Here is a 264,792-nt window from a genome sequence, read left to right as displayed (position 1 = left end):
TGGAAAAAGATTCCTTTCCCTATATTGTTTTCATGGAACCTCATAGCTTTGCAGTAAGCATAGAGGGCAGGGAAGATATTATCCTCACGAGGTCCTAGGAGGTGAAATAGCTTGACTGAAGATGTCACGGTTAAGCACCAAAGCCCTGGGCTCCTGTCTTGTTGCTTAGGTAAATATTTTCTGTTTTAGAAGCTTCCAGGTCACTTTGTGTCATCCCGCATAAAGGAAATTATAACCCGATACCAACACTAGGAGAGACTTTATGTCCTTCAGCCAACATGGCAGGTGGACTGGCTTGGCCCACTTTTATTCTTTATTTAAGCCTGTCTTATCTTGCCTTCCCCTACAGATGTAGAATCTTAGATAATAGCCATTTCCTGTAGTTAGTCTTCCATTGTCTTCTGGCTCCTGTGGTTGGCAATGAGAACATTTGAAAGGTACAAGTTGTCTTCCTTTAGAAAGCAGTCTTTCCTTTCCTTGGCTTCCTAAAGGCAAGTTGAGACACACAGAGTGTGTCAATGGAGGGTTCGGTCCAACTATGTTGAGGGTGACTACTTGGGCTAACAAGAGTTCCAGGTGATCAGAAAAGGTGCTGTTGAATGGTGTAGAGGTGGGTCTGGTTTGAGAAAAAGAGGAGGGGGAGGAAGAGGAAGAGGAGGAGGGGGAGGAAGAGGAGGAGGAAGAGGAGGAGGAGGAGGAGGAGGAAGAGGAGGAGGAGAGGATTAATCATATTATAGCGCACTGGTTGCTACAACTGAGTGGGCAGATGCTTGCCATTCATTATTGACTCTCTGCCATCCACTTTGTTACACATTCCAAGTCAGAATCACGACCAATACCAGGCAGATATTTTAGTGAACAAAGGAATTTGCCTCCAAACCTGTCAACATGAATTGGAGCTCTGGTACCCACATGATAGAAGGACAGACAGAATTCCCACAAGCTGTCCTCTGAAGTCCACCATATACTCTGACGAATGTGTGCCCCTAGACACAGACAGACAGACGACACACAATTAAAAAAATAAAAATGATTGCAGCAAACAGGAGCATCTTCCAAGTTGTGCACTCCTCTATTGGTGCCCATTAGGACCTAAATTGAAGGGATTAAAGGTTAAATTAACCAGATCACGAAACTTTGGAGTCCAGGAATGTGACTGTTCCTCATCATCCATGTCTACTGGGCCTGGTTAGTATTTTCAGACCCCCTTTACTTGTGTCTGCACCCTCTGCTCTCTACACTGGTTACTCTTGTTAGAAATAAATCACTATGGTCATTTTCAGTATGTGGTACCTTTAGAGTTCATTAATCATAGAGTAAATCTTCATATAAATCTACAGAAATTTACTCATCTTGTCTGGCAATGCTTCCTCCAGGAGCCAAAGACAACCAAACAAAACGAATACCAGGCACAAGAAGACCCCCTTTGAGTTGTCGTTCAGAGTTGTTCGAGAGACTCCCAAAACAGTACAGACTATCACTATTGTTCTTGGTTGTTCCTAGAGATGAAGTTAAGTCCACTTTGCTGAAGACACCACGTACATACGTCAGACGCAGGGCCCAGAGGCTCCTGATCTGGAACTGATATGGAAGCCTCCTCCCTGAGGACTAGCGCTCGTGGTACCAGAAGGCGCCATGCAAGCTTCCAAAGGAGGGAGGAAACGAACAGTTCTACCCAGTTCAAGGCTTCTGAATCCCAGTAATGACCAGAATGGTATGATAACCCCAAGGGTACAGTAGTGGTTCACATACATTGGTGGTAACCAACAGCCCTCTAGTTTGACTAAGACCTGCTCAGTAAGAGGCACTGGAAATCTACCTAGCTTCCCAGGGCTAGTGAAGTCATAGATCTTGGAGGAGCCCCTACGATCACCGCTTTATTACATAATCCTTAACCACATTCAACATAGTTATCTTTATTCCCATAGCTAAGTGTAATGTTCACCTCTCACTAGGGAAACTTCTTTTCTTGTGACAGACAGAGACCATTACAGGAAACTACAGTCAATAAAATGTAGAGTTGGAGAGCCCAGTCCCAGTGGATACCTCCACAAATCGACTCTTGAATATGGCTTAGGGAACACTGTAGAAGAAGTGCAGAAAGATTCTAAGAGCCAGAGGATCTGGGAGTTTACTGTGACACTATGTCTCCTAGAAACATCCGAAGCTACGCCCATAACGTCTTACCATCATGACTGACAAAACGTAAGCTAAACAAGGACGACAACAATAGACAAACCAAAGTGGACAGGGAATGAGGACTCGGACAGGGAATGAGGACTCAAACTCTGCAGGAAGAGCTATAGGCAACTAAGGGATGCTGAGGGTGGGAGAAATAATCTTCCTCAGGGAAGAGCGCACCAACTGACTATCCAATTCCAAATGCTCAGCTCTGAACAGACAAGGAACATTATACAGATCAAGCAGACTATTTAGGAATGTATAGGCATATACATATATGCATGTAACAGCAATTAATTTAAAAAGATGTCATGAATTTGAAAGAGAGTCAGAAGAGGTCAGAGGAAAAAAAAAGAGGTCAGAGGATCACAGAGAGGTAGGAGTTATTAGGTCTTTGTCCTCTCTGTCGGGCAGCCTGCTCCTGCTTGTCTAGGGACTCTCTCTTCACCCTACAGTTGAAAAGCTACAGACAGTACAATATGTGGCTGAACCCAGGGCCAGAAAAGAAGGAACTCTCAAGCCCCAGGATATAAATTAGATAAAGCTTTGAATCCACAAACAACAAGATGGGGAATCTGGGAAGGGCACAGTTCTAGACACTGGGAAGATTGTATGTCCCTGAAGAACTCGGCCAATGAGGAATTCAGGCTGGAAGGAAGGGAAATGTGATTAGGACAATAAAAAACACTGCTTTGTGTCCAGTAGGGGTGCCAATCATTTAGCAAAGGGGCTATAGGACTGTGGGAAGGCTCCATAGTGTCGTCTGTGTTCAGGGGCATTCAGAGGTCATCTAGAGGTTGTTAGCATGAGAGACTCAGAGTCACTGGTCGGAAGGAGTAGGGGTGAGAGCTAGTGCAAAACTAGGAATGTAATGAGAGTTTATAGGTTGAGTGTCAGTCAACAGGCCCAACAGGTTATGTCTATCCTTGAGGGCTGAGTGTGATTTCGGATTAGTTTATGTTATGACATGGACAAGCATGAGTTCACAGATTCCTAGAGGAGAATGAATCAAATCCGGGATCTTGCTGCTCACAAAAAGACAGAAGCAGAGACTTTGAGATCGTAGTACACGTACGGTGCCCCGTTCCCTGGTAATTTCTGGTTTTAGTTCCTCATAAGGTCCACCTGTTTCCTAATCTTCTACTTTTAATCTTCGTAAGAAATTCACTCTCACTTCCTTTCCTTATTGTTTTAAATATTTGGTTTTAAACCCAAATCAATGCTTTTTTTCATGACTATGGTGGGCTGACTTAGAACAATTGTGTTTCAGCTTCGTGGAAGTGACGTCATTACTTCATCAGTATTCATGATGGTTGCTTTAAGTCCCAGATTATGGAATTGCCTCTCTATCATAGTATAGGAAAAACATCTGTATGTTATGGTTGGATGTGGAATTATTTGGAAGATCTTTTGAGTAAAACGTGAGATCGTCATATGGATTTATTTTGCTTCAACTTATTTTTGTGGTAATTCATGCTAACAGAGTCCCTTTTGTTATTAGCCATCCTAACAGGGGTAAACATTACGCTGCTATGGTATTTAATTCTTTTAAGGCCAGAATATATATTATTCTTTTAATTCATAGGCATGTTCAGAACTTTCGCATCTGTCTCATTGGATTAAATTTCTTTTTTCTTTGTCTTATTGCGGTATCAAAATCCTGCAATCCTTTCAGATTTTAAATAGAAGCTTTTCATGTTTTTCTTTTCTTTTCTTTTTTTTTTTTCTTTTTTTTTTTTCCAGAGCTGAGGACCGAACCCAGGGCCTTGCGCTTGCTAGGCAAGCACTCTACCACTGAGCTAAATCCCCAACCCCTTCATGTTTTTCTTTATTCTGGAATATTTCAACTCATTTAGGACATATTTATATCTTGACTAGGTCTTTGGTTTCATGAACTCTAAAATTCAACTGAATCTAGTGTCTTGCTTGAGGGTAATTCTTTGAAAATGTTCATTTTTCCCTTCTAGGGATTATTTTCACTGTAAGTTCCTATTACTTTTTTATTTTCCCTGACAGTTACTGTTGTTGGGAACGGTTCTTCTTTAGCCAGAGTCTGAAACACGCTGATCTACAGTCGCGTGCAGCCATCGCTCTCTGCCTGTACGTAGATCTCATCCTAATGCCAGGGACTCAGGTTTTAATCTTTTCCCTGCACATACCTGTTAGACATTTTCATTTTGCAACACGTTTAGAAACAAAAGTCTCGGCATCAGGCAGAGTTCCACTTCAGAAAGTCATTCACTTTAGACAATCATTTACTTCTATGTCTTTTGGGGGGAGGGGAAGACATACGCTACCATGTACCTATGGAGGTCAGAAACTGACTTTTCCAGAGTCCGTTCTCTTTGTCCACCGTGTGTCCCAGGTCTTACACAGTCACCATTCTCAGCAGCAGGAGCCCTCCCCTGCTGAGCCATCTTACCTGGCCCATAAATTAGATTAAAAAAAAAATCTTGAATTCATTTTCTGCTCCCGTTTCTATTAATGAATTCTTTGCTTTATCTTTGATTCTTTTTGAGTGAAAATTATTTAGTTTACTTCCTTAATATCCATTTGCCTTCCGGGAGATGTTTCCTACATTTATTTAAATATGATTATGAAGATAGATGCCCTTTGAAGAGACCCGAAAGCATCATTGCAGGGGCTAATCATGTTATTCTGTTTAAGGAACGAGTCTGAGAGAATTCACATCAAATCTCAGGGGAAGAAAAACTGTAGCTGCTTGTAGAAACTAGGTGACTTTCCATGGAGGCTGGGAATGCAGAGGACTGCATTTCTGTTATTCCCACATGAGTATAGGATCATTCAGATTCCATTTCCTAAAACTTCTCATTCCGAAGAAGCACATGGCCCCCTTGGAGCGTTTTTCACAAGCCTCATTGTACGTTCCCTAATCTTTCTTACTAAAACGACACGACAGCCCCTATTCCCTTTTGACCAGCTGCTTTCCCGAGTTCCACCAACTCCGCTCAGAGAAGCAGTTAAGATTTTTTTTTTTCATAATGTGGAAACATGATTCATTTTAATTGGAGAGAGCTGGCCCCGGAGTTTCCAGAAGGAAATTTAAGCTTAGACAAAGAACACTTTGGATAGAAAGGTTAATTCTTCAAAAGCTACTGAAAACGGAGGCCATGAACTTCGGTCTGTGACCTTAGCGTTCACAGCTCCTACTGGGCAACTGAAGGACCATTCTCCATTGTTCTTCTGTGACTCAGCCCTGATGTGTGGATACTTGTAGAACAGAGCGACCCAGCAGGGCGCTTCTGTACTAGTTTAGATTATTTATACGTCCTTTTGTGCCTGGCACCCATAACTTATTTTGCGGTATCTGTTTATGTTACTCGGGTTTTACTTTCGGGTTTGGAGAAGTTCCGTGCCTTTTAGCATTTCCATTTCCATAGAAAAGGAGGTGGTGGGGGATGGGGATGGGAAGATGACCTTCCACCCTGAAGACAATTGAGCAAAGAACTCAGTGGCTGTGGGAACCCGGGGAGAGGAAGTGTGAATCAGGTGCTCCCATGCCAGGGAGAGCGCGCACAAGTCCAAGACCCTCGGGTCCGAGGGCCAGACGGAAGTGTGAGGTGATTCATGAGCCCTGATGAAGGAGAAGGTTAGAGCCGGAAGTGGCAGCTTGTGCCACGTGAAAGAAGCCAAATATGAGTGACCATGGCCTGGGAACTCTGAGTGAGTTGGTACTGAACGCCGTGTTCCACCATGGAAGCAGCTAAAGCGATAGGTCAAACGGAAGTCACCAAAAACACTGGTGGGGACACCGGGTAGGTAGGCTATAGCAGCCAGTGACTCTGTGTCGTAGGTTTCCAATGCTACCCAGGTGACATTCTTAGACTGTGGGTTGGTGAAGGTTGGTGGCCTGCTAAGTTAACACATCCCAGAGGATTTACCTGGTACTTAAAAGGATGTTAGCTTGGATGCAGATCGCTGTTAAGGTGGGTATCACTAACCTTTTCTCTGTGAGATTAACCTTTGTCAGTTTCGACCAGTAAGTAAGAACATGCATATTTGTATTTGGCTGTTACACCTCCTTTATTCACTGTGTCCTTCAGTTTCATCCACGTTTCAGTAAATGACAAGTCTTCATTCTTCTTAATGACTGTATTGTACTGTGTATTTTCCAGTTTTTATTTATTCGGTGGAAGTTTCCTGACCCAAAGTCTTACCACGTAGCCCAGGGTGACCTGGGACTCACAATTATTCTTCCCTGGCCTCCTGAGCGGTGAAATTACAGTGTCAATCCACCATTTCTGCCTTCCATTTTGTGTAGACACCACACTTTCTTTATTCATTTATCCACCGATGGACATCCATATTTTATGAAGAGTAGCTTTTCCAGGTTGTAGAGAAATGTCTCAGGGGTCCTTATACAGGGACATTCACATATAGCAGAACACTTGTATAGAAATGTCATGCCTGCTCCATTGTCCAACATGGCCCCCCTTTCTTGGTCCCTCCTAGCCCTCCCTGTCACTACCTATTATGTGTGAATGGAGAGTTTCCAGGTCTCACCTAATTTGGTGCAATATCCAATGAAAATGGAGAGTAAGGTGAAGGGGAGATGTTGGTCACAAACACTGAGGTTCCTTCTGTGGATGCCTGTGATGCCGGGTGAGTGAGTTCTCCTGCGATGTAGCTTAAAGATGACCATTAATAAAACCACAGACTGTGCTTGAATTTTGCTAAGAAAATAGCCCTTGGATATCCTCTATGCGCACACACAAGCACTAACTAAATGAGATGATGCATATGTTAATTTTGAGACTGCGACATAATCATTTCACAGTGCATGTGTGCATCGAAACATGATCATATGTTTCACAACCACATGGTTCCCCGCCCCCCCCCCCACACAATCACTTGATATTGATCTGCCAAATTATACCTCCATTAAGTTGGGGCAAGTGGACCATGCCACCAGACTGAAGAACTGGTAAGGTCGAGCAGGCTCAGATCCGGGGAATCTCAGAATTGAGGATGGCAGGAGTGGATCCAGTTCCCTGCCTAATTCCCTGGTCTGGAATATGTAACCAAGACATCCCACTTAGAGGACCATGACAATCGGTCACATAGCATAAAAACCTGGAGTTCTCCATGCTAATGGGAAGAACAAGTTTCCCTTCCTGGGCACCCCTTCCCAGGGTATAAATAAAAAGGAACTTAGTCCTGGTTCACCCTGAGTAAAGTGTGTTCATTCACAGTCACCATTACATAAGACAGTTTGGACAAGCAAGGGCTGTCTTCTTTCATCTAGGATATTCGGTGGGGAGGAAAAGGGGGAGGGGATTTGTTGTAAAGAATCCTGCCTAAATCTCCAGGAGAAGGCCTCCTCTCTTCCAGCCCCTCCGTACTCTCAGCACTCACATGGAACCAGACTGGGTTCTTCCGTGGTCCTGGGCTCTGCCTTCCCATTCCGGCCTAACTTGTAAACACCCTAAAGGGAGGCTCACTTCTCAGACTCCTCCCGCCGCCTGTTCCCAACTCCCAGCCCTATGCAGGCAAAGTCTGGGTACACAGGAGACTGGGGACCGTAGCAATTGGCCCAGACCCTGCTGTTTTTCACCCCGGAAAACAGACTGAGGACCCCCCAATTATGGACTATGTTCTGCCTCCCCCGAGCGGCTTATCCCTGGTGTTAGAGCACCCCAACAAACCAAGCAGACACTCAGCCCGGCCATAATCATTCCACGATGCAGATGTGTATCAAAACATCAAGCGCCACTCCACGAAACACAACATTTTGATTTGTCCTATTATAACTCCATTAAACTGGGGATGAAAAAAAAAAAAAAAGATTCAGAAAAGAGTCAGGACCAGGAAGGAAGATATAGGGCAGGATTTTCCTGTTTTCGAAGCAGAGCGCACAGGAAGTGAATGAAGCCTCGTGGGGAGGGCCAGAGCTCTCCACAGAGGCAGAGAAAATTCCAATTTCAAGGGCAGATAATCAATGACAGGCGGTACTGAAGACGGGCGAGCGAAGCAAATGACGTGTTGCATTCTACCGGAACCCGGAGGATGCATCCTTGGGTGTGATACTGAGTATCTGTGTTGCTAACACCGTCTGACTGGCACTCGTGACTTCTTTGTCCCCTTCCTTCCTCCTACACATAAAAACTGGCATGTTTGGCCAGACCTACTGTGCTACTGTTTGTTAATGAAATTCATTCATTAATTTATTTGGGGGCATGCGTGTAAGGGAATGCAGGTATGCGCGTGCGCAGCGGTGCCACTGTGTAGGTCAGAAGAGCATATCAGGTATCAGTCAGTACTCCCGCCCTCCACCTCGCTTGAGACAGGGTTTCATTGTTGCTCTTTCACAGCTGCTTATGCAGACTAGGTGGTCAGCAAACTTCCAGAACCAGGTTGACACCCCCCGCCCCCCCAGCACCTTGGGTCAATGCACCATGAAGACAGTGATCACAGAATATGCTTTAAAGGTTCCCTGAGGATGTAGAGATCACCCATTCCTCCAGCTTCGTATTTTAAACATCTCAGTATCTATCCAGCCGTCAGCTATGCCTGGAACAGACCACCTTGACCTCCGGATCTCAGATCTGTTCTTATTGTTCTTACTTAAATGAACTTCTTTCTGAAAATTGTAATGTAGCAGAAATGTGAACAGAGGTGAAGGGTGTTCCCGGTACATCTGTCAAGGACTGGGCTAGGCTATCGAATCAGTAAGAACAATTCTGAGACCCGGAGATCAAGGTGATCCGTTCTAGGCTTCCTTGATGGTTGGACAGATCAGTGTTGAGTTTCAAGTAGCTAGAGGGATGGGTGGTCTCTACATCCTCAGGGAAATTTTAAAGCATTTTTCATCACTACCTTCCTGGTACAGTGACCCAAAGTAGTTAGGGTGGGATGGGAGGCAGAGTCAACGCGGTGGTGGGCTACAGGACCCTAGGACCAGAGGGATAGTACTTGACTCCGCCATGCCGAGATAAGGGTTTTTCAAGCAAGAGATTTTCATAAAACTGATTCTTGGTTGGTCCAGCTCTGCTCTTTTTCAGGGAAAATTAAAGTATAGGGGCTGAAGAGAGCAACTCTTAGCTGGCTCTTTATAAGGTGTCTGGTGTGTCCTACGACACTGTCCTGTAGGGTTTGGAGCAGCGATCATGACTGTAAGAAGATGCTGTCTGAGTTTTCAGTAGCCTTGTGTCCAGAAACAAGGTGAGCCCTGGAGGGTTGTGTCACATTCCCAGAAGCTCAGTGTCTGGCCATCAATCTATCTCCTTGCTTTTGAAGCGATAGATTTGCCCACATTTCTAACCCTGGGTGACTTCAGCGGGCACCATAACAATCTAATCAGTTCATGCTAAGTCTGCGAAAACATTGACCAGTAATATTGTCATCAGCCTGGGGAGTCCCAATGGGGGATTTTTAGATTCAGCAAACATTTCATGTGCCTGCTTTGTGTGTAATTTCAGAATTGGAGCGATATAGTTATCAAATATGTATATAAGGGGGCTGGGGACATTGAGAGATGATGATCAAAGGTCTAGAAGTCTCTATTATGAAGGAAGAATTTCTTATTACATTATACAATGTATAATAATATAACAATATAATTGATGATAGAGAGTCGAATGTTTCAAAATAGCTAAAGATGAATTACAAATATTCTCTGGGGTGATGGGTGCTATTGAGTTTGATTTAATTATTACACATTGTTTTCATAAACTACATCTCTGTACACCATACAAATTGTATAAACACACTCCTATCTCCTATAGGCTACCGTTTGGTTGCAAGAAATAAAGAAAAAAGGAACCAAAACTCAATCACACGGTGGAGAAATCAGCCAAGCCCTCGGCCAACTGAGGCTGTTAACTTTAGCCTCATGAATATGGAGCAAAGACACCATGGGCCTCAGAAGGGGGACCCTGAGATGGTCGCAAGTCATCTTGAGTAGACAATGACAACATGTACAAGTTGTACAATTTGAGTCAACTTATAAGAAACAGGAAACCCTAAATACTAAAATGTTTGCATGATGATGTTGGTAAATGCCTTACCAATATTAGTTTATAGTTTGCAGCCTTTTAACATGCTTCTGATTTAGATACTTTTAATTTTTATTATTAGTATTATGTGCCTGCACACCATCTCTCCAGCCTCTGATTTAGTCACTGTTACCTCAGTCTTGTTACTGTGACATATTACAGCTTGTAGGGAGATAAGGAACTCCAGGTCACAGAGCTAATAGAGGCAAGACTGAAAACTGAACCCTTGAGCTAAGACTAATAAAGCATTGTTTTTGCTTTTCATTTATAAATAATTCCCAGGAGGTGGAGACATGGCTCAGTAGGAGACTGCTTGGTTTGCATGCACAGGACCTTGGGTTCAGTCTTGGATACTGCAAAAATCAAAATAAACTATCCTACATTTCAGTAAAGCTGTAGGGATAACAGTAGCATGTACAGTTTACAGAGGTCCCCTTACTGTTAACATGTATAAAATTGCCTTGCTGAGACACATGCTAGTAACATGTTGTCTTACTGAAACGTGTTTGTAACATGTGTAACATGTTGCTTTGTCTTAGAACACTGGGCGACACTGGACTACATCTTGGTTTTTTCTCAGAGAACATCAGAGTATTTATCGACTTGAATACATTGAATGCTGATTCAATTTGCCTAATTTACCATCTGTATTTCCATGTTGACAGTTGACCCAACAATGCCCTTGATTATATCCTCTGAGATCGGATGCAGCTTAGGGCCCGGCTTTTGTGCCCAGCTGCCTCATCTCTCTGCCTGCTGTAATTGGAAACATCTCCGTGACCTCTCTTCATCTTTTGTAACCATGCCCCCTTTGCACATGTTTCCTCTGCCTTTGAAAACTAGAACACACATTTCACGTTGTCTTTGTCTGTTCAAGATGCCTTTCGACCATCTCAGGGTCTCCTTTCTGAGGCCCATGGTGTTTTTGCTCCATATTCATGAGGCTAATGTTGACAGCCTCAGTAGCCTGAGGACCAACCAAACAATAGCCTATAGGAGCTAGGAGTGTGTTTGTGTTTCTTTCTAGTCATGGAGAGGTGAGATACATGGGGTGATCAACAACAAAACAACAACAATGATAATAATGGCTTCTGATATGTCTTCAGCCTAATTGGAAAGGCTGGAAGGTGGAAGGGGAAAGAAATAAAAAAAGTTGGATGTGTGGAGTGACTTAAATCACATGGCATCCTGTCCACTGGGGCTGTTATACCCTATCTCAGTGGTTCTCAACCTTCTCAATGCTGCGACCCTTTTTTACAGTTTCTCATGTAGTAGTCACCCCCAATCATAAAATGATTTCATTGTTACTTCATGACTGTAATTTTGCTGCTGCTTAGAACTGTAAATATCTGCCATGTGGGATATCTACCACTCGAGCCCGGAGAGGTCATGACCCACGTATTGAGAACCACATTTACCTATGAACTTTTAGGCTCTTCTCCTCATCGGTGTAGAAGTGTCATGTACTAATCTAGATGAGCTGCTCTCCCACCCCAAAGCTTTCCCACTTATTCTATTCCATCCAGTGTGAGTTCCAGGTAAACGACCTGGGGTACCCATCCCCAGATGTGTCTTATAAAATGCTCCAGCTGTCATTTCCTGTACGGTTTCATACCCTCGCTGAACTTGTGCCACAGCCCGCACGTTTTCTGTTTGGTACCTTCGAGGGCTCAAAGCACTCTTAAGGTGACAAGGCCCATCACGCTCTCTCTCAACCTTCAGCCAAAGAGTCTGCTGCAGGGACTCAGGCTGACCCATGCCACAAGCATTTAGTTAACCCCTAGATCCAGCCAGAGCGTTTGCGCCCGGATGTTTGCAGGTTCTGGTGACTCAAGCTTCCATTTGTGAAATTATAAGGTGGCCAAGGCATGTCCTGAAGGGAAAAAAGGAGTGGAGCCCACCTCTGTGGCCATCTTTGAGGGCAAACTCTACCAAAAGATATCGGTGGTCAGACTTAAGGAAAGGGCAGTACCTCACTGAAGGCTAACATAGTAAGAAAGAATGAAGTCTGGCTGGGCTTACATTAGAGTCTGGAGGAAGCTACAGGGCGGCTGATGGGGTGTGTACAAACAACAAGATAAGTGCATTGTAGTGCAGGGTACCTCAGTGTTTGAGCATCATGCAGGAGGTCACAGGTTCAATCCCAGGTATCAGCCAAAGTGTGGAGTCGGGGAAGAAAGAAAAAAGGAAGCTGAGAGAGAAGGAGGTATTCCGCCCAGTACTCTTGGGGTGGATATATATTGAGGAGAATTGGCTATGAGTTGCAAGGCCAGCCCAACCCAGTCCTGTCCAGGCTAGCACTGAACATTTTGGTTCTGTGTAGGTAGAAGCCACGCCCATGTGTGTAATCATGTGTGACTCAAGGGGAGGGCATTATCTAAAGAGAAAGTACAAAGAATAATTCAGGTAGAAATAAAGAGAAAAGTTAGAAATGAGATGTGCGAACTATGGGAATAGCTATCATACTGAGCGTCACTGCCTTTGACCTAGATAACAAATTAGAAAAAAATGGAAAACATGACCCGTTAGCTACAGAAATTTAATTTCTATAGGAAAAAATTAGTTTAAAAATGAGAAAAGGCATATCAATTTCTTAGGAGAAACAAAACATGAATATACATATATGTGCTTATAGTTTGCTTGTGGGTAACAAATCTGTTCCTCTGGCTCGCCTTCCGTTGGTTCTCTGTCTAATCACTTTACCTGTGGGTATCCTGGGTCAAAGTGTGTGATGTAGGGACGCCCTGAAATCAAGTGGGTAACAAATGGACTGGCCATGCTGAGACGGTCCTGGGGTGGTTAACATCAGACTCGCATGAAAACTAAAAATCCAGAGGTAGCTTCCTCTGCGTATGCGCTCTTTGCCAAGCAATACATAGAGTCCACCAGGAGCCACGGATACAGTTAAACCTGAAAATTGTGAGAAGAAAGACCAAATGCATGACTGTTTATTCAATACTGGCCAGGGCAATGGACAGTGGTCAGGTTCATACCCAGGAGTCCCAGAAAATTGCACTGTACTGGATTGGTTGGGTGCTCATAAAGGCAGAACCCACAAGGTAGGGACTTCCTGTCATCGTTCAGTCAGGGACAAGCATACATCGTGACATACTACAAAGTATGTACCTCCCACATATATGTGACCAAGCACATCCTGTGTGGTTGAGGCAAACACCTTGTTCATGAAGTTATTTGTCCTTGTGCAGGTGGGGCTTTCAGGTTAACTTTAGCTCTCACACACCCCACATGGAGACTACAGTTACCCAGCTACAGGAGAGGCACCCCGCTGTGGGCTGCCAATCTGAAAGCCCTCTGTAGACCCATCTTTTGGAAGCTCAGTGGCAGTGTGGGCGCTGTTTGGAAGGGTAGGGAGCCTGACTGTCCCAGTGAGCCTTTGACCTTGTGCCTTGGGTCTATTCTAACTTCTTCTATTTCCTGGTCTTCTGCCTTGGACTTCTCCAGGTCTTCCTTTCCAAGATGGGTTGCGACTCTCTGAAACCATGGTCTTCAACTAAGCATTCCTCACTTAAGTTGTTTCTGTTCGGTATTGCTCACAGCGATGTAAAAATAACCAACACGTCATGGCAATACACTCCCACAGAGGGAAAAGATACAGCAATAGCTTACGGGCATCCTGTCCTCTGAAGGGATTTTTGCTTTTATTTATTACGTTTAAGGATCTTCTTCCTGGCACTCACACGGGGTGACTCACAAACACCTGTAATTCTAATTCCAGGGGATCAGACTCCCCGTTCTGGTCTCTCTCTCTGTCTCTCTGTCTCTCTGTCTCTCTGTCTCTCTCTCTGTCTCTCTCTGTCTCTCTCTGTCTCTCTCTGTCTCTCTCACACACACATATAATATGAAAGAAAATAAATGTATTTAAAGATATATATTAAATATATTTAAAGATTCTGCAAAGTCCTATTTGCTTTTTAAAAAGTCTCTTTCAATGTGGGATTGGTGTGTGTGTGTGCATGCGTGTGTGCGTGCGTTTGTGTGTGTGCGCGCACGCGTGCACGTGTGTGCATATGGTAGGGGGAAGACACATAAGGAGGTGGGATCATTCATTTGATTAGCCAGTCAACAGACATGGAAGGAACTCCTGTGTGAACATCTGAGGCAGAGATGAATTCATGATCCAAGATGCCTTAGATACAGATATATATATATATATTAATATATATATATATATATATATATATTTAATCGATGTTTCTGCCAGAAAAATAATAGTGTTTTATGTGTTTCAGAAGAATTTTAAAATTATCCTAAAATCTTGTTTTTCTAGCATTGAGCCAAGCCTTCATGAACATCCCTATTTCACAGGCTGGTTGGTTGAAGAATTGGTTATAACCCACCCCCCACCTCGGCTTCTCTATTTTCTCACCAGACCACAAGGGGGCACTGTGTGCAGCATCCCTGAGAGGCCTCTCCAGTTTTCCACACTGGACCACGAGGGGGCACCGTGTGTAGCATTCCCGAGAGGGCTCATAGAGAGCAAGACTTGAGATGAGCAAAATGCACCAAAGAGTTTGTTCCAGAAGCGAAGGGGTGCTAGCTCTATGCCCTTGGAGGATGGATGATAAGGAACTCTTGGGAGTCCCTTCCCAACAGGGTGCGCTGTCCGAAATGGGCCAACACCCCCACGTTTACCGGGGTCACCAGCAACAGAGTGCGTGCTACGTTGTTTCCAGCACGTTTTTCTAGGTACAGGTCCCTACACGCCCTAGTGTTCCTTGCAGATCTCTTGTTCCCTTCCTTGTTGACTGACTTTTGCAAACAGGACTAGCACTAAACTCAAATTCTCTTTTGTCAAACCTTAGGCCCTTGCCTGCGTGGATTGTATGTCTAGACAAATAGATGAAAGTCATTGTCTGATGGTAAGGATAACATGAAGTTGCTCACTTATGTTTCTTCATGTCCTCCTATCACTCCCCCACCCCCGCCCCTGCCACCCCTTCATCCCCCTGCCACCTCAGTCCTTTTTCTTGTGAAGATTCTGAACTAACTCTCTGAGCACTTCTGACCAATTTTAAAATGTCCCATTGGCCACCCGTTGTTGTTAGAAGTTGCAACCTCTTGCATAGGGACTAAAGTCCCAGATGTTCTCCCCCGCACCTCCCCACCCCCAGGCAGCTGGGTCAGAAAGGCCACTTATAAGTTGCCTTCAGAGGGATGGCCACTGGGAGGTGGGCAGGGCCTGGTGCCTGCCTGTACCTGGGCTGCTAGGCAGGCCAGGAGAAATTAAGGGTGTGTTTTCATTTAACGTCATTCTTTTTTTTTTTTTTTTTTTTTTTTGGTTCTTTTTTTTTTTTTTTTTTTCCAGAGCTGGGGACCGAACCCAGGGCCTTGCGCTTCCTAGGCAAGCGCTCTACCGCTGAGCTAAATCCCCAACCCCTTAACGTCATTCTTTGCTGACACTTTTCTCCTTGAAATATTGTCTGTGAGAAGACAACATAAGATACTCTTTCTGTTAGCTCAGTTTTTCTTAATTATAGTAGTTGGGGGATGACTTAAACCATGTTGTGAGGCTCTGAAGTGATTTTTTTTTTCTCTATCCCTCACGTTGCAAAGGAATTTTTTTTGTGACACGGGTATTTGCTGAATTTTTAGTTGTTCCATTTTATCCCCTATGTTTTTACCTCTATTCACTAAAGTCCTTTCAAGGTTGTGACACACACACACACACACACACACACACACACACACACACACACACACACAACCTTTCTTCCTCCAAGTGTTACAGCTTTGAAGAGAAAGGTGTCCTGGAAGTCGGGTGCCAAGGAATACCACAAAATCACACCATACAACAAACCTCACACAAGAGACTTATTGGGAAAGACACAAGAGGGCGGCTGCTTCTGCTTCGTGAGAAGGAGCTGAGGACTCAGCAGAAGGGAGGGTTTCTGTAGGGTTTCTTGGGAGACAGAGCATTCCAAGGTGTCCTGGGACTACAGGAATTATGGAAGGATGTACTATCATAGGGGGGAAAAGGGAAAACGGACCTCGAGATGTATGTTACAGAATTTAGCACACACACAATGCCACACGCACTGACACATGTATGCCACGGAACAAGTCCACCGCATTCGCAGGGAAGCTGGTGCAGCTTCATGGTTCATGGTCTTAGAGTAATTTGTTACGCAGCCTCTGGGGAACCTTTCTCTCAGACCCACTGTGTAGAACAACAGGCTTACTTCATTTAATAGCAACTGGGCAATCACACAGCCAGTCTCTTCTCTGTATTTCATGACTCTCAGAATGCTTCACGCTGTGGTTTACAGGCATCTGCCATTTCTTCGTTTAAATTTCTTTTTAGTTTTTTTTTTTTTTTTTTTTTTTTGGTTCTTTTTTTCGGAGCTGGGGACCGAACCCAGGGCCTTGCGCTTCCTAGGCAAGCGCTCTACCACTGAGCTAAATCCCTAGCCCCTCTTTTTAGTTTTGAGATTGTAATGTAATTAACATGTTTCTCTAGTTCTTTTCCTCCCTCCAGCACTCCTGTATACACGCCCCTCTTCCTCAAACCACATGGCCTCTTTTGTCATTAATTGCAAGTGCATGGTTTCGGTTAACATTTTTTTTCCCCTCAGGTTGATCCAATAACCCGGCTATGTAAATAATTAGTTCACAGATTTTTATTTCTGCATTGTACTCCACCACAGTTTATCCAGTCACCTGTTGAAGACATCTGGGCTCTTTCCACTCTGTTATGATTATAATTTCAGAAGAAGTTAATAAAACCTTTTTCCACGTTTCCTGATTTTGTGTGTTGTGTGTACACGCATTCGCACACGCCACAACTTATAGATGTTGATTCCCCCTTCAGCCCTGTGGGGTCTGGGATTAAACTCAGGTTGTCAGGTTTGGCAACAAGCATTCTTACCTGTTGGACTATCTCACTGGCCCAAAAGCAACTGCTTTAAAATCTTTCATAATTTTTAAAAAAAAAATAGGAATGCTGGAGAGATGGCTCAGTAGTTAAGAACTGCTCTTCCAGAGGACCTGGCTTCAGTTCCCAGAATCCACATAGAATCTCAGAGCCATCAGTAACTTCAATTACAGGGAATCAGATGCCCTCTCCTAGCCTCCTTGGATACCAGGCATCAACATGGTACGCATACATACATGAAGGCAAAACCCCCACATAACATTTTTAAAAATGATAAAGAAAAGACTTAGAGGTCTGTTCTAGCTTTTCCTGAGTATTTAGAATCAGAATTGTTAGGTTACACGCCAAGCGTCTTCTTCAGTGGATATGCCATTTTTTCATTCCCTCTAGCATCGTGCCAGAGTTCTATTATTACCAATGATTACTGATTGTTTTTGTTTACTTGTTCTATTTGTTGCTGACAGAGAAACGCTGGATCTCCACTTACCATCACGGAGGTGCGTCTTTGGCATTTAGCTCCGTTAGTTTTTGCTTCCTGTGTTTTGAGGTTTTGTGGTCGGGTTCATGGGTATTGAGGAAGGCTTTGCCTTGGTGATTGGGTATGTGGATATTTAAGAAGGCTTTGCCTTGGTAATTGGGTATGTGGGTATTTAAGAAGGCTTTGCCTTGGTGATTGGGTATGTGGATATTTAAGAAGGCTTTGCCTTGGTGATTGGGTATGTGGGTATTTAAGAAGGCTTTGCCTTGGTGATTGGGTATGTGGGTATTTAAGAAGGCTTTGCCTTGGTGATTGGGTATGTGGGTATTTAAGAAGGCTTTGCCTTGGTGATTGGGTATGTGGGTATTTAAGAAGACTTTGCCTTTGAGATTGGGTATGTGGGTATTTAAGAAGACTTTGCCTTTGAGATTGGGTATGTTGGTATTTAGGAAGGCTTTGTCTGTTTTATACATTGACTCTTGCATAGCAACATGCACCTTTCGGCTCTGCGCTGAATTCTACTTGTTAGAACACAGCTGTCCTGGTCTTTCTTATCTACAACTAGAATGTGCATTTGCACACTTCTTCCCATCCCTTAGCCGTTACCTGTGTATTTTCACGTAAATGAGGTGTCTTTTAAAATAGCCTTGCTTTAAAAAAAATCTAGTGTAAGATTCTCTTTTTTTCTTCCAAAGTAAAGGAATGGGAAGAAATACTCACATGCCCAGAAATACCAGAAATACCCAGAACCACCTGCCCAGGGGTGGTATTACCTACCATGTTCTAGACCTTCCTATATCAATCACTAAGTAAGAAAATGGCCCACAGTAATGGCTGCAGGTCAGTCTTTGAGAGGATTTTCTTAATTGCGATTTTTCTCTTCTCAGATAACTCTAGCTTGGGTCATGGTCAGTAAACCCAACCCAAGACAGGCCTGCCTCCCTGCAAGGGTAGATAGGAATAACTTTGTGCCTTCCCAGAGATGGACCTTTGGGTCGTTGCTCTTATTGCTATACAGGACTGCAAGGGATTATTACACAAGTCTTTGTGTATATGCATTTACTTTCTCTCTGTTAGGCAGTTAGAGATTTAGTGGATATTGCAGTAGGCCAGGCTTTGGTTTGGATCACCAGTCTATTTTCCAATGCCTTTCTGCCAGTTCATGTTCTCCCCTGGGGTTATGAGGATGATATGTTCTTCCTTTCCTCACAAGTATTTGTAAAAGTCACTGCATTTGGTGTGGTTTTTTATTTAGTTTATTTATTACCCATTCTTATGTCTTATCTTGCGAAGTTTCTTCTTGGAATTCGTAACTCATGAACATACTTATCCTCTCACGCCTGTGCAATCTCCCGCTGCCATCCGTGGCACAAGCCCTTTGACTGTGATGAGGCTTGAATTTTGTTTTCTTTTTTAAAAATTTCACTTATTATCCTTGTGGGTATGTGATGTGAGTGTGCGTGTGTATATGTGGATGTGAGAAAGTGTAGATTCACGTGTGGAGGTCAGGGGTCAGCTTTCAGGATTCAGTCCTCTCTTTTTACTGTGGGTTCTGGGAACAGAACTCAGATCAGGAGGCTTATGGGGCAAGAGCTTTTACCTACTGAACCATGTTGCTGGCCCCAACCAACCAATCAACCAACTAATCAACCAACTAACCAACCAACCAACCAATCAACAACCAATCAACCAAACAACCAACCAAACAACTAGTCAACCTACCAATCAACTGATCAACCAATCAATCAACTGATCAATCTTTCTTTGAAGTAGAATATCATTTATTATTTGACAACAATGTATTGGAATCATACCCAACTCCCCTGTCGTATTCCTAACAAGTCTCACCATGCACTTCAATGTCCTCTCCTATTTTGTTTGGTTCATCAGGTCCAATTACCATTGCTTCATGTGATACCATCTAATCTTCTTGGCTTGATCTTGTATAGACCACCATAGCAGCAGCGAGCTCATAAGAACAAGATCATGTCATTACAAAATTAATTTTGTCTTCTTAACAGTCTCTTTGGAAAAGTAGACATTAAAAATATGTATTTACTTCTATTTTATGTGTATGAGTGTTTTTTTTTTCCTGCATGGATGTCTGTGTACCACGAGAGTGCAGTACATAGTACACACAGAGGCCAAAGAGGGTGTTGGATCCTCTGGAACTGGAGTTATAGACAGTTGTAAGCCACCATGTGGGTGCTGGGAACTGAACCCATGTCCTCTGGAATAGCAGTCAGCTCTTAACTGCTGAGTCTTTGCTCCAGCCTCAAGAATAAATGTTTTTAAATTTGATGATGCTTATAATTTATTTTTAACTGTTCATAAAACCAACCTACTTAAGATCTTAAGCTTTTTCCTCCTACATTTTTTCCCTAGAAGTTTCAGTTTTACATCCCTGTTCCATGTAAGTTAAGTTTGGTTCAGGATATAAGGTAAATATTTATTTTTTTTCCATAGAGATTTTGTTGACTTAAGACATCCCCGCCCACCCCATTGCCCCAAAGACATTCTATTCTACCCACAGGCAAATCTTATTTTTGTCAAAAGTCATTCACCACCTTTATGTCTAGACAAAATGATAAAGATGTTGTGATTTGATTTTGAAATTTCACCCACGGGTGCACTTATTTGAACACTGGATTCTCAGCTATCGGCATTATTTTGGTAGGTTGTGGATACTCTGTAGACACAGATCCTAGGGTGGATGTGGGTCTCAAGAGTATTAGCCCCATTTGCAGTCTGGCTGAACCCTCTATCTGCTTCTTGATTTAACAAGACGCTCACAAGCCATGTTGCAAGTTCCCACTGCCAGGAACAAAGCCAATATCCAGACCTTCCAGGATAGACAGACTGTCCCCTCTAAAGTGCAACTCAAAAGAAATCTCCCCTCCCTTGCTTCTGTAAGACATATGGTGGCAATCACAAGAAGAGTAATTAATGTCCGGATGTATTTAAGTGCTTTCTACATCTCAGAGGGTTATCTGAGTAAAAGGGAGGGACGCTAAAAGTAGTAATTCTCGTGGTTAGGGAATCTTTCTTCTACTATAACTTGCTTTGAATCATTTCTTTATGCCTATTCCAGAATGAGTGAAGAAAGTCTACTCTACTTGAGTAGTCATATCCACAGAGTAGAAACAGAAATTATCATGCCCACATTAAATGTGAGGGTGCTGTAGCCAGACGTAGTGGGTCACACCTTTAGTACAACCCCCTAGAGGCAGATACAGGCCGATCTCTGTGACCTCAAAGGCAGCCTGGTTTACATAGAGTTCCAGGCCAGCTATGACTAGGCAGTTAACTCCTGTCTGTGGGCATTTGATACTGAAAAAAAAAGTTTCGGATATATTTTTTTTTTTCCCGGAGCTGGGGACCGAACCCAGGGCCTTGCACTTGCTAGGCAAACGCTCTACCACTGAGCTAAATCCCCAATCCCTCGGATATATTTAATTTGATGCTATCCTTATGCTCTAGAATTTTCTTTAATACAAAGGTACTGGGGTAACATACACACACTTTTCCTTAAAACAGTCAGATCTATAGCATATGTTAAAAAAATCATAATTTGACTTTCTATACTCAGATGGGGCAATATTTAATTCTTCCGTAAGACAGATACAAGGAAAAGAAACCCAGTAGCTACAAAGAGAAAGATTTAAACATTTAATGACTTGAATATACAAAATGTCAATCATCATTACGAATTGAATAGTTTGTTTTTTTACAATGTGGAATGTCATTACTCAGGTTAGGACAAGGTAGCCATCACTCAACAGACACACGTTGTGTAGTAAGATCTACAAGGATACCTTGACTTTTTGCAATGGCACTAATGCTGCAGGACCCTCTTCCTCCACATGCCAGACACAGTGAATTGCTGTCCAATAGTCCAGCTGTTTATCTTCTGGCAGTGCAGAACTTTGAGAATTACAGCTATAGTTTGTTTTGAAAAGCACCCTTCCTTTGCTATCTTCCACTTACTTAAAAAAAAACAAAACAAAACAAAACAAAAAAAAAACAACTGAGATCACATGTTCTTCTTAAGTCCCTCCTTGTTTTTGTCATTTGGTTGCTTAAAACAAATAACATTAACTCAGTCAAGACATATCCATAACAAATAAAAACACGTTTCTGAATAGGCTGGAATGAAATAGAACAGAGGCTACAAGAAACATATTTCTTGAGTTGGTCATAATGGAAGAGGGAAGTGCTTTATCTGCCGATGATGAATCTGTTCTGAGCTGTATCTACACAGCAGGTGTGAAGGGAAAGACCACAGGATCAATGCTGTGAGTAGCTTACAGGTAATGTGACTTATCCACAAGGTCCATGGCCACAATGGGTTGTGAAGGTCAGATCTCTGCAGCTTTTTTGAGTGTTGGTCTGCTTATGTAAGGTTTTAGAATGGTGTAGAACATTGCTCCATCAAGCAATGAGAGAGGACAGCGCCTGGTGGCTCCATAGTTCAGTGACTAAGAAACTGGCCATTTTCATTAGATAATGAGGGTAGAGAGGTCTTTATTTAACTACTGGCTGTTGGAAACATCCCTTCTTTTTGCCCACAATCACAGTTCTGATGTATCTTCATGAATTCTTGTTGCAATTTTTTTTTTTTAAATTCAACTCTAAAAACATCCATTAGAAAACCTCATGACTGAATCACTCACAAATGTAGCCCCAGGGAAACAAATGTTCTCTCTTTATTATAGTTTCTCTCAGAACTGAAATAACTCAATAACCACTGTAGACATGGCCTCTTAGTACAGCACACATGTCTTGCCTTTCTCTAGCACCTGAAACACTGGATCTTAGGTTAATGTTTTTTTTTTTAATCTCTCTCTCTCTCTCTCTCTCTCTCTCTCTCTCTCTCTCTCTCTCTCTCTCTCTCCTCACCCCCTTTCAACTAGAAGTTGGTCAGATTTACCACTGTGTTAAAGACAAGTCAAGTTTAAAAGAGATTTCAGACAAGAAAGTTGGGTGTGCTGGGCTCAGACTACTACTACTACACGTAGAGTAATATTACAACTAAGTAGTATAATTTTTCTACAAAACCCAAACAATGCAGCATTAGGTGCTTACTAAGGTGCTTCTCAATTCATGGTTTTAATGGACTGTATCAGACACACATCTATAAACAAATACGGATACGTAGGCATACACAAATGTGGACACATTTCTGTACAACTTATGTCTTAGATACTTATATGTTTATATAAGAACCACACAGGGGAAACAAAATGAATTCCCACTTCAGCTCCCTGAATTGATGAAAATCGACTAACTCACAAAACATTAAAACATTTCAATTTCATATAAAATATCTACAAAAATAGATAACATTTACAAAAACTAGATAGTATTTCCAGTTTTCCTTAGTAATTATTCAACCAGTCCTTTCTACTTCCGTGTCTTCTCAGAAGGTGGCCATCTCCAGCAAGGAACGCTTGAACAGTTGAGCATTTCTGGACAGGTCTGTTACTTGGTGCACCATTTCCTGTAAAGCCGTAGTGCTCGGGTAGTGGAGGGCGGCCATCTTGGTCGCCATCACAATCGTCTTGAGCTGTTCGCAGAGCTGGTTGCTGGAGTTCCTGACTTTGTTGCGAATGTCCTGGGCGGCCACCTGCCTTGTCAGAGTGTCTCCAATGAACACCAGTTTGTGTGCACTGAGAATGACAAACTTGCTGTGCGCCACAAAGATCCGCGGGGGCTGGGCTGAGCTGACGCAGCTGAAGAGGGCGTCAATGGCATTGAGGAGGGAGATGAAATGGGTCTCGCATTGGTCATAGTAGAAGCAAAGCAATTGCCTATCCTGAGCACCCACACTGTTGTTTGTGGTTGGGAGGCTCTGAGAGGGTTTCCATTTGGAAATGTCATTCTCCACGGGCTTGGTGATTTCTTGTTCTAACAGCTGGAACTGACTCAGCTAGAAGGAAGAGAACAGATCTCATTAAGGGCAAGGCATACATTGTAAAGGGAAAGAAATGTGGGTGTGAGATCACAAGAAACCAGCTTCATCTTTAGTAGGTGCTAGGTACTTAGTAGCTGTGAGACCTTGCCCAGATTGCCTTGCTTCCTAAATTGTACAATGTAGACTCTGAGAAGAGGATCTCTAGAGGATCGTCCAACATAGATCTTTTGTTATAACACCATTTGTCTTTTTTTTGCATTCCAACTGGAAGGCATTGGCTTCTATACCATTATGACAAATACTATTATTCACAAAGCGAATATTACTATTAGTCACACAGTGTTTGAAACAGTGTTTGGTGAATTATAGGCTATGTAAATGTTTTTTAAATGTTGAGAGGCGTCAAGGGAAAACCAGACACAGTGACCTTTCTGTCAAATCAACAATTTGCTACTTCCTGGGCAAGGCCCTTCCTCTCTTCAAGATGGAAAGGTCATGAAGACACTCCTATTTGTCAAGGATTTGTCTCCTATATTGTCAAGATGTATGATAACATTATGGTCCATTACTACTGAGAAGTCTTAGAAATGCACACTTACTTAGGGAAAATGACACAAAAAAGACCTCTCGACATTTATTCTTTGCCATTTTGTATAGCATGCATGTGTAGGTCAGAGGACTCTTCATGGGTGCTGGTTCTCTCCTTCTACTGTGTGGTTTCTAAGGCTCAAACTGAGGTTATCAGGGTGACAGAAAGTGCCCTTACACTGTTTCAATGGCCTTAGTGCCAGATTGCTTGATGCCATCATTAGCACCCCTAACTGGACTGTTATTTAAAATTGAAATGATCATTTCCAGCTCTGTTAGTAAGAATCCTGAGTTTGGGGTTTAGTTCATCTCTCATTCTGATTCAGAGCTAAGTCAGTTCAGGGACACCCTCATCCTGTTTCCCTGATAAAAAGTGCATAGTCGATTTTCTATTCCTTGGAAACTACTTGCTTCTTAGGAATGACTTTAGTGTCTGCTAGTTTCCCCAAACTCTGCTGTCCTATTGGGCCAACTGCCAATGTAAACACAGTAGTTATAGGGTGCTGTTCTGATATTATTTGATACTAATGAATTTGATTTCAAATTATGTGTCCAGAGAGAGGGGGTAGTACTTTTCCACCATATAGAGAAGGAACTGGCCCATTACATGATGCTCAAGTCCACACAGCTGTTGGCTAGAAAGCAAGGGTCTGAACTCAGGTTTCCTAGAATCATCCTGTCACTTTGTGCTCTGATGGGCTATTTCATTTCATCTTAAAGGGTGCATACATCTTCAGTCTGTTTCTCCTTGTTATCATGTCCTGGCCTTAACAATATCCTTACTTGCTATACTCACTAAACCTTTGAGTGAACATCCCCTGCTCAGAACTCTTGGATATGTCTCATATGACATATGACTTGGATATGTCTCACAAACATTGGCTCCTTCCTGTTGACCCTTAGAGTGTACCATGCAAAAGACAGAGAGAGAGGGGGATGGGGTGGAGGAGAGTTAGAATCAAACTCTCTTTGGAATTTGATAAGCACAGAAGGGAGTTGACCATTATCTAAGAAATCCCAGATCAAGTGTCATCCACAGAGAAGATTTTGAAGCTGGACACAATGAACCCAACTGCAAGGGCCAGAACTCAAGAGGTTGAGGCAGGAGAATATCAAGATTGAAAACAGACTGGACTGCATTGTGAGAATTTATTTCATGGCATTACAGAATACCACAAAGCCTTAGAGAAAGGGCTTTAATTGACCATTTATGAGTTTTTTTAAAATTAGATGCGAATCAAGTGAGGTCATTAGAGAAATTGTGAGATGTAGAGAATGAGGCAGATACTAGAAGAGAATATCTATCTAGGAGAATAGACAGCCCTGCTCCCTTTGGTCTTGGCTATGTCTCATTCTTCTGAAATCCCTTACTTTGGTCTCAATGGAAAACCAATTAGCTTGGGCAAGCCTGACTGGGTCTTGTGTCTTGAGACCAAAAGCTTTAATCCAAATAGTTCTAATGGGTGATAGATGAATGGGCACAGTCTGAACGAACCCTGACATTTGGATGCAATCCAGGTATACTCAAGCTGTAGTCAGAGGCCACACACCTTCCCTTTGTTCTCATGTCCTGTTACATGCCCGGGACTTCCTTTTCATGCCAGTGTGCTGGCAGGATCCCAATCTTAGGAAGTTATCCATTCCCTACTAGGCGGAGCCCTTCCTGCTGTGTTGAACCTACCTGATGATGCTCCAGCTGCGCCTTGCTCTGCTTCATGATGTTCTCTTTTTCCAAGAGTTCCTTCTGTTGTCTCTCAAACTCCTCTTTGCCCTGTTGTTTTCAACACAAAGACCGTGTTACCTCCTTGCTGTGAGTCACTTATGAGAACAGCTTCACTGACAAGTGTACTCAGACCCTCGTTATCCACTGGCCACTTCCCTCATGTCCAGAGAGACATTGGAAACCACAGATTAGGGACTTCTGGAATTACTGTGGAGACTGGCTGAAAAGTGAAGCCTGTTTCTATGTGGGCCACCAGGCTCACTGCTCATTCTGGTTGGAGAGCTTCCCAAGATCCTCTTCATACTCTCTTAGGAAACATTATTTTTTTTCTTGGTTTCTTTTGTAATGGATTATATATGAACCATGTGTTTTCAAACAAAGGTTACAAAAGAAATGGGTGAACATTTCACTTCTGATGTCTTCAACAGTCCTGTATCTCTCTACTCATGCTTAGTATTCTTTAGTCTACAGCATCAGAAGACCAGCGAGATGACTGTTAAATGCTTTTCTCTAACCTCGGTCATTCCTCGGCCTGAGATGTGGTTCAGTTGATCCTTCCTACTCTCTTGTATCTGGGGGCTGCTGGTATTTTAGCCATATTCAGTATAATTTGTGGCTCTCAGTCCAATGGAAAAGAATGGCAACATAAAGCACTCGGCCAAATACTAAGTAATGGATTATGGTAGTGTGTTGGAATTCTTCAAAGCAGACAAGGAAACCCTTCATGATTCCAGGTCAATTTGGGAACTAGCAGAGTTTATACTTATAAGAAGCACTTTGTGGATTTTAACATATGTAGGTCAAGCTGTTGGCCAATTGGCAAAGGATCACAGGGTCCTCTGGATCTGATGGAGCTATGTGTCTCTTTGTAAGCAGCTAAACACACAGGCGCACACAGACACACATACACCTATGTACACATTGTAGGCTGAAAGAGTACCTCAGAATCTTTCTATGGGCAGATATTTTCAATAGGCTTTTTATTAACAGTGATATATATATATTAAGTATATACAAATATATATATTAAGTATATACAAATATATATATATATGTATATAAACTTATTTCTATTATGATGGGCTTTTCCATGAACCTGTGCCATAAAACACAAATAGAGGAAGAACTAATATGATGGCTTGTGGACTCACCAGTCAACAACATTGACGAGTCTTTCTTGAGGTGATCAATGAGACATCATACAATCATTTGAGTTAATTAACTCTCAAAACAAAATATAACTCCATGGAAGTTAAATAAAGTAGCTGTACATTTTTTTTTTGGTACAACCTCACCCTCAGTTTTCACAACAGTTGGATTACATGTTTTGTTGTTTGTCCAGCCTTACAGCGTCATGGATATCAGCCCCGTGGGTGGGTGGTTTATACATCTGGTTTCCTTACCTGCAGGTGGACATAGTCATAATCGTCCATCCAACTCCTCTCGGAACCGTCACTGCTGCTGCAGTCTGGTGGCTGCTCCTTGCTTAGAGTAGGAGGCAATGGCTTATTGTGAACCTGGCCTTTGTAGTCACCGGGGCGCAGTGGCTGCATCTGGGAGCCCGTATGTGTGTACTCGATTGAGTTCGTGATACTGTCAGGCCCATTCTTCAGATGGGAATTGCCAGGATCTACTCTAAAGAGAGTCTCTGCGTAGGTGCTGATGGTGGTGGTCAGTTGCTTGGCATCGTCGGGCACTGTCTTGGCCACCATCACAAACCGGTCTAGGTCATCACACTTATTTTGGGGCTTATTGATAGCTAAAACATTCAGGGACCAGCTGCATTCATTCAGATCATGGCTGGTTTGGCTTAGGATCTGGTGGGAATCGTCTACTCTCTGGAGTTCCCGATTCATTTTATTGAGGAGGACCGGTTCTGGGAGGCAGGAGGCATTGGCTAAAGCGCCCCTGGCAAAATGGAGGTATTCTCGTAAGAACAGCTCCACTTTGTCCACTGCGGTGCGGATCTCGTTGATGTGCCTTTCCATGTATCCATAAGACCTCCAGTCTATGGTGACCAGTGACATGAGGCTGCAGATGCCCGTCTCCAGGGTCTGCTGGAGCCAATAGAGCTTCCCAATGGCTGTGTCTGGGTCCAGGAGGAGCCTTTTGTCCTGAGACGGAGAAGCTGACAACGAGGACTCCTTTGAGGAGGTGGAAGATGTGGACATGTTACTCCTGGTACTGCCAGTGCTGGAGAAAGACAGTCTGTTGATCCCGTCTACCACGTCCCGAGAGCCTTTAGCATCCGCTGGGTTGTGCAGAGGGACATCATAAACACCGTCTCTCTCCTCCAGGTTTGCCTTTTCACTGGATTCTGTCGGTACCTCGAGAAACTGAACTCCCCGGGGGACATCATATGCATCACTCTGAGTGTCCCCGGACGGTCCCACCTGAGAGGGTGCGTGGTGCAGGGAAAGGCTCTGGTGTCTTCGTGCCATTGGTTCTGCCCCTCCTGGAGCATCACAGGGGAATTTGGTGTGAAGGTCCTTCCCCACTGTCTTGGTGCTGGTTGGAGGGATGTCATAAACCCCCTCAGGTCTGGTGTCCAGTTTTCCGTCTTGTTTCATTGGAGGAGGGAAATCATATTCCTTTTCCCTCAGCCCCGCCTCATCCCGGCAAGCTGATGGTGGAATGGCATAGACCTAAAAAAGAAAGTAAAAAGCCAATTTATTTGTTCAGTTCAGACTTGGATGGAGGCAGAAAATGAATGGTCCACAAAGGCATGGTCCAGAGTTCATACGATCTTCATCCTCTCCTCTCACCATTTATTTAGAGGACGTGTGCCCTCATCCTTACACTCAAGGATCCTTTACCATTCTCAGTGCTAGCGTGGATGTAGAGCCCTCCTACTTAAATTGCTCACCACTGGGTTGCAGTCTTGTGTTTCCAACCATTCACTGACTGTCCTATGAAGGTTGATCCATGCTGAGAGACAGGAGACGTTGATATACTGGGTTGAGGGACCTGTGTTCCCTTCTTGGTCATCAGACTTTCTCTCTCTCTCTCTCTCTCTCTCTCTCTCTCTCTCTCTCTCTCTCTCTCTGTGTGTGTGTGTGTGTGTGTGTGTGTGTGTGTGTGTCTGTGTGAATCTGCCAGAGGCTTCTTTGTATTCAAAGGCACCATTCCTTATCTGTTCAGCAAAGCTAGCTCCACTTGAAGTGCAAGCACACCCAGAAGAAGACAGAAAATCAAATGAGCTGCCTCCTAGGTAGAGACCAAGGAAACTGTAGAACCTTCTAGAAATATGTGATATGTTAGATATTGCCAGACTGAATTCATTGTCTCTCTTTCCAATGGGTACTTATTATTGACATTGTGTTTTGGGGGGACTCTCTAAATTTGTAATTATAATGGCTTTCTCCTCTCTCTTGATTTCTTCCCTCTTTCTCTTTCTTCTTTTTCTCCTTCCCTCCAGAAGATGATTTTTTTCCCTTTTAGAATTGCCATTCTTGTTTTATCCCAATAAACTTTGATACACGTTCCAACCCCCTCCACACAGAGGTACCCATCCATATACCGTGGTTTACCAGTTCACTTACCCCTTGGGTGGGGGGAATGTCGTATACCCCTTGAGGTTTTAACTCTCCCACTGGAACTGAAAACACAGGGCCTTTTACTGATGAAGGAGGGATGTCATATACCTGAAGAGAAACATTTGAGTTACCCAGACTGCAATGGAATCTACTGCTCAAGTCCCCTACTATTGTCTCCTAAAGGATTTATTCAACAGGACATACACAGACTTGGTCATTAGTAGCATTCCATGCCATCAGGGGCTTATAGATGTTTTCTTTTTTGAATCTTGCATTCTTTGATTTAGGCTAAATATGGGAACAGTCTTACGTGAACTCTATAATTTAGATCATTTAAATTACACATTTCCAGAAATAAAATGACAAATTGATAAAGCAGATAAGAAATTTCTCAGATAAAAGATGAGACTTTCTGATAAAGCAAACCTAAGAAACACAATTTAAGTATCACCAACTAAAATGGCCTCTGGCCAGGCAACCTCCACATGGTAAGGCTGTGGCTGGTGCCCCTCTTCTGTACGTTCCTGAAGAGATGCTTCCCCCTAAAGCCGCTCCCCTGTGATGTTCCCATTGCCTACCCCTTGAGTGGTGTGGGAAGGAGGGACATCGTAGACATCCTTTTGGTATCTGGATGGGTGCTCGTACACATAGCCATGGCCAACCCTCACTGGCGTGATCACCTGTGGGTGAGAATACACAATGATGTCAGATGATAGCCCAAGTTCTCAGCATACTCATCAGCCTGTGTTGAGGAACACATCCCTAATCAATCCCCCATAGAAAGGAGAGAGAAGGAAGGAAGGGAGGAAGGGGAAAAAGGATGAGAGGGCGAGAGAAAAGGAAGATACAAGGTCAGAATATGTGGCTGAAATAGGTTTCTTTTCTTTCTTAAGAATTTTCCAAAACTCTGATCAAAGTTCTTCAGTAGAGTCTCAATTCCCTATATTCAAGGAGATATGTTTAATTATGAAAGTCAGGCTGGAGAAAGGGATCAGCACTTAAGGGCATTTGCTACTCTTACAGAGGACCTGGGGTGATTGGGTCCCGGTACCCACATGGCAGCTTACAACCATCTGCATCTCTGGTCCCAGGGGCAATGATACTGTCTTCTGGCCTCCAACAGCAGCACCAAGAACATGTGTGGTACACACACACACACACACACACACACACACACACACACACACACATGAGGCAAAACACTCATCACATACATATAAATAAAAATAAATTATGAAAGCCTTAGCTGATCCTTTTCGTGGAGTGGCCAAAATACAACACTACATTTTTTTTTTTTTTAAAAACAAGGCTCCAAGGCTTTTGTAAAGAGCATAAAACAAATAGTTTGCCCACTTAAAATTCCTCTCATACCTGCCCCAGTAGGCCTCTTTATCTGAAATTATTATTGTGATTATAACTGAAAAATTCCAGTGGTCGCCCTAATTCTGTTCACAGATTCAATTCTTATAATTGTCTGGGAATGTTTACCTTAATTTGTGGAGACAAGGGAAACACATTAGCTCTACAGGAGATCCTGTTCCAACCAACATCCTTGGATGCTCAAGACCACGGAATGCTGTGTTTTGCATGTAACCTCCATATATGAGACACACTTCAAACCCTTTTCCAGTGATTTTATGGTCTACAATGCTATATTAACACCAAGTCAAAAGAGAGTATGCAGTATTGTTCAGGGAACAATCGCACACGTTTACAGGTATTCATTGCAGATGCGATTATTTTCTAAATCATTTTTGCTTGCCACTGGTTGTCTCCTCTGATGTGGAACCCGTGCTGCAGAGGATGAATGGTGCTGGTGAGGAAGTCCTCAGACTCTCAGCTGTGACGTGTCCTGACCTCTAGTCTCTCATCATTTTCCCATTTCCACCAGAGAAGCAAATATCCCCACTGGACCTACATCCAGCCACTGTCAGAAGTCAAATACACTCATCATAGACTCTGGCATCTGGAGCCAAATTTAGCCAATGGAATCTTACCTAGTGGACTGGCCTGTTCACTCTTCCTTCCTTCCTCTCTCCCTCCCTCTTCTCCCCTTCTCTCCTTCCCTCCCTATTCCTCCCTCCCTCCCCTCTTCTCTCTGTGAGTGTCTAGGTGGATGCACTCTCTGGTTTAGGCACACATGGAGAGCACAGTCAACCAACTTCATGTACCTTTTTCTATTTCTCTCCACTTTATCTTATTGAGGCAGGGTCTCCTCACCGACCTAGAGCTCACCACTTGGTTAGGTTAGATTGGATGACCTGGGAAGCCCAGAGAGCTGCCTGTCCCCACTGCCCATATCAGCACTGAGGTTACAGGCACATGCTTTTCCATGTGTGTTGGGGATCTGAACTCAGGGCCTTGCATTTGCACAGCAGGCACTTGACCCACCGTACAATCTTACGTCCATAGCTAGGTACTGACTGGCAGTTTTAAGCAGGGTAGAGACACTCTTCCAACTCAATTCATTTGCTCTTCCCAGGGCTTGAAAATTGGTCCAGTCTTACTTTTGTTTTTTGCTGGAGCAACCCAGTCCCAAACTATTAACAGTTAAACACTACCCACTATATCTTCGAGTAAAAAATAAATAAATAAATAAAAAATTAGGAGGAGCTGTCTGTTCCCAGGAGGTCTTCATCTTTTACCCTTTAACGTGAAAACTCTGGCATCAGGCTGCCTGTAAAACTGTGAAAAATACTCCACGTCCATCACAAGCTGAACCTAGTGGAACACAGCCAAGCCCGCCAGTGTCCATACCCCAGGGGCTCTCAAACCTCCCTGTCCAATTTTGTTTAGAATGCCCGATGCTTACAACTGATTATTTCTTACATTGGAGGTAAAGGAGATTAGTATGCGGCAAACATTTCCATCCAGTCTCTCCATTGTCTCCGGTTTAGAAAAGGAACTCAGCGCTTTAAGTTCGTTGGCAGGGAGCGAGGGAACCATTTTATGAGGTGGCCATTGTATTGTGCACAGTAAATATTCCTTCATAAAGCAGGGGGCCGCTTGCTAAAATCCTTTAACGCTGTTTCTGTTATTTTTTAGTTTTTGCACGTACCATTGTGCAGAAGGGATGTGAAGGTCTTGTAGACTTTCTGTTTATCGTTGTGTATTTAGCTTTGTGGTAGAACCTGCTCATGACCCGGCTTTTGTTGGATGTGGAAGCTTATCGAGAATGGGTGTTGTGCAAAGCCGCCAATTTAGGGAGGCTAGTGAACTAATCCTGATTAAGCTGAAGTCCTGCATCCCTCTTCAGCTTGGAGGGCAGGGAGGAAGAGGGGGCCAGTGCTGGAGCCTGAGTGTGGTATCGGGGAATATAAGCAGGGCATGACCCTTAGAGATGGACGGGGACCGACCTATCCCTTGCTTTTGTGGCACACACAGACTTCTTGGTATTTACCATTCCACTTCCTGACAAATGTCACAGAACCCCGACTTGCTCTCTCTTTGTCATTTGGAGGATGCCTGTGGTCATCTGGTGTTTAAAACTTTGAATTCCAAACCAGTCATTTTTCCTTGTTTGTGCAGTTAAAAACACAGATGGTGAAAACCACGGGAGGAAAAAGCCAATAAAATACAGCCTTCCCATCCCAGCATTCCCGAGGCTACGATCCAGCTCACATGGACGCAGCAATGCCATTGAAATGGGGCCAGAGCTTTGCCTCTGGTGGGACATGTCACCACCATACACACACATACATATACACACATACATACATACATACATACATACATACATACATACATATACACGCATACACACATACACATATACATACATATACACACATACATACATACATATACACACATACACACATACACATATACATACATATACACACATACATACATACATACATAAACATTTAGTGAGACATGTGACAACTTAGGTAAGATCGGTAGAGCTTTCTTCAGAGCTAGCTCTGCCTCTACCCTTCCTGGGATGCTCTCCCTCCTCAAGGAAAAGTGCATGGCCAGCCTGACCTTCAGGCTCACTCTTCCTGCTTGACAGGAGAGCAAAAAAAGCACTCCGTCCCACACTCAATCTCCTAGAAACAGTGACCTTCAGCCCAGGAGGCACTCCAACAGCTGAGTAAGACCGTGAGTTTGGAAGAATTCTCCTGGGTAAGAATGGAATCACTGTACAAGGATATTTTCTAATTTCCTAATTTCTCAACAAAAATCAAGTCCCGTCTTTGTCATGTCCCCTTTCGGTTCTTCTTTTCTGCATTCCTATTATCCTATGTATTTAGTTACAGTTGCAAAGGCTTAGCCCTAGGAATTAGCAAGCTGACCTCTTAGTTCATTACTGCTTCCCAGGGAGCTAAGCTGGAGGTGGGCTGGGGCCCTGAAGGTCAGAACCACAGCTGCTTCCCTGGTTATGATCTCCCCACAAAGGGTCTATGTGGTCACATGTGACTTGTCACTGTCCTGATGACGAATCCTATTCTTGTCAACTAACCAGAGAGCCCCCAGAAGAGCTATGAAGCAGAGAACAGACAGTAAGCATTTAGGGTTTGTTCCTCTTTTACAGTTTTAAAAAAAATCAATTCTGATTAGTTGGTGTGTGAGTGTGTTATGTGTGTGTGAGAGAGTATGTGCATGTGTGTATATTGGGTGGGGCAGTCAGGGGTATGTGTACACAAACATGGATGAGTATGTATGTGTATGTATATGTGCATGTGTGTATGTGTGTGTGTGTGTGTGCATGTGCTTGTGCGTATGTGAATGTGTGTGAGGGCCAAAGACTGACGTCAGGTGACTTCTCAACCTCTTTCCACTTTTTTTTAAATCAATTCAAGAATAGATGCCCATAATATGTTTACATTATATATTCAGCTACTACTATTACTGGGTGTGGTGCTACACACCTGTAACCCCAGCACTCAAGAGGCTGAGGCAGGAGGATTGTGAGTTTGAAGCTAACCTAACTTCCTAGCTAGTACATAGCAAGACTGCCTCAGAAACAGAACAACCCAGAAGAAACCTTTTTCTTCCGATAAATTAAACCCCTCCCTTCTTAAGCATGTGACAGTTTTAAGAGACTGAAGAACAGGTTAAACTCTTAGCTACAAAGATCGAATCTCTGCTGTTAATTGTTTCACACTCAAATCCCCTATAAAAGATTTAAAAACACTTAGCATTTTTATGTATGCGTACCATGGGCATTCAGTAGCCTCAGAGGCTTGAAGAGAATGTCCGATTCCCTGGCTTAGAGTGGTGGACAGTTGTGAGCCGCCATGTAGCTGGTAGAAACTGATCCCAGCTCCTCGGCCAGGATGGCCAGTGATCTTAACCGCTGAGTCATCTTTGCAATCCTAATCTTATTCTTTGAGATAGGGTTTCCCACTGAACCCACAGTCCATCAATATGGGGGTGCTGGATGGCCAATGAGCTTGAGATCTACCTGTTTCCACCTTCCCAATGCTGGGATTATAGACATACACATACATACACTCATATACTCATACATACATACATACACACATACATATACACACATATACACATACACACATACATACATACATATACACACATACACACATACATACACACATACACATATACATACATATACACACATACATACATACATATACACACATACACACATACATACACACATACACATATACACACATACACATACACACATACATATAGACACATACACACGTACATACATACATACACACATATGTACATATACACACATGCATACACACATACATACATATACACATACATATAGACACATATACACACATACATACATACACACATACATACACACATACACACACATGCATACACACATACATACATATACACATACACACATACATACATACACACATACATACACACATGCATACACACATACACACACATACATATAGACACATACACACATACATACATACACACATACATACATATACACACATGCATACCACATACATACATATACACACATGCATACACACATACACATGTACATACACACGTACATACACATGTACATACACACGTACATACACATATACACACAGACATATGTACCTACACACATACATATGTACCTACACAGATACACACATACACACACATACATACATACATACATACATACATACATACATAGGTGCCAGAGTTCCCAATTTAAGTCCTCATGCTTACACTGCACGATTTTACATAGAGTCGTCTCAGTAGCTATTCCTTGTGTGCATTAATGGGGTTCAGTTCTTTAGTCTCACACAGGCACATACTATGCATTGCCAATGGTAAGCACTTCCAAGCGAAGAGTCCATTGAATCAATCTCTAGGGCTAGGCCCTGCCAGGAAGAATGAAAGACCAAAGACCTACGGGATGCTGGCCCTCTAATTAATGTGTTTACAGAAGAACGAGGGGACAACCTCAGCTGTTCTGTCCTGCACTTGAGTGGCATTTGATTCTCCCAGCATTGAGCCTTAGATCCTGACGGCAGGGGCTGCTTTTTAAGATGTTCTGACGCAGCCTGTCCTTTGTAGCTGAAGGTTCCAAACCCACAGATTCAATCAAACTCGGGCGGGGGTGGGGGGTTGCATGAAAAAAATTCCCACCCATATCACACATATGCCGATTTCCATGTCTTTGCCGTTCTTTCTTAAATAACACGGTCTAACAAGTACGTGCACGGTGTTTAACTGCATCAGGTTCTGTAAGTTACCTAGAGATGACTCAACGTCTCCTTGCAGATGTGTGTAGGTTCCACAGGCATTGTGACATTTTCTGTAAGGTCTTTGGAGTTCCTGGAGTGGATTCCCAGAGGAGTAATCTACTTTTGTGATTCCTAATTTAGAGAGCCGGGCACACTGGCGTTAAAAGAAAAGTCCATTTGGATAGCAGAGGGCTAGACACTGTGGACTGGAGGAGACTCTTGGGGTTCTTTGTTGATGTTTCCCCAACCAGCTTGCCTGGGTTTGTTCCATAGCAGAGTAAAGACCCTCCATCGAGTTGCTCGAAAGCCCAGCAAACAGGTGCAGAGGAGAAACAGCCATGCATCTGTGCTTGGGAGCATGCGTATATCCCACTGAAAGGGAGGTGGCCATGACTGCATTCTTCAACTACTGGGAATTCGTTGTCAGATCTTGTATGTTCTCAGAAGTCAGAAGTATTAAAAGCTGGCTTTTAAAATTGGCTCAGAAATTTAAAGCAGTGTGTTGGCCAAATAAAGCCCACCTCTAGCCCTTAGGCTGCCCGGTTTGCTTTCACCTGGATGGTTTTTGTGTCTCTATTCCTGCCCCTTCCTTGTTTGAGACATTGAAACTCTCAAGTTCTGACGAATACCATCTCCTCCAATGCCCTGAACACCCACACATCTGCACCCACTTTGTCTGTTCAATTCTTCTCTCTCCCCTTATCTTCAGGTTTTATTGTGTTGTCAGGGCCACATCGAATGCCTGTCCCCCAGGATGGAAGCCTTCTCTAGACAGACAAACAACCTCTGTCATTGTGACACTCCAAGTACTTTATCTTCCCATCCGACAGTGCATGCGACTTATCGTTTGACTCTCTCGGTGAACCTCCGGACTTTTAGTATGTCGGGGCTATTTCTCATCTGTCTATATAGAAGCAGCAAGGCTGTAACTGTGCCTTGGATAAAGCAGGTTTTAAGAAAGATGATGCTAGAGGAAACCATGTGTGCCTCCATAGAATAAGCTGGGTTTCCAGGTCGGGCAGCTCTGGCGTGAGTGGCGCGCCTCAGGCTAAAAGGCAGGATTCACACCAGCCGTCGTGTGGTGGGCAGATAAGAGATGAGTATTCGGTACGGACGAGGGGTCAGCAACCAGCGACAAATGTATCAGCATCTGTCCCCAGAGAAAGAAGAAGGCATACCGTGCGATCTCCCTTCACCTCAGATAGAAACGTAATGTACAGGCATAAGCATTGGGCGTCAGTTCCTAGGGCATTCGAGACCCTCTTTTACTTATTACAGCTGTACCAAAGGTAGGAAAGCTCAGTGGCTCTGAGAGGGAAACGGGTGATGGCATCATCTGGGGGTGGGTAGAGCTGGACCCATGTCTGTGTGTCTCCCGCCACTTAGAAGTCATGAGATCACGAGCAAGGCTGTGGCCAGGCTGTAAACCATCAGGTTCGGGCCATAGAAAAGCATGACTTTAGATTTACTGGTGCCTATAGGGCTGGCAGATGGGAACAAAATCCTCTCTGGAGGGAGAGAGCATGTTATGGACCCCAAAAAGTATTTTTTTAAAATTATCTAAATGATAGTGTCCGAGACACCTAGAGAACAAGTACCCAGAGGAGGAAAGCCGGTCCTTATTGGCTTGCTGGTCAGGATGCAGTTAGTCCATATCTTAGTATAGTGATTTCAAGGCTGCTTGCCTTCAAGGTGTTTCATTATTAAACATGAAGATAAAACAAAAACAACCCTAACTTGTATGTTTAAGTTAGAAGAAAAGAGAGTCATCTTTACACGTGTGCGAAGCCTTGAAAGGGAGGCCCAGGAGGCACTGGGGACTTCAAAGCAAAGCCACAAATGACAGGGGACTTGGCTTCTTCACAGCCACGAGCAGACTAACTTAGGTTATTACTTTATTGGTGTTGCCAATATTGCGATGATTCCTCAACCTAGGTCAAGATACACCAGTGGAAAGCCCCGGGCGGTGGGGGAGGGGAAGAGTGCTTTCATGGGGTTTAGAGATGAAGGCCTTTTCTGAAGAGTGATGAGGTCCTGGGCTCAGGACACGGGACTAAATTCTCCTCAGTGGAAGACCACAAGCTCATGCTTGTCAGAAGGATCTGATCAAGAAGTAGGGCAAAGGGCCTGCTCTCTGCGATGTGTGTGATAAGCAAAGCATTGCCGTAGAGATAACTTCTCTTGGGATGTCACTGGGGCCAAGACCTCAACAAGTCTATTTGGCCCATGTCCTCTTGGGTATCTGCCTAGCCTTCCTAATGTAGAGCCGGAGTTAGGAAGACTTCACCCTGTCAGCTGTCTGCTCACTGGAGCCCCAAGTGAAGCAGGAAGGAAGTAGCCATCTACCATTTTACCATCCACCATAAGACAAGTTCCCCTTACCCTCAGGTTCTCCCGTGTGCGTGTCTCTCTCTCCCCTTCCTTCAGTGCAACATCTCACCCCTCCCCTACTTCCTCTCACTACCGGCAGCTATGAGGAACAAAATAGTGTAAGTTGAAAAGTTGCTCTCGCAGAGGCTGACAAGGAATGGAATGATGATTACCTGGGGGGTGGGGGATGGGGCGGTCAGAGAGCATGCAGGATGGATACGGGCATCCAGTTGGATTGAAGAAAAGAAATTCTAAAGTTCTATAGCACAGAAATATAGCTGCAGTTGACAGGTGTTAATTGTGTATTTCTACAGAGAGAAAATGCTAAATGTTGGAGGCGATGTTACAGGCCAACCTAACCTTAATCTGATCAAGTACAGAAATATCCTGCGAATAGGTACAATCACTATGTACTATTTTAAAAATAATATAAATTTGATATATATAAACATAATAATATATTATATACACATAATAATATAAATTATGTATACAATATATTATATAAATTACACACACACACATACGCAGAGAGAGAGAGTGAGAGCGAGGGAGAGGGAGAGGGAGGGAGGGAGGAGGGGAGGGAGGGAGAGAGAGGGAGAGAGAGAGAGAGAGAGAGAGGGAGATTAGAATTGCCTAAACTACTGCCAAGGGTAGGACAGGGCAGGAAGGTGAGTAACCTTTGCTTTGCTGTTCTAGGCCTTCGTCAGAACTAGGCACATCATGAAATAGGCTGCCCAGGAAGGACAACAGGCTAATGAGAGGTTAGAACGTGCCACCACGGCAACAGACCCACACACAGCCTTGCCATTAACAAACCCCAAGATGGTCTAATGAGCAAGTGTGTCACATGACGAGCGTCTATTGCTTTGTCTTGGCTCTGGTGAGAAATATAATTAGACTGCTCCCTGCCCCTCTAATCTCCCCTTGATTTATTTATACTACCTCTCTTTGGGTTTCCTACATTAACAAGACTGTTTTGACTTCTAAAACTGCTTATTAGGGAGAAATTATTTCATTCAAATGAAATTTAAAAAAAAAGCTCTAATAGAGATCCCACTGCCTTTATTGGGTTTTATAACAACCCTGTGTCTTAAATGAGCAATTCGCCTTCTTCCTTTTTTCCAAGAAAACTCCAGGAAAAGAAACATCACCACCACCAATGCCTGCCCTCTAGGACTGGGGCTCAGTTTCCAGCAACTGAGAACTACAGCAGGCTGCCTGTTTGAATGCAAGATCGTGTCTCGCACTTCTACGAGGAGAGGAAAAGCCCTGCGTTGTCCACCCTGGATTTATTAATTCTCTATAAATTCTCTCCGCCCGACCTGGGTGCAGCAGTGAGCTCATGTGTTTACTTGCATAGCAACAATATAATGAAAACTCAGTCTGGCTTTAAAAACCCTCCCTCCCAAGACATAACCAAGCTTAACCCATCCTGACGCTTCTTTTGCGTTCAGTGGAGACATTTTTCACTCTCTTTGGGGGACACGACTGACTTTCCTTCAAGGACATTTGATAGTTGATTTTTTTAGGCTGGAACTAAACGTTTTGTAAGCTTTCCAGATCACAGCCCATCTCTCCCTCCACTTGAGGAAAAGGTTCAGAAGTGGAACCGCTCGCTCTCTCGGGTCGCATTCATTTGACACAGCTCTGTGTGGCAAACCACTCAATGGAAACAGTACCCCAATTGTTAAGCCCCTAACATGTCTCCCCTGCTGCTTTCAGGAAGCTCTTTGTATGGGGAGCACTAAAGCAATGTTTAGCTATGGACTGACCAAGCACCAAAGAGCAGCAAGAAACACAGAAATCAAACCACGATGGGAAATGACATCTGGGTTCCCCAAGTGACCAAGGTCTTTCATGGGACAAAGCTGAATACAGTCTGTGACAATTAGGTATTGAAAGCCAATTTTTATATCCCTCTCAGTTGACTGAAATGTCCCTTTGAATGAAACCATAAAGGATCAGGCCTTTGGACTCTCGATAAGCTCAACAGGCCCATATGCACGCATTCCATGTAACCTAGATTTAGAAAGATGCCCAAGACTGCCCTGCTGAACTGTGGATGGGAGGTGATAGGGAAGTAGTTTGGGACCCGAATGCCTGTGAGTATTGCTTCTCCGTGAATAGGTGATCTCTCACAGCTCAGTGGGAGGATGGATATAATGGCTGATGGGACAAATGGCACGAATGGCACACTTTGGTGCCAGTTCTGAGGGTGGCTGCCATGCTGAGAGGTATCGTATCAGATCCATCCTCTCTGCCCAGACCATGATGCTTTTGCAGGGAAAGGTGGTAGAAAATAGCAAGGCAGAAGGGCTTTCCCTGTCTTGGTAATGAAGCACAGAGGGGGATTCTCCAAGGAGAAACTTCTTGGAAATTTTCTTAGGATGGATATCTGTGTCTTCATCTGCCTTGCCAGCTTCTAAAAGTTCTTCTAATGTACACAGTAGCTGTGGATGGGAAGGCAAGATGGAACTCTAAAGAGAGGTAGGGGACAAACTGCCAACGTTTAGGGGTCAAGTTGATGTTTTTAAGACGATGTTTGAAGGTAGGTCATTTAATGAAATCCTTCAAGTGATTCTGGGAAAGAATCTGATAAGGATATCTGGACCATAAAATTTTGGCAAAGACCATTAGAGAGAATCCAGTTTCAGTGGTCATTTCACAGTTGAGGGAGCTCAAGTGCAGGGAGAAAAGTCAGCTGAGGAGTGAGCGAGAACTCCAGTTGGCACCTAAGATTCTTCTCTCAGAGGCCTACTGCCTCTATCAGTGACACGCATTTTCTAGAAATTGAGAAGGAAATAGTCTCAAAAATTAAGTATCTTATGTTTCTACAAGTAGTCCAGTCTTGGAGAGTACATGAACTTTTGGAGCAGCAATGTCATTTGGGAAGAAGTCCGCGTGGCCATGATGTCTGTGGTACTGCAGATCTGATATCTCCCAGATGAGTGCTTTGGAAGTATACCTGGGTGGCTGGACCATCTGTAGTTAGGCTCTCTCAGCTCTTTGGGTACAATGTGGATGTGAGATGAGAACTTTCTGCAGCAGCATGAATTCTTCCTGGCTAGCACAATGCTTCCTAGCGTCCAGGGTTCTGGTGAATTGGAATCGCTAACAAAGTAAATGTGCCCTGGTATTTTAGGCCTGGCAATGCCACCTACGAGCTGGGATGTAGAATCCATTAGCCCTGGAGTCAGACAGACACGAGCTGAATAACAGGCTCGCCTCTTGTGCGAGGCGGTGAGTTAACTCTGGTAGATTAATCTCAGACCTCAACCCTTTCCTTTGTGAGGGGAAGAAAAGCTATGTATGCGTGTCTCACGCTGCTGGGAGAGTCAGGTGACACAGACGATATAACATCGTTTTAAGGTCGTTTCTATACTTCAGACTTGAAGCCTCATTGCAGAAGAAGGTGGAGTAACACCATACCATGTTTCAGACTCAGACGTTCTTTTGAAAGAGTGGGCCCCCCCTAGATCTCTCCAGAAGTTAACAGATTGCTGAAGAGTCTACTGTCCCGTGTGTGAACCACCTGAACTTCTCACACAGGTGAGTGAACCCCTAGTACCAGCCATATACAAACTGCCATCTGCGAGCTGCATGTATCCCAGGATAGTCACAAGTGTCACCCAAGACACTTATCGATGGCACTGACATTTTGCAATGTCAAAGGTCTAGCATGCCTGCTGGCTGTTACCCCGACCCAATCAATGGTTAAGATATGATGACTTCTTAGACCAGAGTGCTTTTGACCTCTGACGTTTTCTAGTGCTGCGTTTTGTAGAATGCACTCTGGCGGAGTTGGTCTTCTCCTTCAAGATGTACTCAAACAAGACCATCCAAGTTTTATCATTAAATAAAATGAGCAGTTTTCCTCCCTCCTTCAGAAAGCAGTGTCCATCCAGGGAGGCACCCTGTGGCAGGGCTGCCTCTCACTGACTCTGATAAGCAGTCACTTACCATGCAGTCAGTGGGAAGGGAAGGCACTTGGTGTGGATAAGTGAGAAGTTACAAATGCCCCCTCAGAAATATGTATTATCTGTGAGCTTTATGACAGAGTGTTGCTAAATCTGAAGACTTTGGCATTGACCAAACAAAAAGGACCTTTGTTCAGTTAAGGAGGTGTTAGGGTTTGCTCATTCCTTTGGCGTAGGTGACTGTCTGGGAACAGTGCCTTTCAGGTCAGGGTGAGCTCAACATGTTCCTCCCTTCCCCACCTGAGGACCTCTGAGGCTGTGAAAGGTATAAAATGCACCTTGATTTTTTCAGGGTGGGGGGACATTTTAGGTGACATTTCAGTTCCTTGGACATTTTCACAAACTAGACACTTAGGTATATTTATTCGGTTTATTTTCATTTGAAAATCTACAATTCTGGGACATAATTGTACTTTACTGAGTTTACATAAGAAAAAAACTGAGGGGGGTAGCTACTGCCCTGGAGTTAACTTTTTAAGCTGTGTGTATGAGAGAAGGAGTTGGGGAGAGCGTAGGGAACAGAGAGGCAGAGAAAGACAGACACACAGACATCAGGGAACAAACAGAAGGAAGGTGAAAAGTCAGAGTTTGTCTGGAAACTGTAGTTTCCTGAAAGATCTATTTTTTTACTGGTTAGCAGACAAAAATAATTATTGCTTAATATCTATAGCAGTTAGTTTGGCTGGCATCTCTCAGGTTGCTATGGTCAACTGATTTCAAAATGCTTCGCATGCCAACAAGGGAAGTCCCTGGTTCCCATGGCGGCAGCCATGGGTGTCTGTGTGTATGTGCATGTACATGTGTGCTGGATGAGTCAGTGTCTGAGAAGGCACAGACACCATAAGTAATGCACTTCAGAATCTTATATTACCTTTCAGGAACCAGCCTGGAAGACCTGCCTACAGCCTTCGAGTCACTTCCTGTAGCATTAGTCTGTGCCCTATTTTGGAATTGCCCATCTTAGAGATGATGATGCCACGGGGCTTGGCAAAGCCCACAATACTTGAGTTTTCTAAGTAGCCAGCACTAAATGTGCTTATCCCAGCCAAGACGATGATGGCAGCCCATCCCATTTCCCATGGATCCATGGGCTCCATGGAATTAGTGGACGATACACATATTATGGGACGAGAAAACAGGAAGGAAATACTGGGTTTCCAAGTCTTCAGATTGGAGATGAGTTTTAACAGATGGACAGTTTGAAAACACAGTATAGAAGCTTTTTAATTATGAAGTCCCATTTATCGATTGTTGATCTTAAAGGAAATTTCGCCCCCGTGCCCATGTGTTTGAGGCTCTTCCCCACTTTCTCTTCTATTAGATTCACTATATCTGGTTTTATGTGGCGGTCCTTGACCTACTTGGACTTGAGCTTTGTACAGGGTGATAAGCATGGATTCGTTTGCTTTCTTCTACATGATGACTGACAGTTGAACCAGCACCATTTGTGGTCTTTTTTCCATTGGATGGTTTTAGCTCCTCTGTCAAAGATCAAGTGACCATAGGTGTGTGGGTTCATTTCTGGGTCTTCAATTTTATTCCATTGATCTACCTGCCTGTCTCTGCACCAAAACTATATAGTTTTTGTTGTTGTTGTTTTTTAAATCATGATTGTCTGTAATGTAGCTGGAGGTCAGGGGTGGTGATTCCCCCAGAAGTTCTTTTATTATTGAGAATAGTTCTCACTATCCTGGGTTTTTTGTCATTCCAAATGAATTTGCAAATTGTTCTTTCTAACTCTGTGAAGAATTGAGTTGGAATTTTGATGGGGATTGCATTGAATCTGTAGGTTGCTTTTGGTAAGATGGCCATTTTTACTATATTAATCTTGCCAATCCATGAGCATGGGAGATCTTTCCATATTCTGAGATCTTCGATCTCTTTCTTCAGAGACTTGAAGTTCTTGTCATACAGATCTTTGACTGCTTGGTTAGAGTCACACCAAGGTATTTTATATTATTTGTGACTATTGTGAGGGGTATCGTTTTCCTAATTTCTTTCTCAGCCTGTTTATCCTTTGAGTAGAGGAAGGCTACTGATTTGTTTGAGTTAATTTTTTATGTAGCCACTTTGCTGAAGTTGTTTACCAGGTGCAGTAGTTCTCTGGTGGAATTTTGGGGGTTACTTAACTATCATATCATCTGCAAGTAGTGATATTTTGACTTCTTTCTTTCCAATTTGTATCCCTTTGACCTCTTTTTGTGGTCTAATTGCTCTGGCTAGGACTTCAAGTACTATACTGAATAGATAGGGAGAGAAGCGCAGTATAGAAGGGGAGGCACTGTAGGCCTCATAGAGCCTACAGAGGCTGCTCTGAGAACCACTATACCAAGTATATGTTTTCCCTCTAGGAGACTATGAAAGAGTTTACCAGTTTTGCTGTCTATACTAGGCAAAAGAGTCAGGCCTCAGACAAGCCCAACACAATGTTTTCCTATTTTATTTACTTTTTTTGAGACAGGGTCTCAAGGACTCCAGGCTAAGGACTGCCTTGAACTCCTGATATATACCTCTGCTTTCTGAGTGCTGGGATTCCAAGCATAAGCCACCATGCCTGGTTTAAATGAAATGTAGGGTCTCATGCACGCTAGATAAGTGCTCTTTCACAGAGCTATATCTCCAACCCGGAAGCCTAAATTCCTGTCAATCATTATTTGCTTTGGTATCACATTTAGTATTAAGGATAATTAATAAGTGGTGCCCATGCAGGGCCCTTTTGGCAGGAAACTCTGTTCTCCTCTCTGCCGCAGCACGTGGCCATGAGCTGTTGGGGAAGGTGTGAGCGGTAGGAGACTGGGGGAGTGAGAGGCTCAGAATTGCCTTTGGTAGTTGGCTCTGAGGTGAACTGAAATTGAACCACTTGTTCCTTGCTCTCACTTCGTTCCTTTGTTCACCATGCTGCTCTGTGTGTGGATACTTAGCTGCATGACTAATCTACAGCAGAAGACGGCTACCGTGTCTCCTGGCCTCCTAGAGTCAGAAGGTAGCTAGCGCCAAATTAATCTTCAGACGGACCAGGACACATAAAACTCTGTTGGTGAGGGTCAGAGCAGTAAGGCTAAAGAGCAACCATCAAGTGCCGACGGGATGGCTCCGTGGTTGAGGGTGCTTGCTGTCAAGCCTAGTGACCTTAGTTCAATCCCAGGGACCCACATGGCAGGAGAGAACTGACTCCCTTTGAGCTGTTCACTGACATCCACACGTGCCATTGCTATTCCACACACTCACAGAAAATAAATATATAGATGTTTTAAAAAAACCCAAATTAAGGAAATAGTTGTTTTTAGAAAAGAATAATCAACTGGGAGGAGTGGAAGGGCTGATATTGGGTTGTAAAGTGAATAAATAAATAAATTTTTTAAATAAATTTTTTAAAAGGCAAAAAAATAATCAAAATTATTCCCCGTGCGGCTTGAGTGTGAAACGGGTGTGTCCCTTGGCAGTCTGAGGATCACTGAGGCAGAGAAGTAGTCTGTTTTCAGACCTTTGTAGGCCTTTGACTTTAGGGCTTTTGACCTCTCCAACTCAAATCCAACTCTCATATTTTAAGTAGAATTTTCCCTTTTCGAAGACTGAAAACGTTTAAAAAGAAATTCGGCTTTTCAAATTATTTGACTATGAGTAACACACTTAATTTAGAATTGTCTGTGAGTTCTTGGCGATCCCAACACATATTTACAAGCCTTTGCAGAGTGAGAGAGCTCTAACTCACCAAGTGTTTTCCAAATGGAATGGAATGGTCTTGAGTCCCACATATAATTGATGAGCCCTGCATGGGGCTCTTTCCTAAGCACTTGTCTATCTGTTGATTAATTTCTATCCTGCACTAATGCTTTATATTCTGCAGCTCAAAGTTTTCTCTTCTTTCCTTTTCTTTCTTTTTTTTTTTTTTTCAAATTCAGCTTTCAAACTTTTGCACAGGCCCTGGGCACTCTGCCCACAATGCCTGATGCATGAAACAGCCCTGCACATAAAACCCAGTGTGAAGACCAATGAAAGTGAGCAAAGGTGTCCGTGTGTGAGGCTTCCAGATAGCTTTGATTCTTTACCACTCTTTCCAGAATTCTTAAAGAGCCAGGGAGGCTCAAAGGGCTTGGCACGTTTGCTGAGAATGAGGTGTGTACGTATTCAGCCCATACTGAGAAACACGCAAGGTCCGTGGATTCCACGTGAATTTTGAAAACAGTGCGTGGGCTGAGATGCCTGTTATCCCAGCATGGGGGGAGGATCAAGGTCATTATCAGCTACTTAGGGAGTTCGAGGCTTGCTTGGGTCACTTGGGGTCTTGTCTAAAACAAACAAACCCCAAACCCAAACAAAACTCTGAGAAAGGAGAAAGGCAAGCAAGGGAAGAGAGAGGACCATCCCACAATGGTAGGCACGATGCAGGAGCTTTCTGCCTAGGACTCCATTTAATTTTCCCAGCAGCCCTTTTGGTGAACAGGCTTATTCCCACTTCCCAAGCAAAGGGGCAGGGTCTGAGAACTGTGGTTGGAGCAAGATTAACTGAAGCCTTGCTCTGTTCACAGGGCTCCTGGTCTCCCTGGTTCTCAGAGGGTGTGTGTGTGATCCCCATCTGCATAGCGCAGGCAGTTACTTCTGACTGGTGGTTAATATGGCTGGGGTGCAGGAGGGTGGGTGGGTGGAGGCTGGAGTTTCCCGAAGGCAGAATTCATGCTGTAATTTTTTTCTTTTTAAAGTGATTCATTAGGGCACAGTGGCGGATGAAATGTCTGAAGTCCGTGCTGTAACAACACAGGAGCGTTTGGAACTATGGAAAGTCCCGATCGCCGTCAGACTGGAACACATCCAGGCTGGCCATTGTCCCTCTTTAGTGTCTCTCTAAGTGTAGTCCTGGGCCAACTCCTGCTGGGCTGTAAAGAGTTTGAGAAAATGTAGGCTCCTGGGCCTCCTCTCTTAGACCCACTGAAGGAAGGGCTGTGGGGTGGGCCTGGGAATCCACAGCTGACATAATGTCCCTCCCTCTCTGGGTGACTCTCATTAGATTCTCCAAGCTCAGAACAAGTTTCCACTTCCTGCTCGTTTTCTTTAGCCACTTTAAAGACCACAGCTAGAACCCCTGGGAACGGTCGCGCAGGCCTGGGCCTTAGTTTGTCACTCTTTACAGACAGGAAGTTAGAAGAGAAAATGGGTTAGTTATTTAGCAAGCTGGAAAAACTACTGAGGAGAAACAGTAACTACTGACAAAGCCCACATCTGCTCTCTTGGCCACTGAGATTGAGGTCTGACCTAAGTCATCAGGACCCCTGTCCACTGGGAGTTACTACGGCAGGGGAGGGAGTGGCCGAATTCTTAAAGCAGTCACTGCCGCCTGGGAGGTTGCTATCCCATAGGAGGTGACCACTGTCCACAAAATTTAACAAGGAAGAAAGGAGGGATTAAAAAAAGGAGGGAGAGAGGAGAGGGGAAGAGAGTGAGAAGGAAATGGAGGAAATCGGGAAGGGAAGTGGGAACAGAAGGGAAGACAGTGGGTGAGCAGGAGGGAGAGGAGGGTGAGGGGTGAAAGGAAGGAGAGATGAGGAGAGGAAGGGAGAAGAGGCGAGGACAATGGAGAAGGAAGAAAAGCAGCGACTGAAGGAGGGAAAGAAAAGGGAGAGGGGACTGGAAGCCACCAAGTGTGGAGGGACCTGAGCCACCTGAGGGCCTCAGCCTCTGACATCAATGGAGACCAGGAGAGAGCCAAGGGGAAGGCGGCCATCAGCTACAACACAAGCAAGGGAGACGGGGAGGCCTGAAGCATCGGGCTTCCCAGACATGGAACCAAAAGGGTTGAGCCTGGAAAGGAAAACATGTCCCCTTCATGCCAAAATAAACTATGATGAGAGTTGGGTCCCTCTACCTTTCAGCCAAGCATTTCCTGTTCGGGTCTGTCTGCCTCGAACCAGCTCAGACGAAGCAGCGCTATTTTTAAGTTGCTCAAGCAACCGAGACTAAGAATGAGGCTTACTTATTTATAGTTATGCCTTTCAACTGTTCTTTTCCTCTCTGGGGATGGACGCCAGGCTTGGCGCTCCCTCTGGAGCTGAAATCACTGGGGCGAGAAGGGCTTTGCAAGGTCATATGCTCTGTTGATGGCCTGCAGCCAGGACCCCTGTCCTGGGGGATGAATTTAAGTAGGAAAGCCCTTCACCACTTCTTAGAGACTTTCTCCTATCAGACGGAACTTGGATCATGTGCCCTTGAGATGTGTTATGTTAAAACACACATATGTATAAAAGATGATTAGAAAATGAATTCATTCTTGGGGAATCCAAAAGTAAATCTTTCTTCCCTTGGCCCCTTTTAAAAAGAATAGAGGCCCCGGGGGCTGGAGAGATGGCTCATTGGTTAAGAAGTTTTTTTTTTTTTCTTGTAGGAGACTGGGGGTTTAGTGTTCTGCACCCACATGGGTGGCCTACAACTGTTCTTAACTCCGGTTCCAGGGGACCCAACTCCCTCTTCTGGCTTCCTTGGGTACCAGGCACGCATATATATATATATGCACCACATGTATATATATATGCAGGAAATACACTTGTAAACATAAAATAAAAATGATAAATCTTTAAAAAAAGACTTACTTAGAAAAAAGTATCATGTAAGCAAATATTATTTAACTCAACATAGATTTGTAAATCCATCTATATTATGTCTATAGAGTCTCAAGCTCTTTCTGGGTACCTACCTTTATCCTACCCTTATAATCTGGAGATACTTTCCCACTGTATAAAATTAGTCTCTTCTTACTAGCAAGACTTGAAGGAACCTCTAGAAATTTCCGACAAACGAATTAGGAAAGGGAGGCCTTTTAATGGGCACAAAAATCTATCATTGTAGGCTTGGCCACTGCCCTGTAAGTCAGTGTCACCCACCTGACCTGGTATCGTACTGTTCCCCTCACTGCATTGTAAGTGCTCTGAGAGCTCTGCTTAGTCTTTATTCTACCACTGTATCACAACTATCAAAACCACAAAAGATGCTCAGCATTCACCATTTAATGAATGTGTTCTACTCATCTCAAACTGTTCTAGGTTGAGACTCTAACATGTGATGCTCCCTAGTCATTTGGTGCTCCTTAGACATTTGGTGCTCCTAGCCATGTGGTGCTCCCTAGCCATGTGGTGCTCCCTAGCCATGTGGTGCTCCCTAGCCATGCGGTGCTCCCTAGCCATGCGCCCTAGCCATGTGGTTTGGGGATGGTCTAAGTATTCTCCCCAAGAGTCTTTGCTTTTAAAGACATGGTCTCTAGGGTGGGAGACAGTAGCACCTCTGAGAGATAGGTGCTGATGGCAGGTCTGAGGTGATCAGGAGAGTGCCCTCAGAAGAGATGTTATGACAGTTGGCCTTTGCTACAACTGAGCTAATGCCAGAGGGACTCTGGAACTACTGGAACTGAGAGATCAACCAATAAATGTTCTCTTTTTATGAAGGTAGCTGTCTCCAGGATTCAGGAATAGTGATGGAATCTGATGAAGACCTCATATGTTTCTTGTATTTTTTTTTTAATACTTGACATTTTCCTAAATATCGAAGCTCTGCTGTGTTTGCCTTCCACTTGGACATTATTACAAGAAATGGATCCATTCTAAACCCACTAGTATCTGTGTATTTTGAATAAATCAATCTTTAAGCCCAAAACTCTAAAGAGTGAGTTGGTAGATAGGATGTGTTTTCAACCTTTTGACTTCCTCTGCTTTCCTTTGATTCTTTGTCCAGCCAGACTACTAACTCATGGCTTAGTTCTTGGCCCAGGGAGAAGGATCCATGCTTGAGTAACAACTGGGGCTACACTACTCAAGAAAGAGGTAGATAAGACTGTAAACCATTACCCACACGACCCAGGTCTAGCAGACTCATCACCAGACTGAAGAGATATGGTTGTATGCTCAAGTCTGATCCAGAATACCATTTACACTGGCTGACAGTCAATAGTGCGTTGGCACATGATAATTCAAGAAAGTTTTGTTGCTGGTATGATAGCACATGTCTGTAATCCTAGCACTCCGGTGACTCTGAGGCAAGAGGGCCTCAAGTTCAAAAACAGCCTTGGATGTACACAGTGAGACTCTCTGTCTCAAAATAAAAATTGCTGTTGACTGATTAATTGAAATTTGATGCAATAATAATGTCTGGGGTAAGGCATTTAGTATGTTTGCTTTTGGGCAATGTTTAATTATTTTTGGGGGAATTGATTGCATCTATTATTCTAAATACAATGAGTTGCATAAAAGAAGGAACAAAATCCTAGTTAATCACTTACCTTTTTGCCTAGATGGGGTCCATTAGTGCTGCCAATGTTCCTCTGAACTGATGGTGGTACTTGATATACATCTTGTTCTGGAGTGCCATGGCCAGTGGGTACTTGGTAAATTCCCTGATTCTGGTAGGAGGGCGGCACTTGGTAGATGGTATCACGAGGTGCTGCCTGGGAATTTGGCACTTGATAGAGTTTCTGTTGGCCAAAGTTCTGATGCATAGGTCCAGGAGTAGGCTGCTCATGACTGGAGGGCTCTTGCACTGGACCAATCAGAAGTTTCACCCGGTTACCTGGGACGATGCCTTGGCGACCATGTAGGGAACACAGCCACCATCCCTCTAGTCCTCCTGTGTTCTGCTCTATGACGGTCAAGATGTCTCCCTTGCGGAAGGCCAGCTCCTCAGCACACTCAGGGACATTGTCATACAAGGCCCTCGCCATAAGATTCTAGGAAGGGAAGAAGAGAAGAAACAGCATTAGAACATTAGGTCTGTCTCTTTAGCATTTATACAGCTCGCGCTTTTGGGGACAGGCACAGTTCCTGGAAAAGGAGAAGAAATATGAACAATAGCCCGTAAGAGGGAACGCAGATGGTTCAGACATAAGGCAGACACAGCCACGCTGTGTCTTCCACCAGTGACATCAGATGGACTCCTCAGGAAAGCTCAAAAGCCCAGGAGAGATTTCCCTCCAGTGGCTTTGCCAAGGAGCTGGGCTAGCATTGCTAAAGAGTTAGGAAGGGTCACCAGGCAAAGCATTTTTCAAACTTTTCAAAGTCAGCTGGATGGGAAGACTGTTCCAAGCTGATCAGGCACCATAGTGAACTGCCCTCAACGCTAAAAAAGAAAAGAACAGAAAAGAAGAGAAGAGAAGAGAAAAGAAGCTGTTTCTGCACCACAATGGTTTCATATATTCTAGCCAAAAAAAAAAAAAGTCAAAGAAAATTCTAAACGACACATACTACAAACAGAAATTTTACTTAGCATCGCAATGTAAATAGAAATGCACATGATTGCGTCTTGGCAAAGCTTACCGTATCTTTTATGATTAAGGAAGCCTTGGCTCCAGGAAGAATCTACACACGAAAGCATAGGGATAGGCTATGGTAATCAAGCAGGGATACAGTGCGATAGAAGTCTGTCTCAGCAGATCCGACAGTGGAGAGGAACCAGGCATGCATTCGCCCATAGGCTGGGTCTCTCTCACAGCTCTCTGAGGGGCCTTCTTTTCCCAGCCATGTAGTCACCTACTTCTTAAAAGCCATTCACATCTGAAAGGCTGTGCCTTCCTTTCACGGGCTCAGAACACTCTCTGTCTTTGTATGAAGGCCTGTCTGGCACATCCAGTCCTCAGCAGACAACTAAAGTCGGCACTGAGCAGAGAGTGGGCAGGCAGTCTGTGCTGACACTCCTGGAAGGCATTCAAAGGCCCTGAAGATTCCCAGCACACTGGCAGCCAGTCTGCATGCCTGCCCCTTCCCAGAGTGTAGACAAGCGGGGGGGGGGGGGGAGGGAACATAGGGAACCCATCCCAAGCATCGGAAAAACTAAATGTGACCCCTCTCGTATGTCTCTTAAGCGTCTGGATGCACTTAGTGTCATTGTGGTGAGGAATCATTTATGGAGCAAAGGCCTGCCGCTTGGCCAGAGCGTGCTTTTAACTTTATTTCACACCATCACATAGTTGTGGACTTTGGGGCTGCTTTTCTTTGGACTCTGGCCCCCGTTTTCCTCTCCAGAAATGTGGACTTTATCTCCCAGTCTCATGATTTTCATCTCTCTAAGACGGACATGTATTAATCACCCCCCCCATCCCACCCCCCGGACTCTGCCTGAAACCACAGGACTCTAATTGTGTGTCTCCCTCTTCTGTGCAGTGGCTGTGTTTGGGAGGGATCTGCCTCTGGTCAGGAGGTTGGAGGAAGTCCAGTTCCACTGCTTTTCATTTTTGAAGTGATATAAAATTTATTTTATTTTCATTACGGTTTAAACTATTCTTATTTTTTTCATACAAAAATTTTGGTCATTTTTTTGCCTCCCCCCAAGTTTTCTTAGATCTTTCCCACATCACTACTGAATTAACTTCTCTCTCTCTCTCTCTCTCTCTCTCTCTCTCTCTCTCTCTCTCTCAAAACCAAACAAAACAAAAACAAAAGGACAAAACCCACTAAACCATAACTGGTACGACAATAATAAAACCTTTCATTTTTGTCTTAGTCAATTACTCCTAAGTCTTCTTTTTCTTTAAACATATGTACTTTAAAGACATGTACTTTACACACACACACACACACACACACACACACACACACACACACATATTTGCTCTACTCCCCAGGCAGGGTGCACATAAGAAATCCTCCTGCCTCAGCCTAAGTGCCAGGACTATAGGTGCATACCTCTGCAGATAGCCAATTTTCTTTTTATCATGAATACATAATTTAAGGAAGAGAGATAGAGCCCCAAGTATCAGTCCCCCAGAGATCGTAGGGTAGAGCTGAAATCACTGGGAGATGTGATGTATTTCAGATCAGCTAGAAGGGAACTCAGAGCTTTTATCTCAGGTGAAGGTTTTACTTAGCAGCCATCTTCTAGGAAGCATTGGGTTTCTTCTAACGATGAAAAACTCACATAAACAGTGATAAAGTCGGGCCACATGCTTGCTTAGTCTTTAGAGCCATTGAAAAAAGTGCCAGGATGCTAAGATCTTTGTTTCTCCCCATCCTTTGGGGGTGCTAACAGGGTAAAAGGGGGTCATAGGTTTAAAGAAGACAAGACTCTGGTCCTTTGTACCAAATGATCTCAGGGAAGGGACTCCACAGGATTCCGATTTTGGAGCTTGAAGGGAGCTGCTGACTCTGGTCTGGGCCCATTCAAAAACGGAGTGGTTGCAAAAGAAGCCCCTAGATGGAATCAGAAGACTGAAAACTGTGCAATCAAGTTGGCTTGAAAGAAATAAAAAGAGATCGAGAGAAGACAGCAGACAGGCAAAGGGCTGCAGCTCAATCAACCGCAATCAGCTGGAGGCATTCGCTGTTGGGCCTTTTCCAAGTCCTGGAACACCATGGGGTACTGAGTGGAGCGTTGCGCCACGCTTGATTAGCCGCAGATACAAATCCCTGAGAGAGTCTGCTAGATACGCATTGTCCTCTGTCCCAGTGACCTTCCTGCTGCCTCATAAGCAGCAGGCTCATGCCTGCACATGAGCCTACGGGAAGTTTCTATGATAACCTCAGAGTCCTCTCAACCATGCAAAAGTGGGCACATCTAGTGAATTCTCCTGCCCACTCCCCTTACCCACAACCTCTCTCCGGTCTTCTCACAGCAGACAGAGAATGGGATTTAGAAAGAACTTAACCCAGCTGTTGGTGGGCAAGGACCTCTTGCTGCCCCACCCACACCACCGGGCCAAGCTGACATCCTTCCTACTTTGGTAGATATCAGCCTTGACCAAATAAGACTGAGTTCTTGAACCTCTATGTGAACTAAAGACATCTGATGTATGTAGTCACTTTCCCAAGCAGCCTATTGTAGCTACACATCCCTGTGAGCTTGAGAACCTATAACTCTGTTTTGAAGATGAGGACACAGATGTGCTGAGGTCAAGTCATTGTGTCCCCAGGGGCCACATCTAGGTATCAGAGCCGGATGCAGAACTCAGTTTACTGGATTGACTCCCTTCACCGGATGCTGCCTTAGCTTGTCCATCAGTGCCCTGACTGGGCTCCATTCCAGCATACCAGAAGGTTCTGAGGTAACCTTACCTTCACCCCATTTTATGGAATAAATGCACTCTTTGGGGTTTGAAGTCCCAACTGTGTTCCTACAGCTCTCCCCTTAGACATCCTACTCTCCTCATCCCGAGGGTAAGAACAAGGTTGAGCTTTGGTACAATGGTCAGTTTGAACACTAGCAAGCCATTATGGGCTTTTATTTGCTGGGTGGCCCTTGACTTCAGGCTTCCTACTCACCTCCCTTTTCTCGATTTTCAATCAAGAAATGATCCTAGGGCTGGAGAAATGGCTTAGCGGTTAAGAGCCCTTGCTCCTCTTACAGAAGACCTGGGTTCGATTCCCAGCTCCCACATGGCAGCTCACAGCCATCTGTAACCCCAGTTTAAGGGGATCCAGTGCCCTCTTTTTGGCTTCTGATGACACTAGGCATGAAGGCAGTACACAGATATACATGCAGACAAAACTCCCATTACACATGGAAAATAAAAGTAAATTTCAAAAGTCTTGGATAAGAGGCATGGCTTCTGTGTGTTTACTTGGCGAGAGGTCAATGGTCCAGTAGAAAAGACAAAAGCCAGAACATAGGCCTTATTTTCAAAGGACACTAATTCAGGAGAAGGCCAATCAAGAGTTAATTCCTGCTGCAAAAGTGTGTGTGTGTGGGGGGGAGCTTTGGGGGGTGGTCTCTCCTTTATAGGAATGTTGTGATTTTCTGAGGCCCCAAAGTCAGAAGCTCTTATCTGAACATCTAAGAAAACACAGGAGAGGCTAGAAGTTGTCTATTCAAGATCTTCTCTTTCTCAACCCCCAGTCCCCTGGCTATTTATCTCTAGGGGAGGGAAAGCCAACACAGAAACAAATCAAGGGGCGATAAGAGTACTGGGTAATTCTACACCCAGCTGGATACCAAGCTGCCACAGATTGGCAGTTAAAAAGGCAAAGAGTAATGGCTAGGGTAGGGCACAGAACTTGAAAGCCAGAAGGATCTTTAAGAAGTTAAGAGTCAAATTCTGCCACTTGACAACTCAGAAAGGGGAGGTTCAAAAAGTTAATGATTTGCAAAGTCACCTGGCAAGAAGACCTTAGGACTGGGGCTTGAGGGGAGCTAGGCCTCCTGTTTCCAGGCTCCTGGGAGGAGGAAAGATATTCCAAGGATACACTTGTGCCCCTCTTTTTGGCTAACAGACTACTGTGATAGTGGACCCTAAGAAATTGGGTTTTCCCCAGGAATCTCATGCTGGGAGAAAGGAAAGGATAACGATTGGTGCCAGTCAGAGGAGGAATTTGTAGAGATTTCACAGTAACCAAGTTGACAGATCATCTTGCAGGTGAGACTGGGGACAGACCATGGAGCAGCCGATAGACAGGACCCCAACAGAGCAGACTCTGGTGGCACTTCAGTCCCATGACAGCACCCTAGAAGAAGGGCTTGGGGGCTCACTGGACCCTTTTATTTTTCTTTTCTCCAATGTGGCCATGTTGAATAAATCCCTCTCTCCACGTTTCACTACTCTGCCTGACTCCTTTTTCATTTCCAAAAATGTGAGCCCAGGGTCTGAAACAAAACCCACACTCATTCTCTATTAAGTTGAAGGGACTTTTGACCTCTGTCTCTGGAGTTCTCTGCAGGGAGAGTGGAATTGTTTTTCTTGTGAATTGAGCAGTTACTTAGTCCTGGAATTGGTTGAGGGAAGACAGGCAGCCAACCCTAGCTTGTTCAGGCTGCCCGGGCTCAGGATTATGCACTAAAACTCTAGTAATAATGACTCCAATGGAGACTGCATATCAGTGCTTATAGGGCCCTGTTTGTCATTCCCACCTCAAGTTTTCCAGAAATCCACTTCATTTGGCTTCCATGCTTCCTGGTTCTTCTTCTCTTGACCATTCAAACTTTCTCCATCAATAGACCATTTTCCCCCTCACCTCTTCAGTAGCCATGGTCACAGGGGACCTCTCTTTTTCAACTTGTCCTCTCCCCTATCCCATTGTTCTCTAAGTGAAATGCCACCCAGCGATGACATGAATGCAGGCTCTACCAGGATCTGCAGTACAGAACAGACACTTCTGCACTCTAATTCTTAGCTACGTCTCCGACTAATGAATGGGACATCTTGACCTCAAGCCCGCCAGCGAGAGACCCTTTCTTGTTCTTTTAGCTCTTTTGGTCAACACAGTATGCAGTTGTCTGCCCCAGGGGGGGCCGGAAGTTTGTATTCTCTTCACAACCTGGTCAGAATTGTCAAGACTCCATATCCTGCCCCCCAGCCTCTCCAGGCGTAGAGCTTAGCAATAACTGGTTCTTTATTTCGTAGTCCTGGAAAGACATTTCCCAATAAATAAGCCTCTTTGCACCTTAGGACCACCTTCCATATAAACAGAAAAACTGTCTTTACAAAATCCATTTGATCGCTCCCCCTGGTTGTCTGTCAGGCTGTACCTTTGTGACTGCGATGTGCAGTACTTGTGTGCACATGTATATGGAGGTCAGAGGGTAATTTTCAGGACCATGTGGGTCTCAGGGATCCAACCTGGGTTGGTAGGCTTGGGGACAAACACCTTTAGCTGCTGAGCTGTCTCCCCAATTAGTTGTTTCTTGATAACAGGGTTTGCATCACCCCATCGAAGGCCGTGAACTTAAGTTCAGAGATGCTGCCTGACTCCTTTCCCATTTCCATAATGTGAGCCCAGCGTTGGAAACAAAATGCATACTTATCATCTGGTAAATCAAGGTGGCTTCTGGCTTCTGGATCGCTGGTTCTCCGCAGGGAGAGTGGAATTATTTTTCTTGAGAATTTAGCAAGGTGTTTAGTTAAAACGCAACTCGGATGAAGGCGAAGACGCGGGCAGAAAAATCCTCCAAGGAGAAGGCTAATCGTGTGTCCCTGTCACTTAGTCCTGACAGCCTGAGAATAAGGGAGACAGCCTGCAGGAAAGTGCCAGCCCCTCCCTATTTAAACAGGACAATGACGCAGATGGTGGAGTCACCCTCACCCCCAGACTAGTGTGTTCGCAACTACTGAGCAAACAGGAAGGCCAAGAGGAACTGACCATCCCAGCAACATGGAATACCATGGTCTCTTTAAAGAGCCTCCCCGGGCTGGGGATTTAGCTCAGCGGTAGAGCCCTTACCTAGGAAGCGCAAGGCCCTGGGTTCCGTCCTCAGCTCTGAAAAAAAAAAAAAAAAAAAAAAAAAAAAAAAAAAAAAAAAAGAGCCTCCCTCCCTTCAGTCTGTTAGGTGACAGGGTGCCATTCACACACTTCACCAGAAAGTTTACTTCTGCTGTTTTGGGTTCTCAAACTGTGGCCCGGGGACTGGGGAATTAAGAAAGCAAAACAAACCTGGCTGTATAGGAGAGCCACGGTCACATGACAACTTTCACCCATCCCCCCACCCATCCACCCTACTTTCCCCCCACTGCTATCAAAATGTCAAGAAAGCTTATTCCTTGTACTGCCAGGGAAATTATCTGCTTCTCCCAATATCGAGAGAGGAGTGTGACGTTGAATTTCCATGACCATTTATGCTGTCCTTTGAAATGAGACACAATGGCTGGTGTGTCACTCACTGTGACCGATAGCATCATCACTGGTTTGGCTTCCTCTTATTATTTTTACTTCATTCTATATTTATGCAGGAGAACCTGCCAAAGCCCCAGGGCTGCCTCATTCTTGATGACAAGACTTTCCTGTGCCCAACCCCTACCACGTGTTAGCCCAGGTCTCTGGTGGACTCCAGCACATGCACGCACGCACGCATGCATGCATGCACAGACAGGCACTGAGAGACCAGATCCTGGTGCGAAACAGACACAGTGGAGGAAATGGCAATCATCAAAGAAATTGGTGCTTAAAGGAAGCTGCTGAGAGATGACCGTGGCCAAGGTCAGACTTGGGGCACACTTGGTGAAGAGAAAGAAAGGCTCTTGTGCCTTTGTTTCTGCTGACAAAAGTCAGCTCTGGCCAGCGAGCAGTCCTACCATTTTGGTTACATTTCCCCTCCTGCCTCTCAGAGGCCCGTCTGATGTGGTATGTGTGTATGCGTTGGAAAGGTACTCAGTCTTCTCTAAAACAAGCAGCCATGGTCGGATGGCACAGATACTTACAATTATCAATAATTTGATTCTTGAAAGCATGGCTCACGCTAACATTTTTCCATGTGAAGATATGGAATACTAATTTTTTTTCCATTTGAAGCCTCTAGATATTATTAAGTAGCACACATGCTATCTTTGGGTGCAGGAGTTAGAAGACACAGTATCTTATGACATGGACGATTTCTGAGTAATCGTTGTTCATTGCTTTCTGCTCAGCTCCACTAGGTGACTGGGAACAGCTCACCCAAAGGCAGTACCAGGCTCCCATGCCTTGGACTGCTCACCGAGCTTCTGACCACCAGGGAAGCTTGTCTAACATTCCCCTCTGAAGAATACTATTAGCCAGGGGACCTCGTGTCCACTAACGGTTTTTATTTTCTGGGAAGTGCTTCTATAAACTTGAAAGCCTCTGCAAATAACTTTGACCCTTCATGAATCTTCACACCGTTCACTTCACTGCCAGGGTTGTGTAATAATCAGATTCTGTTTTATGCATTTCCTACTGAGAAATGCTTTAACACACATGCTATTAAGTACTAGGTTCTAACAGGTGTTCTTTGACAAGGCACAGGACAACATTAATATTCCTTGTATGTGGCACTGTGTGCGTGTGCATGTGTGTGCCTGTGCCTGTGTGTGTATGTACGCATGTGCCCACAAAGCTCCCAGGCCTATGAATCTATACACTGCCTGTCCCTGTTTGATGAGTGTCTGTAACCGAGTGTTCCTTTGGTAATTTATATAACAAATCGATGGTTCTCCTTGAAGGTGGTGAGGACATCTAAGACTTTAATGTTCAATATATGGAGCCTAGAGAGAAATTTCAGTCTCGTTAGGTTTATAACACATGATCTACACAGTGTATCTAGGATACTGGAATGTTTCTTAGGATGTTGGCTCCACTCCTTCCCTGTATCACAATGGCTATCATAAATTCTCATTTGATATGAGAGTGAGGAAGTGCCAGGCAAGATAGCTCAGGGGTCAAAGCATTTGCCAAGCAAGACTGATAACCTGAGTTCAATCCTTAGAAGCTGTAGTAGAAACAAAGAGTCAACTGCCGAAAGTTCTCCTCTGACCTCCACAGACATGCTCCACACAGGCACGCACACTAAAGAAAACTAGAATAAAGAAGATTAATAAATGACATCGAGGACAGAACCATGTTATGATGAGACCTGTTTTTAAAGCAAGCCTAGAACAGAGCAGATATCTTTTCTCTGCATAAGAAACATTGGAGATGGGTAAGTAGGTAGACATGGTAGTGTATATGTAGGACTTCAGAATGTTTCAATTCATGACGGAAGATAAATTTGGCTGCTGACAACATTCAGGCAAAAGGACTTAGTTAGTTCTTTTCTAAGGGTGACAATATTGTCACCTGTTTATCACCTTACATCATATCATAGCTATCTACCAATCTTCAGAGTTTAATTTTCAACTTGCCCACAGCCTTTGAGCTATACTTAAGGGACACTGAGGACTTGCAGAAGATAAACACGCAGGCTCCTCTACACATTTTCAACCTTGTCACCCATAGCTTGACCAGAACTGACTACAGTAGGTGTCTTTGTTTTACAGCCAGAAGGTCATAGATTAGCTTAACAGCAGAGCCAGGGACCACAGGCTATCACCCGCCCCAACCCTCTGAAGCTCTCCCCCACAGCAGGATACCCCTCTTGAGATTGCTCCATCTAAGAATTTAGAAGTGCTACTGTTAAGCCTTGGGATTTATAAGCATTTGTCCCAAGTTGCCTGGTTTTGATGATTTTCAATATACTGTATTGGCAAAGGATCAAAAAACATGGGGGTAGGCATGAACTCTTTTTAGGGTTCTGTCCCTAGATAAATCTGACAGGGACAGGTGCCATATAATGATGAAGTCTTGACACCCACTCACTGAAAAGATACATTTTATTAACAATAAAACAACCTTTTGGATTTCAGCCAGCATTACAGTGCCGGCACTGGATCATATCTGAGGGCCTGTCTAGACAAATCTGCTAACATTCAGGTACTAAGAGAAGAGAAATAAGAATTTAGTTAAACAGAAGCAGGAGATTCCAAATTCACCCGGTTATAGTGTCTTTCCAAAAATGACATCACATCTCGAAAACCAAAATGCACAAGTTGTCACCTCTAAAAAATGCTTGAAAGCATGAAAAGATCCTCCTAGTTTTACATTCTCATGTCTTGACCTTCCTATACCAAAGTATGAAGCTAAGGTTAAAAACATTAATTCAAACACCACCACCGCCATCATCGCCACCATCCTCGTCTGAGGCCATTTGGTGAAACTGGGATTTCACCCTTTGCGGGAACTCTTTCAGAAGTTACTTGAAATGGGTGTAGAGAGATAGCTCAGTTTGTATACTGCTCATCTTGCAAGTATGAGGACTTGAGTTCAAACCCCAGCATGTGTGTGAAGAAGTGCTGGGCATGGTATACTTACTTGTAACTCTGATAGTGAAGAACTAAAGACAGGTAGACCCTTGGAGCTTGCTGACCAATCCGTCTAGCCTGACTGGTGAGCTCTAGGCTAGGAGACTCCTACTTCGAATAAAGTGAGGTTGATGATGCTGAAAGGAACAGGACTCTGATGTCGGACTCTAACCTCCAAACACATCCACGCCCACATGAACATGGAACCCTTCCCGAAGTCACTTGATCTGGGTTTATTGCTTCGCTGTTATTATCTACTTATCCTGTGAGCTCTTCACAAAGTTTGAAAACAGATCCACACCCTTGGCTAAGAGGCATATACACTTGTACACCGTCAGCATTGCCACTGGGCATCGGTCAGAAAGATTTTCAAAATGATAGCACCTCGGTTTGTTGTTACTGACGACCAACAGCTTGCTTTAATGCAGAAGTCTACACACATACTCCAACACTCCACACTCAGGGATGGATCGGGACTTGGGGGAAGTGGTTGCCATGGAGATGGCTTGGAGGCGTCACACTTGGCCTGAGGGAGATCTTACGCTTCTATGATTTTGTGGCATTCCCATGAACAATCGAGGGCTAATCTTATAGGAGGAAGTTAGTTTGGGGTTAAGATCTGTTACGTTAAGCTCAACCCCAGTCATGATTAAATTATGGCAAACACTTCCGGGAGGGGACTTCCGTGCTTCAAGCAGGAGAGATAGAATGGTAGCTTAGAGTAGAAGATATCTTGCCCAGCCAATGGACTTTCAATGTTCAAGGATATATTTTGGTTGTATTAGTATGTACATAGATGTCTGTTACTGGAATCTACATCTGGGATACTGCTAGGTGCACAGACCAGCCTTCTCCTGGCTAGGTAAATGGTCATTAAACTCCATTGGGAAAGTCTAGGCTCCATCCTTCTACTTAAGACTAACGACAACGGCCTCTGTTTCCCCATCTACACAAGCTCTTCTTGGAAGAATCATGGGAGCTCATGAAACTGCATATGTGAAGAGCTCTGATTCCTCCAGGAGAAAGAGGCTCTATGAGGTGCGAGCAGCCACCTGCGCTCTGGGCTGAGCTCAGAGAATCGTGTCTTAACCACATTCCTCCTGCAACAGAAAAACTCCTCCACTTAATGACTACAAACCAGAAATGATCTCATCCTGATTATACCTGCCACACCAAACGCAGGCACAGTTCAGAGAAGGAAATTCTTTCCCTTCAGCCATGAACTAAGTTGCATCTGTAATTAAGACCTTACTTAATAAGAAGGGTGGGAGGAAGGCTAGAGATGCCGCAGGCTATGAGGCAAGGAGCTACCTGACCAGGTTTAAAGCAAGAACAATTGAAACTCAATCCTCCGCTCAGGTGTGCCAAACAAGCCCGCGTTTCAAAATGAGCTTGCCTTCATTTCCCAAGATGCCTATGCCTGCACGAAGATATTAAGGAGTACCTTATTATTTATGACTAGATGGTACTTAGGACTCTCTGTGAAGAACCCAGTCAAATCCCCCTTTTAAAAATGCTCTTATATATGTTCCTGCAGAATGCTGCCATAAGGGGAATGGGACAGGACCTTGATCAGTTAATTGATCTTATGCTGACCATCTGTAGAGTGGCCATGTGTTTCTGAACTTTCCATGACAGTTCTAGTATCAAATATCCTTCCCACTGTCAGACCATATGTCCCACTCTTTGGTTTGTGAAATGTGGATTTGGGATATATTGCAAGATAGCCTTGAAAATATATTTTTTGCTAAAGGATCTCTATCTTGATTAAACTAAGAATTCAAGAGAAAAATGGGTGGTGGCAAAAGTCTGTGACTGGGCAAACAAATGTTCTCCGGGTAACAATATGGCCTTTAACAAGGGAATAGGATATGATTCTGGGGCCTCTGTGCCTCTGGGATATTGTCTAGAAATCTGCCTCATAGTGGATGGGACCAGGAGGGAGCAGTTCTTCTTGGTCTTCTCGTTGTTTCTATCTTCATGTGCCATTCACAGATTGCGTTGAGCTTGATGTGGAGTAAGCCAGAGAATCATATCCCCAAACTGAAGTTCTAACCCAAGGAGCTGGGGCTTCTGGATTATGTTGCTTATGTTAGTCCCTGGGGCACTTTCCTGTCAGGCTCTGTGCAGTGTTAAGGTGACCGGGCACAGTATTATTGATCAGCAGGTGACCAACATAAAAGACAATGATCTTCAAGACAGCCAAGTGTGCACACATCTGCATATCTGCCCATCCCAGTGGGATGGCTTTGCATGTTACTGCTAATTCTAGGAGGTGGTGACCCTTAGCATGTGAAGAAGCCCAGATTCATCTTCACTGGTATGGAGCAGAGCCATGAGGGCTAAGAAAGCCTAAATTAGTTTCAGCCAAAGGGCCTATGAGATTAAGCACAACAGACCAATGGCTACTACCAGTGAGCTCACTGTTAAAATACAGGAGCCACCAGAGGACTCCTGTCCGAGGAAAAGAGAGGAGGACAGGTATGCAGGACATGCTACACTATTGAAAGGCACAGCACCCTTACAGAAGGGGAGGAGACATGGCCCCAACCCGAGCTGTTCATGGGTTTTGATTACTGCAACTTTCCACTGAGCTTCACAGACGAGCCCTGTCCCTTCACTGCTCCCCATAAGAGTAAATAAAGAATTAACATTGATTTCAAAAGGAGCCACCAAGCATTTTGTGGTTGGCAGAGCTTGCACTTTTACACATCCCTGGTTGTTCCAGCCTTACGTTTGGTGAGCAGAGACGTCAGTCAGCACTTCACACAGGAAGCTTCTTTTTCATAACGTGACATACCAATTACCTTGACACATTAGAAATATCGGGAGAAATTCAAATTCGCAACACCAAGATCTACCGAGAAACATGACCTCTTCCAACTTACTGGCCCCTGCCTTGAGCATTTACAGAATTGGGTAGCACCCAGGGGTATAAGGAAAACATCCCAGCGGCAGTTTTGTGTGTATGCGTGTAGTTGTTCACATGTGCTTGCATAAATGTGGGACAGTTAGGTTTTGAGGCGGAGTCTGTCACTGACCCTGGCGCTCAGCTATTCATCTACCTTGCCTCAACAACAAAGCTACAGGGATTCTCTCTGCCTGTCTCTGTGGCATAGGCTTTGTGGGCGGTGTACCTGGGTGCTAGGGATTGAACTCAGATCTCCATGCTTGCCCAATGAGCACGTTACTGACCACGCCATCTCCCCAGCCCTTCTGACAATTTCAACATCTTCATGATCAGCTGCCCCAAGGGCCCATCCCAGCCATGACAAGCCACTGTCACACACTATCGGTAACCATACTTTTTGGAGTACTAATTACATTGCCACTACATGATACGCCAACCCTCAAGTTACCCAGATCTCATGGTCTATTAAAAGCACCGTCTAAAAACTTCGGCCTTTCCAGCTCGGAGTGGAAAAGGTCTCCATTAAGACCACTCATCGCACAATGGAAATCCTTCAGGAAGAGTCCTGGCAGCAGACTGCTGCCTCCCTGGCACGCAGAGCCCTCATTAGCCAGTAAGAACTACCGCAGGGAGATGACTGGAATGTTCAAAGTAAACAAGATGGAGGGGGTGTTGTTGACGAAGTCTAAACAGGACTTTGGGGATTTTTGTCTTCTTTCCATGCCCATGCTCTTAGTAATCTGCTGTTGCCTAGGAAACCAGCAGCTCTGGCATTTTAAGTTGGAAATATTGTATTTATTCCCAAAGGCCCTATTGCCTTTGTCTTGGCAGAGAGGCTTGGTAATTAAGTCTATACGTTTCTGAGGATAGGGCCACGGTCCTAGGGGTTAGCATTCCAAATCAATTCGTCCACTGCTTTCTAACCCTAAAATGATCTAGAAATAGGTACTTATATCGACATCACAGGGTCTGCAGCAAAGCAAGAAAAAGCTGAGCATAAACTTCCCACATAACTCCCACGTTCCATGGCTGTGTGTGCATATGTGGTCTGTGTGTGTGCATATGTGATTTGATGCTGGAAGAAGGCACTGGGTGTCCTGCCCTGTTGTTCTCTGACTCACTCCCTGAGAAAGGGTCTCTCTTTGAACTGGGAGCTCACCATTTTTTTTTTTTTTTGGTTCTTTTTTTCGGAGCTGGGGACCGAACCCAGGGCCTTGCGCTTCCTAGGCATGTGCTCTACCACTGAGCTAAATCCCCAACCCGGAGCTCACCATTTTTAAAGTTGGTCTACTTGGCAGCAAGAACAAGCAATCTTTGGTAGCCATGCCTCCTCCCCCAATAGCACTGGGGTTATATACATGTGAGTAGCATCAGGGCCTTTTCTATAGTGCTGGAAATCTGAACTCAGGTCCTCAGGCATGCAAAGAGAAAGCTTCTATCCACTGAAACATCTCCCCTATCAAGAGGAAACTATCAAAGGGGATGTTTCCATTTAAAACTTCTACTGTGTAATGTTAACATATCTATGTATCTGCATATCTGTTTAGGTATACAGATTTCCCCGTGGCCAGTGGCCCCGATCACACCTTAGTTGTGACAAGCTACTATGTTATTCCATCAGTATTCATGGAGTTGTGTTTGTCTGTCTGTCTGACCATCCATCATCTCCATCATCCATCCATCCATTCATCCATCCATCCATCTATCTACTATCTGTCTATCTAAAATTACATATCATGTAATACATAGCTATTAGTTATCAAATGCCTATATATGCTAGGAACCAAAAATTATATTGTCAGAAAGAAGCAAACGTAGGGTTTGAAACAAACATACTTTTTCTAATGTTCTGTGGACCAGTGGAACCCTTGTAAAAAGCTGTTGGCACAGATATTTTTTATAATTCAGCATTGATTATATCTGCTGAGTACCCAGTAGGAGAAAGGCCCTGTAATCTCAGGAATTTTGAGGTTTGTCAATAACAATGAAGAAACCAAGTGTAGATGACCCTGGCAAGTGGGGGTTGTGTGCTGTAGGCACACTGCTGGCTCCTTTAACCTGCGATCCCCACTCCTGACACGTGCACCATTACCTGTGGTAAACTCCATAATACTCAACTAGCTTAACTTAGTAACTGGGATTTGGATCTAATCTTGTCATGAGGTCCACTCCAACCTTTCAGTATCCACTGAGTACAGAGTACACATTCCACGAGGAGAGCTGGGGCCAGCTAGGTTTCATTGTGTACCCCCTCTGTGCTAGGATCCCGGATAAGAACTTTACACATTAGCCCAGACTTTAGAATAATAGTATAAAGCAGTTAATGTTGTCTCAAATGTGCAGGTAAACCCGAGGCTCTGGGAGTTTAATTTGCTCAAGATCACAGGGCCTTAAATCCCAAGAAATGGAAAGGCCTTCCTCCACACTCCATCTTGTCTCTATTACAAGAATATATAAAGCCAAGTTCCTGCCTGTTCAAGGCTGACAGAGCCTACATTACACTTTCAACAAGGGCTTGACTGCTGACCTGTCTGTACACATCAATAGAGGGTGGGCCTCTTGCATTCAATGTGGCTTCCTAAACTGGCTCCACTGCCAGCATCGTTCAGATAGTGGTCTGACTGAAGGGGTTAATAAGTAAGGCAGTGCTAACAGATAAGGCAGGGGTGAAAAATGCAAGGTCTTTTCCAGGGATTGGAGGAGACAAAGCTTTAGGCTTCGATTGCTTTATGGCGTGGATAGACACAGAGACTTTACCAGTGGGATGGGGTAGTCACTCAAGGCACACAGGCTCAAAATCACATGCCCATGAAAGGAGTGGGAACCCCGACAGAAGAGTCCAAGGAGCTGCCAAGGCGAGGGGTAGAGAGAGGATGTGTGCACTATGGTGTCATGTCCCTGTGGGTAGCAGGGTGCAAGTGAGCCGCACAAGCATCTGGTATTAGAGACACATAGGAATGCGAATTGGGAAAGATAAGATGTGGTACTGGTATAAAGACACAAAGAAGAGACAGACTCTGCCAAGGCTCTGAAAGGTGTGGAGACAGGATTGTGTCTGGCTTTGTTTTATTTTGTCTGAGACTGGGGGGTGAGAAGGAGGGAACCGGAAAGCACTTGCAAGGTTCTGGGCACAGAGACAACGTGTGGTCCCACAAGAAGGGGCTGCTGAAGGCTTCAGCGTGTGTCGTATGGAGTGCTAAACTTGCTATTATCAAGACACCTGCATTTTGACAAAGCCTCACCTCTGGACCCGTAAGTCCTTTAGCTCTGAATTGGGTCTCCTAAGTAAATAGAAAACCATAAATAATGAAGCTATGTTTTTCAAAACACCTTCTGGTGCTTTTAAATTCACAGACAATACGAGGCATTTCGGAAGCAGCTGGGGATGTAAGGGGTCCTAAGTTTCCATTGAACACAACAAACAATTTAGTGTGTGTGTGGGGGAAATTGAAAGCTGAAATATCAAAGCAGAAAGGAGTATAAATGACTTTATTAGCTAAACCAAAGGCCTGCCATAACTTCTCCTTTAAGACAGCTTGGAAAATAAAAATATTTTCCAAGTCCCTCCCCAGAAGATTTTTATTGTAGGTTTCTCTTTTCCTTAAATTTCTTTGCTCCCATTCAAGTGGACTACAAGAATCTGAACTTCAGACTGAACTTCAGGGTTTTTTTTTTCCTTAAAAAAACTGTCTTGCCATACACTACCATGCTTTGTTTTTAAAGTCAGAACATTGAAGAGTGATCTGTCTTTCTTTATATTGACTAGAAAATAGATTAGACCTTGACTGCAGACATGTAAGGGCTCTGAAACCTGGCAAGGCCACAAAAGTGCCTCAGCTACAAGAAATCAGTCATAGGCTGCACTTGCTGAACACCTTCCAGAAGAAGAAGTAGATTGGGCCTCATTCCAGGCCCACACTATGTGGGCAGGGCCTTCAGGGCTTCTGTTAAAGATGAGGGACTGGAACTAGTCCCTCACTTTCATAAGAAAGGGCAACACCCACCAGTGACCTTCACACCCTCAGGTCTTCTATTGGACAAGCAAGCCAAGGCCACAGAGGCATAAGGAGAACAGGCTATACATTAAAGGGATTTTATATAGAACATTTTGTTGTTGTCTCTGAGACAAGGTCTTACCATGTAGCCCTTGGCTGGCCTGGAACTCACTGGGATCCACCTGCCTCTGCCTCCTGAAGAACTATGATTAAAGGTGTGCTCTGCCATGCCTGGCTTCCTTGTATAGAGTCTTAACAAAGGAAGCCTTTACAGTTTACTATCATTCAGACAGACTCTTCTAAGAGCAGTGGAACATTAAACAGCCATGACAGGCTTCCCGTGAACAAACAAAAATAGAAGTAAGATAAAAGCAGACTAGAATGCTTTACCTAAAGCAATAGCTTGCATTCCGTAGCCTTCTTAGTTGTAAGTAATTGTTGGCTGCCTGGAGCTGTGTATTTGGAGGATAAACTGAGTGGAAGTTGATGGCTCCCTGGTTATGAACTCTGAAGTAGCTAAAGAAGACCATCTGGTTAACAACAGGAAAAAGAGAGGAAAAAGAAAAAGAAAGAAAGAAAGAAAGAAAAAGAGAGAAAATGAAGCCTTTTAAGCTTGACTTATAGATCTCACAACAATCCATTTTTAAGCCCATGCTAAATTTATAGTTTCTGGCGCAACATAGTGTTTAAGAGATAATTCCAGACTCCCGGGCTTTACAATCTAATAATTATCTTGTTTTACTACTTAAGTAGTTCAAATTAAACAAATAAATGCCAACTCTGTATTTCAGCTTGCAGTTATCACTGAAACAAAATAGGAGACTCTCCTGGGGTGGGGGACACTTGGGAGGAAATAGTTCGGAACTTTTCGAGACCAGAACATACCGGTCAGAGGGATGTATCAGGGAGTTACAGATGATTTCTGTTTTAGGGGTTTCCCCCACCTCTTGGTAGTGTTTAAATCACGAGTATTAGATCAAGATCATTTCTAATCCCATGCTCCTCAGCTCTCGTATCAGAAAAAAAAAATCACTTACCCTCTGTGTCACAACTGCTGCTTCTGAAAATGAGTGTGCCTTACGCCATGGGGAGAGTTAAATAGGACAGACTTGTGATGCTCTCCACATCATGCTTCTGCTTCAGCATCTCCTACATAGCATGACTAATTCTCTCCTGAGAGACAGTTATCTCTCGTTAGACTTTATGACCATAGGAAAAGTGGCTCGCTTCTGCTAGGGTCCACTCGGGGTGTCTATGTGTCGGTTGTTTGTTTACCTGGGGAGCGCAGCATTTTTGCTGGAGAAGTTGCCTACAATAATAATGAAATGATGATGGTGGTGGTGGTGGTGATGGTGGTGATGATGGTGGTAATGATGGTGGTGGTGGTGGTGATGATGATGGTGGTGGAGGTGGTGGTGCTGCTGATGGTGGTGGTGCTGGTGATGGTGGTGGTGATGATATATCACCATGCATTGCTATTGATTGGCAAAGTGTTCAACTCTGTGCAGATCCAGCCAAGCAGAAATCGTCCCCCAGTTGCAGTCTCTCACCTGCAGTTTTAATCATCAGTCCCCATGATATTTTTCTTTCAGTAAAGAGCAAAGCTAAACATGATGAGGTCACTGAACCAAAGTGACTTTAGACTCCGTCACTTTGTAGACTGCAGTGCTCAGAGTTCACGTCAGCTATTTAATGCCCCAATAATAGACCAGAGTCAATCTTTTATCTGTTCTCTATAACACGGTCTCTATAACACGGTCTCAAGTCAAAAACAGGGAGAAAGGGAGAAGAAAAAAATCATTGCAGGCTAGACACCATGTAGCCCCATCAGTTATGAACAAGGAGTCTTAGCAATGGAGAGACTCACTTCCAAAAAGATTCTGTTCCTCCTGGGTAGAAAGCTGTCTTTCTGACTGACTCCTGGACCCATCCTTTCTTCCGCCCCTCCCCACTGATGTAGGACGCAGTGGAAAGCTGATAGGGGGTGACAATGGATACCTGGGTCTCGAGACTGCGGGAACTTTCCCCAACAACTATCACTCTTGCTTCGGTTCACAGCCTTTGAACAAGATTTATAGACTTGGAACTAGTGACTGTTAACTTTAGCAAGTGTTTACAGCTCTCTATCTATCCAAAAGGAAGGGCCAGAGGCTACAAACCACAGAGGGAAGCCAAGTTAGCCCCCTAGCTAGGTCAGTTAACTGGGTCTGTTAGGCCACCTTACCAAAATGAAATTTTGTAATAACACTGTCTTTTAAAAGTCGAGGACTCACGCCTATTCACCATTAAAATAAGAAAAGGGATCCTAAGGCCAAGTCATTGCCATGAACTGCTACTGTGCCAAGTCCCCTGGAAACTGCCTCCTTAGACGGGATGTGCTGAGCAAGTCATAATCATTTTGCCAAGAGTAACCCCAGAAACCGTGGTGCAAAATGCAGTGGAAAATAGCGTTGCCAAATATGAGCAGGACATTCTGTAAGCGTCAGGGAAAATAAGCCAACCGGAGCCTTTATATTTTCAGACCCATTCAACCCCAATAAAGTGTTATCCAGAAGTGACTAACACCCTTTATTCACGAAATCAAACTATCTAAGGATGTGGGAATTCTCCATCATCGCCCCTATGATTAGCGTCTGTGTTTTTAATTTGCCTCTACCGAAAGGACCTAGAGCAGACAGCTTCCCAGATCAAGTGCTTAAGGCAAATTCTGAAAAGATGCTTTTAGAGCCTGTTAGAGCCTCAGCAGTTCTGACTTCTCTCTTATTAAGGCTCTCCAGGCCAGCTTTGGTCAGGCAGCGACCTGCGACTTGCCTGCTGCGAGGCGAGTTAGACACCTTCTGATCTCCAGTGGCCGCTGTGGCTGCTAGGTTAACTCTTCTCCACTGCCTTCCGCTACCCACAGCAACTTTCAGAATCGTGTACCAAGAACCGGTGGATCTGAAAGCGCACGTCTGCTTGCGGGTACACCCCAGGGAACCCTGGAAACCAGATCAGACGCAGCTCAGCAAAACCAGACACACAAGGGATCCCTGCCCAGTTGTCAAGGTGGAAAAGGAGCCCGCACAGCTGCCTCCAGCCTCTCAGGAGACTGTATAAAAGGCACTCTTACCTTATACTTCATCTCGGCGGTGGTCAGATGAGCCCTGGTCCTATCTAGTCACACTGCAGTGTCCGCCCCTCCATTGAGCAAAGGGCTGGATGGGAGTGAGAACGTTCGCCTCCCGCGCACTGCGGAGTCTCTGAGCTCACAGTCCAGATCCAGACCGGCAGAGCGCGGACCTAATTTGCATGTTTCACCGCCATTGGTTGGTGAGAGGGGGGAAGGTAACGCCTCCACCCCGCCCACCTCTAACTTCAGAAACCCTCCGACAAAGAGCGTGTAATAGGATCATTTCTTTTCACGTTATCAAAAGGGCGGAGGAGAAAACAGAAAGTGGGAAGGCAGCCCAAACCACCCCGCGAAATAAAAATATTAAGAGGAAAGACATAGGAACCAGACAAAGGAGGTACGTTCCTTCTGAGAATAACCTAAGTTTTAAAGAATCCAAATCCACAAAGCAGTCTGAGGATTGCGCTTCCTGTGACCTAGCAACTAGTTCATAAACCCATTTCATTTCAAAGGCATTCACCTTACAATCTCTACATGAAACGAGTTTGAGGAACAAAAGGTTTTCTGTCTCCAATCCCCTCCCCCCCTTTTTTTTACTAACCACCCCTGCTGATAACTCTCTCTCCCTCTGTCTTTTCTCTTTCCCTTCCCTTTTCTGTGACTGCTTTTTTCTTCTTCAGTGTTCAAAGTACTTTGCTAAGTCAGCCTGCTAGGAGCTTCAAAACATTTCTTCTTCAATGAAAAGGAGCAAGCACCAGGTTTTCCCTGCACCATCTTGCTATGACCTCAGAGAGAGAGAAGTGTCAGACACATTAAGAGATCTTGGCAGGCTTTGATGGGGATAAAGGTTAGGTAGAAACCCATGCAGGTTCTATAGAACACACTCTATACATCATTGCTGTCCACCCAGCACTCTCTGCTCTTTGACCGACCGCTGGCCTGGCCAGATTCAGCATTGAACACTGAGGCCTTTTCCTTCTGACCTCTCTCCCCCAAATGACCCGTTAGCCCACTCACACTTATTATTCAGGGAAAACACTACTGTTTGATAAGCCTGTTTAAAGGGAACAGCTTCTCTCTGGCAAAGCCCAGGACATGATTTGTAGAGCGGTTCCATTTTGAGATTTCTATAGAGAAAGAGAATCACTCAGGAGAAGACAGACGTTTCTTTTCCTTGGGCCTCAGCATTTAGAGCATTCAGGACCATCCCCTAGTTGGGATGCATTCCAGCCAGACTGCACGACTCGGGTGGGAGAAAAAAAAATCAGTTCTTACTTTTTTTTTCCTGACTAAACTGGACCGGAATCAATTTTGCTTCCCCATTCCCCCCTCTAAATTCCCAATGGATTAAAACTTTTGAAAATAAATGATTTAAACAAAAAGCACAGGAGAACAGATACCCCATAAAAGTAGTCTGGGGGAGTAGGGTTTACATTGACAATAGAATCTATGTTTGGCTGCAGCTCTGATTTTGCTCTACAAGGTGCCCTGGCAACCTTTGGGAAGTTGACACATCCCTATTAAGGCCCCTTCCAGGTCATGGCTTTCACTTCTTGACCTCAAAGCAGAACGGAACCTGTGTGATTTGCAAGGTCTTTTTGGACACAGATTTGGCTCAAAGCAGATTGTGGTAGAAGGCTCATCTCGGCAAGCCCTGCAGACTCACCCTCGTGAGAGAGTCCAAGGTCTTTTTCTCTAGAAGATGCGTCCCGGCCCCCAGGAGATGGAGAGAGCGTCTCTTTAGCAGCCAGGCTGAATCATCTTCAGAGGAATGAATGAAAGCAAGGCTAAGTCATCCAATCTGAACATTGCAAGAACAGTTTGCCAAAGCCTGTGCCAGGCGTTTGTGAAACTGCATTCTCAAGGCGGAGAGAGGGCTGGATCCCTCTCAGGTGACTTTCTTGCTTCAGATCGCCACACGTTTCCTAACTCTGCAAGGTTAGTCTTATAAAAGCAAGGGCGTAATGCTGTACACATCTGCCAGGGGAGAGAGCTAGGGGTTTTCCTTGAGTGTGATAGGAAGCCATTCAAGTATTTTAAGCAGCAAACAATCTATTTTCCTGTTTTCGCCCTTAAAATGTTACGCTGTGATCTCAGCGCAGCTTAAGTAGCACAGGTAACTGTGCTCCAGTTATGTTCCCTTTAAACCCTTCTGAGAAACACAAATTCTCTCCGTAAATAAACAGCCCTTTCCGTATCGATTGCCTGAGATGCTGAGTAGGAAAAGTATGTAAAGACTGGATTATATAATTAAATTATTCAGGAAACCTGTGGGTTGGTACCTTTCCAGAACTGACAAGGACCCTGGGGCTCAGACCCTGCCCGCACTCAGTAGCATTCTGTGAGTGGCAGACATTTTGGCGAAAACTATGCCTGGCTAGACCCTACTGCATCCAGGAGTCAGGGGAACGGCACCTGATGCCATCTGAGGGATTTTATTAGTAGCCATTGGACATTGGTCAGAACGCAGATGGAAATCAGGCAAAGGCTGGGACTGCTCATGGCTCAGGCAGAACCCGGTGGCTATTCTGTCTGAGTGAAAGAACTAGAATCCATAAGCAAGGAGGAGAACTCCCCCACCCTTCCCCAGGGAATCAGTAGTCAAAGTCCTCAAGGAGAGGACAGAGAGAGACACTCAGAGACCTTCGGCCCTCTGGGTGTAGTCCTACCAGTCATATGTATGTTAAGCCACAATCTCTACTTAGAGATTTCTTTTTAGTTTCCTTCCTTGAAATCTCTGTGTCTCTATCTTCAGCATTACTACCAATTTCCTTCCTAGGGGACAAGGGATGACATTAAGATTGAATTTGACAGCCTCTTAGTGACATGTGAATGCCTTAGGAAGCAATCGGGACACCTTGGTGTGGACTACAGTGAGAACTTCACCAATCCCCGTTTCTTCCTCCCCACCCCAGGCTTATACCTTGCTGGCTTTGCACAGACGGGTCTTTCTACAGAGAATGCTCTGACTAGTTGTCGGCTGTCAGGCCTAGCTTCACACACTAATGCCTTTGTGTGTGCTGGTCCACAGCCCCCACCCTGCCCACCTCGCCCTTTCACAACAAATCCCTCCTTCCCCTGACTGTGCTTCCATTGTACTTGGAACACAGACCTTGTAAAGTGCTTTTCCGTGTTTGGATGCTGATAGTGTGTTGACGTCTGTTTCTCCGGCTTTGGGTGGGATCCGGAAGCGCAGAGTGAGGCTAGTTGATCTCTCTGTCTCCTTGTACCTTGTAGGTGCTTAAGTCACTGCCTGTGGATCAGGAAGGAATTCGGAGAACCCATGTTTACCCCCAAGTTCAGCCTAGTGCCCAGGAAAGAAATAGAGAAAAAGAAAACCAAAAACCCTCAGGTCTGAAACCACCGTCCAGTTTCCATTTGTTAGTATAGATCCAGGATGCACCTTTTCAGAACCACCGCCAGGCTGCTGTCAGTTCTGTGTCTGTGAGCTAAGAATAGCATTTACATTTCTAAGTGGCCTGGGAGGAGGCAAAAGAGTAAGCTTTCGAGAGATGTAAAAATGACGTGTAATTCAAGTGTCTAGTTCTATTCCTGAAAGTTTGGGCACATGACAGGCAATCCTCTGAGCTGCAAAGGTAGGGCTGTGAGTGCTTGACCCTGAGTCGGTAAACCCCAAAAAGCTAAAGAACATATTTATTATAAGATAATGCTACAGTTGAGCTTGCTAGCACATGTCTATAATCCAAGCTCGCCCAGGAACACTTGGTAACTTCACGATCAGTACAGGTGAGCTGAGACGATCTTCTCTCCCCAACAAAACAACAACAAACCCCACAGAAATAAAACAGATGTGACAAATAAAGTAGATTGTCTGCCTCTCCACAGAAGATGTTTGTAAGTCCCATAGAGATAAGCATGCTAGCCTCACCCCTGTCACTTGTTTAAAAATCTGTGCATATTATATCTCAAAAAATAAGGCCCATGCCACTTTCCTGTTCTATGTCAAGTCTATAAAACCCTCCAAAGACAAGCCACTGAGAGTTTTCTCCTTCAGTCCAATGGCTTTTCCCAGAGCTTTCTCAGGTGCTGGGCTCTGAGGTAGCTCTTTACAAACATTGTCTCCCTTAGCATTGGTTTTGTGCACCAAATCTAGGAGGTAGATTATTCTTAGTGTACGTATTACAGCATGGAAACTTCTGGAAAGGTTTGCAGTTCACACAAAGGTACAGGACAGATGAGTGACAGGTTTACAATAGAAACCCAGGCGGTCTCCTTCCTGAGTTGGTGTGGCCCTCACAATAGAGCGATGATGCCCACCAGGCTTCCTCTCAGTCCATTATCTGAGATTGTTTCTTTAAGTCTACAGCTCAGTGGAGGACTAGGCATATTGTGATGCTGCCAAACAGTGTAAACACACTCGCGCACGCACACACACACACATATACACATGCATACACACATATACATGCACATATGCACACATACACGCATGCACATGCAAACACATACACATACACAAACACATACAAACACATGCATGCGCACACGCACGCGCACACACACACACACACACACACACACACACACACACACGACTCCTTTTATCATTCCTCCTTCTTTTGACCTCTGCTCACCTACATCTCGTCTTGCCCCAGCCTGCTGTCCATCTCTGTCAGGAAACATTTTTCTAGAAAATCCATTGCTGCCTATAATCTCCAAGTCAGGCTCCCATCTTTCCCTGCGTCTCCCATTATTTATGACCAAGGCCATGACCTCCCAAGTTCTACTTCCCTTAAGAAACAACCATGACTGTCTGACCTTCTTTTCTCTATATGTTGGACCCAACAGACCTCTGTCACGCCTACCAACCCATTTAATGTATTGTGGCTTAGGATATTCATCATGGGTCATGGGTTACTCGACCTACCCCACCAATACACTCTACTACAACAGTGAACTAGGAATACATTACATTTCCTGAAGGGGTCGGTAAGGAGTTATTTCTTGAAAATTTGTCTCTGCAGATGAGGATAGCATATATTAAAAAGGCTTGCTGGTTCATGATCCCTGAGTGACTTTAGACTTGGTTACTCTCTAACTCAATGCCAAGCCACCTGGGGCCAGGTGGGAGTCTGAATTGGAAATGACTCCTCTTCTGGTGTGACATAGTAGAAATGAACTGCCCACTGGAATGACTTCAGGAGGTTTTACATTCAGCCAACCTTTTACCACTGCAGACTCTTCTAAAAAAACCCCACCCCCCCTACTTCTAGCTGCTGTCCCCAGAATGTAGTGGTGGAGTTGAATGTCTTAGTTCCAGCCAATTGTCCTTAAATCTAGGCACGTCATGGTAAGTGGAGTGATTCGTGGGCAGCATCTAGACTTACAGTGTAAAGCCCTGTAACTGTGAAGTTCTGATGTTTAATGCTGTTAACCTGGGAATACTTAATTACACCCTTTCTCTTCCTGAAGAACTAAGGAAGGCTGACAGCTTAAATTACACACTACGTGAATTCACTCAACTCTGGTGAAACATGACAAGCAGTTGCCGGGCTCCACTCTGAGCTTAGCGTTTCCATTCTCTGAAACAGTGAGAGACTTAACTAATGAGTGAAGTTGTAAGAAAAATATGGAAGCACGCGATAAAGATTTACATTTATTGTCTTCCAAAAATATGTAAAGGTTCACCAAGGGGCTTAAGGGCAAAACTGTGAAGGCTTCCTGGCAAGGGTGCATGCCGGTTTTCTCTAGCTTTGAGGTGTTCTGTTCTTGCAAGCTTTACTTTCTCCAACTTGTTATATGAAACTGCCACGAAAATCCCTTCGGAGGGTAGGTAGAAAAGTTAGATTGTGGATTTTTACAAAGGTCAAGGTGATCTGCCAGTACCAAATAAACGGGAAGCCCATGACTGGACCGAGCAGTTTTCTCATGTGACAACAATGTTACAGAACGTCTTTCAAGTGAGAAAGACAAATACATTTGTTTCTACCCCTTGCTAACCCTTCACACAGCATCACACTTGCAAAACACTCCCTTTAAACACTCTCTCTCCTATTTTTAATGGAATTTACTTATCTGTCCATGTGTGAGGGTATAGGTGCCTTGTTTTGTATGTTTGTGCATGTGTGTATGTGTTTATACATGCAGAGGTCAGAGGACAATCCTCGTGTCATCTCCAAGGCCCATCTACTTTAGCTTTGCAAGATTTATTTTGAATTTTAATGTATGTGTATACATATATGGTGCATGTGTGGATGCTCACAGAGGATCAAAGAGGGCACTGGATCCTTCCCATGCCCCACGGCCGGAAGCTAGAGTTATAGGTAGTTGGGAGTAACCCGGAGCAGCACTGCGAACTACTCTTTTAAAGAGCAACACGGAGTCTTAACTGTTGTGCTCTCTCTCCAGACCCTGATTATCTTATTTGAGACAGATTCTCTTAATAGGACATGAGTCTCGGTGTCCTGGACTAGGCTGACGGGCCAGAGAGCCCCAGAGATTCTTCTGTTTCACCTGCCCAATGTCTGTGTTGCTGGAGTTGCTAAACAAACTATGGACTCAGGGCCCTGGCTTCTCAGTGAGGCTGGGTATTCTGTTTTCAATGTACTTAAGAGCTTTGCCATGTCCAGAGCACAGTGGCTGTTGACAGTCATTTTCAGCATCTAACATCCAGAGTAACTCCAGGCACCGACGGTGGGTGGGATAATACTGGGAAAGGAGTGTGTGTGTGTGTGTGTGTGTGTGTGTGTGTGCTGAAATCCCAAATGACCACTTTGCTGGAGTTAGCAATTTCTTCATGGGTTAGAGGTGCATCTCCTGCCCCAACAGTCCCAAAGAAACCTACCTGCTCCAATTCTCAGAGAAGGCCCTCCCTGTGTCCCCACATGAGCAGCAAACATCCACAGATCCAGAGGCCTCGGGCCTCTTTGTCTAACTCACTTCACTGCCAGCTGTTGCTGCTGAGCCAGAGAAAGGAATCCCAGCCACGCAGGGCCTGGTGGAGGAGGCAGGAGGAGAAGAATGTGGGATGGAGACACAGCATGCTGTGCCCAGTTAAAGGCTAGCTTTTGAAGGGTTTGATTCATTTTAAGAAGCAGAGTGCTCCAGCTATCGACAACGTTTTATTCCGTCTGCTAGAAAGATGCTGGTCCGGTGTGGGCTCAGGATATAAGTGGTGGCAGGGACAACAGTGTCCACCCTCTGCTTGCCCAGTGGATGGCACATTCCTTTCTGCCCACAGAAGCAGAGAAATAAAGGAGCAGCTCCCTTCTTTATAGGAAAAGCTGAAGGGAGGCTGTGCTAACTAGCAGGCTCTAGCTGCTCAGTCTTACTCATGTACACCACTGAGGTTTACAGAGTACGAGATCCCTTAATTTGCTGAAGTCTTGGTACTCTGTGGTTTCATCATTGAAGATGCAGACAAGTGGGCGATACAAGGGCTTCCTCGAACTTTGATGCTTGGCAGTTCCCGTGACTCATGTTCTAAACTTGAGCTTCTGGTCTTAGGAAGGGAAGAAAAAGTAGTGACTAGAAGCAAGTCCTGGGCCTCTGCTGACCTTTGGTGGCAAAAGCCACAACTCCCAATTCGCCACCCCCAAACCAAACATCACCTTACTTAGTTGTCCCTCCTTCCGGTATCTGTGGGGGGAGGGATTGGTTATAAGACCTCATATGGTTACCAGAACACACAGATGCTCAAATTTCTTGTATAAAAAAGAGCATACAGATCTTCCTGTATGCTCTAAGTCTTCTCTAGACAGCTCGTACATTACACCCGATGCAATGTAAATGCTATGTAAATAGGTAATATAGGGGATAATAACAAGAGAAAACATCTGTGTATGTTCAACAGACATGCAACCCCCCATCCCCAAAACAATACATTTTCAATCCCACAGTTGATTGAAAGGAGAATGTGGAGCCTACGCTATAAGGAATGATTCTAAAGCCGTCACCTATACATACATCCTGTTGTCAGAATAAGAGTCCTTCTTCCAGACAGCTCTTTAATTCTTTCCTCTCAAGTTCCTTTGTCTTTCATGCCCTGGATCAATTCAGGTGTCCCCACCGGCCAAGAACAGCTCCTTGTTATCCTGAATTACAATGGTTCCTATGGGGTCAGGAGCCAATCCCATGAGCGGATGTATTCATCTTTCAGAGGATTTGTAGAGTTGATGAGGAAGACATAACCTTGGGCTGATCCAATGGGGGTTTGTGGCCAAGTGAGCCATGTAAAAGATCTAGAATTTTGTATATTATAATTGTGGCAGTCTGAATCCAGAGTCTCCTGGGTCTCTCCTAGTCTCCTATGGCAACCAACGCTTCCCCAGTGGCCAGCAATGTCTGTAGCAAGAGTGAAGGGTCTCACATGTTAGCCTCCTAACTCTAGCCCATACCTCTGCCAATGTCCCTACCATCTGCAATCTTCCTAAGCAGCAACATTCAGGGCAGTGACAATGTTTACATTACTAGATCAAGGTGATGAGAAAGGTTCCTGAAACACTAGCTTATAACCACAACAGTGGGGATGAATCATTTCAGTCGATATAAAATGGCTCTTGTGGAATGACTCTCAGAGTTTCAGAGAATTAAGAATGAGGACATTTTTAATTTCTGCCCCTAACTCACCATGGTTCAATGTGAGTTTTACATGGCACCCTGGAAGTGCCATGCTCCACTGAGAACTACCAGCGTCTCTGCTGCTGAGGCTGGAGGATCTTCTCTGTTTGCTTTACCTCTCTCTGCACCCGGTACCCACTCACTTCCTCTGACTTGAACTTGATGCACCTTCCGGTTTCCAGATGGACAGCAGATCCCTTTATCCCCTCCCACCTCTGCCCAGTTCTTTCCAGTTTCTTTTGCAGGCAGGCATTCCTTGGCACACTTGCCCTCTGCATCTTCCCCCTTCTCTAGCACATTCTCTCCTGCGATTTATCCTCCTGCTTCTACTCCAATAACCATCAGACTTCACGACAGGTTCTGAGTCACTAACCCATTTCCTACCATGCCCAGATATTCCAGACATCTTTTAAGAGCTAAGTGTTCATTCCTTGTGATGAGTTCTATATGTCAACCTGGCTGGTCATGTTTCTGGATATTAAAAAAAAAATTAGCATACTTGATGTTAATATGAAGATCATTTTACAGATTCGGTTAACATTAACACCAATAGAGAACGAATAAAGAAGATGACCCTTCATCATGTGAGTGGGCCTCATCTGAGCAGTCGAAGGCCACCAGACAACAGGTTGAGGTCTTCCAAGGAAGATAAAATTCTGCCTACATTGACCTCAGGTTCAGCTGCTTCATCAGCTTCATAGCCCTTTCTTGAATCTTTAATCTACCAGTCTACCTCGTATATTTTGATCCGTGTGCCATTCCTTAAAACACAATTATAATTCCTCCATCTGTCTCTGTCTGTCTCTGCCTCTATCCATCTCTTCCTCCAAATAATTGTGCTTTAGACCAGAGGTTCTCAACCTATGGGTTGGGACACATATGAGATATCCTGCTGATAAGATGCTTATATTATGATTTGTAACAGTAGCAACCTTACAGTTACGCTGTAGCAATGAAATAATTTTACTGTTGGGAGTCAGCGCAACATAAGGAACTGTATTTAAGAGTCACAGCATTAGGACGGTTGAGAACCATTGGCCTATTTCGAGGAGGAGGAATCTTTAGAAAGTGAACCATAGCAGAAAGGAGTTGGATCGCCGGAAAGGGATTGTGGCATACCACTCAATTCCTTCTAAGTTACCAGTGCCTAGACCACATCCTCCCACCATAATATCTACCTTGTCACAGGTTCTAAAGCAATGAGGCTAATTAACAATAGATGGAAAACTTCCAAACGCTGAGCCCCAACAAACATTTGGTTTTAACTTAATCACCTCAGGTGTTGATGCATTGGAAGCTGAACAACACAGGCAATACCACGACTACCACCACCATAACACAAATCTACAATCCCCTCCAATGAACATTGTTTACTTAGAGCTACTCTTATTTTGACACTACCACTGTCTTAGTCACCTAGAGCCAAACCCTCACTCTGATTGTCCTTCCCGTACGTGGTTAGTGTCCAATTCTCATCCATCCACTAATACATGTTCCTAATCACCACACAGGCCTGGCCAAGCAGAGGCTGTACCCATTTGTCCACAGTGATTTACCTGAGAACTTAGCACGTGAGTCAGAGAAAATCAGTCTGAGGTCTTCGTTGATTTTGTATATGCACCATGAAAGGAAGGCCTCTCCATCTTTAGATCTTACACTATAAACTATGCTTAAGGGTAAGTACCTTTTCCTCTTTGTAACATGTGTCTATAGGGAGAGAGAATCAATCTGCAAGAAAAAGGAAGCAGAAACTAAGAGCAAATGAATGGAGAGAGTTCTGACCTTGTTTGTGTCTCCTGAATCCGCCATGCCTGAAGTCTGCTCTAAGATCGTCTAACTCATAAGGGGACATGTTGGTTGGGTTCTGTCAAACCTAGACATATCTGGGAAGAGGGATTCTTAACTGAGAAAATTCATCCATAAGATTTACCTGTGGGCACATCTCTGGGACATTTTCTTCATTAATGCTTGATGTGAGAGGGCCCAACTCATGGAAGGGGGTGCCACCCTGAGTAGAATAAGAAACCCGTTTGTATAAGAAACCAGGCTGAACAAGCTAGAAGGAACAAGCCAGCAAGCAACATTCTTCCATGACCTCTGTGTCAAATCCTGCCTCCAGGTTCCTGCCTCGAGTTCTTGCTTTGACTTCTCTCAGTAATGGACTTGGATGGGGAACTTCAAGCTGAAGTAAATGCTTTCTTCCCTAAGTTGCTTTGGTTCATGGTGTTTTATCACAGCAGTGGAAAACCAACTAAGACAGGCCAAGAGAGTATCCTCCCCTAACCCAGTCTGAATCTGGCTTCTTTCCCTTGCACTAAGATGTCTTCGCTGTCCCTCTACCAGAGAGCAATGTCATGTACTCACTCATGTGCACTCTAGGAGTCCTCTCCACAGAAGTCTTACGATCAGAGACACCCAGTCAGTGTGTTGCCCTAGACTCCTGGCTTGGCCTCGAGGTGCAGGATATATCCTAACTCTGTGTAATGAGGAGAAGGGAAAGTGACCTCTGAGGTGGCTGAAACAGAAAGGAAAGTCAGGCGTTAGGAAACTGCAGGGTGACAGCACCTCCGAGCAGGGTGACAGAGATTTGTTCGTTGATTGGGAGGACGCTTTAACAATGGAAGGGAAAGCAAGACAGCGGTTCAGCTGGGTTCTGGGGAGCAGGGGTTGTGCACCTGCAAACCCATTTAGACATCAGCCTCACATTTCCTCGCTGATTACTTTGTCCTTGTTAATAGCCGCTGAGATTTCATTTTCCCCTCCACCAGTCCTAATTGCTCGACATAACAGTAGGCATCGTGGGAGCCACAAAGATGAATAATACCCAGACGCGGCCCTCGCTTCTTAAATACCTATTACAGGAGCAGCCAAGGTAACTTCCTGAGGATAAACTTGGTGCTGGGGAGAAAACAAAAAAACAACAAAAAATCCCACCATCGCGTTATGTAAGTTTCTATTTTAAAATCATCTGGTTCTAATTTGCTAACGTTTAACGCTTTCTAGCTAATGCCAAAAGCGCTACGTTTGATTTATGGAAATACTTCAGCACATTTTTCCATCGCGGCCTTGTACAATATAGTTACCACCCCCTTTTGTTATGGTTAGAAAGATTACGGGCCTTAAAACAGCCTCCTTTATGAGCTCGCCGATATTTTATCATAAAATTCCGTAAGCTGGAGTGAAGTAGTGTAGCAGCAGTATTTGGAGACCATTCCACAGGGTTCAACTTTATTTTCCTTTTTTTCCTATTTAACAAAATGCTCCATCTGGAAAGTGGATGCTCAAAAACTTTCACTATGCGGAACCACTTCTTTTCATGGCAGACAGTATTTTTTTTTTTCTTTCTTTCTTTGGGGATGGTGGTGGCCGGGGCAGGGGTAGATGTTTAGACACGTGTCACACCAAGCTACACTGTGGTCCAAATAATAGCATCAACACCAAAGGGTAAAAGCTCGCACCGGCCCAGACTTCCTATACGCCATAGAGCGAGCCCTCAGAACATTGCAGGCAAATGGAGTGAACGTCAGAAAACCTTATAGGTACTGTTGGTGTCTGGGGTTCAGGAGGTCATGGCAGAGTGTGGCTCAGGCTGATGGGACCTTAGGCTGATGTGCATGCTCCAAGACAGGGACCTATAGTTCCAGAGAGAGGCAAAGGCAGACCTACTCAGGCTCCAGGAATGAAATGTATTGATCTATTTTGTGATGCTAGGGATTGAATCCTGGGCTTTATGTTTGCTAGATAACTCAACCACTGAGCCACATCCTTAGTCCTTCAATAAGTTATATACAGACACACACAGATATAATATAGACACATAATATATTCACTTGTATTTATAATATAGACACAAATAAATATGTTATATATACACATATAACAAATACAACACACACACACACACACACACACACACAACACATACTCATTTTCAGGTGCTATAAACTTTGGGCCTCAAGCAGTTCTCTATCCCTGAACTCTGTTCCCAGCAGGATTGGGCCACTTTTTAGTTCTTCTAGTCTTAAGTTTAGCCATATGACTCAGCATGGTCATTTGTTAACCACCTCAAGACACTGTACAGAACAATCAAGGACTTCGAAGCACATTTTGGCCTAAGCCTTTCTGACGACGTGCAGGGTCCAGTTGAGGAAGCCATTCTTAAAGGTCACTGGACTCAGTGTGCTCTTTCGGTTTCTCTTCTCTGCAGGAAGTCAGGGTTTTCACTTCACACCCACAAAAACCAAGATGGCTGCCCAGGAAACTGCCCCTGCTCTGCCTGGCTCATGTAGCCCTTTAAAACGAAGAGGTTTTGTTTCTTCTCAAGCAGAGTTCAGGCAGCTCTTTGCAGTGACAACCTCCAAAAGGCATGGTGAGTAAGGATGCTGCCTTCCCAACAGTCTCTCTGTTTGCTTCAGGTGCTGGGACTCAAGCTGTGTGTGCTTAAGCTTCCTCTGCAGGGAGACTTTGTGACCAGCCGTGAGGTGGCCCGTGCTGTAGCCAAAATGTGCCTAGTCCCATCAAAGCTCATGTTGAGGCTCTGACCCCAGTGCAAAGGTGATAGGGCCAGTAAGGGGCATCACAAGGTCCTGCCCTCGTTTTCTCTCTCTGGAATGGGCTAGCCTTTGCCGGACTTCCACCCTCTTTCCTCCCTGCTCACACCTGCCTCTCCTCTGCCAGAGCTAAGCAGGGCCAGCCACCTGAATTGGACTTTCGGTACCCAACTCAACCTGACACACACACGCACTGTTGGGTTCCAGATATTCAGCTACAACAACATAGAACAGATTAAGACAGCATTCTTTCCATTTGTCCCTGGAAACAGTGTAAAAAGACATGAAAATTTAAAACAACAATCAAAAGAGAGCACCAGGACCTCTTTTTCCTTCTGGATTCTTCTTTGGAATGCTTGTCTTTTGGTATCAATTGTTGGGGTTTATCTGGTCTCCCTGACTCAGCTCCAGTTCCAGCCCCTTGAAATTCCATGCCGCCTCTGCTGATAAGTGTTCTGATCAGACCCAACCCACCTACTATGTTACCGCGGCACATCATGTGTCCCATTTGTAAATGCCATCTGTGCCTTTTGGCCAGCAAGTTCTTTGTACAAGAGTTGGCCAAAAGAGTAGTCAATTCTCTGATGTAGGCAATAGAAAATTATTTTTTAATTAATAATGATCTACATGCATAACATCCACCCTTAAATAGTATACATTCAGTTATTCTTACAGGGTCCACAGAGGTGGACCAAAGAATTTCAGGACACTTTCTTTACTTTGGAATGAGACTGCTTACTGGTCTGGGCCACTCCCTATCTGTATCCCAAGCCCTTGGCCACTAATCTCATTTCTGTCTAGAGACAGCTGCCACTTTGTGTTCAACTCAGTTTCAAGGCCGAACACAAACGGGAGGTTGGCTGTTAATTTTTTTCTGTATACTTAAAAATATACTTCAGATGCATGAGCACATGTACCCATCTAACACTTGACAAAGAAAATGAAGTGAAACAGCTCAACCAGACCAGAGAAATACAGAGAAGGAAAGCAAACTTTGTGGGCAGTGTGGGCAATGCTTTAAAGGACTTTCAGAAAGAAAAGAGGAATGAGGTTCAGCAGAGACGAGATGATGACTCCTTTGTACGCACCAAGGAGATGCCCCTGAGCCAGATGTAGCTAAGTGGTTACCCAACTTCCATTAAGACTCATCAGATAGGAGTTAATTATTCTACATCACAAATGCTGAAGGTGGTGATGGCCTAGATCAAGACCACACAGCAAGTACTCCACCGAAGCCTGGCATGGAGTTCAGTGCTTAATAATTTGGCATTGCCCTTGAAACTGTGGATGATCAAACTCGTGTGTGTGTGTGTGTGTGTGTGTGTGTGTGTGTGTGTGTGTGTTGGGGATCAAAGCCGGGACCTCGTGTACTCATGTATGCTACCAGAGTCTCCTACCATTAGCTACATTTCCAGCTTGTCCATACATCTTCAAACTGGTTAAGAAAAATAGTCCATTAAGGAAATTGTTATTTTACTGACAGTCACTAGAAAAATAGCAACAGGCACTGTGCTTCCTCCTCTGGCAGAGCAGACTGGACAAGACAGGAGTTCTGCTCTGCTAGCCTACTGATGACCACTGTGGCCCTATGTTCTTCACTGTGGAAGCTACAGGAGCCCTTGGCCTGCCACAGTCCTCAGTCCAGGCTTATCCTGATGGCCAGACTACAGAGGACCCTGAACTTCCCTGGTGTCTGAATCCCATTGATCTACCTCCTTTGTTCTGGGAACTTCCTTGCTGGGATGCTGAGGCCTCCCTGTCATCTTGGGAGGCCCAGCTTCTTGTACCTGGATCTCCCGGACATTCTGGTCTCTGAGGACTGGCCCAGTCTCTTGTGCCAAATCCCTGTCTCTCTTCTAGTTGATCTTTAAGCTGTGATGCTCTCCTGAGTTCCACTGGCCCCAGTCCTCCCGTTTAAGCTGTTTCTTCTAATCCAGGAGTCTTCCACAGTCCACTCTCCACAGAGCAGTGACTATGCTCTTGAGTTAATTAATATGTCAGTGTGGTAGGTGTACAGACATTTGGTTAAATGTTATTCTGGATGTCTGTCTGAAATGCTTTTGGATGAAATAGAGACAAGTCTGCAGACATTTGACATACAGATTATTCTCCATCATGGGCCTTCTCTAAAGCCTTGATGGCATCACTAAAACACTTACTGAGTCCTCTAGATTTCTATTTGACCGTGGATGATTCTCGTCTCATGTTGTAGAAGTCTCAGATGCCAAGATGTTTATGAAAGACAGGCAAGGCAGCAGGTTGTAGGAACAGGTTGCTAGAGGAGGCATTCTAAATCTTCTTTGGTCTGAAGTACTGCCAGGTTCTAGGATTTTTTTTCCTTTCACAAGTAAGCTTTGTTATATTGAAATGGTCTCCAATTTTAACAGTCAATGTGAATAGTTGTCCGTGTGGAGGAGTGTCCAGAAGACAGAGTCAAGCAGGCATCAAGGAGAAGAAGCCACATAAGAAGGCAAAGAGGAAATAGCTGACACTTGAAAAAAAAAAAAGAACCCTGGTTATGCATGGTCAGTCTGTCAGTCAGTCTGTCTGTCTGTCTGCCTGCCTGCCTGCCTGTCATGGCCTCTGTGAAGTAAATGTTGTGGTTTGCTGGCTCAGAGGATCCTTAGGACCATGTGACAAGCATAGTAGCCAAAGCCTAATCTAATTTGACACACCATGCAAAAGGGACGCTGGCTTTGCCAGGGTCACCACATGTCACCTCTCTCCCCCATTAGTCTCCTCCCCAGACTGGCTTCCAAGATCTCTTCTTCTCATCAGTGTCCTACCCATTAAAAGGGAAAAGATCTAGGTCTGTACAGTGTAGCAGGAAGGGACAAGCTGCTACAGCCAGGAAGGTTTCTGGTTACCCTCCCTCACATGCCATTCACTCAATGATTCCAGATATGCCCACTATGTCAAGCCACCATTTCAGCTTTATTAGGACAGGATAAGCACACTGGGGACGGACTGTGACTCCTGTCCTGAGATTGCAGAATTGGGTGTGGATAGCCCATTTCTCTTTCTTCACACACATCATTCCAGAATGGTTCGGCTCTCTGTCAGTTTAACGAGGCCCCTAAAGTGGACCTTCTTATTAGAGTTGAGAATAAAACCATACACCTGCAAATTTCTTCATGCCTTCAGCTGCAACCCTAAACTCCGAATCACGTGTAACAATTTAATTTCTCTAAGTATGGTGGCTGGACTTCCCATATGTGAAAATATCTCCTGAAGCTTGCAGTTGTAAGTCATCTTAAGGAAACAACAGGGTATGAGGTAAATAGCTGTTTAAGTTGGGTTTTAAAAAATACATAAGCTACAGTGAACAGAGTGAGTCCAATCCTATAAAAGCAAAGTCACATAAAAAGTGGTGGCTTTCCTTATATTCTTTCTATCCTGATTCTCTTCAACAAGATCTAAAACTATGTAATAGTCCCAGGCTGACATTTCAGGAAAAATAGTGGTTTGGGGCACCATAAATATGAGTTTGTTGTGGTAGTCCTTATCATTCATTTAACACCTTTCTCTTGTCCCTTGGCTAATGGGATGCCTACATTGGAGTCCAAGCACTGAGCTTTAAGAGACAGGGGACTTTGCAATCCCTGGTGGGGGGGGGTGTGGGAGTGAATAGTGCCAACACAGCCAATCACATTGCAGAAGAAAATCACAGTCTTCCTGTGCAACTGCTGTACCCTGCAGCATCTATGGTTTACAGAGTTTATAGGTTTGTTTTCTTTTGTCCCCTTCCCCCCCTAGAAGGAGAGTAAGGCCCATAACAGAATTCTATTTGGTTAGTGAATGACAGAGGAATCAGTTCAGATGGGACTGCAGTGTTCCCCAATCAAATCCCATTCCCTTCCGCTCGCTGGACTCCTGCCTGCTGACGCCAGGCACTGATGCGCAGTTACTCTGGGGGGCAATGGTCTGATGGGGGGAACTGGAGGAGAGGCAATGCTGGGCTGATGTATGCTGACCTTTCCCCTTGGTGTCTAGAAGACGACCACCCCGTGAACTCTAGCTGCCCTTGATGGCTTGACACTGGGGACTTTGTACTGATTTATGCCTTGACCCGAGTGTGTGCTTCCCTCTGGCCCTGCTTGCTTTTCACATTAAATGTAGAAGTATAGCTGTGTGCTTCTGTGCCTGCCCCAGGGTCTCAGCCTGTGTCATTCTTGACTCCTGTCAGACACACATTGTATTTCATTCTTCCTGTGCTGTTTGGAGCTTGCATATCCTAGCCTGAACACTGCAGTTCTGTCTATCTCCCCAGGTTGGATCTTTCCTACTCTCATGTGTGGAAGCCAGGGACCAGCTTGCAGTTGGCAGTTTTCTCTTTCCTCCATGTGGGACCTGGGCATCAAACTTAGGTCCTTAGGCAGCGGTAAGCCCCTTTTCTCATTGAGCCTTCTTACTAATCTTGTCTCAGGACTCGGCGCAGTATCTGGGAGGCTAGGCCAGAGATGATGGGGCTTCTCACTTTCTCCACCCTGAGCGTGTCAGAAACTTTCCAGTTCACTGGCAGCTGAGAATACAAACACAAAAACCCAAAGGGCTTTGGCAGCTCTAAAGGGGCTGCCAATCGAACGAAGGATAGCATGGGACTATTTGAACCCAGAGTTTGTGCCCCCATTTCACACCAACTCATTTCTGATTTCTGCTTATACCGAGCGCCTTTCCGCAATCGGCATCCACAACCCTCAGCGGCCCTGGGTGGTCTCTTCTGTGCCGTTAGAGAGGAATATAAATTGCTGTACACACAGCTCACTCCCCCGCCTTCACAGATAGGCACTAAAACATGAATCACCACAAATGGGCGTTAAAGACCCTGGACATTAGAGTTGACCTTTTCCCATGTCCTCGGGATTTACTCCATTCCACGGTCAAAGAAGTGCTGTGGAAATCAGGAAGAAGGTGTGAGGACACAGCCATGCCTGTTCCCATCACTGCTGGCTTGAGGGAAGGGTTGCCACCAATGTGTGAGTTTGAAAATGATGAACTGAAGAAACCACTATCTCAGGAAGTAATACAGAAGGCCCTCATTTTAAAGATAAAGTTTATTTTGTGAGTAACTTGATTCTAGGGTAAAGTCATCCTAAGGAACAACATGAATTGTCCAACTTCCCTGAAAGCTCCCAACTTGTCTGTTTCTGATTTCATGTCTTATTTTGTCATTATCATTAACAATTATCCCAGACCAATTACTGTGAGCCATATGTACATGGTGCTAATATTCCAATAAAATGTAGGCCTAGACAGAAGTGCCAGGGATGTCTCTGTCTCTGTCTGTTTCTCTCTCTCTCTCTCTCTCTCTCTCTCCCTCCCTCCCTCCCTCTCCCTCCCTCCCTCCCTCCCCCTGTCTCCCCCTCTCTGTTTCTGTCTCTGTCTGTTTCTCTCTCTCTCTCTCCCTCTTCCTCTCCCTCCCCCTCTCCCTCTCCCTCCCCCTCCCTCCCTCCCCCTGTCTCCCCCTCTCTGTTTCTGTCTCTGTCTGTTTCTCTCTCTTTCTCCCTCTCCCTCCCCCTCCCCCTCCCCCTCTCCCTCCCTCCCCCTGTCTCCCCCTCTCTGTTTCTGTCTCTGTCTCTGTCTGTTTCTCTCTCTCTCTCTCTCTCTCTCTGTCTCACTGTCTCTTTCTCCTTGCTTTTTTCCTATGTTTTCACCAAGAAAGCCTCCCTTTGGGAAAATAAAACAAGCCTGCCGTGTCAGGTGTTTTCAGTGTTCTCCTGATGGTCGCCTAGGAACCAAACATTATCTTCTAGGGAAGCCGCAGGGACAAGAGAATGTTTAAGCTCATCTTAATGACCCGAGTCTTAGAAGCTTCTCCATTGTGAGGAAGCAGGGTGTGTTCTTTCTAGAGCCTCCAGACCATGCCAGGTTATGGTAAAAAAATGCAAAGATTTCAGTGTGATGGCTTCTTAACCCATTTGCTCATTCACAGAAGGGAGTAATCCCTGAGCTGACACAAATCACTCAAGTCAGGCCAAGCCTTCATGCTTCTTAACCAAAAAAGGGGAGCGGGGGGGCAGGGAGGTCCCCTTGCAGGACAGTGAGAGAGGAGATGTTTAGTGATGTCCAACAAGGCATCTCACTTGCAAGATTCTGGCCTCTTTCAGGAGGTGGGATGGGGCATGTGTCTTGTAGTGGCTGCTTTTTCTGAAAGTCAAACCACATCAAGGTACATGCCTTCCTTTTTATTTCCTTCTGCTTGAAATATCCTGTAACTCCAAGACAACTGCCTCTCTCTCTCTCTCTCTCTCTCTCTCTCTCTCTCTCTCTCTCTCTCTCATTCTCTCCCCCTTCGCACCCCCCTCCGTGTGTGTGTGTGTGTGCGCACACGAACATGTATAAAGCTTTCTTTTAGATCTGCACTCAAGCCTGAATGTTAGAGGTTCAAAACCACTTTCTATTTCAATATTTTTGCTATTGCTCAAATACAAAACTTCAAGTGTGGAAAACCAGGGAATGGTTTTGGAGTGTAATTATTTTTTTTCTGTGTGTGCATGCTAACAGCCTCCACAGTCCATTCCTTCTTCCCGGAGAGCACATGCAGACACACATATGCTTTAAGTCCAGCCTTCCATGAATTCTAGAAAAAGACTAAAATAGATTCAGTACCTCCCTCTAAGATGATAATGATGACTCTGGCACTCATAGCAGGAACATATAGTCAAAGGAGTAAATTCCACATAAGAGTTAGTTGTGCACAAGGGTAGAATCAAGGGATTCTGGAGGAGTCATTACTTAGATGTTGAGATAGAGTCTCCTTATTGGGCCCAGGCTATCTTTGAACTTGAAGCAATCATCTTTTTCTTATTAATCACATATTTATTTATTCATTGAAATTCATGCATGTATAAATGTATTTTGATCATATGCGCCCCTACTACTTTCAACTCCCTACGGACCTCCTATTCTGTCTTCTTCCTGGCTTCATGCCCTGTCACCACCCCCACCACCCCATCCCCAAATCCAATTATTGTTGTCTACATGTGCAGGCATATGGGTTCATCCAGTAGGGCATGGGCAACCTACCAGCAAACAAAAGTGACTCTCCCTCAACAACCATTTATAATCCTTCTTTGCTAGGCTCAGAGTTACTGTCCATGCTGGAATTCTGACTGGCTTGATCCTGTGCACAGCGGCGGTGCAGTGATGTTTATCAGCCATGTCATGTCTAAAGGGCAGCATTATCATAGCTCCCCTCCACATTCTTTGGCTCTTTCACTCTCTCTGGGCCTTCTGCTGCTGACCTGTGGATGAGGGACATTGATGTAGATGACCCACCTATGGTTGGACCCTCACGTCTCATCAGATCCTTGGGTGCTAGGATTATAGGTGCACACCACCACATCCTGCTCAGTGATACTTAGTGTTTTGAGATTTGTCATTTGGAACCAATAGTCTTGGCACCATCCAACTTTAACATAAGGCAGGTGGTTAAAGTTTGTGGGAAAAAATACAGGATAGCCTGTCCCATTTAGATTTCAGGTTAAACTATGACTGGCTCTCAGTATAATTATGTTCCCTAAAATACTTAGGGTTTATTTGTATAGAAAATTATCCTATCCTTGTCTCGAACTTGGCTTTCACTAGAGTCTTATATTTTCTGTTTGCTAAATATGGCAACTTTACCTGAGGTAAAGAATAGTAACGTTTGTAGCTAACTGAATGAGAGCAGAGCCATTCATCCCGAGATGGTAAAAACCTAATGCCAATTGTAAAGTTTTCCCAGCATGCCTGGCTTCTTCCCACCTGTACTCTACATCCTCTAAGAAGCCCAGTCTGTGTAATGTCAGGATGTTGGTATGGCCTTTGAGTTGCTATCCAAGGGTGTATCCCATTAGCTTTCACTGATGGCGTTCCAGTTGCAATGATTCTAAGCACATACAACTTGTTGAAAGTGGATGCTGGGTTGAGTCTCTGTTTGCAAGCATTTCATGAGTTCAGGGAAGGCTTGCATATCTCCAACTGGTGACAACTTACAGAACCATGAGCGAAAAGAATAAGATGTTAAATATTCCATGAGGATTGGAGATGAACGAAGAGTCAATAGAGGAGGGTCCAAGTATGGAGGGATTAGAGAGGTTCTTATAGACGATGATATTAGCTCACAGCATTCCATGTTGAGCAGTCAGAACCATCAATGAGACAGAAATCAGAATGTGTGCCCAAGAAAGTTTCCATTCCAACTTGAGAGGCAATGATCCATTCATTCATTTGTGTATTCAGCGGATACATGTCAAACTTTGAAGCACGAATTAGTGAAAAATTGTAAATGTGTAAAGAGCTATGAAGAAGAGACTCATGGTGCTATGAGGTGTATGAAAAATGCAGTGGGGGTGGAGACCACCAATGATTGAGTTACATTGTGAATGGAGAACAGAATTAATGAGATGACAAGAGAGTAGTGAGAGCCTTAGGGGAGGAGAATACAGAGCAGATGAACTTGTCTGCATCAGGAAGACCCTAGTGCTGACAGGACCAGGAGCATCCAAGACCAGTTGTGACTGAAACATAGGGATTGTGGTGGAATGGTAGATTGGAAGTGTTAAAGCTCTGAACACTTTGACACCTGCTGGGAATTTTATCTTAATTTTCAGGGCACGGTGGAGCCCTGTATTTAAATGGGGAGGAAGAGCATCGTGTGGGCAGGGAAGGTTATGATGTAGGAAGGTTAAAGGGACATAGACAAGAAGAGGGAGAGAAGGCTCTGAGGGTTCCCTGAAACGGTGCCTTCTTGTTCCCAGAACAATATTGCAAGGAGAAATGCTAGAAAGGCATTGGGGGTAGGCATCTAAACAGGACCAATAAGGGAAAGAGGGGGGACCCAGGATGAAACTGTTACTTTCCCCTTCTATGTAGCTTGGTCTTCTGTCTTTCCCAGATGTTCAACTCTTTTGTCTTTCCTGGATGTTCTTTGTTCTGCCAAGGTTCACACTCACTGATCTTACACTGACCACCAGCATCCCTGTTATGGAAAAGTAGCCAAATATCTGAGAGTCAAGTAGGTAGGGAGCAACAGTAATGACAGTTATTGGGAAAGCAACACACTGTTTGTCATCTCTCCATACAAAAGAAGTAGCTCCATGGGGACTCTGATCAGTATGTAGGTGGACCCTGGGGCTTAGCTTAGCACAGTAAGCAGGATTTCACAAGCTACAGTTCTGGGTTCGGCTGGAGGGTGGTAAGGCATGGAGCAGGGAACAGCCTGAGTCCAGCAGCACCCACAGGGCTATGCCAACCTCAGCAGGCCAGGGGAAAGAAGGCAGGCTGGCTCACGTGCCAGCTACCCTGTGTCCTTCATAACAGTCCAAGCTCTGGAGACAGAGTCAGAGGGAGAAGATCAGCTTCTGAATCTAGACTGCTCCTGTTGAGATTGTCATCACTGGCCCCCTTTCTGCCAAGTGTATTTGTAATAATGGGCGGCATAGTTCTAGAACTCTTCACCTACTTGTGGCAATTCTCCTGCCCACACTTACTCCACAGAGGCTCCTCTGCCTTTGCTGGCTGCATTCACAAAAGGATTGCTCAAAAGTGAGGGTTCTGGTGTATGTCGGGGGCAGGTGTTTGTGAGGCGATGCCCAGGTATCTGTGTGCTTATGGCTATAGGGGTCAGAAGGTCAACTTTATTTCTGAAAACAGGGCCTACTATTGGCCTAGAGCTTGCCAATTAGGCTAGGCTGGCAGGCTAGTGAGCCCCAGGGATCTGTCTCTTTCTCCCCAGTGCGTGCTGTACCTGGCATTTTTGTGTGGATTCGAGTTATTGAACTCAGGTCGTCATGCTCGCTCAGCAAACGCTTTACCAACTGGGCTATCTCTCAGCCCATCTTCCACAGCATTTTGGTTTAGTGAGTTTAGATCATGTATTAATACTTAACTACAACTCTGGATTTAACAGGGGCTTTGCCATGATTTGTGGTATCAAGAAATAGGAATCTACTTACGTGGCATTGTATCTTTGGCGCAAACTTAGAGAAGTCTCCCGCTCCCAATGGACAGCATACATCTATGGTGAGGCACAGTACCGATATCCTTTCTCTGTCTTTCTATCTCTGTCTCTCTGTTATTAGTCCCCTGACCCATCTAATAGACTCGTGTCCTTGAGCCCATCTAATATCAGTACGCTATGCCTTTGTGACTGGTATAGAATTTCACTCACGGTGAGCCGTGAAAACCAGCTCACAGTTCCACACAGGAACCATCTGGGGGGCTAGGCTATTGGGAAAGAGACAGAGCGCAGAAGGCAGAGACCCCATGACAGCTATGTGAGTGCATGTCACTGAGACCCTTTTCTAAATGAACCCCACGAACCCAAAGTCCGCCATGAAGACAGACTCCGACATCACACCAGTGTTTTTGAGCATACGTAGCCATTTTCTTAACGCTACTAACCTTTCACAGACTTCAGAGCATTGGGCTATGGGATGCTCTGAGGTGGCATCTGCCAGGAAGGGAGGCTTAGAGCCTCACAAGTCACATGTCTTGAACATCAGCATTTTTTTTTCTTGACAGCGTTTGGGCCTGGTGCCTCAGCTGGCTCTTCTGGAGAAGGTGCGAACGCTCTTCTCTGAACTTTGCTTAGTAAGTCTGACGCTCTTGTGTTCTGTATCAAGAATTGGAAGGGAAGCGGTTTTGTGGTTCCTCTCTTCCTTTCCTTTTGTTTTTTCATCAAAATTTCACGTCACTTGAAGATTTTGTGACCTGTTTCAGAGGGCATTACACCGCCCAAGTTCTCTTGGTAGCAGGACCGAATGTTGCTGTCTGAAGGACCACAGGTCATGAAGGCCATGACACATTGGTGACTGTGCAAGGGACGTTTTTGTCAGTGAGGAGGTTGGGGGAGAAGAGCAAGGCAAATAGATGCCACCAGAGGGTGATGGCCCTTGGGTGGCAGGACTCATCAGAGCTGATTATGTCTCAAAGTGAGGCGAAGCTCATCAAAGGCCAGGGTGGGGGGCGTTAGGCTATCATTGCAGTCTCAGATATGGCCTATGTTGATCTTGTTAGAGGAGGAGGTGCTGTAACCTGTGGGCTCTTAGTGATGCTTGTGGCTTTCTGTGGGGTCAAGTAAAATGGCTGTGGGCAGAACTGAAAGGGTCCTAGAGGGACTCATGAGCAACTCGGAGTAATTACTGTTCAGGATCAGAGCTGACTTCAGAGTGAAAAGGGAACCAAGTGAGAAAGTTGTTTCTTCTCCCCACTCCAGTCACCCCAGGCATACTGAGAAGCCTTGCAAAATAGGAGCCTCAGGTAGCCCCAGGGCTTCTTGTGTTGCGTCTTATCTCAGAGCTAGGAAGGAAGAGCTGTTTGGCAAGAGCAAGACACCTGAAAGGACAAATGCCTGAAGTGGCTTAGTCAGACACTTGCTGGAGCTCACTGTCTCTAGAAGACCCTGCAATCTCGGAGGCCACCTAGAAGATGGGCAGAAATGGCTACTCCCAAGAGTCTTTAAAGCAAGTAATTTTATAATCTGCAAAAGCAATGGAACCATACAAGACACACACACACACACACACACACACACACACACACACATACACACACTGCTGTGTTTTGTTAGTTTGTGTGTGTGCCTGCACGTGTGCACACACATGCATGGGCACCTGCCTTAACCTCCCAAACATTGGGATTATAGGCGTTTGGTGTCATATAGGGCTTGAGAGCTTGACGTGGTAGAGGACACTTTCAAGGTGAGCTTGGTCTTATCCCCTAACATCAGTCTTACAAAAGAGTTGAGCCCAATTTTATTGGTATGTTGTGTAATAATTGAGTCTAAGATCTCCAGACGCAAATAATTATTTAATGAAGTGGACCGTGTATGCAATGAAATGTTGTTGGCCTACTCAGAATTCAAAGTCAAAGACCCCAAATCCCCAGCTGTCTAACACACACACACACACACACACACACACACACACACACACACACAAACACACACACACACACACACACACACACAAACACACACACACACTGGGGCGTGGGGGGGGAGAAATCCAAACAACCAAACCTCTTAGGAATATTTAATTCCCGTCAGTGACACCCTAGCACGTATGACACCTTACCACATTCCCCGCAGTAACCTCAGCTTGTCCATCTGCCTGCCTCCGTGCTGAGGTTATACCATTAGGGCTTCACAGCATGCAACTTTTGCTTTTAAATACAGACAACCCCAGAAAGAACTAAATCACCATTAATTATGTTACATTCTAGAATATATAAAATAGTTCAGCCTGCCTAGTATAATGGGATCATGTATAGGAATGGGTTCAGAAATATGTTAGTAGGTTTACAGTAATCCCCAGAGTACCAAACATGGGTTAAGAAGTTTCCACAAGTCTCTCTGCTCTCCCTCCCGCAGCTGGTTTCTACCCCAGTGCATCCAGAATTCCTGGAATAAAACCACCTGGACAGGCAGCACAGAGAAGCACTTAGAGGATGGAGTTTAGATTCAGGTGGGTTTGGTTTTGTATCCAGACAGTGCTGTAGGAAACTTTGTGCCTTTGGGAAAATGGCTGAATCATTCAAGCCTCCATGTACTGCTCCTTTGTGAGGAAGGGTTGAACTTTAATAGGGCATTGTCAAGGCTGAAAGAGACAATGAACGTAAAGACCTAGTAAGTAAACACGGGTGAACAAACATGAGGAAATGATGCTAAAATAAGGGTTTCTTGCCCCACACATTGCTAGCATGGCCCTGGGCATTTAATGACCAGGACTGACTTACTGAACAGAAGTTATAGTCATTATAGTTATAGTAGGTGACAAATCCTATATAATGTGCTGGTTTTTGGTACCTTGGTAACCTAGCTGAGGACAATATTGAAGCAGAAGGAGGAGAAGGAGTAGGAAGAAGAGGAAGAGGAGGAGGAAGCAGAATACAAGACACAGAAAGTTTGCTAATCAAAGAAGAAAGACTATTTCTGCTTTTTAAGGGTGTGTTTTCACACCTAGTCATTTTCAGTACTAAAAGAGTGCTTGATGGTGTGTGTGTGTGTGTGTGTGTGTGTGTGTGTATGTGTGTATGTGACTGAGTGTATCTGTATATACATGCATGTACAAGTGTGTATATGTGCATGAATGTGTGCATACCTGAGTGTGTATCTGTGTACACATGCATGTGTGTATACACCAATGTTTCTATGTGTGTACATGCATGAGTGTGTATCTGTGTACACATGCGTGTGTGTTATAAAAGAATTCCCTCTGAGATTAGCACTCCCTAATTTCCAAATTGCAATCATGCCTTTGTTGGCTCATTGTGGTGACAGAATACAAAATGTTATGAATTATTTTATAATCACTATAAAGTGGAGCCCATTTGGAAGAGTAAGTGCAGATGTGGCATGTGACTTGTGGTGGCTTGTGGTAGTTTTCATTTTGGCAGGATTCCGGCGGCTGAGGTCCCAGAGTCCTAGAAGGCTGCTATTAGCAGTACTAATGAGTAGACACAAATGTCCTTTTGTGTAGGTTTCCTCAGTTTACCTGCCACTTTCAGATTCATTGTTGTCTTTGATTTATATAAAACCTCACAGCACTAGCACTATAAGGGCAGGTATTATCCCCCTTTCACAGATGGCAAACACCAAGCCTTTAGGAAATTTAATAACTTTGGCAATGACCCTGCATAGCCAGGATTTGTACCCAGGTGTTCGACTTTTGGGACAGAGTCTCACTGCCCTAGATTAGCCTCGAACTCACAGAGACCCACTTGCCTCTGCCTCCCAAATGCTGGGACTGAAGATTGTCGCCACCACACTTGGCTTGAACTCGGGTCTCTGCAGTCTTTAGTGTATGATAAAATGCAATAATGGAAGTAAATTGATAACACTTCATAAGCTAATAGTCACCTTCCCATCTCTCTTTCAAGTCAAGTTATCTGACTCAGTTTTTAGCTTGTTCCTTGACACACGTTGCGGCCCCTTTCTTTACCCTGCATCATGTAAGGCATTAGAAGTGCAAAGATAAACATCCTATCAAGGAACAGTAAACCTGAACCTTGCTTTTGAAAAGCACACAACCACTTTTTAGTAGGTGTCACTATTCATTTTTATAGTAGCAACGCTAGTAAGGTATTTAATTTTAATTTAATTTTAAATTTAATTAAATTTACTATTTAATTGAGTAGGTAAATTATAAGTTTAATTTTCCTAATTAAAACTTGAGACAGTATGGGCAGTATGATGGCCTTTATGACAACAGGCAGAAATGCCAAGAGCTTGAATCACAGTGAGTCTAGGCTCTAAGGCTGTCATTAGAACATCCATATCACTTTTACCTCAACATCTGCAGTCTCTACAGACCTGCAAATCCATTTGGGGAAAGACCACCTTGGCCCAGTGCCAGAGTACGTGGAGGACCACATGTCATTATTGCAGTGTGAGAACATTCTGTGTCACCTCAAGGTCATCAAATTTGCAATTCGATTTTGGAGAATTGTTCCTTCTGGAAATTTCTACCTTAAGCATCTCTTAACATTATTTGACTTCCAAACATTTAAAAAATAGACAAGATAAAAGCTATAAGCATCGTGGGACATTATCCAGTGAGACATATTAGACGATATATCTAGATCAGATCTGGAAAGGTCTGTGGTAGTGAAACCCTTCGGTTTGTTGGTCCACGGTCTATTTGCTGTCAGCCTGGGATGTGTAAACTTAGCTCTCAAATTGCCTCAGAGACTCAGGGGAAAATTAAGAAATCTCTAAACAGAGCAAAACCAAACAAAACAAAACCAGCACAGGAGAGGTTCTGCTTTAAAAGTTTACTTTTTTTTTTTTTTTTTTTTTTTTTTTTGGCATTTTGGAAATGCTGGCAGCTACTGGGGTGACAGATTGGTGGTCACATTCTACCTGCCTGGCTAACTATTTGATCTCTCATATCAGTCTAGCCTTTTAACTTGTGCAACCCAGAGTTTACGGGTCTCAAGTCCCCTCCCTGCCCTGAGGTGCAAACACTCAACTTTTCCTTTCTGGGGAAAACTCAGGCTTTGTTCACTTTCCCAAATTTTCTGTTGGAAGCAAACCTAGGAATTTATATGTGGCTGGAGAGAGAGAGGGAAAGAGGGAGAAAGGGAGGGAGGAAGAGAGGGAGAGAGGGAGAGAGGGAGAGAGGGAGAGGGGGGGGGAGAGGGGGCGGGGCATGGTTAGGACTGCTCTGGAATTTAGATAGCAGCCTGGGTCCACAGCTTCTATTTGGCCTCAGTTGTCATTCCAGGATAAAGTTCTTGGAGAAAAACATTTCTATCCACACATGTCAGGAAACAAAAGGAGAAAACTTGGGTACCAAGAGAATAAAACCAGAGAAAGCTGGGAAATACTGGACATGGGAGAGAAGAAGCAGATGGATGAACAGAAAATCACAGTAACTAGGGTTCTGGGTAGGCATGGCTTCATAAATTATCGAGTCTGCTTCGTGAAACCAGACGACATTTAAAATGCAAAATGGTAGCGTTCACATGTAAAGCCTGAGCCAAATTCTCACTCAATAAAATTTGATAGAAATTGTCTTAGAGAAAAACAATTCTTTTGTTTCCACTCGTATTCCTGAGGGCTAAAACTTGGGGTGACTGGTGTTTTAATAGAGAATTGAAAGGAAATGAACAATAAGTCCTTGGCTAATTCTTAATTCTTATTTCATGATATGATGGTAAGTGTTGTTTTTTTTTCTTTAAAGTCCATTTGAAAGTTATTAAAATAGACATTCAGTGTCAGTCACATATTCCCTCTAAACCATCGTTTGAAGTCATTTAACTCAGAGAACCAGGCTGGGTTTTGTAGCTTTGTTTTGGTAAGAGGGATTTTTTGAATGTAAAACGATTCAAAGAGGTTCGAGAGTCTGGCTTGCATGATTAATAGTCTGCAGGAGATATTAGGAATCCAGACAGACTGAAGGCAAAATGCCTTTGCCTTGTAGACCGTCTGCATTCTGCCCTCCAAGGATTCTGCATACTTAGTCACTCTTTCAATCCAACTGTCTTTACCAGGCCAGGCTTCATTGGATTAGAGAGTAGTGGAAAAATCCCTCCCCGGAGTGTGTGTATCAGATTCCCTTAGTGTTTAATCCGTCTGGCACACGAATGTCCCTTTGAGCTGCAGAGGGCTGGCCTTGGGCTGGCTGGCTTATGCTCGGAAAGTGAAAGTAAGCTGTTATTTTCACCCGCACACTAATTCACATTCCTGGCCTTTGACATCATGAGATCACAGCTTGGTTGGATTGGAAGTCTGTTCCAATAGGTGCCATTTTTGTCTGGGACATTGACCCAGGGAACTTGTAACCTCTCTTGATAGACGAAACCCCACCAGTGCCTGGCAGGCAAGCATGTTCAATTCTTATTCGTAACCTGCAATTTAACTCATGTTTCCATAAGCTTGTGTCCCTTCAAAACTTACTCATGATGGAAAGTAGCCCATCTCATACAGTTTGTATCTAGAGCTGAGATGACAGGCTGGGCCACGACCTCTTGCCTAGACCTACCTCTCTCTCTCTCTCTCTCTCTCTCTCTCTCTCTCTCTCTCTCTCTCTCTCCTTCCCTCTCTCCCTCTCCCTCCCTTCCCCATTCCTTTTCCCCTCCCTCCCTTCCTCCATGTCCATCTGTCTGTCTGTCTGTCTCTGTCTCTGTCTCTGTCTCTGTCTCTGTCTCTCTCTCTCTCTCTCTCTCTCTCTCCCAAAACAGCAACAGAGCATATCTCTTCTTTCCACACCCAGGGGACTCTGGTGCCCTCTACTCCCTTCTTCCTACTCTTCCCATCAATGGAGAAGACAAAGTACACTAAATTCCTGCCTTTGTCCCGGGGAGCCACATCTCCCCATTTCTATCTCTACTCTGCCTTAGCGCACTGCAGCTTCTCTCTACCCATGAGAGACCCTGAAGATCCTCATCTATCTTAGAGAATGCTTTCTTTATGTTCTTAATATTCTCACTCATTCTAAAAATGCACTTCTAAAATAACTAGGAATTTATTATCTCGTGATTGTATTGAACACTTTGCTAAGAGTAGGACCATTTCTTTCCAGGCAGGAACCTCTCCACGCCCTTTAAGAAACACCATCCTATTTACCCTCATGCACTCTGGTCAGCCTCAGTGTGGACTGCATTCACAGTGCATGAGGAGACCATATTGCCTAGTAGCTGTCATTGTTTTAGATTATGCCGAAAGCAAACCTCAGAGTAACCCTCTATACAAAGACGCATGTTTTAGTATAAAGCATGTATCAGGAGCTCTATTTATACATTTTATCTCAGGATGAAAGTCTATTAAAAATATCAAAAGTAAGTATAAGATGAAGGCATAAACTTTAATAACACAGTCATAGTGTGGGAGGCGCATTCTAAGAAATACATCCTTGGGCAGTGTCACCATCAAAGGAACCATGTGGAGAGTATACACAAACTAAGGTGGCTATGGTACTACTAGGGTATATATTATGATGGATCTCACTGCTTTGGTCCTGTCAATGGCATTAGTTTTATATGATTTTGTACAATCACATGGTTTGACCCTACGAAGATGGTACCATCTCGTGCCTGTTTTAAGGACACTGAGGCATATTGGAGCAGAAAAAAATGTCTCCACCATTATAAACCTACTGAGTAGCTTAGTCTAATTTGGAATCCATGCCCAGAAGGTTCTCTGAGCATCTCTAGACTGAGGTCACTGCTGGAGTGACACCCAGCTCCAGTGTGGTAGAACATGGTCCATAAGAGTTTAAAAACAGATATGGTCGCCAGGAATTTGATCTCCTGCTGAGTGGTAAGAAAAGCCTCAGCGGTTATTACCAAAGTTTGACAGCTCATGAAAGAGTTGTCTGTGGGTCTTATTTGCCAATACTGCATCTTGAAAACCAAGTGAAGTGGGTTAAAAAAAAAAAAACCAAAAAGAGCCAAAATAAAGAATTCAGGGCTATAGATTCACTGAAACTAGAATTGACACCAAAGGACTCTGGGAAATGTAGCTAAAGAGAAAAGGTGCAAGGGTCTCGTGTAAATCTAGAAAGTTCCTGAACCAGGATGATTCGACTTGAATGGTTTGCTTTTCAGCCATGTGAGATCAATACACATTCACTAGAAAACTGTATGTCAAATCTTGAGTTTGAATTTCTTTTTCGCCTTGCATGGTCTGTTTTGTGAGTCTTACCAGAGGCAACAGCAGCTCTTATTAAAAGGACCCAATGATACTGGATCCTTCATGCCCACACTCAGGAGGTAGATCTCCAAGAATTTGGGACCAGCCTGGTCTATGTAGTGAGTTCCAGGACAGCTTACATAAAAAAATCATCCACATTTTTTTTAACCAAGAGAGGAAAAGGAATGATGACATCCTGTATGCACTGTGCAGCTCGGCTGTGGTGACCTATAAGTGAGAGGGGTCAGTGCTTATCTCATTTAGGGTGTTTTCAATTTCCAGGGGGTAGATTGGGAAGGAAGAGAGATGACAACTCTATCAAAATTTATAGAATCTCATCAGTAACCAAATTTCATTCTTCCTATCAAGCCAATAAGAGTTCTAACAGTGTGGTAGTTTGAATGAGAATCCCTCATCCCACCTGACCCCATAAGTTCATATATTTGAATGCTAAGTCCCAAGTTGGGAAAGATAAGGAGGTGTGGTCTTTTTGGAGGAGGTATGTCACTGGGGGTAGACTTTGAGATTTCAAATGCTTATGACATTCCCAGTTCGTTCCCTGTCTGTCTGTCTTGTCTGTCTGTCTCACGCTTATGAGTCAGATGTAAGCTCTCAGCTAATGCTCCATATCCATGTTTACCTGCCTGCTATAATACTCCTCAGCACAATGGTTATGGTCTCGACTACCTTCTAGGACCATGAGCCCCCGATTTAATGCTTTCTTATATAAGTTGTCTTGGTCCCAGTGTCTTATCACAGTAATAGCAAAGTAACCAAGGCAAACACTGATAACTACAGTGACTCACCAGGTCATTCATGCTAACCAATCCTAACACTCAAGAGGTGAAGGCAGGAGGATTCCTGTGACTGTGATCTCTGCTTAGAATTGATAGTGCATTCTTGGCCAGCCTGAGCTACAGTCTGAGACCTTATTTTATAAAACTAAATACAAAACAAGACTCAAATAACTGAAAGAGCATGAAGGCACACACCTGTGACCCCAGGACTGGGGTGGGACAAGAATTACATGGTTGAGGTAAGCTTGGGATATACAGGAAGAAGCAATTTCAAAGGTTAAATAAATGAAACTTTCAGCACTTTATGTTTATATAAATACTTTCTCCTTTTGGGGAAGAGTGTGAACAGTTAATATTGTCAGTTGGTTAGATCAGGTAGGTTTTATTTTCATACATCTCTAGGTGTGTCTGTCAACACGTTTCTAAGGAGTATTAATTATGAATGTCTATTTCTTATGTATCAAAAGTGGCTAGCTCAAGGATCAATATTCCATAAGTCTCCCTTATAAAACTCTTATGTAATATAGTCTTTAAATCTTTCCTAACTTTTGTTTATATAAAGGCCTGGCTGCCTTCTTTGAACTTTGTGGTTCAGAGCAATCTCTTCTTCATCTCCTTTGTGCTGCTTTCCAAATTATCCAATCAGGAGTAGACTGTGAGGTTGAATTTAACCAATGAAGAGTAGGCAAGCTTGACCTTGAGTTAGGAATAAATGACAGAGGCCACCTTGGCCATGTGTGCTGCTTGCTAGCCTAGTTTGGGTTGTGGCAATTCCTTTATACGAAAATAAATTGTCTGGCCAGGTTATTTCTTTCCTTCTGTTTGTGTGTTTCTTTGTGCCGATGAGAACATTCTGGTGTTTTGTGTGCCAACACTTAGAAGACCTGCTCTGAGTAAGGCCCCTGTATCCAGGAGTTCTCTGAAATTGTGAGCCATTTACACCATTTCTTTCTTCCATTGTTCTAGAACAGCGATAAGAAAAGCATCGAGGTAGTGATCACTTAATAACTACTTTCTTGAGCTGTGAGGAGATATCAGTCCTTCAAGTTCAGGCTAGCATGAGACAAAGAACTGAACTCCACCCTAAAACCTTAAAAAAGAAGCCTTTAACACAGATGATTAGTCTTTTCATTAGTTTGAGCCTAGAGGAGAGGATCTCATTTTGGATCTGAAAGCTCTTTCAGAGTTTGTGTTTTTGTTTTCTTTTGTGTTTTGGCCATTAGGGATGTGTGTGTTTGCTAGTTTGTTTACAGATAGAGCTTTGCTATGTATATCCGTCTAGCCTTGAACTTACTTTGTGACCGAGCTGGGCTCAAATTTGTAGCAATCCTCCTACTTTAGTCTTTTGAGTGTCTACCCAAGTTTCTTAGTTAGGGTTTTAGTCCTGTGAACAGACACCATGACCAAGGCAAATCTTATAAGGACAACATTTAATTGGGCTATTTATAGATTCAGAGGTTCAGTCCACTATCAGAAAGGCAGGAGCATGGCAGCATCTAGGCAGGCATGGTGCAAGAGGAGCTGAAGTTCTACATCTTCATCTGAAGGCTGCTAGCAGAATACTGACTTCAGGCAGCCAGGTTGAGGGTCTTAAGCCCATGCCCACAGTGACACACCTACTCCAACAAGGCCAACATCCTAATAGTGCCACTCCCTGAGCCAAGCATAAACAAACCATCACATTCCATTCCCTGGCCCCCATAGGCTTGTTCAAACACATGAGTCAATGGGGGTCATACCTAAACATAGCATAACAAAATATACTTTTAGTCCAATTTCCAAAGCCCCCACAGTTGACAGTCGTCTCATCAGTGTTAAAAGCCCAAAGTTCAAGGCCTCTTCTGAGATTCATCCAACTCATCATTCAACTGTAATCCCCAAAGCAAGACAGGAAACCAGCTGGGCATACTCCGAACTCTGCGTCTCCATGTCTGATATCAAAGTGGTCTTCAAATCTCCAACTCCTCCTTCATTTTTGTGGACTGTAACAAACTTCTTTCTCCTGGGCTGGTTCCACTTCCTATTGGTAGCAGTATCCTTAGCAGATAGCCCAGCTCTGGCATCTTGAACATCTTGGGGTCTCCAAGGCAACTTCAATATTAGAGTTTCTTGTTTCATTGTCTGGGATCCACACATGATCTACTGGGCTTTGCCCTCTGGAGCACTCTAAGCTCAGGTTGATCTGCTCCATTACTGCTGCTGTTCTTGGTGGTCATCCCATGTTACTGGCATCTCCATTATGCCTGGGTCTTCTGCTGCAACTAGGCTTCACCAATAGCCTCTCTTCATGGTGTCAAACCTCAACTCCTTTTCATGCCTCTTCAATCCTGGGTCGTCAACTACAACTAAGACTGTACCTTCACCAATGGCCTCCCACAGTGCCAAGCCTCAGCTGTTCTCCATGATGCCTTCATGCCTTCAAAACCAGTACCACCTGGGTGACTCTTACACATTACCAACTACAGCTGCAGCATGAGGTATAACCTTGGCTATCTCTAGAACACAGCTTCTTTGTGCTCTCAGAAAATGCTTCCCAGAGATTTCACCTCAGTGATGTTGGTCTCTTTTTAATCACGGTTAATTTCTTAGGTCCAGCTAACCAGCATCAATTGTCCCAGTAGTCACTTCTATTCTGGACTCTAAAGCCAGAGCTACATGGCTGAAGCTGCCGATTTCTGCTGCTTGCAGGAGCTGGAACATGGCCCCCTTGTTCTAGTACATTATTGGTAGCTTTCTGTTTCCCAAGTCCTTCACTGCCTAATTGTGGCTGATTGACCTTGAACTCAGAGATCTGCATGCCTGTCTCTGGGGATTAAAGGTGTGTACCACCATGTCTAGCTCTAAATTTAGCTGGGTAGGATCTTGCCCCAAAGTCCCACTCCCTTAATTTGTTATCTCCTTGAACACAGGATTTCGCTCCATTTCACTTTCTGGTGCCCCTTTAATACTCGGACCGTATATTTTATATTTTTCCTTTCTCAGCTTGCTATGCTTGTTCAAAATGCTCTTCAGGAGACTGAACCAGAGAACAAAGTCTCTGCTTAGCATTTCTGAGACTTCCTTTGTCAATGCAGTTAATCTGAGTCTCTTCATTTTAGCCTCAGGCAGACTCTTCAGACAAGACCAAAAAAAGTAGTCATATTTTCCACCAAAACACCACATATTGAAATTCTCTGTAGGCCACATATTGAAATTCTCCACTGAAATCTTTTGGGTCAGGCTTCCACAATTAAAATCACCCTCGGCAACAAGGTCTTCCAAACTCCTACTAGGATGGCCCACTAAGCTCCACTTAAAGCATTCTACTGCTTTCCAAATCCGAAGTCCCAAAATCCACGTATTGCCAAAGAACAACATGGTCAGGCCTATCACAGCAATACCCTAGTCCCTCGTACCAACTTCTGTCTTAGTTAGGGTTTTACTGCTGTGAACAGACACCATGACCAAAGCAATTCTTATAAAGAACAACATTTAATTAGGGATCGCTTACAGTTTCAGAGGTTCAGTCCACTATCAGAAAGGCAGGAACATGGCAGCATCTAGGCAGGCATGGTGCAAGAGGAGCTGAGAGTTCTACATCTTCATCTGAAGGCTGCTAGCAGAATACTGGTTTTAGGCAGCTAGGATGAGGGTCTTAAGCCCACGCCTACAGTGACGTGCCTACTCCAACTAGGCCACATCCCCTAATAGTGCCACTCTCTGAGCCACGCAAATATAAACAGTCACACCAAGCATATTTACTAAGAAACACTCTTTAGCATTTTATATTGGCTTTTAATTAGGCTCTAAACTATGAACCAACTCAGGATTTCAGAAAAGGACGGAGAATGGAGTTGTAACCAGCTGTGCAAATCCAACCAAGGGCAGTTGTTTCCAGTGACAACTTGAGTGACCTTGACTGAGGGGGTCTCTGATCTCATTTCCATGTGGCCAAGGATGCCCAACCATCCTTGGGAAACTGACAGTTCCATTAGTCAGTAAGTTAACGCAGCAAGACTGGATCTGCTTGGCATGTGTGCAGAAAATGATCTTTACCTTTCTTCACCTGAGGACCATACAGCACTTTGAGTCAGCAGTGAAACCCCAGATACAAAAGAATGGTTGTACTGGAGAAGAGATCTTGCTGTCAGCCCAAGAAATTTTACAGCATCTGTTCCAAGAGAACCTGTACATGGTGGCATTCCTTGCCTTCAAACTCCGTATGAAAACTCCAGCATTTGCAGGTTCCACCTTCAGCCGCACTTTCTGAAAACAGTACCCCTTGATGTGATTGCTTTTCAGCTACCGTCATTCCACTCTGTCTCCCTGCAGACAGGCTTCTTAAAGAGACCTAAGCCTGGAAATGGCTTGTGACACATTACCTAATCCTATAAAGAACAAGTGTCTCTTGTGCATATTAAATAGTAGATGGATTGAATTCTTGGCTTGACTCTTTGACAAGGTCAAAATCTTTCCAAATATAAGAAGCTATCCCTTCCTTGAGCACATGAATGAAATTCTCAAATAGAACCCAAGAATGTCTTAGGAATTATACTTTGGTTTATTGACATAGTTTAGATAATTTGCATTATTTAAAAATGGCAGTACAGTACACAGTATTACCTGAGTACTGAGGGGGAAAACTGAACTTCTAGGACTATGCTATGCTGATTGCAGCCTTCACGAAGAAATTGGAAAGATCCTGTGCTAGCAATTTAACAGCACACCTGAAAGTCCTAGAACAAAAAGAAGCAAACACACCCAAGAGAAGTAGACAGGAGGAAATAGTCAAACTCAGGGCTGAAACCAATCAATTAGAAATAAAGAGAACAATCTAAAGAATCAACAAAACCAAAAGCTGTTTTTTTGAAAAAAAAAATCAATGAAATAGATTAAACCCTGGTCAAACTAACTAAAAGGCACAGAGACAGCAAGCAAATTAACAAAATCAGAAATGAGAAGGAAGACAAAACAACAGACACTGAGGAATTTATTAGGTCTTACTTCAAAATCCTGTATTCTGCAAAGCTGGAAAATCTACATAAAATGGAACATTTTCTAGACAGATACCACTTAACAATGTTAAATCAAGATCAGGTAATATCTAAACGATCCTATAATACCTTAGGAAATAGTAGCAGTCATTAAAAGTCTCCCAACCAAAAAAATAAAATAAAATACCTTGTGTTGATTTCCAGCATTTACTCCAGCAAGATAACCCTTCTTCGTACTATCCCAGATTTAGATTCGTTTCAACATCCTCACGACTGGTTTGGCACAGGAGGAAATATTAGTTTAATACACAGGATGCCAAAAGTGTTAATATTTGAAACGGATATTTTATAATCTTAACAATGACTTCGGCTATCATTCGTATGTCATTCTTGAACTGCACTCTATTGATGGAAAGGGGTGCCATGAAAAATGCCTCCTGTAATATGGTCCTTGTAGTACAGTGTAGGACACTAAGGAGGAAGGGGGCAGCCATTCTCCCATTGCCTTGCTCAGCACGGCTGTTTGTAATCAGGCAAAACGTCTGTCTTTAGACCAGGTTGTACACATTGTCATACTTAAGGGTTTATTGCTGTGAAGAGACACCATGACCATGACACCTCTTATAAAGAAAAGCATTTAATTGGGGCTTACAGTTTCAGAGATTTAGTTCATTCTTGTCATGGCAGGGAGCATAGCTGCACGCAGGCAGACATGGTGCTGGAGAAAGAGCTTAGAGTTCTACATCTTGATCCAAAGGCAGCAAAAGGAGATTGTGTGCCACACTGGGTGTAGCTTGAGCAGTTGATCCCTTAAAACCTACCCCCACAGTGACACACTTCCTCCAACAAGGCTATACCTACTCTAAAAAGGCCACACCTCCTAGTAGTGTCACTCCCTGTGAGCCAAGAATTCAAACACAGGAGTGTTTGGGAGCCATTCCTATTCAAACTACCACAGCATCCTAAGGCTTCCCCATGAACATGGGGAGGATGACAGAGGAAGCTTAGGAATTTGAGGATAGCCTTAGCTATGTAGGTAAGGAATGGCTTCAGAAGAAGACGGTGATACTACCCCAAACACAGAGATGACCATGTTTCTGGGCTTTCAAAGCAAAGCACCAGCTCCTAGAATATAATTACTTTACAGGAGTAATATGCTGGTTCTGCCCCAACTCTTCCAGCCATTCTCTCTCATTCAGTTTCTATAGCACATTCAGCAATCTTTTATGGATTAATATTTTGTCTAATGAAATATGATTTCACCACATTGTTTTGGTTGTTTTTTCATTACCATGAGAAAGCACCATGGCCAAGGCAAATTATAGAAAAAGGCATTTAATGGGCACTGACAGTTTCAGAGGGTGAGTCCCTGACCATCATGGCAGGGAACATGGCAGCCGGGAGGTATGCTGTTGGAGCAGTAACTGAGAGCTTACATCTGACCAACAAGCATGAGGCAAAGAGAGCTTGCCGGGACTGGCATGGGCTTTTGGAACCTCGACACCCACCCATAATGATATACTTCCTCCAACAAAGTCATACCACCTAATCTTCCTTAACCGGGGAGCTATCATTTAAATATGTGAGCCTATGTGGGAGGGGGACATTCTCTTTCAAACCACCAAACACAGTTAATTTATAGTGAAGAATTCCCTGAGTTTTAATCTGGCAGCCATCATAATATTGTAAATCTGAAAATCAAAGCAAGCAAAAGAATCAGTATACTTTTCCAGCCTTTTCCATTTGTGTGTGTGTGTGTGTGTGTGTGTGTGTGTGTGTGTGTGTGTGTGTGTGACAGAGACAGAGAGGGAGAGAGAGAGAGAGAGAGAGAGAGAGAGAGAGAGAGAGAGAGAGCTAGTATCTCCAGCCAGCTTGTTCTATGGAACCTCTGTGCTCTCTAAGACTGATACCACAGGGACTGTCAAGCCACCATGCATTTTATAGTTAACACGGGTTCTGGGATCCGAACTCTGGACCTATAAACACCAGTCAGAATTACTATACTCATAAGAAGTCATTTATTAATAAAAGCTCAAATAATAGTGAGCTCAAGTTATTGGCTCTTAAAGACAAAGAGGAATTTGCCAGTGCTTGAAGCAAAGCAATAAAGTTATGTTTATTTCGGCTGACTGAAGAGGGAGCATTATAGCTTATCTTGGGCTTTTTAATCTGGTTCCAGAGAAAATCTAATCTTCTTGAAACTGGAAGGAGAGACTTTTGTTTATAAGAAATGTACGTAGAGTAGAAGATTGAAGAATTGGGACATTTGATTTAGAAAGAAAGACTGAAAGCATTTCTCATACAAAAGTGCTCATTCCTTCTAGCTTTGAAATGTGTAACAGCAGGTCAAGCACCTTGATTTTAATGAAATCAGTGGATGTATGGAGAATGTGCTCAAAGTGCAATTGAGAGAGATGGCTTGCAACATAGCCATGAGGTCCTCAGTGTGGCATTAAGCACCCACATAAAACTTTGGTGTGGCTGCATGTGCCAGTAATCCCAGAACTGGGGAGGCAGAGACAGGAGACTCCCTGGGGCTTGCTGGGCAGCAAGTCTAGCTGAATCAATGAACTCCAGGTTCAGTGAGAGACCTTGCTTTAATACTAAGAAGGAGAGTAATTGAGGAGCACACACACATCTCCAGATGTGCTAATATGAATGCACGCAGACACAAATTCACACACACAGAAGTTTGGTGCTGGAATGCCTCTGGCAGGGTTAGAGTTGACCTTTGATCTCTGCAAAGGTCCTTCTACAGTTTATACTATCACAACTCTGATCTAGACTCTGGTCAGGCAGTCAATAGGTCTTTCTTACTGCTACCAGCAATGTAAACAGCTCCATTCTACCCTCGAAGCTGCAGGCTCTCCGGAGAGCTGCTGGGAATTTGGGGGAGAAAATCGAGAGAGACTCATAGTTCCCCTTAGTTTATTCTGCGTTCTGTCCTATTCTCAGAGAGAAACCCAATTTGTGATGGTAACACGGCTTCCTTTCTGATCGGTTTGTGCCAGTTTATGTTGACAGTGACTCGCCTTTCCCCCCAGGGACTTTCTAAGAATAACCTCTTAACTTCCCCTGAAGAATAAGGCCTAAGAAATAAATATCCCTTATTGATAAACAAAAGAGGAAGCCAAACCCTACCGAAAAAAGAAAGGCTTTGCCTAGAGCCCTTCTAGCAACTTGCCAACTTCAACTGAGAAACCAAGCCGACTGCAGTGTTCATTATTCTTTGAGTACAAAATAGTAGTGACTAACTGACCTATAGAAGCTAGAACCACCCTATCTCCAAGTTCCCCCTCCTCTTTTCAGTGTGTTGGGGATTCTCAGGTACCGCCACGCTGTTCTGAATTTTCAAAGAACCTCCAGTGATCTGACCTCCCGGCATTTCTTCCCTTCCCAGGAATGATAGCCACACTTAACTACCTAAAACAAACAAGTGGACACGACCAGCACAGCTGAGATCTTGAAGGAACCTACTCATCTTATAGGCCTCCGATGACGTAGCTCTGAGGTAAGGAAACAGTGGGGTATTTAACTTCAGCAGGGGTAGACTACGAGAGACACTTTTCCCGAGTATCATGTCTGTGTGCAGCAGGACTCCAGGGAACAGGCCTTCAAAGTTGCCAACCATCTTCATGATCATGTAATCAACAAGGCACTGGGATGGAGACCATTCACCCTTCAGGTTGCTGACCTCACTATGATTTACATCACTAGAGATGCTTCAGAACCCGAAGGAGGAAGGCAATACTTTAAGCAGGAGGCAGAGAAATTAGAAGACCAGAGAAGGGAATGGGTGAGAATCAGGGTGGGAGGTTGGGTGTTCTAAACAAAGATGGCAACACAAAGGCTAGCTGTGGATAAATGGCACCAGAGCATTGCTTCAATGGGCACAAGATTTCAGATTCCTTTACTCATGTGTTTTCCCTGCTTCAGAAGGGTGGGGAAACCCACTCAGCTCGAGTAAGTCCATCTCTGCTACAGAAGGCTTTGGGACCATGGTTGGGGATGGTCTTAGCAGTGACCAGCTTTAGGTAGAGTCTGTTTACTTCTTGGAGGGCAATGCATGAAGAGAGGAGGAGAAGGTGCATGCTCAGAGTTCCACAGTTGAATCTACAGAAGGGGGGGCATTCTAAGAGTGAATCAATCAATGTAAGTCTTGAAAGAGTGAAGGTGAAAAGGCCTTAGCCTTGTTAGGCAGGGTGATTCATGGACCTAATCACGGTGCATGGCACACTAAGGCAGGAGGAGGTGAATTGTATGATAACTGACTTGTTAGTGAGTCCACCCCTCCGGTCTCTGTGGAAAGCAGAGTCATTGTTGTGCCGCAATAGTTACAGGTGGCCGGGGCTGAAGCCCAGCTCACCAAGGACACTTTAGTCTTTATCCTAGAGTCTGGTCTCCCTGGCTTCCACCGCTCTCGCCTCCCCCGTGTCACCCAGCCATTTCTGCAGCTGTTGTTGGTAAGGGGGATGATAAACACACGCATAGTTGAAGAATGACTAGATCACGTAGTTCTGCATTCGTGCCGCTGCTCTGTAAACTGGGCTGGAGTATTGAGAAACAGCCACGAGCCGCAGGACACATCTTTGCCCTTGGTTCGTATATATTGATATATTTTCCCAAGCTCCTCCTTGGTGGTCCCAGGACAGTAGTCCTTTCACAGGGCTGCCCATGGCTGAGCTAGCCTGCCAAGCCAATGACTCCTCCCTCTCTGCTTTCTCCCTTGGATTCCCACCCTAGGGGTAGGGGTGGGGGTGAGAGTGGGGGAGTTTGCCTTTCTTTTGTCTAAGGTGAAAAGTCAGGGTTTCCACATCTCAAAGGAGAACTTATTACGTGGTGAAAACAAGTTAATCCTGCTCTTCGCCTCCATTGATAAATCTTTTTACTTTTAAAAGATGGCGTCTCATAGATATCAGGCTAACCTCAGACACGCTGTGTTTAGTATTGATCCTCCGGCCTTCCCAATCTCCGCTGGTCTGTGCCACCAAGCCATTCTTCAATCTCATGCTTCTTTCGCCTGTCAGTGTTTCTTCTAGGAAAAGACAGACTGAGTGGAAGACACAATGCCATAGGCTCCATGCTCTCAAAACCTCCAGAAACCTCAACAAAACAACTGTTTCCTCCTCTTGCTTTACTTGGGCTGTGTCATGTCTCTTACTATGTGCACATCTGCATTGGTCCTGGTTTGCAATGAGGGTTTCTTCTCTCATTGGACTAGGCAAGCTGTGCCTGATGAATTTACTTCAAGGTCATTAACTAGAGAAAGACAGAGTCCCATTTTTCACAAATAGCAGTGGGCACGTCTTTCTTTCCTCCCTAACATCAGGTTGATTGGTTTCTTGCGGCCTTCTCCACTGTCCTTGGCTTACACAGCCCCTAGAAATATGTGACCAAGGTTCAGAGCCAAAAAAGTGAGACTACAGAGGATTCTCTGTGTTCAAGAAAGAATAGCTGGGAGCTGCCCTGGGAGGTCCTCTTCCTGTTACTGGCTTCATTCTGGTCATACTTCAATGCACACTCCCTCAAGGGGGCAAAGAACACTGTTCATCCCATACACACATTGGATTGGTTTAACTCCTCCTAGTCCCTTGTAACTGCCTGCTCTCTTTTCCCTTCTCTCCAGGTTCAACTAATTGCTTCTCTCTGGACCCCGAAACCATTGGCCTGTGCATGCCTGAGCCTGCCTCCTCCAGCAGCAGCAAGGTCTAGGGAGTGTTGGTCACTAGGCTCTATTTCTTTTTATAGATTATTAGCAGATCTTCAAAGCAACCATGGGCTTTGTGTTAGCCAATGGGAAGAAGAAGAGTGTGTCTTTTTAACTGTTGCCTCGTTAACCTGGTTCCTTGAAGGTAAACAAGGATAAAGTAGAGATATGTTAGGACCCTTGTAATATTGAGAATCACATAGGTATATGATTACCTACATCCATATTTTTGCATATTTAAACCTAGTAGATGTATTTTTGTTGTTTGATCTGACTTTTTCTTTTTTTTAAATTTTTTGAGATAGTCCTTAGGCTAACCTCAAAATTGCTAGATAGTTGAGGAATGTTTCAAATTTCTGATGCTAGTATTCTAAGTGAGAGCCACCATACCCAGACCTAACAGATACATTCTTGAAAATTATATTTATATATATACACATATATATATACACACACATACATACACACACATATATATGTAAATGTATACACACACATATTAAAAAACAGGGTTGTAAATAAATAGTGCCTCTCTCTGCTTAGCTTTTACCAAAACAAGTCCATACCAAGGGATCGAGTTTGCTTATGGAGAGGGCAGTCTAGATCGTGACAAATGCCATACACACGCACACACAATGAGTGCCTCGGAGGCCAAGGCTTGTGACCGTATCTCTGCCGACTCCCTCATAATGTTCATTACACGGTCCCACCCTGGGCTGAACTCCATGCTCCCTTTCCAGCTGGCAGAGTTCATCCTGTTAGTAGTGACTCAGTATGACTTCATTTATTTCAAGGCTTTGAGTCAATAGCAAGACCCACATTCCCCAAGGCATTATTTGCACAACTGGAGGCAGAAATGAACACCCAGTAACACGGAGGGCACCTGTATCCTTAGAGAATCACCTGGTCTGGGCTTGCTCTTTGGGTAACACCTCTATCCACCCAAACAGCCTCCTTTCCACACGGGCCAGGATGAACAAACAAGAATCTGAAGTGCTCTGTGTTCTTTTGTGTGTGACTGGGTCTTTCCTCTCTAGAACTTTCCGAGTTGCCCGCACAAAGGGCCCTTCCCTATCCAGAGTTGCTATACCCCTTTCTCATGGTGCCACTTAGCCAAATGCTACGATGAGAAAACTGTGGGCTCTTTTGTCTGTGTTCTTTGTTTCAGAGCAAAACCAAACTGTTGTATTGAGAGCCAGTTGCAAGAGTCCCTCTCAGCATGAAGCCCAGGAACCAGCTTAGAACTGAAGTCATTGTTTGCTCTGAGCGTCACTGAAACACTTCAAGTTTGCACGTATTCTCATCTCAAAGTTTTACGGGAGTAATAAAGGTGGTTTATTACCACAGATATGCTTTCAGACTGATAATATGGCCCCTGATCCATCTGACCCTGTGGACGGGGAGTGTCCCTACATCTGTTCTGTAGGGTCACCCAGGCTGTGCCCTTAGATTCTTACTCAGACTTGGAAACGATGCCCCAGTCACGAGTCACACATCAGCCCTTGGTACAAGGTTAATGCAGCGGGGATCACAAACTCTGGGTCCTTCCAACAGGCAAGGGTGTGACATTATGGCTAAACCTCACTTTATTGCAGCCGTCTACAGTGCTTCCTGCTCTCCAGGAGGATGAATGCCTGGGAGTTCCCCCTGAAAAGTTCCGTGATCCATGCCTCAGTCCATGTGCCCCTTGAGCCCGCTGTGTTTAAAGAACCATCCTCCAAGTAGGTAGCGCTGAGCTGAGCACGGCCCATTGCAGCATAGGGAGAACCACAGCACATCTGTCCAGACGGGCAGACCCCATGCTTCCCGAACATCAAATGCCAGCGAGAATGTAGAAGACAAAGGGGTCTTTGTGCATGGTTGGATGGAAGGAAACGGGTGTCGCCATTATGAAAAAAAAATGGTATGCAGATGCTTCAAAAAATTGAAAACAGAGTTAGCATATGATAGAGTAATCCTACTACTGGATATCTGTCCAAAGGAAGTGAACTTAGCATGTCAAAAGTTATCTGTATCCTCCTTGTCCCTGCTGCACTGTTGGCAACAGAAAGATCTGGAAACAACTGGTATATTTGCTGATAAATGACGTGACGAGGAATACACACATACATACAACGCATACTCACCCAGACTATTACTCAGCCTTAAATAGTTCCTCAGTCACCTGTGACAACATAGGCAAAACCAGGGAGTGTTACACTGGGTCATATAAGCCAGTGGCAATAAAACAAAGAGTCCCACAATGCCGTTTTAGATGTAGCACCTAAAAACACGGAGTAGATGGGGCTTGTAAGGGAGGAGGGGATTAAGTCTCAAAGGACACAAAGCTGTAGACAAGATGAATAAGTTCAAGGGATTTCTTTTGTATATCATGGTGGCTATGGTTAGCAGTAAAGGAATATAGTCCTAAAAGTCGCTGAGAGAGTTGATGTTAAGAGTCCTATGGACAAAAGGATCAGTATACTAGCTCAAGGTAATGGGTACAGTATTTGATTGAACTAGTAACTTGATTGAACTGTTCTTTCAAAGCACCATATGCTATACCACGAACATACACTACATACTTCTTTCTCACTGGGAAGATAGATGAAACAGTTGGCTGCAAACCCAGCAACCAACACCAGCAGCTGGGACAGATGTGAGGAGGGAATAATAGTAACAGGTGTTATTATGACAAGTTAATGGTTTGCTTGTATTTGTGTTCATCTCTATGAACCGGGAGCTGAGACATTCTTTGGAGTCAAGCAAGGTTGCTCAAAACTAAGCCTTGTTTGTCCTAATCTAGTGATGCAAGGGGCCCATGGGGAAGGTGTTGACTTTGCTGATGTACCCCATCGAAGAAAATGGGAACTAGAGGTCAGAAGTACAAATCCCACCTCCACCTGTGTCAACAGGAAGGTCCCACAATTCCTACTTTATAATGTTTTAGCCCTAAGACATACCAACAGATATATATTCTGTATTCATGCAATACTGTCATGAATTCAAAATGTCAACCAACACACGAGATGTGAAAGCGGAAGACGCATCTTAGCCACCTAAATTCTGCATATGTAAATAGAGATGAGGAAATCCATCAAGAAGTCCAAGAAAGAAATGGGTCTTCCCCATGCCTCCAGTTGCATATGTAGCAGAGGATGGCCTTGTTGGGCACCAATAGGAGAAGAAGCCCTTGGTCCTGCCGAGGCTCCACCCCACAGTGTAGGGGAATGTCAGGGTGGGGAGGCGGGAAGGGGTGGTTGGGTGGGGGAACACTCTCATACAAGAAAGGGGAGGGGAGATGGGATAGGGAGTTTATGGACTGGAAACTGGGAAAGGGGATAACATTTGAAATGTAAATAAAAATATCCAATTAAAAATAAAAACACCAGTGCAAAGCATTGGTTACCTATATGTTAACTGTTAAAAAAGAAAGAAAGGGGTCTTCATTCATGAAAATGCTAATGTCACAGATACTTCTTTTTCTTGAAGCATGATGCAATTTTGTTATCATTGATGTTCTACTTAAGCAGCATTCATCCCGTGCTAGCCCAAGTTATCACACACTGTCTTCTTGTAACCAGGATACAAACACTTATGCTGTGGCCACAATTGAGAATTGTGAAGAATTGAGACTTTAAGGTGGTCTTTATTCAGAGAACTTTGATCTGAGACGTCGGTGGATTAACACCCCATGCGAAGTCTATCACAACCTCATCTCCAACTCTCCAGGCAGCTGATTATTCAGGGAAGGGTAAATGACAGTCATTCTGGAGTTTGGTCTTGCCCCTCTGGCTAGGTGGCCAAGCATTCCTAAGGTGGGTGTTATCTGTTGCTCTCATCCTCCTCCTTTAACCTGGGTGTCTTGGCTTGGACACTTCTAGGAAGTACGATCTGTCCTGTGGCTGGAGAGTAACTCAGAACGACTAAACTGTTAACTGTGATGTGCTGAGGTTTTGGTAACATGTGCATGCACGTTCCTCTTGCAACATGGAAAATAAATGGTCCTTATCATATGCGATATAAAAGCTCCCCCCCCGCCCCCATCAACCTTTCCTAATTTAAAACAAGTCTTTGAGAACAAGGATCGATTGAATGCTTAGGTTACAGGGTCTGATTGGCTAACTTGTTAAAATCTTGCCAAATGCCAGCTTGCCAGGCCTCATTGAACGTGAAGATCTTGCCTTGTCTAGAGGTCTCTCATGCTGCACAGACACTAAGTACATGGTACTGGGAGGCGCCAAGAGTGGGCTCCTATTTTTTCCCTTGGGAAAACAAAGTCATAACCATCACTAGACATGCAAGGGGAACCGGTCAGGGTAACGGCCCTTGGCAGAGCACAATGAGTGTGTACCGGAAGGAGGGGCTGAAGGGCTTAGAGAGAAGCTCAATAAAGTGCAAAGATGAATAGTTCAAAGTCTGAATATGTGGCTGTAGGATCTGGGAAACCCTTAATGTCAGGACGGAAGATAGACTCATTGCAGAGGCTCTGACTTAAACAAGCGCACGCATCACCACAGAACAAGGAAGTTCTGAGACTCTGGCAGGAACCTAAATGTGGATCATTTGGGTCTGCAGACTAGAGCAGTGGCAAGGCCCAGAGGGAGCTAGTGGAGGGCAAGGATACTTCCTGTCATCTCTGGCCCTGACACCTACAACGGAAGCTGCCAGAAGAGCCTGTGCCTCTGCTGACACCACTCAGACCTTGGCAGTGACTGAAACACCTCAGAAGGTTTTGTGGAACCAATGTGAGCTGAGCTAAGAATGGCTACTTGTGTAGAGAATGAGAGGGTGGAGACTAGAGTCTCCATTGTACTAAAGGTCAACATTCATGAGTGAGAGGAAAAAAAAAAAAAGAGGAGGCATTTGGGGACAGGGAAGTGGTAAGGGAAGACATTACCGGGGATGCTGCCAGCTAGGCTGCAGAAAGCAGGATTCCTGAGGCGGTGAGGAGAAGGGGCATCTGTATTTAGATCTTCAGGGGGAGGGTGGAAAAGGAGCACAGGAAGAAGATACAGAGAGGGGCAGGGACTAGTCCTGAGGGGCGACAGCATATGCTTGGGGTCCTCAATACCAGCACTTGTGGCATTGATAAAAACAACTGAACTTTCCCCATCACAGTGTTGGCCCATCTTAGTTTTGGGAATTAGAACAGATAAGGGAAGAGTCTATCTTGGGTGTCAAAGCTGGTGCTATGTAACCTTGCTGGTTCCTGATGAACTTCTCAGGCCCAGGGGGAGAAGAATGCAGCTCGCTGTGCCGTGATTCCATCTGCCTTTCCATCTACCTGCTTCATCCTCTGTCCTCTGCTTGTGGCTTCCATGTTCTCTTTGGCTTCTGTGGGTAGCCAGCCAGTGCAAGCCTCCAGCAGGAGCAGAGAGAGACCGGAAGGAAAGAAGCTAGGGATTTCCTCTCTGCCTTGTGCCCTCTTCTCTCTTTCCAATTATACTGTGTGGTGTGTGTGTGTGTGTGTGTGACAGAGGGGACGCTGGTTAGAGACTATACTCAGCACCCGGCATACAGTGAGCAACATCTCCTACTTCCTTCACCATTTTTGAGACAATGTCTTTACACAGTGCAGGCTGGACTTAGAATCGCCATCCTCTTGCTTCTGCCTCCTGAGAGCTGGGATGGCAGGTTTGTGTCTGGCTGGATCTCACCTGAGTCAGTTGCTATAACTGCCCAGCCCTCACTTGTCTTAAGTACTGACAATCCTCTTCCCATTCTTGCCTAGGTTAGAAGCAGCTTCCATTAGTTGCTAACCCCTGGGTGCCCTAACACCCCTGTGTCCCCACCTTAACTGTCTACAGAAAATCCGATTCCCTGCAGGGTCTGTGTAGGTGATGCCATTATGCAGGTGAAGGTAGGTACACGATAGAACAAGGCCTGTCATTGATGAGAAGGAAGGATGGGCAGGAGAAAAGTTTTAGAAAGGCAGAGGAGGCTGGAGCAAGGAGGAGGAAGCAGGGAGAACATGGCAGCGGATGTTAAGATTCCTCTCTGCACATAATACAGGTTGTTACGACTATTCTTAAGGGACAGATGTGCCCAGGATTTTGTGATGGCTAGATGGACAAATTACATCTTCTCAGTTGGATCAGAGGATCAGAGGTGGCTGTGTGCACCAGGCCCATCACAGAATTGGGATGTGTATGCATGGTGTGGTGGAAACCAGCCAAGAGAGCTGGGAGTGAAGGTGGGCGGCCTGACAGGGTGCCATGTTGGAATGGCTCGCAGACAACGGGTCAGCGTGGAGCCGCTGAGATAAATTAGCGCTAGTTCCAGTGGCTCGCTGGAGCCAGAACTTGCGAGAGAGCATGACTGCCAGGGTACGAGCTGAACTGGTCTGCCCTTTTTTATTTTTACCCCAGCAGGTCTAGAGTACTAACAGTTTGCCACATGCTACTCTGCACAGGCTCATCGGATCCTTCTCACACTTTATGCTTTTCTGATAAGACTGAGGCACGGAAAAGTTAAGATGCTTATCCAGAGTCACACAGGAAATGCCAGAATTGAGACTCGGAGCTAGGCAGAGCATCTAACTACTGGTTCAACCTGTCCCTCCCTAACCTGAGGTCATGCTCCTGAAGCAACAGGAAGAAGAGTACAAGACCCGAGATCCCTAAACGCACACCAGGTCAATATGCTAAGCTTATTTGTAGGAGAGACTCGGATCTGGTTAATCTAATGTTATGCACATTTCTAGCAGGTTATCATTTTCATATTTCCAGTAGTTCCCAGACTGAACTTCTCAACAGAAACAACTAAGGAGGTTTATGGTATATGAGTGTCCAGGCAGTAACCCCATAATGGTAGAGCCACAGCTCGGGGGATGTGATCCAGGTACACATAATCCCTAGGGGATTTTATCTTACTGCCACAATTGCGAACCACTGTTCTAGTTCACAGTGGCAATTGCTAGAAGGTAGAGATGACAGATGGATATGTCTGGGCCTATAAGCAGAGTCCTGGCTATATACAAGGAGGATAAAGAGAGGAGCTTGCAGAGTTTATGTAAGATCTGAAAATGACATTAAATAAAGTAGCCATGATCAGGGATCATTTAATGCTTGGGCAAACCACTGCTAGGTCTGTGGACGCCTTACCATTAATTATTACACTGTAGCCATTGTCCTGAGTCACTAAAATAAATGGAATGATTGTCCATGTGCTTTACTGAGGTAAAGGAAACATATGTCCTTTACACAGTTTGTTTTTCCTGGAAGATTACATCATTCAAGTTATTCCCCCACACCCACCTTTTAAAAAAAAACAGTGTCTTACTGTGGAATCCAGGCTGGCCTTGAACTTCCCACTACTCCTACCTCTGTTTTCTGGGTACTAGATACAATGATGGATTTTCAGATGACAGCAAATATTTGTAAAACACTTGCACCTGGCAACCTTCTGCAGAACTGAAGTTTCTTCACCCCTGATTCATGGACTCAGATGACATTTTCATCCTTTCCAGACAGATGGGAGCTTCTCAGGTCATGACAGTGGGAGAGGATGAGCCAGTGGCTTGTCGTCTTGGGAGAGCTCCCCAGCACCGTTAAGGAAGGCGTCGCGGATGTGAGTATGGGCCGTGAACTCCCTGTTGTTATTGTTGGGTTTTCCTTTTGGCCTGGGATGGACTGCTCCAGACAGCAGACCAAACAACTTTTCTTTCCCTCTTGTGTTTCTCTAGCTCAGTCTTCTTGTTTATATGCTTGCTAAGCAAGCTGATGGTGTGAGGTGAAAATGGCTGACAGACCGCCATGGAGGGCTGCTCACCACTCCATCTACTATGAGCTCAGAACAAAGGGCATCACACAACGGGAAATTGAACAGTCATGTCTGATACCAATAAAGATACTGCTTTATCCTCGTCCCCAAGAACTTCTACTCCTGCAAATGCCTTTTCTCCTGTACTCCTGCGGACTCCTTACCTTTGAGAACAAAGACATTGGCTGGGTCTACAATGGGGTCAGGGGTGGGCATTGAGGAGGAATCGGGAGTCTGTGCTTTGTGGAAGGCTTCAGTAAGTTCTGAGTGACAGACCAGCTGAGCCTGGTTTCGAACCTTGTTTTTTTGTGAGTATCTGGGACCAGATCATACAAGAAAAGTTCTCAGACACCAGAGGTAGCCAGTCTTGGAGTCCTCTGACTCCTCCTGCTTGATGTAGTAGTGAGGCCTCTGGAAACAGTCTTTAGGGTCAAGTCATCATCTAAGAGAATCAGGCTTTTTGATTTCAGGAGTAGTAAGTGGGAAATAATTAAAGCAGCCTTCTTTCAGCCTTCTTCAGACCCCCAGACCTCACGATGCAGCGAGTAAATAAAGGAACCAGTTGTAAAGCTGAACACCTTGATTTGTCCTTCATGATGGAATCCCTCAGTGGCTACCCCTCAGAATCCAAAGAATAGCATTTCCTTCTGGAAAATAATGGCCAAGGGATGAGAGACATACCTGAAGCTTTTACCTGAGTGGCCCAGTCTGCTTAGTTAGCCAAAATATGTCTACTTTCTTGCCTAAGGTGCTATTGATAAAAAATCAGCTGCTCTTGCTAATATTTATTAGTTGCTATTACATACGTAACTGGAATTGTTCTGAGTGCCTCTTGAGTTTATCTTTACAGAGGCCTTTCAGGGGCTGCCAGGATGCTCTGCTGACCAGAAAACTTGAATTTTAGAGAGACTGCATCTTCTAAGTATGAGATGCATCAGCGTTGGGATTGGACCAAGGTGCCTGAGCTCATGACCTCGATCTTTCTTTTTGCTATCAGAACTTTGGGGAAACAGGCACACTGTCCCCTCCTTCCTGTCTTCATAGTGCACGGCTGAAGGAAGACCAAGGGTCTGGGCCTTCAGTTCCTTTAGAGGAGGATTCTCCCCACCCTCTCTTCCCATGCTCAAGTCTCTTAAGATTTCTCTGGGAGATCCACCAACCTCTGCCTCCCAAGTGCCAAGATTAAAGGCCTGTACCACCACTGTTCCTCAAGAGTTCTCTATTCATGGAAAACCATACAATGTTAGAGACCAAAAACAAAAAAAGGGGGGGGGGAGGAAATGGTGACACACAATGCATTCAAGAACCAGAAGACTCAATACTGGTAAAGTCCACAACATTTCTCCCAAGCAAGATCCTAATGCAATCTTTTGGTAGAAATTGAAAGACGTTTTTATTTCACATGCAAATATAAACAAACCCAGACTAACAAAACCAAAACGCAACAAGCTAAAAGCAAGACACTTTACAGAAAAGCTCAGAGGAATGCTATGACTTAGTGTCAGGACTCACAAAGTCATACTCTTCACAAGTGTAGACCCTTATAGACAAGGGGGTCAATACAACAGGGTTGTCACCCACATATACATGAATAACTGACTTGACAAAGAAGCAAAGAAAACCAAGTGGAGGGACAGTCCTTTCAACCAATGCTGTCAGAACAATAGACTACCCACATAGGAAGAGATGGACCTTAGTCCATGTCTTCCATCAAATAAATAGCAAGCTATAAGTGTAAAGTTTAAACTATAATCTATGGGAGAAAACGTCTGTGACTTTATATTAGACAAAGGGTATTTGCATCAAATACACAACCCATAAAATAATGAATAGATTTTCATCCACAATAAAACACTGGTTACTCTGAACACATTGTTAACAAAATTATAAAGCAAGGTAGGTTTTGGAAGAAACAGACCATAGCACATCAGTTTGACCAAGTGAGGATGGATAAGAAACTCAATCTTAGAAATAAGAAAGCAGGGGGTTGGGGATTTAGCTCAGTGGTAGAGCGCTTGCCTAGGAAGCGCAAGGCCCTGGGTTCGGTCCCCAGCTCCGAAAAAAAGAACCAAAGAAATAAGAAAGCAATCCTGTTCAAATGGGAAAATACTTGAACAGATACTTTATGAGAGAACACAAGGCGTGGGTGTCTAGGGAGATGGCTCAGTTGGGAAAGTGTTTGCTGTACAAGCGTAAGGACCTGAGTTTGAATCCCTTAGTACCCAAGTACAAAATCTGGGCACAGCGTCATGGACAGACATGTAATCTAGAGCTGGAGAGGTACAGTCATGAAGATTACTGGAGCATGCTGTCCAGTCAGCCCAGCCTGCTGGGTCAGTGAACCCCAGGGCAGTGAGTGATACTATCTCACAAACAAAGATAGTCACTGAGGAACACACACAGTATTGACCTTTGGCCTCCACAGTCATGTGCACACCTTGCCCCCCAAAGAGAATTGGGGTGACCAAAACTCACATGAAAAGATGTTTTAATATCTGTAGTCACAAATAAAATTCCGAAAATGTCACTCCACCCCTCTATGAGAATGGCTAAAGTTAAAGGAAAATTCTGACTATACCAAGTGTTGACAAAGATGTAGAGAAACCAGAACACTTACATATTACTGATGGGGGTGCTGTTTGGCAGTTTCTTAGAAAGTCAGGAGTGGACCACATGCATGGCCTATTCCCATGCCACATATTACTTGGGAGAAAAGAAGGTGTATTTCCCTACAACTGTTTTAACATAAATATTTAAAGGATTTTATTTCTAACTGCCCCAAGCTGAGAACAAGTCAAGTTTTCTTCAAATATAAGCAGGTGAATTGTGGTCCACTCAGAAGGAATACTATGCAGCAACAGTAAGAAGGAATGGATGACTGATAAAACATGCTTAAACATGCTTAAACATGGATAGAAATCAAGTGAAGTATGTTGAGTGAAAGAAGCCAGAATGTATATAGGTACATACCTCCATGAACATGTATATACACCAAGTATATGCATACACACACACACACAAACACACACACAAACACATACACATAAACACACACAAATATGCACACATAAACACACACATACAAAAGCCAGCATATCTTTGATTTTTTCACACATTTCTAGAAAATCCTAAAAATTAAAGAAATAGGTGGCCCATGGAAGGTGGGAGGAGTCAGGAGGTAGGGCTAAAAAAGGAAACTTGAGGAATTGATGGAGTTGTTCATTGTCCAGGGAGAAGGGCCAGCTTCATCACTGTTGACATATGTTACCATATGAAAGTGGAGCCTTCTGTCCACTTATTTTGTACACACCCTTTATGCTTCAATAGATCTCTTTAAAGAGACCAAGCAATTCATGTTGGTACACAGGTTTGTATGTCACAATCTGGTATAACTAGGGCTCAGAATCCCAGACACATAACTAAAGCTATTTTTCTTAATTCGTGGATGATAATTTTTGAGAATTTCATGCATGATTATACTGCATATACATGATTTCCACCCTCCCTTTCCCTACTATAACACCTCTCATCCCTCTACCATATCTTTGTTGTTATGGTTGTTATTGTTGTCACTGTGAGCCTGGCCTTTAATAGCTGAGCCATCTCTCCATCCCAATGGTCTATGTTTTAACTATTTGTTCCTATTTATGGGGGTAGTGTGAGGCTTCAGGACAAGTATGCAAATGGGTCACAGTCCAATCAGCATAATGGGCTTGCTCATGTCAAACACTTAGCAATGTGCTTGGCCCATCCAAAAATTGTCTCTATCAGGTTTGCTTTTTCTTTGATTAGTTATAAGATTACAGTTCCCTACTGTGCTGTAGACCCTTATGCTATCCTTCCTTTCCCAACCCGTCAACCATCCTTACTCCATCTCTCCTCTCTAGACTCTAGCCCTTCCAAGCCTCTACTGACCAGTGTTCTACTTTATGTCTGTGAGATCAGCTTCTTTGGCTCACTCCTGAGTGTGAAAGGTGCAGTTGGTGTCTTCAGGCCTGCCTCGTTTCACCCCACGCCTGGCTTGTTTCGCTTTATACGTTATCTTGTTCTATTCCTAAGGTTGCCATTGACAGTATTTTATGCATTTCTGTGGTACAGCAGTATTCCTCTGTGTGCGTCAGGGCATAGCATTCCCCACTCCCCATCCCCTAATTTTTATCCACTGTCTTATGTATTCCTATCTGAGATTCTATAGTAATCCATATAACTTATTTTTTTTCCTTGCTTTTACAGGTTTTGTGTAAATTCTGACATCTCATGCTCAAGATTCCAGACAGAGTTGGGGTCGGTGGCAGAGTGGAGAAGGAACAAGGGTAAGACTTACCACACCTATTGCCTAATGGGAGAGAGGGACCATGTAACTCATTTGGAAACTGGATTTTGCAATGAGTTATCACTGTATTTCACATTTAACAGCCACTGCAAGGGAAGGAGATAAACCTGGAAACCTGGAAACCATTACTTTGTCAAGGGTGTTGCTGCCATTGAAGAAGCTGTCTATGGTGGAGTCACAGATAGAGCAGCCTGATGAAATGGTCTTGACTATTTCCATCCCTTTAGCCCACAGCCTGTTTCTGGCTTGCTGTACAGCAACTGTCTTGTCCAGACACTGAAGTCAGCTGTAGCATTAGAACAACCTTTGAATGTGATGATGTCACAATGACCCAAGTCTCATTCAGAGGAAGGGCTGATGTGTTACTAAGCAACATTCTGTCTGCTTAAGTGAATCCATCACTTAGTGTGCCGTTGACCTTGAGGCGTACACAATGGCCTGAGATCTGTTAGGCTCATAAAAGAGATTTGGTTGGCATGCTTACAAAGGAAGCAGGATCTAGCATTATAAGAATGATATTAATGTAAGGTAATAAACGCAGTTGGTGAGTAGACCAGCAGGCTTTGCAGCTCTGGTGACACTTGGGATAACTGTAGAGTCAGAAGAGAGATCTTAAAATCTGACTGTTGGCGATGTAAGGCAGTCTAGGCCATAGGGTAGAGAGATATCCAGCATATTAATGAACCACAGCAACAAAACGATATTTTTCCTAGGTACCTGGATAGGGGCTCTGCATTGGGGGCCTCTGTAACTCTCTGATTCTCTTAGTGCTTTTGTGGTGAATCAACTCCTGTTCAATCAGCTAACTGACGTTTTGCTCATGAAATGGCAACCGTACGCAGGTTTTTCCCTACTACACTCCATAATTCAAGTTTGAGGCACCTCTCACTCCATCTCTCTCTCTCTCTTGACGGGGTCTCACTGTGTAGCTGAGGCTAGCCCGGATGTCAGAATTCTTCTGCCTCAGCATGTTGAGCACCAGAGTTACAGATGTCTGCCACCAAGCCTGGCTGTGCAGTCTTCTCATTTTACATAGAGAGGAGTGGCTTCTTGGCTTACTTCCATAACTGGTTAAGTTGGTCTCTCTAGCTCCCTTAAATTTTGTGCAAATGTTTTAGGAGATTAATTCTGTAACTTCATTGTTTCTAGAGTGCACTTTATCCCTGCCATTTGGGGAAACCAGGGTACCCATTTTTTTTTTAGCAGTCATTTTGGAACCAACAAGATTAATGAGTTTTTCTGAGCATGGGTTGGGTATGGCAAAGTCTGAGCTTGAGTCTTGGTTTTGAGGGTGGGAGGCGGGTGGCTTGGATATCCTGAAAGAACTTGGAGGTGTGTGCACATGCATGCGTGTCACAGTTAGCATGGAAAGAAGACAAAGAGATGGAAACCCAAAGAGTGAGGTTGGCTAGCCTTGAGATTAAGAGGTTTCCTGTGTCTATTACTAGATCTGTCATCTAGGAAATAGAATTATGACGAAATGGAAAGATAAAATTGGGAAAGACAATAAAGTAACTGGTTACTACTATAAACTTATTTTCCACTATTACTATTATTCACCTTATTACTATTATTTCACCTTTGTACATTTGTCTTGAGAAGGAGTTCACTTGGTAGCCCGGGTCCATCTCAAACTCATGTCAATCCTCCTGCCTCAGACTCCTAAGTAATGAAATCACAGGCATGTGATACCATAACTGGTTCGTCATTTAATTTAATATTAAGAAATGTACAGGTTGAATTAACATTTTCAGACAAGCGACAGATGATATTTTTAATTTATTTTTTCCTCTCTGTTATGGGAGATGTCAGATGTTAAATAATTTCTTCAAGAGCCTTAAAAATATGGACAATATAATCAGGTCCTTTCCTGAGTGCTCTCAATCCCAGAATTTGGGAAATAAATACAGGGAGATTGTATGAGACTAGCCTGCAGCATATATTATGATTCTGTTACACACCCAAGTATCACACACACACACACACACACACACATGCATGCACACATACACACAACACACAACACACAACACACATACAAGTGAGTATCAGATAGGTTTTTACTAGCCAGGCTAAAGAACCTATAGACGTAGGCCAGTGGGATGGTTCAGTAGGCGCAGCCTCTTACCCCAAGCCTCATTAACTTGGGTTCAAGCCAAGGGACTCACATAGCTCTGACTCCTGCAAGTTGTCCTCTGACCTCACATTCTGTGCTGTAACACACCACCCACCTTGCCAAATAAATAAATATTAAAAAAACAAAGACAAAACAGTGATTCTGTAGATGTACAAACTCTCTGATGGTACGTGAGGACTTAGAATTTTCTTTACCACAGCCATGTGACTAACTGCCCAGGTTTCACGTATGTAGAGAAGGAACGGCAGATATATGGGTTTTCATCACACATGAGCCCTCTCTGCCGACGAGATATCACTCTCCCAGGCCATTCTCAGATCCTACCAGGAGACCCTGGAGGCTCACACCCATTTCCTTGCTTTTATCTTGCTTTTCGGAAGCCTCTGTTTCTTTTCACCTTTTATCTGACTTGAGGACAACCCTTCCAGACGCATTTTCCCCAAACCACATGATGGCTGCAAGCCAAGCTCCCCTTCAGAACATCTTTCCCATAAGCCCTGTCTCCACCCTTTAAACTTATCTCGAAAGAATCAAGTCCAAAACACAGGCCTTCGGAGGCAGCATCACATGTATTCTCTTTCTGTTTTGCTCAGCTTTCCTGAGAGTAATCATACCTCCCCTAGGAACCCAGGGTGCATTTCCCATTAGAGTTTGCTACTGGGACTTGCCTCTTTTTTTTTTAGGCTTAAAAATCTCATTTTAATGAATGTTACATTCATTGTTAACAATACAATGTTACAACCACTATACTGCTACCCAAACATTATTAGTATTAGAATGTCTCCCAATATTATACAGGCCTTCACATTTGTCCTGGGAAGTCAGTACACTAACTGTAAGCATTCAAGAGTTGGTTTGAGTTGTAATGGGCTTGGGCTAGAGCTCAGGGGCAGAGGTCATACTGAGCGCCCAAGCCCTGGATTCAATCACTGCACAGAAAGAAGCAAAAGTATCTGTAGGAGAGAAAGTGCTTTCAGAATTACAATGCAGTGGTCCAGGGGGTATCAATATGGCGCATGTCTGTAGGCAGAAGCTCGCTGTGTTCACAGCTCGCTTGCCTCGTCCTTCTCAGCCGGGATACAGGTGTGGCACTTGCCTCTTAAAGCTTGCATCTGTCTAGCTCTCAGACCCACAGATGCTGCCTGGGAACTATGGCTTTGGGGTTGAGTACTCCTAGTCTTTCTCCATCTGGAGCCCTAGAGATAAAGATCTAGACTGAAGGGTCAACCATATTTGGCTCTTTCTGGGCACTTATGGATAAGAATTGGTGCCCGCAGGTGAGAAGTCCTCTGGAAAATACCAGGTTGAGTCATCTTGTCACCTGCATGCCTGGCCATTTCTCTATCTTCTTTGAGCTGAGTTTCGATCCTTCACTCCTTATATGTCCTTGCCTGCTATTTCCTCAACACTGCTAGAAGTGAGGGACCCAGAGAAGCCAGAGCCACATGGTGGAAAAAGCGCAGTCTTTCCGGGTATAGCTGACCACGAGAGTCGGGTGCTGTTCCACAAGGAAGAACTCATTTGCATTATGTGGAGCCTCTGGGATTGTTGGGCTTCCTTGTTACCGCAACTTGCTATAGCATTATCCTGACTAATGTACCTTCCAGCTGTGCTTAGTTACGGAGGGAACAGTGTAAGGCAAAGACAGAAGTTAGAATGGGGGTAAACAGCACTGTGGATAAACTAGGTGCTTTCTCTGCGTGAACCGGTGAAAACCTGAGAGTTCTGAGGGTGACGCTGGGAGAGAGTATTACACTCCCTTTTAATGTAACAATGATTGTATGTGTGTCACAGGAGTTAAATTGGAAGACAGTTTTAAAAGAGAGTAGAGACAGAGCATGAAGAAATGATACCGAAAACGTCTTTTACCAATCCACAGAGGTACAGAGTCAATCTTGTTATCAGGAATATAAACCAGAGAAGTCACCATCCCCCAGTTTGCAATGTACATATAGGGCTGGTGAGCATGAGGCTGTTGTAGAGTTCTTAGTGAGTGTAAGTGTAAGTTACTGCTTCTATGATATTTTAAAGATATATTCTCTCTCTCTCTGTCTGTCTCTGTGTGTGTCTATGTGTGTCTGTGTGTGTGTCTGTGTGTGTCTGTGTGTGTGTCTGTGTATATGTGTCTGTGTGTGTGTCTGTGTGTGTGTCTGTGTGTGTGTCTGTGTGTCTGTGTGTGTGTGTCTGTGTATGTGTGTCTGTGTATGTCTGTGTGTGTGTGTCTGTGTGTCTCTGTGTATGTGTGTGTCTGTGTGTCTCTGTGTATGTGTGTGTCTGTGTGTCTCTGTGTCTGTGTTTTACATGCACATATGTCTGCACACTACATGGTTTGAAGTACTCTCAGAGGTCAGAAGAAGGCATTGGATCCACTAGATCAAGCATTTCACGAGCATCATGAGCTTGCACATGGCTTCGGGGAACCGAACCGTGGTCCTTTGGAAGAGCATCCAGTGCCCTTAACTGCTGAGCCCTTCTGGGATTTCTCATCATGTGGAAAGTGACTTAGGTCTGGGTGGCTACTGATAGGTCAGGGGAAGTAGTCTACTTAAGTCTGTTCTACACAGTATCTTTCTTGCCATATGTTGACTGAGTAGAAGTGCCATTTTCAAGAAATTCCTCATGTTTCATGCTTTAGAATAAATGAGGCTCGTTTGTGGGGAAAGGGAACCATAGAAGACACTGTAAGCCCTCATGAGCTGGGGTTACGTCAGTGGAGTGTTCAGAAGAAAGGGAAAGCTCATTGGCATTTCGGGGTCCCACAGACTCTGTTGCCTTCCCCGGGCCTTGGTCTGTCTTGCTGATGGGAAATTTCCACAGCTGGACTTTGTGAGCCATCATGAGACATAGAAACCCTTCAGCAATGGCATCTGAGAAGAGAATGAAGCCTCGATCCAGATGTGCCTCTTAACAGGCTGCCTTCACACCTGCAAGGCACCCCATTCTTAAATGTGCTTCTCATTCCCCAGACAAGCCCAAGGGGACCCACATCCTTAAATAAAACACCTGTCTATGCTAAATTGCTTTTCATGGCCGACTTACATCTCAGTAAAACTAGAGGACCAGAAAAGGAAATACTTTCACTCTGTAACTAACGTGGTATGTGCATAGTTCAGTTTTGGAAGACATGATATTTGTGCAAGAGGAAGAAGTCTGTGCTGTGATGCACACCTACCTGGACTCACAGAATCCATGACGACAAGAGCAGCAGGGTCGTCTGCAGGCATCTTCTCAGCGTGGAACTAACAGAGCTTAGATATGTAGTACCATGACCTCAATCAGAAAGCCTTCAGATTTTCTGCATATCAGCAAATGACACCGGATTTGCCAAAATGCTCCATTCCTGGACCCCACCCAGGATGACAGTCACTGAGAATGGGTAGTGTCTGGAGATCTGTGTTTCAACCATCTTTACTGGTGCTTCTGAGTGCCTAAGATTTGTGAAACATCCGTTCTCCCACAAGTTAGAAGACAAAAGCTTCCAATTCTGCCTCAACTGCAGTCAATGGCTGCCAGGGAGCTCTTTGAGACAGAGGGAAGAGCATGGGCGAATGCTTCTCAGACGCCTTTTTGGGTCAAGTACCCTTTTTGGTTTAAACTTGTAAAGGTCTAATAAAATTAGGATGATTTTCATTTGCCCAGGAGAAACCGGAAGGTTAAAGGGTGCAGGATAGTAATTCTCACTAGCGAGCATCTCTGCATCCCTCTAAGGATGTCAGAATAGTTATACTTTAAAGGATGACTAAAGAGCGTGTGTACAGTCACGCCTGCATTGTACGCAAGGGGTGGGGTCAATGGGGTTAAACATTGGTGGTCATGCTTTTTCATTTTTAAGAGTCGTTAGCAAAACCAAGAGGAGTATGGGCTAAGTAGCAGAAATCTCAATGGGGCATGGATTACTATGGTATTTTAAAGTACATAGTTTGGGGGGTTGTTTTGTTTATTTGTTTATTTGTTGTTTTTGTTTTTCTGGAGCAGACGAGCTATTCTGTTTTATCCTCCTCCTCTCTGTCAGAGTCAGGTGGGCAGCTCGACCCAGGATAGAGATTTCGGAGACAACTTTAAAACAAGCATGCATGGGTCTAGAGAAGAAAGGTCAAAAGCCAGCTTTATATAGGGCAGAACAGTGTGTGACAACATTTCAATGTTATCCACACCCAGAAAACCCTTTGGTCAGAGTGAGTGGAGACCCAGGAAGACTTGGATTTGTGAGGCTGTCAAGAGAGGGGAGCGGAGAAAGTTTAGAGAGAAACGTTTTTTAGATCATTCGCTTGTGTGGTCGTAGAAGTTGTTACGATCTGCAAGAATTTGGGGATCAAGTGTGCCATATTTTGGCCATTGAGCTATATATACTGGGGCCAAGGCATTTGCAGTAAACCAGTGAGGCTTTAATGTAGTCTCTGAGATTAGAGAAGGCAGGTGAGTCAAGCTCCAGGATCTGAGAGACCGGTAGAGAGGGAGCCAGGAACAGAGCAAGGAGAGATTTAGGGAATAAGGTTGAAAACAGAAAACTTGCCAGACGGAAGATTCCAATACAGGGAGAGGGGTCAGTGTCTTACCCAAGAGATGCCCCAATCACAGTGGAAGCACACAGCAACTTGCTGCCAGGCGATGAGAGGTGTAGCCATTCCACATGGCAGGTACCCAGGAGGATTTAGCAGGTCCCAGGAGCCAGAGAGACCAAGAGTACACTTACCCAGTGGACGAGGAAAGATGGATGATTAAAGCAGGTGAAGAATCACACTCAGATATTTGGAGTTGAATATGGTGGGCGACTGAAGGCAGTGGAAACAAATGCTCTATATTTTATACGAGTCGAGTCAGCAACTTGGTTTGGTTATGAGAGGCTGGGCCCTTGAAAGGCGGTTCACGTGTACCTCTCCTGGGCTTTGGCAACAAATATATACATGTATGAGGGGGTATAGTAAAGAAACTGGCAAAATGACTGCTCCATATGGTTAAGATTTGTATTGGAAATGTGAAAGAGAGAACTACCAGAGGCCTCTGGAAGAGTCCAGAGCAAATAAAGAAGTAGATGGAATGAAACAGGACAGGAGAGAATAGTTGAGATAGTGAGGTAGCAGGGGGGGCGTAGAGATAAGAGAGAGGAAGTGGGAGCAAGATAGATGAGATAGATAGAAAGGTAGATTAGATAGATAGATAGATAGATAGATAGATAGATAGATAGATAGATAGATAGATAGATGATGGATGGATAGATGATAGATGATAGATTGACAGATGGATGGATAGATAGATAGATAGATAGATGATAGATTGACAGAAGAATAGATAAATAGATTGATAGATGATGGATGGATAGATGATAGATTGACAGATAGATGAATAGAAAGGTAGATAGATAGATAGATGATGGGTGGATAGATGATAGATTGACAGACAGACAGACAGACAGACAGACAGACAGATAGATAGATAGATAGATAGATTTGAGAATGGCTGGGTTATAAGAAGAATGAGTCGCTGTGGAGAAGGAAGCCCATAAGCTGGAGGGAGTTTAAGGTAAGGAGGTGAGAAGGACCAGGATATTAGCATGGACACTGACAAGTGTAAAGGTAAGCACTTGTGATACTGAGCAGGCTGCAGGCGGGGCCAGGTCTTGATATGCATTTAGGTGCCGTATATTTCTTCTGCCAGAGTTAAGTACACGTGACTCTCTGGCTGATGGAAACTGATTTCCCAAGTTGTTGAGAAACAGTGGCTTTTCTCTAACTGCCAGAAATCCTATAGTCCATTTTGAGCTCACTTCTGGATATATGGGCTGCCCTTTGGAGTTTGGGAAGCTCGAGTTTCCTTTGAACACCACATACATCACATCCTCCTCTTAATCAGACATAAGTATACAAAGAAAATGTTGACCTTGGCTCTGCACTGATGTTGTATCTACTAGGGAAGAAGGGACAGTGTCTGTGGATTGTTTTTGTCCCTGTGAAGTGTGATCTAGCTTTGTCTCCGGATTAACCACAACTCGCCTTTCCAATGGTCAGCTTCCTGCCTTCCTTTGAGGCAGCAGAGTATGAGTGCCAATGGTATTTTGCCGTTTACACACTTCTGAGCCAGCCTCCTTGTCTTCGCCAGGTGTGCCTGGGTAAATGTTTAACTACCAGATCTCTGAAAACAAATCAAAATCAAACAACTCTGCAAAGGGTGCCTAGCCCTTCTGCAGCCTCAGATGGCCCTGCAGGTGCGGTGTGACCTCTCCACTGCTTGCTGACGTCACAGTGGAACGGTGACCTCCGGGTCTGCTTTCCTTTACTGGGTTTTTGAAGGAAGCTTAAATTTGAGAGTGTTTATGACTTCGGCAGAGCTTTTCCCAAAAGATGGTCCTGGCTAAATGTGTCCCTGAGCTGTTCCCAACTCCTGTCCATTCTCAACTCCGGTATGACGACTTAAAGCTAAGACACTTTTGTGTCTGGGAATCTTCACTGTTGTTGCTGGAAATCATTACTTTGTCTTAAAGCACCAAGGTGGTGTGAAAATTCAAGTGGTTGTTAATGACTTCTGGGGCAGTTCTTTTATTTACTGTCATAGCTACCTCACAGCCTCTTCTCCTGCAAGCCAAAGAGGTCTGTCTGCTTGCTGTGGCTGCTCAGGGATTTTCTATTGGTCTGTAGTTGATGCTTCTCGGTATCAAAGAAGAACTAACTTTTTCTTTAAAGCACAACACTTTAAGCATTTTTTTAAGCCTCCTAGAGCCATTTTATAAGGTCTGAAGCAGGGGACCAAAGAGCCCAAGCAGCTGGCTCTTGGCTGACACTACTAAATAAAGAATGAGAATAAAGAATGAGGTCAAATACAGATTCCTCACCCCTGCTCCACCGCACCATGCCACGACTCCTCCCCCCTTCAGGAGTCAGTCCATAGGTACATTACACGGAAGCCCTTCTCTTTATTTTGAAGAGTCTTTAGGATTCCATAATGAGATAGATGAACTGATTTTCATGTATGCATGTATGTGGTAGTGGTGGTGATGTGTGTGTGTGTGTGTGTGTGTGTGTGTATGTGTGTGTGTATGTTGTGTGTGGTGTGGTATATGATGTTTGTGTTGTATGTATGTGTGTGTGGTGTGATATATATGGTGTGTGTGTGTGTGTGTGTGTGTGTGTGAGTGGTGTATGTGGTGATGATGTATGTGTGTATATGTGTATGTATACCTCTGTGTGTGGTGTGTTGTATCTGTGGTATGGTATGTAATGTGTGTGTATGTGTGTGTAGTATAGTGTGTGTGTGTTGTGTATGTGGTGGTGTGTGTGCATGTTATGTGTGTATGTGGGTATGTTTCTCTGTATGTCTGGTATATTCAGTGTGTGTGTGTAGTGTGTGTAATGTGTATGTGGTGGTGGTGGTGGTAGTGGTGGTGTGTGTGTGTGTGTCTATGTCTGTGTTATATTGCCTGGGACTGAATCAAGGCCTTTCGTCATGCACAGCAAGAACTCTACCACAGCTCTCGTTTTACTTTTAAGCAGTCTTGCTAAATTTCCTTAGACAGTCTTGAACACATTCTGTGGCCCAGGTAGGTCTTGAACTTCTGTTTCAGCCTCCCAAGTAGTATCATAAGCCTGAGACATTAGGAACAGCTGGTCATTTTCATCTGAACTACCCTAGAGAAAGTTCATTTTCTTGTGGAGTGCTTTAATGTGAATGGAGTTATTCAACATGATCAGTGCAGAAAAGATCACGCGCGCGCACACACACACACACACACACACACACACACACACACACACACACACACACGCTGCCTTTGCTAGGCTTTGAATAGTTCTGGAGGGTTCCAGGTTTACCCAAGCACCTTCTCTCCTAAGTTCCACTTGTATCCAGGTGACAGCAATAGAGACTCCTGGTTGGAAGACGAGTCCCTGTGCATAGCAGCATATCTATGTGGAAAATCACCAAACAGAGCACTATCTGATGTCCTATAATTAATGTTTTCTCTTCAGATATCAATTCCAGGCTTGGCACATCGTTTGTCACATGGTCTGAGAGGAATAGATAGCCGTGACATAAGAGAAAAGAGAATCACAGAATCGTGTTTTCTGTCAGTACTCACCCTCGCCCACATTTTCCCTTAAGGAGCGTTGGCACTTTGGATCTCCAGGATAGTTCCAGGGCTGCAGTCTGTTGGCCTGTTTCCTCCTTGTCATAGCTCCCCGTCAACAAGGCTGGTGTTGGAGACTCACAGTTCGCTAGCCTTGAAGACACAAGTTAGAAATGCATGTAAAACTCTGGAATGGGTCGAGACATTTCTGTCATTGAAGGGCCACATCACAGATGGTGGGGGGAAGTCAAGTGCACAGCCTCATGAACGGAATCCACCAATCATTTATCCGTGTATGCACGAAGCCATAGAAAGTTCTTGTTACATCTACCTCAAATGTCAAAGATACATAAAACACGGCCCTGCCCTTACGCCACTCACACTCAGGTTGTGAAAAGCGAGTCCTACAGTGAGGGGTACCTTGGCCACATATGCAGTGTGCCAAGAGAGAACACTGAAAAGAGAAAATGGGCATTTGGTGTGTCTGGAGCAGTAGGCGCGTTATAGGTTTTCTCATGAGGGTCAGAGGTCAAGGGCTCTTTGCCGTCTATACTCCATATACACCTTCTACCTCGTCTTGCGATCCCCCTTTAAACCAATTTACCGTGTTTCTACGTTTATCTGTTTGAAGCCTCCATGTTCCTGCTTTACCTGTTCCCAGTAGCTTGAGAGGATCACTCAGGCCGTGTGTTCTTCCTATCTCCCTCACAAAGAGGGAGAAGTAATAGTTTGGAAATGTGGTCTTTAAATTGCTGAGATGCAAAGCTTGAATTTTGATTCTTTTTTTTTATTCGGAAGAAAAATGAACTGGGCTTTCAGAGGGCTGCGGCTGGCCAGTACTTCACTTCACTTCACTTTCTTCTCTCACCTCCTCATAGCTGTAGGCATCAGTTTTATGTGATGTTTGTGTGTGTGTGTGTGTGTGTGTGTGTGTGTGTGTGTGTATGCGTGCGTGGATGCACGCACACGCCTGTTTGTCTCTCTGTCTCTGTCTGTTTCTCTGTGTCTGTCTCTTTCTCTCTGTGTATCTCACTCTGTCTCTCCGTGTTTATGTCTCTCTGTCTCTGTGTATCTGTCTGTCCATCTCTCTGTGTGTCTGTCTATTTGACTGTCTCTCTGTGTAAGTGTGTCTATCTCTGTTTCTGTGGGTCTGTTTCTGTGTGTATGTCTGTCTCTCTCTGTGTGTATGTCTCTCTGTATCTATCTGTCTCTCTCTGTCTTTGTTTCTCTGTGTGTGTCTGTCTTTCTGCCTGTCTGTGTGTGTGTGCATCTCTCTCTCTCTCTCTCTCTCTCTCTCTCTCTCTCTCTGTGTGTGTGTGTTTGTGTGTATTCATGGATAATATTAAAGATATATTCTTAGAAAAATCCTGATAGTCAAGACCCGCATGCTGTATGTAGAAGTCTTTTTGAGAACTGGCAATCTGAATCTTTGCAGGAGGAAAGAGTTTCCCCTGTCAAGAACACAATCAAATGAAGTAGGTGTTGGAGCAGAAAAGTGAGGAACGGGTCTGGCACACAATAGTTGGTAAGCTAACTGTCTCCCAACCCCACATAGCTTCCCTCACAAGGAGGAAGAGAACTCTCCATTCCAAGCAGAGAGCAATGGGAGTTGGTCCCTCTGCTTCCGCACGGATGGGCACAACCTCCTGTAGTTTTCGTTTCATTAACACAGTATTTTCTCATCTTGGTGAGGAGCAGAAAGGGAGTTTTCCTCAGAGACACTTGCAGTGGCACGCAAGGGGATAAGAGCCCAGGACTCAATTGTTCTGCGGAACCCAAGCGTGGTTAACCAAGCTTCTCCACCCCCAAGGGAGCTGAGAGCCCCAGCAGGGAGTCGCAAGTATGGTTCCCAGCATCCTGTTCATTTCCCTGTAGGTCCTCACACCTGCATGGGTTCCAACTGCCAAACTGCCGAGTGTTTACAAGGCAATCACTTAGGGTTGAGCTCTGTTTAGGAGAAATCATAATGCACAGTGCTAGGAATTCTATGATTATATTTGTATGTGTATGTGTAGGTGTGTGTGTGTGTGTGTGTGTGTGTGTGTGTGTGTGTGTGTAAGAAACACACCTGACACCCAAATGAGGGCGTGCAGCAATGCTGGCACCCCAGATGTTCACAATGGGACCCCTACATGTACTCTTAAAGTTTTCCTTCTAGTACTGGAGATTAAGCCTTGGGCTTCGTGCATGCTAGGGAATGGTTTTACAAATAAGCTCTATTTCCAGTCGTCTTTCCTTCTTTCTGAATCAGTCCCCACTAAGTTCCTAGGGCTGGCCAGGAGCTTGTGGTCTGTCTCCCTCCACCCCTACAGCTGGGACTGTAGACAAGTATGATGTGTGAGTAGGTTCTCCACTGTCTTTTCTTTACACTTACAATGCTGTGCTGCCCTTAACTCCAGCAAGGATAACTCTGTATAGGGCCTTGGGCTTTGGATTCTGAATTTCTTCCAGTCATGCACCTTCTGAATGAGTCTGCGGCCAAGAGGTCGTATGATGTGGAGATCATGCTTTCTTTTAAAGACCATATGCTGAGCAATAGAACATTAGTAATTCCAGCCCTGTGATCCTAGCCTACTTCCAGGTCTTTACCTCTGGCTTAGCTTCCTGGGGTGGGGGTGGGGCTCGGGCTCTAAGGTAAAAGTAGACTTGAGGGCTGGGAGATGCATGCCCAGGGTACCAAAGCTCTTGAAATACCAGATGGAAAGTTCAGGTGGGTGGCTGGGCCTGGGGATCATTGGTGTTGCATATTCCAATGTGAAGCTGTAAATTCAATAGTCCTAAAGCTAGATAGAAGTTTTCTTTGCTAGCTTTTTGGTATAAACTATAATTCTTAAGAATATAGGACCATAATGTATAGACTCTTATCTTAAACACCCTGTTTTTGGGGGGTAAAGGGATGTTCCAGATTTATTATTAGAATAAATAATAAATTATTTATTATTAAATAAATGCACTATCTGGTGTGATATAAATATTTTACTTTTTTTTTTTGGGTTCTTTTTTTCGGAGCTGGGGACCGAACCCAGGGCCTTGCGCTTCCTAGGCAAGCGCTCTACCACTGAGCTAAATCCCCAACCCCATAAATATTTTACTTTATAGTCCCCAATAATGTCTGTCAGAAATGCACACACAACACACACGTTCAAATGCACACATGCACAGTGAAAGTGGAAAGGAAAATTAATTACATTTAATAACGTTCACAAATCTTGTATTTACAAACAAACAAAATAGTATCAAAAAAATATACCAGTGGGTCCCCAGTTGGTGATTGTAGCAATTTTCTGTTTGATTTTTTTTCTTTCGGCAGCAGACCTGCTAAAAGCTATCTCTTCCTGCTTTCAGTCTCTTCCCTGCCTTCCTCTTTTTGTAGTTGGCAGAAACAGACCAGACATCACATGGATTGAGTTGAGGAGATTCTCGTCGATGCTATTTCTGAAGGCTCTGGTTGTATGGTTATCCTAGCGTGTGAGCACAGCAGCCATGTCTGTCCACGTTATTGCTGATGCACAGGGAAAATTCCTCTACTGCTACAGTTTGTCTTGCGCTGCTCTAGGAGGCCTATTTGTATTGTGCAAACACCGAGAAATGGCTGCACTAGCTATGTAATACATGCATATATTTTAAACGTCAATGGGTATGGTTTCCAGAACAGTACATTTTCCCACCAGCATGGTATAGTATTTATATTGGCATATATTTTTCCTTTTTAGCTTTAATCACTTTGTACTAGGAATAACTACAGTATGTCATCATTTCTTTTTCTGAAACGTTTCTAGGCTCCTCATCCCCAGACACACTCTGTACCTCAATGTGGTTAGAGTAACTAGGAGACACAGAGTTACTGTTTATAGTATCAGTGTGGTATGAAACGGCAATGACCGTATTTACGCTAATAGCCACGGCTATTTGAAGAATGGCGCCCAAGGGAAGATGTATACTCTTGGAAGATCCAGGGAGAAAGACTGAGCTTCAGGCAGATTCAGCTGGTACTGTGTTTTTTCAAGGTGCCACAGGACATAGCACATGGATATAGGGGACAAGCCACTGTGCAGATATTCAGAGGACTGGTACAGGCTAGAATATTAAATGTTCCTCGAAGGTTCCCATAGAAGGGCTTGGTTCCCAAGGATGTGCTACTGGGAGTGAGGAGAACCTCTGGGAGGTGAGGGGGAAGCTTGCAGGAGGTACTTGGGTTATTGGGGGGGCCCTTGAGGGGGATTGTGGGACCCTTCCTTGCTGCTTGCTGGCTAGAGATGTGAGCACTTACTCCAACCCAATTCTTGTTGTGATGCTCAACAAGTCATTGGGGCTCCTGATCTTAGACTCAGTACTCTAAAACTGTGAGGTAAATAGGCCCTCTTGTCTTTATAAGCGCCCTGCCTGATGTACCTCACTGTAGAAGCATGAACCTGACACTCTCTGTAGCTATGTGCATATCCCAAAGCGTCATGATAATTGAGGACTGGGAAGGGGAAAGACAAAAGGAATTGTTATTCACTGCTGATGTAACATAAACTAGTCTAGCCACTATGGAAATCAGTATGGAGGTGTCTATTGCTTTGATAAAATACCTAAATAAAGCAGCTTGAGGAGAGAAGGGGTTATTTAGTTTATATCTCCATGTCACAATCTGTCACTGAGGGAAATCAGGGCAGAAACTTAAGGCAGGAACCTGGAGGTAAGCACTGAAGCAGAAACCATGGGGAATACATGGTTCTCCATGGCTTGCTCAGTTTGTTTTCTGATATAGCCCAGGACCAACTTGCCTAGGGGGTGGACACCACCCACAGTGGACTCGGCTCCCACATCTCTCACTTGTGCTTTCTAGATTTCATATAAACACATAAAAAAACATGCATGTCCATATGTCCTAACAGTAGAAGCAAACTGTTTAAAGGAACAAGAGAAGTAATTGAGAGAGGAGATGCAAAAGGGCAGAGTGGGGAGTGTGGATGAATATGAATAAAATACAATTACCTGCTTGCACACAAATAGCTCATGTAACCCAGTATAATAGATTTTAAAAATTAAGGAAAGAAAAGGAGAACCATGGGTGCCATTGGAAACAACTTCTCTTCTCCACATGGATTAATTTTGCACCCAAACTCATTGCTCCCTGACCTGTAATGAAGCTGTCCCCACCACCCACCCCTGGACCAAGCTACTCTCCCACCGGTTCCTCAGTGCCATTCTATCCGATCCCATGGCTTAAGGATACCATAGGCTCAGATTGGCTTCCGGAGTCTGGGATTACTTGGTTGCCTGAATCCTTCTCACACAGCCTCCATGGAAACAGGGGATGAAGCAGTGCTGAGGACTGAATTCTTCATTCCTATGTGGTCCATTCCTATGTGGGTACCTTAACCCCTGGGGATATCCATGAATTTTTAGAAACTGTCCTTGTAGATACACTAGGTAAGAAGAGGTTATACTGTTAGAATGGAGAATTAGAATGCACACATATAAAGGAAATTTCAGATGAATAAACATGGAGGTGGGTGGTGGAGGAGGGTACCATCTATCTGCCTGCCCAGGATGGAAGTCTGAAACAGCTTTTCCCTCCCAGCCCTCAAAGGAAACCAACCTTAGCAGGCTTTGACTGCCAACTTCCAGCCTCCCATGCCGAGAGGAGAGATAATGAATATTTGTGGCTTATTGCCCCCCGCCCCCTCGCCCCGTTTCTTTTGATCCCCAGGAAGCTGTGTTAGGGTTTTGCTCACTGATGAAGGCCATTTAATAGCTGCCATCTCTTACTAGTGAGTTTGTTGACCCCTCAAAGCCTTAATCTCCTCCTATATAAAAGGATGATAGAAACGTTTGCCTCTTGAGAGCTTTGTGGGGAGTAAATAAAAAAGCAGGTAACACGTTGCCTGTAAAGTCTGGCTATATAAGCTTGCTGGGGCCATCAAAATAAGATAGCGAGACTTGTATTCGCCTGTAAATGGCTATTTCCATGAATTAATAGCAAGATTGAAGAAGGCTGTTCTCATGGCCCTCCCTCAGCACTTTCTGTCTAAGCTCCTGGATTTTTGTAGCCTGTATTTTCCTACTCCATTTTTCACAGATATCAAGTATACATTTTCCCTATTTCCCCAGCATGCCTTATCTGCCTGAGAAGCTGATTCTTATATAAGGTCCTTGGTCGTATGGCTGCTAAGTAGGCCATGTCCTTCAGCCTTCTACGATCCCTTTCTGCCCCTGGCAAATGTGTGAGGATAGTCACAGCAGGGGGAGACTAAGGTACAATTCTGGAGGCCCTGGATCTAGTCCAAGTGTGGGGCTTGGGCAATGCAACCATTTCTGGGCCTCAATTTTTGTCATACAATAAAATGAAGGAGCCTAATAAAAACTTGTTCTTGGGCAGTGGTGGTGGACACTTAATCCCAGCATGTGGGAGGCAGAGGAAGGCAGATCTCTGAGCTAGAGGCAGCCTGGTCTAGTTCCAGGGAAGCCAGGGATACATAGAAAAAGCCTGTCTTAGAAAGTTAGGGCAGAAAGACAGACAGAGAGAGAGAGAGAGCAAAAGAGCGAGAGAGCGAGAGAGCGAGAGAGCGAGAGAGCGAGAGAGTGAGAGAGAGAGAGAGAGAGAGAGAGAGAGAGAGAGGAAAATCTGTTTTCAATCTTGTATCTTGATATATAATTGTTGAAACACTAGCAAAAGCGTCATTAGCCAAGAGTCCTTCTCTTTCTCTCTCTCTTTCCAATCCTGTTGTATCATGGGACATTCCCAGTTGAACATCATAAATCGAATGCAGCCCTCCGCTTGACTTGCCTTTAAAGACTTGGTACTGTGGGGACATAAAGACTGACCTGTGCCATATTTACATCAAAGATGTCAGGAAAGACCATCCTCTGGGAATCAGTAGCACTCCCCTAGGAAAGGAGGAAGAACACACTCCCAGAGCTCCTCACTGTACCTAACACAGGCTCTTTGAACCATAGATTGACGGATTTCTCTTCCTTAGTAATTTCATGCCCGGGGCTGTGGAGCCCTGCTACGGTTTTGCCTGCCAGCTGATGATGGAGTCTTTCTACTATGTTGGAATTTGCACAGTTTATTTTGGTAGGTAACTAAGAGAGAAAGACAGAGATAATGATCCCCATCATAAAACAGTCCATCAACCACCTGTGTTCGGAGCAGAAAGTCAAATCTTTTGTTGCTTTTTGGCAGGGCAGATCCCATTCAGCACTCTCTTGGGTCCCATTCAGCCCTCTAACCTAGTTACCTGTGGAAGTTTCCTGGTTCTGGTATAATTTTTTCCATTTACATAAAAATAATAAATAAATACCAGTGATCTTGTCAGGTCACGCCAAAGGAGAGTTTGTGGAGGATTTAGTATTCTAATGCATTGGACATACTTGAATTTGGCTAAAACAGTCAAAATGGGTGGTTTGGCTCAATTTAACTGAGCTTAGATCTTGTTGGTGTCCAGTTCTTCAAATGACCTTAGCTCTTAGAGATGGGTCCTTGGAGATGCTTGGCTTTCCAGTGAGCTGGAAATCCTCAGGTATGTTTTAAATGTCTACAGAACAAGGCTTTCCTTTGTTTTCACTGGGGAAGACTTAATAAAGAAAGCAAAGCAAAGGGGGCTCTGCCGGGCCATCGGAATCTGCACCCTGGAGGCATAGCAAGAAAACACTTTACCTTTTAACATTCTCTACAAACAGCAAAATAGTCTATGCTGGGGCGAAAGCCCAGGCAAGGGGAAAGTCACGGGGATTGTGAAAATAGGGGTGGGTGAAGTTCGCTGTTAATGTTGAGAAGTGGTGTCCTGCTGTGTGCTGGTCTTGGGCTCTTTTCCTGGTCTTCTTAGGAATCTTGTAGAAGAGGAGACATGATGGCACCTTGCAGTCCACTATAGTTCTTGGATGGTGACCATCACCTCCCTCATCCATCTGCTATTAATTTTTATTTTTTCTTGACTAGGCCTCTGACTCATCTTTGCCTAGACCTTCAGGTTTCCCGAAGCCCCAGCTGCTCCAGATGTGTGCCTCATTCAGAACTCAGCTCCTGGAGCAGAGGCTGAGAGATAGCTATTACAGAGTCAGGCGAGCCCAGTTGTCCTCCTTTACCCACGGTGTCAATTAAAGTGATAAAATGTTAAGTGGAAAATTCCAGAAATAGACAGTTCATGTGTCCTAGGCAAGTCCCATCACAGGATAGTCATGTTATTTTTAGACGCTGCTGTTCATCTCCTACTGTGTCCGGCTTGTGAATTGAGCGTTAGCATGGGCATGTGTGTGTATATAAGAACAAACATGGTATGTAAAAGTCTTGGTACCATCCGTGTTGTCAGGCATCCGCTAGGAGTCTTGAGAGATATTCCCCATGGGGACAGCTTTCATCCGGATGAGAAAGGAAGAAGGTATTAACGAGTAGAAGAGAAAAACCCAGAGTCTGAGTATGATTAGAAAGAAGGGGAAGGGCTCGCAGGAGGAGGCTCGGGAGACTGGGTGAAGTCTGGTGTCGCTGTTAAAAGGGAAACTAAGAAACAAGCCTAGGAAACAGTGGTAGACTTAATGGGACACGTGACTCTTGTTTCATGGGGGGAGATTCTGAGCAGCTATGCACATGCGTGATGTAGAGAGAGGAGACCAACGCAGAGGTAGACTTTGGAGTCGTGGAGTTTAGTGATCATAATTCTGAAAGAAGAGTGGTTATGATGCTGGCCAGAAGAGCTTGTAAAGTAACCAAGGGAGCTTAACCACTATAGGGCTTTCTCAGAGGGTCCTGCCATCTCCTGTGCCCTGGGTGATAAAAGAACAAGAGTTAAAATACCAGGTGTCCCTTCCGCCATTTTATCCACATTGGCCTTGGGCCCTAAGCCTTGTTTGGTGAAGCCCCAGCAGAACTTTCTTACTATTTTAAAGAGAAAGTGGGGGATTTGTGGGTAATGTTGGGATAAAGCTTAGAAAAATAGTTTTGGGGTTTGTTGTTATTTATCTGGTTGGCTTTGTTTATGAAAATTCAATTTCCCAAGGAGGTAAAAGCTTGATAAACTTAGCCAAAGTCTGAATCAGTTCCAGGAAGGCACAGTACAGAAAGGGTTAGAGGAGCAGGAAGAAGTTCAGTGTCATGGCATATTATAAACCACAAGAAGGGAGAGTCCTACACTTAGGTTATGGGTGTTCTTAGGGAGGTCCTTTCGGTGGGATGGTGGGGACAGACACAGGATGCCTCTGGGTTAACAGTGAGAGAGACAAAGGAAATATGGACTCCTTTGCCAAGTGTGGCATAGGGCAGAAAGTTTAAAAAATACAGTTCATCAAAGAAGAAAGAAATGGTAAAAGGAAGGAGTGTGGGAGAGAGGCCAGGAGCTTACTGGCTTTGGGATGCAGGGGGAAGGTAGGTTACTGCTCAACTGTCTGTGACCTGATGACATGGGGACTCCTACCTCTTATATAATCAGTATTGTCTTCCAGGGTTATAGAAGTTGAGTTCCTGGCTTGCCTTACTTCCTTGTTACCCAGGAGCAGTTGCTAGCATAAGGTTGCACTTAGAAACCAAACCCACAGTAAGGTTACTCAGGGACTTGGAAGCTGCTTCCCTGACAATGCTGTCTTTAAGTTTTGAAAAGAAGAATCCACTCTTCTAAAATGTCATTACCCATCCCTTTGAACTATGTTCCCTAGATGAGCCCTGAAATCTGTCTTTCCGGATACTACAAATGAGATTTATTTTTAAATATAAAAAATTCTATCATGATGGCTCACACTCGCCATTTTAGCAATCAGCATACTTAGGCAGGGGGATTCCTGTGACTTTGAAGACAGCCAGGTTTATATATCAAGTCCCATCCTGGGCTACCAAGTGAGACTTCGCTCAAAAAGCATAAGCAACAGTATCAAGTCATTGTTCTCTACTAGACTTTGATGACTCAGTTTATATGAAAGGACCTGGAAAAAAAAAAAAACAAACCAACAGCAGAGGTAAGGATCTGTCCAGTTTAGATCTAATTTCTTTCTGCCGTGATACTATGATAATATGAAACTCACCAGAGTAGTTTAAACAACAGTGCAGTGGTTTGAAGAAGAATGACTCCCATAGGCTCATAGACTTGAAGACTTGGTCAAGAGGGAGTAGCACTATTTGAAAGGATTAAAAGGTGTGGCCTTGTTGGAGAAAGTACATCACTTGGGGTGGGTTCTGAGGTTTTAGACAGTCCATTCCGAGCCCAGAGTCTCTCTCTCCCTGCTGCCTTTGTACACTAAGCTAATTCTGCCTGCATACTACCATCCTCCCTTCCACAATGACAATGGACTAAACCTCTGCAATTGTAAGCCAGCCCCAGTGAAATGTTTTCCTCTATAAGAGTTGCCATGGTGATAGCGTCTCTTCACAGCAGTAGAGGACTGACTAACAGATGGGTTTATTGGGCAGTTAGGCTGCATTTTGTTTCTGTGCTGTTTTTATTATCTCTTTTGTCATCGCATCAAAGTAGCAAAGATAAACAACCTCATTTACCCGCACAGGCGTCATTTGGAAGATCTACCCACGTTACAAAGATTCCCCTGCTTTACATAGAGCTGAGGGGTTTCTCATCTCAACCAGAAAATTTTACTAAATTCTACTCTTCCAAGTCCTCTGGCCAGAGATAGGCATTACCTCCACACTGTCTGAGACTCTAGTTCTGGATCTAGGAGAGCTGACTCCCTCTCTGTCCTCAGTGGGCACCAGGCAAGCACATGGTCGGTACACAGACTTGAAATAGATTTCCTTAGCGTGCATTTCCCTCCTTCATCATCAAATATGAACTTGAAGGGGGAAAAAGGTCACATTTACTTTGGACTGTCCAGAGAGTGTTGGCAGGTAAAAACATGAGGCACCCAGTAAAATGTGAATTTCAGAGAAGCAGCAAATATTTTTTTTTTTACGTTAAGCACATTTAAGAAACATCATTCATATTTTGCTAAATCCAGTCACTCTGGCTCTAGGGTCTGACTTCATGGAGTATAAGCTCTGACTACAAAGGGTTGAAGTCCCTACTGGGAAGTTCTTTTGTTCCTGTCATTCCAAAGAAACAATAGTCCAACATCTTCTTCTCCAAAGGTCAGACTAGCACACCTAGTGGCCAGCTACCATGATGCCTTTGGTCACCATCCAAGGAGACCACCATTTCAGGTTCCATTTCAGGCTGTGACCGGTGTTGAGAAACATATTGTGTGCTTCTTTTGTTGTTGTTGTTGTTTCATTGTTTTTAAGACAGGGTCTTGCTATAGTCCAGGGCAGTCTCAAATTCTCAGCAACCTCTTTGCCTCAGCCATGCAAATGCTAGGGTTATAGATGTGAACTGCTGTATACAACTTTCAAAATAAAACACAAATGCTTATGTCATTTACTGCTTTGCGATCATAGGACATCGGTTTGTTTTTAAGAAAGAATATGTAGTTGTCTCACTAGATTTTATCACCCAGTCTTTCTGTTCTTATGGCTCACAAACACAGAACGATAATACATTCCATCAAGTCAGGAAATCCTCTAATAAGCAGAGCATAGCTTATGCTGTTCCTCCCAGATATAAGGATATTTGGAAGGCTGTTAAGATGGCCATCTGGTGAGTGAGGAAAGGAGTCTGATATAGCCATCTTCTTGGTTACAAAGTGATGTGCACAAGTGGCCTATGACTTGGCAAAAAATAAAAAAGGGCAGGGGAGCGAGCCAGGCCATGTAGACAAGTCAGCTCTTTGCCTGTTCTACATAGATTTAAGACACACGTCATGGCTCTACAGTGTCTCAGGCTTCCTTCTTCATTAAGGAAGAAAACTGTGCCTGTGTAGCATGTGAGGGGCTCTAGGTTTGCTCTGCAGTACAGGAGGAGAAGGTGGAGAAGACAAAAGAGAAGCCAGAAACTGAGGATGGGAAATCTCAACCAAGCAAAGACTTCTTGGGAACGTTTAACCTAGAGCTAGATGGAGTCCTCATTGTATACACAGAAGGCTCTGATTATAATTCAACAACCAGTGGCATAATGGCAAAGAACTTAGTTCCCAGCTCCCTACCTCCCAGAGACAGGAGATACTCAGATGCTACAGATGGTGGGGTTGTTCCTTCAGAACCTCAATCTCTAGGGCTCCAGCCCTGAGTGAGTCAACAGTCTGTCTTCCATTTGACCTTCCTGGCTGGGTTAGTAGCACGGTCTTGAACAGGATTTGGTTCTCTGGAAATGAACCCATGGCAGAGCAATTAAGTACAACAGCTGTGCTCCAATCTGGGTCACAGGAGTGGCCACCGCCCTATCCTGGAAGCTGCAACTCATCAAATGAGAGACAGAGTCACAGCAGCAGTGGCTGGGCTGGAGGAAGAAGAGAGATGCAATCACAAGTCAGAGACATCGAACTCCCAGCAAGCTGGGTGGGTGAAAGGCTGGGTGTGTCACATTACAGATGCTTATTTAAAAGTGCCACGACCCTGGGGAGGGCTGCAGGGCAGACATACAATTGCTTGCAAACAAGTAATGGGCACAACGAGCAAAGGATTTTTATCTGTAGGTTTTATTTTATGCCCCTTGAGGGACTTGGTAGGGCTAGAGTTTGAAACACAAGCCTGTTTTGGACATTCTTTTCCCTTTGGCTAGTTCTAAACCTTGAGAGAGTCCCTAGATGATCTATTGAATTTTAATGGACTCTGAGCTTCAAGCATTGCTCTTGGGTTCTAATACTCTTCATTGGAAGGCACATTGCTGCAGGGTATCTCCCAGCCCTGGCTTTGCCTTACTACTTAAAAGCTAAAGAGACCAGACCAGACATCCAACTTTGGGGCTCATCTTGGGTTCTTGGAGTCCAAACAGAAGTCATGATTCCAGGGAAAGGCTCTACGGAAGGCCAAGGATTTCTTAAAGCATCTTTGAATAAATGCACTGCTATGGGGCTGTGTCCGGTAACGAAAGTAAGTCCAAGAAAGTGCCTTAGGAGTAACTGTCAGGGAGCTGACAGAAGCCTGAGTTCTTGCTGGAGAACCAGCCAGCAGACCACATGTGCTCCACAAGAGTAGGACAAAGCAAGGGGCATCTCCCTGCCAGTAGCATTTTTGGCGAAGTATTGCCACTGTCAGACATTTGACAATGACTGCCAGAATGAAGCAGAAAGAAGAGTATCAACTCTTTAACTCTGAATTGCCAAAGTGCGCCTGGCTTTTCCAATCTTCTCCCCTTTTCCCCAATCCTTTCTTTGCCAGTGGCTCTCCAAAAAGTTGCCGTATTATGTAGGAAAATAGATTTCAGGGCTTCTAATATAGCCTCTACAGACTAGCAGTGCTAGAGTCAAGGGTAGGTGTGTTGATGTCTTGGTTTTTAGGTGTTGTTCTACCCCTGGTGACCCAGTATGTGAGAATGAGACCTGAGACTGTGCATTACATCCAAAATGCACCCTTAGATGCCTCTTACATGCACTCAACTTCAGAAGGGTCCATAGAAGTGAAACGGTCTTAGATTAGCAGCTAAAATATTCAAGTTCAAGGGGCTGGAGAGGTGGGTTAGCAGTTAAGTCTACTGGCCATTTTCTCAGAGGATCCAGGTTCAAGCCTCAGGTCACTACTCTCTATAACTCCAGTTCAAGTACTCAATGCCTTCCTCTTCCCCAATGGGTACCAGGCATGCACCTGGTACAAAGACATACATGCTGAAAAAAAATACCCATGCACATAAAATAAAACTGGGAAAAATAAAAATTCAAGTTCAAATTCATTTCTACCATGGGGATCTTGGAGAAGTTACTTAATAATTCTCGGCTTCTTTTCCCATCTGTAAAAATGAACATATTACTTTACTGAAATTATTTTTTTCTCCTTGAGAATTAAATGATACAAGACAAGTGACAAGGTTGATTAATATCAAGCTATTGCCAAATATTAAAATATACAACTCTAAAGAGTTAGAAAAGGGATAGTGGGTTAACAAAAATTTTCATAGGCTTCAAGCAGGGTGTGTGTGTGTGTGTGTGTGTGTGTGTGTGTGTGTGTGTGTGTGTGTTTGAATAAGAATGGTAAGAGTGGCCCCCATAGGCACATATATTTGAATGCTTAGTCAACAGAGAGCGGCACTATTTGAAAGGATTAGAAGGATCAGGAGGTATGGCCTTGTTGGAAAAATTGTCACTTTGAGGTTTCAAAAGCCCATGATAAGTCCAGTGTCTGTCTGTCTGTCTGTCTGTCTGTACATCGATCTCCCTCTCCCCACCCCAATCAGATATAGTTCTCAGCCACTGCTCCAGTGCTATGATGATAATGGGCTAAATCTCTAAAACTGTAAAGAAGTCCCCAATTTAATGCTTTCTTTTAAAAGAGTTGCCTTGGTCATGATGTTTCTTCACAAAAATAGAGCAATTACTAGAACAGTGTATGTGTGTGTGTGTGTGTGTGTGTGTGTGTGTGTGTGTGTGTGTGTGTGTGTTTATGTGTGTTTATGTGTGTGTGTGTTGTGTACTTTAGATGCTGATATAACTCTTTTTGTGTGGGCCCAGTGCAAGGAGACTTGCCACTCAGTAGTAGCTGGGGGCTAGAGGTAATAAAGAGATGCTTTCAGAAAGCTGACACTGGCTACTATAAAAAGCATTGCTGTCCTCAGCTATGTTCCTGAGCAGCATAGACACTTGTCTGTGGGTTTTACACAGGGTGACATCTGGTAATATTCAGTGACATGATTATTGTCCAGTGGACTAAAGCTTACTATTGGTATCTGTTGGGTAGATACTGTTCTAGTTTGCTTTCTATTGCAGTGATAAAGACCATGACCAAAACCAATGTAAAGAAAAGGAGACCTTAGTTGTCTTATACTGATGATAGTCTATTATCAAGGGAAGTCAGGGCAGGAACTCAAGCAGGACAGGAACTTAGAGGCAGGCACTGAAGAAGGGTTGTTGCCCACTGGTTTGCTTTTCATGACTTGATGAGCTTGCTTTTTGATATTACCGACAACTGCTATCTAGGGGTAGTACATCCCACTGTGGGTGGGACCCCAATATATCAATCAAGAAAATGCACCACAAGCTTGCTTACTGGGAGCCCCAAGCTCCTGGAATAATGGGGACTCTGAGACTCAGTTATATTTACAAACACCTTGGCTACAAGCTTTCACTGTTCCCTGACTAGTCCATAAGTTAATCACGCCATTTTTCTAAGTTCTGCCACATGTCTGGTCAGCTCTGTTCTCCTTCATGTTCTGGGGTAGCAAATCCTTTCACATCTGGCTCTACCCCATGTCCCGCCTTCTATTCTACCCCTTCCTATAGGCCATAAGTTTTTTATTGACAAGTGACATAGCCATACAGTATACAAGAGATTCTGCCTACAATGATTAAAGCATTTTTAGATTGAGATTCTCCCTTCCCAGATGACTCTGGCTTGTGTCAAGTTGCAAACAAACAAACAAACAAACAAGCAAAAACATCCAAGCAGCACAGAGACCGAGGGTGCTGTGTAAACTTCCTGCAGTTCATATGGTGGTGTGTCTCAATAGTTATCTCACCCGAAATAGCAGGGCTGAGGCTAAGAAAGTCTGTCCTAAGTTAACACAAAGTTCTTGTGCATGTGGCAATGACAGACAGAGTCACACAGTTGTGAAACATTTCCCGGGACAGCCTAGAGTTACTATATTGCCAAACATGGTAGGTGTTGGTGTCTGGTGGTAGGTTGATGGCCCTCTATCAGCCACTGTCTAGATAACCTGTTTCCAGCCTGTTTCTATAAGGAAAACTCTTAGAAAGCAGAGGTAGGATTCTCTCCAAGCAAAGAAGGCTGATGTACTATTGGCATTGTTTTAGTTTCCTACGAAGGATAGAATAGGGAAAGGTATATTGGGGGCAGAATTGTCCCACAGGATTGACATTTTGAAGAGCCACGTCTGTACCAGCAGACCTCGAGTTTTGGAGGTGGCACAGAGAATCCTCAATGCCTGAAAACATATCCGAATAGCCATGGACTACTGAGAACCACTGGCCAGTCCAGGAGGAGCATCTCCCATTTGAACCCAAAACCCTGAATCTAGAGACTTCTGAGGGGCTAAAAGATCCCATGTTGTATGTTTTTGTCTAGCGTTTCATGAAATTATCAAAACCGTTGTATAAAGCTACCCTCAGGCTATGAGTTTAAAGAGTATAGAAAACACAAATGAATTCGTTGTTTGGACTTGAATCCTATGTCCCAAGAGACACTGCACTACATAAATATGTACAAATAGATGGAAAAGTACGAAACAATGAAACACTTCGGGTTTCAAGCATTTTGGGTTCAGAGATTTTTCAACCCAACCAGCATCTTTCTTTCCCCTGATCCTATCTCTATGTAATCATTTTCCCCTGGAATTAACAGAATAGAGCCTTAATTAAGCCATATCTCTACCTCTTTTTTTGATCTTGCCTCTGCATGTGTCCTTTCTACTGGCATGGCCGATACTGGGGGAGCAATTCCTCTTGTAATCAATGAAACTGGCTACCCAGATCTTTCCTGTTCCTCTATGTGAAAGGTGGCTGGCTGCTAGTGTTCCTTCCAAGTGAATCTTGTACATTCCATGATCCATTTCCTATTTCCCTGCACGATTCCTTCCTGTGGGCAGAGCCAACCTCAAAGTAGGCCACCTGTGCATCACATAAGGGCCCTTTAGCGGGCTTGAGGATTTTCTGCCTTCATAATAAAAGTCTTATTTTGGGAGCTAGAGAAAAGTCTCAGCAGTTAAGAGCACTGTCTGTTCTTCCAGAGAACCGAGGTTTGATATCCTAGCTCATAACCATGTATAATTCCAGTTCCAGGGTCATCCTCCTCTGGCCTCTACGGCCATATGCTGATGACTGGGAAGTTCAATGGTTGTGGCTAGGGTGCTTTGCTGTTCACACAGTCCTTTTGCTGGGCACAAAGGAAACCTTTCCATGCATTTGGAGCTGACTTATCCACATTAAACATTGGCTATAAGGCTATGCATGGAATCAGGTAATATATATATATGTGTGTGTGTGTGTGTGTAGACATGCATGCAGCAACATACACAAGTTTTTGAAAAAACTAGAAAAAAAGCACTACTCTCCTATTTGAGCTTGTATGTAATAAGTGGTTTCGGAACAAGGCAATATGTGCAGAAACAGGGAACATGTACAGAAATGCATGCCTGTGCTTCCTTGCTACCTCATTTACAGAGAGCATTCACTGCGAGCACCGTATTCTGTGCATTCACTGCATGGGGAAATCCATGACTTTCAGGAGAAGTCAAGAGAAGTATGTTTTGTCTACATCACAATTGGCTGTGGAGAGAGAGGGAGGCTGATTGACTGCCCCAGGAGGCCATACTTTCCATTCAGGGATGAACACCGACCTCCAATATGGAAGCCAGTGGTTTTCTAAGAATCAGGGAGCCCTATCTCCTTCTTATGCGTGTTACTGACTGCCTTTATCAAGAGATAGCTCTGGAAACGAAGACACAAAGGGTAGCTTCATCCCTTTTGCTTCTCATTCTTCCTTGCTCATTTTGAGAAGCCAGTGGCAGAGGTGCTGGGTAGCACTTGTTTAGATCAAGAAAAAATATTATATTGACTTGTGTGTTTTCTAGAGGGAGGGGACATGGAGCTGGATGAGTGGGGAGGCAGAAAGGATCCCGGAGATGGGGGAGGGGAAATCGTGATTGGAATAGAGTGTACGAATTTTCAATTAAAAACAACAGAAGTGAAGCAAAGGCAGTTGGATTGGTTCTGAGCAGTTTCCATTGTTCCAGTTAGAATGGGATATGCAAATCATGGATTTTTTTTTGGCCATTTAGCATATGGGTTCAATGCTTCTTTGTTTGCATGTGAACCGATACTGTAGACATGAAAGGGAAGGTTCACTCACGCTAACGTTTTTGAATTATCTTTTACTTAGAGTGGCATTAATTGGATCACAAATAATTAAAAATAATAGCAAGTCAGGAGACTGTGGGCAAAAGGAAGAAACTTTTATACTAATGCCTTTGGAACACATTTTTTTGTACCTTTGGCAAAAGGCATTCTGCTTTCATTTTGTGTTGGCCCCATCTGTGTGGTTATCTTCTAGTGACAAACCCCGAGAGAACCTGTGTGGCTTTGCTGCCAGGCTCTGAGCCACCTACCCCAGGGCACTGGGAAGTGTCCGATGGTCCTGGGAACATCAACCAATGGGAAGCAGATGTGGAGGTGTAAGTCCTCCAGCACCTGTGTCTCTCTCATCAGGACAGTCTTGGGGTGCCACCACCTTGGCTTCCAGTTTCCTTATGAGTTGACCTCAAACCACTTCTGTAACTGCTTGCCATGCATCTTCTCCAGCTCCTCCCCTGCCTGGTCTCAATTCCTCGCTCTTCACAGGTATTTCCTGAACAACCAGATTCATTCACCCTAAAAGTATCCAGAGGTCCGGGGACCTCAGCTCATGGACTGATGTTAGGGATGCTCTGATCAAACTCATCATCCTGTCAAGTTCTGTGACCCATTTCTACCAAGACGCTTGTTTTACATGAGAAGTCAATGTAAATAAAGATCGACTTGTGGGGCAGAAACCTCGACATGAAGCGATTGTGACGTGAAATCTGGGTTTCATCTAAGCTTAGTGCTTAGTGTAAGAGCCTGAGGCAGGAAGAGCATAAGGTAGAGGCCAGCAAGTTCCATGGTGTCACCCTGCATACCTTAGTGAGACCTCGTACCAAAAACGTAAAGTACTAAAAGGGCCGAGTTATAGGTCAGTGGTAGTACTCTTACTGAGCGCATACAATGCTCTGGGTTCAATTCCCAGCGCGCGCGCACACACACACACACACAAAGAGAGAGAACGAGAGAGAGAGAGAGAGAAACAGACAGACACATATAGACAGACAAACACACATATACACACACACACACTCACACAAAGAGAGAGAACGAGAGAGAGAGAGAGAAACAGACAGACACATATAGACAGACAGACAGACAGACACACACATACACACAAAGAGAGAGAACGAGAGAGAGAGAAACAGACAGACACATATAGACAGACACACACACATACACACACACACACACAAAGAGAGAGAACGAGAGAGAGAGAGAGAGAGAGAGAGAAACAGACAGACACATATAGACAGACAAACACACATACACACACACACACAAAGAGAGAGAACGAGAGAGAGAAACAGACAGACACATATAGACAGACACACACACATACACACACACACACTCACACAAAGAGAGAGAACGAGAGAGAGAGAGAGAGAAACAGACACATATAGACAGACAGACAGACAGACACACACACACACAAAATACATTATGAGGGTCATTAAAATGTGTACTGAAACTTCTAATCTTCCCACTCAGATAAGCAGAAACTCTGAGAGAAGCCTGAAGAGAAGCTTCTCCAACGTGGGCATGGGTAATGTTCTAGGTAGATCGTGACCACCAATGACCAGATGAGCACAGATCATGTTCTTGGGCCTCAGGAAATCATGCTTCCCAATTCCACGGGGTCCCCAGCTCTGTAGGGGACTGGAAGAGAATGCAAAGCAACAGCAAGTTTTATTTACCCTCTTAGAGTGAGCGACAATGTGTTCAGGAGTGAGTCGGAGCCAAGCTGTTGACCGCCTTTTCTACCTGCTTACGTAAAAGCCCCTCGATAGCACAGATCTTAGGATGATCTTCCTCTGTGTGTGGGGAACCTTTATCTATGCTTCTTTCAAAAGTTAACACAGATAGCAATAGCTAGGAAATGTCGATGTCATCTCTAAACACTGTCACATGTACCCTACTGCCTGCAGTTATTGGAGGAATCTTTCGAGATTACAAGAGAGCGGCGGAGAGATGTTGCCCGTGGACAAAGCCAGAGCAGTTCATGAAAGGCTTCAATCCTGGGTCCAGTCTGTATTCTCATTTTAAACTCTAAAACCCAAGGTGGGGAGGCCAAGCAGGTGAGATTTTTACACAAGTGGACATGGCAGTCAGCAGATTAAGGACGATGACCCATCGTCTCAGCTGTTTCTCCAGGTTCATTCTGGTTCAGGTAGCAAGTGACATCATGCTTGGCAGATAGGCAGTGCTTTAAGTAAATCAGTAAATCAATCAATCAATGAGCATCTAACAATTGATCATTTCTACCTTATTCTACTTTAGAATCCCCATATAAATATCCACGTGTGTATCAACCACTGCCCCTGGGCTACAAGATCCTCCAGACAAACCTTCGGACTCACTCATTTGTGAGGCCACATTCATTGTCTTGTGTAATACTTGGTACTTGGCCTCTGAAGTTATGGTTGTTTAAATAATAATAGTGATGTGCACAAGCTAGACTCTGTGCTTAGCAATATATATATATATATATATATATATATATATATATATATATATATATATATATATACTGTTTATTCCCTTTCCCCTTTCCAACAACAATAGTATCTATTGGTGGGGACCAATGTCTTTATTGTGCAGTTGAAAACTACTAACGAAGCTAACAGAGGTTTAGAGGTTTACTCAAGATCTCACCACCTCCCTGTCAGTAGAAGCCTGTCAAACCCAGGTTTGCTGGCAGCAAAGATTGTGTTGTTGAGCCTGGATTAAATAATGTTTGCTGCGTAATTATTTCCAAGTCTGTTGGGAAGCGCGCTCATTAGGAAGAGACTCGTCTGTTCATCGCCCTTTTAATTAAGCAGCATTTCCAAGACCCTTAGGCTGTAAAGAATTCATTTTTAGCTTCCAATTTGATATAGAGTGGCTTTTCGTTTTAACAAGTTGCTCCCGTGTCCCATAGACCTTGGTTCTCAGAAGGTCTGCTTCATAGGCACTAGAACTGGTGCGAGCTAAGTGCCCAGCTGTGGGCATTCCCAGCTCACAGCTGGCTCCTCCTGGCTCGTTAGTATAGAAACTCTGCCAAGTTACATTGCATGTAGGGCATTCATTAGGGTGCATTAATTCATAGACTCAGGACACTGGTGTCTTCCACTCCATTGGGCAGATGAGAAAGGATCTTTTTTTTTACCCCCTTTCTTTTTATCTTTCTTTTCCTTGTGTATATGTGAAACCCTTCCTTTCTCATGCTTGGCTTTTATTGTTCTCAGAGGATTTCAAAGTATTACCAGCCTATGAGTTTCATGTTGAGTCATTGGACATATGGGACTTTCAGAGCCTAATGGGTGGGATTTTATATTGAGTTTCTTTTCAACCCTGTGTGCATTTCATTAAAAACAAAACAAAATAAAAGCCATATAAAGATCACTATTTTCTCTACCATCTATCCACCCCAGCCTTTGTCACCGAGCACCTAGGAGCACTGGGAGGGTTGTCTAAGGTTGTCAAGGCTGTGGATTTGCTGGGTGCTGGATCCCACCCCTGTGGTTATATTGTTTCTTCATCCTCTCAGGAACAAAGGGACCCATAGTTTAGAAAGTCTGGACTCAGAGAGTCACTTAAGCCACCCAAGCTTTGACAATGACTAATTTGCAAAAGCATGACACATGGTTTCAGACAGGAGGGGACATTTTGAGAACCACAAAAAAAGAAAGAAGAAACCGAGTTGTGTAACGGGAAAAGTGACGAATCCATGGTTAGAAGGCGTTGCAATTTTGACAGAGTGACATCAAACTTTTTCTCCAAACTAGAACTCCTTCTAGAATAACAAAGATTCATATTGATAATTAAGCCAAGACAACAGGGTCCAGTGGGGACTGTTCTGGTCATGGCCTGGTCACAGAAGTCACATGACACTGCTTGTATGACCTCCAACAGCCAGTCAGTGCTGCTGGGTCTCAACTTCTTTTGAAGAAAAAGGCAGGTTTCTCCAGCTTCTCTGTCATCATTGTAAGGTCTTCACACAATTCTCTGTGCTTCAGAACAATCACATCATGTAAGGCTGGATGACTTAGAACAATTAGAAGTTGTGTTGATCAGAACCTTGCTCAGCATGAAGGGATCACCACTGCCCAATGCTGATGTAATTTTAGGTAAAACAGACCAATCCAAACCAAACCAACACAGAAACTTGACCCTTTAATATACATGGTCTCTTCTATTAAAGTAAATGCAGTAGCTCTATTATCTTTCTGGAAGGTGTATGCAGTTTTGAGATCCTTTCCAGTATATTTTTCAACCAATAGATCTCTCGGTCTTGAGGTCGAAAACCACATTAATGGCTATCACTCTTTTCACCTAAACCCAGTTCTAATGTCTATGATCCACTGACAACTCTAGGGCCCTTCCCGCCTCTGTGACATATAGATATAGAAAGATGCTAAAACTGGAAGCAAGGAGGCAGAAGCACCTGGACACGGTGACTGCAGGGGCAGGGGAGGCTTTGCCTTGAGGGCAATTTTCCTCCTATGTAAGGTTTCTTGCCCTACCCCTGGGGGAAATTTTTAGGGTGTGTTCACATCAGGATATGATCAGGGAGCAAGAATGGAAATATCTGTTCAATTGCTCATTCTTGCCTCCTCTTTTCCACCCATATGATCTCACTATGGGGCAAGGAATGAGCAGCCTGGAGGGGCATCTCCACAAAGTCACAATAGTGGGAATCAGAGAGCAGAAAAAGAAAGGGACAGGCTTCTTGCTAAATGTCCCATACTTGCCCTGAGATTCTAGTTTCTAGGGCAATAAAGTTTGTGATGTGCTGTCTACCCAATGTGTTGGGAAGTGTGGGTGGGTGTGGGGGTGTGTGACAAGGACAGCACTTAGCAAATTCTGCTCAGTATTTAGGGATGCTAAATGACACCCTTATAATGAAGACTTATCCATTCAAAATGTCAAAAGCTCCATCTATGGGGAAAAAGTAAATCAAAGAATCGCCTTTAGTTGTTCCATAGAAGGCACGATTTGGCCATTCTAACCTTGTATACTGGACAAGTTCATACAATGCTGGACCCTTTGGCAGTGGAGCATGTTGGTTCCCACAACTCTTTGAAAGAGGGCTAAGTGGAAGTCTCCACAGAAGGCATCCAGCATCTCACCCTACCTCAGACTCAAGTACACACAGTCTGTTGTGGGATGTCTTCTCTTTTATCTCAGTACCATCACAATTGTTGAATCACTGTCTTTATTTTCTTGTGAGATCATTGCCATTGCCCTCAAATTTAAAAGAACATGAATTCAGCAAATACATAGAAGAATGCCATCATTAAACCACTGAACTGATTACGGGACCCTCGTTGAAGGAATAGGACTGAAAGAGCTTGAAGGGGCTTGAGACCCCATATGAACAACAATGCCAACCAACCAGAGCTTCCAGGGACTAAGCCACTACCCAAAGACTATACATGGACTAACCCTGGACTCTGACCTCATAGGCAGCAATGAATATCCTAGTAAGAGCACCAGTGGAAGGGGAAGCCCTGGGTCCTGCCAAGACTGAACCCCCAGTGAATGTGATTTTGGGGGGGAGGGCAGCAAGGGGGGGAGGATGGGGAGGGGAACACCCATAGAGAAAGGGGGGGGAAGGGTTAAGGGGATGTTGGTCCGGAAACCGGGAAGGGGAATAACAATTGAAATGTAAATAATAAATACTCAAGTTAATAAAGATGAAAAAAATAAAAAAGAACATGAATTAAAGCTATGACACAGGCACGCTGCTGCTCGGGTGGGCCTTCAGCCTTTTTGAGCCTTGGCCCATTCTGGCTTCAGTTCCCTTCATTTCAGCTAGGAGTGTTTAGCAAATAAGCTTTCCTGTGCTCTTCCACAGGATGCTTGGCTCAGCTCTGCTGTGAGTTAGTGGTCCCATGAGGAGCCGACGGAGGTTTCTCCTTCCCTACAAGATGGCTCCTGAAAGGAGAGGTCAGAAAGGAACCACGAAGGGGTCTCTGACCATAAATATTTCAGAACCCAATTTCCTTAAAATCTTAAATAATGAAAACCATTTGCTCGTTGGAGACTGCTAAGTCTTCCCTACGCCTTGCATCAGCATCCCATGGCGAGGTACACGCATGACGTCACGACGGAAAGGAATGTGCAGCACATAAACTCTTGCCTGGGTCAGAGAGAAGTGCTAAGCTCTCAAGCCTGCCAAGGGACAAATACACAAACGTGGTCCAGCACATGTCAAAGACCTATGTAAGGGCAAACATTTTTGTAACCCTGGTCCTGGGAAGAGAGACTATCTCGGGATTGGAATTTATAGTCCTCATGTTGCAGAGGAGGCAGTAATAACCATTTAGTATGCACATGGCCGTTTGGGGATATGAGAGTTTAACAGAGCAGTGGGAAGCTCAGAGTGAGACTGAGGGCAGGGCCCTTCACCTTCTCTGGAATAAGTTGACTCACCCTGAAATCTGCCCGTTGGGCCACCTTCTTTGCTGCCTTTCTTTGTATTTACAATTTTTCCTGCCTTTTCTTAGGGCTTTGGCATACATGATCTTTTGGCATCAAGAAAAATCCCAAAGTCCAGGGAAGAATATCTTCCTGGCTCTATCACTCTGAAACTTTTCTCCTCTGTTCCATTGTAAGAGCACCCATGATGAGCCTGACCTCTCCCCAAGTCCCCGCTCCATGTCTCTACCTCTTAGTGTTCACACACCTGAACGCTCGCTCATGAGCATGTTTGTACAGTCCTCCCTGGCCACCGTTGCCTCTGCCATTTTAGCAGAGCTTTTCATCTGGATTCAGTGTTTCCCTCCAGGAGACAGGTTTGCCCTCTAGGGGATATGAAGACATTTTTCAATAGCTGCAACTGGGAGAGCTATGCATTGCTAAGCCTTGATGGGATAGACGTCATGCATGCTTCTGAATGTCCTGCACTGCACATGGTAGCTTCCTATAGCAAAGAAAGATCTAGTTCAAACTGCCTATTCAGCTAAAATTGAGCCCCCTTATACTGTGGCTAAGAGATGTGGCTGGCTTCTGCCTAGACCAAGAAAGTCATTGTCTCCATATACACTTCCTAGCAGAACTCTCTCTGACATAATAAATGTTCATTAACTCTGCTTATTAGAGTGGTATGCCCTAGATATAAGGCTACCAACTTTTTCCAATATGGTAAGTATGACTGAACAGCTGGGTTTAAACCTGATGTGATTTGAGTTCATGAAATCTTAATCCTGACATACAACTAGTAGCTTCCCTGTTAAGCAGTGAAAGTCTGTATGAGAGACAGTCATACAGAGAAAACCTTTCACAGAGATAACCTGCCTCTGAGGGTCAGCTATTCTTCTCATTTAGAGTCGAAATCCTGTAATTATGTACTACTTCTACAGGGAAGACTTTTGTCCATGTTGCTGTGACTTTAACTTTGGGAGAGAGAAGGCCTTTGACTCATGCACAGACATTGCTAAATCAATAGAGTTTATGGATCAGAAAGCTATTTGACCAGAGCAGAGAGTTCTGGGGACTTGGCAATGAATGAAGAGGTCTTATGAGATTGAGCCAGAGGCAGGCTTAAGGATGAGAACGTTTCCTATTGCCCTGTCAAAATACCTAACAAAAGCAACTTAAGGGAGGAAGGCAGATTTGGGCTCACAGTTTGAGGACACAGACCTTCTAGGGGGAAAGGACTGTCTAAAGCCTGTGTATAGAGATGAACTTTGGCATTCATGTGTCCCTTCTTACATCTGTTCCAGGACCCTAGCCCATGGGGGAGTGACATTCACATTTAGGGTGCTTCCCTCCCCAACTAAACCTCTTTGGAAACACCCTAATATACACTCAAAAATGTGTGTCTCCTAGGTGATTCTAATCTAGTGAAATTGACACCACAGGTGAGCTACCACGAAGGCAGGGCATGAGCACCTAGAAGAGACTGGAGGGCTGCAGCTGTACTTCAGAGTCAAGAGACAACCTGAGCTTGCTTTGATTGGACAAACTCTTCTGAGAACAGAAGCTGGAATCCCAACACTATTATTCAGAGGCATGTCCTTGGAAGCCAAAGCCAAAAAGGAGCAGACACAAAGGAGACCTATTTCCTATTCTCGGTCTTATCTGCCTATAGCTCTCAGGCCAGATCCTCAAACACTGAGATGTTATGGTACCTCTTGGTATGGAAGGCCCATTTCTTTCTCTCATTATTTATAAAGGACCAGGTTGGTGCATCAAAGCCTATGGCTATGCTTCTGATGCTGAGGGTGTCCCATAGGGCGTGATATGTTCTTTATTACTGAGTCACTCTCCAGGATAGTCTGGGTTTCGCTGGTGCCTCCTTAGCAACCCAGCATTCCTTTTGGAACTGAGGATGAGTGCCCATTTTCTCCCCAGTCCATCTGGTAGGCAGGAGGTTATACAAATCTTTAGAGATGAATCCTTGTGAAAATAGGTTTTCAGAGAGAAATCTCTAACCACCAGTGAACCACATCTACCTGCATTTCCAGCAATGGAGAGAGCGAATACTAGGCCACACAAAACTGAAACAAACCCCAACCTCTCCTCCCTAGGTGTTTTCTATGTAGTCACACTACAGCTTCTGGGAGGGTTGGTTTGACTGATTGGTATGAATGCTGGACGGAGGCTGAGCTGAAGGCATAAGATATGAGAACTTCACGAAAGATGCTTTTCCTTCCCCTAAAAGGCAAAGTTGTGATGGATGTGGGGCTGACAAAATCGATGGCGAGAGAATTCATTTCCAGATTCTCAAGTTTGTACATGGCAAGGGTGAGTCAGGTGGGGATGATGGATAAGTCAATTCAGGACAGTGAAAGAAGCATATAGGTGATCTTACACCTCATGATAACTACCTTTAGTGATTTGTGGGAGGAGTTACAATGATCACTCTCTTTAGTGATTTAGGGGGAGGAGTTACAACAGTAAGAAAGCCATGTCTAATGAATAGGAATCATGCTTGGAACTTTGAATTTGGAAATTTTCCTGAAGTAGTGAAAAGTAATCTCACTGTCTGTCACAGGACTAGGTAGCACCAGTGACCCTCAGTCTGTACTGAGGCTGGAGAGGGGACAGCTGCCACTCTGTAGTGCGGAGTGCTTCTGACAATGAGGGCTACTAAGTCTGATGTCGTTGATAAAAATTAGGATTTGGGGGGTGTTGGAGGTAGGGGTAGGGACATGTAAGTGTATTTAACGCAATGTGGTGGTGGTGGTTGGGATGAGTAACTTAGAAACTTCTAATCCCAGTGTTAAAAGCTATAAACTAAAGAGCCCGTAAGTGTTTCTGGACAGTGACAGTTCACAATACTGAGTGCAAAAATTGAGCATGCTCACAACCAGTCTCTTGTAAACAGTCTAGCAAGCTTCATCTCCTTCCTGTTCCTCATAGTACACCCCTGTTCCAGTCTCTACCTGGGACGTCAGGCACATCTGAACCTAAGTCAATGAGTTTATTTCACGGGGCTCTTCTGTGCAATCAGGGGCTATTGGACCTCGTGTATGAGTCTGTGAAGCATTGGTGTTTGTCATAAGATCTTTTACCTGCTGGTGTTGAAATAGGCAGAGGAACACAATACCCCTGTGAGTAGCAAGGGCTTTCTTCCAGTGGTAGTGACAAGTCCAGGCCCATGGGCTGGGGAGAGGGGCAGTGCTGGGACAGAGCTCCAGTTCAAACACAGTAATAGCTGTTTTCCAGCTGGTTGGTTCTAAGTCTCAGGGTTTAACCACTGATCGTTAGGTTGACATACATGAAAAGCCTTGTCACTGGCCCAAGTAAGAACCAGAAGCAGCGTGTCTTTCATGAGCCTTTAGGATGAAAGATGTACATGTCAAAAACAAAAAACCATTTGATATCGGTGTCTACCAGTTCACAAGTCTGCTTAATGTGTGTTTTGTCCCAGACAGCATGGCGGTGAGATCTGGGAGCTGCCTTTGATCTTGTTTCCACCAGAGTTGTATGTCCTATTAGCTTCATGTTGGAAGATGGAAAGGTTGGTTTTCAGTCAGACTTCCAACTCAAAGATTCTAAGTATGCTGGGATAGTGAGTGATGGTTCAGGGAACTGCCTTTCTTTCTGCTCTGTCTCTCTCTGTGTCTCTGTTTGTCTGTTCTCTCTCTCTCTCTCTCTCTCTCTCTCTCTCTCTCTCTCTCTCTCTCTCTCTCCATGGCCTCATATGCTAGCCCAGGCCTGTCTCACACTTGCAGCCTACCCTTCCAGGAAGACCTCTTTGCCTATGAACCATTCCCACACCTACTCTCCTTAAAATGTGTTGACGTCTCCTCATTCCCTCTAGGACAGAGGAGGCCTCCTTGTTGGTCAGGCAGGGCTCACACATCTCCCGTAACACTGAGGTACATCCAGGTGTTCTTATAACAGCATACCCTTGCAGTGTTGGTCTTCCTTTAAAAACCATTCATCCTTCTCTGAGAAGCCATCCCAACATTCCCTGAACTCTGTGACTACCTTGACTGTGGCACACCTCACGCCCTCCTTAACAGGCTTCCCAGCTATGAGGTTGCAGAGGCCAGGGCACGGTTGCTGTGCTTTAAGCACCCCTGAGCCAGGCACCTAGACAATAGCCTGCGGACTTGCTTCAGGAGGGGATGGAGTTTCAGTACTGTCAATGTCTGGGGTGGGAGGGCTTTCAACAAAGCCATATCCCTTAATTTCTGTTTGGCAGAATAAATGTAACAGCTCTGTCTGCCCTTCTTGGCTACCCCTTGATTTAAGCAACAATGGGTGGACACTCTGAAAATGTTCTGCATGAGTGCTGACATGTTAGACTTGTCACCATTCCCTTAGCAGCACAGTGGTAGCAACTGTTTCAGATTCACTTACATTGTATTAGGTATTAAGAGAAATTTAGAGAGGGTTTCCACTACTCAGAGGGATGTGTTAAATTTTATGAAAATGCCATTTTATATAAGGGAACTGAATGCCAGTTCTAATCAAATAGTATAAAACAGACTCTGTAGTTTATCTTAACGAAAATAAAACAAACAAACAAACATAAAACCACTCAAACAGGGGTTGGGGATTTAGCTCAGTGGTAGAGCGCTTACCTAGGAAGCGCAAGGCCCTGGGTTCGGTCCCCAGCTCCGGAAAAAAAAACAAAACACTCAAACAATGGCAGAAATGATCCCTCCAGTTCAAGAAGAGGAAAGAAGGAAGGTAGGGAAGAGGAAAAGAAGGGATGAAGAGATGTGTGAAAAGGAAGAGATGGGCATAGATGGTTCTGAGGCTTCCTTCAGGTAAAAAGAAAGTCGGTGAAACACATTGACTTCCACTTAGAAACAGCGTGCGAGCCTGCGGTGGTACCCAGCCAGCTCCGGAGAGGTAGAGAGAGGCTGGAGGTTGACATGTTCAAGCCCATCCATAACTACAGAGCGAAGCTGAAGGAAGCATGGGTCACTTGAGAGTCCATTTTAATGCAACCGTAACCCACAACTGCAATCTATCGGAGGCTCCAACCTAGCAGGCTTTGGGGCCTAGGAAAGCAGCACTGAGCCATGGAAATCAAACCAAACCCAACATGAAGGGCCCGGTTAATTAGTCAGCTCATTTCCCAACACCTCCCTCGACAATGCCTTCAGATGTTTTAGAAATGACTAAGCCTCGTTATTCACCCCCGATGGACTTATGCGCCCCACAGGTATCAATGACTGCACTGGAAAACACCACTTCTCTGCTGTGGAAAGGTGGAGGATGTTGGAGGGAGGACCAATATGCCCTCCCAGGATGTGGGGAAGAAAGCAGGTGCAGAGCTCGGCTGGTGGCCAGCCTCCCACAGCCCGGAGACCTTTTCCTTTCCTACCGAGGAGCACTTAGTCTCTGCTTGCTTCTCCCCAGTTTGCTCATCTGCCCGGCTGGGGATTTTGGCAGCCTGCAGCTGTATTTAATGGAGCTTTCGCCTGCCTCACCTACCACATCCTTTGAGGATCTCATTATGGGCACTTTATCCACTTTGATGAGGCTCAGGTAGTTTTGAGGCTTGGGGCTATGCCTGTACACTCCAAACAGTGGTTATTGTCTCCATTGTTGAGACTTTACGACTTCTTCACCCGTCTATTGGACGGAGTCAGTCAGTCTTGCCGTGCCAGCATTGTTGTAGGATGAGTGTTTAGCCTCTACGAGTTGTAGCTTCTCCATCTTCTAGTAACTGGTCCCTCCAACCTCTGGCCACCTCCACCTATGTATCATTCTACCCTTCTTTCCACATCTGTTCTCTGGGGCTGCTAAACAAATGCAGCCCATGGCTTGAAAAACAAGTTTTACAAATCTCCTTGGTAGGGTAGGAAAATACAATACATGAAGTGCGTGTCGGGGTGTGGGAGCTGTTTAAAAACGACAGGTAACATGCTTCTATCTGTCTGGTTTTGAAAAGACAGAAATTATAATGTGTTCTCTTTGTGTGGCATTGAGGGGACATTTTTGTTCTATTCTTGCACGTAAAGCTGTTTCCTTTGCTTGTTGTATTCGCTGCCTTCCCCCCACCCTGACGGTCTGCTATGGGGGGAGGGGGAGACGAAACCTGCTCCTACCTCCAGCCCTTCCTGCTTGATTCCTGCTTCAAGGATCCCTCATATCTTGCATGTAGAAGGAAAGACACAAAACCAAACAGCCTGCTACATAAAGGGAATCTCCTCAGCCTGCTGCTGCCTGTGGCGGAGGCCACTGATGTCACTGATGCCACTGATGTCACGCCAATCCATCCCCACACAAAGCTGGTCAAGGCACACAAGACACCATAGCTTGGAGAACACAGAAAACAGAACCAACGACATGGCTCAGTTGGGGAGGGTGCTTGTTCAATCCCCACGACTCGTAAGTAGAAGGAGGGAGCCAACCCCTGAACATTATCCTCTGACTTCCACTCCAGTATTGTGGTACAAACCGGCACAATACCGGAATGACTATGTATGAGGGACCGTGGAAAGTGAACGGCCCGTGCAGGGTTGTAAACTTTGTAAAACGAGGAGACATGAGGTGACAGGAGGTGCTACTGGGAAGTGCCAATGTACAGATCTCAGGAGCAATGTCCAGAATCCAGTCCTAAATCACGAGACGTGCCAACAAATAATAAACTTGGAGAGTATATTCCCAAAATGAATGCCGTCAAAAGAAACCGGTTCTATGCTGGACCAAATGTTACCCTTAAAAGAAAGGATTTTAAAAGCAATCTGTATAGTCCTATGGTTATAACATGCTAATTAATTAAAGAGAAAAGCACTGACGGGTGAATAAATAAGCTAATTCTTATTAATTAGGGACAAGAAAGGAGAAACGAGACATTGGGTTAACCAAAGCCAGAGATGTATGAAAATCCTATAGAAACCCACTGCTTTGTCAACCAACTAAAAAGTACACTTACTTTATAAGGTGTTTGAGCAAAGGAATCCTGAATGGTGGACAGTGCTTTGCCCAGAAGACATGGGTTATTACATGAAAATCTCAGTTCTATAGGAAATACTTCCTTGTGAGCTGTTGGTCTGGGAGACCTCAGGGGTACCCCCAAACAACATCGAGTGCTGCCATTGCTTTTGGTTGGTTGTACACACTTCGGCTGCAGAGCACTGAGAAACCAAACCACCATCCAACTGTCTTCCCTTCTAGCTAGTTCTCATAGTTCCGAAAGCTGTTACTTAGGCCACAGAGGGAGAAGAGGCAGCAGTGGTCTCACTCAGTGTTGGACTCTGACGCTACAATAACCTACCAGGCAAATGACCTTTGGTGCCATTGGGCTAACTGAACGTCCTCTGATTGGAGCTCTCTGACTGGATATATCCAGTAATCTGTATCCTTCTCCTGTGCGAGTTTAACAGCACACAAATTATGCCAAAATAAGGTCAACATTAAAAAGTAAACTTTAGAGACATACTTTCTAAGAGGCGATTCTAGTTTTTGAGTATTTTCTATCTTTAATTTACCTACTAGGACCTATTTATATTACAGACTAAGTATTTAATTTGGTTTTTTGTATGTTTGTTTGTTTTTGAGATAGGGTCTCTCTAACCCAAGCTGTGACCTAGGCTTGCCTTGAAGTTCAACTTCTGCAATCCTCTGGTCTTAGCCTCTGGGAGCTGGAATTAAAATTGTATGCCACATAACCCAGAACATTGCTTCTCTTTTTTCTTTCTTTGGACTTTGTTGTTGATGAGTGCTATGCAGTCCATGCCTTGGCCTCCCGAGTGCTGGAATTATAGGCCTTTGCCACCGTACCCGGTTCAGGCTGTGACTTTCATGTCAACAGGGCTTTGGCCTGTTATACTCATTGTTATGATATCAAGTGCCTGCCATACACGAGCTACCCAGTAAAGCTCACATGAGCAGAATGAATAAAGCAATACATGACAAATATGTTTTTACTGTTATTATATGCCAATTTGAGGGCATAGTCTAAAGTTACAGAATATTCATTCACTTATAGCAAAATTCAGGAAACCGGTTTTTGCCCAGAAAGCAAGGGACAAGTCAAAGACCACACAGCAACGGGGGACAGTGTTGGCAGCCTTTGTTAAGCGCTTCAGCTGGCCTCTGAAGTGAACTCTGGTATTTACAGTAAATGTTCACAGATACTTTTCTGTGCTTTATTCGTTAGAAGAAAGGAGGGAACCAGGAAGTTAGAGTAGAGAAAGGCCAAGAAGTGGAGTTAAGTGGCAGGAGTTGGGGGCAAGCACGCTGCTAATCTGTTACCCAGCCACCACTGTCCCGAGCCCCCCTCCTGGTTCTTGAAGGCCATCAATATTTTTAAGCGCTCAAGTGCATTATCTCCTGACACTTAAGCCCGGCATATCTCTGGCTCTGAAATGTGTGATAAGCCCTTGTAATGTGCCTACGAGATTATGACGGGGGCCTTGGAGTTCAGCACCTCATTTAGCTTTAAATTCCAGACAGCTGAAAAACAATCCACCTGGCCCGCTCTCCTTGAAGCACAGCCCGTTGAAGATGGTTATCAGGGGAGAGAGGGTGCCTTCAAGGTGGGGAGAAGCTCAGAAGAGGGCAGCTCGTGGAAACTCCCGTCCTAAGTGGCACATGCCTCAAAACAGAGCGCCCGCATTGAGTTTTGGGTGAGGGCAGGTCTGTTCCAGGCAAACTGTTGGCAAAATGAGTCCAATCTTCAAGCTCACACGCGGGAGCCTGGTGTGGGTGGCTTCAAAGTCATCTCCTGCAAGACACCGGCTGTTTCTGATCTCTACCTCTCTTAGTAAATTTCCACTTGTGACATGTGACCTCACTCTGCCTTCTTATCAGGCGATTCACAGCTCTCATCTCCTCAGCCCTTCTCCTGCCTCTGAAGCTCAGAAAACGGAGAGTTTGTCTCTTATTTATTTCATGTTCATCATTCACCATCCTCCCCTACCCTCCACTTCCCCACCACCCCCAAAATAAACCACTCTTGGTGTTAGAATTCTGTCTAAGCTCCACCCCCACAGTTACCTGGCAACAGACAGGTATGCTCCGCCCACAGTTACCTGGCAACAGCCAGCTGTGCCTGAAACTATAAAAGGGGCTGCTTGCCCCCTCCTCATTCTCTTGCCTCTTGCTCTTTCTCTCTTCCCCTTTGTCCCTTCTCTCCCCATTCCCCTCCCCTCTTCCCTCCACGTGCTCATGACGGCTTCTACTCCTCTCCTCTTCTACTCTTCTTCTCTCATTAAACCTTTCCACACCATGTTGGCCTGGTGTGGTTTGTCGGGACGGGAGCCGAGATTTCTACCCCAACACTTGGTGCTGGAGAGACGGCACAGTTAGTGAAGTGTTTTCTACACAAACATGAAGACCCAGGTTTGGTCCCTAGTGCTCACATAGAAAGCCGCCGGACATTGTAGCACATGCCTCTAAGCCCAGGCCTGAAGAGGTGGAGACAGGTGGATCTCAGGGAACAGTGAGTCTAGTCTAATTGGGTAAGCTTCAGATCTTAGAGAGACATGAGGCCCGGGCAACCACACCCAAGGTTGACTTCTGGTCTCCACATACACACATACATACGTGGGGAAGCACACACACACAAAACACACGCCCTTTCTTTTCTTTGTTTTTACTCACTCTCCTTTTATAAGTGCCTGCTCCTTCCTGGTAAAGATTCAGTGTTTAAGAAAACATCAGGGATTGAGACAGAGTGGGAGGAGGGGGCGTCCACATACTTCTCATTCCAAGGCCTTTTGACTCTAGTTATAAATGCCAGCAGCCAGCTCTTTCTGTATAAAAGGAATCTGGGGAATTCTCATGGAAGTGGGGGTGATATTAATGAAGACAGATAAAGTTTTTAAAAGGTTCTTCATGACTGAAAGAGGGCGACTGGGAAGAGGGCCTGGGAAGAAGCTGAGGTCAGGGAGTATGGTTAGGAGCTGGGAGTGAGATGAATGTTAACTCAAAGGTTCTGAGGGAAGAGAATGAAGAAATCCAGTGGGGGAACATCTAAGACTTCACAGGGAGGAGTCAGGAGGGGGATGACAGCCAGAGAAGACAGGCTGATTAACGCTTTCAACCTGAGCCAAGAAAACTGCACAGGGAGAGACCATGCCGTTTGTGACTTGTGCTGACAATATGCAGTCTCACATGATGGGACGGGACTTCAGGGTTTCCAGGTATTTGTGTAAGAGGTGACTTTGGAGTTCAGGACAGCAGAGGAATATATAGAGATCGGACACCAAAATAGCAGGTGTGAGCATAATAACCATTGTGTGTGTGTGTGTGTGTGTGTGTGTGTGTGTGTGTGTGTGTTTGTGCCTACGTGTGTGTTCTTCTGGGGGTCTTGCAGAAACAACCATCTGAAGTAGAAACTTCTAGTTCTTTAGAAAATTTAGTTACATCAAATGATGGTTTGCTGGAGCACACAGGTGAAACGGTGTGTGGATATAACAGACACGTGAAAGGACACTTGATGAAGGAGTATGACTCTGACCCCACGGACAGTGGGAGATGGGTATTGACCTTCGGTTTGGTTTACTTCACCCCCCTATTCTTCCCTAATGACACCTATGTACTGGTTCACTTCACAAAGCTGTTGTTGGGCTCAACTTGTGATAACACCACCATTGCTTGCCTCAGGCTGGTTGGCGAGCCTGGTGTTCTTCAGGTTGGAACTACAGCTGCCCAGTGTCTGCTTGCCAAGAGGCCTGGACTGAAGCTGTTGGTTTGTGCCTGGTGTCTGCCTGTCTAGAGAACTGCTCTGCAGCTGCTGAGTCATATTTGGTGTTTGCTTAGGACTGAACTGCGGCCAAAGAAGATCAAGTTCACCCCCAAAGAACTATGGCTGAACAGGTTCACTTCCCTCATATCCTATTAACTTTTTTCTTCCACTGCCTCTGCTGGGTGGTGGGCTAGAAGAGAAGCCTTATTAAAAGTAGGTTGCAAAAATTTATGTCTACACCAACCCCACCCACCTTAGCTCCTCATTTAGAACCAGGCTATGCCTGCTGCCTTGTCTCAGCCATAGAGGACAGTGGCTTCAAGTCTAAGGGGAACTCAATTGCCAAGACTGATATCATTTGTAGTCCTCCTGTCCTCTGCCCTCCAGTTTCCAAGGAGACATTCCAGGGGAGGAGAAATGGTTGTGACCTCCATTTCAAGCCCGTAGAAACAGGGTGGGATTTTCTCTGAGTAGATCACACACAGCACAACATGCATCGGTTTGTAAATGTCAATAGAGCATGAAGCCAGTGCATTGGTGGAAGGTGCTTTTAGCTAAACTCAGAAGACTGCTCTGATTAGATGAAATGGAGACAGTTTCAAGGTTACTCTCATGGCACTGTCCCTAGTTTGTCACCTGCCACTGCAGGTATTGTATTGTTCAAATACAATTTCAGCACCTGCTCTCTTAAGCTCTGAACCTAGGCCTGCAGGGGTACCAGGATCTCTTATCTAAAGTCTCTCTTACATAGAGTCCACTTTTAAGCTTCCTCCAGGCCCTAATCACTGCTTAACACAGTCTACTGTATCTAATGATTGCTTTGGCCTATTTAATCTCTCCATCCTTGGAAGGTGAAAACTTCTCAGTTAGTGTTCATCCAGTGAGCAGAAATGTTTGTTGTCTCAGGATTTATATCTTTTATGTTGCACCGAAGGGAGCTTTCTGCAGTAGGTCCTGTCCTGGCTTCAGCAGACTCTCCCAGCCCTACTGTTTTAAGTGATAATGGGGACAACCTTGGAAACACAGTGTTAGCCCTTAAGGACACACCCAGCAATGCTTTTTAGCAAGAACTTAAATATCTGAGGTGCACTTTTGTTGTATGGCTATAAAATGGCTCAGTGGCCCCCAGATGAGTTCAAAGTCCCCTCTGTTTACAGAGTGGAGTCAATCTTGTTAGAATGGACACACTAGAATTCACAAGCAGGGAGCACTTTGCTCTCTTCTTTGACTATCTCATAGAGATGGTCATCTGTTTGTGGCTAACTGGTCTCTCCAGAGGGAGGAGGGAGGAGCTAAGGAGCCCTGGAGTGTCAGAGACTAGCTTTTCAAGCCCTATATGACTTGCTTTGATTACTCAACCAGTGGCTGCTGTAGGTGACAGACCAGGGTTAATGCTTGTTAGGACACTGACTCTTAGCTGCCCATATTGAAAGAGTGAGCTCTCTTCAGCATAAAAGTCTATGTTTGGCCAGTGTCATCTCATGAACAGTGGCCTGAGAGCTGTTAAGGAGAAGGCTCAGTCAGATGTCCCTGTTGCTGGTTCTTCATAATGAACCCCATTTTCTTGCCCCACTCTCTTGTCTTGCCCTTCATGCATCCCCATGTACCAACCTCACCTAGATTGTTTTTAGTTCCTCCCCCGTCTCTTCCTCAAAGTCATGGCTCTTCTTAGGACAAGAAGGGCAGAGGTTAGAAACTCCAAGGCACGAGCGTCACCATGCTAGGTCTTTCATGGTTTCTTATAGCTGCAACTTTGGGGATGAATACTTTGTTCCTTTCTATGTAAGCACAGGATAGGTTGCCTCAATCAAGGATGTTTCTTGATTTTAGACTGATGGGTGTGTAAAAGATGTGTGCAAACTCATCTTGATATTCCAGGCTAAAGCTTTATCTAATAAGCACATGCATTGACAACTGGGTCTGCATGGTCAATGTATTCAAGGGTTCTACCATTTTGGGAAATATGAGCTCATTCCTGTCCAGCATTTTTGTATCTCAAAATCATTGATGATGAGGATGTCAGGTGTCAGCCTGACCTCTAGAGGCTAGACTTAAGGAAAAGGAGTCAGATAAATACTCAAGCCACAAATTTGTCCCAAGCCCATGTACAAGGTTGACACACACACACACACACACACACACACACACACACACACACACACATATATATAAAATCTGATAGCCTGGTCAAGCCAAAAGTAGTCCCTGGGGCCACCATCATTGTTACACAACTTGACATTTTGAAATTCTTGGCTCATCAAAGCTATGTTTTTCTCCTGTTTTAGTTTCTCTTTCAAATACCCTGATTTGCAATTGTAGACCTGGGTAGCCCAAGCAGAAGTATCATCATCTGGCTTTGGCAACTTCCTCTCTGACTAACCGTGGGAACAGAAAGATGGGCTTACAGGACCTCAGAAAGCAAGGGATCTTTAGGTGTCTGCAGCCTGACATTTCTGTCAATGTCTTTAATCAGTTAACAAGATTATTAGATTAAACAAGATTGTTAGATTATTGACTTATTGAGTTCCTACTCTGTGCCAGATGCCATAGTAGGTGATGGGGGGGACTTGACCAAAATACCAAGCAATATCCTGTTACCCATCTCAGGAAGAAGATAATTAAATACGTGGTTAGGATGCACAGCGAAATAGTGTATTTGTGAGTGGAGAGGGAATATGTTAGGCGAGGGGATGTTACCAGGTTATCATAAAGCCTTCATAGGAGAAGTGAAATCCATTCCCCAATCCCGCCTTTCCTGAAGTATAATTGACAGATAAAATTTGTATATATTTAAGGGATACAACTTCATATATTTTGCTAAAAGTCTATATCGTAGAACAGTTGCCACTATCAAAATTCATTTCTGCCCAAGACTGAAGAGTCACAGTTCCGTCTCTTGGTTTTCACTCATTATTTTCACAGCCATATGGTAAAGGATTCATCTGTGCCCAATCTCACAGGGGATATATTGAAGCTTTAATCCCAAATCCCTATGAACATGACCTTATTTGGACACAGTTCTTTACAGATCTCATCCAGGTAAGAGAAGGTCACCAAGACCAGCTCTAATACATTAGTTATTGTCCTTGCAGGGTGGGGAGATGGTCAACAGTATGTGAGGACAGAAACTGAGGAGTTAGCTCTGTAAAGGCAGAGGCAGAGATCAAAATGATGCCACCACAAGCCACAGAACTTGGTGACCTCTAGGAGACAGAAGAGAGAGGTGACTCTTCCTGAAACTCTGTGAGGAACATGGCCCTATCCGCTGATTGGTCTCAGACTTTTGTCCTCCCAAACAGTGAGACTTCATTAAAGAAACCTAGAAAATGGATACAGTGGTACCATTACTTTCTAGGGTCCAAATGACTGAAATGTTCATTAATTTGAGAAATAACAATTCTGATGTCTACCTTTAGTTGAGCTTATAGGGACAAGGGCTGAGTGACAGCTAAGTAATAAAGCATTTATTTTCCCAGTATGTGTGAGGGTTTCATCCTCAGCACTGGGAAGGCAGAAGGCAGGCTGGAAAAGAGCCAGGGTGTCTTAGAAGGAAAGAAAAAAAATCCTTAAATGAGTCACCTTCCTACATGAGAAGAGAAAACAACCTAACAAGGTAGAAAAAGGCCTGAAATGTTGAGGCAGGAAGAATAACACCGGGCCATAATTTGAGGGTCTCAGGGAGCCAATATTTTCACACTGGTTTGATCTAAGGTTTTAGCATGAACAGGGGATAAATCTAGACTGAAAATTAGCCACAAGGATTACTTTCCCTCTGGCTTAACTGCAGACTAGAAGAATAACACAAACAGCTCCGTCTGAACTTGTCTAGTAACTCAAAAGCCAGTAGTTTGAACAAAGCAGACTTGGCATGTGCATGAATTACAGGAAAGAAGAGGGAAAACATAGTGCTGTTTGGTTATTTATTCCTTTTTCTATGGGACACTCTAAAGAAAAAGCCAAATCCCAGGTCAGATACCCTGCTGAAACCAAAGAAAGACAAGGGGTATGAGTCTCCTGTCCCCAACTTTTAAGGACCCCCTCATTATCCTGATGGAGTCACATTGACCCTGGGACTTCTCCAGTTTCATCTAAATGCTGGGCACATCTTTAAAATTAGACCTAATGACGACAGCCCTGGAGTTACAGACCCTGGTATTTGGCTATCACTTAGATCTTAGTGGGGAAAAGGAGAAAGAAATGGAGCTTCACATGGTGACAAAATCATCATCCTTCTGGGCTTGTGGCTCCATTAAGTCCACCTAGGACTCCTGGCACCAGTTGTTCTGGCCTAACCAACTTCCATCTTCCCTCATGTCCAGAACCATGTTCTGACTGCCTTTGGGAAATCTAGCTCAATGTTAAGTCTATGTTTGATGGTGTGGGATAGTGCAGCCTATCAGAATATTATATTGTTCCAACAGCAGTAATCACTTAAGAGATGGGCACATGGCACAAGTCAACTTAAAGAAAGTTTGTCAAGAACAAAATAAATTAAAATGAAATGGCATTTTTTTGGAGGACTTAAAATGGAGTTAGGAAGTTATTTATGGTAGGGTGGTGGGAAAATGTCTTCCTTTGTATCCCAAGTTTGCCTGTTATTGAAGTTCCTTCTCCTCAGCCCCCCCCCCCCCAGTGCTGGGTATGTCACCTCATCTCTCTCTGGGAGGCCATTGTCAATCAGATACCTCTAAGCTGAAACCTTGCATTGGGCTACAGATGGGTGTAACAGCTTCCCCACGCAAGGTGATTTTGTAGTGTTCTGAGTCTCTGTTGACTTATGAGGCAGCCTCCTCTTTTATCTACCAGAAGCTGATTCAGGAACACTTCAGGCAGCTTTACTCACCATTTCAGAATAGCAACCAATGGGACTACGGACGCCATTGTAGATTAAAGCTATAAGTACAGCCGCCATTTTGTAAGTCTCAGAGCACATCTTCAATTCTGTGGGAGTCTGTTTTCATGGACTGCCACAATTACAAAACCCCAAATAAATGTAATTGTACTTGCTGGTGCAGACAATGTCAGCCTATTGGGAACTGCTGTGTAGAAGAGATGCTTTATTGGGATCAATGGGACATGGGAGGAGGGTATTAAAGGAACTTGCAGCAGTGTTCGGAGAGCTTGTTGTGGCTTTGGAGTCTGTGTCGCTGACTCTGTACCACCTCAACTCCAACCCTCACAGTCAGGTGGGTCACATGGCCAGTAGTCCAGGGCACACGCAACAGATAAACAGATAGATGATAGATAGATAGATAGATAGATAGATAGATAGATAGATAGATAGATAGACAGACAGATAAAGAACCTAATATATTATGTCTTGGAAATGCTAGTCCCCAGCAAATCTGGAAGGCTAGTCACATGCTTTTGGTCCATAATCACTCATTTTGTTTTTCTGAGACTGGTTTCATCATTAATGTCTAAGGGTCTATGGAGCCCTCAGTGGGTTTCAAAGCAGGCCTTTGGAGATGCAGGCAGACTTTTATAAAGGGATTCAGGGGCCACTACAGAAAGGCAGAACACAGAGCAATCTCTCCTGTCACAACCAGAGAAGGGTCTTTTTTAAATTGGGGAACTCCTGTTTTTTTGTGGGACCTCCCTCTAGGATTCCATGATTTCTTTTTGCTTTTGAGGGGTTTCCTATAGGCCAGGGTTCCTGTACCTGGTGGCTCCTAAGACCACCTGGGGAGCTTTAAAAACATGGAGCTGGCTTCACACACTTGTGAATTTGAGCTTTACCAGAATTGGTTGGAACCAGAGATCGGTGTTGGGTTATTTTGCTTTGTTTTGTTTTGTTTTGAAATCTTTTCAGGTGAGATGGATATAAATTATTCACAAATGTCAGTTCATCGACTCATCAATGATAGATTGCTTTCCTCACACTTGAAAAATGACCAACAGAAGCCATTGTTTGGCACCATGTTTAGTACATCTTGAACTTTCCATGGATTCTGAGGGCTGGTGAGAAGGGGGATTGCTGCCCCCGTCCACCTCTGTTTCTGTTAGAGTAGAACCAGGCAAGCCCAGATATGTGCAGACACTTTAATTGTTTTCAGAAGTTGTCAGCTGCCATTTGGAGCGTCATTTTAGATCCTAAACTCAGTTGAGTCTCTAGTGTGGTCTCTTGATGTTGTTCATAACATTGCCTTTGGACCTCACCCTAATACAGCATTTAGTAAATTTCTGGGGGAGAATGGAGAAGGTTGGAGATATAATTCAGTGGTTGAACATTTGCTTAACACACAGAAGCCCTGGCTTTAATAATAACTGCATAGTTGTGGAATATGATGAGCTGTTTTAAAACATGTGATATAATGATCGAACCAGGTGACTGGTATCCCCATCATCCCAAGCATTTATGTTTTCTTTGCAGTCAGCTGCCTGAAGACTATGGACTGTGTCCTTTGACCACAGGAGAACTGATTCTGTTGGCTCTGAGGCAGTCTCATAGGACCTTGGCTGAGGATATGGGTGGGAACAACAGGATTTCCTGCTTTCAACTTTAGAGAGTTTGCACTGAGCACAGCACACTAACAGCGGCTGTGTCCTATTCTGGAGCCCTTGGCCAATCTTCTACAAATTCCACTTTGCTTTATTATTTATTTATGCTTCACCCACCAATTCCTTTCTGACATTTTTTTCATCTTCTTGTAGTGTTTTGGTTTTTAAATAAATTTGTAGGATTATTACACAAGCACATTCTGGTTGCTGTATCTCTACATTCCTGTTTTTAAGCCTGCAGCAATCTTCCTGAATGCTCGTTGAATCCCTTACAGTGGCTGCGCCACATCCCATCAGTTGTTTTGTTCTCAGTGTGGGGACTACTGCAGGCAGCACAATACTGTGTCTCTAACTGTCTCCATTAGGACAAGAAATGCTTCTTGGACTGCAGAGACCTACTCATGGCCACATCCCAGACCTCAAGGCCAGACACACCCCAAATAAAGTTAAAAGGGAAGCGAAACCACTGACCATTATTAACCACTAAATAGGGAGCATGAGATCCAAGCTCTAGAGGAACGTTCAGAGGGCTTTTATAGCTTTTACGTAACGGGTTGAAAAAAGAAACGGCATCCCTCAAAGAAACACAAATAACAGTAAGAAAAATTTCAAAGAGATTCTTTCTCTTTCATCCTGTTTCCCTGGACAGTAAATTTGTTGGTGCATAGTTTGATGATCCCTAAGAAAACGGGGGTCTATCTGGTGCCTCCCTGGAGAAGGACTTTGGTTCTAACCAGAGCCTCTACTTGTGGAGACACGATCCTTTCTAAATTAGTTCTATAAAATCTGCCCAAGTGAGGGCAGAATCTATGGCTATGAGCAAAACCCACCCTTCTCTGCCCTTTCACCTAGACAGTCACTGTGGGTTCCGCATTCCCCCTCCAGATGTGACATTTCAACAGCTTTAAGGGACAGCCACTTAGCGGTTGGGTGACCAATGTACTTCCCCTTAATGCTATAAGTGGGCCAGTTGGCTTGGCTTTGTAAACTCTAGAAGGGTGGATTTTTGTTGTTGTTTTGAGACAAGGTTTCATTTTGTACCTCAGTTTGGCCTTGAATTCATGATCCCCCCTGTCTCCAACCCTTGAGTGCTGGGATTATCGGCACATGTTTTAAATATGCCCAGTTCTACCAGAACCTTTGTGGTTCTGTATTAACAATCTTTATGTATCAGGAATCGTCTCCAAATCTGCTGACAGGAAAATGTTATGTTAGATTTTAAAAAGTTTAATTTGGGAAGTTTTTTCTCCTTGGAATCCATTTAGAGAGACAAGTCATCCTCCAAGAAAAAAATGTGTAGTCTTCTAGTGGGGAATCTCATGGGAATTCACAAGTATGGCGGGCGGTAGAATGGGTGCTTAGAAGAGAGAAGGAATGTGACTGTTAATCACTGCCTTATGTGCAGAAGAGAGGTCCCGGGAGATGAAAGCTCTTGCCAACAGCCTAATGAACTGAGTTTGGACTCCCAGAGCCCATGTAAAAGAACAAGTTAGCACATGTCTGCAGTTGCAACACTCCTATTGTAAGATAGGAGGTTAAAACAGAAGACTGCTCCAGAAACCGATGGGTCAGCTAGCCTGGTGTATACAAAACAATGGCAGAAAGAGAGACCCTGCCTCGAGCAAGGTGTGGAAGAGATGGACCAACACCCACAATTGCCCTCTGACATCCATGCTGTGGTGTATGCATGAGAACATAAGCACAATACATAACACATACAGATATATTTTTAAGATAGTATCTTGGTATGAGGACTCTTTTTCTCTGACTTACAATGTGTGTACTTCTATGTGTGAGAGACAATGTGCTGATGGGGCGAGGAAAGGTACTATGAGAGATCAGGAATGGTTCTTCTCTCTGAAAGAGTCTGAGGAAAGCCAGATACCAAAAGCCAGGATCACATTCACGCAACAGAGAGTAAGAAAGGCTGAATGCTCGTGGTTTATGGAGCAACTTGTCATTTGTAGGGCAGAAGGAGGCAGAAATTGCAGATCATCGTTCTAATGGTGGTGGAGGAACAAATGATTTTGTAAAAGATGTCTGCAGTTGCAACAGATCTCTTATTGTGTCCAAAATGCTTAGAGAGCTTGAGAGAGCTTCTGTTTGTAACACGGAGAGAACGGAAAATTCCCACAGTGTGGACTGGCAGGCCCCAAGAATCTCAAAAGTCATGCACATTATTGAGAGGGTGTTACCAAGCATTTTAACCGAGGTAGATTTGAGAGGACGGAGAAGAAAAAAGTCGTGTAGATCCCAATGTAGGAGAACTGTTATAGATGCAAACTGAGGCCTTCCATAAAGCCAACCTGTCTATACTTGAAAGAGTTCAAAAGCAAATGGGTTTGCTGAGGAATCCAACAGAAGCATTTTCTGTGCTTGAATTTCCCAAGGGGCACTTGGGAAGTTTCTGCCTATCGTTCAGACATGGCGAAGATATTTCCAATTGGTTGGAAAGAGCAAGCCCCATTCTTTCCATATTGACAAGACTGGATATTCTTGGAGCTATAGCCCTTGACAAATTCATCCAATAGAAATAACTAGATATAAGCCAGGAGAGCAAATTTCACCTTTTTCTCATGTCCTTGCAGGCATCATGTTCAATGATGATAACTGGAATAATTACATCAGTCTCTCAAATATTGCTTCATCCATTGTCAGGCAGAGTTCAAAAGTCTTCTCTTTCATATCACATTCCAAAGCACCTGGATCAATTTATCTTGGATTTCAGGGAAATCTGTTGTTTGAGGTGGCCATCCACTCCACTAAACATGTTCTTGGCCTTGAAAATGTTTTCAGGGTAGAGATGCGGATTCACCCCTTTGTTCCTTGATACCTTGAGATTCATTTCGTACCACCAAAGGACAACACGCCTTTCCATGCAGCATGGTAGATCTGTGTGTAGTAACCACACTGAACCATCCAGAGGGCAGTAGGCTTTATTTGCTAAAGTGCCACTGGATAGAGAAGTGATGTAACTTTCCAGCTCTAAATTCTGTGGTTTCATGACACTGCCAATGGGACAAGTTTCAGTACCTCACAACACCCAGAAGGGAAGATAGTAACACAGTCAGGGGAGTTCAAAAAGAAATTGGATTCAATTCAACACGAGGACAGCTATCTTGTGTCATAACTACCACAATTATCCGAGAGACATCAAAGTTGGTTTTTATGTTTTCTGTGCTGTCTCTTAGAAAAAGGTAAGTAGGTTGAATGATTAGAGAGGTGTTAAAGGTATTTCAACTGGATCCTGGCTTCTGGAATGTATCCAACATGGATGTTTTCTTAAAATAAAGTAGGTACATTCTGGCTTGGCCTGAAGTCTGAAGTTATCTTATCCAACACACATATATCTTCTTCTGACTCAAATTGTAGCGATCTGCCTGACATCGCTGCACACCCATATTTCTGTCAGTAAGTTCATCAATACATTGCACTGGGCAATACTAGATCTGTGAGCCTCTTTTCTTTGCTCTCAAAGCACCTTTCTGCAAGTTCCCATTTTTGAGAGTAGACTGTTCTAGAACACCCATTCAGGGAGAAGAGTTGTAACATATGGAAGGCCAGACCATTGGTGGTAAGAGGGGTCTGGAGAGTTCAAGAAATGAAAGCCAGAAACTCTCTCTCTCTCTCTCTCTCTCTCTCTCTCTCTCTCTCTCTCTCTTTCTCCTCTCTGTGTGTGTACATGTATATGTATACGCATACACATGTATGCCTAGCCTGGTATAGTAGGCAAAAATTAACCAAAGCAAAGTCATAGATACCCAGGGAATATTTGGGATGCACATTAAGAAAAATGAATCTCAATGAACTGCATTGTACTGGCTTTAATAGATAGAACCTCTCAATTTCATGCATTGAAACCTAACAACTAACATATAGGTGTTAGGTGGTGGGGCCTTAGTGAAGTAATAAATCATAAGGCTAGAATCCTCACGAATGGGTTTGTGCCTTGGTCACAAGACTAAAACAGAGATCTCTCATCTGTTTAGTTATGGTTTTAAGATGTGAGAGCACAACCACAAGATGGTAACACCTGCTACCCCGGAGCAGGACTTCAACCACAGTGGCACCTGGATCATGTACCCCTGGCCTCAAAAAATAAATCTGTGACTCTCTGCTATAGTAATCTGAATTAATACCAGCATCATTTCATTTTTAGCTCTTCTCTCTTTTTCTCTGTTTCTGATGTGTTTTCTATCTTTCGTTGACTTGACACATCTTGAATCATTCAGGAGCACCCATGGGCCCAGAAAGGAGCAACCAGTACACTGACCACCATATTCCATGAGTTCAAATGCATGCAATTATATATTGGACCATTCCATTCACATTATTTTCTGAAAACTCTTTTCTTTGCTTACTTTTTGTCTTAGTTCTTCTGTTTTGAAAAGGCACCATGACCAAGACAACTCTAATGAGAGAAAGCATTTATTTGAGGGATCTTTACAGTTTTAGAGGGTCAGTCCATGATCATCATGGTGGAAGCAGTTAGGCATGGCATAGGAAATATCTGAATGCTTTACACACACAGACAGTAACAGAGAGACACTACCTGTAGTGGATTTTTGAAAGCCCATTCCCAGTGATACACTTCCTCCAACAAGGTCATGCCTCCTAATTCTCCCAAAACAATTCTACTGGTGAATCAGTAGTCCCATGTATGAGCCATTCTCATTCAGACCATCGTGCTTTTCTTACCAGAGGAAGTGATTTATGGAAGTTTCAGGATCTGATTCTGGGCTGACTACAGCTATCCAGGAAATAGACACCTGTTCATCTGTGATGTCACCCACCACAGAACCCAAAGATGAATGCTTTGAGGTTTGTGTGTTAATGGAACTGATTTTTATTGAACATCAACCATGTATAAATCTAGATTCTAAGGAAATAAAAATGCCTAAGAATATTACAAAAATTGTTGCTTATTAAAAAGTAGATGCATAGCAATTAACAATGGTAATCTGAAGTTGCTTTATCATACTCTGTGACCACATAACTGATCCATTAATGAAGTAACTTTCAGAAAAGTTTTTAATTTCCCCTCTAAATGATTCTTCTAGCTCTTTCCCTCTCTCTAGCTTCCTAGTGTTTTAACCAAAATTCTATCTCAATTGATTGTGATCATTTTAATGAAGGCATTTCTGTGGAGCGGCCAGACTCACTGGCCCCACAGTTGCCTAGAGTACATTTGAGATAGCTGTTGGGTAAACTAGTGGCAATTCTTGCTTATCAATTTGACTATATCTAGAATTAATTATATCTGAAACCCAAGCACCTGGGAATACCTATGAAGAATTTTTCTTAATTAAATTGTCTAAAGTAGGAAAACCCACTTTTAATTCTGATCTTTTGAGGTGAGGAGATCCACCTTTAATCTGGGCCACACCTTCCCATGATAGCATATGTAAAGGAAGTTCTCTCTTTGCCTGCCTGCCCTCCTTCTTATTGGCAAATCCATTGCTTCATTGGCATTAGAGCCTATTTCTTTGGGATTCTAGAATATACTGAAGACAAGCTGAGACATCCACCTTTATGGACTGAACAGTTACTGGATTCTTGGGATTCCATTGGTGAATAGCCATTGTTGGACCACAGCTTGTAAACCATTCCAATAATCATTTGTGTGTGTGTGTGTGTGTGTGTGTGTGTGTGTGTGTGTGTGTGTGTGTTATCCCATATATGTGTATAGGCAGGGAAGGGAAGGTAAATCATTTTATCAGTTCTGTTTTTCCAGAAAACCCTAACACAGGTACTTCTGCTGCCCTCAAACCTGGAGAAACGTAAGACAGAACCCATCCCATAATATGTGAAATTGATGATGGCTTCCACAAGGGGAGGGGTGAAGATGGAATTTTTAGGCCTAAAATGCTTTGTAGCTGAATGATTTCTATCACAAAAAGATCTAACATCTAGATCATACTAATAGAAATTCTTGAGGTATCTGGGATTCATATCTTGAAAAATAAGGGACATCAAGAAAGCACTTGTAATTGAGCAGGAAACATGGTACAGAGCTTTCTTGGTTCATTAAAGTTGTGGCCCATAGATTTATTCCCTTCTAGTTAGCTTCAGCTGTCAACTTGACACAGCCTAGAGTCATCTGAGGGAGTCTTAATTGGAAGATTGCCTGGATCAGACAGGCTGCAGACATGTCTATGGGATATTTTCTTGCTGTTGATTGATGTGGGTGATCCCATACCTGGGCAGGTGGTCCTGGGTTCTATAAGGAAGCTGGCTGAGCATGAGCTAGTAGGTAAGCCACTAAGCAGCATCCCATGATGCTCTCTGCTTTAGTTCTTTCCCAGACATCCCTCAATGATGGATTGTACCTGGAAGTATAAGCCAAGTAAAGTCTTTCTTCCCCAAGTTGCTTCAGGCCATGATGTTATCAGAGCAAAAAGAAATCAATCTGGGACATACTCTGAGTAGGTTTAACCAATGAGGAATCTGTACCATAATGTGAAATTGTTTATAGCTGGAGCAAGCTATGCACTGAACACCATCACCAATATTTAACATCTCCTCCCACTGATAGCCTGAGACAGGAGTGAGTGACCACCTCCATTCTGTGGTGGTTTGAAGAAGGAGGCCATTTTGTTCTTGTTAGACTGGAGTGAACTGATGCATGAAGGGGTGGTTTTTGGTCAGACAGATGAGAATTCAAATTCTGGTTAGCTAAGTGTGGCCCTGTGGCAATTTTCAGTCTCCGTGTTTTTGTTGTATTTACTAGTAATGACTTTAAAAGTTTTAGAGTTTCTCAAGTATAAGGTAGTGTCGTAAGGATGCACACTCATCTAATTTCCCAACAATCCAATGAGGCAATGTGCAGAAAAGCATGAACACACAGACCTGAGACCACTGTCCTCAGGAGGTCCTCCTTGGCTTGCATCTGGAGACTCATAGAAGACTCCCACCATTCCATATATACATACATACATATATATATATATATATATATACATACATATATATATATATATATATACTCAGCTACAATGTGCTTTTTGTCAAAAACCTACTTTTCTCCCAGGAGTCTGGGATTGTGGTGTTTAAGATAGAGAGTGTCTAAATAACCAGCCCCAATCAATACTCTGGCACTGCATCTCTAATGAGAGTCCCAGGTAGCCAGAAGTCTACACAAGTCATTGTTGGAAGAAGCATGTGCATCCTGCATGCTCCTTTGGGACAGGACTCCCAGTGGAGGATGCCAGGTCTCTTCCCTCTGAGGATCCTAGCATGTGTCCTTTTGATAGAACAGAATGTACCTGTGGGTGTAACTGCATGCTGAAGCCTGTGCATTTTCCAACCAGTCACTGTACCTCAGGGTGTACCTCCCCACATGTGTATGGCACTACTATATAAAGTGATCTAAAGTAATCATGAGATTATTATTTAAAGGTGAGAAAGCTAACTCATGAAGAGGTTAAGAAACTGTAGTCAGGCGTTTGGCCTAACCAGTATATGAATCCATGCAGAATGGATGAATTTTTAACCCTATGTATACTCTAAAGTTGAAGGAATGCTGTTTCCCGCATAGGACGGCTGTGAATCAGAGAAGGTGTTTGCTTAAACACACAAAGCACCAAATGGCCTATTATTATGTCATTATGTGCCCCCCCATCCTTTCTACCTCCTCACTGAATATCACAGTCCCACTGACCAACAGAATGTCCCCACGAAATGGAAATAGCTTTGAAGAAAAGGGAGAGCTATAGCATGGATCTCCTCCCAATCCCTGATTATTTATTTTGCAGTGATATCTATTATGGCCAATTCTTTCTGAGACAAAAGAAATTCCTGAATTTCCTGTCTCTTGACTACTGTTCCCAGCTTAGAGAGTCTGCAAGGAAGTAGGTGGTAAGCTGGATGTTTAGAAGGAACAGTTTATGGTGACCCAATACCCACCCACAGTAGGGCACACTTTCTACCTACAAAGGTCAGTCTACTGAAATCCATTTTTTTTTCAACTTCCCCTCCTGGCTCTGACTAATTAATCAGATTAAACCTTCTGATTAATAAAGAGATACTCTGTTTCCATGGAGGAAAACCAAATGACTTCAGCCTCCCACAGATCTAGTCTTGCATTTCTATTTCAAAGGGAACTAGTCCTGTAGCAGGTCTGTCTGTGAGGACCCATATTAGGAGATGATAATGATGAAATTGCAGTGAGACGAGCTTGTGAGAGCCCAAGCTGTCTGAGTGGTAGGTAGCAGGGACGAGTAAAGACCTATGTCTTCAGTTCCGTCTACTCCTTGAAATTCTATTTTCTAGAAGAACAGAGCTCATTCACACTATGAAGTGCTTCTTTGAACAGAAAGTTGAGGAGCTTCATGGATTGACAGCCATGAGGTCAAATCCATCCCTGCTAGTCCCATTCTAATAAAGCAAATTTGAAAAAACTTATGGAAGATGGGTACTTGAAAAGACACCTTCACCATACTGAGTGACAAAAAGTGTAGGATTTAGGAAGAAAAGCTGGCAGTCTTCACACACATGGATGCTTTTCACACAGGTTAGTTCTTGTAGCTGATATTGGGGGAAGAGGTGAAATGTCAGAAGTGGAAATAAAAAGAAGACTCCCCGGGGTTGGGGATTTGGCTCAGTGGTAGAGCGCTTGCCTAGCAAGCGCAAGGCCCTGGGTTCGGTCCCCAGCTCCAAAAAAAAAAAGAAGACTCCCCTGCCTAAAAATAAAAGGGAGTTAGTCTGAAGCAAACCAGTGTCTCCACACCAAAGATATAAATGATGCCCAGACCCTGGCAAAGGGATTACCTTGTCATTGGCTTAACTCTTTGAACAATCCTTAGCCAGAAGTCCTGCTCTGGTCACGCCTACATCATTGGATCAGCTGTCTAAAGTTTTACCTAAATGGTCTCCCACTGCAAGTCTCCTTGATTTCATTATCAGTGAAGAGAAGAATTCAATCAGCAATCTCTAAATCCACTGTGAAAATTCAATACAGTGATGGGGGTTGATGAGCTGAACATACGCTATAAGATTACTATATTATATATGAAATAGAACATAATAAATAATTTTATAATAATTAATCTACTAATGTTGGCTGTTATTATTTTTGTTTTCTTGTTTTGAGACAGGGTCTTACGCTTGTTTTGCATGACGTAGAATTCAATATGTAGCCCAAACTAGACCTGATCTTGCAGAAGTCCTCCTGAGTCAGATTTGGAAGTACTGGGATTGCAGACAGAAGTCACCATGCCATGATAAGTCAATGTTTTGGCTAAATTTAATGTGTATTAGAGCCAGGATTAACTAGAACACTTAAGCATAAAATAGAAACCCAATTTTCATTCTACTGAACAGAAGGGGTTTGCAACCCCATAAGAGCAACAATACCAACCAACCAGAGCTCCCAGAGTCTAAACCACCATCCAAAGAGTACGCATGGACAGACCCATGGTTCCAGCTGCATATGTAGCAGAGGATGGCCTTGTTGGGCACCAATGGGAGGAGAAGCCCTTGGTCCTACCAATACTCGATCCCCTAGTGTAGGTGAATGTCAGGGCAGGAAGGCGGGAAGGGGTGGGTGGATGGGTGGGGTATCACCCTCATAGAAGAAGGAGGGGAATGGTATAGGGAGCTTATGGATGGGAAATCAGGAAAGGGGATAACATTTGAAATGTAAATAAAAAATATCCAATTAAAAAAAGAAGAAAGGATTACCAAGAGCCAAATTTAATAACGCTAAAGTATAAGCAGAATGGGCATTGCAATAAATTCCATGAATGGTCAATCAAAATATAGGCTTTTTCCTTACTGCAGCCACTTAATTCTCCCTCCTGGGACTGTCTGGTTAAGTTGCACACATCGGTCTAAACAGGCCACGGGCATTAATTAAGATTTAGGTCAAGGTCTCTGACACCACCAGTGATTTATTTTCTGAGACAAAGGAAGACCAATCCTTCTCTGTGGCTGGAGAAGAATAGCATTCCTTTCTATTGTAATCACGCTTCATCAAGGAAATGTTGGAAATCTAGGTGGGGCAGTGTGGGGTGTCTGCAAAAGTGATTATAAGGTTGAACTTTTGAAATATACAGCCAGCACAAATATGGTTTAACAATTTTTACTGTTGGAAAACATCTCAGAGAAAGGACATTTGACTGATCTCCCAGTGCTGTTGTCTCCTTACTGAAGGAACAGACCGTGCCTACCCTAGTCAGAGATTTCCCCCACCAATGACTGGCATCCAGACCTTCTGATCTTTCTTCATAAATGCTACACTGTCGTTAGATTTACAGTAAACTACAATTAGCAAGTTGCTCTGCTTCTCTTAGAGGGTTTCCCGTGGAAAGTCTTATGATGATTCTAGTCTGAGTTTTAACTCTCCCCAGGAGACCAAACTCAACTCCATCTATGGCAATATGATTTGAGGAGCGTATGATACCCACTGAACCAATGACTCACTAGAATTCTGTAATGTAACTACTAACTCTTTTGGCATCATCCTCACATGAATCCCACAGAGCAGTGGGAGTTTGGTATCTCTGTCAGAATTCTCAGTAATTCAGGAAGCTCCTCAGCTTGGCTTCTCCAAGGGCTTTTCCCAAGTGTGGTCAGGGGCAGTAAATGCTGCCTCTCGGGGGTGTGTATTCCCAAGTATTTTGGTGAGACAGTCAAGGTGTTAGCCAAGGGGAAGCCTTGAGTGCAATGGTTTTGTGCTCAGCCTGGCACTAAGCTCTTCCCCTCTGGTCATTGGTCCTTCGTGAATGTTTGCACTTTATGAGGGAGAGGCAGATAGGGATGGAGGTGAGCCAGAAGCCTAAATATATAATTGACAAAGCAATGAAGATCTGTCATGAACATAATGGATCGAGCAACACTTTTTATTCTTCTGATTCTTCATTAGTACATAAGAGTTGTCTGTGGAGGGCTGGCCAGATGGCTCAGTTGGTAAAAGCACTTAGCACCATGCCTGATGAACTGGTTCAAGTCTCAAACCTCAATGGTAAAAGGAAAAAATTGACACCCGGAAGCTTCTCTGTGACTTCCACACACATTATGGCATGTGTACATGTTTTCGTGAGAGAACAGACACACTTAATGGATACAATTCTTTTTAAGAGCGGTGAATGTTGAAAGTCTACTAGACCAAAGTGTTCTCTTTATTCATGAACCACACAGCAGACACTACAGCCTGGGTACATATCAACACTACAGCAAATGTGTCCAGGAGTTTTCCAACTCATATCCATTCGAAAAAGTCGATGCTGGTGGTCATCATATCTGCGTTGGGCTCACCAGTGCTCAGAAGCCCAGGACATGCTTGGTGACCAGTGGCTGATTCACAAGTTGGTCTGTGGACAGCAGCTCCAGACATCACGTGTCTTTGTTTACTGAGGCTGAGCTGAGTTGAACTGAATGATGTAAACCTATTTGGGCTTCATCTTGTTTGCAGTGACCTCTGATGCAATTTCCATCCTCTCTCTCTCTCTCTCTCTCTCTCTCTCTCTCTCTCTCTCTCTCTCTCTTTCTCTCTCGTCAAATACTTGTATCCCTTTCTTGTATCCCTGGTTGGCCTGAAACTTACTATATAACTAAGAATGACTCTGAACTTGCATATTAACTCATATTCAAAACTACCCAGTGTGGTAGGCCTTGTTACGTCGTCCTCTGCAGATGAAAGACTGACTTGCTCCAGGGAGCATGGCAGCAGTTACTCTAGTTCCCATGATTCTGTCTATTTCCTGAGCCTCAGCCATCATGTCTCAATGTATGCTGCTGCCAATTGCTTCCTGACTGTCCCCATGCTGCAAAGAAAGGGGTCTCCTCAGGTAGAAGGCACCTTGTTGCTTCTCATGAAGCTTAGAAAATGTTTTCACTTCCTGTTCTACTTTGGCAATTATTGGCTACCAAATGAACAAGAGAAGCAAACAACAAAGACTTACTGAGACTTACTATAAAGGCTTAACAGTTCTTAACATGTGCAGTGGTTTGAATAGGGATGGCCCCTATAGGCTCATGTATTTGAATGTTTGGTTCCCAGTTGATGGTGGTTGGAGTAGGCATGGACTTGTTGTGGGAACTGTGTCACTGGGGACAGGGTTTGAGATTTCAAAAGTCCATGCCAAGTCTAGCCTCTCTTTCTCTCTTTCTCTGTTTCTTTCTTTCTCTTCCCCTCCCCCCTCAGGCCCTTCCAAACACACACACACACACACACACGCACACACACACACACACACACACACACCTGCTTGCCTGCCTGTAGATCAGGATGTAGCTCTCAGTTACTTCTGTAGCATCCTGCCTTCCCTACTGCCATTGCTCTCACCATGGTGATAATGGACTAACCCCCTACAACTGTAAGCCAGCGTCCAGTGAAATGCTTTCTTTTATAAAAGTTGCTTTGGCTGTCATGTCTCTTCACAGCAACAGAATTGGCTAAGAAAACACAAAAATTTACTACTTCTCTATTCCCCTCAACCACAGATTCTCAGATGCACATAAATAAGTGTGCCAATATACACACGTCAATGTAATATTAAGGAATGCCTGAGTCTGCTGTTAATAATGAAAATGACAAATTCCTTGAAAAATTTTGAACATTGACAAGGTCTGTGGCATAAAATCAGCCTGTATAGGGATCCCATCCCACTTTTAAAAATTTCTGGGTCTACATTTTGTTAGACCTTAATTGCATAAAGTGACAGATGTAAAAGATCATTAAAAATAACTGGCCTCATGGGGCTGGAGAGATGGCCCAGTAGGTCAGAGGACATGTTCTAATAAAAGACCCAAGTTTGGTTCCAGTAGTCAAGGACCTCACGGCGATCCATAATTCCAGTTCTTGAGTATCCAACCCCTTCTTCTGACCATCACAGGCACCAGGTGCATCAATGGTGGGGATGCATTCATACTGGCAAAAGTCTCATAACCATAAAATAAATAACTAGCATAAAAAGAAACTGGCATCATACTGGGTGTTTTGCTGGGTTGGCTGACTTAAACTTGGCACTCAACCCTTTGTAACACTGTCCTCTACTGCTTTTAAAAGTAGGATACTACTCCAGAGTGAAGAGCAAAAGTATAGCTTACTGATGGGCACTAGCGTCTGCATTTTGAACTTTGGTATCTGCATTTCACACTCATGATTTCTAAAGGAAGAAGCCCACACCAGGCTGAGGAGTGCTAGGGTCAAGTCACACTGCTATGCTACTCAGAAGAAAAAAAAACATCAGTAGAGAGAAAACAGGAGACAGAGAGGTCTAGCACCTCTCTAAGTATTTGGGGAATACTTTCAAGGGTGCTAAGTGATGAACGGTGACTCTGAAACTCAGCTCAGGAGATGGAGTCCTCTGCTAAATCATCCCTGCAGGAAACCAGGAAGGCCAGAGCTCGAGTGCTAGGCAGGTTCGGAGTAAGAGGCTGCATGAAACGTTGCTAACGTCTTCCGAAAGTCAAAGCAGGCAGCCAACAATATTTTCTCTGCAAAATGTTCAGTCCAAAGATACTCTGTGCTGAAACTTTGTTTATCTACCAAGTTGTTCTCCAAACACCAGAACAGGGCCACATTGCTTCTCCGGCGGAAAAGTCTAACTTTGACAACAGTGTACACAATTGGACGGAGAGGTCTTCTCATCTTTCTGCCAGTGCCTGGTCCCCTGCCCTCCAGACCCCACCTCTGTCTTCCTGTATCCTCACAAGCTCCCCCTATAGGTCACACAGCTCTGCTCATGCCCTCATTTCTATCCTCCCTTCATGATTTCCTCTTTGAGTCCTGTTGTAGCAAGGCCACCTTGGACTGTTTCTTATGGACAGAGAGCTCTCTTTCCTGTCTCAGAGACCTAGTTTCAGACACTCACTCACTCACTAACTTGCTCCTTCATTCATTCACTCCAGCACTTTCTATATGTTGATATAGGAAGGAAAAAAGGATAGGAACCTATAGCCATGGAGCTGACAGCTCAGAGGAAACAGACTGTAGGTGCCTACTGTGTCCCATGCTGGGAAAGAAAGGTTACCAGAGGAGTGTGTGATGGGACAACAAGAGCACTGTGACAGAAAGCTGCTGCTGCAAGGTGAACTGGAGCTAGAGTCGAAGGAACAAGGGATATACTATATATGCCTTGTAGCTGTTTCCCAAGTGTCTTTCCGGGTAGAGATGTCTTAGGGTGTCTACTGCTGCCGTAAAACACCAGGACCAGAAGCAACTTGGAGAGGAAAGGGTTCATTCCCACTCACCCTTCCACATCTTACTCCATCATTGAGAAAAGTCAGGGCAGGAACTTAAACAGTGCAGGATTTGGGAGTCCGGAGCTGGTGCTTCCTGGCTTGCTCCCCATGGTTTGCTCGACCTGCTTTCTTATAGTACCCAACACCACTGGTGCCGAGGTAGCACTGCCCACAGTGAGCCGGAGCCTCCCACACCAATCATCGATTAAGAGGGGCACCATAGGGGTTGGGGATTTAGCTCAGTGGTAGAGCGCTTGCCTAGGAAGCACAAGACCCTGGGTTCGGTCCCCAGCTCCGAAAAAAAGAACAAAAAAAAAAAAAAAAAAAGAGGGGCACCATAGACGTGCCCACAGTTGAATCAAGGGTGGGCATTTTCTCAAATTGATGTTCTTCTCAGATGCCTCTAGCTTTTTTTTTATTTGTGACACTAACAAATAAACAACAAAATGACAACCAAACACCCTATCAAACAAAACCAGGTTGGACAAGAGCGGACCAAGCATGAGTGCTAACATCCTACCTAACTGCGTACATTCTTGGCCCCTGTCGAGAATGCCAAAGGGGCTGCTTAGCTCTTTAAAAATAAGTTATTTATAATAGAAATCTGGGACTGTGAGCAAAATTTCAAGGAAAGTAGAGAGAGGTCCACACGTTTCCGCCCTACTTATGTATACTTCCCCACTGTCAGCATCCCACACCACAGACTCATTGACCTACATCGATAAATAATTAGTGAACGATTTACACTCAACGTTGGGGACTCCAGTTTTTACAGGTGTAGAATGTCAAACCTCTGTGTCTGTAGCATCATATGAAGCCATTGCTGTGTTCTAAAGTCCTCATCCTTCTCCTCACTAGCCATTATCAGCCAATGAGTTTTCATCTCTCTCTGTGGTTTCCCGTTTCCCAGAAGGCCCCATATTTGGAGTCACACAGTACAGGGCTTCCTCAGTTTAGTTTCTCTCACTTAGCAGTATACTTAGGTGTGTCTTAAATGTGAATTTTGTCTCATCGAAGTGTGTTCTCTGCACCACCACTCAAACTGGAGAGGTTCTTGAGAGTAGGGGTTACGTATTGGAAATGATTAGCAGTCCATCATAACCTTGATTTCTTTACTAAAATTCCACTCTGAAGTGTGCCAGTGTGCATTTCAACCCCTGTGGTCTTCCCAGTCCTGATTGAAACCTTGGGGTGAAGCACCACTTGGCTTCCCATCGCTGTAACAAAAGGCAGTTAACCAGACAGAAAGAAAGGTTTATTTGGGTTCAGGTTTCAGAGCTCTCAGTTCTTGTGATGGTTAATCTTCACCAGCAACTTGACCGGATTTAGAATCATCTACTAGGCAAGTCTTTGTGTGTGCCTATAACCTATCTTAGGATGTACCTATGATATATCTAGCATGTGCTTATGATACATCCCCATTTGGGACAGTGACATATCTGAGCATGTGCCTGTGATGTATTGTTTTGTATGCCTATGACATATCTAAGTGTAGGCTGTGATACATCTTTGTGTACACCCATGATAGGCCTTAGCTTGTGCCTCTGATACAGCTTTGCATGAGCCTGTTGTGTGTCTTTGTGGGTACCTGTGAGTTTGCCTGTGAGAGTCTTTTCTGAGTTTAGCTAAGGAGAAAAGATGCAACGGGAATGCAGGTGGGTGGCACATCCTGCAGACTGAGGTACTGGACTGAACAGGAAGGGAGACCAGGAGGAAGGCAGCTGAGATCACCATTGACCTCTGATTCCTGACTGCAGAGACAACGTGAGCAGCCACATTGTGTTGACCAGCCACATCATGCCGCTGCCTCCTCTACTAGAACCGCATTTGATGGCAAACCTCCTTCACCCTGATGGCCTGCACCCTCTCTTGAACCATAAGATTTTTGTCAATTATTCTATCACAGCAATCAGAACCAGCACCACCCATGCTAAGTCGCTCTGCTGCTTTGGGCCATGACAAGGCTGCATCTAGAAGCGGGAGCATGTGGCAAGGAAAACCACCAACCTCACGGTCAGGGAACAAAAGGAATGCCTGGGGTCCCCATCTCCCCATCACAGACAGGCTTCCAGTGACCTGATTCCCTCTGATAACCCTCACCCCCTGCAGGTTCCACCTTCTCAGTGGCACAATGAGTGCCTTTAACACAGGGACCTTTGGGGTCAGTATCTAAATTAGAGCAGATGCCTCTGATCAACACATCCCTTAAGGAAGGGTTGACCCTTTATTCTATTTCCACGCCCATGGCCATGTGTGTCATTTCACAGCAGGGCAGCACAGACACATTCCTTGTAAGCAAATCAATTCCCAGTTCTGAAGAGCATGGGCTAATGTCTCGATTTCTGATGCCTGGTCTCTTTTTTCCGAGTGCGTGCACACACACACACACACACACACACACACACACACACACACACACACCGTAATGAGGCTAATAAAATAAATAGCCATGCAGAGAAACCTGTATACACTCTCAGTCATGTGTCTCCTGAGAGCAGTCACCTCTGAGGTGGTTCTCTTAACTGGCTGGGCCATTAAAAAAAAAAAAATAGAGACATCGTGCAGAACATAAAATTGGTATTCATAGATGACTCTGACCATTTCAATTTAAATACAGTTGCATGTAATTTCTTCACGCCCATGGTTCCCAACAGCTGAGCTGTATGTTCCAGTACCACTGAGAGTTATGTAATGGACACTATGTTGTGTGTAGGTGTTAGAATGTGTTTCACATGATCGTGTCCCTTAGATCTGTTGTCCCTGATAGATAGTAAAGTCTGCAAAGTCGGGGAAAAAAATGTCTGCTCCTTTTCTTAAAATAATCTGTTTTGACAGGGAAGATTTAAATTTGATTGACATTAGCTGAATTCATAGTACTTTTGGAGGTGTGAAATTTACTATAAATATGTCAATTACTTTTTCTTGGACTTTCTATTCTGTCTCCATATATGATCTGCTTGAGGCTGTGGCTTGTCTGCGAACTTATGCTGAATTCTCAGGACCTAGAACATTATTTGAATCATATTAGATCCTCAACAATTGTAAAAATAATTACCAAGTTTCTGAAAAGCAGGACAATATCTGAGATTGGTCATCTTATACATCAACTTGATTAAGCCAAAGCCACACTGATAAATTTTTATTGGATATTTTTTATTTACATTTCAAATGTTATCCCCTTTCCTGGTTTCCTGTCCATACACCCCCCTATCCCATACCCCCTCCCCCTGCTTCTATGTGGGTGTTCCCCCACCTGCCCACCTACCCCTGCCTACCTCCCTGCCTTGTCATTCCCCTACACTGGGGTATCAAACCTTGGCAGAACCAAGAGCTTCTCCTCTCACTGATGCCCAACAAGGCCATTGTTTGATACATATGCCACTGGACCCAGGGGTCTGCCCATGTGTACTATCTGGATGGTGGTTTAGTCCCTGGGAGCTCTGGTTGGTTGGTTGGTATTGTTCTTATGGGGTTGCAAACCATCCTTTTTCTAACTCCTCCATTGGGGACCCTGTTCTCAGCTCAATGGTTGGCTGAGAGCATCTGCCTCTGTATTCGTCATGCTCTGGCAGAGCCTCTCAGGAGACAGCTATATCAGGCTGCGATCAGCAAACACTTCTTGGCATCAGTAATATTGTCTGGTTTTGGTGGCTGTTTATGGGATGGATCCCATTCTTGTAAGATTTACATTGAAATCATTAGATTGTGAATATATTAAAATAGTTATCCATAATGTAGGGGTGTTGGAGGGGCTCATTTGGTCAGTTGAAGACCTTACTAGGCAAAGGCCTTCTCTTTCCTGAGTATGAAGGCCTCGGACTGAAATGCAGCATCCTACTGGTTTGAAGCCTGTTGGCCCTATACTAAAGGAAACCCCTCTCTCCACACACCCATACTGTGTACATACAAGATGGTCCTCAATTTACAAAGGCTCAAATTAAGACGTTCCAACTTTCTGATGGTCTAAAGGTGATACCCAGTAGAAACCACACTTGGGGTTTTGAGAATGGATGCTGTGCCTGGATGTGTTTGGATCTGCTCTCATGATGCTGGGCAGTAGCAGTGAGCCACAACTTGCAGTCAGTCCATGGCTATGGCTGGCTGAAGCTGTGTCCCTTGGTGTGACCCGAGGCTCTGGCTTACCACTCTGCTTCCCAGGGCCACACAGAACCACCCACAGTCTCGCTTCCTCTACATGTTTCCTCTCGCTGCAAATAAGGCTGTGGGTGGGGAATTCAGAGTCATGGAAAGTAGGCAGGAGGTTATTAGAGGTTCTCAGGCCATACGGTTGGATGATAGTGCGATAGCAGAGCAGCCTCCTGAGCGGCAGGGATAGGCAATTGCAGAGAACGCATCAATGGGAAACTCCCAAGTGGGCGCCTTAAGAGATCTGGCTTTCCCTAGCATCAAGCAAAGGGACCAGCACTTCTGACCTGATCTGCTGCTCTGCGGCCTGGGCTTCATAAGGAACGGATTTAAACTACATGGGTCTCTTCACTGAGGGTTTATGGGTTTTGTGTGATAGGGAAGTGGATGAGAAAAAAAAAGCAAAAGCTGTAATTTCCGCAAACCTGCACAGGTTGGGCAGGGTGCAATCTTTATCTTTCTCACATTCTTGGGGTATCTTTATCTCTCCCTTCTTCCTCCTCCCATTTTAAGTCTCATCTCTCCTTTGAAAACTCCTTCCTCTGGCCTTTTGCTTTCTAATACATCCATTCCTGATGTCTAATTAAAGTGTTCATTCCCTCCCGTCCCCAACTCCTCTCCCTCTTTTCCTCCACAGGATCTCATTATGAAGCTCAGGCTGCCACCCAGCTCTCTGCTTTCTCCCTCTCCAGTACAAGATGACGGATGTGCTGCTCCATTTGGCTTTTAAAACTTGTCTTTAACTTCAGGTTAAGCCGTACAACCCTACATCCCTGCTGACAGTATTTTACGCCCGCGAGGGAGAAATTTGAGAGTCATTGTGCCTTCTTGTCATCCTAACTCGGAGCCTGCGTACTTGCCAGTTGCTTAATACTGTAAATTCATAAAGTCAATAGACTGTCATGAGTTCATCACTAGAATGCTGCTGTGAACATTAACCATGAAGCAATCATCAGTCAATCAATCAATCAATCAATCAATCAAAAACTCAAAAACTCTCTCTGTGTCTCTGTCTCTGTCTCTGTCTCTGTTTCTCTCTCTCTCTCTCTCTCTCTCTCTCCCCCCCAGATGTAAATGTATTGTCTAGTCTATCATTTATCTATCTATCTGTGTATCTATTTATCTATCATACATACACACACAGAAAGAGAGGGGGGAGGGGGGAGGGTAGACACGTGCGTTTTGGATAAGGCCAAACAGACCATGCTACTATGCATTGAAAATTGTTACTGAGGCTAAAATCAGTGGAACAAAGGAACGACATGGTCAAAAATAATTTTTATGTGACTCAATTGGATTAAGATCCAAGCTACCATCTTATAGCATATAAAACAATGCTATGTTCCATACTCTAGAAATGTGGTTCAAGTGATTTGTGGAAGAGACCCATCTGCAAAGGAAAGGTAGCATTTGGAGCAGAATGTGTCCTTTTGGAGAAATGTGTCATGCATGACACAAGGAGCTTTTCCTGAGGTTGTTCATATGGTCTTTCTCCAGGATGACATTAGACCAGTGATGAGTACCACCCACCCCTACCCACGACTGCAGCCCTTGATAGATCAGAGAGATCTCAAAACCAAAATGCTTCAGGTCAAGGGAGTTGGCCATTGGGTAACAGTCATGTGCTGAATAGTATTTGTCAGTGATGGGCTATCTATACAACCCTGTCCCATCGCATCAGGTGGAGCTGAAAAAGTCCTGCCTCTGGTTAGATCACAGTCACTAGGTCATTCTACACCACGTTGTTCATCTGTGCACAGAGATATTGAGTGAGCCAGCTACCAATCACATCCAAGCCTGGTATACCCAACCTGAGTGCACTATGTGGCACTTGATCATAACGAGTCACTTGCTGCTGGTTTAGACAATTACTATCCTGTACATTTTTATCATTGGAGGGCTCCTTGTTACAACATAAGTTAACTGCAAAATGTTCTACCACATGACCCCAGCAGCAGCCTTCCTTCTTCCCTGCAACCCCTTGATGCAATCTCTAGTGCTTGCTGTAATCCTGTGTTGGTTTGTGCATCATGGCTGCAGGAACAAGAGGCTGTGCCACACAGATAGCCTCCATAGCCTACAGCAGTGGGTCTCAACCTTCCCAATGCTGTGACCCTTTAATACAGTTCTTCACGTTGTGGTAATCCCCAACCATAAAATTCTTTTTGTTGCTACTTCATAACTGCAATTTTGCTACTGCTATGAATCGTATTGTAAATATCTGATATGCAGGATACCTGATATGTTGTGCGACCCTGTGAAGGGGTTGTTTGACCTGCCTCCAAAGGGGTTATGACCCATAGGTTGAGAACTTCTGCCTACAGCAACCTAAATGCTGCCCCTTTGCCCATTCCAGGTCAATCTTGTTTTTTCCCTCTCTTCTGTATGCTCTCACCTTTTAACAGTGGATCTCTCTTCCCGGAGCCTTGTGTGGCTGATCCCTCTGCCCTCTGACTGCCACCTGAACCCTTCCTCTTCACCCAGTTTTTCAGCTCCATGCTCTTTATGGGTCCTTACTGATTCCAAGACAGGCTCAGTTTCCCCACAATATATTCTGGCCTTCAGCACATTTTGGGGTTCAGGACACAAGACTCCAAAAAATGTGACTGTAGAAATCCACCAAAATATACCATCTAAAATATGCCTATGACATGTCTATTTTGAGAGGTTATTTCAAGAAATCACAGATATGGAAGCATTGACACTTGCTTGTTCATATAAAAAACTACATGTTTTTTGGTTTTTTTTAATCTCATATGTAAGTGTGTCTCATTGTCTGCACCAGGAAAATGATTAAGTCAATAGAGACTCTAATCTGTGAAGAAGGTGTTAGGTACATCTGAGTTAACATTACCTTCCTCTCCTTAATGGCATTCTCCTGGACCTCAAGCAATATTCAAGCTTTTCTCTTCATTGCTGTGTATTGTCCCAGCATCTGCTAGAAATCCAGACCCCTAGATTCCTTCCTGCAGTTAAGGATTAGACATGGGCCTCAGTCACCTGTCTGATGCTTTGAGTCGTCTAGTTTTATGTAACATATAATTACATTTATTTTTCTCTGGCTAACAGGCCAAGTGAATTCACAGATGATCCAGGAAAGGAACTTTGAAGTAGAGAAAAAAGCAACTCTTCCTTCCTTGTATTAATTCATGTCCACGTCTCTCCTGCAGTGTAAGCTTGTTCCCATCTAGGTTCTGACTTAAAATATGGCTGACAGTGTGAGCACTCTCTAGTTAGTTGTTAAATAAATTAACTTAGTGATGACACATGGTGGGACTCTCTCAGTCATAATTTCTTGCTCTCCAGAGCGACTGAAAATGTCATAGACACAAATGACTGTAATCTATGCTTAAAGGACTGAAATAATCGTTATCTCCTCCAGGGTAAGTTCTGGGACCACAGCAGGAGGCGAGGAGTCCTGTACATACATACCAAGAAGCAATGAAAGAGGATGGTTTAAACAGTAGAAATCATCAGCCTCTTACATGACCTCGAAACAGACTTGGGGGCTGCTCCAGGTCAAACTACCTCCAGGGTAGGCAGAACCCTCCCCTTCCACTGTTAAGGGGTGTTAACTGGAGACACGTCCGTCCGGATGTCTGACACCAACACAGGAAGTAAACATCTCAATGCATTCCAGCCCTACCCTCACCCCAAGCCACAGCAAGTGGCTGGCACTCACCAGAAGGCAGAAGAACCACAATGGATAGACCATCTTGTGACCCTGGCCGCCTTGATCTCTCCTGGGTAGGCAGGGATGGGAACTGCTCCCTCTGTGTCCTTATGCTTGGCTCTCTGCAGCTCCCCTGTTTGCATCTAAGGGCAGCTGACAGCTCTTCTCTACTGAGCAACCGCATGTGTGGGGTTTTCCTTCCGGTTGCTGAGAAGCAATGTTGTCTCAATTCACTTCCGCTCTGCTCTGTACTGCCACCACCACCGACACCACCACCATCTCCTCCTACCCCCTCCCCTTCCCCCTTCCCTTCCTCCCCCTCCTCTTCCTCCTCCTCTTCTTCCCCTTCCTCCTCTTTCTCTTCTCCCTCCTCATTCTTGTTCTTCTCTTTCTCTGTCAGACTCTCTGATTAGCTGGAGATATTTTGTACTTTTGAGTAAGGCTAATTTTTTTTTCTGTAATCTCTTTTGTGGTTTAAAAGCAGGAGTGATCTTAATGGTGAGTTTAAATTCACTGGAAATGGCCTTTTGGGACAGCATTGCAGGAAAATATAGGCTAATTAAAAAGCCATGGGGTTTGGAATTTTTTTTATATGGACTACATTTGTTCTGAAGGTTTGTCCTATAAATTGATGCGGAACATTCTGACATATAGTAAGTATAGAGTTTGTGGAGTACAATAGGTAACGACCTAGAGACTATATCCTCACTGGAGAATCTCCAACTTATAATGTAGTAAGAATAAACACTTGAACCAGTGGGAGGCAAGTTGAAACTACCTTGTCCGAACCCCCTCTTCTCTTCTCTCCGTTTGAGGGGCAGGGAAGTGAGCCATCAGATCAGAGTTATGTTCTATGTTGCACACTTTGGAGCCTCAACGTCCTCCTCTGAACAATGGGAAACATCATGGAGTATCCTGAGTATTGGATGGACCAGCGTCTGGCATAAAATAAGAACAATGTGAGTGCTGGATGTTCTTATCAGGGTCAATTCTGTATCTTTCAACCTAGGTTTTCATTTTCTTCTTTCCCTTCCTGTTTCCTATTCCTGAGAGTTGGCTAGGGAATTACTTGGGAAGATAGCGGATTGAAAGAAAAGAGAGGGGATATTTGAACAGTGCTCCTAAACACCCAATGATGCCTGGTGTTCCTCCTCAGTGCTAGGCTACTACAGTGAGAATTACCACCATGAGGAGGGACTGCCCACCTTCCCTCTTCATGAGATTCCAATGACAAGCCAAAGTTTACCCGAGCGAACCAGGGAGTTTATTTCAGTTACTTACAGAGCATGGATGATGGGTGGGGGACGGGCACGTGGGTGAGCTTAAAGCAGCCACACTGGAAGGTCTGTCCCCAACATGGATGATGGCCATCCCAGGGTTGTGTAGATACAGTCCCGGACCCTAGTCCTTCTCTACCTGCATGTATGATCTAGCCCCTCCTTGAGACCTTTGGAACCTTATGCAATTGGGACTGAATTTCACGAAACTGATTGGAAGAAGTGGCTATTTACTCAAGAGGGTCCCATGACCCCCCACACCTTCTATGGGGGAACCTCAGTAGTCAACCAGACCAGCCGTGATGATCTTTTGTGAGCAGGCCCAGCTGCACTCCTGAGGATGGTCCCAATTTGGCTTAGAGGATCATCCTAGACAACACTGGTTCCTTATCAAGACAAAGGAAACCCCACTATATGCTCTGACTTGAATCCAGAGCCTTAAACATATTGATCTACCTCCACACTGCACTCTCCCTCATATTTTGTTTTAATTTCTGTACCGTTCCACTGAAATTCAGATCGATGTCATTTATCCTAAAATAACTGAGATATTCTACCTCACTGAAGATATTCTACCCATAAACAGACACCACTTGGGGGAAATAGAGAAATACTACTCTGCTCAAGACTTGAAGAGCGACTTATAAACACACCAATACCTAAGGTCTCCACCTAGTCTACCACGTGTCTGAAGTGAACCAGGTAACTCCCTCCTACGAATCATTCTTGAACACATGCTATGTATCCAGCCTTCGTCTGGGCTCTGAGTAGATTACTCACCTGATGAATTTGTTGTTGTTTAATAGTACAAAATTTTCATAATGAACTGGTGGGGCAAAAGAAAAGGCCTGTGCATATTTTGTCTAGCTATCCCTGTGTGCATTTCTTGTTATTAAAGGATTACTTCTTCAATGGACATTTAATCATGATGTATAATTTAAATGTCTGAACATTAGGATATAATTTACAGATTTTTAGTTTATCAAATGTCATCAGAGTCTCTACACTAGATATGCCAGAAAGATGTGGGCAGCTTGTGCATAAAATATTGGGTTTCATAGCTTACGCATTGATCCTTCTGTATATCTTGAGGTTCTCTATGTTGAGATGTGTGTGCATGGAGAATGTAAATGCCTGTATGCATGCATGAGTGCATATGTGTGCACGCATGCACATGTATGTTCGGGCGTTCTTCCTCATAAGTACATATGTGGAGGCCAGAGATTGAAGTTGAGTATGTCCCTTTATCATTTTCCTCGTATGCTTTGAGGCAGGGTCTCTCACTGAACCTATTGTTCACTGATTCAGCTAGACTGGCCAGACAGCAAGGCCCTGGCATCCTCTTGCCCACCCTTCAGCATCAATGCTCCAGATACGCACTGTCATATCTGGGGGCTTATGTGGGTGCTGGGAATCTGACCATGACTCATCACATTTGCCTGACAAGCACTTTCTCCACTGAGGTCTTCAGACTGGAGAGAGAGCATGCTTCTTTACAAACAACTGATAACCGAGATTTTGTCCAAAAACATCAGAATTACTTTAGAAAAACAAGTTTTCCACAGTTGATAAGATATAGGATTTCTGTGTGTAGTTTCTTCCTTGGGTTCTTGGATTTCTCCTCCTCCTCCTCCTCCTCTTCCTCCTCCTCCTCCTCTTCCTCCTCCTCTTCTTCCTCCTCCTCCTTTTGTTTTTGTTTTGTTCTGTTTCTTTTCTGTTTGTTTAGTGGCAGGTAATACTGCTTGTCAAAAATGTTTACGAACTATGGATGGGTCTCACAAAAAAACAAGCAAGCAATTTCTACACTCGATGTGATGAAGACCGTGTTTACGTTTCCATCCGTGTTCGAGCACTCTCCCTGGCTGTTTTAATTGACTTCTTGGGGCTGTCCCATTGGCTGAAATCTCACAAAATGGTTTACAACTCTGCTAAGCAGCATCGAACCCCAGACAGCTGCTCCGACTTTGTCATGGATGTTTGGTCTAAGGGACAAATGTTGTTTGGAATGAGGAGGAAGGGAACAGAGATAAGTACTTGAGATAAAAGGGCCGACTGAGGTGTACGTGTGTAGGTGTCATGTGTCTGTGTATGTGTGTATGCACGTATGAGTCCCATTCATTTGGCTCCTTTTCTTCCACAACTGAAAACATTACCATCCACTGGGAATCAGGTCCCCGCTGAAGAATTCAAATAAGTATGCTCAAGCATTGTTTCAGCAAGTTTGCTAACAATGAAGTTCTCCATCATTTTCTTACCAGATCCCTGCTGAGGCATGGGAAACACTGTGGTGTTGTTCCTTTTTAGTGGGGGAGAACTAAATTCGAAATCTAGCTTCTTCTCTGCTTATTCAATGCCCATGTGTACCTGCACGCTCCATGGTGCTTCCCTGAGCTTTTGTGATGCCTTAGTCCACTAGGCACTGATTCTTCCTCAGTGGAGACATAGCTTAGTGAGATTAAACCTTTCCCCAAAAGAGATCATGACTCAGCAAGGTCATGGTCTGGAATGTGCTGCTGCAAATTTGTATATTAGAAACTTAATCCTCAACTTCACAGAGTGTGGGTCATTTGGAGGTAGTTGAGATTAGATGAGGCTTTGAGGAAGGGGCCCCTTTGATGGTGTTAACGACTTCATAAAAACAGGAGAGATCCAGGCTCACACTGGGTTGGTTCTGCTTTCCACAGCAATAAGCTCCAGCAAGTTAGGAAGCTGTAGGAAGGCCTTCCCCATAAACCAAAAGAAGCTGGTGCTCAGACTTTAGACTTTCCAATTGTAGATTCACTGGCCAAATCAACTTCTATTCTATATAAATATTGTCTATGGCTTGGGAGAACTTCACTGTTTCTTGAATTATACTATTCATTGCTACCTATGGGGTTGGAGCCCAGGGTCAGTCCATGTATAGTCTTTGGGTAGTGGCTTAGTCCCTGGAAGCTCTGGTTGCTTGGCATTGTTGTTCATAAGGGGTCATGAGCCCCTTCAAGCTCTTCCAGTCCTTTCTCTGATTCCTTCAACGGGGGTCCCGTTCTCAGTTCAGTGGTTTAATGATGGCATTCGCCTCTGTATTTGCTGTATTCTGGCTGTGTCTCTCAGGAGGGATCTACATCCGGTTCCTGTCAGCCTGCACTTCTTTGCTTCATCCATCTTACCTAATTTGGTGGCTGTAGATGTATGGGCCACGTGGGGCAGGCTCTGAATGGGCGTTCCTTCTTGAATTATACTAATCACTCTGCCTAGTCCATACTCCTTTCAACCGTAGCATCAAATATCACTACTTAAGGAGGGTATCAGTGGTCACCATTTTCAGAAACGGTCACCTCCCTCCTAAGTGACATTAGCAAAGATGAAACTGTCCTGGCTTAGAGGCCAGAGTGTGAGGAAGCAAGGGAACAAAGAAGAGCAGAAGGGAGAATGACGTCTTTATAAAAGACAATGGGTGGGGGTCTAAAGGATTCTGATTTGTTGAAAGCACTTCTCTTTTCATTCGGGCATCTAGCAAACACTAATTTCTGTGTAACTTGTATTTTGCTTTAATATCTCCCTGCATTTTTTGTTTCTTTAAACAACAACAACATTGCATTAACATGATAAGAAGATGATATGAACATTTTCATTCTAAAATTAGCCTTTGCTAGGTGCAATTCTACTTTGCATAATATATGCAAAGTGAATATAATGACGTAGGTACAGATATTTGTGTGGGATTTGAAAGCCAACTACTGATGGACAGGTCTTCTCCAGTGAACTGCAAGTCCAGCATTTTAAACTTATCAACACTTTAAATTTTCTTAAAAATCACTTTACTGAACAGTAATCTTTTTTTGATTTCTGAGAAAGTAATAAATGCCAAAATCTTGTTACTGCTGATTTTTCTGTAATTCTTAAATCGAATTTTAAGCCTCACACTGAATAAATTCCTCTTGCAACGAGCTAAGCAGGTAAAGCAAGTTTCAGTTCTACTGACCATCAGACCTAATTTCAGTTCTCTTGTGCCTTTTGCCAACAAACCCTGCTTTCTGTTTCAGATGCCATCTACTGGGACCCTCCCCAAGTATTTATAGAAGCATATGCAGCATTGTGAATTTACGGTCGTGCATGTACAGCCTCGTGCATGCACAGTGTCAATGTCCAGTCTTGCCCTTGAAGCACCGTGCAAACAGAGCATGGAAATGAAACTGTTGCACCTGATTTCTGAGAGAAGGGAACCAGTGGCCACTCTGGTTTTACTGGTAGTCACCTGAAAGCAACTCAGTTTAGCAGAGGCCAAAGCTGTGTAGCTGCTCTCACAGGCTAGAAAGGTTGAGTTCCTCTGTTTGCTTGGCCTCTGCTCATTTGTCTCCTGAATATTCAGAACCCAAGATTGCTGTCCATCTGTGTCAGCTCTGAAAAGAGATTCCCAGATCCAGCACTGCAGGTTACCCTTGTCTGATAGAGCCATTTGTTAGATGTTCCTTTTTTTGCCTATTTGACTATGCAACTAAAAATAAGTCAAATCGCACCTCTCTGCCACACACATCTGCCATCCCCAGTTGCCACCTCAGACACCAAAAGGGACTGCCAGGTGCTGTGCTCGACACACATGTCCACTTTCCCCTTCATTCCCCCCCCCTTTCCGGTAGACACGTTCATTCCTCCAACTCCGCCATCGCCATCCCATGAGAAATGATTACTGCTTTTAGATTGAGATATTTTTAACTAATAACCCCAGTCGCATCTGTTTATTGTTTAGCTTGCATGGAATGATTTAGAAGAAGATAATAGCAATTTCAATGGAATCCCACCTATTCTTTTCTGTCTGTCACTTCCCTGTCAGAGAAACAAAGCTCTTTGTCTCCATCCTCCCTGTCTGCATCCCTCTCTGGCTGGCTTTGTCTTCTTGCCTCCCTTGACACTCAGTTTTCTGTACCTCTGCTTCTTCCCTTCCGTTCCCCTCCTCCCCTCCCCCTGCATTCATTTCATCATGATCCAGGCCTCTAACCCCTGGTTCTTCCCCCATCTGCTTCCTAATTTCATCCTTGGTAATCCAGATGGTGGATATACTAGAGGCTAGTTTATGTTTATTCTATACTGTAAGTGGCTGGGATGGAGGATGTCTCTGTGGTTAAAGACTTGCCTACCATTCATGAGACACCCCACCTCACCCCACCCCCAGTCTAATTCCTAGCACTGGAATGAAAAGGAAAGGCCAATCACCACTCTCCCCTCATAACTGCTTTCTTTGATGGATACCTGCAAGCCTTGGTCCTCTCCCCCATGGGCCAGTAAAGGCCCTTCCTTTGCCTGTTGCCTAAGTTTCACTGTTAGGCCCAACATATGTATTCATTCTCCTGCACTTGGTGTGTGTGTGTGGGGGGGGGGGTGCCTATCTGATCCAGACCAGAAAAAAGCCTCTCTGCGTGTGTACTCTCACTCACACCCTTGCCCTACATTTAAACTCAGCTGCAAAACCCTGCATGCCAGTGAGCTGGGCAAGGAAAGGCACTGGAAATACAAGCCTAATTTAAATTCATACATGCTCATAATAATAAATAAAAGGTTTTTCCAGTTGCTTTGTCAAAAGGTAAATAAAGCTCAAACCATATTAACCCCTTAGGCTTCTCTATGGCCACCTCTGCCAATATTCACTTCAGACTTGCATGGCTTGGACCATTAGTTGATTCTCAACTGTGATGGCCACCTTCTAATGCCCATACTGAGAAGGTCATGCAATAGGTACAAGGACCTGAATAATTGCATTTCTTTAAGCTTCATTTGTTGAAAGGCACCTTTCATTGTGATTGTACTAAGTAAGGTTTGTCATGGACGGTGATTAAGACATGAAGGTGTCACCCCGTGACTGTTCTTGTGCTCATATAAAAGAGTTCCAGGGGAGCATATTTGCGCCAACTGGTGGCCACACCACTGGAGAGTATCATCTATGACACCAGGAGTCTCTCCAGAGCAGCCAGCATCAAGACCATGAAGTTCCCATTGTTTATAAGCCATCTTGTCTAAGCTATTGGTGCAGCTTGACCTGACAACAGGCCTTCGGGAGACATTCACTGATGGAGCATCTCCAAAGTGTTCGATATTCCTAGACATTGCCTGCCATACCCTCTTTAAAGACATCTACCAAGCCCTTACTCCATTAAAAAATGAAATAGAAATGACTCAGCCCCTCAAGACCCATGTTGCTTGCTTTGGTTCTCACCAGCCATGTCCAAGGAACACACTGTTCTCATGTATTCTGGGACTTCCCATGATTATAGCAGGACGTAGAAAACCCTCTATCCTTCTCTGTCTAAGGCAACATGGCCATATCCTTCAACATCGCATGTCCTGAAGAATTATCTTTCCCCCCATAGCTATCATTTCATTTATCATGAAATGTCACAATGGTACCTTGGTCTCCTGGGTTACAAGGCTTCTAAGGCCAAGAAACTCTTGTCTGTTCATCTTGCTGACTGAATAACATTTCACAGTGAAGTCCTTGGATGTCACCTCATCAGATCCTGATCAGCTTTAGAGCCCCTGGCTGACCCGTGGAACTGCTGGATCACATTGTGTCAGGGACAGGGTACTCTTGGACAGTTCCCATGTGTTGGAGAACATGTCTATGGAGTCTAGTGAATATTTGATAAGTAGAACTATAATTGAAACTACTAAGATTCCCATTAAAAATCTGCCCCCTTTTCTCTTGTCTGGGGTAGTAGCTTATCAGGTGACAGACCCAGATAATTGGCTCTGCCTAGATCAAAGTGACTTAGGGGGAAACAGCTTTGCATTATTCTCTGGGTCAAGCAAAGTTCCCATTGTCCTGTCCAAATGCCAAATTGCATTTAGGGTCACTCAGAGTCCGGAAGATGGTTGACTGTGATAAGGACTCAGACATTCTTGCTCAAGTGGGAAACTGGTATTCGTGAGCATACTCTACATTTTTAGCTCAGCAAAGCCATGTCCTTAAGTAGTTCACAAGGGTCTTCTAATGAGCCATCCAGCTCTCTTTACTGTGCTTATCAGCAATGGGGATAACTCTGTTCGGTTAATAGTCCTTTCGTGACTCTGGGTGGACTGTGAATAGGCCTTAGAGAGCTTTTCAGTTGTAGGAGAGGCCAGTGAACAACTGTGAGGATGGATAAGGCTTGGCCACAGCATCTCTAATGCCTTTTGAAGTATCCCTTTAATGTTGGTCTCTATCATCATCGCCATGAGATGTGTTGTAAAATGTACTATGTCAAGAAACATTATAAACTTAGGTTATGTGAAAGACCTGGGAGAACACAAAGGATACTTAAAAGACTGGTTTGTTAGCAAAAGGGCAAATTATTTTAAAAGCCAATACTGAGTCAACACACCTACCTCTGGCTATATAATCAAAGGACTTGACATCCCTAGATTAAAGAGTCATGTGCGCTCCCAAACTCATGTAATATAATTCACAGTAGCCAAAGTATAGGGCCTTCCTAAGAGTCATCAATGGGTGAACACATGGAGGAAACGTCGTACCTATTCACTGTGCAGTAGTAACGAACCTAGAAGAAGGAGTCTTTCTTTTGTGATGACATAGATGGAGAACATTATGACAGTAAAATAAGCCAGGCATAGGTAAAAAAAAAAACAAACCCATTCTCATTTATATGTATTGAACTTGGAGGAACAAAGTCAAATGGTGTTTATCAGGGCTAGGGGTGTTGTCCAAAGGCCAGAAAGTCATAGACAGGAAAAACAAGTAAATATAGTAAAATGCAAGGTAATGAATATGGTAACTGAGTTGATATCATTCCCCACAATGGTGTACACCATACTATCACTGTGTACCCCTATAATTATATATGGCTGTCATTAGTCACATATAATGACAAAATAAAAGAATGAGTACATGTAACAAGAGTATATAATATAGTAGAACCACACATAGATGTTGTGAATACATACTATAGACCTGAGAGGTGGATCAGGAGAAGGGGACAGCAGGAGTGACTTGCTGTCACTCTGAGTTATTCCTTTGTCTAATAGTTGAGACCTGGACATCAATACAGAATGGCTCTTAAGCCACCTCCTAGATGGCTCATCTGCCGCAGCAGCAGAGCAGAGCATGAGAGGCCATCGATTTTGTTTTAGTCTGAATTACATATTCTTTAATATCTTCATTATTTATTCATCTCTCAAATAACATAGTCTTAATGATGAAACCACAAAGCCTTCATCATCCAAAAAAAGATGCTATACTCAACATTACATCAAAGTATACATTCCTTTAGACATTTCTCTGTGTGTATTCAGTGTGATCTAATAGAATATTTTGCTTTTTAATGCTCCTATATCGAGTTACCATAAACAGCAGCTTAAAACAATGCACACTCATCATCTTATATTTCTGAGGGTTAGAAGTCCAACACAGATCTAACTGAGTAAAGTTAGGGTGTGGACATGGCCGGGCTCCCTCTAGATGGGAATCTTTTCAATCCTCTTTTTCCACATTCCTTGGCTCAATGTCACCTTCCTCCTCCTTTATAGCCTCTAGCCTCTATGTTGCCTCTCACACCACCTTTTGCTGGCCACATCTCCTCTTTACTACAGCTGGGAAAATTTTAATTGTATTTTAAGGACCTATGCAATCATACCAGGCTAACATGAACAGCAGAGATGCCCATCTCCAGGTCTCTAGTTTAGTTACAACTGCAAAGTCTCATCGTGGAAGGTCACACATTTGCATGTTATAGGGATCAGGACATGGACACACTTATGGCCATCGTTCTGCCTGTCACATGTGGAGACAAGACAAGGAATATTTTTGGAGATTAGGTGAATTACCCAAGTTACAAAGCTGATAAACGCATTTGTTAAACTCAAGCGGTGTAATCAGACTCTTAACCAATGCCAATTTCTGGTAAAAGAAGAATGTTCGAGAAGAGAGCAGAGGGTTCGGATGAACTTAAACCAAGCCTTCCAGATGTAAACACTTGGTTCCAGCTGCAGACTCTATCATCTTAACTATTTCTCAACAGCGGTCCTCTGTGGAAGTACAATAGAAGACTTCCTATATCTAAGGCCACTTATGATACTTCTCACAGCCCTCCCAGCTCCCCCCACTGCCTCTCCTCATCCCTTGCCCTGCCTCTTGATGCCTACCAATTGCACCTTCATGGGATCCTGGACTGTGCTGCCATTCATGTCTACGGCCTAGATGAGAGGATCTGGTTTAGTCTGCTCGTGGGTAAAAGTCCTGAATATTCTTGCTGTGTGGAATTAGTCCACTGGGTTATGTGCCTGGCTGTGGGACAGCTCATGGATAGCTGTCTTCACAAGCAAATAGGTTTTATGGTTCTAGCAGCCAAGGACCATGGGGATCAAATAGAATCAACTGCATGCGACAACTTAAGAAGTAGTAGTGATGGGGCTGGGGATTTAGCTCAGTGGTAGAGCGCTTACCTAGGAAGCGCAAGGCCCTGGGTTCGATCCCCAGCTCCGAAAAAAAGAACCAAAAAAAAAAAAAAAGAAGTAGTAGTGAAAGATAGATGGTGTTTAAATAAAAATGCACAAAAAGAGACATGCTAAAGCAGTTAAATTTAGCAAAATATTTTAACAATCATAAATACTTATAAGCCCAACATCAGGGCACCTAACTCTATAAATCAGGTAATAATACATGCAAAGGGGGTGAGTATGATCAAAACACTTTGTATACATGCACAAAACTGCTAAAGAATACATAGAAGATAGTCAAAAATAAATAAGTGTAAAGAGACAGTCAGGCTATGGTACAATTCTGGTTCAAGTCTCTAACAGCCATTTCTAGTGATGGGTTGGTGACCAGACAGAAAGTCAACAAAGAAATGTATGATTTGAACTTCTCCTTAGACCAAAGGGATAAAAATGCATCTGCATGTAAGAAATCACTTGTGGCCACTTATCTCAGAGGAGGGCTGCGAGCATTTCTTCTCAATACACCCCTGCACATACCGATGCTGAACTGTGGTTGAGAGGCACAGCAAAGCCTCTCCAGTCAGATGAAAAGGGGCTGGAAAAGAAGGGAAGAGAATGGTCCCCAGGGCTAAAGCTGAACACTGACATTTTGAAAAGAGTTTAGGTAATTACGTTCAGAGCCTCAAGACTCTAATTGCCGATCTCTACCAAAGAGGCCACCCAAGCCTCTGGAAGTTCAAACTTTATACCATTTTTTTATCAGTGAGCAGGACCGCAGCTTTCTCCCACAAACCACACAGGACAATCAGCCTTTGGAAAAACGAATGTTGATAAGTCTGAACTGCGTGCATATGTTTATGTAGCTGCATTAGCCCCGAAAGTGGGAGTAGGGGTGGTCTCCTTAACTGGGAAAGATGACTCCCAACACAATCATGCTAGGAAAATGCACTACCACCAACCTGTATTTCCTTAACCACTCTGATGTTTTGAAAAATGTATACTTATTATTATTAATGTGTGTATAATGTGCATATGTGAGTATAACATACAAGTAGAGGCCACTGAACAATTTCGTGGAATCAGCTCTCTTCTTTCTCATTTCACTTTTATGTGAGTTCCAGGAATTGAACTCAGGCCATCAGATCTGTGCAGTAAGCATCTTTATCTGTAGAGCCATTTTGCCCACCTCATCCTCTGTGGTTGCTAGAGAGGGTTCCTTTCCTCGAGGTTCCTGCCTTCTGACCCTCACTCCTCAGCAGGTCTGCCCTGAACTCTGAAGAGCTCAAAATGTGTCACAAATCTGTTCCTGATCAAGCCAACCACAAAGCCGGGAAGTGAATGTAGCTCGATTTAGCCAGTCAAATTTTGCATCATGGAGATAAGAAAGAATCCAGTGCTTTCTGGATCACAAACCCATTCTATCCCAAACACACCTCAGGTTCCTTCAGAGGGAAAAAGAGGGAGTTGTTAAAGAAGAAATCAGTACTGGTTGTCATGAGGCAGGATTTCCAAATGAAGTCAATGCTGACAAATGAATGACCGGGTAGGTCCTACACACCCTGGTAGTCTCACAGAGTGAGGAAGTATTACATGTTCCTTGGCCGTTGTAGGAGGTTTTGCCATGTTGCTTTCCATATAGGTTGAATGGAAAACCACACTTACCTTGATGGGTCACTCTGAGAACCAACAATGCTAGCGTATGCAAAATATCCAGCACGTGCCTTAGGAAGTGTCTAAGAGATGCCACTTCCTTCCTCAAAGGATCCCCGTCACTGATTGGTAATAGTTGTGTCGGTCAGTCCATATTCAGATGGGTCAATGCTAACAAGGATCATTACATCCTCCTGAGAGAGTTGGTCATTCTCTGGTCACTCTCTGGTTGCTAAGAGGCACCAAAGTCTCCAAACTACTTTGGGTAAACCAGTGGATGATTGCCCTTTTCTCTTAACTGTATTCTGCAGAAACATCCTGTCTGACAACTCCTTTCTGACACTCTCCTTTGTCTTGTGGTCTTGTATCTTCTCATGGCAGTGTAGAATCTCCTATCTTCTCTGCAGTGACTTCCTTTCCTACCCCTTTACACGATCTTCCTCCTCATCCTCTTCTTTCTCCTCTTCTCTTGCTATTCTCCCCATTTCTCTTGTCCTCCTCCCTTTCTCCTGCTTTCCCCAGAACTTTCTCTGTCCTTGAGCATTGCACTGCTCAATTCCCAGTCTAAGGGCTCCTCCTTCTTAAGTATTCAGTTCCAATTTGCATGTTCATAACATTTTGAGACATTTAATACATACTATTTTAATCTAATCATGCACTCAATGTCTATTTATAGAATGTCTACTCTCTGCCTGGTATTATTTTATGTGCTAGAGATATAAGCAAAACAGGCTGATTTCTATCTTTGTGAGATTCATATCCAGGTGATGAAACTGATACTGAAAACTCAGAAAGAACATTTATTATGTTAAATGGAGTAACTGTTGTAGATTAAGGCAGGCATGAATCACAGAAAAGTATACTCATTATGGAGTCTCAGGTGATGACTTTTAACAATACATCACCAAGGCAAGCCAAGGGCCAAACATGGTCAGTATCAGAGGAAGAAGGGAGCAAGGACACCCCCTCCCCCAGGGTGAGGGAATGTTTCTGGCATCTGGAAGGAATCTTCAGATCAGTAGTATGAAGCAAGAAGCAAGAGGAAGGAAATACGATAAGAAATGCAGCAAAGACGAGGTTGGGGTGGGTGGCATGGGTGTGGGCACTGGGGACAGTGTTAGAAGGGCTAGAGGGAGGGAATATGGGAGAGGTTAGAGGGAGAAAAGGAAAAAACATATTTATATTTTAACAAAAATTTTTTTCAAAGATTATTTGCAGTCAGGCATCGTGGTTTATACCTATAATCCCAGGACTAGGGAAGATGAGGCAGATACGCAGTGCTGTGAGTTCGAGGCCAGCCTGAGCTACAGAGTAGGATGCTGTTTCAAAAGACTAAAATTCAGGGCTACGTATGCACAAGGCTCTGCATTCAATCTCCTGCGTCACATAAATCAAGCAAGAGTGAGAAGCAAGCAATCAGGTTTTGTTGTCAATGGTATCAGAAGAATGGAGTGATAGGCAAAGGAAGTGACTGCACTGGCAAAGAGGTTGTCTTAGCCAAGACACCTAATATTCCTGAATGATAAAAGAAGCATTTTAACAGAAAATTCACACACTCTCTAACAGCTACCTCTCCAGCTCCCGACACAGACAGCTTAATGACGCAGGAGGGGCAGATGAGATTGTTAGAATGGAGTTCCTGAGCCAGCAAAAGGGAGCTGGACACAGGAAGCTAGCAGAGAGGTTGGCTTCTAATCAAGAGAGGGGCAGCTTTCAGGCGTGGGAATGGGCACTTAGGTTCGAGCACATCTATATTGTCTTCAGAGTGCTTCTGCTTTTTCTGTGAGACAGGAAACCCACTTATCAGCTAAGATTGAAATCTGTACCCAGGGAGGAGGCATGGGTTTAATGAGGAGGGTCAGGCCGTGAAGCAGCCTGCATGGGGTACAGTAGGGTGTAAGTGTGAACGGACCAAGCAAACAATGGTTGGAGTGGGATCCCGACTCAGTAAGCACTCAGTGTATTCCAGATCTACAATCTGTTTTGGAATGCCAGCATCTCTCCTGAGATCCAAGATCAGTCTATTCCTGGGATTTATGAGGTCATCTAAACCTCCATTTCTGAAGTAGGCTAGCAGTCATCCCTGTCTCTCCCTGTAACAAGTTGGTGACCAAATTTTGTCGTTACCACACCTTCAGTGCTTGTGAGCTTTCCCGCTATCATCAGGGTTCCCCCGTTGTGGACTGGGTAGGTTAAAGTGGTTGCCTCAAGGTGGCTGCTTAAAGTCTCTTCCTCCCAGACTGAACACTTTCAGAGTTCACCTCAGTAAACATGGAAGCCAATCGTTCATTCCAGCAATAGTTAGCACTGTCTATACTAAACTATAGTCATCATTACCCATGAAAGACACAGTGGAACTCTGACTGGTTCCTCTGATACACAGTGGGCTCGATACTATTCTGCTCATAAGTAGGAGGTGTGTGCATGGTCCAGTGAGCGTTCAACTCATCCCAGATTCTTATGCCTCAGTAGGCCTATTGCCAGGCATTGTATTCTGTACTTGGGAATTAAGACATGCGCACTTGATTTTAAATATGATAGAAAGTCTGGAAAGAATGTTAAGAATGACTTGGCTTTGTGCAACATGCTGACTGAAAGCTAATGATGCGTCAGCTGCTCTCTAGACACAACAGTGAACAGTAGGCAAGGAAATCAAGTGCTCGCCAAAGCCAGAGATGTAAGAAAACGAATGGGCCAAGCACCTTCAAACACACAGGATCCCGGGAGACTGTTGCAGAAGCAGGTTCTTGAGTCATGCGAACCCTTGGGAGAGATACATTCTGAGATCAGGGAACCACAAGGCAGCATCCTTGAGACTGAAGCCAGCAAAGAAGCAGGATCTACCAAGTCATAACAAATGTAAGAGCAGGTCAGACATGCTCTAAATGGAGGTCAAAAGAGCAGCCTGGCCCAAATCACATGGGGGTTTCAAAAATTGTGATTAGGAGCTTGCCTTTAGGTTTTTTTTATTTAGAGATACCTTAATATTTAAAAGGTAGTACAGTCTCTTGATATATACTTTTTGGTAGAAATTTGATAACACAATGATAGTACGGTGAACATTTTCTTTCTAAAGAATTTTGTACATTGTTTAGAATGTATTGTGACCGTGTTGAGCCACCATTACCCTTCCATTCCCCTTCCCCTCCTGATGACTCTCTTTCTTCCTCCCAACCAGTTCTCCTTCTGCCCTATATCTTCTGTGTGTTTATTTACTCGTTCATTCATTCACTCATTTTTGTGGGTCTTTTTTCAGGTAGCCATAGCTGCTGTGGGTTCACAGTGACTGTGGCCATGCTGTGTGCAGAAGAAAGTGTTTTATAGTGTTCTCCACCCTCTGGATTACAATCCTTCCACCCCATTCTGAAATGTTCCCTTGGAAGGAGTGATACAGATTTCCTGCTTAGTACTGAGTGCCCGATAATGCCTTATTCTCTGACTCAGGCTGAGGGGCGGCACTGATCTTGGCTATAAACATAAATAATTAGGAGGCAGTTTGGCTACAATCCATTTAGAGGAACATTCAGTGGGACACTATCTCCTTCTAGCTGTGATTTTCCCAGCCAGGTTTACAATACTAGACTTTCATTCCCTCCCATGAGGCAGGTTTCCAGTGGAAAAATAGTTGGTTACTCCCTAAGCAGCCATACCACTATTGCGCTAGTGTGAAGATGTTTCTTGGTAAATCAGTATTATAGCACACAAGGACCACAGTTGGGAAATTTGATGCCTTTTCTCCCCCAGTGGCCTCTCTAGTATCCTTGGGCTGTACAAACAGTATCCAGCAGGGAGGAAACTTCCACACAGAGAAGTAAGACATCCTTTTAGAAAGTTAGCTAATACTGTTGTGTAGACTTGGTGAGAGTGTGGGACTATAGGCATGCTCAGTACTATTCTCTAGGACAGTGAACCTGTCTGCAGTGTGCAGAATGGCTCAGAGAGGAGAGAGATGGTCTTTTTGCAATGGTTACAATTGACAGCTGAGGAGAGACCAAAGAGGGGAAGTCAGACTCACCCTTCCAAATGAGGCTATAAGGAAGTGAGATCTGATTCAAATAGCACCCACCTCTCTTGAAGTGAGACATTAACTGCCAGGAGCTTCGCTTTAATTTTTCTAACTTACTACTCTCCACAACTGATCACTCCAAATCGCTTTCTGGAGGTTTAATGCTGTGAGAGTCCTCTTGGGATTTTTGGTCGCCATCGTAGACATACTTTACGTGATTTTTAAATTCAAATGTTGTGAGGACTTCCAAGCGGGTCCATACCTCCTTCCAAAGGAAATTAAGACACTGCTCCTGACAGCCTGAGTTCTAACCTAACCCTTGTTTATTCTATGTGCCTTCAAAAAAATAAGGCTGATTTATCTACATCCCAAACACATGGGGCTTCAGGATTTTCCAGCACGGATCCATCTTTAAAATGCAAGCTAGCCAGATCTGATCCTCCTAAGGGTCTTGCTCTTTGCTGAAGCAGGTTGTAAATATTGCTACAACATTTAAGGTAAAGCAAGCTTTGAGGTGACCCTCTCAGCTGCATTCCTCATTTGTATTTAATGCAAATGAGTTTCAGATCCTTCTTGAGAGAAAATTTTGACTGGGAAACAGTGGACATTCTGGCCTCAGAATGGGGGCCAAAGAGTCTTGGGGAGTAAAATGGGGAAGGGGAAAAGGGAAGGAGGCCATTGAAAGCATTGCACTCAGTTTTCTTCAAACATTTGCACAGAAGCAGCAAACTGCCTACGGCCTATCTTCCGCTGACTTGGACAAAGGATCCGACAATGGAGAAGAAGATGGCTTTACATATGCACTGCTTCTATTTGACTTGTTTCTAACACAAGCTGTGTACCTTAGTAATTGCACTCCTCTTAAAGCAATAGTCCTTGTTCTGCCCTTTGGACCACTTTACCACAGAGGGGTGCTGGGCTGCCTCTTGCTATCCTCACACCAGCCACATTCCACAGGCCTGGGGAGTCTAAAAGACATTGCCAGGAGAATGGAGCATGTCATGTCTTGTCACAAAGAGATGGCCAAAGTAGGAAAGAGGAAAGTTGTTACTTACTGAGTACCAACTGTATACACAGGTCTGCTTGGCATCTCCTGCATAGGTGATCTCAAGGGCTCTACATTCTTTCTAGATCCCCATGAGAGTTTTAGGATTTATAAATGGTCATGGAAAATGAATACACCTTCCCGGGGGTCATTTACATGAATCATAGTGATACCTGTCTTGTGACAGCTTGTAAGGCTGCATCTAAGGGAAAGAGGTGACCATCAGGTTATGAATGCCATGAATTCATCCATTTAGTCATTGCAACCCATACTTATCAAACAGCTAATAATTGCCAAAAGATATAGAAAGATCAGCAGTTAGGGGATGGGCAGGACAAAGTCCAATGCAGTAACAGTAATCTGAGTTCTCTTTCCCCTTAGGGGCCTCCATTCAGATAAGGCCAGATTCTTTTTTTTTTTTATCTATATATATATATTTATATTTATATAAAAAGACCAATAATAGCAGTGTGTTATGCATCAACAGCAGCAACAGCTTTTCCAGGTTCTGCAGTCATCTGAACAAAACTGTAGAGACATCCAGCACACTCCATTAAAAAAAAAAAAGTAAAAAAACAAAACCCGAGAAAACAGCACAGTTCTGTTACTCTTGTGGTACCTGGCACCATTTTTTTTTAAATTAGCTTCTCAATCATCATCTGGAAAGAAAACATTCTGAGCAACATCATTAAAAACAGCTCTGATAAAGCACGGTCACTACTACGTATCATAAAGCAGGTACAAGCTATTTTACATCCACAGAGGTATGATACAGTACTGTCCTACATCTATAATACTAGAGGATACAATTTAAAAGGCATTATTTGAGACTTGATTCTACTTTTCCAGCAGAGGGCCCAAAGGATGGTGTGACACAGCTTTGTAAAGAAACATACTCTAGACAGGATTTCCTTTCACTAGTGGCACACTTCTAAGGGTTCATTCTCTCCATGAATGTCAGCTAAAACCGTTATTAAAAAAAATGAAATATCCCTAGAACAAAACCGTATAACCACCGGATTCACATGAAGATGACCTAGTGGAGACAAGCTGGACCTCACCTTGCCAACAAGCTATCAAATCTGTTATGTTTAAACAGTGAGACCTCCAAGGAAGGAGATGCCAAGTAGTGCTTCAAAGCTTCGGAATTCAAAGATTCTTGATTATGCCACAGAAAAGCATTTCAGTGGGCTAAAGATATGACTCAAGGCCTGCCACTCTTTCAGAGTCCCAGAGTTCAGTCCCCAGCAACTGCATTAGGTAGTGCACAGCAGCCTGTAACTCTAGTCCCAGGACACCCAAGACCCTCTCATGGCTTCCTCAAGCACCTGCACTTGCATACACTTAGATGCCCCCTCTCCACTCTGTAAAATAAAGATAGAAAGTTTAAGATGAGGCAGGGAGAATCAAAGTTAGTGAATTCATCAAATATTTAGAGTGAGAGTTATATAAAAAGAGGACAGTACACAAGCCCTAGATTTCTCCACAGAATTGGGTTTGAGCATCTCCACGCTGCCTATGTATGTATTTGCTATATTACGATCCTCATGGAATATAGTTTACAACAAGGTTGAGTGATTGAGCAAAGCTTAAAACTAAGTAAGGTCTTAAAATTAAGCAAACACATATCATGTAATTTACTTATTTTCCTTAACTAAGAATTTTCTTCTGTAAGTCACATTGCAAGGCAGTTCTATGAGGTACATACATTGTTTGGATTGAGAGGTGAGACAAGAGAGCTGATATGGTAATAGTCAAGGTCATGACTGTCCTGGCCCTACGTGAGGACAGGCCATTTGTTGCTTTTTAACATCCTTGTCTGAGGTGTTTCAAGGGAAGCCCACATCTCTGTCAGCAGTTTCAGCTCTCAGTTGTGTCTCTGTGTCTCTTGATGCCCCATCAAGAGCAGAGGTGAACTAGATTCCAGGCCAGAGACTTCTTTTTCACATGCCCTTGAGTTTCCGAGGTAGGATAGAGAGGTAGAATAGAGGAGATCATTTTTGGCAATGTCATTGTGCTATAATTTCTTCAGGACAAGAACTGCTTCTGTCCCTAAATAATGCAGCTCATAAAATTACCTTACAATCTGTGAATAAGTGAATAAATTCATACTGTGGCAAAAGAAAAAAAAATCTATGATAAGGGGTATGGCTCAGTGGGTAAAAGTGCTTGCTTCATATGCCCAGCCCAATGCACTGAACTTGAGCTCTGGAACCCAGATAAACGTGGAAAGAAAGAACTGAACCCACAAGGTTGTCCTCTGATCACATGTAGGGCATGTACACCCATGTATGCACATCATACATAACAGCAATACAACTACACACACACACACACACACACACAGAAAGAGAGAGAGAGAGAGAGAGAGAGAGAGAGAGAGAGAGAGAGAGAGAGAGAGATCTATAATAAAGTGGGATTACCACTCATTTAGTAAACCCTGGCTGAGCATTTATGAAGCTCCAGGTACTGAGTCAAACTGACCAGATGTAGACCTTGCTCTTTATAACCACAGTGTAAAAAGTTAGCATGTTCTGAAGAGCATGGAGACACGGTGAGCTCCAGCAGAGTTCGCCACCACATGTGTTTGCCCAAGTCTTGTGAAGACCTGGTCCCTCCACAAAAGTCCCGTTCTTAAGCTGAAGGGTTGTTTGAAATGTTTCAAGTGAGAGGAAAGAATAAAGTTCAGAAAAAAAACACAATCCAAAACCCAACAAACAAACAAAAACCGAGATTGGATATCAGGGGTGAATTGAGGCATTGGGGCCTATCCAACGCCTTTCCAAGACTTTTAAATGGAAACAAAGTAGGATGTGTTTTAAGTTTTAAAAATCATTCTGTTATAAGGAGAGAGATTATGAAGAACTTAGGAGTGGACCATATGAGACAATAGGACATTACTGCTGACAGCTAGAGGTGGGATGGTGTCCATTTGAATTATGAAGGTGACACTAAAGGCAGAAGTATGGATGTGGACAGGTAAACCTGTCCCAGGAATAGAAACAGGAGCCATAATCATTGGTCGGTGGGTGGGGTAGATAGTAACAGTACAAGAACTGAGGAGTTTTTGTTTTTGTTTTTGTTTGGCCGAACAATTTCATTGTGTCATTTTCTGAGATTACAGGAACTAGAATAGAATCATTGGAAAAGCTCTATGCACCACTGTTAGCTGCACATTAATGGTGTTTAGTGTGATCTTTTCCGTCAACTTGTGCAGTATGCACTGAGCAAACCCAGTTGGTTTTTCCACACTCCCCCAACATGCCTGACTCTCTTGTCACCCCTATTGTACTTTCAAAGTGGTCTGCACTTTCGTTTCCACATTCGAGAAGACATGTGGTCCTAGTGCTGGGTCTGGCTTATTTCACTTACCCAAGTGTCTTCTAGTTCAGTCCTGCCAATGACAACATTTCATTCTCTGTGCTTGTGTAAAACTCTCTCTCTCTCTCTCTCTCTCTCTCTCTCTCTCTCTCTCTCTCTCTGTGTGTGTGTGTGTGTGTGTGTGTGTGTGTGTGTGTGAGAGAGAGAGAGAGAGAGAGAGAGAGAGACTTTTTTTTTTAATCCATTCATCTGTTGGTGGCACCCGGCTGATTCTGAATCTTAGATATGCTGACTAGTGCTGTCAGGAGCTGCATGGACATGACTGCATCTCTTCAATATATTGGTGTCACTTCTTTTGAATATACACCCAGAAGGAGGATAGGTAGACATTGTGTTGGTTCTGCTTTGTATATTTTTAAAATAATTTATTGTTATTTTATGTGCATTGGAATTTTGCCTGTACGCATATCCGTGTGAAGATGTTAGGTTTCCCGGAACTGGAGTGAGCAGACCGTTGTGAGCTGCCACATGAGTGCTGAGATTGAACCCAGGTCCTCTGCAAGAGTCAGTGTTCCTAACCCCTCTAGCCCCTCTAGTTTAAATACTTTAAGGAAGTTCCAGGGTGTTCTCCATTTATAAATGGACACTCCCACCAACACCCTCACATGCCTGTGCTAGACTTATACACAATTTAATATACCACTTCTTACTGTGGTGGATGTGGTTTTCAATTTGCATTTTCTTTTGTTGTTGGGGGAGAATGTTCCTAAGGTCTACACAGGTGCATTTTAGGCTCTAGTCTGAGTCTGACATTGAGATCGCTGTAAGAGCTGTACGTGGAAATGTTCAAAGTGGAGCAGAAACCTGGTGGGTAACCACGTAAGCCCAGCATCATTCCTCTGTGACTACAAGGACTGGACCAGATCACCAAAAGCAAAAGAGAACCAGTGAATGTCTAGGACCTAAGGAAGCTGTGTGGGAGAAAATAATCCAAGGAGGTTAAGAATATGCCCAAGCCACTGGAAGAAAACCATCTTGATTAGAGAATATTCTGCTGTAGATGCCTGTCCCAACCCCTCACCCCATCCCAGTCCTCTCTCCTTCTCTCTCTTCCCTCCCCCCAACTCTGTGTATGAACATGCTGTGAATTGAACTTAGGTCCTTGCACGTGCTAGGCAAGCACTCTACCACTGAGCCGTATTCCCAACCCCGTCTTGCTCTTTTTGACACTTTTTTTTTAATGTGGCCTAGGCTGTCTTGGAACTGACTATAGAGATTAAATGGCTTCATATTCACAGCCATCTCTGTTAGCCTCCTAAGAGTGAAAGCACATGTGTAACGCCACATCCAGCTACAGGTGTGTCTTAAAAAGGTGATGTTCATGGCCGAGAGCGTTCAGGGGAGGAGAAGGACAATGGGAATTAAAATCAGCCAGTGGGTGGGCACCAGGAAGGGCACACAGATGTTCAAGGATGAGAAAGGTCAAAAGCCAGTTCAAGTGAGCAGACAAGGAAACCAAGGCAAGGAAGCAATCTTGAATAGAACGATTCTTCTTAGAATTGTATGTATAGATGAAGAAAGGAGAAAGACTAGAAAATAATTCAGCTTCAGGGGTCGGTCATGATTTCCTGCTCTTTATTCTGGTTTAAGGCAAGGGTGCTAAAAAATTATGTCTAAAACTTTATTACAGAACAGAGAATGGATTAGCTAGCTACCCAAATGAATAAGGTGTCCCTCAAAATGTTGTTGATGTGTAAGTAGACCTTTCCAGGAGAAGGTCAAACACCAATGTGAGCAGAAACAATGGTGTATTTTCTCAACATCACCACTGCCTAATTTCAGAGAAGAGAACCCCCAGGCAAGACCTTGCTAGGCCTTCTCTGTATGCAATGTCTTCAGAGGAGAGCTAGCAAATGACGTCTCTGGCCCACTGGGACCTAGGATCCCTGGCTAATGCAGTCGAGAGCTTTGTCACACTGATGATGACACTATCCTAAATGAACAGTCAAGCAGAGATGCTTCCTGTAGTATTGATTTATAATGTAAGATATTTGTTTCATTTATTATGAGATTAGAGTCTCAGCCCACATTGGCCCACTTAGAAAAAAACAACAACAATAAAGAATTTTTGAGTTCTTCTGTTTTTGAAGCTTGGGGGGCGTCCAGTTTATGTGTTTTGTATGACTTTTATCATTAAAGTCGTAGAATTAGGAAAGAATTGGTGTCCTAGAGAGACCACTTCTCGTATCTCATGTTCCTTGGTAGCTATCTGTAGACACTCTGAGTGAGGATGGAAGCCAGAGTGGGCCAAGCTCCTGGTCTCTCCAGTTGCCATTTTGCTGCCATCCTCCCAGATACAGGGAAACAGCAGTATTAGGCAGCAGTGAGTCCTGACTAGAGCTGGGGAGAGGCAAGGGGCAGGGCAGGGAAGGGGAGAGGGGGGGATGCTAGGAGAGGAATGGGGGTCGGTGCTTGAAGAGCAGTTTAAATGAATGAATTAATCTTCATGAATGTCCCACGTCTATGGGAATTAGTAGCTTTAGCATCTTAGACCCTTAGAGCTCTTCTTCATACAGACTCGGTGTGGATTTTCTTTATAAAAGAGTCAAAGATATAAAGACCCCATAAAACTTCCTGGAAGAAAAAAAAAGCCACACACATTAATTGGATTCTTGGCAAAGGACTGGAAAAATGTCCCAGAACTGATGAAACTTGTTATTTTTAGACAAGTCCGCTCTAAAATATGTCGGTTCCTCTCTGAGTGAGTTCACAGAGCATGCCACAAACTGCTTTGGCCTGGTGCATTTGGGGTGGGGATTAAAAAAAGAAAAAAAGAACCTCTCCATTTTTCCTTTTTATTGTGCAATAAAATAAAACGAGCAGTCTCTCGGTGCCGTCTGGGGAGCATTCTTCCAAGGAGAGCTCTTGTGTCAGCTTCTCTCGGCATTCTTGCCTTCATCTGAGCTCTTTGCTCTGCTCTTACAGCCCGAAGACGTTAATAGATAGGCGTGCTTCCCACCGTTCATTTAGCTTTCAGCTATCCCCATTTTTAACCCATAAACTCACCATAATGATCCGCTGGCTTTATTTCCTACTCGACAACTCTCCACTGGTTGGGTCTTTCTTACATATATTTGTTTTTTCCAGTGCTTTATATATATAGCTTTAGTCGGAAAAACAATCATGCGGGTGGGTAGAGATCTGATCACGTGATAAGAGATCCGCCAGAGATTAGCGGACCTCACCTTCTCAGTCTTAAAATGGAATTCGTGGGGATGGTCCAGATGGGGCCCCCGGGGGAATTACCTGGCTGCACAGTCCCAGAGCAAACACAATAACCGCTTCGAAAATGCTCTTCATCTCAGGGGCAAAGGAGGGAAATGGGGCTTTTGGAGGCCTCGCTTCACATTCCATGGCGATTACGGTAGCAAATACTAGTGACTTAAAGTGGCCTTTTATCAGATACGAGAGGTCTTCTAAATTGTCAAGGGATTACAAAGGTCGCTTTTGAAATCCCTTGTTGTTAAAATTAACAGGAGCTCTAAGTTTACATATGTTCCTGAGTCTTTACCTGCTAAGATTTAAGTGTATCAGATAGATAGATAGATAGATAGATAGATAGATAGATAGATAGATAGATAGATAGATAGATAGGTAGGTAGATAGATAGATAGATAGATAGATAGATAGATAGATAGATAGATAGATAGATAGATATAGTGCACTAATACATAGTATATATAAATAGTGTATTGTATATTTCTGGGAAAAGCAAGTTTAGTTTTTCAGGAAATCATGACTCATGACGTGGATAGAGGTGTCTCCTGGGTACTTTACTAACTGAGCAACTGGAACATCGGCACCTAATACAAACAGGAATCCTCAGAGTGTGTCTTCATGTTTCTGAGAGCCTTGCGTTTAGCACGAGCGTTAAAATAGAGTCTTGGTCAACATACGGCTTACAATTGTTTTATGATGTTTATCTATTGCTGGGCAGGGGAAGTCCATGTGCATGCCATGTGGATGCCATGTGCATGTGTGAACTTTTAGGAGTGAGTTGAGGTTTTTTTTTTTTCTTCTCTCCCACACAGAGAGGGTTGCAGGGATCAAGCCCAGGTCATCAGGCTTGGCAGCAAGTGTCTCCACTTACTGAGCCATCTTGACATCCCCAAATATCCCGGTTTTTTTTCCCAAGGTCAGGAAAATCTGGAGGCGGTCTGCACTCCTAGACTCTCTTCCCTAAATCATTCTCATAAAGCTGTCAGGGGACACAATCAGTTGATTCTAGTGTTCAGCTTTAAGCTTGAATCTGGTAAAAAACGCACCCTCGTTATTGAAACCATTTTTATACTGTGTTCATTTGCTATGCACCAACACTAGTAAAAATTTCAGACTTCTTTTTCCCATGTATTTGGTGTGTAAGTCTCATGCACACATCACAGCCCACTGTGTGTGTGTGGAGGGGGAGGTCAAAAGATAACTTGCTTTCAGGGTTCTCTGCTCCCACTATGTGTGTTTCAGGTGTGGAGTAGCTCAGTAGGTTTGGTGGCAAGAACCATTAACTGCCAAGCCATTTGTAGTTTCTGGCCTGGTTCTCAGATTTTGACATGAGGTGGCGAAGAATTTGGAATCCTGCATTGGTGGAGAATAATGAAGAAAGGTCGTCCATTGGTGGAAATGGATAAATCGTGATTTTGCTGAACCAAACAGTGAGTCGAGTTATACAAATTAGTAAAATTCCTTAAGGTGAGAAGCGTCTAAATCTTGGTACACTGCTTTTCTAAATGGGAGTGGAACATCTCCCAGTTCTGGTGGCTTCTTGTGGCCATTCACAGATCAGCGTCAGTGTTGGAATGAAAACCCCTGCTCCTAGGAGACCTTTGCTGTCTGAGCTGACTGCATAGTCTTTGTGACTTCTTCACTGTGGGTTTTGGCTTCGATCCCTAGGGTTGGGTGACGCAAACACTTCGTCTAACATCACATAGCTTGTGGTAGTTTTCTTCCCTTGTGATATTTTTGTCTGGTTTGATATCAGGTAAATCTAGCCCCATGGAGCAAACTCTCTTCATCTGTTACGTTTGAAAAGTTAATAAAGGACTGACGTGTTTTTTCAGCGATGCTGGAGTTGGCCAGTGAAGTTTCTTGGATCTGGACTTCTCATTATGGAAAAAAAAATTTTATGTTGCTGCCTGTGAGTAGAAAAAAGATAATTAACTAGTGACCCTAAGAACTAACTGTTTGTCTTGTAATTGCCAAGGGTCACATGGTTTCTTTGGAAAGAATTTGTTACAAAATGTTGAGCATCTGGTCCACACTACCAAATTGTTCCCCCTAGGTAACGGCCTGCCTTACCTGGCCATCTTGGTTAAAATCTACTTAGATCAGTTTACTTAATTCTATTTTGCCTGCCATTACTGATCTTAATTTGAATGAGAAAAGGCTAGCCAACGTATGTATTTACTAATCTGATTATGAGGCCTCTTTATGACAAGTCTTACTTAAATCAAACTTCCAAATTGCTTTAGAAATTCTTTGAGATCAGTTGAAATCAACCTGTTCTTTTTGGGGGAAACAGAACAGGATACTCCAGAGCCTTTGTCCCGCATAAACATCACTTGAGTAACTATGCATGCACGAAGATACCTTCCCAAGAGCTGAGGACACAAGGTGAGATTCAGCACTGAAAATAAGAAAGGTCACGTGGGAAAGAGTGGGGAGGACAGTTCTGTATTACTCCCATCACTCTGTCCTCTAACCCTAGAGGGCACAGAATGGAGAGACCCTTCTTTTAGGGGGAAATAGCAGCTAAACTTATGACTTTTCCCCAATGTCCAACAAGGGGCTTGGTTCAATGAAGCTCAGGCTGGGAAGGCTTCTGCAATATCAGGTTCCAAGGTGGTACCTATGGAGTGAACCTCAATACTCACCTTGCTGTCAAGTCAGATCAAGATTCCAAGCATCAGACCTGCCGAACAGATTCAACTCTGAAACCTCCAAGTTCTTATTTCTCTCAAACGACATACATTGACTCTGCATAAGATTTAAGAAAATGACCATTATGCCACTTGTGACTTTAATTAATTCTGGATTTGAGCTTTATTTGTTAACAAAAGCAACATAAGCCCAGGGCAGGGTTCGAACAGAGTCAGAGAGAGTATAAAATATGACAGTGATAAGATCATGAATGAAATGAATTTCCTTCTAAGTTTCATCTTCCTCTAGGTGAAGGGCATTCATTTTTTATTAACTGTTCCAACAGTGGTTTTCAAACATTGGCTGAACGTCCAAGCATCTCAGGAAACTGGATAAGGCTATATAGATGGGCGCTCTGTATCCTCCACCAAATGAAATATTAGCAAACCTCGCTGCTTCTGGAGCACGTAGTCCTCTTAAAGGACACTGTTCTGTTATTAAATGGCTTATTTTCTAAAGGACGGGACCACCTTCTTGGCAGATCCCTAAATTATGCTCGTACAGCAGCGTCTATTGACACAGCTTAGACATATTGAGCGTCCGTCAGCCTCCTGATGCTGCAGCTGATCTTTAGACATGCTAATTTTTCACATCTTTGGAAAGTCACGGGCTTCCCTGTAACTCCCAGTCCTGTCACAGTAAATGAAATCAACACCAGTAATCACGTTGTTCCATAGCTCTTTCCTCTTGGGAACCTCCAAATGCCTTCCAGATTGGGAGGAATCAGTTTTCAAAACCCCTTGCAAGGAAAGAGGCTGATTTTTCAATCAAGGTGGGAGTAATTATGGTTCTCAGGGTCAAATCACCACCCCTGAGCCATCCAGACCATCTGTGTGGTAACATTCTCACTTTGACAGTGTTTTCCCACAAACTCATACACACCTTTTTGGCAGAAGATCTTGCTATGCTGGCTCGGGGAGCGTCGTAGTATCATCACAGCTGTTGTGACAGCTTCCAGAGTCCTGGAAACTGCTCTCGACATGACCAGAACCATTTTTATGTCCTGTCATGAGGACTACATCATTTCCTTGTTGTTGTTGTTTGTTGTTTGTTGTTGTTTGTTGTTGTTGTTGTTTGTTGTTGTTGTTTGTTGTTGTTGTTGTTGTTGTTGTTTGTTGTTGTTGTTGTTTGTTGTTTGTTGTTGTTTGTTGTTGTTGTTTGTTGTTGTTGTTTGTTGTTGTTTGTTGTTGTTTGTTGTTGTTGTTTGTTGTTGTTTATTGTTGTTTGTTGTTGTTTGTTGTTGTTTGTTGTTTGTTGTTGTTGTTGTTTTCCTATAGCACTTGCTATAATTTGGATCATGGATGTTCCTCAAGACCCACATACTAAATGCTTGGTCAATCCTGTGGGAATTTAGGAGGTGGAGCCAAGGGGGAGGTCCTTAAGTCATTGGTTATTATGCATTTGAAGGGGATTATGACACTCTGGCTGCCTCCTCCTCTTCCACTTTCTGACCATGAAGAGAGCACTCTGAACCACCTCATGCTTCCTTGTCATCGTCACACTAACGAGGAATCTAAAAGTAACACCCCTGCTTGATCACAGACTTGAATTCTCAAACCCGGAGACAAAATGAAGTTCCTCTCTATAAGTTCATTAGGCATCTTCTTACAACGACAGGAAGCAGACCCCATGCATGGCGCATTATCTATCTGTGAATTTCCTCTCCAGCAGCCAGTATAGAACCTTCTCAAAAGAGCCCTAACTTGCCTTATTCAGGGTTGTACGTCCAGAGCCAGTCGAGTAATAGGAGCTCATTACTAGCAATCTATGGAAAGAGTGAATTGCTGGGTGAGTCACAGATTCCCTCAGCCTGGAGGAAGAGCTGGTGACACCTACGTGAAAAATACTCTAGTTTATGAGCTGCCACGTCTAAGCAAGTTGTCCATGCCAAGCAGTGTTCAGGTTGGTTTGGGTTGAAATACAGTAATGATATGTATCTTATAGGTGACTAGGGATTAGGTGATATCCCCTTATCAGGTTATGATAGGTTCAACTCAGGTTAGCATGTAAGAAGAGTTGTTAGGGGTTAAATTAAAAAAAAAAGCTTCATTTTCTAAGGGCTCCTCTGTTTTTGTCACTATGCTTGTGATCCCAAAGCTAAGATACATTCCTTCAACAGCCAGGGACACAGACTTTGGCGTGGATGTCAGGGCTTCAGGGACAGCAAGAATGTCTAAGGAGTATGAGCACAGCATTTGAGGATTCCTTGTTCCCCACACATAGGCCACTGGGCTTCATAACAAAGAACCCCCACTGGGGAAAGTTCTGAGAAAGGCATGGCAGGTTCATAGTATCCCATACTCTGTGGTATTCACCAAAAGGAAGGAAAAAGGGGGAGGGTTGGCTAAGCTGCCTGAAGCTGGGGGTTGGCTTTGCTGAATGACGCTCTCCTTTATGTGGGCAAAGCAGGAAGCCAAAGGAGTCGCTTGCATTCCTAGACCCCTGATCAACAGTTCCCCCGGCCCTTCCTGTTGATTTAGCAGTATCAGAATAGAGCCAGCTAACTAACCCATCACAGAGCCTGGGCCTCATAGGAAGATGCTTATGAAAGCCAATGAGTGTTAAGTGCAGAATCTTAGCATCCTCTAGGTGCTGAGGGCATGTTTTAGCAGTTACTTTAAGCAAATGACACTTTTTAAATGCAATACCAAAATGACTGTGAGAGGCATGCTCCACGCTTCAAGAAGTAGGTGCCTACAGAGTGTGTCAACATTTTAACGGTACAAAGGCAGGAATACTGCCTTTAAGTTGTTTGTACTTCCCACATGTGAGAAACTTTTATCGTTACTAATACTCAGACTGTGCCATTTCGGATTGAGGAAAGAGGCTAAAAGTATTTCAAAGGCAGGATGTGCACATAAAGCTTGCTGTTCAAACAGCTGTGGGGTGGGCGTATATGCACTATTGTGCATGCACTCATAATGCATGCCCACATGCTGCCTTTGCACGGCGCCTATGTCCTAAATTTCTCTCTTCTGCATTTCTGCTCATTGGCCATATAGAAGCCCTGACATCACTTGCTATTGCTTTACCCAGAACTGCCCCATTCCCTCAACTCCAGTCTTACTCATTCTTCTGGCTCCATAGTTGGACTCAGACTTCTTCCCAAAGCATTGCACAAAGGCCTACATTCTGCTTTCTTTAAACTTTTATGACATGTGTGTGCAAGGGGAAGTTTGCCATTGTCACTGGAACAGTAGAATAAGTCAATGCCCTTCATAATACTTGGCCCACTGCCCCCATCTCCAACAAAATAAGGAAAGTGTGTGACTGTCTCACAAAGGGCTTATAAATCCTGACTTCTTCCCCTAATGCAAGGGAATTCTCTGAAATGCTCCCTTGGAAATGTGAAATGCCCAACAATAGAAAACAGCCTCTAAGGGCATCTGCTTGGTTTTGCGTGTTCCTCTCTGATTAATGGTCTTGACTGACCCCCCAAATTCTTTGATAGAAGTTTAGGGGAAGAAGATGGCCTACTGCCCACCTTGGGAGAGACTAGAATATTATATTATAATATAATAATATAAACCTATTATATTAGCATAGCATAGGTTGAGTGATATTAAGAAAGCATGCAGATTCTTTGATATTAAAATAGACAACGTTATTTTAAAAGTAAATACTTGGTTTTTGGAAGGTGCTACTGCTGCTACTGGTGGTGGTGGCGGCAGCGGTGGCGGCAGCAGCGGCTGTGTGTGTGTGTGTGTGTGTGTGTGTGTGTGTGTGTGTGTGTGTGCATTTGTTTCCATGGTTGTCTGGGAGACACTAGAATGTCCACTGTCTGCAGTTGAAGAGATAGTTAGGACGATCTTCTTAGAAACTGAAGTTCAAAGTTTCTCTAGAATTCATGAAGGGTACTGTTTGCTGAGCTCTTACTCTGTGTCAAGAAGTGTTCTCCCACCCCCGGGAGATCCCAGAATGCCCCAAGTGAGAGAACTTGAAAAAGGACCAGATGCAAATATGATCTTGGTCTTGGTTAATGCTGACCGTCAACCTGCCCAAATCTAAAGTCATTCAGGAGACAAGTCTCTGGCCACGTCTGTGAGGGAGCCCCTAGACAGGGAAGACCCACCTTAAATATCAGCAGTGCCATTCCTTGTGCTGAAAGAGGCCTTGGAATAAAGAGGAGCATGTGAGATTGACAAAAGTATTTGTCTCTGTTTGCTTCTTAACTGTGGGTTGAATGTGACCAACCACCTCAGGCTCCTGCTATCACAATGAATTGTACTCCCTGCGACTTTGAGCCAAAATGTACCCCTCCCCCTACCTTAACTTGCGCCTTGTCAATCATGTTGTTATAGCAACAAGGACAGGGAACTAAGAAAACAGCTAATAGCATAGTAAGGGGTGGGAGGCCAGCTGGTCATCCCAATGAAGATAAATAATATTATTGTAACGGATAGGAAAGCTAATTATAGAAAAGTTATCCCTTCTTTCTGTCTTATAAGTGATTTCCTGTAACCACCTTATTGAGAAGTCCAATCTTAGGGGTTTTGCTTTTCTTTATTCTAAGTCTTCTGACCTATTTTCCCCTGACTTTTTGTGTTTAAACATCAATTAGATTATAGGGCTTTGCTAAGATCATTTAGTTTCTCAGGGGTGGAAGGAGAAATGGAATTGTCTAGCCCCCATTACCTTTGAACCTATAGGGAGCAAAGAATTCTCTTTCCTTTGCATAGGGTCTATATATAAGACCTAGAAATTAACTGACTGTAGACATATGAACGGGAGAAAAACTTACTAACCTATTTTGTGCAACGGAGCATCATGGAAAGATGAGTACCAAAAAATACAATGGAATCTAGAAGTTTCCATACCATATTGTCTCCTTGGAGGAGGGACAACGAAGGCTTTAGCAAACTTAGAGGATGAATAAATTATTTTTAGAAGAAAGAATGAGCTTTAAACACTGATAACGGCCTAAGACACATATCACCAAGGCTCTGAGTAATGCTTGACTTCAGGGTTTCCCTCCATGGAGTGAGTTCTGTTTGCCTTTGTTGGGACATTTCAGAAGGACACATTCCTCTGTGTTGGGTCTGGGCTTCAGGTAAGGTTTTAGAGAAAGCCCTCTGAGAGTTACTTCAACTTAATCCAAGGGAGTACCTTCGAGGAGCCATTTCTGAGCACAACACTTCCTCACAGTTTCCATGGTAGTTCATGTCCTCCCTTTCTCTCTCTCTCTCTCTCTCTCTCTCTCTCTCTCTCTCTCTAAAAATCAATCTCTTGAAACTTCTGAGACTTCTCTTCCTATCTTCCTATCTTTACATCAAAATTAGCTGTGAATGTTTAATCCCATGATTTACTTGGAAAAGTACAAAGGAAGTCAAGGGCTTTCTTATGTGTTTCCTTCCTTCTGTCCTTCCTTCCTTTCTTTCTTTTTCTCTTTCTTTCCCCTTCTCTTCCTCCTCCCTTTCCTCCTCCTCCTCCTCTTCTTCCTCCTCCTCCTCCTCTTCTTCCTCCTCCTCCTCCTCTTCTTCCTCCTCCTCCTCCTCTTCTTCTTCCTCCTCCTCCTCCTCCTCCTCTTCTTCCTCCTCCTCCTCCTCCTCTTATTAAACCTAAAGCAAGAGGGGCACCTTTGATGAGAGCACCCAGGTCTCTGTGTATTCATACCCAGAAACACCTCCAAGTATCCAAGGTCCTCTCCCTTTTCAGCAGCTTGACCTTAATCCACCCCTCTCAGCACTTTCTCCTATTTCTGAGTCCCTTACACACTAACCATTCTGTCTCCTGAAAATGCCCAGGCCTCTCAGTCTCCAGGCTCAACTATGTCTCCTTATCTGAAGGCCCTACCCCTTTCCCTTGCTCCTCCACCAACTGCATGGAGCCCTACCCCTTTCCAAAGGCATTGTTAAAATTCCACCTCTTTGACACAATCATTCCCAGTCACTTCTCACCTGCAAAGTACTTGTTATCCTCCTGAGAAGCTGACCTCATTTGTGTACTTGACAAATATTTGTAGAGTACCTAGAATTTACTAAATAAACAAAATGGTAGGTGTGTGAGACACAGCCACGAAGGGAACACCATTAAGAACCTTTCTGTCTCACAGCCAGTTACAGGTTCATCATAGGTCCCAACTGGATCCAACAGTTCTTTTTAACCCCAGGAAGACAGTAAATGCTCAAGAGAATTTACTGGTCTGGTGGACTGTTAAGTGAATGTTTTATTTATTTTTTTCATGCTGTGCTTGGATCCAAACCATAAATGACCCCCTCTAAATAGCTATGGCTGCATGTCGGGGGAGAAAGAGGAAAACATTTAGTTCTTATTATAAATACCAAGTGATTGTTTTCTCCATCAGATTTAGAATTCTGGTTTTACCAAACATATCTCAGGGAAACACCCAGGGACCCACAGTAGACAGGAGTTTTTAAGCTTCTCTTCCTGTTCAGGGTGGTGCTGATTTCCAGAGGCTGGTCTGTGGGATCCCAGCTCTCCTTTTTCTCTAGGAGGATGGGAGCTAAGACTCAAATGCTTTTGTGTGTTTAGCCCCTAGTACTGGCCCAGCAGCAAGCTCAACCCACAAACCACTGGGCAAAGGAGTTGAAAACAAGACAGACAGACTTGGAGCAAGAGGAATACCATTGCTCAAGGGCCTGGAATCTCCATGCTCGAAGCCAACTTCTGGTTAACCACACCACTTCATTAGTGACCTTGTTCTTTGGTACATAGAATCTTCCTTGTACACTGTGTCTTTTTCTTTCTCTAGCCAGACCCCTCCATCCCACCAACCTTGGTTTATGCTCAAAGATGACAAACGCATATGTCACTAGTATTTTCCTAAGGTTTAAGAGATGGCTGGGGTTCTTGATGACTTACACGAAAAACAAATGACCCAAGCTGCTTCCTTCTCACAGGCGTAACGTTTTAAAAGAACTTTGAGGTTTTGTTTATAAAAATATACCCATGATTATGCAACTAGTGAGAGCTATGTTTCCACCCATTTTTGTTTAGTTCCTGGAGATTCAAACAATCTCAGCCCTCATATCATTGGATTTAAGGCCTCTCCAGGAGATAGAAGGCACCCTAGACACTGCTCAGGTGACCAGGAACCTGACAGTCAACAAGCCACGGACCTAAAGGAAACCCAAATACTACTGTTTTGCTGAAGGAACATGGCCATAAAATGACTCCTAGTGACATTCGGCTCTACTCATAGATCAGTGTCTAGCTCAGCCTCCGTGCAGCAGATGGGAACTAACACAGAGATCCACAACAGTACAAGGTGCAGAGAGAGGCTTTGAAACACTCAACCGCAAATAGGCTGCCTTTATCAAAACCCTCCCCTCAGTGCCCAGGAAAGGCTGCAGAAGAGGCATTTCTGCCTCTTACTATTGTAAAAGACAAAAGGGGTGGAGTCTCCTCCAAGGAAGCAATGTTTTCCAGACACAGCTGGGACTAATTTCAGGTGTGTGAGGAAGTCAGGTGCTAGTCATGAGACCCAGCTGCAGTTCCGGGCGCCATCTTGGGACTGCCGCCACACCCACTCCCCATATCCTTTGTGACTGTATAGCTCAGAATGGCTCCCTACACACAGCAAGACCAACACATGTATGAACTCACGAAGACTGTAGCAGCATAAGCAGCCATTGTGTAGGTGCAAGCCAGATGGGATCCCAGCACTGAGAGGCATAAGTGGACACAAGCTCGTATCCCTAACCAAAAATAGCTATCGCCAACCTACAACTGCTCATGAAGAAAATTAATTTTCTCCAGTGGAATCTCACTGGGTATATAAACCACACTTAAGGGTGGGCTCCAGGCCCAGCAGTAGAAAGCCAGCACAAAACTAGCTCAATAGCATTTTGAGCTTCCTTTTTTGTTTTTTTAACCTTACTGATCATTTGCTTGTATTTCAAGGTTTCTGATTTTGTATTTCATGGTTTCTGGTTTTATGGGTTTTGTTTTGATTTGTTTGGTGTGTGTGTGTGTGTGTGTGTGTGTGTGTGCTTGTGTGTGTGGTGTGTGTGGTGTGTGTATGAGTATGTGTGGTGTGTGTATGAGTATGTGTGAATGTGTATGCGCATGCATGTGCACATGTGTGTTTTAACTCTAGGCTATCATTTTATTTGCCTGAAGAGAGAGAAAAAGAAATGGAGTCGGTTGAGTGGGGAGAATCTGGGAAGAGATGGAGAAGAAATAGTGATCAGATTTTATTGAAAAATATATTGAAAGTTATTCTCCATTAAAAAAATATAGAAAACAAATGTCAACTCATCTCCCTCAAAAAATTCTCAGCCCTGAAACATTTACACTCACTTGAGTAGCAGATGTAGATTACACTGGATCGAGAGCTACAGAAAGAAGGCAAGATGGGGAAGAACACATCTGCTGCCTTACATTAACACTGTCCATAGCATCTGGGGAGACCCTGTGGCATATCAGTGTAGGAGTGGCATGACAATAGAAAAGGAGCTGAATGATTCTCCCAAGGCTCACTGTGACCTTTAAGACAGAACTGGTGATGAGCCATGCCTGCCTCCTGCTCACCCTACACTGGGCACACCAGTGGGTTTCTGGAGAAGTATTTGTATGACTAACAATAAAAGATTGTCTTAAATAGATCTATGCTCAGACCATCTGAGGAACTGTATTGCTGCAGTCCTGTTAACTGGTTGTGGATTTGAGTAGGAAGAGTCTTGTGGGTTGTAGCGATCTCGCTCATAGGCATTGGAGGGAGGAGTGTGCTTGACACATCTGCACCATACATCCCACCCCTCATCTTACAACAGTGGGTACCTGTGATGACTGGACTTTGACCAGATGTTTGTGTCCATGCTTCCCTCCTGCCCTGCCCATTCACATACAGAAACCCAGGTCACCAAGTACTAACTAGAGGTTAAACCTTTGGGAAAGATTAGGGTTTTATGGTACCATGACAGTGGTCCTGTACTCTGTGCACCATAGCAGTGACCTTGTAAGGAGAGGAAGAGACTGCAGTTCTTGCCATGACTACCATGGGAGACCATGGACAGACCAGGAAGTGAGCCGACACGAGGAATCAGATCTGCCGCTGCTTTTTTCTTAGACTTCCCAGGTTCCAACGGCATGAGAAACAAAGGTCTGTTGTTTGAGTTGTGCAGCCTGTGGCACTGGGTTGCCACAGCCTGACCTGACTGTACCCAGTAAAAAGCAAAACACTCATGCTCAGCTCTTGAAATCTAGAAATGCCCCTTCTCTTATTCACTTACAATTTCTAATCCTCAGGATTTTATGCACCTTCTTTTTACCTGTCTAGTATTATCTCCCATTCCCTGGCCTCCTTCTCCTCATTGGTGTCATTGTCTAGATAGATCTAGCTGCACAGACATTAAGGCGTACCTCAGGCATCCTCTTCTACCTGTATCTTCTAAAAGAATTCTCCTTCCCTCCAGCCTGGATGTGGGGCCAAGGAAACCTGTGTTGGATTCTTCCAAAACCTCCATTCCTGTGTTTCATGTTTCATTCTTTTTCAGTGACTCATAATTATCATGGAAGGCAAATCAATCTCTCTCTCTCTCTCTCTCTCTCTCTCTCTCTCTCTCTCCCTCCCTCCCTCCTTCCCCTCCCTCCCCCCTCTGTGTATGTCTGTATGTTTATGTGTACATGTATATGTATGTGTATGTATGTATGTATGTATGTATGTATGTATGCATACATACACATGTGCTGAGCTTCAGAAGAAAAGGAATGGGAATAAAAACATACTTATTGATGGCTTAAAAAGATGGTTGTGTGATTAGGAACACTGGCTGCTCTTCCAGAAGACCCAGGTTCGATTCCCAACACCCACACGGAAGCTGACCACCATCTACAATTAATTTGAACTCCAGGGGGGTCCAATGCCCTTTTCAGGACACTGTGGGTACTACACATGTGTGTTACATAGACACACATGCAGGCAAAACATTCCTACTCAAAATAATAAAGTTACACTATTTACAGAATGGCACATGTGTCTCTGTGGCACCTTAAAACACTTAAGTCACCAATACAATTCAATATTTCCATGTAGAAAAGGATCACAGACATTCTTGGCAAGGATCTAGAGTTTAATGTAGGCCTTCATGTCAAAACAGGACCCTCAAACACTTGTGAGAAAGTCAAACATGACAATGGAGCAGCGGAGAGTTTTGACACGGAACAGAGTAGTAGACAGAGAAGGTGAAGCTTACTTACTATGCAGGTTCAGACAGAGTCTTGTTTCTCCATTTGAACGCAACGCTGATGTGGGCTGAAGTGTGATACTCACAAAAGACTGAGGTCTAACCTCTAGCAATATGAATTTGTCTTTATTTAGGAACAGGGTCAAGGTAAGCCAAAGACATTAGAGTGGGCATTGGTCCAATAGGACTGATATCTCTATGCAAAGGGGAAATTTAGGCACAGAGCCGGGCACATACTTAGAGAAGGGGAGGTGACGACATTAAGAGAATCCCATCCACAATCCCAGGCCACCAAAGGCTAGAGAAGGACCCAGAGCAGGTTCATGCTTTTGAAAGTCCTCAAGAGGATGCAGTCCTGTGTAAGCCTTTGGTTTGCACTTCTAGTCTCCAGAACTGTAAAACAGCATGGGCATCGTGTGAGCCACTTGGTCATGGAATCTCCCATTAGCACCTCTACCATAGACACATACCTTGGTGCTTGGTGTTATAAAATTATCGCAGAATCGCCCACACCCTACACACTCCCAGGACATCTGTGCGGGTCTGAAAAATAAAAGCATCATGCCAAATGCTGCTCAGACTCCAGGTTGGAGGCCGAGGGCTGCAGCGGGTACGTAAGTGAGAAGCCAATATCCACTCCCCGCTTTTGAGCCACTGGCTACCTTCTCGTTGTGGTGGGAAGACCATAGCAAAATATGCAAGAAGCCCATTTACTCCTGAAGCCATGCACTGACTGGATAGATGACTGAGGACGCAGCGTCCTAACCCTGGGTCATACCACTCTCTACCCTGGGGCTTAGCTACCCCATCATTTCATAGCAAGCTCCTATTTTAGATTATCTAAAGGTTACACAAATTCATTTCTAATGAGAATATAAGAACCCTGGAAAACTGAGCCAGAGAGACCGCTCTACCTTGGGGTTATAGCAGCCAACTCTGGAAAATCTGCCAACTTGGAAACTGGAGCAATGGGTTTATGTGGTTCCCTGACCAGTATGGATACTTGTAATAGGAATAACAGAGGGAAAGAGTACAGCCTCAGAAGAATTTTCCCTCTACTCAGCTGAAAATTAAACCAGACAGGCAATTACCAGGGTTTTGCCATAATATATACTACATGGACACCACACTGATGGCACGTTCCATACCGAGTGGCTAGTTTTCTGAAGTGTTCATCTAATCAGCTTGTTAGGTTTGATATTTTCATGGGGTGAATGACTAGAAGTTGGAAGTCAAGTGAGAAAGACATGGGTAGGCAAAGACAGTACAGATGCAATAAAGTGAGGCCTGTTAAAAATATGGCCACCGTGGCAGCGGACCACAAATGAGGGTGTTGATGGTGAACTTTCAGAGGCTGGAAAAGTACTAAAGTATCAGAGTCGAAGAGCACTGACTTTAATACCATAGTCATTGCCCTGACTCGATTTGTAACTCACTCAACTATCATGCCACAATTATACCTCGGGCTCTTTTTTCAACATTATGATTTGAGAGCATTCTGAATGCTTTCGTGATACTCTCTGCATTTAATGAGAGGGAGGGGAGAGAGAGAGAGAGAGAGAGAGAGAGAGAGAGAGAGAGAGAGGCAGACAGAGACAGAGTGATACAGAGACAGAGACAGAGAGAAAGCAACAGAGAGAAAAACAGAGAAACAGATTGTTAAAATATAATTCATTGTATTTTCACTCTTTTCTTTTAGTTCCAAGACAATGTTCTTGAACATTCTGGCCATTCATTAGCAAGAAAGGGAACAGACCTACAAACACTGAACATGAAGTCTGATCCAACTCAATGGTTTATTCAAGTGACTTTCAGCTGCGAGCTGCTGTGTGTTTGATGGGTTTGGTGCTGTTCGCTGGGAACTAAATTGGATCCTATCTTCATCGTGTTGGTCATGATAGATTTTGTAAGTCAGGCTGCAGTGCAGTTCTTTTGGCTTGGTTTTGCTTTCTATCAGTTGTTTTGTCTTTCCTCTCCCCCCTCTCTTTTTCCACAACCTCCAGTTCTCTGTCTTCGAGAGCTGATGTTTTGTTTCCATAAATACATCTCCGATTTTTCCTAATGTCCTTTTTTCTACATTGGAATGAATATAAAGTTTCACCCCGGGGAAGCCTAGAGCTTTTTATCCTAAAGTTTGAGTCTGCTTCCCTAGTGCGCAGGTCTGAGAACACTATTTGTCTTCTTACGTCATACTCTAAACAGTAGTTTTTATTTGTATTGTTTTTTCCAGCGTGGTGGATGGATGTGTGAAATAAGTTCAGACCAAAGAGTCAAAGTGCCACTTACTGGTACAGTAGCTTATATGTAAATTGTTGGCTATCATAATTATGTATCTGACATAAATATATGTGTTCTAACTTTGAACTAAAAATCAGCATGTATATGCCATGGACAGTTGTATTCTGCCTTCTCCAAAAGTTGAAAATGACAGGGACCAGTTGAAAGACATACCCTTTATATAACCACTAGGTACCATAAGTGAGTTAAACCTGAAGTATAGGACTGATTATTTCTGTCCTGTAGCTTAATGTCTAGTTTACAATGAGGCTTTAATGTTCCTGCTGAATCAAGAAATAAGAGTAGGGGTTGGGGATTTAGCTCAGCGGTAGAGCGCTTGCCTAGCAAGTGCAAGGCCCTGGGTTCAGTCCCCAGCTCCGAAAAAAAGAAAAAAGAGAAAAAAAAAGAAATAAGAGTAAATCCATAACTGAAATTAAATATGCAACTGTCTATTATAATACATATCATCTGACTGTGTACTTAACTGGTAGTTTGGGAATGTGTAACAACACAAGCACTCAAGTTTTGATGAGTTTGGTCCAAAACAAGAATGGTCAAAACATGACAGTAGAAAAGAGTTTACTGCCCATAGCCATAAGGAGAAGAGCATCAAAGTTATCTTCAAAACAATGCTTTCAACAAAGGAATTTTATTCAGGAGCCTATGTACATTCATTCCCACAGGAAAGCACTTTACAGTTAGGCACATTACTAGGCATGCTCTGTTAAGGACTGCATTCTTGATAATGCTCAGTTGGAAGCTATCTAATTTAAGAAACAAATCCCGAGTCATGTTTTAGTTTGAGATTATGGAGCGTATCTTTAGAAAATAAAGATACACGGGAATGTCTCTGGGCATGTTCAGTTTGTATCATAAAATTTGAGCTGAAAATAAAGAAAAGGACATTAAATGTGCCTAGCAACGAACACTGGGACCAGAAAATATTGTAAAAGTAGTGGTCATGTTTTCTACTTTCTGCTGTTCTCTGGGTGGACACACAGAATGCTCTACCAGATCAAGAAATATCTGATGAATCAAAAAATTAAAATTAAAACAAAAGCCACTAAGTTTCTGGAAAGCAATCCTTTGCTTTGCATATCTGGACTGTATCATTCAGTAATAGAACCCTGGGTCTGATTTTAGGAACCCAAACCTGATTTCAAGAGAGTGGAAACTCAAAGCTACGCTGTGCCTCAAGAATTCCTTACAACCTGAGGATAAATTGTTAGAGAACCTAGACCCTTCATTCTGGTTCTTTATTCCTTTATCACTTGCTGAAATCAGTGAAGAAATCATTAACTATGTTGCCTTAGTAAATAGAGCTTTCATATGCACACTGTGTCATATGAGGTTAAAAAAAAAAGCTCAACTCACAAGGTTGCTATGAGCAATACCACTGAAGAGGTTGACCAGATGGCTCTGAGGGAGCCTTTTGTAAATTAAGATCAAAATAAATGCATTCTTGGGTATGGAGTAACTTATAGCTTGGAGCCATCTGCTGCATTACTCTACCATCTTCTCTGCAGTACAATGTAATTTTTTGAATGTAATGTTTTGAATTCCATAGACTGATTTGTTGAACCAGACACTGGATCCCATCCAGGCTAGTCCAGTGATCCTGGCTCTGCTTAGACATTCAGATAAAAGTGTGTTGGGGAACAGGGGTCAAATTTAGATAAGTGCTATAGAAGAGGGTCCAATTCTGTACAGTGTTGTAATGAAAGTGACCCCTGGCTTACAAATAACCCTGTTTGAATACTGCTCCATGTGAGCCGTTTGGATCTTTTTTAACAATCTCCTCTGTTGAATAGGGAGAACATAGAATTTATAGAGACACCTAGACTTGTCTTTAAGAAAAAAGTAAAAAAAAAACAAGAAAGAAAAGAAAGAAAGAATAAGAAACAAAAAATTAGTGCTAGAATTTACTGACTACATGGAGCTATTTAGGCTATAGAACTCACTATGTAGACCAGGCTAGACTTGACCTCACAGAGATCTGCCTTTTACTACTTCCAGAGTGCTGGGATTAAAAGTGCCTCCACACCTGGCTATTTTTAAATTCTTTTTTTTCTTTTTTGGTTCTTTTTTTTCGGAGCTGGGGACGGAACCCAGGGCCTTGCGCTTCCTAGGTAAGTGCTCTACCACTGAGCTAAATCCCCAGCCCCTATTTTTAAATTCTTTAGACATCATTTCCCTCATCAGTAAATTAGAAGTTAAACTTACCTTGTGAGCTGTTACCAGTTCAGATCTATAGGATCCTGAATAAAAAAGTAAGTTTACTAGTTCAGATCACTTGGTAAACACCAAACACCATTACTACTTCATCATGTTTTTTACTTTGTTATTCCCACATTTCATATTCTTCTTTCTTATATTCTGTCTCTGTAACTGGAGAAATCACTCCAGTATAAAATGATTCTGTATAGAGTAAGGTGTTTTCTTCTTTTTCTCTTAACAAGGCCACACTCTGTAACTTAGGCTGGCCTCAGAAGTACCGCATGTCTCCCTCTGAGTGCTGGCCTTACAGGTATTTACCACCAAGCCCAACAGAGTAAGACATGACTAAGGTAGGTAAGTAGCTTCTCTCTCTCTCTCTCTCTCTCTCTCTCTCTCTCTCTCTCTCTCTCTCTCTCTGTGTGTGTGTGTGTGTGTGTGTGTGTGTGTGTGTGTTGCACATTACTTACAATTCTTGTTGTGGCAAAATAACTGACAAGCAAATGCAACTTAAAGGGGGAAAAGGGTTATTTTGGCTCATTGAGGACAGACTCTACCATGGTAGTAAATCACAGTGACAGGCCCTGGTCACATTGCATTCCCAGACAGGAATCCAAAACACATAAATTCTGATTCTTAGTTTTCTTTCCCCCCTCTTTTCATTTTTATTCAGTCTGGAACTCCAGCTTATGGGATGGTGCTGTTCACATTGAGGGGGATTCTTCCAAATTGACTCCAAATCCAGTCAAGTTGAAAAGTCAGCCATCATAGGGGACAATTTTTGTAAAATTATAAAAAATAAATGGCTGTCTTTATCCCCTGCTAGGTCCGACACCGCAGTGCCCCAAGATATCTGCTAGATATCTTGCCAGAAGCACACATCCCAACTCCGTGGCATCCCACACACTCTCCCAAATTCAATTCTCCACAAGAAAGAACACACAACACAATAACCTCTTTTGGTAATTGATAAGATATAATTGCTCACCTAAACATACAAAGCCCTGTACACATCCATCCCTGAAGAAAATTCATAACAACCTGTAGATATACAGAGTGGAATCTTAACGTCAACCTCCATGTTCTCTCTGAGGCCACTCTGCCATCTCCTCCCCTTTCCATTCCAGTCTCTTCCTTTTCCCTCAAACTTTTCTCCTGCACATCCTTCCTTCTCATCCAATGACAGGCTTCGTTCTATCCTGTACCTGCCCTCACCTGTATGACATCCTACAGACGATGACTCAGACTTTTAATTAGCAAATCCGTTTATTCAATCATATTTTAATTAGAGTGTGGGGAGGTTGCTTTGGGGTGGACAGATACTTGCCCCATGGCATGAATGTATAGATAATTGAACAACATTCAGTAGTTGATTCTTGCCTTCCACTTTGTCGAAGCACAGTCTCTCTTGCTCTTTCTAATGCAGGTTAGCTGGCCCATGAGTTTCTGTGTGATTCTCCTATTGCCACTTCTTATCTCTCCATAGACATTTTGAGATTATAGATGCATACCACCACATCTGGCTTTTTATGTGGATTCTAGGATAATGCTCAAATCAACAGGCTAGTATGGCAAACATTTTTACCTGCTAAGCCATCGTTCTGGCCCAGGCTAGACTGTTAGGTTATACAGGGTGGAACCTGCATATTTTTGCCCCATGCTCACTCTCTGCCCTTTGCTTCTTGAGGAGGAGTTGACAGGTGAGGTGGGGTTAATGGTATCCTTTCTGCAGTCTCTTCCATTTCTATACCCCCAGGATACATGAAAAGGATGACAGAATGTTCTAGAAAAACAGATCTATATCCTCATGAAGTTCATTTCGCTTGTCAGCTTCATATTATTACAATCTAAAATCTCAAGGCAGCTAAGTTCATATGAAAAAAGCAGTGTTGGAGGCCGAACATGGCCTACTGGGGTGGCTGCTCCTTGACTATATCACCCCAAGATAAGGATTGCAATACAGCTGCCCACATGGGAACAAGCAAGTGATACATTCAAACCAGAAGCAAAGAAAGGGAGAGAGGCCCAGGTCCCACAGTTTCCTTCTGTATATCTCCCATGATCAGAACATCTCCCATGAGATCAGAACCTTCCATCAGGGCCCATGTCCAACAGACATCCCCACCTCCCAGGAGTTTCCTGGAAGCCAAGACTTCAGCACAGCCATGTCACTGAAAGCACACACAAGTTCAGGGGCTTCGAAGATATGCTGACTCTGGCCATTCTTACCTCACTCTAGTCTCCTGCCTTCCCACTCCAGCAGTTTCAACTGATAAATTCTCCTGAGACACACATAGTGCAAGGCTTTTTTTCTCTTAGCCACCTCACTAGAGGAAGCAACGATACGGACATGCTCAGAAGGGACTAATGGTTTAGATGAATCAAGGTCTTGCACACACTGACTGTCATAATGAAGTCACTAAACTTAAATTGTAAAATAAAGGTCATTAAATGCCAAAATAGAAAGGGAGCATCTAACTGCTCTGCTCTTCCACATAGTCTATCTGGCATGGGCCAAATGCTGTTTTACCGTAGGAAAGGAGGGAGAAAAATAAGAGGCCTTGTCTCATGTTTTTACATTGTGAGGCCTTACATCTCAAGTGAGTGAATACCATTTGAGACAACAGTATTTTGGTTTCTGGTGCTATGTGACAAATTATCCCCAAACTTACAAGGTTCAACCAACTATTTGCTTATGCTCATGGCTCTGCATCTTATGAAATTGGTCTGGGCGCAAAGTCCAAGGTGTTTGGGTCTCAATAGGGACATTCAATGGCTGCAGTGGCTCAGTGTCTGGAGCTGGGCTACTTGGAGTTGTCTTATTTGCTTGACAATATTCTTACAAGCTGTTCTATTGTCTGTCTGTGCTGTTGCTGGGAACCCTGACATCATGTCCTCTCCAGCATGATAGCTAAGAGAGAACTTCCCTTTACATGGGATCTCTGACATCCCTGGGAGACAGCATCTCAAAGACATAGACAAAAGACGCATGTCTTTTCCTGACCTGGTCTTGGAAAGCTATGTACTCTATGTAATTCTTCTGACTACTAAAGTCAAAAGAAAAGAATTTGAGTCCTCCAACCTCTGTTTCCAATTCGAGTTTCTTGAGGGACAAAATAAACAGGACCATGTGGGGTGTGAAGGACAGCTATGGGCATCTTTATAAAATACAACCTTCCAAAATAACTGTAAAATTGTCAGGGAAGTAAAGTAATGTATGGGGAGACTTGATCCCATTTCTACTGTCCATTGGGAAGATTTCAGAGAAAGTACTCAGCACCCTGAGGCCCCATGGAAGCTACCCAAACACAGACTGTGTGTGAAATGGTATTTAAAACAAATGGAACATGGCAAAAACCCAGAGTCTGCTGGGAGCCAGGCCATATATAGTACTGAAATGATTTCCATATGGCTGTCTTACAGGGTATAAGTGTGGAACCTAAAAAGGAAGTGTGTCAAGGGGTTGGAAGAAGGGACGGTAGCATGATGGTAAATTCCTGTAATTTTATATTGCTTCAATACCCTTCATGAACAAAAGTTGAACTCCCTGCTAGGCACAGGGCATTGTCAGCATTAATAGATTTCAGCTTCCTCCTCTTCCAGGTTCCCATTTGGTTAGTCAGTATGTTTCTGTTTGAACAGTTGCCTCCTGGTGACCATCTCTTTCTGGGACAGCAACTGGCCACTGCCCCAGTATTGGCTTAGATTTGATAAAGTTACCTCCTTTCAGTCAATGTGACCACCCCACACTTGTGACTATTTGCTGGAAACCCACCATTTAAAAATCACTGCAGAGAATAAAGGTTGCCCTGTTAAGAGAAATTAGCCAGACGTAGAGGGAAAAGAAGTATATGTTTTCTCTTATATGTGAAATTGATTTTTAAAATGAAAAGGTCAACTTCCAGGGGCGAGGGTGCAGGGGGGAAGGAGGCAACCCAAAGTAGTTAGGGGAGAAGAGAGGGCAGGAGAGGAAGGTAGTATGCATATTCTCAAAGCAAGATATGCATCTGCATGCAAATATGTATGCAAATCTGCATGCAAATGTCTCAGTAAAACTCATTAATTAGCACAACTAATGATTGAGTAACTCTGATGAAAACAGAACAGCTCTTAAGAAACCCTGATGGAGATTACCCACTCTACCTACTTGTTCAATATAGTACTTGAAGTCCTAGCCAGAGCAATTAGACAACGGAAAAGATCAAAGGGATACAAATTGGAAAAGAAGCCAAAATATTACTATTTGCAGATGATAGGCTAGTATACTTAAGTGACCCCAAAATTTCCACCAGAGAACTCCTACAGCTGATAAACAACTTCAGCAAAGTGGCTGGATATAAAATTAGCTTAAACAAATCAGTAGCCTTCCTCTACTCAAAGGATAAACAGACTGAGAGAGAAATTAGAGAAATGACACCCTTCACAATAATCACAAACAATATAAAATACCTTGGAGTGACTCTAACCAAGCAAGTGAAAGATCTGTAGGACAAGAACCTCAAGTCTCTGAAGAAAAAAATTGAAGAAGATCTCCCATGCTCAAGGATTGACAGGATTAATATAGTAAAAATGGCCACCTTGCTGAAAGTAATCTACAGATTTAATGCAATCCCCATCAAAAATTCCAAGCCAATTCTTCACAGAGTTAGAGAGAGCAATTTGCAAATTCATTTGAAATAACAAAAAACCCAGGATAGTGAAAACTATCGTCAACCATAAAAGAACTTCTGGGGGAATTACCATCCCTAACCTCCACATGTATTACAGAGCAATAGTGATAAAAACTGTATGGTATTTGTACAAAGACAGGCAGTAGATCAATGGAATAGAATTGAAGACCCAGAAATGAACGTAGAGTCACTTGATCTCTGACAAAGAAGTTAAAACCATCCAGTGGAAAAAAGACAGCATTTTCAACAAATAGTGCTGGTTCAATGGGCAGTCAGCATGTAGAAGAATGCAAATCGAGCCATTCTTATTGCCTTCTACAAAGATCAAGTCCAAGCATATTTTGGACCTCCACATAAAACCAGATACACTAAAACTAATAGAAGAGAAAGTGGGGAATAGCCTTGAACACATGGGTATAGGGGAAATTTTCCTAAGCAGAACACCAATGGCTTATGCTCTAAGATCAACAATCGAAAAAATGGGACCTCATAAAATTGCAAAGCTTCTGTAAGGCAAAGGACACTGTCAATAGGACAAAATGGCAACCAACAGATTGGGAAAAGACCTTTACCAACCCTACATCCAAAAGAGGGCTAATATCCAATATATATAAAGAACTCAAGAACTTAGACTCCAGAGAATCAAATAATCCTATTAAATATGGGCTACAGAGATAAACAAAAAATTCTCAGCTGAGGAATATTGAATGGCCAAGAAGCACCTAATGAAATGTTCAACATCCCTAGTCATCAGGGAAATGCAAATCAAAAACCTCTGAGGTTCCACTTTATACCGGTCAGAATGACTAAGATCAAAAACTCAGGTGACAGCACATGCTGGCAAAGATGTGGAGAAAGAGGAACACTCCTCCATTGTTGTACAACCACTCTAGAAATCGGTCTGGAGGTTTCTCAGAAAACTGGACACAGCTATACCACTCCTGGGCATATACTCAAAAGATGCTCCAACATATAACAAGAACACATGATTCACTATGTTCATAGCAGCCTTATTTATAGTAGCCAGAAGCTGGAAAGAACCCAGATGTCCTTCAACAGAAGAATGGATACAGAAAATGTGATACATTTACACAATGGAATACTACTCAGCTATTAAAAACAATGACTTTATGAAATTTTTAGGCAAATGAATGGAACTTGAAAATATCATCCTGAATGAGGTAATCCAATCACAAAAGAACACACATGGCATGCACTCACTGATGAGCAGATATTAGCCCAAAAGCTCAGAATACCCAAGATAAAATTCACAAAGCATGTGAAACTCAAGAAGAAGAATGACCAAAGTGTGCATGCTTCAGTCCTTTTTAGAAGGGGAAACAAAAATACTCACAGGAGGAAATACAGAGACAATGTGTGGAGCAGAGACTGAAGGAAAGGCCATCCAGAGACTGCCCCACCTAGGAGATCCATCCCATATACAGACACCAAACTCAGATAATATTTCAGATGCCAAGAAGTGCATGCTGACAGGAACCTGATATAGCTGTCTCCTGAGAGGCTCTGCCAGAGCTTGACAAATACAGATGTGGATGCTCACAACCAACCATTGAACTAAGAACAGGGTCCCCAATGGAGGAGTTAGAGAAAGGACTGAAGGAGCTGAAGGGGTTTGCAACCCCATAAGAACAACAACAATACCAACCATCCAGAATCCCCAGAGTTCCCAGGGACTAAACCACCATCCTAAGAGAACACAGGGATGAACCTATGGCTCTATCCATAAATGTAGCAGAGGATGGCCTTGTAGGACATCAGTGGGAAGAGAGGCCCTTGGTCCTGGGAAGACTTGATGCCCCAGTGTAGGGGAATGTCAGGGTGGAGAGGTAGGAGGGAGTAGGTTAGTGGGTGGATAAGGGAGCACTCTCATAGAAGCAGGAGGAATGGGATAGTGGGTTTCTGGAGGGGAAACCAGGAAATGTAAATTTAAAGAAATCCAATAAAAGAAAAGAAAAAACTCTGATGGGTAACACTGCACCCCAGTAAAGGCCCATAGCTTTTCCTCCTCCTATCTTTCTCTCTGTGTAGTATAAGCCCACCACACCACTGCTGTCCCTGGGAGACTAGAAACCATGCTATCTTCTGCTCTCTGGGATCTTTGAGAAATAAGGGGCTGCTGGATTTCCCGTATAACCTCCTTTGTATGTTACTTAACCAACATAACTGCACCTCAATTCTTTTTCAGGCAACACTAATCTAGAGAATACAGTCTCTGTAGGAATCAAGTGGGCAAGGATGGCCCAACCCTCATCAGTCAAACCTCTCTGGAAATGCTCTCAAAGATATACCCAAAAGTGTGTCTCCTAGGTAATTCTAAATCTAGCAAGGTTGACATTGACAGTTCTCCATCCCAACCAGTATAAATGAATTTCTATGAGCAGGACACCTTGACGTGGTTAGGTACTCATGGATCAGGTTCATCAGGATAGAGAAGGAGCTGTGGAAGGCCCATTGTAAGTACTTTTGGCGACATTTTCTGAGGAATTACACCAAAGAATGTAAACAGTAGCTGACATGAGGCAGAAGAAATGTATCACTGTCATTCGGAGGCACAAAAAAATGATGGAATTTCAAAGTCCCCAAACCTGAAATTTTCAAAGTATCTATTGTGGAAAAGACAAGGGTGACACTGACCTTGACAATGAAGAAGAAGCACACAGTACTTGTCTCTTTTATTATTCTTTTTAAATGTCTAAAGGAAGCTGGGCCTGGTGGTATGTGCCTTTAATAATACTCAAGAGACAGAAGTAGGTGGGTCTTTCTGAGTCTGAGACCAGTTTAATCTACATAGCAAGTTCCAGGCCATCCAGGGCTATACAGTAAGACTCTGCCTCCATTTTTTTTTCATATCCTAAATAATTATAATGAAGGCTACAGACTCAGACAGTAACACATTTCCTTCCATCTCTCAACATATAGGAGTCACACAAGAATTTTATGATTCTCATTGTAGACAGTAGCATGCCTAAACACCAACCTATTTACTGTCTTATAAGCAGCACTTACTGCTTCTATCGTTTTTCATAAGCATGGAGATAAATCTTTACAAGAGGAAGCATAAGCTCTAGTCAACGATTCTATTTTCTCTAGAAAGAGCCAAACTTTCCTCAGAAAGGAAAGATGCTGAGTCAGAAATGCCATTGGCCATCGTTGTAAGACACCGTGTGACATTGTGGTCGCTGTGGCATCTACAAAACCATGCATTTCCTGCAGTGTGGTTCCCAAGAATTTGCCTTCTTGGAACAATGATGGGAACTTTCCTAACATATGGACTGGATGACAGCTCCAGTTCTCTGTTGTTTTTACTGCTCTTAGAAAATGTCCCATTGTACTTCAAGCAGTAGCTGGGTCTAAAATAAGCAAGAAGTCCAGACAGAGGAAGATATAAGCGAGCTCTTTGTTCCTTCCACCCTTATCTAGTAATGTAGAGTGGAAGTTGTTTTAGCTAGGGTTCCCATCAGTGATCTCCTCTCTACTCAGAGGAGAGTTGGGGGAATACACAATGGTATCAGTTATATTGGAAAAGGGATAAGTTTCCTATTTGTTTTAAGTCAGTAGAATTAAAAAAAACATGTCAGTAAAAAAAAGGTGTTTTTATCAAGTATGAATGCAGTGTATTTCTAACACATCCCAAATACCATTGACTACCCAAGTAACTTTGACCATTAGCAAATATTAGTGTGTGGCCTCAACCCATTGGATATTTGCAAACCAGTCTATCTTGTTTTCCTAGCTGTCAATACAACTAAGATGTTTTCAGGTGAAGACATTGGGTGTAATCCCAGCTTTCTTATCTTCCTAACCCTCCTGGGAAGCGCCTGACCTCTCAAGTTCAGTCTTCTTCTTGCTTCCCAGATGTGCTTTATATTTTCTGGGTAATTTGAATTTCCAAAGCAACTTTTATTTTTTTAAAGAAGGTTGGTCGTGTTTTGATTTGGCCTACATTAAGAAAACAGACACCCTGAAGACGTGAACTCTCTAAACTGGTGCACAGTATCTGTATTTATTTTTATCCTCCAAATTCTCATCTCTCTCAGCAAAGCTCCCTAGATTTCTGTGAACAGGAGTGTGGAAAGTTGAGTTGGACGACAAAACATCTTTAGAAATAAAAAGGAAGAAAAAGGACTGTTAAATGACCAGAGTTCTAAGCATAAAGGAAAGAAGTCAGGACTCACAATAGTAAAACCGAAGTTTCAGTATCTTGACCTTAGCCAGGGCTGTCAAAGACCCTACAAAGGTTTTAAAGGCAATGTGACTCATTTAATAGATTGTCTAGACCCAAGCTGGCCAGCTAAGATGGCCTGGGGACCCTTAAAATGTCTCATAAGTGTAAAATTCACACTTGCATGTGAAGACTTACTATGGAAAAGAGATTGCTAGACATTAACAACAACTGCCTTTCATAGACTTTGAGCTAACCACCATTAAAATTTACTTACCTGTTTCTTTTTGCTTTTTAAGTTAATTTTGTTCTTTGACAACTGCACATGTACACACACACACATTTATAATGCCTTTATACTTTTATGATGGGCCCAAAAGAACATTGAAAATCACATATCTGAGTTGATTATGTAGCTTACATCCTTCTTCTATTAGGCCCCACTGGTTAAAAACCCAAGGACTTGTAACTGGGGTTCCCTTTTAACACTCAAGATTTGAGGCGTTTATATACTTCTTTCCTTGGGTTAATACGTTAGTCTTACTCCTGTCCTAGCCCTCAACGTTCTGACCCTAACCCACACCTGACCCAGGATGGAAAGAATCATTACGCTTCTTTGAGAATTCTTTTCTCCTACCAAGCTGGCGTTCCTAACAATCTTTTAGGAGACTAAAAATTTATAATAAAAACTGGACTGTCAAAGTTGGTACACTTTGATTTATAGTATCGATGAGTTTATCAATTATACTACACATTCATAAATGGCAGAAAACCAATGATGTTTTTTGGGGAATTTTGATCAGAGCCAAAGATATTCATGAAGGGAAAGAGATGACTCCAAGAAAACCAAGATTTCCTCTAGACGTTTATTTGTAACCAGGCAACTCATTTGCAATGTGATAAAATGTACAAAAAATGTGATGTTCACTGGGCTCAGAAGAGATTTAATTGATGGATATACTAAAACCGATTTTGCTGCTTTAAGCAGAAGAGCCGAGGTATGGAAGACTGAGAACTTAAAGGGGGACAGGTAGGATTAAGAATGTATTCTGGGTGCCTAGCAAGCGCAAGGCCCTGGGTTCGGTCCCCAGCTCCAAAAAAAAAAAAAAAAAAAAAAAGTATGTATTCTGGGGCCGGAGCGATGGCTCAGTGATTAAATGCACCGACTGCTCTTCCAGAGATCCTGAGTTCAACTCCTAGCAACCACATGGTGGCTCACAACCATCTGTAATGGGATTCAATGCCCTCTTCTGGTGTGTCTCAAGTCAGTGACACGGTACTCACAAATATAAAATAAATAAATCTGGGGGGGGATGTATTCTGTGGGATTCTGTCAATTCTATACATCAACTATACATAATGTGCATTAACTTTTGATTTTCTAAATTAAAGGTTTACAATGTGTGTAGTGGGTTGGCAAATGAACAAGGGGAATTTTATAATATTTTGGATATTTTAACTCATTTGATGTATTGAACAAAACAGATCAAAGGACATAGCTAATGTATATTAAATTATTAATGTATATTAAATTAATATATCTAGTATGTATTTACTAGATTTAGTAAATTTCCAATGTTTACACTTATAATATGAGCTCTTAAGCTAATACATCCTTTTAAAATTTATTTTAATTGTATGTGTATGTGGGGAGGGTATGTGCCTGTTTGTGCAAATCTCGGAGGAGACCAGGAGAGGCTGTCAGATCCCCCTAGAACTAAAGTTACTAATAGTTATGACTTATCCCATGAGGGAACTGGGAACCAAATTTGAGTTTTCTGTGAAAGCAGCAGGTACCCTTCGTTGCTGGAGCCAGCTTTGCAGCTCCTAAAATAATCAACCTCATTACATCCTACAACTCTACTGTTCCGCAGAGGTGACTATCCATCACCCGGTTTCCCTGAAAAGCAAGAAGCAACAGATACACTTAGGATGCTTTAAAGCAAACATGTTTCCCTTGTACAGTATAGAATACTCTGATAGTCTTGTTAAAAATCATAAGATGGACAGACTATTTTTCTTGTGTAGTATTTTATTGTGTCTGGAGCAACTATTGATTTTTCTGGATGATGTCCAAATGTCTCTACCAGTGTTTGACATTATAATAGGAGTCAAGGGGGTTTTTTCCACTATAATTTCAGCTTTTGAATTCATCCAAAATAAATGCAGCCCACAGTGTGTCGTTGCCATGAAGAACATAGGTCATCCAATTCTCCACCACGCCTGAGGATTGATCTCTGGAATTATAAGAAGCAAATGAGACTCAGGAGGTTATTTCCTGACGTCACTTGTGGTTTACTTGACAGAGCTTGAAATAAGTACTGAGTGAAAAATAATGCTATATTTATTTTAATGTTTGTTAAACTGAATGTGGTAATGCTGTTTCTCCAGAACGTAGCCCAACTTGGAATTTTAAAATAAGAGCCTAGACTAAGGGTAGATGACTACTTTAATCTACTTAATGTGTCTTTACTATTGACTTGGTGCTAAAGTTATGGTTCTTATTATCATAGCAATATGACCTCAGCTTTAACATCACATTTCTATCTAATGGTATAGTAACTAGACTTACAGTAGCTATGCATGGTGAGAGCTACCTTCTGTGAATATCTTTGTCTTTTTTTCTTGGGGAATTTCTTCTGCCGATACAAAGCCCGAAGTAGATCAAACCCCCAGAAACAGATCACAATGTCAGATAGGGAGAGAGGGTGGCTGAATGTGTTATGGTTTTCTTGTCCCTTCATTTGGCTTGAGACCACAATCTACCCTGGTAACTAACAGCAATTCACTATTAAAACTTCTCGCTCTGACTCAACTGATGTGGGGAAGAGCTTGAGAAACCGCTGTTGGTGATGTCGATGGTGACAGTGGTGCTGATGATGGTACTGGTGACAGTGGTGCTAGTGTTAGTGATTGTAGTGACTGTGCTGGTGATGGTGATGACGGCGACAATGATGATGATGATGTGGTGGTGGTGGTGGTAGTGATGATTATGGTGGTGGTGGTGGTGATGAGGATTATGGTGGTGATGGTGGTGGTGGTGGTGGTGGTGGTGATTGTAGTGAAGCCAGTGACCATGATGATGATATATTTTGAAATAAATTCTATTGCTGTCTTCAGAATATCCAGTGTAATGGGGTCACACTTGCCATCGATGGTAATTTACATGACAATTTCCTGTTGACTGGTTATCTTCACTTCCCTGGTGTGAATTCTTATCACAAGGTGATCCTGGGGAAATCCATCCTAAGAATATCTATCTACCTGGTTAGCTGCCAGGGAGCTGGAACATGACAACATTGTATAGACTTTTAAACACTCATTTTATTTTATATTTTTTAAGTTTTCCTTTTTATTGTTTGAGAATCTCTCTCTCTCTCGCTCGCTCTCTCTCTCTCTCTCGCTCTCTCTCTCTCACTCTCTCTCGCTCTCTCTCTCTCTCGCTCTCTCTCGCTCTCTCTCTCTCTCTCTCTCTCTCTCACACACACACACACACGCACACACACACTTCATGCATTTTGGACAAATCCATGCCCCCTTTCTCCTCTCCAGTCCCTCCCCTTTCCTCCCCACTATTACTCATCCCTAACTTTATGTGCTCATTTTTTAAAAACCTACTGAGTCCACTTGGTGCTACCTACTTGGACGTAAGTGTAAAATAATCTACTCAAACATGGGTGGCACTCAGGGGCCAAATCCCTAATGAAAAATGACTCTCCTTCATCCCTAGTAGACATCAGATGCAGAAGCTCCTCTGCTAGGCAAGGGACTCCATGATCTCCTCCCATATCCATGTTGGGACGTTGGCTGCCTTGATCTTGTCTTGTGCATGCAGTGGCAGCCACTGTGAGTTCATGTGTGTCATGGCCCTGGCGTATCTGACACAGTCCATCCTCTTAAAGAATCTACTGAACTAAAGAACAGGAAGTAAAAAGAAGAACCCATCCAAGAGAGGGTAGGAGGGAACACGGATAAGCAGTACAACTCCTGAAGTGTGGAGAGAGAGAGGCATGGTGAAGAAGAATATTATGATCCATTCTCTAGGAAGAAGGAAGGAAAGAAAGAAAGAAAGAAAGAAAGAAAGAAAGAAAGAAAGAAAGAAAGAAAGAAAGAAAGGCAGAAAGAAAGAAAGAAGAGAAAGAAAGAAAGAAAAAGAGAGAAAGAGAGAAAGAAAGAAAGAAAGAAAGAAAGAAAGAAAGAGAAATAAATGTAAATATAGAGATAGAGATAAGTTTATTGACAAAGAAAAGATGCCCCAACAAAGGAGATTAGCAGAGAGCTGAGGGAAAAGCAGAAGTCTGTAGATCCGGAAGGGCTTCACAACCTTAGCCAGGAAGCACGTGACTCTATGGGACGCTTACCTACCACCTGCCATGCACTGTGTAAATGACAGGCTTTCCGTAAGCGTGCTCTTGGTGACATGAAGCCCAAGTGAAGAACGGCTTCCACTCTTTCTCTACCAATTGGCATCTTTTATATGTTAAGCGTTACGTAGCTGCCCCTGCTTTCCTGTTACACACAGCTCCCAGTGAAGGCACTTCCGGTTTCACCAGTTCCGAGAGCCTTCAGAGAAGACTCCTTGCCAGGGTCCTAATGTAACTGCCAGTCTGGGCTCTAAAATGGTTTGGTTTTTATCACAGCTGATGTCTCACCTGCTGTGACTCCTCTTCAGGATCTTGACAGGTTGGAAGTAACACTTTAAAAGGCCAAGGGCAGGTCATTTCATAGCACTGTATAAAAGAATCCGCCACTGCATGGAGCCTTTTGATTCTGAAGCCCTTTTCATCTCTAAGTCCTTTGAACACCACTTCCTCGATTTAGCCAAAAGCTGTCCCTGGCCCTTCATGGAAGACAGTGGGTGCTGATGGGAATCACAGATGTAGCCAAAACTCCCCAGTGACAGTCTGGTCAGAGGTCACTTTGCCTCATTCCACGAATGGGTAATACTTGGTCTCCAGAGTTGACTTTTGCTTTTTATGAGACACTCAAAGTGAGAGCTGTCAAGTTGCAGGTTGATTTCTGTGGAGCCAATGATGAGCTATTGAGAGTTGTGTTTGGGGAGAGTATGTAATAAGGAGATGCCATTCTTAAAGGAGACAAAATGTGTACTCTCTCATGGCTGCCCACGTTGCTATTATCTCAAATTACAAATTGATGTAACACATAGTATATGTACCAAATGTGTGCACTTACCACACACACTTCAACACGTATATGTATGAAAAGCGGTGTGGAGGAAGTCATAGACGGAAGAGTAAGGAATGTAGGCTAGTGTCTAGGTAAAGGGAAACAAATACTGCGTGACTATTTGAGGGGCTAATTGTTGGTTAACGGATATGCCGGACATGGAGGCAGCTCTCAATTGTTTTGAAGCACATAATGTTTGTCTTCAGTCCTCCAAAGCCAGGCAAATAAAGGATAGTCAATCCACACACTTGTGAAATCCAAACACCCTTTTTTTAAGGGGATTAACAGGCAGTAATTTTAACCTGAAGGGTTGAAACCAGAGATGGATGGGAGCCCTATTAATGAAGAGACCTGAACATTTTCTGCTGAAGAAATTGGTCCAGTTAATTTGCAGATGTGATGGACATACGCCAGGAAAGGACAAGGATAAGCATTGCAATGTCACCAAGGGCTCTAGTGATGTCACTGAGTGCAAACAACAGTGAGCTGCTGACAACAGTGAGATTTCACACAAGGAACACAGTGGCGCTGCAGTCTAGCCTCCGAGTAAAACAACAGATCACCCCATCCCCTGCTAACTGGAGGCTCCCCCGGTAGCCATGGTTGGTTTGGTGGACATCTGTATGTATTTATTTTCTAGTTAAAGTACAATACACATAACATAAACTTTACCATCTTAGCATGTTTAATGTAAAACTCAATAGCTAAAAATTCTGTTGCATTGCTCTGTAACTGATCCCCACAACATTTTATCCTGCAGAACTGAAACTCTACACCTGTTAAGTAGTGACTCATTTCTCCTTTCCTGTCCTTGACAGTCACCATTCTGTGACTTTGACTAGCGTTCTTATCTTATATGAGGAGTCATCCAGTAGTTGTGGTTTGTGTGGCTGGTTTGTTTCACTTAACATACTAAGGTTCATGCATATTGGTATGTCCCTCCTTCAAAGTTAAATAATACTCCAGTTAGACACAGCACTGCCTGTTAACCACTCCCCTCTTAATGGACACGCAGTTGCACCCACCTTTTCCCATGGTCAATAATGTTGCTATGACGTTGGGTGTGTATAATAATTACCATTTTTCCACTACAACAGGCACAAACTCACTCTCTTTTTGTTTTATGAATAAAACTCTGCGCTGATCTTTAGGAAGTTGAATCTGTTGTAGACCTGTAGATCTGCAGGCTTATGATTCCTGTCACCACAGCTGAATAGATGAAGGCACTTCTGGGAATGAACTGAATCTCCTTAGCACTGCTCCAATTAGGGCATGTGCACGAGCAACATTACTGAAGTGTTTGATGTGCCTTAATTGAAGACAGGGTTAATATCTAAATCTTTAAAACGGTCCAGACGCTATTTTGCTTCTATTGTTATTTTAAATCTAGACAGTGTCATAAATTTTATGCTAATGTCAAAGGACAAGATTAGAATTTAAAGACCTTTTCTGGCTTCCATTTTTACTCGGGACCCGGGCAACACTTACTTCATAAATCAGAGTGAGTCTCCTCCATACACCATTTGTAAGCTACCTCTATGCCACGTGGGTGTTTTTATAGAAGTTGAGTGGCTGTGTACCTTGCTTGCAGTACAAAGTCTGAACTGTGAAACTCAGTAGACAGTGTCACAAGGACACCAAGATTGACACTGAGGGATCGTCTCATGCTAACGTTTGTGCTCTATACCACTACGGTATGGGCATAGTGTGAAAAAGAGACAGAAGTAGGTGTGTAGAGGTGGGATGGTTTATTTGTTTGTTTGTTTATTTATTTATCCACAATCAGTAATGAGGGAAGATACATTAGAATTACAAATGGATAGACTGGGGGTGTAGCTCAACTGACAACATTCTTGTCTAGTATGAAGGAAGTCTTGGGCTTGATCCCCAGTTTCATATAAGCCAGTCATAGTGGTACCTGCCTATAATCTTAATACTGAGGATGTGGAGACAGAAAGATCAGAAATTTAAAGTTAGCCTAAGCTTTGTCTCAGAAAAAAAAATCCAAAGTATATAGTCAGCAAACAGTGCCACACCCTATGATAGAAGATTCTCTGGTTTTTCACTGAACACTAATTTGAACCCCTCTGCTAGTAGCTGGCTGTTAAGATTTTGTTTTAATTTTTTATCTTTGTGACTTTATTTTCTTCACCTGGAAATAGGTATAATAGTAATAACTGCATGCCTTAGTTGTAAAGAGTATAAAGAGTGGGAGAAAGGATGTCTGTAAGGTGCTGGGCATGTGGTGGGTGCTCAGCAAACAGCAGTCCTCCTAACTCTCTTCTGGGTAAAGAGAACGTGATCTCAGAGAGGAGGAATGTGTTTGCATAAAGTCATGTGGTTCATAGTTCACAAACACGTTTATTTCTTCAGTTTCCGTGTGTACACGGGTACTTAGGGACTGAAATGTTGCCTTTGTCTTCTGTATTCTGCCAAGATCTGTTCATAAGTATAAGAGACACACAGAATATTCCAGAAACCAAATGACACACCCTGGTAAGAGCAATCCCGTATTTACTTCAAATGGAAAAGGAGCACAAAGGCCAGGAGGGATGACGATACTAAGGGGTCATCTCCAGCCACCGTCTAAGCTCTAGAACACAGTACTCTTGAGGATCTGCATGCATCCCCTCAGAAAGGATTCTCCCAACATTGGCCTAAGCCTATCTCTGGGTAATAGTATCTTCACTGTCACATAGTAAGCCTTGCCTCATCCTTTAAGCAGATTTTTAGAATATAATATAATAATTTAATAGAAAATGTTGCAAGTCCAATATTTTATGGATAAGACAATAGCAATATGGAATCCCAGAGAACACGAATTCATTTAACTGAGTTGATTTAAGATTTCTATGAATTTCATTGATTCAATAGCAGTCAAGGTTGTCCAAAGGAAAAATGCACCCCGGTTTGAAGTGGAAATTTCTGGTTTCTTTGGAAACTCAGTTGTATCACATGACCTTTCTCTGGAAGCTGTCTTGTGAGAGGATGGTTTTGGTAAAGCAGACACGTGAGAGAGCATGTGATGCTACGGAAAATTATAAGTAGACCCCCACAGATAGTGAAAGGACTCTCTTGCATTGCGATGCCTTGCAACATTTGGCTGGTCTTCGCTTCATATAAATGCCCCAAAGAACCTCTCATGGTATGCCAGCTGATTTATTGGTTGGAACTTGGAGGGGAGGAGGGTGGTGCTGGATCAAACCACTTCTATTGAACTGGACTGCTGATATTCTGACAAAGAAATGTGAAATTGCCCCCCAAAGAACTACTTCTAAACAGGCCTACAAACCCCTATTCCCATAAACTTTCTTTTTCCTCTACCTCTGGTCAGTGGGCTAGAAGGGAGCTTGAAGTATTCTAGAATGCTAAATAAAGTAGGTTTAGAGAAAAATCTAAGCCTATACCCATTGCTCCATGACATGTGCATGGGGAGTCACTAAGTACTCAAGTGCCTCTGACAATGTGCCTGACGAAATAAACTCAAGGAAGGAAAGAAAGGTTTGTCCCAGTTCATTGCAGAGGGTTTAAGTCTTTTGGAAAAAGGAGGCCTGAGGCAAGGAGGGGCTGGGAAGATGGCTCAGCAGTTAAAAGCACTGCTTGTTCTTGCAGAGGACCAGAGTTTGGTTCCTAGAGCCCACATGGTACACATGAGCCATCTGTAACTAATGTCAGAGGATTTCATATCTTCCTCTGGCTTCCTACTGGCACCAGGCACTCACGTAGTGCACAGGCAAAATGCTCGCATACATAGAATAAAGATAAATAAATCTTTTTTAAAAAAATATATAAGGGGTTCTAGCTGTGGTATTAGGAGTTTGAGAAAACCGGTCCCATTGTCTGTCTGAAATCAGAAAGCAGAGAGGTAGATTCTAATGTTCATGCTTTGTTGGTGCTTCTCCTTCTTCCTTGAAGAAGAAATGTTTATTGCATTTGTTTTCATTAGGTCTATGTGTGTAGGTGTGTGTAAGTCCGTGCATATGTGAGATGGGTAAGGACAGTGGAGTCCAGAAGAGGTTCTGAGATATCACGGACCTGGAGTTGCAGGTGGCTCTGAACTGCTTTATTTGGGTGTGGGGAACTGAACTAGGAAAAATGCCGTAGAACGATACATACACACTTGACCTCTGAACCATCTCTCCAGCCCTTCCCTTTTCATTCTATCTAGCACACCAGCGCATGGGGTGGTGCAGCCCACAATCAAGATGAGTTGTCCTTCCTCAGAATTCTCCAGAAACACCTTCACAGACACACCCATTCCATCAAATAGACCATCGAGATTAGCCGTGACAATGGTTAGTGGGTTGGTGACCACTGAAATCATCAACGGAACTGATCAGAGATGCACAGCCCTAAAGGGAAGACAAGGAGGGGTTTCCTCATAGAGACCAGAGAAACACACATGGGCTCTACTTGTGTCTGTGTACATGTACAGAAAGAACACATTTTCATGAGGTTTTTTTTTTAACTATTCAAGTTGCTTTCTTTGTAATTTATTTATTTATTTTATGCAGAAAATGTAAGCTCTCAATTTGTTTTCTGGTTGGGGTGGGTAGTGAATGGTTGTTTCTGAGTTGCCCTGTCCACTGATGGGCAAGCTCAAACAAACCTAGGAAAATCTGGAACTGACGGTGAGATGAATTCTGTTCCCACATCTGGGCACCAAATATCTCGCCATCCACATTATCAAAGACCACATTCTGCAGGTAGATAACAGCAACGAGGTTCAGAAAGCAGGGATAGATGTGTGCATTGCCTTTCCTCGTTCTTTTCTTATTTATGACCAGAGATGATAAAATGAGTGTCCAACCCTAGCTAGGTAGCATGCAGGATCAGGCATTTCTGAATATAAATATTAATTTGGGGGGAGGGGGCACTATTGTGACTGGAAATGAATCACTCTTATCCCTCTGAAGATCCACAGCCAAGTCCCTTTCTGTGTGCTGTGTTTAAGTTTTCTTATATCTTCTCTTGAACAAGCAGATACCTCCGTGGAAGTAGGGTTTGTTCCTTATGCCAACCGACCTATAACTGCCCTTTAACTGCTATACAAAAGCAGGCAGAAAGAATTTGCATTTAAAGTTCTCGAGAGCACTCTTTTTAGTTACTGAGCACCATAGGATGCTAGGGTATATTCCTATTTTAGACATGAAATCAAGCATGAGCCAGGGTACTAACTGTGAAGCGAACAGTAGATTGTGGTCTGTAGTGAGAATTCACCTGCCTTGCTCCACTGAGCCACGTTTCCAACCCCATGAGCAGCTGTTGCAAGCTGCAACTCTGAGGAATTACTCTCTGCAAACTCAAACTGCCCTTCTTCTCTCTTCTCTTGACCAATAACCTGCCTCGTTCCTCACATGCACCCCCTCACAAGCAACTCACGACATCCACGCAGTTCTACTCCCCAAAAGGAATTCTTTCAACTTAGGAGTACATCGATTCATTTTCTAAGCCCCGAGCCTAATATCTGACACGAAACAATTTCATGGAGGACGAGTTTACAGTTTAAGAGAGAATTCAATCTATCCTGTTGGGGAAGACATAGTTGCAGAAGACCGCAGCTGGTCATACTGTGTCTGCAGTCGAAAGTGGAGGGAGTACAGGACAGGACATTAGGGCTAACAAACTTCTAGGCCCATCCTCTTTACTGAAGCTCCGCCTCTTAAAGGTTCTACAACCTCCCAAAACAGCAACTGCCTACTGGTGACCAAGTGTTCAAATAGCCGAGCCCAGGAGAAAATCCGTTTTCCAGTCCATGACACTCGGCCAGCATTTGGAGACAAGGATTTTGGTAGATAATTTTGAAAGAAGAAATGTTCTGTTTCCTACTCGGTACATCGTTGAAACTGAAGGTCATGCGTGGGTCTTACTCCTAAACTGATTTAGTTTTTCGCTTCTCAAAGTATCACCTTTTAGCTCCTTTCCCTCTGCGATTTCCTTCTACTTAGCACCTGATGTCTCCTCTGTGTATAGCTTAACCCTCATTAATCATGAATGTTTGATCCCAGGGCCCCTTGAGAATTTCCCACACCCCAGGGGCTCAGAGCCATTATTAAAACGGAACGGTGTTTGAACCTGTCCTCTGCAATCCTCCTATATATCTTGAGATGATTTTTAGTATGTTAGATGACAATTTGCCACACAAATAGATGACATAGAGTACTGTGTGGGGGATGGTGACAAGAAAAAGTCTGTATATTTTCAGTAGTTAGGCTGGAACCCCTGCTCATTCCCTGCACAAGCTGGGGAACCCCTTCTGCCCTCCTCCCCCTCTCCAACTCTGCCCACACAGAGAAAGTCCCCTGCCCGCTTGGGAAAATCTCCTAGCTAGCCTGTCCTTACTCTCTGCATTTCCAGCAATCCACCCAAGAGTGCTCGCAAAGGGGCTCAGGTTTTGACTATGCATGGACACAATCCCAGCTCCCAGCTGACACATCGCTCTGGTGCCCAGGACCCATAGAACCCCTTTGCTTTAACCTGGATTCCTGATGTCACTGACCTCCACCTGTGAGATCAGTGAATCCAACTGAGGGCTGCCTCCTAATAAACTCACCTTTATCTACTTTTAATCGGGTCTAATCTAGCCTATAGTTTCGTCACCAAGGGAGAGAAAAATCCTAGCAAGTACAAATGCAAGTAAAAGTATTTGTCACTGGTGCATGGCTGAATCCATGGATATGGAACTCGAAGATATGCGAGGCTCACTCTTTTTCAATCGTTTTCTCTGTATTGCGTTTATGCTCGCTCTCTCTCTCTCCCTCTCTCTCTCTCTCTCTCTCTCTGCCATAATGAATATTTACTCGAACAAATATTTCTTTATTACTGAACATCTACCTTAGACTAAGAAGTAGGCTAGGTATAAAGAAAGTGTAATGACAGTCTTTGTCGTTTAAGAAAACAAGGTTCTTCTGTAGAGTTTTATGTCTGTCCTTTGACTGTAAGACAAACTTTCCTAGCTTTTAATTGTGTTTCTAACTCATAACTGAAAGAAGGGAAAGAATACGGTGTCAAGTTCCTTATCATAAGGACAACAACAAAAATTCATCTGCACAAGGTTATACTATGTGCCTTTACAGAGCTCACAACTGATTTTATGAGTTTGGGATGATAAGGCGAGTTTGGATTTGCATTCCTGTGTTTTCTTAAGCATAATAAAAATGCTAGGAATATAGTTCCCGTGCCTTCTCTAACTCAACAGCAAGCATGGCCACGTCATTGACCCATTCGGACACCAGGTGGCCTTTTGCACAGTGAATTGGATAAACTCAAAAGTACTTCAAACTTGACCCTGCCCTTAGCACGACCTGGGGAGAATTCACTCTATGCTCAGCATCTGCTGCTCCATGATCCCCAGATTCTAATTCAGCGAGTCTGCGATAAAGCCTGAGGGTCAACATTTCTGACGATCTCCACTGTGCTGGCACTACCAGCCCTGGGAGTGAAGAAGCAGGAGAGTCAGGAGTTCCAGATCATTCTATGCTACATAGCCAGTTTGAGGCTATCCTGGGTTACATGAGAACCTATTTCAAAAGGAAAGAAATGAAGAAAGCAAGGAAGAAAAGAGGGGAGGGAGGGAGAGGGATGGAGGGAAATAAGGAGGAAGAGGAAAGAAGAAAGAAAAGCCTCCTACATTCACTGACTTACTCAGACATTTCTCTGTGAGTGAAGTAACTATTGAAGATGTAGTTTATCTTAGAACAGCCTTAGCATGGGCCCAAAGGTCAGAAGAGTCTTACATGTTACCTGGAGCTTGTATCCTCTCTCCAACTAGGCCATGCCCTGCTGGGAAGGTTTGAGAGTAACTCTGAAGACAGTTGTTTTTCTAAGCAAAGGACCAAATCACAAACAGGTCTCATATTATTAAATATTGCCCCGAGAGGCCTCCTGTTCCCACTATTCTTAAAATATAAAGACATCTCATCTCTAACCACCCATTGTGCCTCTGGCTGACATCATATTTGTTTGAGCTTGGGATTTACCAAGATCAGGATTTTAAAAAGGAAGAAAAGAAAGCAGGCTCTCAAAAGCCAGAGTTCCTTTAAAGACGGGCTGTGGACAGGCCAGCTGTGTGGGTGAAGGAGTAGAGATGTGTGTGCATACCTGTAAAGGGCGCAGTGTGGGAGGGACCGCCACGGGCTCTGTTGTCGCTAAACTTACTGAACAAACAAACTCTTAAGGTGGAACAATCCCAAGATCAGGTGAGAGCACAGGTGGCCTGTGGCACAAGGAAAACGGAATCAGAAGTGCCAGTTTATTTAGATCTCCAAGATAACTCTTTAATTTCCAGCCCACTTTAGTGAGAGCAAAACCTTGGTTCCAGTATTTCTCAGGAGCTTTGATTTTCCAAGACAAAACAAACTGTTACAATCTTTTCCATTTGAAACACACACACACACACACACACACACACACACACACACACACACACACACAGTCGTTTAGTTCTGGGAGTTCATCACTTTTGAATATCACGCTATCCTTTTTTTATTCAGCAAAGCTAATCTTTGGATTCTGGGGCAGTACCCTGAAAAGTGTTTCATCTCAGCTCAAGCCTTGTCTATGTTAGTTGTTGTTTGACGGTTGGACTTGGGGGAACTGGCAGGTCCCTGACCAGACTAAAAAGGATGAAAATTTTGATGTCATGGCTCAACAAGTAGGCAGGATTTCCGGCTTGCAACTCACGTACCTGTGCGGTTCCCCCAACGCAGAAGAAGATCACTTTTCCATCATCATCTTTGATCTTCCAAAGAACCTTGGCTTTTCTGGAACATGAACAGAGACATCAGAGTGAATCCAGAAGACGATTCCTTCTTCCAGAACTGAGCTAACCCAGATAAAGTGAGTCTCAGGCTCACACAGGCTGGCTTCAGCCCATTGAATCCAGCGGGAGGTCATCTATACTGCAGCACACACGGAGTGACCCTGAAAGGAACTAACGAAGGGGAACAGACAATAGTTACTCCAGATGGTGCATCGTCCAGTCCGAGGAATCCTGGCGGTCTATCTGTTAATGAAGCTGAGTCTGCCTTCCTGTGACTGCCTAGAACCATAGAGCTTAGTTGTCCATTTAGCTGGATAGAGAGACTCCTACGAGATTGGTTAGGTTCAATTCTAGATGTGTCTGTGCATACATTTCCAAAGAAGACTAGCCCAAGGGTCAGTGAGCTGCCTTGAATATGGATGGCACCATGCAGACACACACACACACACACACACACACACACACACACACACACACACAATGTTTTCAAGTCTTCAAATTTGATTAAAAGGGAGCATATATAGAGCATAGTACTATACTATGACGTAAGCTCATCAAATTCTAAGTACTTAAAACCTGTGTCTATTAATATTAATCATGCAAATGATAAATTTCCCTGTACATTTTTGCAGGCATTTAATCTATCTTTACTAAGACATGAAAAGTCACTTTTAAAATGACTGGATCCTTGTACCTACTGGGAATATTACTATTAAAACATTGATAAGATGTACTAATGGAGTGACAGAGTAAGTGGAATTTCTGTGCTTGGGTCTCTCACATAGAGCGTCATGGCAGAAAATGTTAGGATGGGTCCTTAAAAAAGTGAAATACAGACTGACCAGGCGACCCAAGAATCACTTGTGGATATACTACACCTAGAAGAATTAAAACTAAAGCCTTCCTTGTTTTGATTACCACACCTTGTTGATATGTACCTTGTTGACCTTGTTGACATGTACCACATAAAGTTGTACAAATGGCGTGTTTCCCGAAGAAGCAAGTTACAGAAATTAAGATAACTGTACACTCCTGCTCCCAGCAACTTTATTCATAAGAGCTAGTATGGGGATGTAATTTGTATATGAATAATTTGTATATGAATGAACAAATAGTGGTATATGAACACAATAGAGTATTATTCAGCCTTGTAAAAGAAGAAATTTGGTGCACACAGTACAGAATTCCTGAATCTCGAAGGTATCAGGCTAAGAAGATATTAGCTTCCTAAGGATAGGGATCATGTCATTCCACTTGTGTCAGGACTAGCAGTCAGATTCACAGAGAAAAGAAGCAGAATGCTGGCTGACAGGGCTGAGGAGGGAGGTCGGTTCTCATGGGTATCATTTAATCTA

The 264,792-nt window shown here is 43.8% G+C and overlaps 1 protein-coding gene and 3 long non-coding RNA genes across 16 annotated transcripts; 2 read left to right on the top strand and 2 right to left on the bottom strand.

Moving 5' to 3' along the window:
• Nucleotides 1-21,220: 21,220 nt before the first annotated feature.
• Nucleotides 21,221-199,470, bottom strand: Nedd9 (neural precursor cell expressed, developmentally down-regulated 9). 3 transcript variants are annotated; one of them, XM_006253786.5, is made up of 8 exons: nt 199,330-199,470; nt 135,932-136,072; nt 50,645-51,088; nt 29,906-30,007; nt 29,334-29,435; nt 27,195-28,436; nt 25,750-25,839; nt 21,223-23,495 (listed from the first exon to the last, which is right to left on the bottom strand). In XM_006253786.5, exons 2-8 carry the CDS (start codon nt 135,941-135,943, stop codon nt 22,986-22,988), a joined length of 2,502 nt encoding a protein of 833 aa, XP_006253848.1. In that variant the 5' UTR covers nt 135,944-136,072; nt 199,330-199,470; the 3' UTR covers nt 21,223-22,985.
• On the top strand, nt 83,704-114,996 carry LOC102548345 (uncharacterized). Of its 10 annotated transcripts, none has more exons than XR_010059442.1 (6): nt 90,538-93,583; nt 93,948-94,060; nt 94,562-96,504; nt 111,344-111,454; nt 113,570-113,795; nt 114,819-114,996. It is a non-coding gene; the product is annotated as an uncharacterized LOC102548345 (long non-coding RNA). The 10 variants fall into 10 exon arrangements; XR_010059441.1 differs by having other exon boundaries at nt 90,538-93,634; XR_010059437.1 differs by lacking the exons at nt 90,538-93,583; nt 94,562-96,504 and adding an exon at nt 83,704-83,874.
• LOC134482836 (uncharacterized) lies at nt 116,921-121,507 on the top strand. Of its 2 annotated transcripts, XR_010059447.1 has the most exons (3): nt 116,921-117,447; nt 121,101-121,201; nt 121,317-121,507. It is a non-coding gene; the product is annotated as an uncharacterized LOC134482836 (long non-coding RNA). The 2 variants fall into 2 exon arrangements; XR_010059446.1 differs by having other exon boundaries at nt 116,921-121,201.
• A 52,033-nt stretch (nt 199,471-251,503) lies between the features above and the next one.
• Nucleotides 251,504-254,031, bottom strand: LOC134482837 (uncharacterized). The gene is made up of 2 exons (XR_010059448.1): nt 253,851-254,031; nt 251,504-251,726 (listed from the first exon to the last, which is right to left on the bottom strand). It is a non-coding gene; the product is annotated as an uncharacterized LOC134482837 (long non-coding RNA).
• Between the last annotated feature and the right edge of the window lie 10,761 nt (nt 254,032-264,792).

Source organism: Rattus norvegicus, chromosome 17, assembly GCF_036323735.1.
Source record: "Rattus norvegicus strain BN/NHsdMcwi chromosome 17, GRCr8, whole genome shotgun sequence".
In the NCBI taxonomy this organism is placed as follows: Eukaryota; Metazoa; Chordata; class Mammalia; order Rodentia; family Muridae; genus Rattus; species Rattus norvegicus.
Note: the sequence above shows the minus strand (reverse complement) of the source record. Positions and strands in the feature narration are given on the sequence as shown.

Coding starts and splice junctions, on each gene's coding strand:
- Nedd9 (XM_006253786.5), bottom strand. Junction 29,436..29,905: donor CTTCCCACACCACTCAAGGG/GTAGGCAATGGG, acceptor GTTTCTCTTCAG/GTATATGACATCCCTCCTTC. Junction 28,437..29,333: donor ACATTCCCCCCACCCAAGGG/GTAAGTGAACTG, acceptor TTTCTTTTTTAG/GTCTATGCCATTCCACCATC.